Below are 271600 nucleotides of genomic sequence, written 5' to 3'. Positions count from 1 at the left end.
CTGCACATTGTGCTGCAGCGTGGCGGAGTTAGATGGGAAAATGGAGGAGAAGATAGCAAGGGAAGTTTTCCGTGGCCCACAAATAAATCTTTAGGATTTGTTCTGAATGTCTAAGAATCATGTGATGCTGCAGTCAGCAGAAATATCTTAAAGGACTTTGGGGAATACGAATTAAGCCAGCCAATTGCTGTGCTACCAACCTAAAACCCAAAATCTATAAGGTCTGGTGTGTCACGTCTGCAGCTGGTTATGTATTGCTTTAGCAGTGGGGAGAAGGTGAAGGGAATACATGCAGGCTGGGGCGGAGTGGGAGCAGAATTGGCTTTTGCTGGAACATGAGGGGGGTGTTTAAGCTGGGGGGGGTGATACGGTGGCAGCTTTAATATCAAGGTGGCTCTCGGAGGAACCAGCATGTAATGCTCCTGTTTGATCTGAGAAGCAAACGGATCAGATCAAGCAGCAGCGCTGCCCGTTGGGATCTGTAGTTGTCATAACCTGTGTTCTGAATGGCAGCTGAGGCTGCTGTGGGCTCTACCACCAAATTGCGTGCCTCTGTGGCAGGCTTTGCTGCCTGTAAACCGCTTTGTCTCTGTTCCTCTTCCCCTAGATGCAGCAGATGTATGACATGATCATGAAGCACAAGCAAGCCATGCAGGAAATGCAGATGATGTGGGAGAAGGCGATTCAGCAGCACCAGCACGGCTACGACAGCGACGAGGAGGTAGACAGCGAGCTGGGAACGTGGGAGCATCAGCTTCGACGCATGGAGATGGACAAGACACGAGGTGTGTGGGGAGCTGCCGGGCAAACACCTCGCTTGCTCTGCAGTTGTACAGAGGCCTCCAGGGGGAGATGTCTGAGATCATGTTGTTAGCCTGGGAGTTACAGGGGGCACTTTTCACTGCTCCATGCCGTGGCTTCCCTCCCTGTTGAGTGGAGATAATAACAGCCTGTTCCTGTGAGGCTTTCTGCTTCACAAACTCTCTGAAATTTCGAGTCAAAGAACGCCGCGTTACTGCTGTTTTCTCTTTGTTTCTCGGGCAGAGTGGGCTGAGCAGCTGACCCAGATGGGCAGAGGGAAGCATTTCATCGGGGACTTTCTTCCACCGGATGAGCTGGAGAAATTCATGGAGACGTTCAAGGCATTGAAGGTGAAATAGCAGAGATTTCACAGGGCAGTGCCGGTGCTTCCTATTTGCCCTGCAGCAGTGAGAGAAAGACCTCAAGCACGTTTAGCCCTTTGTCAGAGCAGTTAGCTGCCTTGCAGCTTTGAAATGCTTCACTGGGAGCCCTGGTACTTCTGTAGGAAACAAGGGGTTAGCTGTTTGCTCTTTGCAGAGAAACAGCTGTGGTAGAGAACAGACTATTGGGACAGCATTTGAGGGTTAGCTGAAATCAGAGACAAACCTCTCCGACTACCCCCCATTTCTCTGCCGTTCCTGTTTGAGATGAGTAGTGGCTGACACCAAGCAAGGAAAATTTTGAGTTTTTATCCGGCCAATTGTACTAAAGCAGAAGCATAAAGCACACAAAAAGCTTATGTAAAGTACTTCATACCTGCCAATTCTTCCTAAACTGTAGAACTTCCTGATGCTGGCATCCGTGATAAGGTTTTCTTGAAACCGGCATGGGTTCTGACGTTCCCTGGAGATCCTGGTTTTATATAAGAACTGTATCTGAAACTTGATCCAGTGAGCAACTTCAAATTCAAGGAGCTGAACGTGTCTCAGCTTAATCTCACAGTAGCATTCCCTGCTTCTTGCAGATTATGTTGTAGGGCATGCATGGCTGTGCAGTGCTTTATTATTTACCTGTTTTCTTCTCTGTGGTGGTACAGAAATGGAGTCCCAAGAAATCGTGCTAGTTATTAACTGTCAGAACCACCCTAGCATCCAGTAGCTGAAGCTGATTTTTCCCCTCTTTTGACCCACAAAGATAGGCATATACGTGCATATACAAAATAGCCAACTCTGCGTTTTGTCTCTCTGCAGGAAGGACGTGAACCAGATTATTCTGAATACAAAGAGTTCAAACTGACTGTGGAAAACATAGGTTATCAAATGCTAATGAAGATGGGCTGGAAGGAAGGCGAGGGACTTGGCTCAGATGGACAGGGGATTAAAAACCCAGTCAGCAAGTAAGAGTTCTTCTACTATTGATTTAGTCCTTTCCTCTTAGGCTGATAATTGATGCTCCTACCCTAGCCTACTGGAAGCAGCTGCAGTGAATGTGACTGCAATTCATCACTTGAACAGAATATGGAATCCTCACAGCAAAGGAGAAAAATTGTTTCTGATTTATTTGGGGTTCCCTCCCCACAAGGACTGGGTTTGTTACTGTGTCTCAGGCAGGAGGTCTGATCTGAGCCAGTGTTTTATTTCAAATCTCAATTTGCATAGTGTGTTTTTCTTAGTTGCCTTCTCTTCAGTTTCCCCATCTATAAAATGAAGATAACACCCGTCTGTACCTCACCTCTCAGAGGGCACGTCTTTAAAGTCAGAAATTTAAATATTAAAGAACGTGCCTTTTGCATCTGAGCACTCTTGATGCCTGCTAGCTAGTCCCTGGTGTACCCTGGGTGGAAGGCGTTTACCAATATATGCTGCGGGTAGACCTGCGTTTGAAAGCTGGCATAGTCCATAGCAGAGAGCTTTCTGTGTGATCATGCAGCTCTCTTGATGTCACTTCTTTGCACAGAAGTGTACTGATTTGATCACATTTTATATAAAAATCTTTGGGAGAGTTCCATCCAAAAATAGAATGTCTTTTTAGATGGATCGTCTGTTGGTAGCATGTGCTGAACTTCAAAACCAGCGTCAGGAAATTCTCTGAATTACTTTTTAGCATTAGATCCTTTTATAAATAACAGTTGTTTGTTTACTGCACAACATAAAGTAACTCTACAAAGTGATTCTGTTCTTCTTTTTGCAAGAAGATCTCTCTGGCAGCATGCTTGTTCGTTCAGAGAGGACCTGTGATAAAAGGTTGCTGTGATCAAAACAGCAAGGCTTTAAAACAACAGAAGGAGGGCAGCTCCTGCCCGTGGTTGAACAAGGGTGGTGATTTGCTTGGGCTCTACCATCTCTGATGTTCTCGGGACTGATAAGAAGGTTCGAAAGGAGATGGAAATGAGCTGTTTCCACTCTTGGACTGTTCTGGAGTGAAGAAATGGGAGGCAGGCACGTTATTTGACAGCTCTACCTCCAATCACTGAGGTACAAAAGCACTTTCGGTTGCCAAAGGTTAGGCTGCCAGTCAGAGCATCATTCTGTAGGGAGGCATCCAACGCGCAGACAGTATTTCTGTTCCAGCTCTCAAAGTTTAAGCAAATGCATGTTGACACTGCTACTTCCATCTAACACCAGCAAGCATCATTGATTTGGAAGGGCAACGCAGAAACGTGGCAAATACAATAATCTGCTCAGTATTACCTGTCGGTCTCGATGCGGTGCTCTGTGCGATGATGCCCAGTGCTCCCTGACGCTTGTTCTCAGCTCCAGGAGCAGGAGGAAGGCAGGAGTGGGATGTGATCACGTTTGCTTACCTCGGAAGCTTTCTTCCCTTTTTCCAAACAGGGGGACTACAGCTGTGGATGGAGCTGGTTTTGGCATCGATCGTCCTGCAGAGCTAACCAAGGAGGATGATGAGTACGAGGCATTCCGTAAACGGATGATGCTCGCCTACCGGTTCCGACCAAATCCGTTGGTAAGGTGTCCCACACCAGACAAAGTGACAAATCCATTAAAGATTTGGGCACATCTTACAAGGGTGGGAGTGTTTCTAGTGCTTAACCAAGCAAGCAAATGCTCTAAAAGTTTCTTTGATTCATTCTCATTCTGAATCAACTTGTCATTAGCAAAGCATACATGGATGCATAGTTTTCCTTACATTTTTTTTAATACAAAAGTTGCTGGTTTTAGTTTTCTCTGGTACTAAGTATAAATGCTGCACAAAAAGGAAGCAGATGGGTCGTCCACAAATCCGTGGCATATTTTGAATAATTGTTTTCCTGATTGCAGAAGGCTTTTAGGTTTGCATTTGCCTCTGTTACATTCAGCATGCCAGCACACCTAGAAAACTACGCTTGTAACTTTCGATGGAAAATCTGAGGTTTCACTGTCAGAAATGTCACGTTTCAGTGGCTTTTTCAGATAATTAAGCTCAAATGCTCATTGTTCTGTGAAGACAGCAATTTTGATTAATTTTCTCTCGTTATTCCCCACAGAACAATCCACGACGACCTTACTACTGAGAATGTTTTTGGGACAATGTATTTTCAAAACAATTGTAATTTTACTGTGAAATGTTATGAAACTACGTTATCATTCTCTTATTTGCTAATATTGTAAAACTTATTGAAGTCACAATACCATCTTTCACCCAGAAGAACGGCCTGCGAGCCCACTCACTGCGCACTCGAGTGTCATGACAACCGTGTTGTAACACGGCCTGGATGGGATTCAGGAAGGGTAAGGGAGCAGGTGAGAATGGAGATTTTTACACGGTGCCCTGCTGAGTGGAAGGGTAGCACCAAAGATACCAATAGGAATAGTTCAGGGACTCCATTTGTATATAGCTCGGTGCCATGTTACTTACAAGGAATGCATTTTTTTTTTTTTTTTTGCCTCATGGCAGGTCCTCTGTTGTTCTGATGTGCAGCCTGTGCTGCTCTTTTTTGTTGATTTTTCTTGTTTTTTATTGCAAATATGACAACCAACCCAACTCTTGGGGCTAATGCTCGGTCTTCATTCCCTGACAAACTGGGTTCTGATGGTGTCATGAAGCCTGAAGTACAGTCTGACCTCCAACTGACATTGCAAAACCAGTGCCTAGTTGTTTTACCTCTGTCCCATGGAAGAAGAGGCGTGGATCAGTGCTTGGAGCATTGGCTGCAAGGGTTGAGGAGTGCAGGGGGATGTTCATTCAACTTCAGAGGCGACAGCCTCTTGGTTTCTTGAACACTAAGTTCACCCACAGCTTCTTAGCAAAACGAGAGACTTGCTAACACTGTGTGTGGATGTGGGTGACGAAGAACCAAGCCTTCGAATGCAGCTTATCAAAGGTCGTTTGCATTTTGTTGTCCTATGAAACTCCTCTACAAGTACAAATTTTCTTCATTCAATCTGTAAATAAAATAAAACTCACTTGTTCCTTAGTTTTAATCACTGAATTACGGGAAAGAGCACTCTTGCCTTGAGTTTTCAGAGGCTCAGGGCCTATTCTAGATTTCTTTCCTTCCAGACATCCTAGAAAAAAATTAAATTTGGGGCTGGGGGGCATTTGTTTTCCCTCAGTCCAGCTACTTGGCATGTGATTCTCTCTTCGTTAACTTTTCTTAACATCATAGAGTCAAGGGCTTGGCTTTCAATAAAAACATTTGAAACCATGAATTCGGTAGGGGTTCATTCTGGGAAAAGGGAAGTTTGTGAGCACCTTGCAAACGCTTGGAGCTGGGTTGGCTGCTGGGAAGCGTGCCCCACGTGCTTTCACTACGGCTTGTGCACAGGGAGGTTGCACGTGGTATGGCTAATCAGCATAGGCACCAAGCATGGAAGATTGGGAAATAATGATAGGAAAGCTGGCAGCATTTTTAAATGGTTAAGGTCACTGTGACAGCTGTGCTTTCCTGCGAAGTTAGGAAAACAATCCCTCTGGGTCCTCCCTGGAGCGGTGCTGCTCAGCCCCTGGTTCCTGGCTCACCTTGCTGGGGTTTGGCTGGAGAGAGCTGGGGCTGCTGAGCTGATTTTCCTCGGTTTCCAGAGACTGGAGGACCACAGGGCAAATTTCTCACTCTGCTGGGTTTTCTGTACAGGTAGGGACATGCAGGGAGGCTGTTAGAGAGTGGAGACTCTCTGAATTTCTTTTTTATTCCAAGCACACGTAGCACGGCATCCTTTTAGTACCAACAATGACCTGGTCACAGCATGGTCTTAAAGGCAGGGTGAGCGCTCGTGGACGGGCTTTCTGCTGTTCCTGATTGAGTCTTTAGAGCTAATCTGATACTACAGAGATTGCTGTGTTCTTGCCTGGCGTCACGTTGGCAAAAATTGTTTTATTCTTTTTATTTCAACACAGCGGCCTTGGTTTTCCTGAGCCCCTTCTGTTTTGATAACGTGTGCAGACCGCGCTCATCAATACCTGCTTTTCTGTGCTCTGTTTTCCTTGTGTCATTGTAAATAATGCAATATTCCCCGTGCCCCTGGCAGCAGCAGGTAGGGGTCAATTCTGCAGAAACTCAGCAAGCCACTTAGCGCAGTTCTCCTCCTTGCCATCATTACCTACAAAGCAGGGATTTCATCTTCAGAAACCTAATCAAACACGCTTGTGGTGGCGTGCTCGGAAGGTCACCGAAGTTGGGCTCTTTTGGATCAAAGAACGAATTCCTGGTGCTCGTGGCCGAGCACGAGTGCCCGTGCTGACCATGTTTATGCGGCAGCACAGCACAGGAGACCCCGCTGCAATCGCCTGGCTGGGGAGAGGCAAAGGAGCTGGGGCTCGTTTGTCTTTGCAAGAGCAAGAAACCTGCTGGGACACTTCTGGAGCCTTCGGTGGCTTGGAAGATCTGAAGGTTATCACTCAGGCTGCCCCTCATTACCTGCTTTCACCCTTTTTATTATTTTACAGGCTGTCGTGCTGCTTTTTGGACGAGTCGGGCTGCTGGGTGGCTTCTCAGCCCCAAATCAAGCCTCATTACCGAGCCCCGGAGACCGACCCCTTGGTGTTAGGCTCGTGCCCTTCCTTCCCCGCGGGTCGTGCTGCTCCTCGTGGCCCTGCCTCGGCGCTGACGGGGCACGCGGGTGTGTTCGGAGTCCTCCGGCACCCGGCGGTGATGAGCAAGCCCAGGGCAAAGTGCAGGGCAGTTAATTCAGTCCCCGGACTCTGAAGCAAGAGGGCAAAAGAGTGACACAGTGGCACGGTGGTGGAGGCTTTGTGGGGAAGGTGAAAGGTTGAGCGGCCGCCTTCGGGGTCCGCTAAATGCCGTGGGATTTTGTAAACCCGTCTCTCCCCGGGCAGGTGCGGAGGTGAAGGTTTGTGCTGGAGGAGAGGTGGAGAGGAGGAGGTCAGGTTAATGCCGGGCTCCCAGCCGGACGCGGAGACCTCAAAGCTCCTGCTTTCTGCTCCGTTCAATTCCTTACTGAAGGCGTGGATGAAGTGCTGCCTTTCAAGCGCTTCTCTTTGCCTCTTACAGATCTCAAGAGGTGCGTCCTCTTGGCTCTTTTAAGTGCTTAAGGGTTCCGGAATGAATTGAAAAAGAAAAAAAGAAAAAAAAAAAAAAGAAAGAAAGAAAAAAAAAAGAAAAAAGCCCAATCCCCAAACATTCAAAGCCTCTTCTGGAGCGCATTTATTCATCCCCCACCGCCGGCCGTGCCGTGCCTCGAGGCAGCCCTCGAGTGCTGCAACCCTGTGGTCCTGCGGTGAGGCCGGGGGGCTCCTGGGACCCCCTCACCCTTTTTCAGACCCCCCCGGGGGTTTCACCTTCCTGCTGGGGGCGGCTCTGGCTCTTTAAGGGCGCTGCCTCTTTGCCCAGCCTTGGGGCCGAAGTCCGGGCTCCCAGCGGCGGTGGCGGTGGGGATGCAGCTCCCCGCCGTGCCGGGCGCGCTCGCCCCTTCCCTGCTCGCCTTCCCCTTGGCTTTTGGTGTCAGCAGCTTGGTGGCACTGGCGGAGTGAGTGTGGGTCTGGGACCGGCCTGGGATAAAGCTTTTGGGGCAGGGCGCTGGGTCTGGCCGGGTGCTGGTGGCAGCGATCCCAACTGGGGGGCAACTGGGGTGAGGTCCGGTCCTGAACTGGTGCGGGACGCTGGCTCCAGGCTGAGGGGTGTGAGGGGGGCTCGGGTTGTCCCAGGATAAGGCTGTGGGGTCAGGGAGCTGTCGGTGGGAGCAGACCCAGCTGGGACAGCCCCTTGGGTCCCATCCGGACCTGGAGAGGGGGGAGCAGTGTTTGGGGCATGGAGCTGGGGTCCTGCTGGAGCCCAAGGCACAGCACCGGGTCCGGGGTGCTCCTGCCCCAGCCGAACCCATAGAAAGGCCACTGCGGGCTGGGACTGTGCCGACGTGGTTCACGGCTGCGTTTATGACATAAATCCTGTTATCAGCGAGCAGACATACAGCCGGGCTGCTCAGCCTCATTGCACAACGCGCAGCGTGGCCGGGGTCGCCGCTTCCCAAACCCCCGGGGACTGGGAAACCCAACAGAGCCGTGTTCTGGCCGGTCAGCGCTCCCCCGGCTCTCCATCACCCTCTCCTTGGGCATTTTTAGCAGCCCTGGGGGGTTTTGGTACCGAGTGGCTGTGCCACCAGCTGCTGTCAGCTCTCTGCGTGGCTCCCCGGAGCCCTGCCACCACCCCCCTCGCTCGTTTTCTTTCCCTTTGTAAAGCCACCCCCGGCTGCTTGCTCCTCTCTTATTCCCAGTCCCACGCTCAGGAGCTCTGGGCTCTCCCCTTATCCTTTTTCTCAATTTTCTGTACTTTCCATCCTCCCCTTCCTACCAGGACCCCATCCTCCTCCTCTCCCCTTTTGTTACGCGTTTCTTTGCACAGCTGATTTCTCCTTCGGCTTTCCCGCTGAGCACCAAGGACTTTCAGCCAGACTTCTCCTTGCAGAACCGAGGATTTCCCAACCTAAAGCTTCACTTTAAAACCTCCCGATTTTCCTTTGCATTTTTTGGTCTTTCCCTTCCACCCCCTGGGCTCGGCTCATCCCTTGCACCCTCGCAGCACCGGGGCTCTGCAGCCCTGCCACTGGGGCACCCGGATCCGTCCCTCTGAGCCCCCCGAGCTCTCCTGCTTAATGTGACACCAGATGAAACCCATCAGTAACTGCTAGGAGCACCAGCACCTCCAGCGTGCTGCCCAAATTGGAGCCCGTAACAATATTATTCTCCTGCCCTCGCATTGTGTGGATGCGGCAGGGATATGACTCTATGTTTCTTGATCAGGCTGCGGTGCTGAGCGATGCTGTCCTCAAAGTGCCTCCCTCGCCCTTACAGGGGGACCTGGGCACCCCAAGCACAGCCCCCAAAATGCTGCGGGATGTGGGATGTGGCCCTGGTGTGCCCCAAAACCCATTGCACGCAGGGTGACATCTAACAGAGCCCTGTGCCGTGCTGCTCCACCACAGCGCGCGTTTGAATTTGGAATTAATCATTCCATGGGAGCAGTTATGGTGTAATTAATTATACGCTGGTAATAACGCACTTACGCGGAGACGGTTCAATTATTTGATGGAGTGTTTGTTTTTGTTGAGTGGCTGTTGGGTTTGGGCGCCCAGTGCGTGCAGGGGGGGTGAGGAGCAACCCAGCCCCACTCGGAGCTGCTTGTGATGCCCATCCCATCCCATCCCATCCCATCCCATCCCATCCCATCCCATCCCATCCCATCCCATCCCATCCCAACATCCCATCCCATCCCCTAGAAGAACATTTCTACCCCCAGAAGGTGAACACGAGCCTGGGATTGCTGGGGCTGGTAATTGGAGTTTCTCCAGGGCAAGCTGTTGACACCAGCGCCTGTGCAGACAGTTAGCCAGGGCTTTACATTTTCCTTCCCTTTGGTAACAGCATTAAGGGCTTGAGTGAAAAATGCCACGATGTTTTCAGCTTTATAGCATGAGAAGGCGAAGAATTGGCTGGACCAGACCTGTAGCTATTCCAGCTAATGCAATTGCTTCTTGGAAGAGAAGCAGCAAGCTCAGGACAGATTTCCCTACAACTTGTTTGCACTCTTAGGACAAATTTGCAGTATTTGTCTTCTCACTGCTGGTTTGCTTTATAATCGGTTTACACGGCCTCTTACAGCAGTCCATCAGCGAGCAGCCGCCTGTGTTCAAGTGGGCTGGCAGCTCTGCTCCTCAGAAGGGAGATGGAAATCTCAGTGATTCCAACTCAAAACGCATTTTGGGTGAAAACCCAGCTTGTGGCCACAACGGGGTGCATGTGTGTAGGGTTCCTGCCCATCCTGCCACGGCAGCCTCATCCAGGCAAACCCTTCCCATGGAACTGGACCTGAAATTCCCCTGGGTTTCACCTGCCCCAGTGTTATTTCAGGCCGTGGAGATCTGTCAGGACCAGGGGGTGCTAAGGGGGTTCACCGGGACCAGGAGAAATAGGGCACAGGCTTGTGCACGGGGTGCCACCCTCCTTGCGGGGTGCCTGAACCCCCCGACCTGTCCCACAGCAGCCCCCTGGTGCTGACGGTTGTGCTGGTGCTCGCCGGCCTGGTCTCCATCATCTACTTCCTCCGAGCAGGGAGCTACTTCCAGGACCCCCTGTTCTGTGGTGAGTCCCTCGGGTGGGTGGGTGCCCGGCACCCGTGGCCCAGGCGGTGGGGAGGGGGGGGCTGCGCGCTGAGCCGCCCCCCCGCCGCCCTCCCGCAGTGTTCGTGGCGTTCTCCTTCACCTCTGCCGTCGACCTGATCATCTCCCTGGAGGAGGATGGCTTCGTTTCTGGCTTCGCAGAGGTCTACGTGAGGGAGGTACCGCCTCGTCCTGCCTGGGGGGCTCGTGGCGAGCGGCTCCGTGCGCACGGGCGCAGCTCCTGCTCCCCAAATCCTTGGGGCTGGAGTGCGCCCAGAGCAGCCAGGTCCCCTGGGAAATGCGGGAAAAATGCGGGAAACCCCCAAAATCTTGTGATGTCTCTCCCCCCGGGCAGGGCGAGCCGTACCTGCGCACAGCGCACGGCATCATGATCTGTTACTGGGACGGCGTCGTCCACTACGGGCTCTACCTCGCCATGATCACGGCCATGAGCCAGCGGTGAGCGGGGAGCAGAGGGGGTCCCGCTGCCACGCGGCATCTTCCCGGGGCTCGGAGGGGCCGGAGGGGTGCCGAATTTTGGGGAAGGGCAGCTCTGAGCCTCGCAGAGGGGTCTGATCCCCGCTGTCTCCGCAGGAAGAGCTACAGGAGCCTGGGGCTCTTCTGGCTGGGCTCTCTGATGATGAGCATCGTGGTCTTCCTGCTCGGGAACCTGATAGGTACGGGGACACGGAGGGGGCCTGCTGCCAGCGCTCGGCTCTGCCAGCACCCCCAGCTCCTGGTGCAGTGGGTGCTGGCACGGGGCTGGGCGCCGTCGCCACCCCTTGCTCTCCTCCCCAGGCAAATACAGCTCCGACATCAGCCCTGCCTTCCTGCTCAACGTGCCCTACGTCCTCATCCCCATCTGGGCTGGGGTGAAGCTCTTCCAGCAGCCCCGGGCCCTGCCGTGTCTCACGGCGGAGCAGGTGAGCCAAAAAGGGGCAGGGAACGGGGGGCAGAGACTTCAGGGAGCGGAGCCCAACCCGTGGTGTTTTTTTACCCCCCCCCCAGGTTGCAGAGGAGCAGCGCAAGTGGCTCCACCAGCGGCCCCAGGACGTGCTGCTGGTCCTGCTCTTGGTCCTGGTGGCCGCCTTCACCTTCTTCAGGGGCATGGTGAGCGCTGGGCGCCTGCAGGGGGGGGGTCCCATGGGTGCCGTGGGGAGGACGGGGTGGGCGCATCCACCCGACGGTCCCCTGCATCCCCCCCCTTTGCCCCCGCAGGTGATTTTGGACTGTCCTGCTGATTCCTGCTTCGAGTACACCTACCAGCACGAGCCCTACCTGCGCGACCCCGTTGCCTACCCCAAAGTGCAGGTGAGGGTGGCCGGGGTGGGGTGGGGGGATAGGGGTGGATCCCGTGGGGACCCCCCCGTGCCATGGGGGGACTCGGTGACCCTCCGTGTCCCCGCTCCACCAGATGCTGCTCTACTTGTTCTACGTCCTCCCCTTCTTCTGCCTCTGCATCTACGGGCTGCTGCGGCCGGGCTGCTCCTGGATGCCCGACTGGAGCCTGGTGTTCGCCGGAGCCGTGGCACAGGTGGGGGGCTTCAGTCCCAGCCAGGAGGGAGCGAAAAGGGGAGGGGGCTGGGGCCGTACCCACATCTGGAGCAGCTCCCAGAGCCGCTGCCAGAGCCCGATAATTACTTTTTCCTCGGTGGATCTGAACGGAGTGGGTAATCTCGACAGAAATAGGCTGGAGCGAGCTGGCGGATGCAGAGATAGGGGGCACGGGGGGGGGGCAGCTTTGGGGCCGGGCACCCCGTGCTACCCCCTGCCTTGTGTCCCCAGGCTCAGTTCTCCCACCTGGGCTCCTCGCTGCACTCCCGCACGCCCTTCCCCTACCAGACCCCCGAAGACGTCTGGTGGAGCTTCCTCGTCACCAATGTCCTCTACGCCTTGGGGCCGCAGCTCCTGGCCCTCCGCTGCCTGCGCCGCCCCGCTTTCTTCCTGCCCAGCGCCCCCACCAGCATGGGCAAGAAGTACCAGTGAGGGGGGGGCTGCCCACCCCAAAAAAAAAACCACCTGCAGTGGGGCCGAGCTGGCAGAGGTATCCCCAGGGATGCTCTGGTCCCTGTCTCCCCGCACCCCAATGTCCCCGTGGGGTGCTGGCGGGGGGACCTGGTGCACCCTGCGGGGACGTGGGGGGGGCTGGGGGGTGTCGCGAGGCCCCCGGCCCACCCGGATGCTCCCAGGAAAGACGGGACCACGCCAGGGAAAAAAATGTTTACAAAATAAAGGAGTTTGGGTCCGGCTTTGTAACCCCGCTGCCTGCACCCTGTGCCCTCGGCTTTGTCCCCCCCCCCCCCGTGCGCCCCCTGTGCCGGCTGCAGGGGCTGGGGGCCAGGGGGGGGGCTCCCAATGCCTGCGCTGCCCTTGCCTGCCCTTGGTGCTCGGGATGGGGCCGGGGATGCTCGGTGCGTGTGCAAGGGATGCACGGGTGTGTGCAGAGCCGTGGGGGGGTCTGTGCACACTTATGGGGTTTTTGTGCTCACTTCTGGGGTTTTTGTGCTCACTTCTGGGGTTTTGTGCACACGTGGGGTCCGTGCACACGCGTGTGGGTTTGTGCACACACATGGGGTTTCGTGCATGCCAGGGGGGCCGTGCACACACAGAGGGGGGCTGTGCACACTTAGGGGGGTTTGTACAGACTTATGGGGTTTTGTACAGACTTATGGGGTTTTGTGCACACTTATGGGGTTTTGTACAGACTTATGGGGTTTTGTGCACACTTATGGGGTTTTGTGCACGGGTTGGGCTCCATACACACATGGGTGTCCATGCACCCGTGTGCAGGTGCTGGCGGTGTCTTGGAGGTGCCCCCTCACACCCTCGCCAAACCGAGGGTCCCCACCCGCGCCCCCCCATACCACCCCCGGGTGCTGCCCTTGTAGGGACCGGGGACAGAGCCGGGGTCACCCCACAAACCTCCCAGCGCCCCGGGAGCCGCCGTCCCGGGGTGCCGGTGCCGGTACCGGTGACCTTGGCGAGCCGGGCGCCCTGCGCAGCGCCGGGAGCCGGGGCAGGGCCGGGCCGGGCTCCCGGTGCCGCCCCCTGCGCGGAGCCGCACCGGCAGCACCGGCAGCACCGGAGCTCTCCCGGCCCCCCCCCGGCACCGGGCACCGGGCACGGGAGCCGCGGAGCCACGGTGAGTGCCGGAGAGGGAGGTGGGGGGGGGGGGGGGCCGGGACCACCCCCCTATCAAGCCCCTACCCCCGGTACCGGGACCCTTCTGCCGGTGGGAACCGAGATTTGGGGTGTAGGGGGGTGTAGGGGGGGGGGTCGGAGCGGTGTCCCCCCCCTCCCAGCACTGCGCTGCCCGCCCCCGGTTCCCGGTGTCCCGCAGCCCCGGCGCTGTCGCCGCAGTGCCCCGCACTGCAACACTGCACCGGGACCGCCGCCGGGGGGGGTGGCACAGGGGGGGGGACAGGGGATGCCCGACCCCTACCCGGCCCCGGGACCCTCTAGGGGGGGGCCGGGACACACGGCCCGGTGCCCCCGCCCCCCAGCCGCGCACCCTCCCCAGCCCCCTGCGCCCTGCGCGGGGGTCGCAGCCCCTCGGCGGGGCGGGTGGGGGGCAAATGTGGGGCACGGCGGGGAGCGGGGATCGCAGCCCCCCCCCGGGCACCCCATGGAGGGACAGAGTCCTCATTCCCCAAGCGGGATTTGGGGTTGTTCCCAAAAAAGGGGGGCTGCAGGGCTCGGTGGGCGGTGGGGAGGATGGGGGGGCTCGGGCGGCCGCTGCCCCCCTCCCGCGCCATCAGTTCAGTTTCCAGATGTGCCGGCGCTGCCATAAATAACTAAAGAGATCCAGCCCGCAGCGTGTGCCATGAAATATTCATCCCGGCTGTAACTGAGCGGGTGAAGCGGAGTTCAGCGCCGACGCAGCCCTTGGGGGGGGCCCCGCGGGGTGGGGGACGCTCGGCGGGGTGGGGGCGACGCAGGGTCTGGGCACTTGGGGTGGGTGGGGGTCCCTGGGGCTGTTTTATGCAGGGTGTGGGGTGGGGACCAGTTGGGGCTGGGGGCTCTGATCCGCTGCTCTCCCGGCCTCTCCCCCTAAGCTGGGGGTGCTGGGGGGTGCTGAGGGTTCTCCCCCCCCCCCCCCAGATGCGCCCTCGAGGGTCCTGGGCCGCTGGCCCGGCCGTGCTGCTGCTCCTGGTGGGCGTCCTCGCCTCCGACACGCCGCCCAGCCCCCGGGGACGGAAGAAGGTGGTCCACGTCATGGGTGAGTGGCCTCGTGGGGGGGTGCAGCAGGGTGCCAGGGTGCCCCCCCCCACTCCACGGGAGCCTGCAGCCTTCGGGGTGTTGGGTTTAGCGTTCATTAAAGCACAACGGAGCTGCCCACGTGGTCTGCAAAGCCCCGCAAAAGAGGGGAGTTCCACCCCAAAAAGGTGCTCCCCACATCTCCATGTGCCCCCTGACCCCGTTGTCCACCCCGTGGCTCCTTCCCACTGTGCAGGGCTAAACTCTGTGCCTCCGGGGCAGGTTTGGGGACGGGGATGGCGCTGAGCTCGGTGTCCCTTGCAGAGGGGGACAGCGGGGCCGTGGTGGTGCAGACGGCCCCGGGGAAGGTGGTGACGCACCGGGGCGGCACCATCATCCTGCCCTGCCGCTACCACTACGACGTCTCGGCCCACGACCCCGATGAGATCCGCCTCAAGTGGACCAAGGTGACGGAGCCGATGGCCTTCGTCGACGTCTTCGTGGCCCTGGGGAAGGCGCGGCGGGCGTTCGGCAGCTACCGCGGGCGCACGGCCCTACAGGAGGATGGCTTCGGGGACGCCTCGCTCATCATCCGCAACGTCACCCTGCAGGACTACGGCCGCTACGAGTGCGAGGTCACCAACGAGCTCGAGGACGACACCGGCATGGTCAAGCTGGACCTTGAAGGTAGTTGCACGGCACCGGCCCTTTTGGGGCATGACGACAAGGGGGGGACCCCAGGTGGCCCCATGGCATTCTCCGTGGGATGGCCAGGACACCGTTCCCAGTGCTGTCCCCGAGCTCAGCTTTACGGCCGCTTGTTTTTCCCAGCGTGTGCCGTGTTTTATTGCATCTGTTATTGGCTTTTATGGTTGCTCCAGGTTTACGCGCTGGCAGCTCGTAAATGGCAGAGACAGATAGCAGCACGGCCTCGTAAAGCACCGGGGGTCCGGGACGCGTGGCGGCGTCGGTGCCGCACGTGGCTCTGAGCTGAACGGTGGCCCCGCTGCCTGTCGGGATGGGCTGAGACATTCTGGGGGTGCTGAGAAAAGGATTAAAGCTTCTTTTAGGGGTTCGGGAGGCACGGCCACGCTGCTTGGGTTGGTGCGCACTCGCTGCGGGGACACCGGGGTTCGGTCCCATGCGGGCACCACCGTTGCCCCATGCCCCACAGCACCGGGCTGCTCCGTAACGCACCGCCCTGATGCAGCTGCCCCCTTGGTTGGGTGCAAGGGGGGGACCCCAGGGTGATTCCCACACGCCCCAACCCTGCTTGCTGCCCCCCCCCCAGGTGTGATCTTCCCCTACCACCCGCGCTTGGGCCGCTACACCCTGAACTTCCACGAGGCGCAGCAGGCGTGCCTGCAGCAGGACGGCATCCTGGCCTCGCACGACCAACTGCACCAGGCCTGGCTGGAGGGCATGGACTGGTGCAACGCGGGCTGGCTGGAGGACGGCTCCGTGCAGTACCCCATCTCCCGGCCGCGGGAGGAGTGCGGCCGCAAGGACACGCCGGTGGGGGTGCGCAATTACGGCTACCGGCACAAGGAGAGCGAGCACTACGACGCCTTCTGCTTCACCTCCAACCTCAACGGTAAAGGCAAGGGGGTGCAGGGGAAACCGAGGCACTTCTCCGCTTTTTAGCTGGACTGGGGGGTCTTTTCCCAGCACCGTGGTGGTGGTTCCCCATGGAGAGAAGGGGATGTCCCTCTCCCGTTCCCCCTCCACTCTGGTGCTGGGGTCTTGCCGGGTGCTGCCCAGCATCTCAGCCCCAAGTGAGAGCAGGAGTTGGCTGCACGTCCCTGCCCAGGGCTCCCCATCTCATCAAGAAGGTTTTAGTGCTGGGAACCCTCCTCAGGGATCAGGACACATCCACGTGCCCCTGTCACCGGCCAGGCTGGGGTACCCGGTCCCTGGCAGGCTCCTGTATTCCCCGGGCAGGAGCAGGGGACAGAGGTAATTGCAGCAGCAAATGGCCCGGGTGATGGATGAGGCCGGGGCCATGCAAGACAGATTGGAGCCAGGAGGGCTCTGGGGCTGTGTAAATTCCTCCCGGCTGGCAGGGCAGCACAGAGGGGGGGCTCTGCGGATGTTTATTTAATGGTGGCAGGCAGGATAAATAGCGGGCGTAATCGCCACCAGGAGCCAGCGCCGGCCGCCGCCACACAGCCCCCATAAATCTGCCCCCGCCAAGGTGCCGGCTGCTCTCCTCCTCCATCGCCTTCATCTGGGGGGGGGGGGTGAGGGCATAAAGGGGGTGTCCTGGCTCCCCATAAAGGTGGACGTGGGGCTGAGCGGCCCACCCTGAGCCTCCCTTCCCCGTCTCCCACCCATCGGGTACCAGACGCTGCGCCCCAGCCTGGTCCCCACCACGGACAAGCCCCTTTTTTATTCCGCCCCCCCCCCCCCCCTTGTAGGCAAAGTTTATTTCCTGAAGACGTACCGCAAGCTGAGCTACGCCGAGGCGGTGCAAGCCTGCAAGAACAACGGGGCGGCCGTGGCCAAGGTGGGGCAGCTCTATGCTGCCTGGAAGATCCAGCTGCTGGACCGCTGCGAGGCCGGCTGGCTGGAGGACGGCAGCATCCGCTACCCCATCGTCAACCCGAGGGCTCGCTGCGGTGGCCGGGAGCCCGGTGTGCGTAACCTGGGCTTCCCGGACAAAAAGTACAAGCTTTTCGGGGTGTACTGCTTCAAGAAGGCTGGAGAGGCTGCCCCCGAGAAGGAGCAGGGCGGGGGGCACCCCAACCGCGTGTGATGTGGCTCCCCAAACGGGGCACCCAGCCCCGTGTGGCTGCGGAGCATCCTCGGACTCTGCTGGGAGCCCTCCCCCCCTGGGGTTGTGGCTCTGCACATTGAACTGGAAGAGCCCGGGTGGTGGCAGCGCCTGCTCTGCTGTCACCAAAGCCCAGCGATGCTTGGGGGGAAAAAACTGAGGCACCGGGAGGGGAAAGCGCTGAGCCACCCGGGCAGGAGGCCCGCGCTCGGAGCCGGTGCCAGCTCCCCAGCCCACCTGCAGTTATCGCTTAGAAATCAGCGCATTGCATGTGCAAAAAGCCTGGCAGGAGCAAAGCAGGACCGGGTTCGCCAGCTCCGCGCTGCCGCCGGGGCTGCGCAGAGCCAAACCCAGCCTCGGGGACGCCACAGGTCATGTCCCCAAAATCGTGTCGCCGGTGCAGGCTGAGCCACGCACCCGCAGCGCCTGCTCGGGGCTGGGCGCTGCAGCCTCTCGCCTTCGCGCTTGGCTTAGAGCAGAAGCGGCCGTGGCCACCAGATGCCCGCAGGCACTGGCCCAGGCCCCGGACCCGGCCGGGCGCCGGCTCCAAGTTTCGTGCAGCCCCGGTGCTGCGAGCTGGACTTAGGTGAAATAAAAGCTTCGGCTGCTTTCGAGAGCTGAGCCAGGCTCCCGTGTGTCCTTCTGCTGGTGGCTGCCGGAGAGGGGCCTGGAGGGGCAGCGTGGGTGCAGGAGGAACCCCCGGGGTGCTCTGAGCCATGGGACTGCGCTCACCCCACGCTCCCACCTGCCTGCTCCTGATTTCTGTCCTTATTCAAAGCCCCGCTGACCCCGGCACCACCACTCCCCCCTCCCAGCTGGAGCTGAGCGCGCTTTGAGGCTTCCCCAGGAGCATCCCAGCTGTGGCAACCCTACAGATTTATTGGGACCGGCCCCAAAACTGCGAGCAGGGGGAGCAGTTTCAAGGCACCACGGTGCCGGCAGCAACCCGTGAGCCCCCACGGGGACAGCAGGGCACAAAGAGGGGACGGGGACCCCGCGGTCCCCCATGCCGGAGGGGGCTCAGCTGCCGCGTGGGGCTTCCCCTGTGCCAAGCCCAGCTGAGCACAGCCCATCCATCACCTTTACGGCCTCCCAGCACTGATGAAAATAAATTGCTGCTGGAAGGTGACACTCCTGGCCACCGGGACCCCCAGGAGGGGAGCACGGGGCAGGGGGGGCCACCGGTGCCCCAGGTGATGGCTGTCACCCGCTGACGGATGGCAGCCGGGGCGGTGGCACAGCCCCTGCACCCGTGGCTAACGCAGGCAGCGCCCCGATGAATTCATCAGGCTCACCGCCGGCGTGACTCATGAGCAGGGCTGGCGAAACGAGCCGGCGGAGAAGGAATGTGTCTGCTTCAAATTAATTTCAGGGTGGCAAAAGGAAGCAGATGGAGAGCGCCGTTACCGCGCGCCGGGTCCCGGCCAAGTCAAGCCACTTCGGAGGGACCGTCCCCGGGGTCCCCGCTCCTCCGGGAGCCCAGGAAAGAGCAGGGTGGGGGCCACTGAACTGTTAAAAAAATTTATTAAAATGTCCAGCAGTACAGAAACGCAGAGAGTCAGAAATGCCACGGAGGAGGAGAGGGGGGGGGGGGAGAAGGGGAACGGGACACGGCAGTCACGTCGCAAACAGCAGAGATCAGAAAGCGCCGTACACACACACACGCCAACTCCAACGGGGAACTGACAATGAACGGAAAAGGGAAAATCCAACCCCAAAACCAGCCGGGAGGGCCCTGGTGCGGGGTAGCCCCGCGAGCCGGGGCAGGAACAGGGACGGGGACCCCTTGCCAGGCGTGGGGACGCCCCGCGGGCAGGAAGACGGGGAGGCTGTTAAAAAACTGGAGCCATCCAAGGGGATGCGATGGCCAAGGGCAGTCGGGGTGATGGGTGGGGGGCTGCTGCATGACCCCCTCCCCCCAAAAAACCCGGTGGAGGGGACCAGACCCCAGCAGGGGCAATCAGCCAGCTGCAGAACAGCCCCCCCAGGGCTCCACGGGGATTTGGGGGTCCCCGTGCGGGGCTGGGGGCTCGACCTTGGGGGTGCGGGCACGGCCCCGCGGGGTCGAGGACTGAGCGTGGGGCATGCGGGGAGGGCTGGGGACGCACACGCTGCCGCCCCCGCCCGATCCTATTCCCTACGGGGCCGGGCATCCTAGGAGCTAAAGCAAATTGGGGGGGGGGGGGAGGTTATAAAAGAGGGAAGGGGGTCGGGTGGGAGGGAAGGGGGTCGGGAAACGTCACCACGTCCCATCCCAGAGACGGCTGGTCCCGGGGCGCCCGCGGGGGCCCTTGTGCTTGCTGCTCCCCCCCCCAACCCCCATCAACCCCGGCTCTAGAAGTAGTGGCCCTCCTCCATCCAGTCCAGCCGGAGGTGCTTGCGGTGTTTTCGCCGCTCCTTGCGGGGTTTGTGGTGGTGGTGCTGGTGGTGGGGGTGGCTGTGGCGGTGCCGGTGGTGCCGCCGCGCCCGGTGCGACCGCCTGGCTAACGGGGGGCAAAGAGCAAGGGGGCCGGGGAGGGGGGGGGTCAGGGAGCCCCCAAACCCACGCACCGTTCCCAAACCCCCCTCCCACCCCTCCCCAGGCCCCCACTAACGTTTTGTGCAGAGGATTTTGGGCCGGTCCCACTTGCCGTTGCTGTGGCACTTGATGGTGGGGATGTGGCGCTGGGTGAAGCCCTCCTCGCACTGGTAGCGCACGCTCGAGTGGATGCTGTACTTCTCCTTCTTCTTCCCCACGACGAAAGCGTTCTCCACCTCCGGCGGGGGCCCGCACAGCACTGGGGAGGGGGGGACACAAACCCCTCGTCAGCCACCACCCGGATCCCAGCCACCAGGAGGGGGACGTGGGGACACCCCCCACACGCCGCCGGTTCCGCGGGGCCGAGCGGCGGCGACGGCTTCGTGACAGAGCCCGTCCGTCGAGGAGGGGTTCCTCTGCCAGATTCGCAGCGAGGTGTTCCCGAGGATTTACATAGGTAATTAACGGCCTTATCGGGGCGAGCACATCGTTACGCGGGGCCGGCGGGAGAGGGAGGCGCGCTCCTCCGGCTCACAGCGAACAGCTGGAGGTTAATATAACTTTCAAGATAAGGAATGAGGACTTAATAGTTTTAACGGCGGCAAATTAAGCAAATTAAAGCGGAGAGGGAAGAATTAACCGTGGGGAAAAAAAAATATATATAATGGAGATTAAGGGGAGCTGCTCGAGTTTTCCTTGGGGAGGGGCTGGGAGAAAGTTTGCTGAGGATGAGGAGGTGCCTGGAGGCTGAAGGGTGGGGATGGGGATGGGGATGGTGGGGGCCACGGGATGGGGATGTGGGATGAGGATGAGGATAAAGGATGAGGATGGAGGATGGGGATGAAGGATGGGGATGATGGGGGCCATGGGATGGAGATGTGGGATGAGGATGAGGATAAAGGATGGGGATGAAGGATGGGGATGATGGGGGCCATGGGATGGAGATGCTGGGATGGGGATACTGGGAGCCATGGGATGAGGATGGAGGATGGGGATGCTGGGATGGGGCTGCAGGATGGGGACCCCGGGGCCACCCCCATGCCTCCTGTCTCGTACCCGTGCCTTTCTTGCAGATGTAGGGCAGGTTGTAGTTGCAGGGCACGTCGTTCCACTTGCCGATCTCGTGGGACACCAGCACCACGCAGTCCTCGCCGCCCGCGAAGAAATTGTCGGGTTGGTTCTCCCTCCAGTTCTCGTATTGCTGGTGGGAGACGAGGGGGGGTGATGAGAGCACCCACACCCCGCACCCCACACCCTGCGCCCCAGCAGGAGCCACCTCCATGGGTCTCACCAGGCCGGTGTTGTCCGTCCACTGGAAGTCCTGCTCCACGATCCTGTCATTGAGCCCGATCCAGGTGTTCTCGTGCCCAAAACCTGGTGAGAAAGGGGTGAGGGGGGGGTCCCCAGCCACCCACACCCACACCCATGGAGGTGAGGAGCACCCAGGGGTGCCGGTGCCTGGAAAGCTCCAGGAGCTCTCCAGGCTGCAGGGTCCGTGGCTGGAGAGTGATGGGATCCTCCTGCTAGGGCACGAGGGACATGGGGACCTGTGCCAGCACCCAGGGGACCCTCTCCTCACCCACTGCCCCCTCTAGACCTTGAACCCCAACAGCCTCAATGTAGCATGAAAATGACCCAAACTGGAAACACAGGGAGCAGCCCCAGCATCGCGGGGAGTGCTGAGCACTGGGATGGGGTCAGCCCCGTCCCTGGGGGGTCCCCCTGTCCCCCGCCCTCCCCCCAAAACCCCGTACTGTTGATGAAGCCGTGCTCCTCCTGCGAGTGGATGCTGGTGAGGTGCCCGGCGCGGCGGCGGCAGTCCCTCTCCGCGTCCTCCCAGGAGCGCCGGCGGGCGAAGTAGCGGTAGCAGTGGCCCTGGAACTTGTGCCAGTTGTGGTCGCAGCCCTCCGTGTCTGCGGGGACATGGGGACACCGGGGACTGCGGCCAGCCCCCAGCACCCCGGGGTGCACGGAGGCGCTCCCCACCGCAGGGGGAGAGGCTCCTGGGTCCCCATAGAGGCAGGGGCTGGATTTGGCCAGCGATGCTGCCCACGGGGGTGGGACGAGGGGGCTGCCCCGTGCCGCTCATTCCCCACCTTTCTCGCAGCGGCTGCCCCCGTAGCTGGGCAGGCAGAGGCAGACGAAGGAGTTGACCTCGTCGATGCAGGTGCCGCCGTTCTGGCAGGGGCTCGACAGGCAGTCGTCGATGTCTGATGGGACAGCGCGGGGCTTTGGGCACACCAAGACCCCCGGCAACCCCCCCTGCCCACGCCGACCCCTCCGGCAGCACGGGCACGGCACAGGGGGCACGGCATGCTCACCGATCTCGCAGTTCTCCCCGGTGAAGCCCTGGGCACAGCTGCAGCTGCAGACGGAGCCGTTGGCACGGCAGGTCCCACCGTGCAGGCACGGGTTGTTCTGGCACGGATCGGACGGAGCTGCGGGGTAGGAGCGGGTGCCGTCACGGGGGGCACCCCGGTGCTTCGCCCCCCTCCACCCCATTGCCCCCATGGTGCTGCATCGTGCACCGGGATGCCCACCCAGCCCCATCGCCAGCCCCAGCTCCTTGCTGGCAGCGTGGGGACGGCGCAAACCCACTCCTGGCCCTGCCCCAGAGCCTTGGCGCATGGACCACGGCGACTTTTCCACCTCTCAGTGGCTCTAAATCTCATGTATTTTTGTTCCATATATACATATTTTTTTCCCAGACACTACCAGGCTGTGTATGCTCACCAGGAGCTGCCTCGCTAGCGATTATTATTAGCGACTGCAAATATTAAATATTTAGGAGGACGCTTTCCTGGCTCGTGTTAAGAGCTCAGCGCGCTTTGAGAAACCCCGGCTACGCGCTGAACCTGTCACAGGCACAAAACGAGCACCGAAGTCTCCCGAGGAGCCCTCTGGCTTGGGTAAAACCTCTGCCTTCAACCTGACCCCATGGGACCGCACCGCACCGTGCCCAGCGTCCCCAGCACCCCGTGGCACCATGCTCACCGTGCCGGCTGGCGTTGCCGGTGCCCGTCCAAGCCAGCAGCTCCCTCTCCTCCAGCAAGGGCTCCTCGCCGCTCCCGCTGTCGGCATCCAGCAGCGGGGCCCCCCCGGGCCCCCCAGTTGTGGACGGCTCAAAGAGCGGCTCTGCGCTCGGGGACCCGGGCACCTCCGGCACCCATGGGTGGGGAGTGGGGGATGATGGCCAAGGGGTGTCGGTGGGAGCTGGTGGGTGGGTTTCCAGAGTGGGGGGGTCTTCCCTCTTTGCCTCCCCCGAGGTGTCCTCCTCGCTAGGGCTGGGGGGCTGCCGGGGGGCTGGGGGGTGCAGGAGATGCTCGGCTCCCTCCAGCTCTGGCGCCGTGGGGCTCAAGGGTCGTGGGGCACCCGTGGACCCGTCCTCTGCCTCCCCCGTGCCCTCCGCCGGCCACTCGGAGCCACCCCGCAGGGTCACCTCACTGGCTGTGGGTGAAGGCGAGGGGATGTCCCCTGCCACGGGGGTGACGGCTGCTTCGTCCCTCGGCTCAGCCGTCCCTGTCCCCGCATCCCCGTACCCGGCTGGGTGCTCGTGGCCAGGTTCACCCCCCATTTCGGGTGTCCCCTGGGGAGCTGTGGGGCTCAGCCCGCCCTGATGGGGATGGGAATGGGGAGAAGCCGCCACCGTGGTGCCCGGGAGCCCCATGGGCAGGTGGAGGAAGGTCACTGCCTTCCTCTGCCTCTCCAGTGAGCCGTCCCCCAGGGCCCCGCTGCCATCTCCGCCGGGCTGCGGGGACGTTTCGGGGAAATCGGCCACCAGCGGGGCTGGGGGCAGCGGGGGCCGTGGTGGGATGGGGTCACCGTCCTCCTTGGGAGGGGTGTCCCCGGAGAAGTCCTCGGCGGCATCCGCAGGCAGCCAGGGGGAGTCACCGCGGGCACTGGGGCCATGGGGCGGTGACCCCTCCGTGGTGACATCCTGGTGGTCGGAAGCACCGTGGGGAGCCACGGGGGTGGGTGGTGACGGTGGCAGGGACGTCCGTGCAGCCCCCCCGGGACCACGCGGGGCCGTGCGGGGGCTCCACTGCGGAGAATCCCTCGGTGACGGGGGCACCGGGGCAGTGGCCGGTGCCAGCAGCTCTGCAAGAGATGGCACAAGGTGGGGGTCCCCTGGGCTGGAGCACCCCAAGACCACTGCCACCACCCTCCCCCTGCACCCCCCCCCCACCAAGCATCACTTACTGTGGCCGATCTCATCCTCCACCTCGTTGGAGAGGGGGTAGGGACCCCCCCCAGGGGGGCTCTCGGCACCGGTGTGGGCGATGCTCCACGTCTCCACCGCGTTGGCTGCAGCCCCCTTCACCTCCAGGGCCGGGATGGGGGCGTGGGTGACTGTCCCCGCTGGGTCCCCGGCCCCCGTAGGGTCCCCAGCCACTGTGGGGTCCCCAGACACTGTGGGATCTCCAGACACCGGGGGGTCCTCGGTCACTGGGGGGTCCTCGGCCACCGGGGGGTCCCGGCTCTGCCGCTGCAGCTGGAAGTGGCGCCCGTTCAGCCCAGCGTAGCTGCTCCTTCTGGGGGCACGTGAGCTGCCCAGCGGGGTGCTGGGGGTCTCTGCTGCCGTGCCAGGGACTGTCCCCAAGCCAGGCGATGCCGTCGGTGAGCTGGTGACCTCCTGGGCTGGGCTTTGGGACCGTGGCAGCAGGGCAACTGGGGGCTCCTCGGGGTCGGGGGCTTCTTGCACTGGTGGTGGTGCTGGGCTGCTGCCGGCCGGATCCTGCCAGGTGCTCCCTGGCGCCTGGTCCACCACGTTGAGGGCTTCGTCCTCGTGGGGCCACGCTGGCGAGGAGGTGGTGGCCGGCGGCAGGGCCGTGCCGTTGGCCCCGGGGATGTCACCGCGCCACGTTGCCGCGCTGCCGCTCACCGCCCGCAGCTGCTCATCCTCATCCTCCCCCGGCCCCGCAGCCCCCGGTTGCGGCAGGAGGCCGACGCGTGGGGTGTCCCCAGAGGTGGCTGGGTCCTCGCGCTCCTCCGCGTGCTCCACCAGCACGTTGTCACTGCCCGGCGGGTCGGGAGTGGGCAGCTCCTGCTCCTTCTGCCCCGCGTGCGCTGCGGTGAAATCACCGGCATCCGGCGTGTCCGCTGTGGGGAAGAGGACCGGGGGTGGGCTGGGTGCCTGGGGACATGAGTGGGGACCCGGTGGTGGCACCACAGCCCGTCTCCGTTACCTTTGTAGCAGTAAGCATCGAATTTGGAGGCCGGCTGGGGGAAGCCGGTGCGGTTGGGGAACTGGTAGAGGGTCCTGACGCCCGAGGCCTCGCCGCCGCATTTCCTGCGTGGGACCCTGATGGGGTAGCGGACGCTGCCGTCCGCCAGCCAGCCGGGGTCGCACTGGTCCAGGCCATCACGCCAGGCCAGGTAGAGCTGCCCGGTGGTGGCCAACGAAGCCCCCCGGGCCTGGCAGTGCCTCCGGGCCCCCTGCAAGGTGAACCGCCCTGGCGCCGTGGCGTAAAACACCTTCCCTGCAAGAGAGTGGAGCTCGTCGGAAAGCCGTCACCATCCCCAAGGGTGGCACCGAGCGTGCCAAGCGAAGTCCCCCGGCGCGTGCCCGCCACCACGGCGCCGCTTGCCTTGCAGCTCCCGTGCGTAGCAGTAGACATCGTACACTTCCCCGGGCTCCCTCTGGCCGTAGCTGCGGACGCCGGGGAGGCTGTTGCGGTCCCCGTAGCAGCCGGGCCGGGACAGCGTGATGGGGTACCTGCGGGAGAGGGGCACAAAGGGGGGTGCTCAGCTCCGTGGGTGCCCACGGCAAGGGGTGCCGGCACCGTGCACTTACCGCACGCTCTGGTCAGCCAGCCAGCCCGCGTCGCAGTTGTCGTAGCCGTCCTCGAAGGCAGCCTGGAGGTGCTGGGGCGAGGCGATGACGGCCGAGTTGTCCAGGCAGGCACGCTGGGCGGCGGCGAAGGTCAGCGCGTAGCGCTCCCCCGCCGGGCGGTAGTGGAAGACGACGCCTGGAAGGAGAGCGGGTGGCACGGCTCGCACGGGGTGCGCTGTGCGCGTGGCGTGCACTGGGTGCGTGAGGTGCACTGCATGCAGAAGGGGTGCAGGGCACATGGGCTGCGTGGCTTGGATGGGATGCATGGCTTATAGAGGGTGCACGGCTTGTAGGGTGTGCACGGCTTGTGTAGGGCACATGGGGCGCACAGCTTGCATAGGGTGCATGGCACGCATGGCTCACACGAGGAGCACAGAGCGTACAGGGTACAACTGTGGGTTATGGGGCTTGTACGGGGCACAGAGCTTGCACAGTGTGCATGGCTCGCACAGGGGACGCAGGGTGCACGGCTCGCCCAGGGCGCACGGCGCGCATGGCTCGCGTGGCGTGCATGGCTCACAAAGTGTGCACGGCTCACACAAGCACCCCCCCCAAGCGCGCAGCGCGCTGCCCCGCGACTCACCCGTCACCTCGAGGGGCAGCAGGTCCTGCTCATCGTCGATGCCGGCCACCACCTCGCAGCGGTACAGCCCCGCGTCGCTGGCGCGGGCGGCGCGCAGCAGCAGCGTGGCGTTGTAGCGGTCGCGGGGGTAGCCGGGCAGCGACACCCGGCCCTCGTAGGCTTTCACCACCTTCACCGCGTTGTCCTTGGCCACCAGGATGGGGACGTCCTCCCTCTGGCCGGTGGCCGAGCGCACCTTGCTCCATTTGACGCGGGGAGGGTCGGGGGGCTCGTTGGGCCCCAGCGAGGCGGAGGGATGGAGCAGGAAGAGGCAGGGCAGGGCCACGGGCTCCCCCAGCCCCACGCGCACAGCCTGGTGCTGCACCCGGTTGATGTGGATCACCTTCCCATCGTCCTGGGAGCCTGCGGGGAGAGGGGCCCAGATACCACGGGGATGGGCTCTGGGGCTGCTGGAAGGGTTGTCCATAGCGTGGGGGGAGCTGGGGGGACGGGAGGGCACTGTAGGGTCTTGTCCCGTCCCTGCCCTGCAATTTGGTGGCACCTGACCCCGCTGGGGGAAAGCCACCCGCCCCCCAAGCTGGGATAAAGCATGGCAGAGATGAAGACCTCCTCCTCTTCCTCCTTTTCCTGCAGTAATCCTGCCCCCCCTGGGCACACTCCCACAAATCCCATAATTCTCAGAAAGCCCCAAGCGCTGCCTTCCCTGCCCTGTGGGGACGGTGGTGGATGCTCCCCGCAGAGCCAAGCTGGCTGGGGACTGCCCCTAATCCCAGTGAGGACCCCCCCGGGTGCCTTCCCCCACCCTATTCCCACCCCGTTGCAGCTACAAAGCTTCACCCCGAGCCTCTCACTCCTTCGGGATTCCAGAAGTCCCCAAATCCCCCAGGATCTGGACATCACCGTGCCCCTGCCATGTGGGATGAGGACACGGGGTGGGCAGAAAGGATCCGTGGGGGGCAGCTCGGTGGAGGGGGGTGCCGAGCCAGCAGGATTAAGGGTTTAAAGTCTCGCCCAGCACGAGGGGGGGATCACAGCCTACTGGGGGGGGGCTTTTCCCTTACTAATCCGGGGCATCGCGCGGGCACGCCGGAGCCTGCAGACCCAGCCCCCTCCTGGAGCCGGTTGTTCTTCGCCCTAACCATTCATTAGCGCTGGTGGTTCATTATTTGTGTCTGTTTCCTTTTATTGGCTAATTATCCCCAGCTACTTCGCGCCGCCGGCAGGCACCGGCTCCTTGCTCTTCGCCCACTGCCCCTGCTCACAGCTGGGGAGGGGGGAATGGGGGCAGGATCTGGCCCCTGGGGGCCACTTACCCAGCACGGCGATGGGGAGCAGGGAGAGCCCGAGCAGGATCCAGCAGCCGGCATCCCCCATCACCTGGACCATCCTTGACCTGCAACGAGAGCGGGGTCGGATTCTCACCTCTCCCCTTTTACCCAGCAGCTCGCCACTGCGCCCCAAACCGCTGCAGGGCCACGGTGACACCGACCCCCTGGGAGGAGCAGGAAAGCACAAACCCAGGGAAGAGTTTTTGGTTTCGCTGCCGGTGCCATCACGGTGCCATCCCTGCGCCTCCGCTACGGGGGCACGGGTAAGCCCCGGGGGTCCTGCGGGCTTCCCCCCCAGCCTGGCCGTGCAGGATGCGGCCCCATTAACATGCAGCGGATGCCTCCGGCTGCCGGAGCCGGTGTGGAGCATAAAACCGGCAACGCCGCTCGCCCAAAAAGCTCCCATCCGTCTGCTTCACTGCAGCACCGATCGGTGTTTTCTAAATCATTCGGTCCCCGGTCTGGGAGGGATGCTCAGCACCCCCCCCCCCGGGCTCTGACACTGATCGCTGGCCGGGATGGGGACTACCTGGTTTTGGGGACACGGCCCCTCGATCCCCTTGAGCTGTGGCTTTCGGCTCAGCCCGCGGCTTCCCCGCTCCCCGATGCTCCATTTTCCAGCCCTTGATTCCTCCCCCTGTCCCTTCTGCTTTTATGGGACAAAAATAGAAATCAAGAGCGAAACGGCAAGAAAAAAAAAAAGGAGACCCCCCGCGTTCGGCGCTGGAAAACGGCCTTTTGGGGGGGGCACAGAGCTGGGTTTTATTTCACCTGTTCTACAGAAGAAAGCATTTGCAGCCCCGGCAGCTGCCCCTTCCCTTCCAGGGGGGCTTTCTGCCTCCGAAACCTGCCTCTAATAAAAGCCGAGGGGGTCGCCTGGCCCCCAGCGTGGCTCCGCACCGTGCCTTAGCGTATCCGCAGGAGGGAAGGATGCGGCCGGGGACGGCCTCTGCAGCTCGCTGCAAAGCCGGGGACAGCTCTGGGATGCTCGGAGAGCAGCAGGACTTAAGGCCTGGGGGGGGGGTTCGCTCTCTGGGAAGGAAATCCCAGCGAAATCCCAGCCCCGCTGCCGCTTCCCCAGCCCCGCTGGAAACCAGCGCTCAACTTTTCCCTGATTTCCCACTACAGGAAAAAAAAAAAATAATACCTAAGTGACTTGGCATGCCCAGGCGCTGGGGTTTCCAGCTCCTCCCCATTGAAATGCAAATCCTGCCTTCCTCAGCTCTCCCAGCACAAACCCTCGGTGCCGGGTGCAGGACAGGGGGACCCTGGGGTGGGGATGGAGCGGTGGGTGCAGGATTTGGGTGCTGGCTGCAGGGTCGGGGTGCCCGGGAGATGCAGCCCTGGGGTAGAACTGCCAACCTGAGCACCTCACTCACACACATCCCTGGGCTTTGCATCACCCCACAGTCCATTTTTTTGGCCTTTTCACCCGTTTTCCCTTTTTTCTTCCCTCAACACTCATCCCTGCAACTTCCAGGCCACGTCGGGGTGGCCGCACGGATCCGGAGCCGAAGGGACCCGGCGGAGAGCCCGACGAGCGGCGTCCACGTGCCAGCGTATAAATACTCCACTAAGCTCTGCGCTGTTTACCCAGAGCCGCTGTGCTGGAGATGGGTCCTCGCTGAGCAAACGCGGCCCACGCCGCTGGGTAAACATTCAATATTTTATTTAAATGTTAAACATGGAAGTTGCTCTTTGGATGCGCAGCCGCCCGCCGGGCCTGGACGGGCGGCCGGGTGGCACCGCGGTCCCACGGCCGTCCCCAAGCTGGCAGCAACGGGTGCAGGACCCCGTGCACGCAGTGCTGAAGGGGCTGCCTGGCTGTCAGAGTCCCTGACATCAGCATTTCTGCAGGTTTTGCTTTCGCAGCAGTGGCGGCACGGTGCTGGGAGGGGACGGCAGCACCCGCTGCCTCCCTGGGGACCCCAGCCCGTGGCGAGGGCGCACGGCCCCAGCTGGCCGCTGCCACCCCGACCCTCTGAGAGCACGGGGACTGTGTCCCGCTGGCACTGTGACTCTGCTCCAAGCAGGAAGACAAAGGGAGGACCCCCCCGTGTCCCCAGGCCCTGTGTCTGACTGCTCTCAAGCCAGCATCAGCCCAAAAAGTTGATCCCAAGGTCAGGGGAAGCGGCAGCGCAGCCTCCAGCCCTGCCGGTGCCAGCTCCGTGCGCAGCCCCCACCACGCGCCCTGCGGGGACCCCCCAGGAGAGGGGACATCAGGGACAGCGGGGACAAAGCAGAGCCTGGGCACAGCCAACATTCCCCCTCCCCAAATTCATTTTCTCCCCCTTAGGATGTCCCCAGCTCGGGGACCGCATCCTCGGCGCCTCGTTAATTACGGGGCCGTCTCCCTGATCCCCTAACCCCCAGTCAGCTCCAGCACGGCCGCTGGGGGAGGATTTGGCACGGGGGCCGTGGGTTCAGCCGGGTGTCACCGCGCTGTCCTCGGCCACAGCTGGCGGTGACACCAAGGCACGGAGGGTGGCACGGAGAGGTGGCGGCGGCCGTGCCACCGCGTCCCCGCAGGCTGAGCAGTGCAGGCGCTGCGGGTGGCCGCAGTCGGGGCGATGCCACGGGCTCGTGGCACGGTGACAGCCGTGGTGCCACGTGGCTGGGCCCTCTCGGGGACAAGGGAAGTGTCCCCGTGCCCTACGCGGCCCGGCACCTGCCGCAAACCGGGCAAAAGCCAAAGGAACGGCAGATGAGAGAAATTTAAAATAACGCCGGTGCAAAGCCGCCCCCCCAAGCCGGGCGAACATTTTCACATCTGTCACTAGCTGTCACCACATGAATAATTCATCCGCCTCATGAATATGCAAAGCCGGGGCTGGTGATTAGCTTCAGCTGAAACCTAGCTTAATTCCTCCCAGGCCACCGGGTGCCGGGCTGACCCTGCCACTTTTTGGGGCATTTTCTCGTCCCGCCCCGAGCCGTGGGGCTGGGCAGGGGGCAGCCGGGGGGCTGCGGACCTCGGGGTCCCTGCGGAGCAGAGGGGACACTGAGGGGGACACGTGCTCAGGGGCTCTGCCACCCCCATGGGCTGCAGCAGGATGGGGGCGCCCCCAGCTTTGGGGACCCCCCAAGCTTTGGGGGTGCCCCCAGCCCCGCACCACCTGCAGCCGTGGTGCTGGCGCTGTGACCTCTGCTGTCCCCACGGGTGACCGTGGTCCCCAGCACCATCAGGGCACCGTGGAGCATTCGGCACCCAGCCACCCAGGCTGTCACCTCCCCGTGGGGCCGATCCTGCCCCCTTGCAACACCCCCCCCCCATGTCCCCACGTCCCTCCTGGCGGGGAAGGGGGCGAGCACCCAGGGCCCCCGCAGGGCTGCGCGGCCACGGCAGGAGCCCGGCAGCGGGGCTGGCTCCGCGTCCCCTCCTCTCTGCCCACAACAAAGGAATTCTGCAAAGCGCGCTGCCGTCACATCTCGCAGGCAACGTGATGCTCCCGCTCCCCCCCAAGCCTGCGAGAATAAATTAGCACCTCGGCAAACTGTGATCCTGGCCAATATGGGCCCTTTGCTGGGTGCGATTTTTATTAGGCAGACAGTCTGCAGCCTTTATTTTAGATTTCGCTCTTATTTTTATTATTATTTTTTTCCCACCCACCACCTTCCCCCCCCCACCCCCCCAAGCTTTTTGTCTCTCCCTGGGAGGCTGAGCGCCCGTCGCAGGAGCCCCAAAGCTCACTCAGAGTCACGGCAAACCCCAGCCCTATAGCGGGCTCGGCCACGCGCCAGCAAGCGGCCCCAAAAAGCAGCACCAGCACCAAAGCAAGAGCAGGGAGGCTGGAGGGTGCAGGATGCGGCCAGCGGGCCTGGCCCAGGGCTGGGCCTCCAGCACCTTCCTGCCCACGAAACACCGGGTGTGCCAGGGTCCTGGGGAGCCCCCGAGCACCCCAAAGCCCTCGCTGGTCCCCACACACGCATCCATCCTTCCTAGCATCCTGCCGGCCATCCCAGCCTCGCCGTGCAGCCGGGGGGATGCGGGCTGGGACTCATCCTGCCCACGGTGCCGAGCCCCCGCTGTGACACCAGCCCTGCCTGGTCCCCAGCAGCTGGGGGGGGACACTGGGGACACCGCGTCCGGAAACTTTCCAGCTCCCTCCCTGATGAGGAAACCCCGGTGGCACCAGCGGGGACCGGGCAGGGTGATGGGACCGCGGTGCCACCAGGTCCAGCACCACAGGGAGGGGACCCCCAGCACCTGCCACCCTCCCCGTTGTCCCTTGTCTCCTCTCCCTGCCACCACCTCGCTGTCAGCACGCTCCAGCCCTGCCTGTCCTACTGGCCTCAGCCCTGGTGTCCCCAAGCCCCTGTCAGCACCGGTGTCCCCAGCCTCAGAGCCCTGGTCTCCGTGTCCTGGTGTCCCCAGTGTCCCCCCCATGCTGGTGTCCCAGTGGTGTCCCCACAATCCCAGTGGTGCCAGCCCTATTGTCCCCCAACCACACTCCTGCTGCCCCCCCAGCCGGTGCCCCCCTCATCCCCAGTGTCCCCCCCATCCCCAGTGTCCCCCCCATCCCCAGTGTCCCCATCCCTCTGTCGCACCGCGCCCCCTCTCCAACCCCCCTCATCCCTTCCCACCCCGGTGTCCCCCGCCCCAAACCCGTTGTCCCCAACCCGGCGCCCGCACACCGGAGCCGTGACAGCCACCTTGTCCCCACCGTGTCCCCTGCTCGGATCCGTCCCCAAACGGTGCCCCCGTCCCCGTTCCCGTTCCCTTTCCCCGTTCCCATCCCGGTGCGCTCCCACCGCGCGGCACCGGGCACCGCAGCGGGGGCGCGGCGCGGGCGGTGCCGGTGCCGGTACCGGTAGGGATACCGATACCGATACCGATACCGATACCGATACCGATACCGATACCGATACCGATACCGCTGCCGGTACCGGTGCCGCACGTACCTGGGGGCCGTGCTCACGGAGCGCAGGGGCTCATCGCCGCCGGAGAAGCCTCGCACCGAGCTCCCCGCCGGCACCGGGAGCTTAAAAACGGGGAGCGGAGGGAGAAAGGGAGGGGGGCGCAGAGGGTCGGGGTCCCCCGGAGGGGGCCGAGCCGGGCCGGGCCGGGCCAATCGCGGCTGGCGGCAGGCGCGGCCCCCCCGCCGGTGCCGCCGGTGCCGCCCGCCCGCACCTGCCCGCAGCGGCGGCGAACCCCGCGCCCGCTCCGCGCCCCGCCGCGCTGCCGGGCGCAGGGCGAGGGGCGGCCGCGCATGCGTCTCCGCCTCCCCCCCCCACCCCCCCAATAAACCGGGGCCGTCCCCGTCCCCCCCCACCCCCCCGGAGGGGCCGCCCCCTCCCCCGAGAGCGGAGCCGCCCCCACGCCCCCCCGCCGCCGCGCCGCAGCCCCCCGGCAGCCGAGGATGGAGAGGGTTTTTTTTTTTTGGTGGGGGGGGGGTCCCGGTGGTGGGGAGCACCCCTAGACCTCTGCGCCCCCCCCCCCCCTCTTCTCCGGTTTTTCCCCCCGCTGGCACCGCACCCCCGGCATCCCTGCGCTGGCAGCCGGTGGGTTTTAGGGTGTTGGTAAAGTGGGGGGGGGGGCATCCTCCAGCCCCTCTGCACCCCAAAATCACTGCTCGGCCCTGAACCCCCCCTCCCATGTGCTGCGCACCCCGCCCCAGCCCTGCACGGGGACCCACTGTCTCTTGGGATTTTTTTTTGGGGGGGGTACAGTTGAAGGGCACTTTCCCTGCTCCCCCCTAAATCCCTGCCAAGCTGTGCGGGCTGCATCCAGCCCCCCCCCACACACACACACCCCTGTATGGCCCCGCGTCGGGTGGGAGATGCTGCGGATGCGGGAGGATGCTGAGGATGCAGGAAGGAAGGTGCTGAGGGCGGACAAAGCCTGGGAAAAACCCCCAATAAAGCGGGAAGGATGCTCGGAAGCTGCGATGCCAGAAGTCACCCCCAACATAGGGGAAAAACTGTCACCGAGCTGGATGGGGGGGGGGGGGGGCACCTTTTTTTTTCCATTTTTTTTCCCCCCCGAAACCTGCCGGCCTGAATGGAGAAAGCCGCCCTGTCTCCTGCCATTTGGCAGCGGCCGCGGAGATGGGCGCCCTTTCTCTTCCTCATCTATAGGATGGGCCCGCGGAAACCCGAGAGCAAAGTTCTCATTTCCGACTCCATTGTGCGGGACTTCGAGGCCCCGGGTGCCGCTTCCTGCCTTTTGTGAGCCCCTGCCACAGAGCCCTTCTGTTCCCCTCCTTTCTGCCTCTGCAGCTGGCGGCCCCCGGCCCCAAAAGGTGCCCGGGCGCAACGGGGGAAGGCGGCAGGGGTTAACGGCCCCGTGGTGTTTGCCAAATGGGACCGGGGAGAAGGACCCGGTGCTGTCACCGTGCTGTCCCCGCTTGCCAAGGTGTCGGGTGGTGCCACCCTGCAGGTCTCCAATTCATCGTCTTGGGGGAAATGGCACCCATGGGTGCAGCGTCTTGCTCCGTCTCCGTGTCCCCGGAGCGGCTGGCGGCACGCGGGGTGGCCCGGCATGGGGATGGGGGTGAGCACAGATGGTCAAGCTCAAGGCCACGCCGTTGGCAACGCTCAGCAGGACGAGGCCAGCTCCAAAATGCTCACCCAGCACCAGCTCAGCACCGTTCGGGGTGAGGATGCCCTCGGTCCCACACCCATGGCAAGCCCCACATCCCCCCTTCTACATTTCACAACCCACCCAGGCACAGCGCCGCTTCTTCCCCTCTCCCAGCTGGGAACTAACAGCAGCAGCACACCCCTGGGGGGGGGAGGATTTCTCCCCAAAACCCCCCCCTGCCCCACAGGATGGCTGTGCAGGAGCCCAGCGAGGACCGAGCCCCGTGGGCAGCCCCGGCCCCGTGGCCGAAACGCCGCCGGCCATTTGTCTTGCCGAGCGAAGGTGCCGGCAGTGAGTTATCGGAGCTCTCCTCTCGAGTGGAGATAAATGTCATAACAGACACCAGCCAGCGCGGCTTATGGATGAGGATTTAATAGACACCGCTCCCCCCGCGCTCCTCCCCGCGCTGGCAGCTGCTCCGTGCCCGGGGAGCGCAGCCCACGGCGGGACGGCATCGGGGACCGGCTGCTCCACCAGCTCGGGGCTGCTCCCTCCGGCCGGTCCCCAAGGGCAGGAGGTGAATTTGTGGGGTTCCCCTGGGCTGCGGCCAAGCCCCGATGTCGCTTTGTGCCCATCTCCTCCCATCCGGCCTGGAAGGATGGGTTTTGAGACGCAGCTCCACGTGGCACAGAGGGATGGCCCCGATTCCACCTTCGTTTTTGGGGAAAGGGATTTGGGGTCGGATTTGGGGTTCCCCAGCCGCAGCACCAGCTCATCCTCATCCTCTGCCCTGTCCCACACCACATGTCCTGCCTGGATGGGCACCGACAGCTCTGCCCCGAGCTGCTCCCAGCTGCCCAATGGGGTCCCCGCTGCGCCCCATGTCCCCAGCCACACCAGGAACAGGCTGGTTGCCCCCCGGCATGGTGGCACTTGGGTCCCTCTGCTCCTCGGTCCCGCTCTGCTTCGTCCCCAGCCCCGTCCGGTTTTGCACCGACGAAGAGAGCAGGGACCAGGAGCGCCTTTTTGAGCCGGAACGATGGGTTTCTGGCGAAATCCTGCAGCAGTGTTGCCGTGACGACCCTCCCGCAGTTTCCATCCAAAGATGTTTTCCTTTGTTGTGACAGGGATGCGGGGAGGGCGCCGGGGAGGTGGCCGTGGGCGTGCGGGTGCGCGACAGGGGCGAGGGGCTCCTGCCACCAAAGGCCAGGACCCGGAGTTGCCCCTGGGGACACCGGCACGGCACCGGCGTTGGGGCAAACCCATGGCAGAGCCCCCCGCTCAACTACAGCCCCGGAGGACAGCAAAGGGATCAGGAGCCACACACGGCATGAGTTTGGGAGGTCTCAGCCGGGTGTACGTCCTGCTGAGGACCACAAGAGAGGGGACGTGGCCAAGCCAGTGCACGGCCGTGTCCCTTGGGGTGCGCGTGGGGACCCCGTCCCGCGCCCCGGCGAGCCGCTTGTTATTCCGCTCAGGTCCGCCTCCGGCTAATGAAGCCCGTTCCAGGAGAGCTGCCACATTCACTGGGAGAATGGCTCCGTAATGAGGCCCCTGCCACCGCAGCTGGGGCCAGCGCTCGGGGCACTGGCACGGGGACAGGCAGCAGGACGGACGGACGGACGGACAGAAGGATGGACGGACGGCTCTGTGGGGCTGGGATGCCGGGAGAGCCACAGCCGGTGCCTGGCCATGGTGAAAATGCTGCTGTGATGTCGGTGCTGGGGCTGGAATAGGGCAGGACGCCCCAATCCAGGGGCTGATCCGGATGAGACCCAGTGCTGGTGCCACGGAGCCACCTCCATGCTGTCCCCAAACCCTGCGGCTCGCCCCAGTATCTCCCAGTAGCGTCCCCACTTTTGGGCCAAACTGCCCCGTGCCCTGACCTGGGCAGGGTGACAAGGGCACGGAGGGGACCGCGGGCTGGGGGCCACCGTGGGTGCCGTGCCCGGGGATGGGGGACCCTGCCCTGGCCAGGCACAACTTCGCTGCGAACCCACCGGCAGGATGAATTGATTTTATTTTCTGTTTCCATGGCAACTGCCTCTTTCCCTTCCCCCTTCGGCCTGCCGGCAGCCCAGACCCGCTCCTGCGCCTTCCCCGGCCGGCACCCGGCCCCCAAAGGACACTCGAGGGACATCGGGGCCGTGACCCAGCCTGGTCCCCTCCTCTGGGGACTCCCCGGGGTGGCAGCGCCACCAGCTCAGAATCCACAGAGGGGGCCAAATCCTGCACCTCTGCCCCGGCTGCAGCATGGGGGGGGGATTTGGGGGAGCAGACAGCAGGTCTGGGCACGTGTCCCCCCCCCAGGTCCAGGGGACATTCCCCCCTCTTCAGCCCCTTTCTGGCACCGGCAGCAACCAGCAGCAGGGCTGGACGCGGCGCTGCTTTATTAGCCCTGGTGGTAATTGCCCCCCCGGTCCTGCCCACGTGGCTACGCTGAGCAGCATGCCCATTAGCAGAGCCAGGCTCGTTAATGGCACCGGGCTCGTTAGTGGCACCTCGTCCCCGACACCTGCTCCCGGCTGATGTGTCACCTCTCGGGCAGCAGCCCCGTGGCGCTGAGGGCCCCCGTGGGCGCTCAGCACCCTTTGCTCCGGCCGGCAGGGTGCTCGCCGGGAGGTTCGTGGCTGGTTGTAACGAGATAACGCTAATTACATCCCTTCCTCTGCCTCCTCCCGGAGCAGTGCTCTCACCGCTGCCCTGCACGGCTCCTTCCCGGCGCGCAGATGCCACCTCAGCACCAATTACCGACCCCGCAGCCATGCGGTGGAAGTCAGAGGTGCCAAATCTTGCCCTTCCCAGCCCACTGGCCCCCAGCACCCCCCCCCCCGGCACGGTGGAGGGGATGAAGGCAGCGTCGCATCCCCCTTGGGGAGAACAGGCAGGGCCCTGTGGTGGGCAGGGTGGCGGCGGCGCTGAATAGCGCCTGTGCCGCATTCACCGGTAATCCCCGGCGTTTACACGGAAGTGGAAATCAATCGCCGCAAGTAATTAACTGCAAAGGGCACAAAACCAGCTTCTTCTTCTTCGGAAGCAGCTCCCCGCGCCAGCCGGGGTTGCTCAGCAAAAACTCGCACGCTGCCACCCCGCCGCACAAAAGGCGCCGGCACCCGCTTCCTGTGCCGGGCCAGCACCCTACGGGGCGGCACGGGGGGGGTAGGGGGTCTCGCCTGGTGGGAGCGGGGTCTTGGCTCCATGCCGGTGCCTGGTTTCTCATCTCAGCAGCTTTCTGTGAGCTTTTATAAAAGGCAAAGTCCCTCCTTGGGGTGAGCTGAGCTGCTCAGGGCTATGGCAAAATATCCGCGCTACCCGCCCGGGCCATTCCTCGAGAGCGAGGAGGGTGAAGAAGGATGGAGAACGCAGGGGACACGGGGTGCTGAGCAGGCAGAGATGGGGACAGGGGTGGTGGCAGTGGGGTAGTCACCATCCTGATGCCTCCAAGGACAAGGGGGCTGCGGCGAGGTGGGGAGCAGCTCGGTGCGCCCCGCTCGGAGCGGAGACGCTGCCGGGAAGATGCAGGTGGGAGGAGGCGTGGGCCGCGGTGGCAGAAATAGCAGACCTGTCCCCCACCGTGCGATTAGCCGAGTGACAATTAAGGCTCCCGTGTTCCTGACCCAATTTCTCAGGCAAAACTCGGGGAGGGAGGAGGAGGAAGGTGCAGCGTGCGTCACGCACGCACGCGTGTGCCTGCGCGCGCCGTCGTCGCATGCACGCCCGTGCAAGGGCACGCAGGTGTGCGTGTCCTCGGTGACACCCATGTGCACGTGCACACGTGTTCCAGCGTGCACACGCGTGTGCACGGCCCTCACGAGGGCCAAGCCAGGAGGACGAAGCCCCCCCCAGGCCCCGCGTGCCGGCGCAGAGCCGTGCTGCAGGGGGGAGGCGAAGGCTTTGCAGCACTCACCCTGTTTTATTTTTTGCTTTTGCCTGAGCTCAGAGGCAGCCTCAGCGCGGTCGCCGTGACTCATGCTGGCAGACAAACACCCGGGGAGGCTCGGGAGGGCTGCAGACCGCCGCTGTGCCGTTGGCTTTTTGTCACCTCCCCCAGTCAAGTGGCAGTGGGGGCTGGCAGGGGACGCGGGACACCGCGGGGCTGGGGCTGGCAGCCTCGCCGAGCACCCACAAAGAGCCGGGGCCGTGGGCAAGCGCAGCAGCACCATATGCTTGTGAAGGATCATTTTAAGCAGCTGGCGTGAGCGTGTGCGTGTGAGCGGGGCTGTTTCTCCCTGCACAGCTGCTGCAGGCTCCCCACTGCTCCCTCGGAGGCTCGGGGTGCGCAGCGCGACCCCGCACAGCGGCCAGGACCCCGCCAGCACAGCCGGGGGGCTGCAGGGGGGCTGGTTTGGGTGAGCAGGGGTGCTCCAATGTAGGGATGCACCTGGGCAGGTGTGATGGAGCATGGAGGGGTGCTGGAGAACACAGGGGGGCTGGAGAACAGAGGGGCTGGAACATTTGGGGACGCTGGAGCACGTGGGGATGCTGGAATATTTATGGATGCTGGGACATTTAGGGATTCAGGAACATTTAGGGATGCTGGGGCACATGGGGATGCTGGAGAACACAGGGGTGCTGGAACATTTATGGGTTCTGGAGCACGTGGGGATGCTGGAGAACACGGGTTCTGGAACATTGGGGGATGCTGGAACGTTTATGGGTGCTGGAACGTTTATGGGTGCTGGAACATTTGGGGATGCTGGGGCACATTGGGATGCCAGAGCACATGGGGATGCTGGAACCTTGATGGATGCTGGAGCACATAGGGATGCTGGAGAACACAGGGGGGCTGGAACTTCTGGGGATGCTGGAATATTTATGGATGCCGGAGCACGCAGGGATGCTCGATCACACGGGGATGCTGGAGAAAATAGGGGTGCTGGAACATTTCTGGGTACTGGAACATGTGGGGATGCCGGGACACATTGGGCTGCCGGAGCACACGGGGATGCTGGAACCTTGATGGATGCTGAACATTGAGGAATGCTGGAACATTTAAGGATGCTGGAGCACATGGGGATGTTGCAGCACGTGGGGATGCTGGAACATCGAGGGATGCTGGAACATTTAGGGATGCTGAACACTGAGGGATGCTGAACACTGAGGGATGCTGGCACATTTTGGGATGCTGGCACATTTTGGGATGCTGGCACACCCAGCCGGAGGCGTGAGGACCAGCTCCGCCGTGGGGCTGCTCCCGTGCGGCGATGCCGGGGCGCGCAGGGGTGCCCGTGGTGCCAAGGTTCCCGCACCCACGCGACACCCGGCTGTCCCCCCCCCAAAAAAAAAACCCCCGCAGCGCCTCCGGGGCGCTCCCCTCAGCCGCGCTCCGCCAGTGCCACCTACAGAGCTGGCCCAGGAGGGCACCCGGCCGGGGACACCCCCGGAGCCCACCCCCGGAGCCCAAACCCCGAGCAGGAGCCGGGGGGGTGATACTGGAGGTGGGGGGCACGAAGCCTTCGCAGGAGCAGCCCCTCGGGGGGTTCTTGGGGGGGGGGTGCACGCCCCCCCCACACACCCCGGGGTGCTCAATGCGCGGGGCTCCTGCCCATTTTGCGCACCCCCTGGGGGGGGGGGGGACACGGCGCAAAGCCCCCCCAAACCCTGAAGCGTGGGGTCCCCACCGAAGCCCTCAATGGGGGGGGCTTGACCCCCCCTTGGGGGTGCAGCGCCAGCCTCCGGGGTGCCGCTATGGGGCCCCCCCGGCGGTGCTGTAGGGTCCCCCCCGCTTCTCCCCTGTCCCCCCCCAGTGTCCCCCACCGGTGCATTGAGGGTGCCCCCCCCCCAAAAATGCCGCTCCCCGGTTGGCGAAGGGGGGGGGCGGAGCCCGGGGGGGGGCGGGGGGAGGCGGGTCCGGCCCCACGGAAGCGGCTGAGCCGTTTCCTGCACGGGGGGGGGCACGAGGTGAGTACGGGGCTGGGGGCGCAGGGGGGGGTGCATGGGGTAAATGTGGGGCTGGGGGGCACGGGGTGTGCGCAGGGATGGGCGCGGGGGGGGTACGGGGTGAGTGTGGGGCTGGGGGAGGCACGGGAGGGGGGCGCAGGGGGATGCTCGGGGGGGTCACCATTGCTACTGGGTGCCCCCGTGGCTGTCCGGGGGTCCCCAGTGTTGTCTGGGGGTCCCTAATGCTCTCTGGGGGTCCCCAGTACTGGCCAGGGGTCCCCAAAGGTGCCATAGGGTTGGTCCCCAATGCTGCTCGGGGTTCCCATTTCTACTGGGGGTCCCCCCTGCAGATCGGGGGTCCCCAATGCTGTCTGGGGGTCCCCAAAGGTGCCATAGGGTCCCCAATACTGCTCAGAGTTCCTATTTCTACTGGGGGTCCCCAATGGTGCCACTGACTCCCTAATGTGCTCGGGGTTCCCATTTCTCCTGGGGGTCCCCAGTGCTGCTCAGGGGTCCCAAGTGACACCAGGTTGCCCCCACTGCCACCCAGGTGCCCCCACTGCTGCTTGGGACATCCCATCGGGTGCCGCAGTCCTGCCCAGGTGCCCCCAATTTTCTCCAGGTGCCCCCTATACCCTGCAGCCGTTCCCGATCCCGTCTCCCCGCACGCAGCGATGCCCGCGGAGCCCCTGATCTGCGCCGACACGGCCACGAGGTGAGTCCCGGTCCCCAGGGGGGACGGGGTGGGGGACGGGGCCACGCTGTCCCCATCACATCCCCGGGATGGTGACACCCATCCCCGCAGGGTGAGCTCCGTGCTGAAGCGGGACGTGAAGCAGTTCGGGAAGAAGCACATGTTCGACGCCAACGAGGAGACGTGCTGGAACTCGGACCAGGTACTGGGGTGAGGGTGGGAGCCGCGTCCCCGTTTAAAAACCCCGTTGTCCCCACCCTGACGGAGCCCCGGTGTCGTTCCTGCCTCCAGGGCGCGCGCCAGTGGGTTGCCCTGGATTTCCCGCGCACCGTCAAGGTCTCGCAGCTCCACATCCAGTTCCAGGGGGGATTCTCCAGCCGGCTGTGCACGCTGGAAGGTGAGGAGCTGCTCCTGGGGCGCCTCTGGTTCCCTTTATCCACGCCTGGATCCCGCAGAGCTTTGTTATAGGGCCTAAAGCCATTTGTTAGCTGTTCCTAAAACTCCAGAGGGGCTTGGGGCCGTGGGTTGGAGCAGAATTGGGGTGCAGAGTGAGGACCCGGGGTTCTCCAGGACACTTTGGGAACCTCGCCCATCATTTGGCAAACCCGCTGCTCCCAGCCCCGCAGCAGAGCCGTGCAGGGAGGATTTTTGGGGCGATTGAGCCCACGGCAGTCGTTTAGGGCTCCCCCAGCACCTCCCCGCGGCTGCCTTCACCCTCACACCCCACAGGCTGCAGAACGGGCGAAGAACTGGTGAAAATATCCGAGCTGTACCCCGAGGACGTTAACGCCATGCAGATATCCTTTTTGCCACTCGAGGTCTTTAGGGTACGATCCTACAGGTGCCTGGTGGCGCTTTGCTGCTGCTAAAACAGGTTTACCCCCACGTGGGGGTGTCCCCCTGCCTGTTTTTTTTTTGTGTTTTTGTTTGTTTTTTTTTCCTTTACGGGCCTTGCACAGATTCGAGGTGGAGGAGACGGCTCTGGATAAGCTGAAGATCACCTTTGAGAACAGCACGGATTTCTTTGGGCGCATCGTGGTGTACCACCTCAGGGTGCTGGGGGAGAGGCTGTAGGGCAGCGGCGTTGGGGGGCTGCTCTCCCAGCACCCTCATTTCCCCCCCCCTGCCCTGGGGGCTCTGCTGCACCCCGAAGTGGAGAGGGGACCCTCAACCCCCCCCAGGATGGCCTTGCAGGAGGGATGTTTGTGCAGGGATCCACGGGCTGGACTTGCAAACCACCTTTGGTGCCTTTTTGGGGGGGGATGCAGCCCGTGCAGCCGGCTGAATAAACGGTGGTGGTGGCCCCCAGCTCCTTCCCGGCTGCTTTTTGGGTCAGAGACACCCCAGGACTGAGCCCTGTGGGGTTTGCCCTGCCCCAGCCCTGGTTTTGGTTCTGCTGTCGTGATCTTGGTGGCTGGTTTGGGCAGGGGGAGAGGAGGAGAAGCTGCTCCCTCCCCGTGCTGGGGGCTCTGGCTGTCTCCCCCCTTTGGTAACCACCCCTGAGCTGCTCGGAGCAGCAATTTGCAGGCTCACAGGGCGCAGGCTCAGCTGCTGGCGGGGCCGTGCTGTGCTCCTGGCTGGCAGGGTGAGATTTCCTGCAGGATTTTGCTCCTGCCCATGGGTATTTGCCTGGCTGTGTGCAGGAAGAGCTTGGCAAGTTTACAGGTGCAAGAGGGAGCCACGCTCGTCAATGAGGCAGCTCTGGAGAGGAATATGGGGGCGCCAGGAGGGTGCCAGCCTCGAAGAGCTTGGTTGGCCCAGTTCCCTATTAGCTGGTGCTGGGATGGGGGGCTGGCTGCCGTGACAGACCACGGGGATGCAATTGAGGTAAGAGACAGGGCTCCACACGGCTGCTTTTAGGGTTTACTTCCAAAAAAAATGCAATACTTGAATGCACGCACGAAGCAGCTGAGCCCAGAAGGAGCAGAAATGCAGCTGCCCTGAGGAGTGAAGTGTCCCTGGGTGCGAGGCACCGAGGCTGTGCCACCTTCCAGGAGTGGCCTAAATCCGCCGAGGCCAAGCGGTTGGTTCACAGCTTCCTCCACGTGCTCCTTGCTCGAAGCACTGTGCTGCTGCCCGTTTTGGGACCGCTGGGTCAGGCCACGTTGGTCCCAGAAGAGAGCCCTGCGTCGGCCAAGAGAAGCGCTGGTGCTGCAGCGGCGCAGCGTGAGCCACTGTCACTCCAACCCCTTGTTCTGGAATAGCTTGAGGATGTGATTTTCAATAACCTGTTGGACTAATGAGGGGAAGAGAAGGGAGAGAGGTAAAACCCAGGGAAGCCAAGCCCGTAAGAACCTGTTTCTGCTGTGGGTGGGACCTGGGCACTCTTTGGCTCCTGTTTTCCAAGGGGAAGCTGGAAAATCCCTTTCTCCAGGGGCCCATTTCTCCTGTCCCAGTCCCGCTGCCAGCACAGCTCTGGTTTGGAGGGGGAGCAAGGGGAACAGGACCTAATCTGACTTCTCTGGCTCGGTTTCTCTGCATGGCAGAGCAGGGAGCTGTGGTGGAAGGTCAAAGAAAGCCCTGAGCTGAGCTGGGAGCTGCCTGTAGGGTCGCTGCGGAGGGAAGTCAGGGCTCCCTGCCACGTGCGGAAGGGACACTTGCCTTTCTTGTGCCCCAGGGCCACGGCCAGATCCATCGGGGTGTAGCCAGAATCTGCTTCTGTCGTCAGGTCGGCACCACGAGCTGCAAGCAGGCAGTGGCAGTCAGGGCGCAGCGTGCCCCTGCTGACACGGCGTCCCCTCTGGGGCCGGTGCAGGGTGAGGAGACCCCCAAAAAGCGCCCCTCCTGGCTGGGCAGCGCCCCGTGACACCCCCAGGCTGCTCAGGCTTTCCCCCCAGGCACGTCAGGCTCCGTCCCCGAGGCTGTTACCAACAAGCCACAACTCGAGGCCGAGGATTAAGCGCGGATCTTCCCCGTTACCTAGTAGGGCCTCGACACACTTGACGTGATTGCCGCGCACGGCGTAGAGCAGAGGAGTGCCGCCGTTCTGCAGGGAAAGGGAAGGGGCTGTGTCATTGCTGGCCTCGCACGGGGCTGTGCTCACACAGCTCCTGCTCCTCCCAGAAAGGTCGATCCCTGACCCGCTGGGCTCCCCTTTCTACCCTCTCCCAGCTCCAGGCTGAGTGTTGTCTTGCAGAGCGGCTCTGCGCGGGTTTTATTCTCTGTATGCAATAAAATAACTGTAATCCGAAAGGCAACCTTAATTTCTGAGTGCAGTTTCCTTGTGGCTGGTAACATCACCACTGTGAGCAAGCGAGGAAACCATTTAAAATTATTATCTAGATTAATTTCTCGAAACAACTGCGTGAGCAAGTAAACGAGCGTCGCGAGCCTGGGAAGCAGCCGGGAGAAGCGCGCTGCTGCTGACTCGGCCCGGAACGAGGTGAACTCGCTGCTGCTTTTAAAAATGAGCTTTGCAGAGCCTCGTCTGGGGCCTGGTGTCGCTCTCAGCGCCGCGGCAGCACTCACCCAGTCGTAGATGTTGATGTCTGCGTTCCTCTCCAGCAGCATGATGACGATGTCGGTGTAGCCGCCCATGCTGGCCAGGGACAGGGCGCTCTCCCGCTCCTTCGCCAGCGCGTGGGGGTCAGCACCCTGGGGAGACAGCACAGACGTTAGCCCCGCTGGGTGAAGGAGCCCTGCTGAGAGGCAGGGAGCTTGGCACAGCCTTGCTGAACGCCCTGGGCTGGCTGATTGTGGAGCCAGGTCCTCAGCCTCGTGGGGAAGAGAGCGCTCCCCCAGTCCCCGTGACCTCTCCTTCCCAAGGTCCTTACCAGGCATGTTCTAATCAACAAAAGTCTCAGGTGAGGACTTAAAAGCCCTTCTCCAGTGTCAGTAAGTTAAGCCTCATGGCTTCTGTTACTCAGTTCTTTCCCCCATCACCAGTAACAGCATTACTGGCCCTGTCTAGAGGCGCCTGGACAGTATCTGTTCTCTCTTTTGTTAGTCCTCTACCTAAAAACCCACCCTGTCCTCTGAGCTCTGCGAGCCGTGGACCTCTCCTGGATTTCACTATCTCCTCTAGCGACGCATCCCCTCATTTATTTGGGGTTCTGTTTGTCTTTCTGGTAACAAACTGCAGCTAAAGGAGCCAGCATTGGGCTAGGGTTTGTGTAACACGAGGACAGAGCTTCGGGGAGCACACAAGGACCTGGTCCCTGCTCACCCCCACGCAGCCCCTGGCTGCAGGCCCAGCACTTGAGGATGATGCAGGGATGAGTTCATTAACTGCAATGATACCTCAGCGAGCGCATTTACGGGCAGATTACGGGGCCCAAGTGATAAGTCTGATCTCAAATTACCAATAAGCAGATATTTAATTACAAACAGTTATTGCTAGCTGTGAGATAAGGCTCTTCATGCTCCTGACTTAGCCCGCAGCCTGACGGGGAGCATCCAGCAGTGTCTGAGCCATTAGCTCTACAAATGTGGCCTGTTTGGGGCCGGGGGAAAGGCTGGCTGAGGCACCAGGACAGTTCTAGACATTTTGGCAGGCACTGGGGCTGGAGTTGGGAAGTCTCTTGTTAGCAAGGCACTGCACAAATGTGGCCTTACCCATTCCAGCAGGTGACGGACCGTTTCGATCTCTCCAAAGGCTGCAGCCCAGATCAGCGGCGTGAAACCTCTCTCGTCACGTTTATTTACCAAGTTCTCCCCTGCACAAAACCAGACATCTTAAATAGGAAGGTCAAAACCCCCCTCTGCTTCCCGTCACCCCCCTGTAAAGCCAGCAAAGGCTGTAAAACTAAGCCAAGGGTTTATCAAAGGGTGCTCTGTGAGCTGGCAGGACTCTGCATGAGCTGGGATGAGATCCCACAGACACGTACCTTTCCGAAGGTGCTCCTTCAGCTGGCTGAGCTCACCTTGGGCAGCTAGCTGGTGAATGGACAGCGCTAGGGGAGAGAGAATGCAACCATCAGGACAAAAATCAGCTCAGCGCCCATCATCTGCAAGGGGGAGCCCTGCAGGTGATACCCAGACAGCCCCAAGTGAACCCCCAAAAACCCCAGTGGGTAATTAACAGCTTTCTGCAGGCGCTGAGAACAAAGGGACAGCAGCAGATGGAGGGAGGCTCCAGTCCCACTGTCCTGCTGCTCCCTCTGCATCCCCACGTCTGCAGTGTGAGGTGCAGAGCACGATGTGCCCAGCTGTACTCACTGTCCAGCGTGGCTGGGAGGGCTGAGACCTCGTTGCCGCGCTGCCTGTTCGTCAGCGTGTTCGAGTGCTTCAGGGGGAAGCCTGTTCCAGAGAGAGGAGAGAGTTAGGGAACATTTCCTCCGTGTATAGGGAGGAACCAGGCTGACCAGAGGCCGAATGCCTCATGGAAACTCCTGTCAGCCTAACGCGACTTATCCGAAGCTGTTCCCTCCTGTCAAAACTGAGCTCTGCACAGAAGGAATTATCCCCTTGCAAGGGAAGAGCCTGGGGATCGAGGTTTGACCAGCGTGCGGGGACCAACAGCTGAGCAGGGAAGATAAAACAGCCCAAACAGCTGCCCAAGGAGGGGCACGGTCCATCTGGGCCACCACGGGAGACAGGGATCTTGCATTAATGGCATAATTGCACACGATATACTGCAGAGGACAGCCTGGGGATGCACTCAAGTTCATCCTCGTATTTCCTACGCGTGAAGAGCTCCACTTGGAAACCTGGGTGTATTTCCAACAAGCGACTGGTAGTTTAATTAGGAAAGTGCAGAGAAAGACTTTACAAACTCCAGTTCCTCTGCATGGAGCTGCAGCGACCTCTCACTGCCAACACAAGTCATCAGCAAGGCTTAGATCTGGACTTAGTCTTGCTGCATTTTGGAAGGGACCAAGAGTGGTAAAGGACTTTTTCCCAGCTGCATTTGTGGGATGAGAGATCCCTTTGCAGGCAGATGACCTCTCCCATTCCCGTTTCCCTCTGGGGCTGCACACCAGGATCTGTGAGCACCAGGCTCTGCAATACTCACTGTCAAGGGCTGAGAGCTCAGTGCTCCTCTGCCTGTCCATCGAGGCAGTTGAGGGCTTGAGAAGGGCGTCTGCTCCCCCTGCAGAACAAGGATAATTGTTGGGGACCTTGGTGTCACTTCCTGGGGAGCAGGCTGGGCTCTGCGTGGCACAGCGAGACCTGGCTGGCTCGACAAGCACCTCACAGCCACCCCTACTGCTGCAGGGGGGTGCAGGAAAGCTGCTTTCACCAGGCTCTTTCCCTGTCTGAATCCCCCTGGAGGGTTTGGTTCTGGGTATGCCCTGTCTCAGCTGTCACCCCCTTGCCACCCCCAGCACTCACCGTCCACAGAGCTGGAGCACAAAATGTCCCTCTCTGGCTGCAGGAGCCCCGTGGGGACACCTCCATCCTCTGTGTCCTCGGTCCCAGTCAGCTCCCCCATGGCTGCTGCTCCTTCAGCTCCATTCTCACCCTCTTCTGGCAGCTCCTGGGCGTCCTCGTCACTCAGGGGAGCCTCCATGAGACGGGCGGCTGCTTCTTCACCTTCCATGGGGGAACTGCGACACTAAAGCGTTAAAAAAAGGGAAAAGCTTCCTCAGGGGAACTGCCCCAGCACCGTGTTAAGGGGGATAAACCTTTTATGGGTGAACTGCCCCATAATTGTGTCAAAAAGGGGACAAAACCTTCCATGGGGGAACCACCCCAACACAATATCAAGGCGGGGGGAGCAGCAGGGAGGTCTCCCAGGACACAGAGGGCCGTTGTGGGGTGCAGGCCGCCCCATCCCCACACGCAGCCATCGCTCCCCTTAATTTCGGGCCCCTTTTTGCCCCCTCCACCCAGGGGCCACCCCCCTACCCCCTGCCACCCCCTGCCACCCCCACAGGCCTGGCCTCACCCCCAGCCCCCGGCCCCGCGAGGATCCCTTTCGGATCCCCCTTCCTCGAGCCCCGAGGGTCCCGGGGGGGGTCCCGGGGGGGGGTCCCGGTGCTGTCCCCACACGGTGACACCAGGAGAGGAGCGGTAGGGGGGGGGGGGGGGGCGAGCCCTGCGCCCACCCGAGCCCTCCAAGCCCTGAGGAGGAAGGCGGCGGTTACCTGCTGGGCGCCGCGCTCCGGGGCTCCGCCAACGGCTGCGAGTGGTCAAATTTTTTGGGGAAAGACCCCAAGTTTGTTTTCTTTTGAGGTGGACCCCTGATTTGAGGGGGGAACCCTATTTTTTGTTTTTTATTTTTTAGGGGGGAGCGAAGCGGAACGCTTGTGCCCGGGGGCTCGGTGCCCGGCCGGGGCGGGGAGCGGAGGCACCGGCGGAAGAGGAAGCGGCGGGGCCGGCATGGAGGAGCCCGAGATGCAGCTGAAGGTGAAGAAAGGTCGGAGCGGCCCCGGCAGCGCTGGTGGAGGGGGGGAGGTACCCGCTATCGCCCAGTCGCGACAGGCTGGCTTGCGATAGGGAGCCGCGGCGCCCGCGCGTGTCGCGATATGGCCCCGCAGCGGCCGCGCGCGTCGCGATAGGGCCCCGTAGCGACAGCATCTGTCGCGATAAGGCCCTGCGGGGCGGGAGAGAGGAGGGAGGAGCAGCCCGCGACCCGTTTCGCTGTTTTGTTGGTCGTCACGGGGTCGTGACGGGGCAGGGCGGGGCGTGTCACGGGAGGGTAGGGCGCGACATGTCGCGACAGGGCAGGGCGGGCAACGCAGGGGCTGGCGAGGGGTCGCGGTCGCCTTCAGAAGGCCGGCGGGGCCGCGTCTCGTACAGAAGAAAAGCCCTGAGCCGGGGGGGACGGGGCCGGTAAAACAGACAGCGGGGCAGAGGAGTCGGCATAAATAAAATTAAAATAAAATAAAATAAAATAAAATAAAATAAAATAAAATAAAATAAAATAAAATATTCAAAGTGAGGTAATGTCCCGTGAGGAGCGAGCTGTCAGCCTGTGGAAGTGGCACCCCAAAGGGGTTTCTACGTTAGCGCGGGTGGGATGGGGTCAGGGGAGGATTTGGGGGGCTGGGGGCAGCACCGGCCCTTCCCGAGCCCCCCCCAGCTTTTTTGGGGGAGCTTTTGGGGTGCTGGGTGGGTGTGTGGAGGGGGAAGGAGAAGGACCCCAAAGTGGAGGCGGCTGAGGTTCAGGAGAGCTCAAGGGTTGGGGCCAGGCTGAGACTCGGAGCCCCCAGCCCTCGAGGTGGCCAAGCCAGCAGCCCCCCGCTGCCCCCCGCTGCCTCGTGGCCACCTCAAATTGCTCAAAAACTGTGGCCCAGTCCTCAAAACCAGGACAAACCCCTGCTGGCACTGAGCTGCTGGGGCTGGCAGTGTCCCAGGGCGATCTGTGTCCACCCGGTGCTCCTTGCTGTGGATGCGAGCTGCCTGTCGTGGTGGTGTTGCCTTCGCACCCTTGTTGACAGGCTGGCGATCCGAAATATTTGGGTTTTTGCTCTGATCTCTTTTCCTTTCCCCTGGCATGGCATCACCTTGTCCCAGAGCAACCCCTGTAGGGCACTGAGCAGCTGGGGTGTGGGAGGGTGCAGCGGGTGCTCCCTGAGCCCCCCCAGTCCCCCCAAGGGAGCCCCTCGAACCCCACTTTCCTCCCCCCTGCTCCCTGCTTTCAGTAATTCTGCCGCTTCTCTCGTTGCAGTTACGGACAAGTTCACGGAGAGCATGTACGTCCTGGCCAACGAGCCCTCCGTGGCGCTCTACCGCCTCCAGGAGCACGTCAGGAGATCGCTTCCAGAGCTCGCTCAGCACAAGGTGAGTGGGGCTTCGTTTCGGCCTCCGGACCTGAGGCACAGCCAAACTCAGGCTCTTTTCCTGAGCTGGAACATCATCGCTATCTTGGGACGATGGGGAAGGAGGAAGGGAATCAGCCCTGGGGGCACAAGAATTGTCTGGGAAGGGTTGAGGTGCTGTGGGACCCCGCTCAGCCCGAACTGGAGGGGCTGAGGAGGATTTGCACGTTCATCTGCAGCCCCCAGGTGAAACTTTCCAGGCCAACCTCATCCCCCCAAGCTCCCAGCACCGGAGACAAAGTGCGGAGACAAAGAAAAATGAGCAGCCTGTCTTGTACGGGGAGGGGGGAGGAGGCAGACGTTAAATCTTATTACCCCTGGCTACACTGCAAGATTTTTATTTCCGACATAAAATAAGGAGGAGGGCAGGAGGAGGGAAGGGGGAGTGGGAAGAAACAAGTGCGAGGAGCCCACACGAGGCAAGGCAGGATAATGAATCGCATCTCACAGCTGTGTTCCTGCTTCCCTCCAGAGCACGGAGCAGAGACACTTTAATGCCAGCCTTGTTGTCCTTCTCCCTCTTCTGCCAGTCATGATTCATTAGGAGTGATGTCTCATGAATAGATTACTGCTTCATGTCTATGCTAATGCACTGTCAGGCCCCATTTTTCACCTTTGCTTTACAGCCCTAGTTTCCAAATTAACCTGGATTGTGACACTTTATTATTCAATTATTTATTAGCATTTTCTATACGTGCCTGCGTGCGGCCCTAGGTACGCAGAGATGTATGTGCACCTATAGCACACGCCGATGCGATTGCATCACGGGCTTCTAATATTATTCCTGCGCTGTCGCTTGCTCTCATTTAATCAAGTTTCGGGGAAGGTGGCCGGAACAAAAGGAAATTGAGCAAATTGTATGACGAGCCATGCAGAGGGAAGAGATCAGTTTCCATCACGGCACGGTTTGTCACGGGGATGGGGGCGAGGGGCCACGCAGCAGCACAAATGGAAGCGACAGCCGAGAGGCCGTGCCGGAGAAGAACTCAGAGAGTTCTTTTTAGCCCAAAGTGCTGCTGTTTTCCACCTTCTTCATGTGCCAGCAGCAAATAGCAGGACGCTGTGTGGCCCCGTGTGACTGTAGCCAGCACAACCACTCCTTTGGCCTTTGCTGCCTTCATTTTCAGCCTCCCAGCATCTCCTGCCCTGGGTGCTGGCTCCTGCAGTGACGGTGCAGGTCAGGGCAAAGCTGCTGAGCCCTTTTTTTGGCTCCTGCCTTTGTGTTTACTCGTGCATCCACGTGGCGAGGGCTGGAAGAAAATGCTAAGAAGGGTAAGGAGGTGATTTGGTCACCGGGATGCAGAGCTGCTGGTGGTGACACCTCCTCCAGCCTCACCTGCTCCCACATTCATTTTTCAAAGGCTGCAGCGTCGTGGTTGGGAGCTTGCTGTCCTCCCTGCTGGCAGCCAGCGCCCTGCCTGCGCTGCCAGGCTGCTGGTATGGACCTTGTGGTCAGATCCCCTCTTTTTTTTGATCCCTCTCTCATTTTATCCCAGTTCCAGGCGCTGCAGTTTGCAGCAAACAGGCTGTGCCTGCCAAACCCCTCAGCCCAGGCGGCCAAACACTTGCAGAGAGGGACATGCTCGGTGCCCTGACGGGCCCGTTGGCACAGAGGAGTGTTCAATTTGGTGGGGGGGAGGGATATTTTGGGGCCGTCGGCTCTGCAGCAAGGCACTGGAACAGGAGGGTGTCAGCGGGGCTGCGCGCCGTGAAGGCGCTGTCAGGTTTTATCTACCTCAGAGCAAAGGCATTAGAGCAGGGTGGTTTTCATTCCTCGGAACGGAAAAGGAGAAAGAGGAACGGTCTGCCCGGATCCGTTCTCGTGTAATTTATTCCCCAGGTGTAAGTAATGGATGGAGGGAGCGGGATTTATTGGTGCTTTCCAGCTCTCCTTCAGCCTTGTGGCAACTCCGTCGCCGGCTGGCAGAGTTCTCCTGAAACCCAGCCTTTATTTAAAACTCCCAGGGGATTAAACCTAGGAAAAACCGGGAGGGAGGGAGCTGGGAGAAAAAAAAAGTTTAGGCGAGGAGAAGGTCACCTCCACGCCTTTCCAACAAGCAACTTTCTTTGATTTGATTAGAAATAATCTTAATGCCTCCCTCACCATCTGAAAGTCTCCAGGCAGATTTAGCACCTCGCTGATAAGAGGGAGAGCGATGCGAGGCCCTCGCTGCCTCCACGTGCCGTGGCTGAGCTGCTAAGCCCTGCTCCACGCCAGGCAGCCTGTCTGGATTTCCCCTGGTCTTTGGAGAACGTAGATCTCCTCGTTAATTTGCTGCCAAGCAGCAGGGATCTGTCATTAAGTGCTGTTGTATGTTAAGAGCTGGCTTTAGCTCTTAAACTGCATCCGAGGGCACAGCCTGGGAATTTCAAGAAAGGGCATGAAGGAAAGATTAAGAAGCCGGGAGCTCGAGGGAGAGGCTTTTTGTTCCCAATTAAGGGCATCGCATTCCCGGGAAGTGGTGGGGATGCTGGGAATGGGCGTCAGTGGCTCTGGTACTGGGAAATGATTAAAATCTGCTGGTGCTCAGAAGTGGCAGGAGCACGGAAAAGCGGCTGTTGGAGCAGACTGCATCGTCCCCACTTGCTCATAGGAGCTCTGCAGCCGCCGTCTCTCCCTTTCCAGTGTTGCCCCTGTGCCCTCGCCCTGTGCTGGGCTTTGCAGGCTGAGGGTCAGCGCTTCAAATTGTCCAGAAAAGGTGGAAGAAATGGTGCTGGGGATTTGTTCCCTGGGGTCTCCTGCCCTTCGCGGGGCAGAGCCTTTCACGAGGGCAGCCAGAGCGCTGCTCTGCTGACACAAGCGGCTGAGCCAGCGGGATGTCAGGCTCTAAACGGTTGTTAAAGATCGTCTGGCACCTCTCGGAGTGAACAGGCTGAGGAGCTGCAGGAGATATCCGTGTCTTCTGCAGCTGCCTCTGCTCTCAAACCCTGCTCTCAGCCACAGATACGGTCGTGCAAAACGTGAGCGGACTGCGGAGCAAGCGCGGTCTCTGCAGGACGGCTTCTGGGGTTGTGAGTCCCGGGCTGACGTACCCTCTCCTGCGGAGAACTGCCTAGAGCACTGCATGTGGAGGCTTGTTTCTTTTGTGCTTTAGAGCTCTGTGGTCAAGTGTCCCGATGTAGGACAGGCTTTGAACAGCAGAAGTGATTTTGGACGCGCTCCAAGCTCCTACCCGACCTCCTTCAGTCACAAAAAGGGGCCCTTGGATTTCCTCTGCCTTGTAACTAGACCCAGCAGAATAGACTTGAGAATTAGCTCCCATGAGAACATATTTTCAAGAGTGCCCGAGCTACTTAAGGACTTTGGAAATAGTTATCTATTGAGCTACACCTCTGAATCGAGCTGCGCTTTCATTGTAATTTGTGTATTCGCTTGGTTTTCCCTTTCCTTGGAGCTCCAGCATGCAGTTACGTGCCACGCCAGAGCTGTGTGGAGTTCCTGGACTCGTGTGGAGTTCCCGGGGCTTCTTCCAAGCTCATAAAAAGAAGGGCACGGTGCTGAGTGCTGCTTGGGATCGGATAGCAGAGTTTCAGACAGCAGAACAGGGGGGCTTGTGGCTGTGAAAACGGTTCTGAGTCGCAGGTCTGATGAAAGGAGAGCTTTCGGTGCTGCAGAATAAACAATTTTATCTGGGTTTGCATGGGGGATTGGGGAGGGAGCTGGGTTAGCTCAGAGCCTGGACCAGGCCCACCGTGAGGTCTGATTTTGCTGGCACTTCCAGGCAGTCCTGTGCGCTCGGGCAGCTGCTGGCTGCTCGCAGCCTGCCTCACCGTGCCTCTTCGCTGCCTCGCGGGCACATCCGAAAACAAGGGGAATTTGGCCGGAGCATCTGAAAGGTTGGCCCGAACCAGTAGCCCTTCCAGAAATCCACACAATAAACGTCTCTTTTACATGCTGGGGCTCGGCACCCGGAGCCAGGCGTCGCAGGCTGTCGGGCAGGAGCTGGGATCCAAGCTCAGCTTCTGGTGAAAAGCAGCCAAAGCCCTCGGTAGGGCAGGGCTGGCAGAGCTCACCCCGTGCGTGCCCAACGCTGCCTGCTCTTTCTTCTCTTGCAGTCCGACATGCAGAGCTGGGAGGAGCAAAGCCAAGGAGCCATCTACACGGTGGAGTACGCCTGCAGGTAGGTGCAGACCTCTCCGAAAAAGAGGGGCTGGGCTCAGCAGCACGGCTTTGGGGCTGGAAACGAAGCAGCCTGCGCTTCACTGGCACCTTCCTGGTGTGAGCCGGGAAGGAGCGGTTGGGGTGGGAGGCTCAGGGTGCAGGCAGAGCTCTCCGAACCTCGGGGGCTTCGCTTTGATGAGGTGCCCGCTCGTCCCCACTCGTGTGTGCATCGCAGAGCTGCCAGATCTCCTGCAGGAGATCCACCCACAGCCGATTTAGTGGCTGCCTAAAGCTGAGGTTTCTTCCTCCCAGTCCTCTCTGCCAAAGCAGGGGGCTCTAAAACCACGCCACGGGGGGAAATATTAACCAGCCCTCCTCCCTCCACCCCCTCTCTGCTTGCAGTGCCATAAAGAACATGACGGACAGCAGCGTGTACTTCAAGAGCATCGACAGCCTGCTCAAGCACGCCATCGCCATGAAGGATCAGCTGAACGCTGCTCAGGGCCGCAGGTAGCGAGGGGCTTGGCACCGACCTGCCCGTGTATCTGGGCACCCGTTCTGGCTCCCAGAGGCTCTGGAGATGTAAAACAGCCCAGTACAAACACGCCAAGTGGTTATCTCAGTAATGTGATTCCAGGCTGTTATTTATAAGAGCGTGCTGCTTGCCTTCCAGTGATTTTTTTCTGGCTTTGTTTGCCATGGGAAGCAAATAATCTTGTTTACAAAAGGGTAACTGGAAAATAATTTATTTCCTTATTTAAAAAGGGATGTTTGGTTCCGTAATACATTAAATATTTGTTGTGTTAAAGGCATTTGGAGTGATGCTACTGAGATGGAGTAGGTGAGAGGCTGCCTTTGGTACCCTGTCATCCATGTGGCTTTTTCTGAGGAGAGTCCCTTAGAGATTAGTGGTGCTGACAGACGTGGCAGAAAGATTATGCATTTTTGTGTGCCTGCAGCTGAACTACAGCTACGAAAACATCTTCCAGCAGATTGTCTGAGCCCAGTGTATTTGTCTCTCCTGAGAACTGTGTTGGTGTTGGAGTCTGACTGCTTAGGAGTGAGAAGACTCCCAAATGCCCCTGCCCACCACGGACAGTTCTAAATGCCCGTCCCTGATAAAACCACCCCAGCAGACAAAGCACCTCTGTCTCTGCAAAACAACTCCACTTTAGACGTTTCTGGTACAGGGTCTGTGTTTTCCCCCGCGTGCAGCGGGGTCACACCGTGCAGCCCTAACAGAGCATTTTTAGACTTGTTTCTTGTTTGTTTGGTTTTGCGGTGGTGTGGCTGTGACGATTGCTGTCTTGGCACCCATGGGGGCTGCTGTGTGCTGCTCCGTAGCCTGCACAGCACACTGAAAGGTGTGCTTGTCTTAGCAGCTCTCCCTCTCCGAGCAGTGAGGCTTTATTTTAGGGCTTCCCTGGTTCTTCACATTCCCATGGCTGCTGACGTCCTGCCTGCCTGCTGGACATGACCGTCTCTTTCTTTTTACAGCACCGCTGGCCCACAAGCCAAGAATCCTCCAGCTAGTTCCTGATTTCGGACAAGACTGGCTGTCCTCTGCCTTCTTCTCCAGCCCAGCTCCGTGCTCACCGACCACGTGGAGGAATAAGAACCCTTCCGCTCAGTCTGTGAAGCTGCCCACAGGTCGGCCTGCCTCGCTGTTCCCAGTAACGAGGTGCTGCACCTGAGCAGGCAAAAAAACCTCCTGGGGTCAGGACTGCCTTTGTGGGGCAGCCTCTTTCCCCACTGTTCTGCAAAAAGGGAAACGGGGTGGTTCTGCATTTGTCCTTTCCAGTTCTTTCTGATGGCAGACTGCTACGAGGCGTTTTTCTCTCTACCTCTTGGCCACAGAAGTATCTCAGCAAAAACTAGGTCTTGCTTTCAGTATTTCGTAGGTGGCTGTGGAAAGACTTAATGTAGGCACACTTCAGCTTTGTTCGGGAGGCATTCTGCAGGGAGAGTTTCTCATGTGTGTGCCAGGAAGTGCTGAATTTGGTCTTAGTGAGAACAATAATAAAAAGGCAAAACAAATAAGTTCTGTCTCAAACCTTCCCCTCTTGCTCGCTCAGGCTGGGGGGTCTTGGAGCCTGCTGGCTCTGCTCGTTTCACAGGGCACGGAGCAAAACAAAGACACGCAGAGTTGGAGCCTTTCAAGTGAAAAAGAAACTGTCCTGCTCTTCAAACAAAATTGGACTTTCTTCATCCCTTGTCGAGCACTGTTAATCTCTCTTGGAGCCAGCAGTTGTGTTCTGCTGAAGAATTTCCCAGAGATGCGGGGATCAAAGCAGTGCCAGGCTCGGTTTCCAAAGAAATGCTCTGCGTGGTGCTCAGGGCGCCAGGTGTCTTTCAGGACAGTAACACGGAAGGTGAGAGGATCTGTTTGGATCAGTGGCTTCCTTTCGCTCCCTGAAATACTCTGCTGACTGCTGGCTGATGAAGATTTGGGGAAGAACCCAGCGTGCTGCTGCTCTGGGCCTGTGCAGGGCAGCGAGCTGTGTCGTGCTCAGAGGGTCGAGGTGCTGGTGCCCGAGCAGGAGGCCTCTCTGCCATCTCAAACCCTTTCTCTGCAACCTTCAGACTCCTCCAGTTCCATCTCACTTGTTGCTCCTCCATCGCCTCGCCTGGTTTCTTAAACCTGGCTGCAGGGAAGCCCTCGGGTTGGCGGCGTGAGCTCTTGGTGTAGTGCCGGCTCCTGGGGATAGAGGAGGGAGGAGGAAAATGGGAGGGGGAATGGAGAGAGGTAGAGGCAGCCAAAGAAAGCTGGGATCTGCTGCGGAAGGAGGGCAGGTCTGCTCGTGGACTAGCTCCTCTTGCTCCTCACGCGTCTTTGAGGGACTGGGAGCTGTCTTCTGGTGTCTGCAGGAGGGCAGAGGGTGGAAAATCAGCCACCCCCGGGTCTGAGGAGGCTCCTTGCCACAGGGGTCGAGACTGGACCTACGTTAAGCTCTAAACAGAGATGCAAACCCTGGCCCTGGCGCCTGCAGCCTCCGCGTGATGAGACAGGGCAAAGGAGCCCCTCTTCCACTCACACCAGCGTCGAGTCCTTGCCCGAGGCCCCAGGTTTGCGCGCCAGCACGTTCCTCATCTCGCGGGTGACGCCGTTCCAGGGCTTGCCCTGTGCCTGCAGCAGGGCCGACTCCGCCGACAGTGTCCTGTGCGTGCGGGGCAGGTTGTAGCTCTCCTGCTCGGAGCGAGCCCCGGGGCTGCCCGACGAGGTGAGGTTGCTGCTGCCCGGGGATCCCAGCTGGGATTTACGCTCCAGGAAAGGGGGGAAGGAAAACTCCCGGTGGATTTCGGGCCGGGGCCGGGACGCGGCCACGTTCTTGTTGTTGAGGTCGCCGGTGGGAGGGTCGCTGTGCTGGGCAGAGTCGTTCTCATACAGGGTGGGAGAGACCTCGGGGTGGCTGCGGCGGGAGAGCTGGGAAGCGCGCACCAGGGCGTGCGTCACCGTGACCAGCAGGACGATGATGCCGGAGGAGAGGATGCAGGCGCTGGCGATCCCGGCCTCGAGTTCGAAGAGCAGCAGCATGTAGATGGCAAGAGCTGGAAGGCAAAGCGTAACGAACCGTGAGGACTCGAGGGATGCATCTGAGCTGTGAAAGGTCAGGGCAGAAGCGCCCCGGGAGGGCTGGTCACTGGGAACAGAGAGATCTCACTACGGGAATGAGCTGGCCGTGACGTTTGCAAAGCAAACCCGATGCTGGAGTGGAAACTCAGCAGCTCACGAGCACTCAGCGACCGGCACTGAAGGCAGGGGCTGGGCTGAAGCTGCATGAGCCCTGCTGGGACAATTTTCCCCCACTCCGGGCTGTGCTGTGCTGGTGGGAAACGAGCACTTGCCTGTTAGGTAGACCGAGACCCCACAGCAGAACAAGCCGATGGCGGCGTGGCGAACTGTCCGGCTGTCCAGAAGGAACCAGTCTGCCCTGCAAAAACAGGAGAGAAAAACGCTTTGCTGGTCTCAGCACAGGGAAAAGCGCCGAGGCCGAGGCCCCTGCTGAGAAACTGAAATGCTGGTTTTGCATAGAGAAGAGGTTCAGGGGCAGGTCGTGAGCCCGAGGAACTCTGCGGAATTGGGGTTTCCCCCAGGCCGCCGGGCTGCGTCGTTCCCGCTCTGGAACAGAAGGTGGTGAGATGAGGTGAATTTTCAAACTTTCCCTGTCTGGTTCTAGCTGTGCTTCAGAAACCAGGTGGGACAGATTCAAATGGCTCAGGGCTTTTTGCAGGTGATTTGTCCTTGTTCAGCAAACCCCGAAGAGCAAGCAGGGAACAGAAGTGAGGCAGCGAGCCCGTTTCCCCCTGAAAGAAACGAGAGAAAAGCAAAGTGCCGCTGCATTGAATGAAGCAAGGCCAGGTTTCTCTCTTCAACCTTGGGATTGGCTTTCTTTGCTCAGCTCAGATTGCAAGCCTTTTGTCCGGAGGGGGCTCGGTATTTGAATTGTGCCTAAAACACATGAAAAGACCAGCTCCTTTCCAGCAGGGCCTTTGTTCCGCGCGCAGCACCGACCCCTGCGCCTGCTGCGCTGCGGCCGAGGCCACGCGCTCTCCGTGGGCACGGTCTCGGGGCCAGCCCCAGCCCACCAGCAGCTCGTCCTGCTGCTCGAGCATCTCCAGAGCCAGATGGCAGTGCCAAACCTCGGTCCTGCCTCGCTGGGCCCTGGAAGTCACCAGGGGGCTCCTCTGCCAGTGAGCAGGATGAGGGCACGGTGCAGCATGGCTAGGGCGCAGGCTGGAGGCGACGCGGAGCCTCATACCCCAAAATTGCTCCGAGAGATGTGGCAGGACCACGCTGCAGGACAGCCACAAAGAGCCCCCTGAACCATCTGGCTGTGCTGAGGGTGCACAGGGCACCGCTGCTCCTGCCAACACCTCCAAAACTCCCAGGAGCTGGTTGGAAACCCACCCTGGCGTGGAAGCACCGGCTCACTGGGCAGCAGCACGACGGTCCTGGCAAGCTCAGCCCTCGTGATGCTCCTCCACTGCCCCGTGGGATGAACAAAGCAGCCAAGGGACACCGTGCCCTGTCCCCATCTCCCCCCCAGGAGTGTCCCAACCCTGTCCCCTCCTCCCGGCCTTGCTGTCCCCACCGAGCGTTGCCCCTCGCAGCCAGGAGCCGTTAATAGAGCCTGGACCCGCTCCTCGCTGCCCGGCGGGGAAGAGCAGACGCTTTGTTTTATTAATTACCTGAGTCGGGGGGGGGAGGGTTGGATTAGCGGGGAGGAGAAGGACTTTGTTTGGAGCTGGCTCGGGCCATTGAGCGCGGCGCTGAGAAGCGGAGCGGTAATTCAGTGTGACAGCCCCAACGTGGGAAAGGGCCCCGGGACGTGAGCGGGTCCCCTAATGAAACCGGCGTCCAGAGGGGCCGGGGCAGCTCGGCCACGAGGGGATGGCACCAAACGGCGTCCAGCATCGTGGGGGAGAGGGGCTGCGTCCCTCCACTGCCTCCTGCCCCAGGCTGCGGGCACAGCTTGCAAACAACCACCCCAACGTCCCAAGAACCGTCCCTTTTCTTCCCAAACTTGAGCACAACCCTCGGCTCGCAGCTGGGGAAACTGAGGCGCGGCCAGCCCAAGCCATCTGCTCGATGCCAGGCAGGGGGGTGCAGATCCAAGGCTCCTGCCCTGCCCTTTGCAGGCTCCAACCTGCCCGAGCCTCGCACGGCCAGCAGCAGAGCCAAAAGCAGCCCTTATTTTGCAGGGAGGAGAGCACAGAAGCATCATTTAAAGCCAAATTGTTTGGGGACAGCTCTCCTGCTCGGGGAGACGCATCAGCAGGCTCCACGGCCGTGTGTGAGGGTTGCTCTGACCTGAAGCCCTTGACCAAGCCGCTGCCCCCTGAGGTGCGGGCTGTCCCGCGGCCGGCACGCTCCCTCCCTGTGCTGTGAGCTGGCATTTGGCTGCCTGATTAGTGCCTGTCCTGCCTCGTGCTCAGGGCTCCCCAAAAAAAAGAACGGCGCCGCTTCCACAAAGAGCATTTTCCAGCCCAAAATCCACGCCGAACCTCGGACAAATTCACAGCGCATGGGGAATTTTCTGCTCGGAGTTTTCCAGCAGGAGCTGAGCTCCCACGGAGAGCGAGGTTTTCTCCAGGAGCTCTGTTTTGCAGAAATATTTTGCTCTCCCTCGCTAATGAGGACACGTCAGCGTCGCTTGCAAGGCGCCGAGCGGAGACGTTGCTCACTTGCTGGGGCCGTCGTGCGCAGCGTTAGGCTCACAAGTTGTGTCTGATCAGGGGCAGAGCCTTTTTCCTGTCCTCTAGCAGAATTTTGGTTTGCCCAAGCCAGAGCAGTCCCAAAATGATCCTGCAGAGACCATCGCATGAGGGACCCCCACACACAGACCAGTTTCCACCCAGACACATTTAACTGCTGTCATTTGTGAGCTGATTTCTTCTCTGCACCCAGAGCAGAGCTGGTGCCAGGCTGGACCCTTTGGGGGCCACCACCAAAACCCAGCTCGTGCCCGAGGAAGGAGGAATTGCTTTGGAGAGAGTTTTATGAGTGTAAACCTGCTGGTAATGATTAAGTCAACACGTGTCTTCTGGTTAATGAACCTGGGCCTACGGTCGTTTGGGTGCTGTGCCAGCAGTGCCCCAAAGAGCCCGGCTCTGCCCCTGCACAGGCACAAATTTTGGGTGGCTGCTGGGCACCCCCTGCGCTCCCCCGAGTACAGACCCCAGCACGAGGGCTGGGCTCACACCAGGGAAAATAAATCAGGTGCCCCAGCGCAGCCAGGTGGATGGGTGGCTGCAAACTTGCCCCTTGACAATAATACAGGCACTCAGCACAGCTCCATGCTGAATTTGAGGGTCGTATTTCCATCCCCCGGGGCTTATCAGCCAGAGACAACCCCACTTCCCGGGCTGGCACGGCATCGATGGAAGAACTTTGTGATGTTGAAGTGCTCAGCGTGTGCCAGCAGTGCCGACCGCTCCCCAAAACCACCTCGCTCAAAGTCCCCTCAGCCACTGCCCACCCCCCAGGGACATTCAATAATGGGGGATCCAAAACCCCTCCGAGCCTCCCCAGCACCCCCAGGACTCCAGACCACCCGGCTGCCCCCCAAAATCCCCCCGACGCCCAAATCCCCGGCTCCCATCCCCAATCCCTGGTGCCCGTCCCCAGTCCCCGGTGCCCCTCCCCAACCCCGGTACCCCCCCCTGCTCTCACCGCTCGGTCCCGGACTGCCCCCGGCACAGCTCGGTGCTGAAGTAGCCGTGGAGGAGGCAGAGCAGGAGGCAGCTCACGTTGAGCACCAGGCAGAGCGCGGCCAGCACGGCCGACACCGGCAGCAGCGCGGCGGCCGCCGCCTCCGGTAGCGCCCCTCGACCGGGACCGGGACCGGGACCGGGACCAGGACCGGGACCGGGTCCCGTCCTCCCCGCCGGCAGCTGGAAGATGAGGCTGGAAGCCAGCAGGGCCATGGCAGCGGACAGCGTGCCGAAGAGCAGGAGAACCGTCAGGGCACGCTGCGGGTAGGAGGAGGGCATGGTGGCACCGGCACCGGGAACCGGGGCGCACCGGGAGCGCACCGAGAACCGGGAGACACCCGGAACCGGAGGGCTCCGGGACGGCAGAGCCGCTCCGTGCCCGGGGGAGCTCCGTGCACCCCCGGTACTCCCGCAGCCACACCGGCACCGAGCCCCGGGACAGAGCTGCGGCCCCTCCAGGCGTGCGCCCTCCCTCCGTGCGCCGCTGCCCGGCCGGGGCGGGTCGGGGCGGGCCGGTCCTGCCCCCCCAAGGCCGGCCCCTCGCCAAGGGGGGTGCACAGCCGGGCCGCCCCCCATCGGCCGGGACCCCCGGCTCCGCCCGCATCCACCCCCGGAGCTCTCCAAGGGGGCAGGAAAAGGGAGGGGGCTCTGGGGATAGATGGACGGGAGGGTGCTGGGGGGCGGACCCCACCGGCACCCCTCTGCTCCCCCCCGCAGCCCCCTCGCTTCTCCCATTCCCACACCCCTGGGAAAATCCTGGGGGGAAGGGGATGCTGCCAGGGCCTGATCCTGCCCCCCCCAAGAGGTGCTTCGGGCCTCCACCTGCAGGGGAGGCCTCCTCGCCAGGGAGGGGGCACCCCAAATACATTCCTGCGAGGCTGAGAAAGGGCCGGCGAAGCGCTGCCCTGCCGTCAGCACAAGTTTCCCGTGCCTTATAAATATCCTGGGAAGCAGAAGCACATCGTCCCCTGGGAACGGCTGGGAATTGCCCTCTGCTGTGCTCTCCCTCGGGGGGGCTCGTGCTGAGCGCCCCCACAGCCCCGTTTTGCGTGCCCCCTGCCAGGAAGGTTACCCGTTATTTTGGGAAAATTCACTCTGCGGGTCCCTCCTTATCCTGGGAAGACGCTGTGCTTCGGGAAGCCCTGCCTCAGTTTCCCCACTCGAGCCCTCAGCCCTCCAAGCACCGATTTCCCGCACGTATGGGACAAGGGGGACATCGGGGTCGTGCCTTTCCGTGAATGTCCCAGGCACCCTGCCAGGGCCAGGCGGATGGGGACAGGGACCAGGTATGACCCAGGCTCATCCAGCCTGGTGGCCTGGCTGTGGGATCTGGGCAGGCGACCTTTCCGTCACGGCTGCTCGTCTCGCGTGGGTGGTTCCCGCTGGCACCCTCTGCTCCAGCCAGAGCCGCACGGGACACGGGGCTATTTTGGACGCGGGTGTTGTTGGCCTTGGCAGGCAGCACGGCTTTGGCTCCCTGCTCATTTCCAGCCCCGCTCACATTTTTGGCTGTGCAGGATGTTGGTCCCCAGCCCCGTGTCACTGGCGCTCGGCCCAGGGTCCCCAAACCAGTGCCTGGTGCCGGTGCCTCCGTCCCCACGCAGTGGCCGGGAGAGCAACGGGGCTCAGCTGCACCCCATGGGCTGCTCGGTTTGGGGTTCAGCCTGGGGCAACCATCAGCTCAGGCTCCCCAAAACCCCAAGACTTTGGGGCAGGAAGGGCCTCAAGAGGGAGCTCAAAGCTTTCGAACCTCCAGCCTGGAGCCTGCAGGGAGCAGCCAGGCAGAGCCTGGGCCCCCCCTGATCTGGGGAGGGCTCTGGGCAGCTCCGCACCCAAAAAGGGGGGCTGGCTGCTGCGGATGGAAGCACTCTGGGCCAAGCTGAACCCCAAGGAACCCCAAAACAAGGGCAATGGACAGGGAGGTCCCATGGTCTGGGTGGACATGGGTGTCCCCTGTGTGTCCCCAAAACCCCCCCAAGGCAGGAGGGGACACCTGGACACGTGGCGGGCAGAATGCCACTCTGCCGATTCCCTCGTACTTCTGCTCCCCCTCCCTCCTCCTCCTCTTCAGGATCAATTAAGATTATGAGCAGGGCTAATTAACAGTCTGCTAATTGCACTCTGAAGCCCTCTGTAAATCATGAGCTTTAAAAGCAGCTCTGAGCAAGATGTCACGTCCCTTTCTGCCTGCAAAAACCGCGCAGGAACCCGGATCCAGCCAGCCCCCAGCCCCTCTGCCCAGGGATGGGGACCAGACCCCTGGTGTGAATGGGGCGTAACGACACGCGTGTGCATCCCAGGGCTGTCCTGGGAGCAGATTTTCAGTCAACCCTTGCAAACCCCTTCCCACTGCTTCCCTGGAAGCTCCGCTCACGTGGCGAGAGCTGGGGAGTTGCATCAGTTCCCCCTCGCTGCTGTAAACACTCCCCGTGGGATGAGCAGCTCCCGGGCAGCCCTTGGCGTCTCCACCCCGGTGGCAGGCGGTGACCTCTCCGGAGCTCATCTGGGGGCCTGGACACAGAGCCAGGATCCATCGGTGTCCCCCCAAGCCCAAGCTGGCCGCGGGTTTGTCACCAGGCAGCGGAGCAGCAGCTCGTTTTGCTCTGCAGAGTGCACGCCGGGTCGCTCTGCACCGGTTTCGAGCTGCAGGATCCACCAACACGTGCATCCTCCTCACCCTGCTTGAGGTAGCCGGGCGCTCAGCGGGTTTCTGCCGCGTGCCCCTGCTGGGGACGGTGCCAGGAAATCACAGCTGGTTTGTCCCAGGTGTCACCGGGTCCTGCCCCTGCCCGGCGTGCGGGATTTGCAGCGCTTGCACCTTGCAGGCGCTGGGTTGCTTTTTATTTATTTTTTTATTATTTTTTTAATTTTTTTTTTCAAAGCAGGTCCCCGGCAGCTTGTGGGGTGCGTGTTGAGGTTTCGCTCAGCGTCCCCGGCACTTCCTCGCAGCCTCCCTCGTGTTATGTCACTGCGGTTCACCGGCCCCCGCTTTGGTTTCCAGGACCACTCGCTGCAGGGTGGGGATGGCCGAGCTGAGCAAATGCAGCAGCGGCCACGGCTGGCGTCTGTCCCGGCTGGTGTCTGTCTGTCCCAACCGGTGTCTGTCCCGCCTCTCCAGGGGGCCAGGGACAAGCCCCTTGCAGGGCAAAACATTTCATTTATAAACATAAAAGATAAAAAAGGGAGCGAGTGCGTTAACTGTTTCGTTTCTGAGCAGGTGAGGTTTTTTTCTCCGTGGTTTTGCTGAGCCCCCTGCGACCCTGGGGAACGGGGTTTGGGCACCCCCAGCCCCACAGCGGATGGATGTGTGGGGAGCTGGTGATGCTGGGGGGTCCTGGGGATCTGGTGTGGGCCAAACCCAGAGCCTGGCCCTAAACCCATCCCCAGGAAGCCTCCGCTCAGCCCAAACCTGTTCCCCTGCAGCGAGGGCACAGCCACCCCCTAAATCTCATGCCAGTCCCAAATCCCCACCAGCCCCACATCTCCCCACATCCCCAAATCCCTACCAGCCCCACATCCTCCCCCATAACACCCCCATAACACCCCCATAACACCCTCCAAACCTCCCCCAAATCTCCCCCAGACCCCAAATCCCCCCATCCCCTCCCCAACACCCCCTTTATGCCACCCCCCCAGGACCCCAAACCCACCCGCTGCCTGCCCGCAGCCCCCCAAACCCCAACCCTTAGCGCGCGTCCCTGTCCCTTTCCTATTCGGGGAGGGCGGGCTTATGCAAATCACCGCCCCATATCCTCCAATGGGAAGGGAGCCCGGCTGCTCTATGCAAATTTTTCTCGCGGAGAGGGCGGGGTTATGCAAATGCAGCGGCGCGGCTGGGGCAAGCGGCGGGCAGCGCGCGGCTCCCGGGACTCGCACCGGCACCGGACCGGCACCGGCACCGGCACCGGACGGCGGCGGCGGGGCCGCACCGGGGCCGGGCCGGCTCCGTTGCAGCGCCGGGCCCCCGCGGCCGTGCCGGTGGGGACTTACCGAGGAGAAGCAGCCGGTGGCCAGGTGCGTGGCCCGGGCGGGGAGGGGGGGTCCCGTGCGTCCCGGGACGCGGACAGCCCCCGACCCCCGCTGGGGAAGCCGGTACCGGGCGGCACCGGGGCAGAGGGCACCGTTGGGGTGCCGGGCTGGGTGTGTGGGGGGGGTGCCAACCGCGTGCCCCCAGCCCCGTGCCCGTTCTCCACCCTCGGGTGGTGGCAGCCCCGCGGTGGGAGCCCCGTCGGGGCGCACGGGTTGGGGGAGCGGGGTCGGTCCCGGCTGGCCGGGGGGTGCCGGTGCGGCCGGGCCGGCGCCCTGCGGGCTGCCCTGGGCACGGCGGAGCCCTGGCCCCCGCCCCACCGTCTAGGGATGGAGCGCTATAAAAAGCCTGCGGTTTGCGCTGCGCTCGGGGCGGTTATTTTTACTCGTGTCTGTGCAGAGAGGAACGCCTGGGTTTAACCCAAAAGTGCAGCCTGGAGGGCAGCCGCCCTGCCCTGCCACTGCCAGCCTCATAAACCTGGTCCCCAGCGCCCCTCTGCTGGGCTTTGGGTGGTGGGAGCGAGCCCACGGTGCAGAGGGGAAACTGAGGCACGGCACGGCCAGGCTGTCTGGGGGCGCAGGCACAGCACCGGGACACCCCAGCCACGCTGCAGGACCAGGGCCTGATCTCCCCGTAGCTTTGCTGGGATGTTGCACGGCTCTAACAGGCTTGGAGCTCGGTTTCCTCGCTGCTCCAGAGCTGGGATGCCACCCGTGCATGGCTCTTTCTCGCCAGCGCGTGGCATTTCCAGCGTGTCCCAGAGCGTGTGAGCCTCGCTCCATCGCACGTCCCCGTGGGGCGAGTGAGGTGGATCCTCTGCCGGGTCCTCCTGCCCGCTGCCAGCAAGTCCCCGTCCCCGGGGCTTTATTCTTTTAATGAGAGAAAGTTTCCCAGAGCTGCTGGCTGTGGAGACGGGTAATGAATTAACTCAGCTGCTGGCAGGTGAGCCGGAGGGCAGGGACCTGCCTCGATCAGAAGGTGCCCCAGGGAAGGCGATGGGCTGCGTCCCCTTGGCCCACGAGCATCCCTTGGGACATTGGGTACCGGTCTTGTTGGGAAGGGAGCCAGATCCTGTCCCTTTGCCATGTTCCCAACAGGTCGAGGGGAGGCCTTTGCAGCTCAGGGTGCGGGGTTCGGGGCACAGATGCAGGCCCTAGGTTTGATTTAGGACTTCAAAATGCTCCTGCTCGCCTCCAGGTCTTGGGCACTGACGACACCTTGGTGCCAAGAGCAGCAGTGTGGGTGAAAAGCAGGGTTAGAAAACTTTGCACAGGGCAAAGGAGAGGGATTGCTGCTTACCCCCAGTGGGACTCATCCCCGCAGGGGCAGAGCTGGAGAATCAGATGTGCTGAACCACGACGGGGGTCATTTAAACCCAGAAGCAGGGGGAGGATTAATCTATTTTGGGACCCTTGGCTTTCCCTCTTCTTCGCAGCAGGACAGTCAGGAGCAAAACAGATTTGTAACCCCACAGCCCTAAGGCCACGAGGATGGGCTCAGGCAAGCTGGCAGCACCTTGTGGCTGCCCCAGCGAACCCCCCCAACAGCAAACGAGTATCATTTCCCTTATTAATGCCCAGCTGCAGCGAGGGGCAGCCCAGCCCTGCAGGAACAGCGTTTCCACCCGGGGCTGCCGCTGGCAGCATTGCCAACGCCGAGCCAAAAAGGTGGCCCCAGCCCCAGCGAGGCTTGGTGTGTCCATCTGTCTTTCCAAGGAAAAGAGCCGCCTCGTTTTTTTGGGGGCCATTGCAATCCTTCCTCCTTCCACACAGTCATTTTGGAACCGAAAAGCCTCCGCCCATCGCTGCGCTTCGCCCAAGGGGCCGGGCGCTGGTGGGACTTTCGCTCTGTGTCACCCCCAGCAGGGTCGGAGCCAGCATTGGACTGGGGCTGGATGGTGCCCAGGTCCCCCCAGGTCCAGCCCCATCCCGGATTTGGCTCAGAGGGATGCAGGGCAATGCCATTGATCGAGCCCCGTGCTGCAGAAGCGGGCAGAAAGATGAATTTTAATTGTCCCCGGGGATTTTGCATGGTGCTGGGGTGGTGCTTGGCGTGTCTGTTTCGGGGCTCAGTTGACTGTGTGTGTATGAGGTGGGGGGGAGGGTGTTCAGTGCGAGCAACCCCCCCTGTCCCCAGCTCCCCGATGGCCCCAGGGGGTCCCCAAGCCCCTCATCCCCCTGGGTTCTCCTTTCCCCTGCTTCCCAGCCGGCTCCTCCTGCTTCCCCGCTCCCGTCCCGCACCACTGGCCTGCTCTGGTTTATACTGGTTGGTTGGTTAAACAACCCATAAAAAGCAGAAGGGCCTGCCACCCCCCTGCAGAAACGCTGCTAAACTTTGACTTTTCCCTGCACCAGCCTCGGGATGCAGTTTGCACAACGAGGTCCCAGCACCACCAGTCCCCAAGGACCTTCCCAGGGACCAGGGTCACATCCCCAGGGCCAGAGTCACATCCCCAGGACCAGGGTCAGGTCCCCAGCATGGGGCAGGGAAGCTCCAGCTGGCGATGGATGCAGCAGGGGTGGTCCCTGAGCCATGTGCCTGGCTGTGACCAGGGGTCTGCACAGCCCCGCTTCGAGCCCACTGCCCTCCCGGCCCCTGCGAGGCAGTGTCTGGCCTGTCCCCCCCAGGATTTTGTGGCTCCTGGCCAAGCTCACGTCTTATCCCAGCGAAGGATGCGATGGAAACTCTCTAGCCCTCTTTAATCGATGTTTTCCTCCATCAAAACGCTGTTCAGAAGCCACCAAATGCAGGCAGGGGGGATTTTCTGGCTGCTTTCCTCCCCCTTTTCTACCTGCAGACCCCCAGCATTTCCAGATTTGCAACAAAATCCCCGTTATTTGGTGAAAATGACCTCGTTTGCCCAGTTTCTACGCCGATGCTTCAGTGTCCCGTTGGAGAGGGAGAGCGGGAGGTGGGACGATGAAGCACAGGGGAGCTCAGAGAGGCCCTGGCAAGAGGTGTCCGCTCCTTGCCCCTTCCTCGTGCCTGGCACTTTGAGGCTCTGGACCCAGGGGTCAAGGCCACGTCCCCTCGGGTCAGCAGTGACCGTCCCTTCCCTGTCCCTTCCCCCTTGTCCTAGCTCCAGGCACAGGACGTGGCTGCGCAGCCGCCCACCCTAAAAACCGCCCCATCATCTGTCCCCGGGCTGAATTTGGGGAGAACTTTCTGCGTTTAGCATTTCAGGGGGCGCTCAGAGATGGAGAAAGATGCAAAAGCCCCGCACAGAGCCCGGCACAATGCACCTGCTGCCCGGTACCGTGCCCGGTGCCGAAGCGCACCGATCCTCGCAGCGGCACAGCCGAGCCCCGCGGCTGCCCTGGGGCTGTGCTGCAGCTCATGGAAAAACACGCTGCTCCCAGGGGGCCGATCCGGCTCAGCGCGCTAATTAGGAGAGCGGATAGGAAGTTTACACACTCCGCCGTGATGCAAATGCAGTGTCCCGTTGGAGAGGGAGAGCGGGAGGTGGGACGATGAAGCACAGGGGAGCTCAGAGAGGCCCTGGCAAGAGGGGCACTAAAGATGCACAGGAGCCGGGGAGTTAATTATAACCCTGGCTGCAGCCGGAGGGCTGGGGCGACACCTCGCTGCGCCTCCCCGGCTGGCCGAGGGACGGATCCTGGCCAGGGGACAGCTCGCAGGAGCTGGGTGGACGCGAGCCGGGTGCGTGCGAGGGAGCAGAGAACCGGGGCTAAAGATACGCAGGCGTGGGAGGGAGCAGGGGCCGGCGGGACGCCAGGCAGTGCGGGGAGCTTCTGGCCGGCGCAAAGCATCTCCTCTCCTCAACCGTAGGTGGGGCAAGGCAAGCGGGCTCTCCTCCTGGCCTGGTGTGGGCTAGAAGCTGTCGAGGCTGGGTTTGAGGGCTGCAGAGCTCTGCTTGTGTCGGCGTGGGGGGTTTGCTGGGCCCCCCAGAGCCCGGTGTGAGCGCAGGGAGCTCCTTTCCTAGGTCCCCGTTGCGCTCTCCAAGTCTGAGGGCCGCAGCCGGGAGCCCGTTGTGGGTGCTGGGTGCTGCTCCTGCGGCACCGGGGCGCTCCCTTGGTGCTGTCCCCGGCTGTGGGGACAAGACTGGAGGGATGGAGGTGACACCGCGCCACTCGGTGCCATCCCCTCGTGCCCGTCACGGCGCAGCTGCGATAATCGCCTGCAGCACTAATGCCGCTTATCGCCTTATCGCCTGGGCGCAGCAATTAAAACCCGGACCGAGAATCCTCCCCCCCCCCTTTCCCAGCCCTTAATACCTGCCAGGGGGGGGCACGGAGGAACCGAGGCGCCGGTGCCGTGCCGCACTGCGGTGTCCGAGCCCTTGGGGCAGCCCCTTTGGAGGCACGAAACCAAAATGCCAGCACCACCGGTCACGGGAGCATCCCTCCCCGGTGCCCGGTGGTGCTGGGGCTGCGCGAGTCCCCCCACGGGTCCCTCGTGGCCGCGGTGGCCTCGTGGCCTGGGCGATGCCCCAGGAGGACCCAACGGGGCCGAGCGCTGGCTGCCGAAATAATGAGCTGCTCGGGGAGGCGGCTGATGAAACCGCCCCGCGTGTTGCACGAGGCCTCGCTGCGCCCTCAGCCCCGGTGCAAGGGACCAGGGAAAAGGGGGGGAACCTGGGGGGGGGTCTGCACGCGAGTCCGGCCCCGGCACGACCCCGTTTCCCCTGCCGCAGCCCATCCCGACGGCGCTGTGGCTGCCGCTTCCTTCTCGCCTCTCGCGCCTCGCCTCCCCCCCTCCGCCTGCTATTTTGGGATGGGGCCTCCGCAGCACCGTCCTGGGGGTGCCGGTGCCCCCCGAGGGGCTCTGCAGCATCAGCGTGAGGGTGCTGGGGGGTCCCGACGCACCCTGCTTGGGTGCAGGGGGGGGACGTGGCAGTCCCAGGGGCACTCCCGTCCCCTGCCGTGGCTCAGCACGGGCAGGGGGGACACGGAGAGGTTGGGGGGGCCCTTGCAGGATCAGTCCCAGCGGTGTCAGATGAGCTTCCCAAATGTGAGCACAGCTGGAAAGCGGGGTGCCGGAGCAGGGTTTTGGGGTGCCGCAGCACCTGAGGGGTGGCGGTGCCGGCCGGGGGGGGCCCTCGCCAGCATTTTGTGGCCCCCGCTGCAGGACGGGCTTGGCCTCCCCAGCACCTCTGAGCGCGTACGGCACGGCCTCTCCTCCGTGCTGAGGTTTGTGAGCCTTTAAAAAGAAACCCTCGGGGCGCAGCTGCGCTGCGCTAGCAGGGGCGTGGGGGGCTTGGGGCCGGCCTTGGGGCCGTGCAGCTTCTTCTGGCCAAAAAGGGTCAAAGCAGGCTGTGAGCACGGCCCCCAGGGGAGCAGCTCGCGTTGCTGCACCTTCGACGGAAGATCATGGGGTTGGGGCGGGCAGGTGGGAGCCGAGCTGCCCCCGCAAATGCACCTGGGGATGCCCCGTGCCGTGCCGCAGGTGTCCGCACCAGGAGGGCAGGATCGGTCCCGGTTTTGGGAAAACCTCCGCGCTTTCACCAGGGAACTGGTGGCTGCTTTTCCCGGCAGGGCCGTTCCCCGCGGGGCTGGGGATGGTCTCGTCACCCCCCCTCTGTACCTTCGCGCCGTGCGTGGGCCCGGGGACGCAGGGTGGCAGCGGGGCCGTGGGAACGGCAGCACAATTTCCTTCCATAAATTAAAATTAGTTTTGATCAGCTAAATATAGCAGCTGAGCAAGATGGTAAATGGCAACGTGCTTGAGAGAAGGAAGCGGGACGGGCTGGGGCACTGGGGGAGCGAAAGGCTGGCGGTTCCCCAACCTGCACCGGGGCCGATCCCTGCCACGGGGGCTCGAGGGGCTCGCTTGGGGATGCCCGGAGACATTTGGGGAGCATCGTCCCCTGGAGGGCTGATGCTGCAGCAGTGTCCTTGGTTCCCAGGCCAGCTCTTGCCCCGTGGCCATGGTTTGGGGTCAGCGGGGAAGGAGCTGGCCCAGGGCTGCACCCAATTTGGGGCGGATGCGAGGGTCCCTCTGGGAGCACGGTGATGCCAACCATGGCTCCGTACCAGGTTTCCATGGAACCAAGCCCCCCGGCATCATCCCAGAGGGATTTTGGGGTGACCAGTGCTGGGGGGACAGCAAGAGGAGCCCCGGCTGCGTCCCCACGGTGTCAGCAGGGTGCAACAGGGACCGGTGCCCGGTGCTGGGCTGCAGCCAGGGCTGGCACCTTGCAGCGGGGTTGGGATCCGGGGTCCCTTGGCCCCTCGCTCTTCCCATCACCGCCTCACGTGGCACCAGGAGGTGGGTGGTTTCGCTTTGCTGTCTCCTCGTACAGCCACTTCCTGACCTGCGAACGGCTGAGGTCAAATTTAGTCTGTTCGCATTCAAAAAAAAAAGAAAAAAAAAAGCAAAAAAAAAAAACAACACACACACACACAAAACATTGAACCTAAAAACAGCCCCTTTGTCTTACCGAGGACCCTCCCCGCGGCCAGCCCAGCCTCTTTTGTAACCCCCCTCCCCATCAGCCCCATCCGCCCCGGTAAAAACCCTGGCGAGGGCGAGCGCGGGGCAGCAGCGGCGCAGCTTTGGGATGCCAAGGCTGAGCCCACGCTCCCGGAGAGGGATTTGGGATCGTGGCACTGGCGCTCTGCAGCCAGCACACCCAGGTGCCGGGGGGCTGCCGGGGGGCTGCCGGGGAGCAGGGGTGTCGGAGATGGGGCTGTGGGGCCGGCTGAGCAGAGCAAAGGGGAATTTTCCCGCCTGCCCCAAAGAATTTCCCATTTTTTTTGGTATTTTGAGGGCTTTGACGCTCTTTGCGGAAAAGCTGGGAAATGCCGCCAGGACCAAAACTTCCTCTGAAAAAGTTATTATTAATTTATTTTTTTTTTTCAGCAAAGCTTATTTTGGCTGGCGGAGGGGCGAGGAGGCACCCAGGAGGTGCTCACGGGGTTTCTCTCTCTCTCTCTCTCTCTCTTCCAGTCTCCCTCCGAGTCTAGGAGTCGAAAATGGGCCGGAAAAAAATACAGATCAGCCGAATTCTGGACCAGCGGAACCGGCAGGTAGGAGGAGAGGGGACGAAAAGGGACGAGGAGCCGCGAGGCTGGGGAGGGACGAAGGGAGGCGAAGCCACTCGACCCCCAGGGGCGTCGGATCCTCCAGAGGCTGGAGATTTTGGGTGCTGGAGGGGAAAGGAGAGGGCGGCGGGGCCGTGGCGGTGGCACCAGGGCAGCGCCGCGTCCCCTTCCCCGCAGGTGACCTTCACCAAGCGTAAATTCGGGCTGATGAAGAAGGCGTACGAGCTGAGCGTGCTGTGCGACTGCGAGATCGCCCTCATCATCTTCAACAGCACCAACCGCCTCTTCCAGTACGCCAGCACCGACATGGACAAGGTGCTGCTCAAGTACACGGAGTACAGCGAGCCCCACGAGAGCCGCACCAACTCCGACATCCTCGAGGTAGCGCCGGGGGGCAGAAAATTGTGGGGTGGGGGGGCTCGGGTAAAGGGCAGGGGACCCCGCTCACCGCCCCGCTCTCCGCAGACGCTGAAGCGCAAGGGGCTGGGGCTGGACAGCCACGAGCTGGAGCTGGACGAGGGGCTGGACGGCGGCGAGAAGATGCGGAAGCTGAACGAGGGCATGGACCTGACGGTGGCACGGCCCCGGTTTTACGTGAGTGGCCGCCACAGCGTGATGCTGGGGGACAGGAGCCGTGTCCCCAACCCTAGCCCTGACCCCAGCTCTCTGTTTCACCCCGCAGAGCCCGGTGCCGCTGCCCGAGGCCTCCTACAGCAGCTCCCCACCAGCTGGCGGTGACGGAGCCCTGGGCGGCACCAGCAGCTCCCCGCAGCACCAGGGCCGCCCGCCCGCCTTCAAACCATCAGCACCGAAGCTCTCGGGGCGCTCTCCAGGACCGATGCCCCCAGGTAGGCTCAGATATCGCTCGGCTGCGTGTGGGTGGCATCGCAGCGGGAACAAGGTTCCCCCCGGCGGCCACCTCGCTGGCCCCGGAGGGATTTTCCAGGCCGGACGCCGCATGCAAAGCTCCCCTCGCAGCATCTCCCGGGGATTTACCGGGAGCGGGGCAGGGGCGGGCGCGTGGGCAGGTAGCGCTGCCGCAGCTGCGGAAACGCCACCGGCTTCTGGCCTCCCTCCAGCTGCTTCCTGCGCGCTGCTGAGTCACGGCCGCCGCGCACCCAGGTGGCCCCGGGCACCCTGCACCCATGCCTCGTGTTCCCTCCTGTGCAGCAGAGCTGGAGCCGGGTGCCCGGTGGGGCTGGTGCGGGACTGGGTGCTGCTGGGTGCCCCCCAGGCTTCTGCCACCCTGGGGACGGGCAGCAAAAACGGGGCTGGAAAAATTGATGCCGCGACTTGATCGGCGGAAAGCCCCCCCGGGTGGGTAGGAGGTGGCACGGGGGTGGCCGGCCCATGGGTGGCTTTGCCACAACCGGGATGGGCTGAGCCTCCACGGCTCCGCACTGCTCCTGGGGCAGGATGTGGGCACGCCGCGTGCCCACCTCGGACGGCAACGACCTGGCCGGGGAGGTGGAGGTGCCACAGGATGTCCCCCCGCTGCTCCGCGGGGAGCTGAGCCGCGAGGGCTGCCCGCAGCGGGGTCCGGACGGGGAGCTTTGCACCCTGCTGGCTCCCGGGGCCAGATCCGGCCGTCGCCTTCATTTCCGCTCGCAGCACACGGCCGTGGCCGCAGCGGGCCGGGGGTGGCCACCGCAGCCCAGGTGCGCTCAGGATGTGGCTTTGCCGGAGCGCGGCACCGTGCACGCACGCACGGGCACCCACGGAGGACGAGGGCACCGAGGCCACTTTCTGCATCCCCCGGGGACCCCCTGAAAACAGGAGCCCGATGGTTCCACGTCCTTCGGTGCCACCCGCGCGTCCTCCTGTCCCTCTGTCCGTCCAGGTATCGGCTACCCCCTGTTCCCCCCCGGCAGCCTGAACCGAGCCCTGGCCACCAAGACGCCGCCGCCGCTGTACCTGGGAGCCGACGGCCGGCGCGGCGAAGCCCACGGCAGCTTGGCCAGCGGCAGGAGCGGTGGCAGCACGGCGGTGAGTGACACCAAGGGACTCTGCAGCACCCGGGGACATCGCCCCATAGATATAGCCCCATAGATTCAAAACCCCAAATGTGCAGCCCCCAGCTTCTGGGTCTCCGGGGTGCTCCTGGTGGCCGGGGGACAGTGCCAGGAGGATGCTCGGTGGCCTTGTCCCCCCTGTGTCCCCTCCCCAGCTGTGGCACCATGGGAGGGGGGCAGGGAGGGGTCCCCTGTTCCCAGCCAGCCCCTGTCTCATTGCAGCCAGGGGGCCACTGAGGTTCCTCCCCCCCAAATTCAGCAAGGAGCTGCTCTGATCCGCTCCCATCTCCTCTTCCTCCTCCAACACCGGCTCTTTTCTGCGGGGCTGGGGAGGGAAAGGGAGCACCACAGCCCCCCCTGGGGGTCTCAGCAGCACAAAGCCTGACCTGGGGGGGCACTTTCGCATCCCACAGAGGCCTCTGTACCCCGGTCTGCAGACCCTGAGCCCCGTGCTTCCACCGGGCAGCGCCGGCATCCCCAACCACAGCCTCTCCGGCTTCCCCTTCCTCGCCCCGGCACAAGCGGGTAAGTCCTGGCCCCGTGCCCCAGGAGGGTCAAAGACCCCCAGCCATGCCCCCCTGCTCACTTTTCATCCCCTGCTCAGCAGAGTACGGGGCTGGCGAGGCCCCACCGCCCCCCGGCTTCCTTCAGCCCGGCCCCCCGGCTTCGTGGCAGCCCCCGCGGGACATGGCAGCGCTGGGGTAAGGAGCGGGTTGGGGACACGGGACAGCAGGGGACAGGGTCTGGCAACGGGGTGGGGTGAGGGAAGGGGGAATTTCGGGTTAACCCTTCTTTTTGGGTACCCAAAGCACAGCCCCACACCGTCCGGTTTCACCCCAAAACTGGGGCGCACGGGGACAGGCTGGGAACCCGCCCACCCACCCAGTCCCAGCCCGTCCCGCTGGCAGCAGAGCCTATTTAAAGCCGAATTTGGCCCCCGGGGACTTGGCCCCCGTGTCCCCCCCATCACACACCAGGCTCCCAGCAGCCGTGCCAGCGTGTGGGTGGGTGGCAGCCTGGGAAGCGGGTGCTGCAGCCCCCCCAGCGTTGCTCGGGGGCGAGAAATTGGACGGAGCCAGTGCGGGAGATGAGTTGGGAGGCTCTCAGCCCTGCTTGGGGGGGGGGGGGGGGGACACCCTTCCCACCCCCTGTGTGTCAGCCAGGGATGCTGCATGGGGACACCCGGCCTCACCCTCCCTTCTCACCCCAGGACCAGCACCAGGATCGTCCCCGCCGAGGACGCGGCCCCCGGCAGCTCCCCGCAGCCCCACGCCATCAGCATCAAGTCGGAGAGGGTCTCGCCGGGGCTCGGCTGCCCCTCGGGCACCCCGCAGCCCCCCCCGGGTGGTTTGACCTCCCTGAACGAAGCCTCCCGAAGCTCTGGAGACCTCCAACCACGGGACGACTACGCCAAGGGTTATCCCTACCCCCTGGGCCCCCCCCGGCCGCTGGCGGAGGAGCAGAGGGCCACCGTCCCCGTCCCCCCGCGGCGGGCACAGGCTGTGGACGGGTGGCAGAGATAGCGAGGCTGACGGGGTGCAGGGGGGAGCCGCCCCCCGCTTCCACCCCATCCCCGGACCCCCAAGGAGCCCCCCCCCCAACTCCCTGGGGGCTTCCCAAGGGGTCCTGACCCCAACTCCGGGGCTGCAGCTCCCAGACCTCTCCCTCCCCACCCCAGCGCTCCCCATCCCTGACACTGCCGTCCCCCCCTTTTTCTCAGCTCTGCCCCCCAGCCCCATGCTCCTGCTGGGCACGGCGAGGTTGGGACCCCCCCGGCGTGGCACGGTGTCCGGTGCCAGACGCTGTCTGTCCCCGTCCGTCCGTCTGTCCCCGCGTGTCCCCACCGAGCAGGAGTGCCTGGGAAGTGCCACGGGGTGGCAGCAGGACTGAGAGCAGCAGCCGATGGCAGCGGGGGGGGGGGCCCCAAACCCTGCACCCAAAGGGCCAAATCCTGCCCCACCCCGGCTGGGGCGAGGAAGGGGGGGGGGGGGGAGAAGAGTGGGGGGCAGAGGGCGCTGCTCTGCCAGCCCAGGGACTTTTTTTTTTTCTATTTATTACGTTCTCACCAATAAAGAGCTGGGGGTGTCGGGGTGCCTGGCGTCAGCTCCTTGGGGTGGGGATGCGCAGCTCGGTGTGGGGTGGCAAGTCATCAATGGCCCCGAGGGGAAAACTGGGCTGTGCCCCGTTAATTTTGGCTCGGCGCTGCTGTCCCCGAAGTCCCCCCTGACTCCAAGCCACCTCCCTGGGGTCACCGACCCCCCAGCGCCGATGGCAGCAGGGTCACCCCGGCCCTCACCCTATCCCTGTGTCCCCATGGCTGAGCCGTGTGCTCCAGGAGACCCCAAAAAGATGCTTGGAGGATCTGATGCTGCAGGGTCAGTGCGGGTGGATGGTGTTCCCACTGACGGGGAGGCGGAAAACGCCCTCTTGTGCCCCAAATATCAGCATTAATGGGGACACATATGGGGTGAAGGAGGGTTGCTGGCACCTGCCCCATGCAGGGCTGGGCTTTTTGCAGCTCCCTGGGTTGTGGAAACCCTTCATGGGCCCTGCGACGCGTTGGGGATGGGAAGGAGGGTTTGGGGAGATGGCACTGCCCACCACGTGTGGGTTTTTGGGGGCCCAGCAGCTCTGCAGCATCACGGGGGACGTGGCATGGGGACGGGGCCCCTCCGCTCGCCGGCGCTGAACTCGGCTCCCGGGGAGATTACTGGGAGCCGAGCCCCGGGATTAAACCACGGCACGGAGATTAATTCCGGGGAGAGTTTTTTCCCGTTTTAATAGAGCCCAGCGAGCGGTGTAAATACCAGCCCGGATTAGGGGCTGCTGCCTCGGGACGCGGCTCCGCCAGCCCCGGCACGGATCCGGCCCCTGGTGATGCTCGGCCACGGGGTCTGGGAGCGGAGCAGCGGCCACCCCAAATCTGGGGGACAGCGGGGTGACGGCGGAGGTGACTGCGGCCCAGGTGCCCCCCAGGTGGTGGGGACGGTCCCCTCCCGACCCGCTCCGGGTCCCCAGGCTGGGAAGGGGCTGGTGAATGCGGCGAGGAGCCGAGACACCCGGGGAAAGTGTTGGGGGCTGGGGTAAGAGACACTGATTGAATAGCAATGACTGCATGATTTATGGTTTGCATTATTGCATGGCTCATTTGAATATATGCTAATAAGGCTTTTCTCCTCGTTTTGTTTGTAAGATTTAGATTTGCTATGGCAACCCGCTGGCATGGAAGGAGCGCCAGGAAATGTCAGGGCGAGGTGAGCCCCGGGGAGGGGCTGGGGCTGTTGGGGGGCCACATCCCACCGTGGGGACACGGCAGAGGCCGGCGGGACCGAGGGCAGCGGTGGGAGACCCAGGAGCCGACCGGAGCCGCGCTTCCCCCCCCCGGCTGCCCGCAGGTCCAGTACCGCCCCATTGCGACAGGTCCTAAACTGGGGTGGGGGGTGCCCCGGGGTGCCCCCAGCCCCACTTTGGGCTTGCAGTGAGGCCCCTCTCGTCCTCCGGCCCCGTGTCCCTGCCCACCTCACATCACGGTGTGATGTGCAGTTGCGCAGGACCCAAAGGTTGTAGCAAGGCCCCCCCAGCTTTTTTTAGGGGTGACGGTGCTCAGGGTGGTGCTGGGAAGAGACACAGCATCTGGCTTCGCTCTGTGTCCACCCCTCATCCGTCCTGCAGGGCCCTCATCCATTGCAGAAGGGTCTGGGCCACCTTTACGTGCCCCTTCCCAGCAAATGGGGGAACCACCCCGAAAAAAACCCCGTTACCTGCAGGCCTGGCGTGGCTGGGGGCTGCGCTGCTCCGCGAGGGTGCTGGGCTCCAACGCTGGGGGCTGCAGGGCTTGGGGGGGCTTTTTTCCCCACCCCACACTGCCACCTCTCTGCCAGGCAGCATCTGAGGAGAGGCTGCTCCATCAGGGCTCTGTGCACCCCATTTATTTTTTTTTTTGGGGGGGGGACGCAGGCCTTGCAGCTGGGGAAGAGGCGCACTGGCTGCTTTTGGGGTCTCCCCCCCCCACATGCGTACGGGGCTGGATCCCAGCCCAGCGGGGTGGAGGCTGCTTCTCCGTGTCCTTTGGGGTCGTGGTGATATAGGGGGGAGACGGGACACGACAGGAACAGAGCAGAGGATGTGCGCCCCCCCCTCTCCACGGCACCGGGACTGGGCACCGCGCGTCCCCGCGGCCACCCGACGGGATGGGCCGGGGCCGGGCTCCTCTCCCGGGGCTTCCCGTGGTCGTTTCACGCCTTACACCGGGGAGGGAACGAGCCCCGGGCTCCCTCCGGACACCCTCCTCTCCCCCCGGTCCCCCCCCCCCGGCCGGTGCATCCTCCCCTAAGCCCCCACCCGGTTGTTTTGCCAAAGCCCTGAAATATTCATGGCGCTGCGCACAGCGCCTCGTAATGAATTTTTGATCAAAACCTTATCAGGGAGCCAAAATACGCCTCCCACCCCCCAAAAAAAAAAAACTCCCCCCCCCCCAATAAAAAAACAGCAGAAGGAGGGGGACCGGGCCCGGCGGTACCGCGGGGCTGCAGGAGCCGAGCCCGGAGGAATTTACCGGGGAAGGCCCCGGTGGCAGGGTCGGGATTGGGGGGGGGGGAGCAGCCACCGGCCGGACCCCCCCGTCGGGGATGGGGCAGGACCGGCTTTGGGGTCTGAACCCGGGCCCGGTTCCTGCTGCCCCCCCCACCGGGACGGGCCCCGAACGGCCCCGGTTGGACGGGGGGGGCGGTGGGGAACCGGGACAGCCCCCCCCGGCAGCCCCCAGCCCCGCGGGGAGAAATATTCGTTGAGGGGGAAATTGAGAAGCGGAGCTCACCGGGGCCAAAGCCGGCAGCGCTGGGAAAGGATGGCGGGGGGGGGGGGGGCACGGAACGGGCCCGGGCCGAATTCGGAGCGACTCCCGATTGCCGGCACCGATTTTTAACACGCGTTACGAAAATCCCGGTGCGCCGGGACGGGGTGACCCCCCCCCCCCCCTCCCCCGTGCTCTCGGCTACTTCGGAGCGTGGGGGTGTTAACAGCCAGGGCGGGGCGTTCTTTAATTATATTTATTTATTTTTCATTAAAGATGAGCCGATTTCGGCTGCGTTTCCACGGATAAATCCCGCACCGGGCTGCGAGCACACCCGGGGCACGGGGGTGACCCCAACCGCCCCCTCCCTCCTGCCGCAGCGTCTGCACCAGCCCTGGGGGGGGGGGGCAAAGGCAGGAGGACCCCCCCATGCCCCTCATCCTTCCCCTCGCTCCGGATCCCCTCGCTCCGGATCGGGCTCTCCCCGATCCCCTCTCGGTCCCACGGGGCGTGGGGGCCGGGAGGAGGCACGGGGCGGGGGGGGGGAGGAATCCGGCCCCCACCCGGCCCGGCCTCCCGCTGCCCTTGTGGGGCTGCACCGGCGGGGTGACCCGGAATATTTTTTTATTATTATTATTATTATTATTCTTTTCCCTACAATCCCCGTTATTTTTAGGTTCTGCTCCCGGAGCCGCCCCCGCTCTCCCCCCACCCACCGTGGCCCCCCCCCCCCCACACACTCCTTCCCAACCCGTGCATTCCCCCCCCCCCCCCAGCGCAGGGCTAACCTATCCCGCTCCCGACGTGAGGACGTCATGCCTTACGTAGTAAAATATGGAGAAAGCGGAAAAAAAAAAAAAAAAAAAAAAAAAGCGCATTTTCCCTCCTCTCTCCTTCTCTCCATTTCCAAAAGGGACAAAATGGATGTTTGGGCGGAATCCGCCCCCCCCGGGCCCGGCGGTCTCTAGGGGGGGGGGGGAAAGGGGGGGGTTACCGGGGTTCAGGCCCGTTAAAGCCCCCCGGGCAGACGTTTCTGTTTAACCCCACGTAACGGCAACGTGATCGGGGGGGGCTCCGCTTCTCCCAGCCCTGCTCCTGGCACTCCTCGCCGGGAGCCGCAGCCCGGCTCAGCCGCTCCGCATCGGCTCCAGCCTCGGGGGGGGGGCTCTCAGCATCCTGCCCCCCTCCCGGATGCTGCCGCTGTCCCGGCGGCTCTCGGCTCCCGCTGCCGCTTAAGTCCTAAAGGATGCAGAGGTGCGGAGGGAGGTAAATAACGCCCCCCCCCGGCTCCCCTCTCTCCCTGCCCCGCACAGAACTCCCCGGGCCGGGGCAGCCCCCGAGGTGGGGGGGTCGCATGGGCAGGGCGGTGCGGACCCCCGCAGCATCCCGCCCCCCCCCTCCGCTTCTCCCAACTTGGAGGAAGTCTGCCGGGGGGACCCCACGCTCCCCTCTTTCCCCCCCCCCCCAACCCGGGCCTTTTTTTTTTTTTTTTTTTTCCCCTTTATTTATTTTTTTCCTGCGGGTTGCGATATTTTTTTTTCTGCTTTTTTTTTTTTTTTTTTCCTTCCCCCCGGATTAGAGGGTCCCGCCAGCCCGGTGCGAGTATCGGGGTGGGGGCGAAGGAGGGGTGTGTGTGTGTGTGTAAGGGGGGGGGGGGGGGGGGTCGAGGCGTGGAAAGCTGCCCTCCCTCCGGCTCCCGCAGCGCCGGGAACAATGGCCACGGGCTCCGTGGGGACAATGCCCGGCGGAGCCGAGCTGCTTGGGTTGCAGGACACGTCCACCACCGCCTCGGCCCCCCCCGGGCCCCGGCCCCCGCTCCCCCGGGGCAGGCTCCCCCGCTCCCCCGGGGCTGTGGGAAAACGCGTGGCTGAGGTCTGGGGTGGGGGGGGGGGGGGAAGGATTTGCAGCAAACTTGGGGAAAGTTCCCCCCCGACGGAGCCGGCTCCGTCCCCTTCCCGGCTTTTGGGGCCGAGCCGTCCCTTTTGGCCGTTTTTTTTTTCTTTTTTTTTTTTTTTTGCAGCAAAACTCCGAGGGCACCGTCGGGGCTCAACAGGTCGGCAGCGGGCAGCCCGGTGTGCGCGGCTCCTCCGCTTTCCATTTTCCCTTTTTCTCCACCCCTCTCCCCCCACCCTAGCGCACCCCCCCCACACACACACCCCCCACACCCCCCCCCCTCGCCTTCCCCGAGCCCCCTTCATTATTTCTGTTATCACAAGGCAGCCTCCGTGCCCAAACGCCGGCATGTGCGAGGCAAACAGAGCGCGATTGTTCCGAGCCTGGGAACGCGCGGAGGGGGCGCGGAGGGGGCGCGGGGGCCGCCGCCCGCCGCCCCCCGCCCGGGCCCGCTCAGACGCGATTGTGATGGAAATCGCCTTCCCGCATGCTGTTGAACTTGATGTTGACTCCTTTTCTTTGGGGCTCCACGTCTCCCCGGCCACTTGTTTGTGGGAAAATTTTCTGCCGGGCTCCAGTGTGAAATTAATTAATCAGGGCCTCGAGATGGCAATGGGACACAAAAGGGGACAGCCGGGGGAAACTCCGGCAAACTCACAAAAGCCACCCGGGGTTTATAGCCCCCGGGGCTGCCCGGACCGACTGCCCTGCCCTGCCCGCTGCCCGAGGTAAGGGGCTGCCGGAGCGAAGTTTCGGTGTGTGCAGCTATTTCGGGGGGTTCGGGGAAGGGATTTGGGGGCCGGGAAGGGGTGTTTGGAGAGGATCCTGGCGGTGGTTGGTGTGGGCATCCTTCCCCCGTCCCCTCCGAGCCGTGCCATCCGCGCTGCTGGAAAAGCCACGGAGAAATTCCCCAACCCAAAGGGCCGGGGCTGAATTGGTTTTGGAGAAAGAGGGGGGGAAAAAAAAATCTCTTTTTTTTTTTTTTTTTTTTTATTTTTTTTTCCTAAAAAAGTAACTCGGGTGGTGGTGGTGCTGAAGCTCCTGGCTCTGCCCGAGCGAGCACGGCGGGGATTTCCTCGCCGTTGTTTTCCCGAGCGGGGAAATCTCCGCCGGGCTAGGGGAAAGCGTTCGGCCCCGGTGTGCTTCGGGGGGGGGGGCTCCGCTCTTATTTCCAGTCTCCCCCCCCCTCGGTATTAGTTTCTGCGAGTGCTGTGCGTGCCCTCCGACGGGCTTAGGAGCGGCGTGCGGATAAATATAAAATCAGATTGTCTTTTTTTAAGCACTTCCCAGGGCAGGCTATTATTGCTTTTAGAGAGATCAATCTTTGCAAAGCGTTCGGGGCTTAGGGGGAATATTTCTGCACGGGAGCAGGCCAAAAATACGAGCGTCAAACACCCTCCCTGTCTTTGTTGCCACCACATCTTTGGGTGACAGCGACAGCAGAAATAAAACAATTCCGAGCGCCGGCTAAATCTTTAGTTTCGGCACACATCGAGATCTCCGGGAAGGCAGCGATTGGGGAGGGTCTGGCCGGGGGTTTGGGCCCCTTTTTGCTGGGGGTCGCCTCCCCCTCTCTCCGGCGCTCTCTCGATGCTCCGGTGCTGGTTGAATTGATGTGCGAAGCGATGTGCAGGGAACGAGTCGTTGCGTTTTAAATGCAAATAATTCCAAGCGACAGCACCGGAATCAAAACGCTAAAAAAAAAAAAAATTAAAAAAAAAAAAAAACGGGGCGGGAAAAAAAGAAGAAGGAAAAAAAAATATCTATATTTCTGGGAGGGGGGAAAAAAATACACAAACCAACAACAAACAGCTGAAAATCCGCTTCCGAGGGGCGCGGGCCGGGCTCCGTTCACCGGGGAGCGGCGGCTGCTGCCCGCTTCTGCGGGCCCGCGGCCGGGGATGCTCCGGTGCCCGCGGCACGGGGGGGTCGGGGGCAGCTCATTGCCCCCCAGCCCCGGGGGCTGCAGGCCCGGCGCTGCCGTTTCTCGCCCCCCGGTGCCCGTTGCAGCCAGCCGGGAGGGCAGACGTGGGGCTTCGCTGCTGCAGCTCCAGAGGCCGGGGCCCGGCTTTGCCCCCTGGGTAGGACCGGGGCTCCCCTCGGGACCCCCCCCGAGCTGCTGGGGGCCGGGAAGGGCTGGGTGCTGGGGGGGGGGGGCTCCAGCACCGCCCCCGCTGCCAGCCTCCCGGCAAAGTTGCTCCAAGTTGGAGCCGTCGCGCTCGCTGCTTCGCCTCTCGGATAGAAATAAATACGTAAATCTCGATAGATAATTTATTTTTTTTCCTTTTTTTTTTTTTTTTTTCTTTCTCTCCCCAGGTGAGCTCGGCCCAGAGGCTGCGCCGGGGGACTCTGCCCGCCCGCCGAGGAGGTAATTGCGGTTTTCCGTGCCTCTCGCCGGGCGTTAGCCCCGGGGCTGATGCTCGCCCGTTCCAACCGTGGGCAGCGGCGGGGCCGGGACGGGGCGGGCAGCGAGACCCTCCCGCGACCCCCGGGCCTGGCGCTGCCGGTAACGGCGACAAGTTGCCGTGCTGGAGGGGGTACGGCTGCGAAGCGGGGCTTCGGGAGAAGCCGGCCCGGGTCCGCCGGTTCCTCCGGTGGGAGCACGGCGCCGAGCCGAGCCGAGCCGCGCTGCCTCCCGCCGAGGCGCCCGGCGGCTCCTGCGGCGAGCGCCGTGCTCGCACCGGAGCCCAACATGGCTGCTGCAGTGAAGGTATTTGATGCACACGGGGGTGGCGGCGAGGGGAGGACGGGGGACGAGAGGCACCGGGCTCCGAGCCGGTGCCCGCAGCCGCCGGCCGAGGGCTAGAGGCGGCCGAGCGCTCGGTAAGTGCCGGGAAGGAGCGGGGCCGAGCGAGCCCCGGGCCCCCCTTGCCATCCTCCCGCCGCCGCGAACACGCGTGGGGCAGCCGTCCCTTCGCTGCCGGCCCTGCCGAGCCTCCCCCGCCGCTTTCCCGGGCCCTCCCGGGGGCGCGGAGCCGAAGGGAGAGGCACCGGGAGACCGGCGGGGCCGAACCGGGCCGCTGCGGCTCGCCCGCTGCCTGCGCGGCGGCTTCCCGGGCCCGGGGGGAGGCGAAGGAACGGGACCGGTGAGGATGCTGAGCACCGGCCCCACCGGTGCCCGGAGCTGCCCCTTCCCGAGGATGCTCCCGGGGCCGCTCCGTGGCTCCCGTTCGTTCCCCCGGCGGAGCTTTAGGGCTGCGGCCATTGCGGGGGGTTTGCCCCCTCGGGAGGCACCGTTTCACCGGGGAAAACCGCCGGGGTTAGGGAGAGGACCGGGAGGCGGCGGGACCCCCGGAGGTGTGGACGGCAGCGGGGCCGAGCCCGCCGGAGCCCTCGCCGCCGCCCGGTGCCGGGCCCCGCGCCTCCATCCCCGGTGGCGGCGGCGTTTCGGAGCCCGGTGGCGGAGGTAACGGCACCGGCTCGGTGTGCCCGTGCCCACCAAGCCGTGGGGGGACAGCGGGCGGCAGCTAGCGGGGCCGTACGGGGCGACGATCCGTTAATTCGGCAACCGGCTGCCTCGGTGGCACCGTCTCCCACTCGGAACGGTTCGCCGTGCCGCCGCGCACCCGAGCGACGGGAACGGCGGCGACGCTCACGACAATAATTAATGATAATTAGAACAATAATCACGAAGTGGTGGCGGCTTGGAAAGAGAAGGGCCGAGGAAGCACAACCGCGCACGGCTCCGGGGCCTCCCGCCGCGGCGGCGGCCGCCGTTCAGCACCACGGAGAGCGGCGGGGCCGGTGCCCGGTGCCCGGTACCCGGTGTCCGGTACCCAGTGTCCGGTACCCGGTGCCCGGTACCCGGTGCCCGGTGCCGGCGGGAGCATCCTCAGCCCCCGCCCCACCGTGCTGGGGCCCCCGCCCCACCGTGCTGGGGCCGCCGCCCGTGGTCCGGGCTCCTTCCGAGGGTTCCCTTTTGCCGGGAGGCCCCGGTGCGGGGCACAAAGCCCCAGTGCCCCCGGTGAGCCCCCGGTGAGCCCCCGGTGCCTGCGGGGTGGCACCTCCAAAGCCACCGCCGTGCCCGGCTCCCAGCTCCTTCGGGCGCAGATATTTCTATAGGGATCCAACATACCCATATAGATATTTTTCTATAGGTATATCTAACAGGGTGGGTGCGGGCAGAGGGGTCGGGACGGTTCCGTGCGCCCTTGGTTCTCCCTTCCCAAAACACGGGGCGCTGGGAGCGGGGCCCGGGCCCGGCCGGGGGGTGCCCGCATCCAGCATCCCGGTGGGGTCGGGGCCGTGCCCGGCGGCTGGCGATGCCGGTGCTGAGCCCTGGCCGTGGGTTGGTTTCGTTTTCCGCCCTTTTTTTGCGGAGCCAGGTGCGGTGCAGAGGCTCCGAGAGGGCTGCGGACCCCCCCCGGGGCCGGGACAAAGCCGGGGGGCCGGGGGTGCGGAGCAGGGGTGCGCGTGCACAGCTGTGCGGGCACCCCAGGGGCGTGCACGGCGGTGCGTGTGCACCAGTGCGTGTGCACCGGTGAGTGTGCAAGGGGGGGGAGTGCTCCCCGGTGGGCACCAGGGTGGGGCCGGGGGGGCGCGCATCGGTGCCCGGGCACCCCGCGGTGCGCGCACGGGGGGCGCGCCTGTGCCCGCCGTTGCGCTGCCCGTGCAAAGAGGCTGGGGGGGCCGAAAAAGGGTCTATCCCTCCCCCCGGCCCGGCTTCAGGGGCTGCCCCCCCGTGCCCGGAGAGCCGAGCGGGTCCCCTGCACCGGGCAGGGCCGGCCCCGGGCGGCCGCACGGGGGGGACGTGGAGCCGGAGCTCGGCGCCGCGCCCCGGGCTCTGCCCCGGCACCCCTCGGAGCCGCGGGCCGGCTTTGTCCCGGGCTCCAGACGTGCCCCCCACCCCCGTCCCCCTCCAGGCTAGGGGACAAAGCCGAGCCCGGGCCCGTCGGGGCCCTGTTCCTGCCGGGGGGCGGGGGTCGTGCCCGTTTTTAGTCCGGAGCTGCCGCAAAATTTGCCTCTTTGCAAGCGGAGCGCAGCCCCGACGGGAGGGTCCGGCTGCCCCCGCCTCCCTTTCTCCCCCCCCCCCCTCCCGACTCGCTCAGGACCGGCCTTTTCCCCGCCCCAGCCCTTCCCCGTCGGGTTTAACGCCCGTCTGGGGGGGGGGTGGCGTAAAGAGGGTCGGGGGGCGGGGGGCGGCCCCGCCACAGCCCGGCCCGAGCGGGGTTAGCCTCGGGGCACCGCCGCCTCCCCCGACGGGGCGGGCCGGCTGCGGCCGGGCTGGGGGGGCGGCGAGCCGGGAGGCTCCGTGGTGTTGGGTAAAGGAGGGGGGGGCGAGCAGACGGGGCGGCCCCCTGGGGGGGGGGGGAAAGCGGCGGCCGTGGCGAATGGCTCTGCCCCCGGGGGGGTGACCCCTGCCCCGGCCCCACCGCCCGGGCTTTGTCCCCGCCGGCCGCCCCGTCCCTCCTCCCGCCCTTCCCCGCCCTCCGCCGGCTCTGCCTCAACTTTAGAGGCAGGTCCCGGAGGCTCCGGGAGCGGGACCGGCACCGGGCGGGGGCTGGAAGCCTCCTCCCCACCCCGGCAGCACGGAAAGGACGCGGACACCCGGAGCCGACGGCGACAGGTACCCCCGCCCCGGTTCTCCGCCCCGGTTCCCCGCCCCGGTTCCCTCCCCGGTTCCCAGTCCCGGTTCCCTCCCCGGTTCCCAGTCCCGGTTCCCCTCCCCGGTTCCTCTTTTTTTGGGGGGGTTCCCCCTTCCTTTCCCCGCTCCTCTCCCTGCCCGGAGGAGCTTTGCCTCGCTGCGGTGCCGCCGCGGTTCCCCCGCCCGGCCGGAGCCCCCCGGTTGGGGCAACACCGGACCCCGGAGCGAACCCCCCCGCGGCCCGGCTGGTGCCCGGGGCCGGCCCCGAGCCTCCCGGTACGGGGATCCTTCGGGTCCCGCTGCGGGCGAGGCTACGCTGCGAGCACGGGACCCCCCCGGCAGCTCCGGGGTAGCCCCTTCGGGGCATCAACCGGTCCCGTCCCCCCCCCCCCCCCAGATATGAGAGGTCCCTTCCAAATATTCGGGGTCCCCCCAGCTCTGAAGGGTCCCCCTCGAAGATGCGGGGTCCGCATCTTCCCCCCTGGGCACGGGGACCCCCCGGCGGTGAAGGCTCCGGTCCCGCCCCCGGGGTCGTGAGCGGGGCCCGGCTGCAGAGAGCGGCTGCGGGAGGAAGGGGAGGAAGAGGAGGGCAGAGCGGAGATGCGGTGGAAACCCCGCGGGGCCCTTTCCGCTGGGTCCGTCCCTTCAACCAGCGACTCTCATGACTCAGCAGTTCCCCGCCAGTAATTTACAGTAATTACAAAGTGGGAGCGGGCTCCGGGCTGGGGCTGGGGGCGAATTTGGGGTTGGGGAGGACGCAGGTCCCTGGGGTGCTGGCAGAGGCTGCGGGGACGGCGCCCAGCGAGCACCGTGCCCTGCACGGCCCCCAGGCTGGGGGGGGGCTGAGCGGGGCTGAGCACGCTTCGGGGTGCGCGCGCGTCCCTTTGGGGTGCAGGTGTTGGGTTGGAGCTCTGGGGTGGGCAGCGCCGCTCGTCGCATCGCGCTCTCCCACCGAAACCGTTGGGGTCCCTTCGTTATTCGCGGTGAGGTGACGGGGCCGGCGGCCACCCCGGGGGGCTCCAACGGGCCGTGGTGGCTCGCTGGTGCCGGAGCGAAACCTCCCCGGGGTTGCGCGGCACGGCCGAGGCCCGATTTTAAAAGACCTGGGTTGGTTTTTCTCTTTGGTTATCTAGCTGTATGAGTGTATGTGATATCATAAAGCTAGAGAACCGAATGTAAAAACCCGCTCGCTATTCTCCGGGAGAAATCCCTGCCCTCCCGGCAGGAGAGGGGCCCCGCGGCCGCCGGCCTCCCCAAGGCACCGGCCACGGCGCCTTCGCCAGGGGAGAGCGGCTGGAAGCCAAACGCGCCTCGTCTGTGGAGTGGAAATTTCAGTGGGGTTTTGTCTTTAATCATTTTTATTGAGGCCCAGAGCTAGCGTCTGTGCCTAGGTGATTATTTCTATTCAAACCCAGGGTTCCTCAGGCTAGCTACGAACCAAGAACCTTTTATTTTATTATTTTTTTTATTTTATTTTTTTCTGCAGTGGTTTTAATTTCCACGCCGACAATTAAGCTCGGTTGCACCGGGTGTGCTGGAGACAAATGAAACGGGGCCAGCTCAGAAATAACCCCCAGAGAAGCCCTGTTTATAACGAAGTAGGAGGAAAGTTGCTTAAATAAATTACCGCATGCAAATTGTAATTTAGCGCAAACCCGTTTCCGAGGCCGGTTTATCTACTGGGGAAGAGAAATAAATCATCGCCGCTCGTCGCTTATTCTGCATCTGCAGAGATAGTGCAGCTTTGTTCCTCGGAGAGGTGGATTTGGGAGCCTTGCTCCCACCGTGCCGGTGCTGCCGCGGTCGCAGCCTCCCCTCCGCGTGCCTCCCGGGCTCCGGCTTTGCTCCTTGCCGTGCCGCGGGTTGGGGTGCCCCGTGCCCGCGTGCGCCGAGCTCCTTCCCTCCTGCTTCCTCGGGCAGAAAGCTCTGCAGATGGACCCAGCCAGCGATGTTGTGCCGGGTCGGGCATGTGTTAAGCCCTCGCAGGATCAGGCCCGCGGGAGGTGGACACGGCGCGAGGGGCTCCGCAGCCCGTGTAGGGCGGTGGCGTTGGGGACATTTCCGCACCCCGGCTCGCTGTTCTGTTTGGTGCATCTCTTCCCTGGCTTGAGAAAAGCAACGAGGAAGAGCAGCGGCTCCAAATAGGAAAATGCCAACCCCGCCACCCCTCGCGCCGTGAGCCTCTCCCTGCCCCGTCTCTCCTGGCCGGAGTTTCGCTTCTGCGTGCAGTCGCACCTCCTCTTCCAACTGACGTTGCCGGAGTCTGCAGGGAGAGGGGAGCGAGGAGGATTTTGGGGGGCGAGAGGAAGGGGGTGCCCCTTTCTCTCCCTCGATAGCTCTTGCTTTGTTCCACCAGCGAGAGGGGCAGATTGCGTGTGCCGCGATGCCGGGCGCTGATCCTTTCCCCCAACCTGCAGGGATGCCCTGGGCTGGCCCGGTTAGGGCCGTGCTGTGGGCAGGGAGCAAAAGGGCCTGAAATGAGGTGTGGGAGAAAGCAGAGCAGATTGGCAGTGGGATTTCACCTTCTTGTTCCTAACCTGTAATGGTGCTGGTGGCATTTGACAACCTTTATGGCTGCTGCGGCTCTGCCCACGGCTCGGGGACGGGAACGCGCTTGCTTTAGCAGCAGCGATGCTGAGGCTGGGTGAAAGCATCCACCACGGTGTAATGCGGGGACGCGGGGCTGTTCCTGAATCCAGAGGTCCCCGTGCAGTGGGAAACATGGTGGGAACACCAGGTTGTGTCCTTCACACCGGTCCCAGGAGGGGGAACGCACCCCATCCGCCGCCTGATGCCACCCCGCGCTCTGCTCGCACGGCTGGAGGAAAACCTTCCCCAGCTCCTCGGTGCTGAGCCCAGAGCTCCTCCAGAGACCCCTGAGCTCTGCAGGAACATGATTTCCCATGGTCTGTCCCCAAATCCTACAGCTTCACGTGCCGGGGCTGCCGGCAGGGCCCTGCCTGCGGCTCTGTAGCACCAGCGGAGGGAGATGCTCGATCGTGGCAGCAGCGAGGCCGCGTGGGGACAGCCGGCAGGAAGCGGCCGCAGCAGCAGGAGGGATGCTCAGGGCAGGTGCAGGGAGCTGACACCTCCCGCCTCATCCCACCCTCTGCATTTGGGGTCCCAACCTGAAGGGTGTCCCGAAACACAACGCCCCGGACCCCAAATCCCAACAGGGAGCAGAGGTGGGGAGAGCACGGGCTCTGCCGCCCTCGGGAAGCTTTCTCTTCCCTCCTGACTACTTGTAAACCATTCAGAAAGAATTTCTTAAAATAGGTTCCACTTTAAGGACTTATCTGCTGAATGCCATTAATTTTCTGGGGTTCGTTAAAAGCAAACTTGGTATCATAGCAACTGAATCTATTCCAGGAAAGCAGCCAATTGCAAAGCACGGTGTGTGCAACCGAAGGCGAGAGAAAGGAGCCTTTCAGGTTTATTCTCGGGCTTGTGCCTCGGCAAGTGAAGTTTTAATTTTCGGTGTTTTATTCCTTGCAGAATATTTTATATATATATTTTTTTTCCCAACGAATCTGCAGGGAGAGGAAAATGACGGTGGGGGCAAATATTTGCAAAATCGCCTTCGTTTCGGGCAGGGGCTGTTGCAGGGGGCGGTGGCAGGCGCTCGGGTGGGCACGAGGCAGGTCCCTGCGGGTGTCAGTGCCACCAACCCCGGTGTCACCCTCGGGAACGGGTCCCTGGGTGTGATGCTGAGCGTGGGCATCTCCGGCAGCTCCGGATATCCGTGGGTCCGGGACCGCCTGGCGGGATTGGGGTCTGCTGGTAAAGAGGTCGTTAATCCCCTTCTCATTTCCATGGCCTCGCTAAGGAAATAGTCATTATTTTCCTTTTAATCCCATCTCTCTCCTCTTTTCCATTAGGCCCTAAGCTGCAATCTTATTTCTGGGGGATGTTACGCTGTGGATAATCCCAGGCCCCCCGGCCCGGATGGTTTGGGGCAGGGGCTGCTGCCTGCATGTCGGGGCTGAGCCCGGCCGCCCTGTGGTCCCCAGGTCCCCGGCACGATGCTGAGCATCCCGGCACAGCAGAGCAAAGGTGGAGCCCTAAAAATCTCCCCACCGATGCAATAATCAGGCAGAGCAGATTTAATTGGGGACGGGAGGTGGGAGCTGTGTTTGCAGCCATCCCGGCTGCCGGTGTCTCAGGCAGGTGCCCAAAGGTGTGCGTGTCCCTGGCCACAAAACCCCAATTGCCCGTCCCGTGGCAGCGCCTGCCTCTCCTCTCCCTGGTGGAGGGATGGTTTTCCAGCTCTGCTTTGTGCTCGATAGCAGGGAGGGGAAAGAAAAAAAAAAAAAAGTCATTTATGATAAAAAGTATCACTTAAATAGATAGAAAGGGTAAAAGCCCCGGACAAAAACATATCCCTGAGCAGGAGAAAATGAAAAACACTGATGTGTTTAACTTTAGGCCATTTAAAAATAACCATTGAACAGGCAACAGTAAATAACAATTCCTTCCAATCAGGTATGTGTCATTGCAGCAGAAAAGCTCCCGTTTATTTACCCAAAGCTGGCAGAGGATGGCCCGGCCAGCTCTTTATCTGCTAATTTTTATAGATGTCAGGCTGGAGTCTCCAACCCGGATAAATCAGCAGTCGGAGGTGGATGGAGCGGCGCAGCATCCCTCAGCCGCCCTCCGGCACCAAAGGGAGCGCGGTCAGTGGGCACATGGGACCCCCACCCGTGATACCTGGCACGGGGGGTGACACCAGACCCCGTGTGGGACATTGGGGTACTTGGGGACCCCAGCCAAAGCATCGCCCTCACTGCTGATACCACGTCCTGCATGGGGAAGCGGCCCCGATGCCGCACGGCATTGGATCCGCGGCTTGCAAGCCTGCCCGCCTCTCCTTTCTCTTCCCCCCCCCCACTCCATTTTTTTTTTTTTTATGGAGAAATTATTATTTACAGTTTAATATCTTCATGTTTCTATGGAAACTCCATGGCTGCGCTGGGTGGAGGAGTCAAAACCAGCCGGGGAAATGGCAATATTTGCGAGGGAGCGGAGCGGGTGGGCGCTCGCCTGCGCCGGGTGGCACGGGGGAAAGTGCCCCAGCCCCGAATGTAGGTCACGCACATGTGTGCATAATCACATACATATGTTGACTTCAAAGAGCTCGGGCTCATCCTCGGAGATAACAAACGCGCGTGTGGCTGTTAAACAGATTTGCATTTATAAACCACCAAGGCGGGCACGTGCGCTCCGTACCGGGGGGCCGGGGACACCCCCCCAGCCTGGCACTCATGCGGAAAGAGCGCGGCGCTGGCGGAGACCTTCTCCCCCTAATAGCCGGTGACAGGGACTCGCTCGTGGCCATGTCCCCGCGCTAGGCACGGAGCAAGGACGGAAGGTGTGCGGCATCCCCGCTTTTGTCAGAAAGTATCTATCAGAGCAGCGGGGAAAGGTCAGCGGGAAACGCAGGCGGCCCTGAGGATGCTGTCCCCGTGCCCGTCCGTCACGCTGCTAACACCAGCCAGCCCCAGCCTCTCTCTCTCTTTCTCTCTCTCTCCCCCGCCCTCAGGACAGCTGCAGATTAGCTTAAAAAAATCACAGCCGCTTCAAAAAATAATAACTGTGGCTCGCGCTGCATTTGCCTTCTGGTTTTTCAGCCTTTGGGGATGGCGTTTTCATGCCTTGCTCGGCAGCCACCAGGAATGTATTTATTTATTTTTAATGAAAAGCACGATCCTGGTGCTTTGCTGGGGCTGGGCCTTGGTGAACAAGGAGCTGCCGCGCGGCCGGGCTCAGGCTGGCAGGTGGAGGCTGCACGGGTGTGCTGGGAGCTCCGGGGATGAGGATGAAGATTAGGATGAGGATGAGGATGAGGACGAGCCCCATATCTCTGCGGTCACCGTAGCTCTGGTCAGAGCCTGAGCCCCGACTTCCCTTGTCCTAATTCCCCGGGAAGCCAGGCGAGAACCGCTCCCGTTTATTGTTTTCTATAAATCTCGGATTTCCACCGAGTTTGGAGACAATTTCCTAGCTCGATGTAAAGGAAAATTAATACGTGACACCCCCCCTGTCCAAACTACCCCCTTCCCAGGAAGCCCCAGCCCTGGGGCTCCCATCGCTTGGTGCATCAGGTGGAGACGGGGACGGTGCACAGGGTGTTTGCTCCTGGAGCATCGGAGGCTGGCTGCGAAAGCTGGGCACGGGGCTGGGGTCCCCATGGCTGGGTCACAGCCCCCAGCAGCCCCCCCCTTGTTTTTAGGGCCAGGGAATGGGACAGAGGACACGGCCACGGCCATATGTCTGCCTGCTCTTGTGGAGCCTTCAGTTTTGGGAGGAAAAGGAAGGTATTTGTGCATCAGGGAAAGGCACTGGCAGCTTTTGCTCATTTCTTATGACAAAATAGAAGCATTCAAATGAAAGGGAAAAAAAGGGGGGGGCTCCACGGTGGGGGTATCGACACCAGCTCCGCTCCCCGGGATGGGAAAAAACCCCTTCGGCCGCTGCGAATTTCTCACCTCCCCACCGGCCGCCGCTTTGGGGAAAAAAAATTCTTCTTTGGGGAAGAAATCGGGCATCAGCCGCAATGCATAACCATGTGCCTGGCACACCCGGGTGTGCACACGCACGCACACGGCTTGCACACGCGTGTGCACGCACACGGGCTGCCCCGCGGCGGGGCTCGCCGGCCGGGGCCGCTGCTCCGGGAGACGGGGCGCGAGTGGCATTTCAATGCAAACCAGGCAGGAACAATGAGGTGTGTTTTTAAGGGACTGTGAAAGGGGGGTTTTGCTGAATAACTGAAAAGGCGGAGGGGGGAGGAGGGAGCCGGCAGCCCCTCCATTAGCTCAGTGCAGCAGCGAGAACAGCTGTGAAAAGAGCCCAGGCCTTTTTCCCACGCCCAGAGGAGCGGAGCGAGGGAAGGAGCCCTCCCAGCGAGGTCAGATCCCATCACTAATATATACACAGGCTGTGCCCTCATTCACGTCACCCCGGCGCAGGTTTGTTTAAGGCGCGCACACTGACACTAATTTCTCCTCCCGCTCGCTCCCCCAGCCGGCCCCATTATGGTCCCCGCTGCATTAAACCCTCCCCGCGGCCCCGCGACGGCTGGCGGCACCGTGGTGTCCCCCCCCCTCCCCAATCCCTCTCCAACCCCTGCCCAGCACCTGACCGGCAAGGTCAAGAGGAGCCCGCGCCGCCGTCGCCGCCGGGATCTGGCCGGCAGCTGCTGCGCGGCCGCGCCGGGGCTGCCTCGCAGGAATGCGTCCCGCAGATGGGACCTGGCTGGGCACGTGCAACGTCCCCGTGCTGGCCAGATTCTCTCCTTGTCCCCGTTTTCATTCCTTGCACCCATCCCTGGGTGCTGGATGAGTGCGTCCCGGGGTTCTCCGCGCGTGCCGGGGGAGAAGGGGATGCTCCCGCCTGGCTTTCCCTGCCCTTGTCCTCCCTCACCCCGCTGTGCCCGGTATCCTCCGAGAGACGGGCATCAAATAAATCAGGCCTTGTTTATTCTCGTGCTCGGGCTTGGTGTGTGAGTTCATTTGAAAACGTTCTGCCTTAAATTACAGCCTAATAAATCAATAGCCACTTAGCGATGCAAGCGAGTGGGAGCGGTTTGCGCAAAGAATTAAAGTTGGCTCCGCGGCTCTCGAGCTTTGTGACGGGCGAGGGAACCGGGTGCTGGCCGGGCAGCTCGTGCCTGGCCCCGTCCCCTGCCTTGGGACACGTGTGTGCATGGCTGGGACACGTGTGTGCATGGCAGGGACATGTGTGTGCGTGGCTGGGCATGGCCAAGCCATGGATATGCATGGCCGTGTGTGGCAGGGACACTATTTAGGGCAGGTGCGTGCCACCAGCTGCCCCGTGCAGGGGCTTGGTGCAGCCTCAGAGCTATCCCAGCTCCTCTCTGACATGAATTTCCCCCCAGCACAGGACGATGCGGATCCCCCATCCCGCTCCCACCCTCCTCTGCCTCGCCACCCTCTCCTCGTTTGGGGAGCTGGGTGATGCCCTGCACTTGGCCAGTGGCTTTCCCCGTGCGTCCTCCTCCCCTTCTCCCCTCCACTCACACCTTGTGCTTGTCTAATCCCCTTGTATTTGCCTGGGCCTCCTTCCAGGGCCACCCACCTCTTTATAGGGCCACTGCTAAGTAAACGCTGCCTTTGCTCTGCTAAACGGGGACTCCTCCTTCACGCAGCTGGGGTTTGCGGGACCAGCCCTGCCCCTCTTGTGTTCCTCTCGCCTTTCTGGGGGCTGCTCTGCCTCCTGGCACTCTCCATCCTCCTCCTCCTCCTTCCTGATGCCCTCAGATGGATGGGAAGGGATGTGTGGCTCTCACAGCAGCCGTCGTGCCCGCTCCCACCAAAGCTGCCTCTGGCGATGCCCAAGGACCCCGTCCCCGTCCCTGTCCCCCCCCACCACCCTTTTGCATCCGAGCCAGTTTCGTCCCTCCCCCCTCGTCTCCCTTGCCAAGCCCTGACACTTGATGGCAGCCCCATTCAAAATGCATGGGCTCCCCTTTCCAAGCGCCCCGGTCCTTTTGAACTAAAAGGATTTTCTCAGAGGCTAAGTTCAAATGTATGGCCGTTATTTATTTATCACCCCGCTATGTATTATTCATTTATTTAAAAATGTATGGCAGCTGGGAGCCCCGTGTTTAATCACCCTGTGGATGGTGAGGGCCAGGTGGAGACGGCCCCTTGCTCCGCCGGTAACCTGGCGCGGTCGCTGCCGCCGGGACTCTGGCCTCACGCCTGATTTAGCATCAACACGGCCAAAAATAAACCCGGCCCCCTCGGCAGAGAGAGGACAGCAGCCTCACGGGGTGGGCACGGAGCTGGGGACGGTGTTTTGGGGGGCTGGGGGGATGCCAAGGACGTGGGGCTGCGTGTAGGGGTGTGGGGATGTTGTAGGATCCCCACTCCAGCACTGCTGGTTGGGGTTGGGGACGTGCCCTGCTCGTTGTCTGTCCCCCCCCCCGGTGGTCCCAGCTGGCAGATTGCTGCCCGCCGTACGAGCACGCAGTCGCCAGCACGGTGCTGATGTGCGTGGAGGCCGGGAGGGCATGGCGTTGGGCTGCCAGTGTGGAAAAAAGAAAAAAAAAAAAAGGGAAAAATAGGAAAAAAAAAATAATTAAAAAAAAAAATGACCAGCTTCCAACTCACCGCTTTGCTTTCCCTGGCATCGCAGGGACGTGGGCCGCATCCAGCCCCCCCGCAGGGCTGAAGGGCCGAGCCCCCTCGGAAGGAGCACAAAGGGTTAAGGATGCTCTCGCTCCCCCTCCCCAAACTCCCCATGTCCCCCCCCCCCATGCGCTCCCACCACCCTCTTCCTCGCCGGCCACTCGCTAATTGAGACAGCTTCAGCCCCTGCCTCCCTCCTCTCCCCCTGGGGCTGAGCTGCCTCTTCCCAGGGGGAGCACATTGTCTGCTCCAGCCGGGTTGATGTAATCCCTAAGCCCGAACAATACTTCCCCACCCCGCTCCCGCTGAAAGGGTATTAGTTGCCCAATGAGATAATTACTCCCCAGGCCACCCTAATCACCGTGCCCGGCCGGCCGCTTTCCCCTTTTCTATCCCGCAGTGCCCGGGCTGAGTTTTTGGGGTGCCCAGTGGTGGTGCCATAAAGATGCAGGGACCCCAAATCCCCAAATCCCCGCAGAGTAAAATAGAGCAGGGAAGAGGGACCTGCTGCCTCCAGTGCATCGGTTGCAGCCCCAAATTGCTGCTGTCACCCCAAATTGTCACCCGTGGGTGCTGTTCGGGGTGCTGGTGGGCACGGGATGGGGGCAGCCCCGGTGCTGTCTCCACGCTCACCACCCTGCAGAAAGTTGCTGATGGAGCACGGCTGGGGTGACCCATGGTGAGGTGGGATTTGGGATTTCCTGATGTCCCCGTCTCGGTCCCCTCTTTTAAATTTCGAGGCTAAAATTTGGGGGGAACAAAATTCCACCTCTTCGCCAAATATCGGTGTTTGTGCAGGCGCGCTTTTGAAAATCAGGATTTCAGCAATTAAAGGAACTACCCCAGCCCATGGGATAAACGAGAGCAGTTTTCCTGAATTGGTTTAGCAGGAAATAATCCAGGTTTGCAGCTCCCACGTGGCAGCGCCGCGTGAATCGCAGCCCATGGGACGGTGCCAGGGCTGCCTCTCCCCTCCCGAGGTGCTGCAGTCGGAGATGTCTGCAAAAAAAAAAAAACAACCCCAAAATGGACCCGTTTTGGGATGCCCAAATTCCAGCCTTATTAATCCTCCTCTTTGCGGCTCCTGGCGCTGATGAAGCCGGGGATTATCACATCTGCCTTCCTGCACGCCGGAACGAGGCAGGGGGAGAAATAATCTCCGAAAGGTTTTGCTGAGCCCATCCCGAGGAACGGTGTCTGGGGATGCCCGGGAGGGGGGGATGCGGACCCTCCGTCGTGGCTCTGTTTTTATGGCTGCTGGTTTGGCACGGGGTTCAGAGGATGCTCACCGGGGCACGGGGTTTACGTGATGGGACCGGTGCGTGCACCGAGCAAACTTCCCAACGAGGACTTTTTTCCCCCAAACCCATTGGGATTACGGATGCCGGAGCGGGGGCCGCGCAAGGCCAATGCTGCGGGGAGCGGCGAGGGACGCTGCCCCGCTGCAGCCACCGCTCCTCCCCGTCCCTTTCTTGGCCGATCTCTTCTGACAGACAAACACAGTTTCTTTCTCCGAAACAAAGTCCTTGTCCAGCCAAGCACACAAAGCGGATCCATTATCCGATGGGGGACAGAAAGGAGGGGCGGGGGGGGGGGGGGTGCTGCCGGGCGCACAATGCACACAAGTGGCGCGCGGGGCCGCCCCTATTGTGTCTGGGCAGGAAGGGCCGGGACCCACGGCGCGGCCCCGTGAATGGCAGCATTGTGTCTGAGCCCTCCGTCGCCTTGGGCGTCCCTGGCCCCCCCGGTCCCCCCCCTTTCCAGCTCCTGCCGCCCGTCTGGGGCAGCAGAGCCAACCTGTTCCCTTGGGTGGGGAAAGCCGATGTTCTGTGTTTTTGGGGTTGGAGCGTCCCACCGGACATCGTAGGGGCTGTAGGAAAAGGGGTAGTGGCCAAGGGGTGCTGGAGGGGTTGAGTTTTGGGGTGTGGAGCAAGTGGTCCCAAAGGTGTCGCCCATGGGCAGGGTGGAAATGGGTGCTGGGGACTGAGGGGTGAAGTCCTCGCCTCCAAACCCAACCTGGAGAGGGGATTTGGGGGGTATTAAAAGGCTGATTTGGGGCAGAACGAGGCATCCCGTCACTGGCAGCGGGTGCTGGGGGTGGGATAGACAACCAAGGGCAGGTCTGTAGGGGATTTGTCCCCATCACCCAATGCAGAGCCTGGAGGACCCCAACAGCTTCATAATCCCTCGGAGAAGCTGCTCGGACCCTCAGCCTCTCCAGCACCCTTCAGGAACAAGCTCCTGCAGCTGGTTGTGTGTCGTGCAAGGGAGGAAATCCTCCTGTCTGGGCATAAAACTCCCTGCCTGGGCATCACCCGGTGCTTCCACGCGTTCCTGTTCCCCTCCTCACTCGGCTCCTGCCCTGCCGAGGTCCCGTATCCGCACAGTGGGATGTGGGACTCGCTCTGGGTGCAATCTGTGGGGTGATGGAGCCAACCAAACCTCCCCTTAAACCCCAGCGAAGAGGCCAAAGGAACATTTTGATGGGCAACACGAGGCAGATCCTGCTCACGGTGCTGTGTGCGGGGAGCAGCTCAGGGCTGGTGGAGGCAGGGTCGGGTACGGGGACCCCCCAGCAGCACATGGGCTCAGGAACCTTCACCATTTCCCTAAATCATCATCTTAGCCACGTGGGCTTGCCCTGCGTGTTGGCTGGGCTGTTTTGGAGGGCTCTGTGCTGAGCAGTGTGAGAGGGATGTGCTGGAGGTGGCCGTGGTGTGTCCATGCCCCCAGCTGCAGTCACCAGTTCGGGTCAGCGGGGTCCCACAGACCCCGGGACCACCACTTATAGGGTTGGCTGTGACGTGTCCCCTCTGTCCATCCTCACCGTTCCTTTCCTTGTGCAGTAACTAGAAGGAAAACCGAGCTTCCAGCTCCTACGGTAACCATCCTCGCAGCACCTCATGCATTGCTCCTTTTATTATTTTTTTTTTCAGAGGAAAAATCCCGGCATCGCCTCGATCAGCGTGGTTTTGGCAGCACCCACCAAAGGGGATGGGGACAGGGACAAGGAGAAGCCGTGCCAGCGCAGGGCAGTGGGGAGACGACCACCTCGCAGCACCCTCGCCCTGGAAATCAAAGGAAAGAGGAGCTCCACCAGGACCTGGGGTTAGGACTGAGCTTTCCAGCCCGGAGGAGGCTGCTCCTGCCGTGGGTTTGCAGCGGTAAAGTTGTCCCTGGCTTTTGGGGCCGGGCTGGCGTGGTGGCATCCCTCCTCCACAAGCACGACACGCGTGGAGCTGAGCATGGGAAGTTACCTGCGCTCCCCCAAGGATCCTCAAGACCCCATCGCCCCTTGTGGATTCGGTAAGTTTCAGATTTTCCTTCTTTCCTCTCCCCCATCCAGCCGGCACGGGGTTTTCTGCTGTATCCAAAAACCCCAAAGCCAGCTCTGATGGGTAAAACCTTCCCCTGGCTCTCTGCAGCCGGGGATCTGGGGGGAGCAGGGGAGCGTGGTGGGGGCTGCTCCTCACGGTCAGGTCGGGGCAGGGGGCTGCGATGGCCGGGACGCAAGGTGCTGGGCTCGTGGTCCCTTTTTCTCCATGCTTTAGGGGGGGAAGGAAAAAAAAGCTTGCATCCTCCTTATTTAAATACCCTTTTGAAAATATTCAGCTTTGCACTGAAAGCTGGCGGAAGACTGGTTAATGTTTTTCCCCTCTTTCCCTTTTTAATGCACATCTTAAATCTTTCCTATATGACTCAAAACGTCATTTTCTGTGGGCAAACAGCAGAACGGGGACTCTTCCCTCCACCACCTCGTGCTTTTCCCCTGCTGGGGTTTCATCTTTCCCCCTGAAACCCGCAGTTCTTCCTGCTCTGCCCCATCCGACCTTCCCTGCACATGCTTTTCCTGCTGGCAGACATCGGGTTTAGCCACGCGAGCTCCTTCCAGCTCCTCCAGGTCTCCCATTTTTTTGGGTAACCTTCGCATCCCAGCCTGCGAGCGCGCAGGGGAAGGGGGCGGGGAGGAGCGCAGCCGTTCGGCAGCAGGGCTGAACGCAGCCTTGGGGGTTAGTCAAGGGAAAAACCCGCAGCCCCCGCGGCTCGGGGTTTCGCACGTGACAGCAGAGCTGTCCGAGGCATCAGAGAAATAAACTCGCACCTTTCCCAGAGCGAGCCCCCATGCGCCCGGCACCGTGCCCGGCACGGGTGCTGCTGGCTCACCCGTGCTCCCAGAGGGATTTTTCCCCTCCCTGGTCTCGGCTGCTGGGATTTGGGAGCTCCTGACATGGCCTCGTGCTTCGGCTGTCCCCCATCTGCACGGCGGGGAGATGAGGAGTGTTTTCCCTCATTTCCTCCCAAGACAACTGGTTGTGGGAGGTTTTTGCAGCGGTCCCAGGGAGATGCGCACGAGCAAATCCCCCCAGTAAACCCCGCATTTGTGGGCAATCTCCAGCCAGCACCATCCCATCTGGACCCCGGGATGCGGGGCTGGAGGGGGGAGCCCCACGCAGGGCGAGGAGCAGGGCACCAGGCACGCCACCCCACCAAACGACCCCACCCATGGCTCTGAACCCCCTCCCCATCCCTTTTTCCTCCATCCCTTTATTTAAACACCCCCTTCTCCCCCAACCCAGCGTGAAGGATGGAGAGGGGGGCTGCTCGGGGGCCCCTTTGGCGCCGGCACCCGCGGCGGCCCCGTGCCCGGCGGGTGCCCCCGGCAGATGCTCGGCGCCGCGGGCGAAGCCGTCCTCCGCCTCGCTCTAAGATGGCCGGCGGCCCCAAAATGGTGCTGAGCATGAGACGCCATCTGCAAGGCTGGTCCCACGCCCGCCGTGGCCTTTTTATGCAAAGGGGAATTAATTAGATTTGAATATGGTAATTAAGCCATCAAGCCCCGCCGGTGCGACGAGGTCCCTTCTTTTCTTCGGGCTTTCTTCTCGCCCCTCTCTCCCGCCGCCCCTTAACCCTTCCCCCTCCGCTTTTGCACCCACGGCACCGCTCCTGCATCTTAATGAAACGCCGCGTCTAGGACGTGCCCTCGCCCCCCGTTTCCCGCGCCCGTGCCGAGTTCTGTCTGTCCTCGGCACGCCGGCCGCCTGTCCCGGTTGTGCCCCGCGGGTTGAGCGCGATACCCGCGTGTTTCACCCCAAAAAAAGCCATGAGGTCGTGGAGGGATGCGGGCGATGTCGCCGCTATGGCCAGTGGGTTTTTGGCAGGTGGAGTGGCTGCAGTGGGGAATCAAGACGAAATCCATGCCCCCCAGTGCCGGGTTGTTTCCTCTCGGATCCGTTCGTTGCTCTTAGCGGGTTTTCTTCGTGCCGCCTAAGTCATGGGCTGTAGGGTCGTGGGGTGCTGCTGGTACCCGCCTGCTGCCCCCACTGATGTGTCGGGATTTCTGCTAGGGTATTTTGTGCTTAGAAGGAAAATAAACAAAAACTGAATGCGTTTTCAGCATCTATGTCCAGAAAATGATATATATTTTTTTTCCCACTAGCAATTAAAGGTTTTATCATTCCCATATTTCTAATTTCCTTCCAGTCCAGCCACCCTGACCCACAGCTGCTGGGTCCTCGTTCACACAACTAGGGCGAGGTGCAGAGGCTGGAAAACTCTTGCAAGCGGGGATCTGAGCAGAGAAAAAAAAAAATCCCTGGAATATTTTTATGCATATATTTATCTATATAAGGAAAATGTTCCTTTTTTTTTTTTTTTTTTTTTTCTTTCACTTACCTCATAAAGCGAAAGAAAGAAATCGGGGAAAAACCTGTGGGAGCTTGTCAGAAAAGCCTGCGGGCGCTTTCCGAACAAGTTGCTGAAAACTTGGGTGGACGTCTTCTAAAATCGGAGTATTTGCGCCGGGGTCATTTTCGGCCAAACTTTTAATCGTGGTGGCGAGCAGCTTCCCACCAAAACCAAGACAACGACCGAGGTTACACACCCAGAAATATATGATATGTGTACGTGCAGGGTGTCACCCCAGATAGATGCGTTATGTGCGTGTATCCAGGTAGCACAGGTGTAGGTGTCCATGAGCACCATGCCCGGGCTGCTCGGAGTGGTGCTGGATGGTGCTGAGCTCTGGGAGCAGCGAGCAGAGCACGCCGGATCGTTGCCCATCACTGCTGCTCGTTAGGGCTCCTTCGTTTACGCACCAGCAGCTCGCCACCAGCGGCGAGGGCCAGGATGCACGGCTGGGGCAAAACTTGGCGATTTCAGGCGCCGCTGAGAATTTTTCAGCTCTTCGCCCCCGGGAGCAGCAGCTCTGCAAAGCCAGGACCTGCGCCGTCCTCCCTGCTCCCCCGGCGTCGGTGGGAGGCATCCAGGGGTTTAATCCAAGCTGGCACCGCTGCCCGCGGGAGGGGCGGCCCCGGGCTGGAGCCCCCGCGCCCCCCCAGCCCTGACCTACATAGCGGGCGCAGGATGCGGCCACCTGAGCGGCTGCGGCTGCCACCAGCACCGGCTGCTGCACAGAGGGGCCCTTCCCCAGCCTCAATCCCACCCCCCTCCAGCACTCATTCTGGGTGAAATAAGGGAGAAATTGGGTTTTCTGCTCGCCGCTGGCTCCTGCTTGCTGTGGGTGCCTCTGGGTGCCAGGCCCTGCGCTCTGCCTCGTCCCAGCCCTCTCGTGCTGGCTCTTGCCTGAGGTGCAGGGGACACCGGTGGCATCTCCCTGGCTGCATTTTGCATCCTTCAGGATGGGACCGTGGGAGCCCTGGGGTGTTTGTCCCCGCTGCCACCCTCCTGCAGACCCCTTCTGGGAGGGCAGAGGGGAGGAAAGAAAATGGAGAGGGGGGGAAAAGAAGCCGGGAAAGGGAGAGGGGGAGAGAGGAGGGAAATCTTCAGAGCAGCGAGGGAAGAAGGTGGTGATGGAGCTAACTACAGGAATGACAATGCCAAACAATGAGGGGAAAGAGGCAGACTGGCAGAAGGAGCAGAGAATGGAGGGGCTGGTGGCTGGCAGACAAATTTGGGGGAGAGGTAGGAAAAAGAAGGAGCTGGGCAGCTCGGAGATAGAGGAGGAGGGCGGCGTTGGGTGCTGGGTGACCACGGAGTTGGGACATAGGGGTGGCAACGGTGGCTGCGAGGTCCCTGCCACGCTGGGAAGACCCAAAGTTGATGAGCATCCCCATATCCCCGCCGCCAAACCCATTAGCTCGTTAGCTGGGGCTGTGGCTAACGAGCCCGGTGCGACGGGGCAGCCCAGGAGCACCCATAGGCGGCCGGCTGCGAGCTGCAGGGCCATAAATCTCGCGCGCGCGGCGCGGGTGCCACCGAAAGCCTTCCAGCAGGATTTATCTCCCCATCCCGCTCTCCCCGCCTTCCCGCAAATGCCACGTGGATTCCCCGCGGCAAGGGAAAACAAGCGAAGATGCTTTCTTTTGTCTCCGCCGCCTGCTTGGCCGCGTCTCTCCGGCTCTAATCCACCTTGGCCTCCTCCCCTCCATTCACAATTTTCTTCCCAACCCCATGGTGGAAGAAAAGGGACAAACCTCTTCTTTCTAATTTTTTTTTTTTTTTTTTTTTAATCGGAAGCGATGGCAACTTACATAAAATCAGCGTTTGGGAGGTGGGAAGAGAGGGAAGGAGGCACAGAGGTGCCTGGAGCTTGGCTCTGGCCAGTCCCGCGGCACGGCTGGGTCTCCGTGGGTCTGCCCATGGTTGCACCTCCCCAAGCCCCCGCTCATCACCCACCTCGCCTCACTATTCCTCATTATCCCTCAGAGCTCCTACGAACCATTTGTGCTATTCTGTGGAAAAAAAAAAAAAAGAAAGAAAGAAAGAAAAAAAAAAAAGAAGTGATGGATGCGCGCGGAAGGGCTCAGCACCAGAGGGAGAGAGGGGAAAAAAGGGGGGAGGTTGGAGAGAGCTTAAAAATTACAGTGGGAATTAGCAGGAGTCTAAGCTGTTGTTTGCAGTGCCCATTAGCATCTGCCTATTTATCTGTCACCAGATCCTCGTGGCATCCATCCATCCATCTGGGTCCTTGTCACTCTGTCTGCCTACCTAATTATCCATTAGCATGGCAAAGCCCCCATGACAGCGGTCTCGGCGAGCCAGACACGAGACCACCTCATCTGCCCCTCGCCATCGCCCCGACACTTTTAGAAGCATCGGGCTGACAAAATTGGGCTGGAACCACCGCCGACCACGCTGCTCGGAGAGGGAGAGGCAGCGCAGGCGTTGCCCGCGGGGCGTTCATTGCGCACGGGCGTGCGCTTGCACACCAACGGGCTGCACGTGCACGACTCGCCACCTCATTTTGCTGCTCGTGGGTGCTCCACCTGGCTCGTACGAGACAAAATCAGGGCTGCCACGCCGGCGTGATGGGCGCTGAGCTGCTGCGATGGCACCAGCAGCGGCACGCCACGCCGCGGGCAGCCCTGGTGCCGGCGGCTCTTTGTGCCCGTGCCGCCGCGTGGGGTTTCTTTGTTCGCGGCAGCAGCGGTGGGCAGGTTCCCCCTCCCCGCCTGCCCACGGGCCCCGCTCAGCCCGAGGAGCAAATCAGCGGCGTTTGCATATTCAGAGCAGGTGGGGGCCCATATGCCTAAGATGCACCAGACAAAATTAGCCACCATAATCATAATCAACTGTGCCGTTGTGCTGGGGGAAGGGAGAGGCTGGCAGACAAGCCTGATAATTATGAAGCTCAGCATGTGCGCAGCGGTTTTGCAACAATTATGCCTAGCTCAGCAAGCCGGCAATGATGCTTGTTACAACAACCCTCAATCTCCAGCCCGCCCTCCGGTTGTGCGCTCCCGGGAGGGCTGTGCCGCGCCGGAGGTGCCGTCCCGCTCCTTCCCGTGCTGCTCTTGGGAAGGGGACACGAGGACGGTGTGGGGTGGTGGCCAGACCTTGTTCTGCTGCCCCTTCCCAGTGCCATGTGTGCGTCCAGCTCTTGGCAAGCTGCTTTGCGGCTTGGTGGTGTCCTCCAGAAAGCTGCCCCTCGCTCTCCGTGTGCCCCGTCCGTCTTGGTGCGCCCAGCTGCACCCCGATTTCCACCTGGAAAAACCCACAGTGTAAGAGGCAGCTCAAGAAATCGCCCTCCCCAGCTGCTCCCTGCCCGCAGAGCACTGTGAGCCCCTCGCTTAACGGAGCTCTGGACCTCCAGCAGGTTTCTCTTTGCCTCCCCGGACCTTCCCTTTCCACCCTTCTCTGCTCGCCCTTCTCTTTGTGGCTGCGCTGCTCTGCGATGGGAGATGCTGGCGGGAGGTGACACTCCCGATCCATCGCCAGCCCTGGCGCTCGTGGGCTGGTGTCACGCAGCATTTTCCTGAAGGAGCCCTGGGGAAGGGGAACGGCACGAGGCCGCCACGCGCGGTGCTCTCAGATGGGAAATGTTGTGCGGCGCAGCGAGGAGCAGCCCCTGTGCCGTGTCCTTGGGAGGCGGCGGTTCCCAGCTCAGCAGCGAGCAGCAGTGGTGGCAGGATGCTCCACGACCCCTTCCAACCCGTGGCCAAGAGATGAGGAGGAAAATAAAACGCTTTCTTCTTTTAAATAGGCTGGGAACTGCAGCTCAGTGTGGCCGGGTTTGGGGGTGATGCTGGGGATGCATCCTGCTCACGCTTCCCTGGGTGCTGTGGGTTCCCTGATGGGTGAGGCTGGCTTCCTCGCTTAGGGCTCAGTGGTCTCCTGAAATCATATCGAAGTCAGCCACAATTTGGGTTTTGCAACCTAAATTTGGGGTTTATGACCCAGTTTGGGTTTTGCAATTGTTCTGCCAGAGGTGGGAACGGCTTTGGAGCCCCACAGCTGCTGCTCGGGTTGCGGCGCGTCCTTCCCAGTTGCTCAGGGCATGGATCCCATCACCTTGCTCGGGTACAACAAAGCCAAATCGGCTCAAAAGGAGCTCAGCATGCACGGGAATCACGGCCGAGCTTTCCTCAGCGTCCCTCCTCCTCCTCTCATTTCTGCACGGGAGGGCCAGCCCTGCCCGAAGCGCAGCGGTACCGCAGCTCCGGGGTGAGGCAGCCCAAAAGGAGGGGTTTATCCCTGCTGAGAGGCTCCTGGGCATCCCAGGCACCTTTCTGCCCGTTAATTCTGGGGTGGATTAAGAGAAGGATGTGCCAAAGCAGCACAGCAATGCCCATCAGAACTGGAAGCTTTGCACCAGGGATTGGATTTGGGGCTGGTTTGCTCCAAACTAGCGGGTTTATCGGAAGATGAGGGTGAAGCTGCCAAAGGACCGGGTTGGTTCATTGAACCCATGGCTGGCACAGAATTTATCCCAGGGCATTTCCCAAAATCCAGCAAAACACGTCCACAGCGTAATTATTTCAGGGGTGCTGCATCCTCTCTGGGCTGTTTTTTGTCTCAGGGAGGGGGGAAGGACGAGAGCCTCAGTGCTCCCCCCCCACGCAGCCTCTGCTCCCCGCCGTGCTCCCGCTCCTGTCCGCAGGGGAATAGCAGCAGCAGCATCCCACGGCATTGCCCGGTTTATTTGTCATCCAACCCACTTGTAAAAGGGAATAAATGCAAAGCGGGAGGTTGGAATTAAAGTGGGAAATAGCCCAAACTGCTAAATATATTTTTTCCTCTTAATTTGTGTGGCGACAAGGATCCAAGTTCAGCACCCCAAAATGCTGCTGGATGAGCGGGCTCCAAAGCAGCTGCTCCATCCTTATGGCTCTGCACATTTATTTGTGAAGGGCACAAATAAATCCACAAAGAATAGGAAATACCCAACAAGAATAAATTTTCTCAATGTCCTGCGTTGCTCCACGAGGCTCTTCCAGACTTTCCTGAAGCCTCAGGAGCGTGCAGGGGTTTGTCATGAAAACACAAAAGGTGTGGGTGCCTCCTCCTCGGCCTTTGGGACAAAGGGAACTTTGCTGATGTAAAGCGAGTTAAAGGCAGCGGCTGGGGGTTCCCGATGCCTGCTGCTGTCAGGGCACTGGGGGCACAGGATTTGGGGTTCCAGTGGAACAATTCAAATTCAGGTACACGTGGGTGTGTTTCAGGCACAGGCTCGCTGGTGTATTTTATCAAGGGTGGAGGATTTAGGGCACCGGGCTGCTTTTACATGTTAAAAACATTTCATACAGAACCCGTTTTTTTGCCTTTTTTTTTTTTCCTTCATCATTAGTTAAAAAAAAAAAAGAAACAAAAAACAGCAAATTTTGTAGCACTGGGGACATGGCCCCGTTTCACACCCATGCCCTGCATCAGCCCAGTTTTCAGTAGAGTCTGAAATTTTGAAATCACTTTGCAGGAACTTGGGTTCGCACCCGATCCATTCTTACCCCCGGTCACACGCTGACATCATTTACCTTTTTTTTTTCCCCAAATCCCAGCAAATTGAGGTCATGCCCTGCATCTTTACAGATCCTCTGTCTTTTGCCCCAAATGTGAAGTTTCCCCAGTCTGTGCCTTCCTGAGCAAGCAGCTTTCCATAAATCGCCTGCTTTGGAGCCGGGAGCTGAGCGAGGCTTTGTGGGGACTCGGGTGGGCTGGGGGCAGCCCCAAACCCCCACCCAGGGCTGCAGGTACGAGATGTGATGGGAGACGGGGCACTCTGCCCCTTTGCTTTTATTTTAATTAGTGTAGGAATTAGGCAGTGAACAGAAATGCAGGAAAACAAATCAGCAACGTATTTTCCCCACCTTTCCCACCTCCCAGAGCTGGTTCAGGAGCAGAGCGGTTTTGCAAGATTTAGGAAAAGCAAGAAAAAAAAAAAAACTACACCTGTTTGCTTTTCAACTTTTTATGTTTAATTTATTTATTTTTTAAGAAAGGAAACTTGGCACGAAATCAAGCTGGCTGCATTCCTCGCACCCATCAGCGGTCCCAGGGGCGCAGGGCAGGCTCCGCACCTCCGCACCCCACGGGGCAACCAGCCAAAGAGCAGCAACTCGCTGGCCTATAAACTCCCAAATAATTTCCTCGATCCTGTGCCCGGCTTTTTTTTCTTTTTTTTTTTTTTTTTTGGATGCAAGCAGCGGAGTGGGGGAGAATGTGACCGCCAGCTCCATAAATATTATATGGGGCGACAGCGCTGCGCGGGGCCGGTGGGCGCAGACAAAGCGTGCATTGAGCCGCCGGCCCAGCTGCTGCGGGCAGTGAGGATGGGGGTCAAGGTCAGAGGTGGCCCCCGCGTGTATTATTCCCCCCCCCCCAGCCCGTTTTCTCGTGTCCATAAAATAAAGTTAAGAGGGTGTCGCCGGCCGGAGGATGCCGGCTGTCCCGGTGGCAGCGCGGTGCAAAGCCCACGGGGTGGCCGTGCCTGGATGCATCGTGCAGGAGGGGAAACTGAGGCACCGTGCCAGAGCCCAGCCTTGCCCCACCACCAGGAGGGGCTGGGGACTCTATTTTTGAGTTTGTCTAAGTGCAATAATTGATGTGCTTGCTTTAAAGGGTGCCCACAGCTCTGTGCCAGAGCAGGATCTGCTCCGGGGTCATGCTGGAGCTGCTGGGGTGCCCGTGGTCCCCCAGAATCACCCAGCACCCCTGCCCCATGCTCAGCCCACCCCATGCTGGGGGTTTCTCCAATCTAGGGGGGGGTACCAGGGCTTTTGGCTGCTCTGGGGCTGCTCCAAGGGTGGCCGAAACCAAGCCGGGGAGTTGAATCCCGCTGCCGCGCAAACTTGGATTTTAGAATATTTTGCTCCCTCTTAGGCAATCCCTTAGCAACGCCTGTTTCCATGGCAAAGAGCGGAGAACCTCTGCACTGATGCTGAGCTCTGCCTTACGCTCTCATTCTGCTCGTCTTGCTCGGGCACTGCCCCACGGTCCGGGTCCCCAGCACGGGGATGGAGCCGGGACCGACCGCGGTGCCAGTCCCGTGCCAGGGACGCGAGGCCCCGGGGAACAGGAGGTGAAGGTGCACAGAGCCTCCTCCTGCAAACAGGGGGCTGTGCACCTCTCCCTGCCAGCCCGGCACTGGGGAAGGGTCCTGGGGCATCTCCTTAACGAATGAAAGCAAACGAGGCCAGTAAGCAGCTGGACTAGATGATCTCTGAAGGTCCCTTCCAACCGAACTGTTCTCTAATTCGTGTAACTCTAAGAAATGCACCCGGGGCAGCGAAGGCAGGCAGGGCACAGCGCTCGCCAGGACGATGCTGTGAGCTCCCTCCTTCCCCAGGAAGGTCCTGGGATTAAACCAAGCCCAGTGGGTAAGGGGACAGGGTTAGACCAAGGTGTGGAGGCACCTTGGTGCTCGCATCTTGGAAATCCAAGTGAGTGCCTGCACCGGAGGCAAGGGGACTTTTCCTGAGTGTAAACCCAGCAAGGGTCGGGATTTGGTCAAGGTTTCGATTTAAATTGTGCCTAAAAGCTGGTGGCAGCTCGGTGGTGGTGGTGCTGTGAGGTCAAACTGCAGCAGGGCGAGGGATTCAGGGTGGTGGACGCTGTGCTGGGAAAGCTGCCCGACCCGCACAGCCACGGGGTGACGTCTCGTGCCCATTCTCAAAGGTGACGACGCACTCCAAAATTGGGATTCCCACAGAAAACCCAGGAGCAAAGGTTATTTTTTAGGTTTAAAAAGGTTATTTTTTAATTTTCAAAAATCCCAGCGACATTCTGCACTACTCTCGGCATTTTGCAGGAACAGGTTCAATTCCAAAATACCGATCCTTGATGGGAAAAAAAAAAAAAAACAACAACACTTGGGAGCAGTGGCAAGCTCCCAGGGCAGGACCCTGCAGGGGGATTTCTCAGCTCCAAGCACCAGGAATTATTCAGGGCCCCCGTTTCCCACCCCAGAGCCCACCATCAGCATTTCCACGGGCAGAAGCCCCCTGGCAGCTCTAACACGGGGGTTTTGCTAATATTCAAGGCCGTTTTGAGCTCCCCTGAAGTTCTCCATCTGCCAATGACTAACTAACCCCGGGTCACCCGTGCCGATGCCGGGAGGTGCTTTTATGCCTGGGTGCGAGTGCTCGGTGCCAGCGCGCCCCATTCACTACCACATAAACACCTTTATTCTCCACCACGGCTTCACTGTGAATAAATTGTGCTTAAAAAGAAGCAGGAAGAGAAAGCAGCCGCCGTCTCCTTCTCTCTGCTCAAGGACAGGCAGAATTCAATGCGATGCTGGATGGCTGCGTGCGCTCCCGCTCTCCCTCTTCCAATTCATAATCAAAAATCTTCGCCGTCCTGCGAAATTTCCCTTTGCATCTCGTAGCAAAAGAGCCTCGGGCGGCTCAAAAGCAGCCTCGTCCTTCACGCGGGTGTTTGGTGGGCACCTCCGGTCGTGTGTTTCCTAATTCAGTGCCGGCAGCATTGAACCGGGGGCCGTTCCTGAACCCTTTTGCCTTTCTTCTGCCAAAAGCCACCGTGCAAAATGCGTCCCCCTGCCCGTCCCCAGCGAAGGGAAGCCCTCCTCTTGGAGCAGGGATCGTGCTCCAGTGCAGGAGCTGGCCTGCACCGTGGCCCTGTCACCATCTCTCCGGGAGGAGGATGAAAAATCTTCCTCCTGGGCTTTTATTTTGCTGCAATGGTAACTAATTCTTGCAGTAGTTCATGCCCTGAAGGAGTCTTAAAAACTCCCAAATCTGACAGCTAAAAATAGCTGCTGCTCTGCTCGTTTCCAAGCGTTCTGCAGCCCTGATTTATTTACACCAGTTGTTTGAACCCCTCGCACGCTTTGAATCCCAAATCCTTCGGCTTTCCTTTGGCAGCTCTCATACCCATTTGGCCGGGGTGGATTTTTGGTTCCCCCCCAAAAAAGCCCCCACCGGGCGGCCGTCCCCTGTACCAGGAGGGTTTTGGAGCTGCCAGGGACAGGCTGTGTCACCCAGAGAGAGGGGTCCCAGCACCCTTGGGTGCAGAGCTGGAGGGCAATAAGGGTGGCTGGGGTTGCAGGGAGCAGGTTTTGCCCCCCGGACCCCCACCCCTGCAGCTCCCCCAAAGCAGCCCCAGCTTTTCTCATGCACGCACGCAGCAACGGGCTCCGCTTGCCTCCGCCGCGCTGCTGGGAAGGAGCAAAATTAATCCCTATGGAAATTTATTTAAATGAATTCCCCGCTCGGACACTCAAGCTGTTCCCAGCCCGGCTTTTCCCAGGGCAGAGCAGCCGGGGAGGAGGGACCAGGACGGGATCCCCAGCCCCCCGAGCACCCCAGTTCCCACATTGCAGCCACCTTCCCCCAAGGCCACCGCAGCTACATCTCATGGGGTTGTTGTCCCCGCAGCGTTGAGCCTGGTTTGGGACAGCAAATCGCCCACTCGTGTCTTATCTCTGGGTGGGATCCAGCAGCTCTCCGCGAGGTCCCCCCTTGAGCAGCTGGGACGATCACAGCAGGTTGCGTTTTCATCCCATCAGGGAGCAGAGAGGCCCCAAAGTTCCCCAAAATCTTTGTTAGGGAGAAGAGAAATGAGCTGAGCGCTTCAATAAATAAATAGTGGTTTTCCTGCCCAAACCACACCTGAGTTTACCAAATAATTCACGCTGCGCAGGGCAGTGGGATCGAGTCCCTCTGGTTTCCAGTGCCTTTAGGATCTGCTGAGAGCCCCATCCCAGCCCCCTTTTCCTGCACAAAAGCTCAGCCGGAGCAGTCTCGTACGATAAAGGGCTCTCGGATAATACAAGTGAGCAGAGGGGGGAGGCACACGGGGACCCCCTTGGTGACACGAAGGCAGAGCAAGCTCCGCTTCGAACCCCAAGCTCCCAAACGGCCCCGATCCCATAAGGGAGAAGGAGCAACGGGGCCGCCCCCGGTCCAGGGGATCCGCGGCATCTGCAGCCCCCGGACAAGGCTCCTTTGAGATCGGGCACAGACGTGGCATTGTCAGCCAAGAGAGCCGGAAAAAAAGGGCTGGAGGTGGGATCGTGGTGGGAAGCGATGGGTTTGCAGAACGCCTGGGTTTGCAGGGGCTCCTCCGGCACCAAGCAGCCTCCCTGCACCCCGGCGGCTTCGCTGCGTCCCCGAGGGAGACCCCAGCAGGGATTTGGCAAAACCCAAGTGTAAAAGCACCGAGGAGGAGCTTTCCCCCCGTGCAATGTTCCTGCTGGAGCAGGGGGCGAGCTGAGCAATGCGCACACCCACGTGCACCCATGTGCACCACGAAGGGCACCGGTGTGCGCGGTGCCGAGGGGAACGGGGAACGGAGCACCAAGTCCCCACCCCATGCAGGCTCTGGAGGTTTGGAAGGGAATGAGATGGACCCCAACCCCAAAATCTTGTTGGAGGTAGGGATCAGGGCTGGGTGAGGCAGCGGGAGCAGGCACTTTGTGGGGATTTATGCCATGCAGCACTTGTCAGCGCAGGTTTAGCACCCCATAAAGCAACGCCGACGGCTGAACGTGAAGGGAGAACACAAAGATGCCTCGGCCGGGCAATTAACGAGCGAATTTGGGCTCAGGTCCTACAAAGGGGAAGGCTTCATGAGGGAAACGGGGTGGGGAAGGAATGGGGGATGAACTGGGATGCTAACGCTCTGCATGTCCACCCGCAGGAAGGGGGCTCTGCCAGCTGCACCCCATGGGCAGGGCGCCGGGACCCCCACCGGTGACTCGTGGGGATGAGGACACGGGTGACGAGGTGCCACCGCGCTCCCCGGGGACAACGTGAGGGTCAGGACCTCTCTGCCATCAACCTGTCGTGAAGCACAGCTCTCGGTGAGGAATTTTGGGGCAGGGACCCAGCTTTCTGCAAAGCTCTCAGCTTAAAATTTGCCAAAAAAAAAAAAAAAAAAAAAAAAAAAAGCCAGGAATGGTTCAGGCAGCGAGTCAGCGGGGTGGTGGCACGGTCACCTCCTGGCCACCCCTTGTCCTTGCTGTGGTGGGAGCTTGGCAGTGCCCATCCCGGGCTCACACCAGTTTCTCCCATTAACAGGTGACATGAGTGGACACCGTGCGATGCGGATGGCCGAGAAAGGTTGGAGAAGAGCCGAGGTTTGGTCTGCAAAATGGTCAGGGGCCGTGCAGACGCCCTTCCCGTCCCGTCCCCAGGGTAAGGGTTTGCTCTGTCCCCGTGGCTGGAGCCAGGCGTGCCCAGGAGGGTCCCAGGCCATGGAGCCACTGAGTCCGAGGCATCGGGGGATGAGGTCTGCAACTCAACGAGGTGAAAAGGACAAAAAACAAAACCCCAAACCCAAGCGTATTAAAGGTGTTCCAAACCTACAGCAGTGTCACAACCTGGTCTCCCTCACGTTGCTTATGTCTGAGCAGAGTTTTTCTCGCAGAACATCCCAAATCCCACTCCTGGGGGGGTCCTGGTGCTGAAGGGGGGGTGTCCCAGCCTTGTGGGGCTGGCAGGAGGCAGGAGCAGCCCCGATGTCCCTGCAAGAGCCCCGCTTTGTGCCCAGCCACCCCCGATGGGAGCGGCCACCGCGCTGCAGGGCACGGCACGGCGCCGGGCATAGCGGGGACCAGCACCTCTCACCTCTCCTGTGCTCGCTCCTCTTCTCCTATTCCACAACCCAAATCTGGGAACGGGTTCTGGCTCCCATTCACCAAAGCCCGGCCACAACAAATTTGGCACCATCGGGGTCCTTTGGGGAGGGGCAGCTCATGCAAACGGGGAGCACCAAGCGCTCAGACCGCCAGCACCCACTGCACTAACTGGTGGGAACAGCCCCAGCTCGTGCCAAGGGTCCCAAAACCCTCTCCATCTCCACAGCTCCCTTTTGCCCGTCTCTAAATCCCATTTCAAGCTCCTGCCTTAACCCCAGAGCCTGCAAACCCAACCCCTGCAGCTCCAGAACCAGCAGCACACGCTCAGCTCAGGTTCGTGTCTCCGGTTCCTCGCTCGGTGTTGGGACGCCCAAACTCCAGACCCACTCCTGGGTCCACCGGGGACCGTGGGGTCTCCGTGCCCCCCAGGGGATCCCCTGACACCCTTTAAACTTTCTGTCAACCACTGAAATTCAGCACGGGTCCAGGAGGACGCAGTGGAAGGACGCCCTCGCCGAAATGCTGCCCGCCTCCGCAGCCCCAGCACGCGCTCGCGCGCCGCCGCCAGCGTCCCAGACGCCCAAATATTGAGCTCGACGTGAAATTACCCCGGGAGGGGCCGGGGTTGGAGATGGGGGGGGAGAGAGAGCCGGAGCACGTCCGAGGGAGCGTGGCAGTTTGTTATGCTAACCGAGGGGGGCTCCGCTCGGGGGGACGTGTCGGAGAGGTCTGAAGAGCAAGGAGTTCACAGGCCCTCTCCCTTTGTCATGCTAAAAGTGCAACACAGAAAATATATACAGGCAGCTGCTCAATGGAGCGTGAAATACAAGTGATTTCTCCGGGAGCCCTGGGTAATGCAATGCAGCCCGGACAATGCCCGCCGCAGCCCCGCCGCCTTTGTGCGAAATGGAAAAACTTCGGCAGGGGGAACGGGACGGCCGCCGGCGGCCCCTCCAGCTGCCCCGGCGTGGAAAGTCCCCAAGAGGGTCCCCAGCACCCACGGGGTCCCCAGAACCCGTGGGGGTCTCCAGCATCCATGGGGTCCCCCTTGGCCATGGGACACAGGGGAAGGTGGATGCCCCAATGCCATCGGGGTGGGCGCAGCGGCCGCCGAGCCCCATCCCTTCCTGCAAGGAATCGTCCCCCCAGGACCCACGGGGACATTGCTGGGCCTGGCACCCCCTTCACTGCGCACGGGGCTGGGGACACCGAAAATTTGGTGGCTGCCCAGCGGCACCGAGCACCGCCCGTCGAGGCAGCTCCTATTGCTGATGCTAATTCGGGCATCCCGGCAGGAGGAGGGAGCGGTGTAAAATCAGTCCTCAAAGGGGCTTTTGTGTCCCGGAGCAGGGCGGCGGGGCTGGGGTGCTCCGAGCATCCATCTTTTGCCTTTCCCTCTTTTTTTTTGTGTCTGCCTGGAGCTGAAAGGCGACGCTGTGGGGGCTGCCAGGCTCTCGGGGCCCCCGCATTCGTTCCAGGGAGGTGCTGACACCGGGGTTTGTGCAGCCCCTATGGCCACTACGAGGGTTTGGGGACCTTGGAGGGGTCGGGACCCCAATGGTGCCCAGCCAGGGAAGGTGCTGAGGGGCTCTGCTCAGGGCTGGGGGCACCCAGCAGCCGGGATGGGGGTGCTGGGGGCTTTTTGGCACCGTAGCCCACGAGTTCTGCCCGTCGGTGGAAGGGATGCTCGGCTCCAGGCGAGGGGACGCAATGGGGGCTGAGTGCTCAGGATGTCCTGGGGGGGGTTTTGGGGGGGATGCCGCTGTCCCCTCCCCGGTACCCCAACCCACGAGGGATGCTCGGGGCACGGGCGGAGGCGACATCTAGCGGGAAGCGCATCCCAAGCCCCGGGAGCTCCAATATCCATGGCAACCCCTCAGGGCCCTCAGCACCCTGCCAGGACCAGGGGGCACCCACCAGCACCCCGGGACCCCCCCCCAAATAATGGGGGCGAGCGGGTGCTGCTGGCAAGGCAGGGCTTGAAACGCTCCCCAGGGCGGATGAAACACACGCGGACCCCGCTGTGACACGGGTGCTGGAAGGATTTGGGGTCCCAAATCTTTCCTGTGGTCCCAGGAGCTCTGCACGGGGCAGTTCGCAGTGCAGAGACCCCTTTTCTGGACGGGGTGCCCCCACCCCAAGGTGCCACTGCCCACCTCCGTCCCCCCCCTGTGCCCACCTCTGTCATTTATGGGACATAAATGAGCTCAAAGCACTGATTTATCTCGCGAGGAAGATTTGGGCAGGATGCAGGGGAGATGCTCACGGTGCGAGGGCGAGGTCCCAACCCCAGGGTCCGAGGGGGGGCACGGGGCTGGAGCTTCCCCTCCCCCAAAAAACCTGCGCACCCAAATCTCAGCACCCAGGGGCCAAGTGCTGGGACGGGCACCGCACAGCCCCGGGTGCAAACACGCAGCGCTGCGGATGTCGAGGTGTGCAGGGGAGCGCGGATACCCCCGGGAACCCCCCCAAATGCTGCCCCCAGCCCCCGTCCCACACACGGGGCTGGGGGCCCCGCACGGCGGCGGCGGCGGCTCCGGGATTCGAACCGGCGGCCCCGCGGCTCCCAGGAGGCAGCGCCCGCGGAACCGGGCGCCGCCGCAAGCGCCCGCCCCCTCCCGGTTCTGCTTTCTCATTGGATAACGAGCTGTCGATCACGAGCAGCGCGGCAGCGGATTGGTCAGCGGGGAGAGGCGGCGGGGGAGGGGGGGGGGCTTCCTGCGGCCGCCTTTGCGCTGACCCCGGCATGGTGAGAGCGGGCGGGGGGCGGCGGGGGGGGGACGGGGGTGTCCCGGGGGTGCACGGCCGGGGGTGGGGGGGCACCCCTGGGCTGTTCTGGGGGGTGCATGCTCGGGGGGTGCATGCACGGGGGGGGCACCCCTGGGGTGTCCCGGGGGGGGTGCATGCACGGGGGGGGCATGGCAGTGCTATACCGGGGGGGTGCATGCTCGGGGGGGGCACCCCTGGGGTGTCCCGGGGGGGTGCATGCACGGGGGGGGCTTATATGGGGTGTTCCTGGGGGGTCAGTGCTTGGGGAGGGCACCCCTAGGCTGTCCCGGGGGGGTGCATGCACGGGGGGGTGCATGACAGTGCTATCCCGGGGGGGTCGGTGCTCAGGGGTGCATGCACAGAGGGGCATCATTGGGGTGTCCCGGGGGGGTACAGACCCGGGGCTGTCATGGGGGGGGTTAATGTCCCGGGGGGGTTAAAGCCCAGGCTGTCCCGGTGGGGTTAAAATTCAAGGGTGCATCCCCAGGCTGTCCCTGGGGGGGGGGGGCGATTAATGCCCAGGGGTGCATGTCCCAAGGCAGGGAGCTGGAGGGGGGGCTCCCCCAGCCCAGGGATGCTCCTTGGGGGGGGAGGAGGTGATGGGGGTGTCAGGGTCAGCCCCTAATCGCCCCCCCGGCGCAGGCGGTGATGGGGGTGCAGGTGGTGGTGAGCCTGCTGGCAGCCAGCGTCATGCAGAAGCTGGCCCCGCACTGCTCCTTCGCCCGCTGGCTGCTCTGCAACGGCAGGTATGGCCCCCGACACCCCCCCACCCCGACACCCCCAGCCCTGTGGGTTATTTCGGGGACACCCGGCCCTCCCCGGGCCCTCAGGTTTTGGGGACACCCAGCTTATGCCTGCGTTTTCTCCAGCCTGCACCGCTACAAGCACCCGTCGGAAGAGGAGCTCCGCGCCCTGGCGGGCAAGCAGCGCCCCAAAGCCAAGCGGGACAGGTGGGGGGGCACTTCCCAGGATCAATATTTTGGGTTGGTGCTAAGGGAAGCGATCCCGGACCTGGTGGGAGCTGCAAAAGTGACGGCAGCCTCGGGCGCAGGCGGGCTGGGGGCTGTCCGTGATGATGATGATGATGATGATGATGATGATGATGATGATGATGATGATGATGATGATGATGATGAGCCCCCAGCTGGGGACGTGCAGCCCCACGAGGGTCTTCGGGCACCGTGGGACCCAAGGGATGAGCCAGCTCTTTGCCCGCCTGCCCTAAGCCCACGTTTCCCCTACAGGAGGGTGAACGGTGTGCTGGACGACAAGCCCCTCTCCGTGCCCCGTGACATCGACCTCCGCCTGGACACCAGCCCCATCACGGCCGTGGATGCTCTCGGTAACCCCCCCCTGGGGGTGGCAGCTCCAGGAGCACCCACAGAGCCCCCATCCCGTGCACCCACCCCACTGCCCTCCATCCAGGACCCCTGGCCATGCCTGGGTGCCCATGGGACCCCCGCGGCGCGGTGACGTGTCCCCCTGTCGTCCCCCCCCCCCCAGTGCTGCGCTATTTCCTGGAGTACCAATGGTTCGTGGACTTCGCCGTCTACTCCACCGCCGTGTACGTCTTCACCGAGGGCTACTTCTGCCTGGCGGACCCCCAGAAGGAGACCAACATCGGGGTGCTGTGGTGCCTGCTGACGGTCGTCTTCTCCGTGTATCCTTCTGCCGGGGCTGCCCAGCGCTGGGGCGAGACCCCCGCCATCCCCCCGGGTCCGTGCTGCCGCTGGAGCGGGGGGAGAAGACCCCAAGCTCCTCGGTCTTGTTCTCATTTTCAAGCTGGTTGAAGCAGAAGGATTTTGGGGCTTGGAAATTTAGGTCCAAATTCGTGGACTTGGAAACCACCGGCTGTGCCCAAGAGCGTTCTGGGCCGAGGTGGTGGCGGCCTAATGGTGTAGATGCTAATGAGCAGGGGCTGATTATGATTATTAGGGGCTCCACCGGCTCTGGAGAGGGTCCCGCTGGCTCTGGGGGGGGTCCCATAGCCCCTGCTTTCCTTGACGACCCCCCCACGCCCGCAGTAAGGTTTTCTTCATGGTGATGCGCCATTATTTCCGCTCGGAGGAGGGGGGCGAGCGCTCCGTCTGCCTCACCTTCGCCTTCTTCTTCCTCCTCCTCGCCATGGTGGCCCTGGTGATCCGCGAGGACTACCTGGAGTTCGGCCTCGAGCCGGGTGGGTACGAGGGGACGGGAGGGGACGGGGCGATGTGGGTAGGTGGCCCCGAGCACCCCACTCACGGCCGCTCGCTCCCCGCAGGGCTGGCCGGCGTCAGCAGCAACCTGGAGAGCGTCCTGAAGCAGCGGGGCTGGGAGTGGACGTGAGTTGGCATCAGGGTGGGAAACGGGGTTTGGGAAACAGGGTTTGGGAAATGGGGCTTCCCCTCTCTGTGACCCACAGGAGAGAAAGAACCAGAGGGTCCCCTGGGGCTCCGTGGGGATGGGGCCAACCTCTGTCCCCCTCCTGTCCCCTTGTTCTTTGCGCAGGGTGCCCCTCGCCAAGCTGGCCTTCAAGCTGGGGCTGGTGGCCCTGTGCTCCTTCCTGGGTGCCTGCCTGACCTTCCCGGGGCTGCGCCTGGCCCAGACCCACCTCGACGCTCTGCGGATGGCGGCCGACAAGCCCCTGACCCAGTTGGGTGAAACCTGGGGCCGGGAGGGGACAGGGTGGCGGCCCGGACCCCCTGGCTCTGTGGTGAGGGGTCGGGTAAGGACGTCTCTGATGGGGTCTCTGCTGGTTCTGCCGCAGGGTCCTGCTCCACACGAGTTTCCTGGCGCCCGTCATCGTGGTGGTGATGTGGATCAAGCCCATCTCCAGGGATTTCCTGCTCCACGCGCCCATGGGCAAGCAGACGGTGCAGCTGTAAGCGGGACGCGGCGTCACCCCGTGCCCCAGGGACCTCCCTCTGAGGGGAAACTGAGGCACGGGGCGCTCCAGCTCCCCTCCTCCTTGGCGTGTGTGTGCGTGGGTGGGGGGGCTTCTGGACTGCAGGAGCCTTTTCCTGCAGCCCCCTCCTCTCGTTGCAGCATGTCGGACTCTGCCTACAACACCGCGCGCCTCTGGACCATCGTCGGCCTCTGCCTGCTGCGCCTGGCCGTCACCCGCCACCACCTCCAGGCCTACCTGGGCCTGGCCGAGCGCTGGGTGGAGCAGATGAGGAGGGAAGCGGGGCGCATCGCCGCCGTGGAGATCCAGCGCAAGGTCCAGGCACCTTGGGGGGAGCCCAGGGGTTGGGGGGCATGGCTGGGAGCCCCCCCACTGATCCCCGCTGCCCCTTTGCGTACAGATCACGCGGATTTACTGCTACGTCTCGGTGGTCAGCCTGCAGTACCTGGGGCCCGTCATCCTCACCCTGCACTGCGCCCTGCTCCTCAAAACGCTGGGTACGGAGCCGCCGGCACCCGAGGCAGCCCCCCCCTGAGGTGCTAGAGGTTGGCTTCAGGTAGGGCCGACGATCCTCAGGCTCCTTGTCCCCTCTGTCACACAGGGCACCACTCGTGGGGGCTGTACCCGGAGCCCTCTCCCGTCCCTCCGGCAGTGAGCGCAGCGCCGCCGCGTCCCGGCAGCGAGGATGGGGAGGACGTGCGTGCCGCGGTGGAGCAGATCACGGGCATCTTGGGCGGCATCTTCACCCCTCTCTTCTTCCGCGGACTCCTCGCCTTCGTCACCTGGTGGGTGGCCGTCTGCCAGGTCGTCACCAGCCTCTTCGGCCTCTACTTCCACCAGTACCTGGCAGCGTCCTGACTGGGGGAGCTGGGACCTGCCTGGGGGCACAGTCAGTGCCCGGCTGCTGGCCCCGCACGCGTCCCGTGCCCGCGGGGCGTTTGCCTTTTGCCACCTTGCTGCTGCCTCGGCTGGTTTCCCTGCTTACACGTGCCCACGAGGACGTGCACCTGGGACACTTCTGCAGCCAGCTCTTGGCATGAGGGGTTTTGTGCAGCGGTGCCAGCGTGGGCATCGCCTTCTCCCCTTCCTGCTGCCCTTCACCACCGTGCCTGTCTCTGTCCCCGTGTGGGATGCTGCCTGCACGGGGAGGGAGGTCCCCCCCAGCGGGGTTTGCTGCTGCCAGCTCCGAGCCATCGCTGCTGGGAAGAGGCTCAGCTGCTAGCAGGATCAGCCTTGCATGGCAGAGACCTTGGGGCAACGTCCTCCCTTCCCAGCGCAGACTTTGGGGTTTTGCTCTGCGTAGTTTGCCTCTCCTGGCTGAGGGCGAGTGTATTTTTGTAGGGTCTCTGCTCTGGCCAGCCACGTCAGAGCTGTCGGGCTCATCCCTCTGCTTTGTGTGAAATCCGCAGACCCGGCAGCCTCAGCTGGGGGCTGCTGTAGAAATAAATAAGTAACCCAGAGGCTAGTTGGTACTCCGAAAGCTGCTTTGCTTGCACTTTGCTGCCCCGAAGCCCCTCCTGGGGGTGTTTTCGCAGCGGGAGGACGAGGCCGAACACTTGAACAAACACTCGAGACCTTGTGTTCACCCCATGGCAGCCGGACTCTGTTCCCAGCCACTCCTCTCCATCTGCATTGGGATCAAAACCAGGCTAATAACGCGCCGGTCCCAGCAGCATTTGAGGGGACGCAGCCCCTCGTGCAGCTCCTGGAGGCTCCCGGGGCAGGGAGGCAGCCCAGCTCTTCCCCACCGCACGGTGGGTGCTGGTCCAGCTGCATGAAAAAGGATTAGCAGGTCTGGGCTGCTCAGAGAAAAGGAAAGGGGCTCTGATCCTATTTGATAGCCTTGTAATGGTCTTAATTCCCTCTTGCTAAGGGCCAAGATGAGAAGGCCGCCCTTTGCCCGGTGTTAACAGGGCTAATCCAGACAGCCCTCCTCCAGCTGCTTCCCCCCGACCCAAAGTGCAGCCAGCCCTTCTGCAAAAAAAAGGGGGAAAACCTCCCCTTTTGCAAAAATCTGGGGAAACTAGCCCAGAGCAGCACCCTTGACAAGCCACAAGGCGAGGAGAAATTCTGCCCCAGCAGCGTTGTCACCAAGAAATGGGTGGAAAGGTGCAAGGACGGAGATTTCCCCCAGGGCCAGGAGGCAAAGAGACTTGTTCCAGCCTGCACTGTCCCATTAAAGGCCAGTCCGACTGCCTTGATGGCTCATTTATCTAATTTTCCCTAAGCATGTGCAGGAAGCAGCCGGGGGCTGAGCTGGGGGAAGCGGTGGCAGCAGGAGGAGGGTTGCTAGGGCCTGGGGTTGTGCTGCAGTCAGACATGCAGACAGTTCCTCCCCAGAGATCTGCCCAGACGTGACCCTCTCAGGCGGGGACAATGACTGATAGACTAGCCAAGAGCAGGAGACAGATCCACAGGCACTGAAATTGGGCCACATCAAATAAAATGAAGGAGCCCCCCGTCTTTCTCTCCCCGGCATGATTTTACTCGTTGCATCTCCGCTTTATTTAACGTTTTGTGGTGCTCCCCAAAGGGCTCTCAGCAGAGCAGGGGGCAGCTGGGACCAAGAGGTTTCGTGCTGCCAGGGCTCTGCTGCCACCAGGATTCAGGCTGGCACCCACATTTGGCCTCGTATCGCCCCCTCTCCCATGTGTTCACACCTACCTCCAGCTGCCACCGAGCAGCACTCGGCCAGAAAACCCAAGGCTTGGGGAGAAGGCTTCGATGGCAGTCGTTCCTGGAGGTTTTCCTTCATGCCTCAGAGCAGGGAGGAAAGAAAGCAGCGATCCCTGCCTTCCCACCCTGCTTCCATGCAAAGCGGGATCCCCTCGTTACTGCCTGCATCCTGCAGAGCTGCTCCTGCTTGGGGCAGCAGGAAAAATTGCGAGCACAGCTCGCTGCAGAGCCCAAACCAACCTGGTGGAGATGCTAACCTCGGGCAGCAGGAGCGAGGAGCAGCTGGGCCAGGTGGATGGGGACAACGCAGCATGCGAGGGCTCTTCTCCAGCTCTCACAGGCTCCCTGCAAGGTTTGGTGCAAATCTCACAGCCTCCAGGTCTCTGCTTCCCCAGGGATGCAGGCAGGACATCAGCTCGGCCCTGCCTCGCAGGGAGGGCAGGATCTGTCCCCGCTGTGGGATCTTTTCCTCACAATGAGAGCACGCCAGACCTGAAATGCAGCTGAAAGCCCTGAAAACCCCAAGATCCGAGCAGGGCTGAGCAGCAGCCAGGGGACCCCAACTTCAGGGCAGCCGCTGGGCCATGCCTAAGCCGACAGTGCCACCTGCTGCCACTGCACACCCGTCCCCGTCCCACACCGCGGCGCTGGGGACAGGGACAGCAAAGGCTTGAAAACAGCCCCAGAGCTGCTCGCCCCCCTGCTTCCACACGAAGCCACATGTGTGTGACCCCAAACACCAAAGCGTGCACTTCCAAAGGAGCCAGACGCACAGGAGGCCAGGCAAATGGTCGGTCCCACAAGAAGAACCCCCAGCCCCGACACCCCCGTGGTTAATCCCTCGATAACCCACCCGTGTGTGCCGGGCCCCCTCTCTCTGACGAGCAAAGTCCAACAGGAGACACCCTGAAAAAGAGCCTGCAAAGTCAATTAGATTTTTTATTAAATATACATCCTCTCTTGGCACAAATCTTAAAATATATAAACATTATATAACAAAGTGTCTTCACTGCAATAAAATAGAACTCCAGATCCAAGAAAAGCAGTCCAAATTGACGCGCGCACACGCACACACACACACCGACGGGGAGGACACGTCCCGACAAAAGGCATTTAACAGTGTTTGTGCTAATATATGCATAGACCACACAGGCAGTGAGCAGTGCTGGGAAACCCTGCGTCACACGGCGTGTAAGGGGGAGGCAGAGGGAGCAGGAGGAAGCGGCCCCTACAATAAAAAGGCTGTTTTGTAGGATGGCCACCTCCTTTTCTCTGGCCCAGTCCGGTCAGGGAGGGTCTGTGACGTGCCCTGGCTCTCCGCAGAGCCCGAGGACGTGGTCAGACACTGCATAAATGGCACGGGAAGGATTGCACGGCGTTGCCTCCCCTCCTGCCCGCCTGGAACTGGCACCAGACACGCTCAGGGTCGCCACAGTGCTTCTGCCCAAAGTTTCCTTTCGTGCCTCACCTGCTTTCGTGTTCGTGCCACCACAGAGTGAAGATGACAGTGCTCAAGTCCTTCTCGGTGGAAGGCTACAAAAACAGAAGTACCACTACTCTTCCAGAGAAGGCAGGGAGCTGCTCTGGAAGAGCTCTCATCGAGTACCAGTGCTACACCACGCCACCCATCTCAGGGCTGGCCGTGACTTCGTGCCTCACGAGGCCGGGATTCCCCTTCCAGTGCTTCCACCACGGTCCCACCAGCTCCCAGCCTGTCCTGCCGGGGAACTGGTGGGACACGCAGGGCAAAGGGATCTGCAAGAAGACAGCTCGGGTCCCACCTCTGGCATACAAACCTCCCTCACCCGACCCTCTAAGCCTCCAGAAGTACAAGCTCTCCCCGAGCTGCCGACCCAGCAAGCAGCCACCGTCACAGAGCACAGTGAGCATCGTGTGGAGGTACCGACAGAGGACATGACAAGCAGCATTTCAAGCATGTGCAGAAGGAAAGGCGCTAGACCGGGCAATTAATTCAAGAACCTTTCAAGAAAACCTCCTGCCCCATTCCCTAGTGCCTTTAACTTCTTGCCCCCAAACACAGGCATCCTTGCCGGTGAGCAGGAAGCCTCGTTGGGCTGTTTCAGGGATCGCTGTCAAAACTGCAGTTTTGTCATTTTGGATGCATTTCATTGGACCTGATTTTCTCGAAGTGCTAGTGCAGGACTAAAGGTGCAGAATCAGGAAGAAAGGGAGAACGGACGAGAAGAAACAAGCACGAATGAATGTTTGGCAGTAATGCATTAGAGAACATTAAGATACGTGAGTTGAAAATAAAAAGCAAGGAATCTGAGAAGAGCAAAAGGAAAAAAAAATAAATCAGAATTTGTGGTAGTAAAGTAGTCCTAAAGAAAAGAAGGACTAGAGGATATTCCTGCTAGACTTGTCTTCTTTCTCAGACCTAAAGGCAACAGACCTTCCTTGCCAGCACACCACAGGCACCTTCCCATTCCAAATCACCATGCCCGAAACTCCTCAGGCACTCATTCCAGGCAGCACAGAGATCTGGAACACGTCACAATTCATGCAAGGATTAAGAGACAGGAAGAGAACGCTCCATTTCTCCTCTTCTACATTCAAATCAGATTTAAAAAAAAAAAAGAAAAAAAAAAAGAAAAGCTATTTAAAACAGCCCAAAGCAGTAACACAGTTACTCTTTTGCCCAAGAAACAAAAGCACCAAAACCATTACAGACTGAATTCAGATCTGCCTCTGAATGAGCACTCAGCCTGTAAAACTTGGAAAACCACGTTTGGCTAAAAGTTCGTTGAATTAAAAGCAGGTGCAGCTGCTAATTAAAGAACAGCTTCTCTCAGCTCAGTACTTCCAAGCCTGGCTGTACTTCAGGTCTCCATTCTCAGCTCGGGGTCCTGAGGCCCTAAACGAGCTGCTCGCACCGCTCTCATGGTGCAAGGGGGAGCAATGCAAGGGCCGCCCAGCCAGGAGCTGTCTCCTCCACAGTTTTCCTGTTCATTTAACACATCAGCTGCACTCCTGATGTGGCAGAAGGTACCCCGTGCAAATCCATCCTCCTGTTCGGTCCCAAACAAGAGGCTAGTCATCCAGTGTAAATCCTTTCTTAGGAGCCAGGAGGAATTAAGCCACCTCTGTTGCCACAGAGGTTCAGCGATGCTCAACACCTCCTAAGACAAGGTCTGCTGCGCTCGCCTCAGACTGGGAGCCGTACTGGGAGCAAAGCAGCCTGCTCAAGCTTGGACACCACAATTCTGCTCCCTTTCCTGTTCATACAGTGGCCACCAGCTGTGCAGAAAGGGCCGTGCCTTGAACCAGCAGCCTCCAAGCTGAGAGAGAACTTGGCATGGATTGTACTCACAGTCAGACACCCATACACACGTACACACAGTCAACCACCAAACTCTCCTCGGTCTGTACCTCACTTTTGTGGTAGGATGCAACTGCCTTAGTGTTTCCTCCCTGGGCCAAACAAGAGAAAGACAAGAGCAGAAGTAATTGGCTTCTCCATTGGAGAAAAGAAATCAGAGCTCTTGCAAAGGACTAAACCTTTCACCCAAACGAAGAGGACAGCTGGTAATCTTCCACTGACAACGGGGGCAAAAAAATACACACATTTCATGGCTACCATCTCTGAAGCCTCTTAGGACAACACCTAACATTAATTACAAGATAAATCAGTGACTGCAGTCAAGTTCCACAAGGGAAATCATCATTATCTGTGGGCTTAGAGGCAGAAGTTACTGAGGTTAATACCTCGCCCATCCACAACCATTAAAGTACGATTGACCCCGTGTTTTGGGATCAACACGCGTGCTAATACTTCAGAATGCTGACTCTCCACCGTGACCACAAAATGGAAGCACAGGTGCTCGATTCCTAGGGAAATATTTGGCATTAGAAGCAAGTTATGCTCCAAAGAACAAGTGCAAAGACAAAAGAAAGGCGAAAGCTATTTCTACCAATTGTGCAATTACCTCCATTCCCATTAATAAAGCCGTGACACAAGGCTCGAACTACAATGGCTAAAATATATACACCAGAAAAGAACAGCTTTTAAATTATGCCTTATTTTTCTTTTGTATGTTATCTCCCCTCTACATGAACTATATCAGCTGGAAAGGGATTTTTAATCTTGGCTCGTGGAATCGGATTCGCAGAGAAGTCTAAAGCTCGTTGTGACCTCTCTTGCACTCCAAATTTAATACAGGAACGGAACATAAAACAAAACCACCCTCAAATCTCCGTTTCTCTGAAGCCTGACTTGAAATAGAAACAATGAAAGGTACTTTACCATTCATTTTCCGATTGCAACTGGAAACGATTGGCACTCTATTTCATTTTTGAGGGGTCAATACTGATTGGGGAGCCCATTCTCCTGAGGACACAGTTAGTCCAGAATTCCAGGAACGAAACCAAGTGGGCTCAGGTATGGACTAACGAACAGAGGTGATGCAACCTACACAGCAGGCAAATGACAAGAATGTTGTTCGGAAGCAGGGCCAGCAGCATGAGGTGACTACTAGGCTGCCTTCACCAGACACAAACAGCTTGTCAGGGTAGCTAAACCTGCATCACACGTGCATCTTTGAGATGTTTGTTCTTGCAAAACGCATAAAGCAGCGACAATAATACTGAAAGATATAACTGCTTGGAATTTAAGAATGTAACAGTTCTTTTTCTCGTCTAGGGCACAGCCTGCCAAATCCCTCAGAAAATGCTGCCTTTAAGACCACGACAACAATGGAAGGGTTCAGATGGCCCAAAAGCACTACTGCAGTTTGCTTCAATCCAGTTTGTGAATCCAGGCACAGCCCCTAGTCAACGACACTGACAACAAACATAAGAATTTGATTTACAAAACTGCTCAGAGCTTTCCTCCCCTGCTGTCTACAGTCTTTGGTAATCTCAGAGGGACACTGCAAGCAAGGGATATTTTATGCAACTCAACCCAGAAATGAAAAGAACATTAGAAAAAGGGCAGCATTTCCAGCCACAGCTCACATTCAACTTCCAGAACAAAAGAAGTGACCCGGACCTGTTAAATCCTGCTGCGTCCTGTTTTACAGAGACCAGTGCTTATAGGTCAGAGGAATCTGGAATTCCCTACAGATTAACTGGAATATTGCACTTGGCAGACTGCCTCCAGCTCAGACATGTGCAGTAAGAGCTGCCTACCAGGAGTAGCAGTCACTTCCCAAATCCAAGAGTTCACTCTAACAGCACCGAGTCCTTTCTTTCATCATCCACCACTTCACCTGCCCACAGAGACCAGGTGAGGAGCCAGCAGCAGCACATGTTTGTTTGAGAGGCTCCACTCCTGGTACCAAAGAGTAAGACATAAAGGGTGAGGCAGCTACTCTAGAGGACACAGGTCCGCAGAACAGTAAGAAGAATTTCTTTTAGGAAAGGGTTAGTTTCAGGTTGAGGTTTCCAAACACAGAGGCTCGTTAAACAGAAAAAAAAAAAAGGGGAAAAAAAAAGCCCATCACCACCACAAAGTGAACAAACAAACAAGAAAGATAAAGTTCTCAGCTGCAGGAGAGCACGTACAAAGTGAGGGAACACTAGCATTGCTCTTTCTACACGTGTTGTACTTTTCTCCAGCCAGGGCTGTGGGGATTAAGCTACTACCTTTCAACATTAGTGCTGTGCTGTAATTTACGGAGAAGGATCTGCGTCAGGTCAAAGGTCGTGAAGCTTATTCCCACTGCAATTGGACCTTTGACCCAATTCATGCTGAGTCCTTTGTACAAGCCCCGGATTAGTCCCTCTTCTCGTATAATCTCCTGCATGGTGAGAAGGATGGAACTGTACGTGTGTCCCATAACCCCCGCCGTCTGCATCCGTCGGCGAACCACATCCAGGGGGTAGGAAGCCGACTGGCCGATCAAGCCTGCACAGGCACCAAACAGAAGGCGCTCCGGAGGGGATGGCTGCGATTTCCCGCTGTGATCTGGGAAAGAGAAAGTAGCAGAGGGTGGAAAGCTGCTCGTAATAAGCACGTGACTAAGGTCGAGTGGGCCGGGAGCCAGAGGGAGGACTGAGCACCAGAGCTCCTGAGAGTTCATTCCCAGTTTGGGGGTTAGCTGATTTGGGATGTAACCAAATCCGTTCTGCAGTCAGGACTTGCAGAGGAACAAGGAGGTGTGAGACGGAAATACTACTTTTCTTGCAGTTTGCTTTCTTCAAAAGTCTGGAATTGGCATGAGGGAGGCACAAGGCATCCTCCGCAAGCACAGAATTTAGCAATTGGCTTCAAGGCCAGGAAAACGACTTACACCACTGAATTCAAACACCTCAAATTGGCCAAAAGCCTACGGCATTTCATCTGAAAGCAAAGAAAAAGTTGCTTTTACCTGCATGTAGTTTCTTCAGCGTCTCATAGGTGAAGAAGCTAAGCCCGGCATATGGAATCACTCCAAGGATGGTTGGTGTAAATCCTCTATACAATGTCTTCAATCCTTCCTCTCGGGATATTCGGATGAAGACATGAACAATATTGCTGTACCTAGCACGTGGACACAGGAAAACCAAATCTGCGCTAGTTAGTGCCTGCACATAAGGGTCGTATTTCCAACAGGACTTTCTGAAGGATCAACAATTAATTAATTCAGCTCTGAGCTCATCAGACAGCTCAGAAAGGATTTTAGAAGCCTGTCTGCAAATGGAGAAGCCCAGTCACAAGCTCTCCTGTAGCCCTATCACAACGTGCTATCCTGTCTATTAGAACTCTTCCAGAGGCATTGTGCCAGCTGGCCTCCTAGCAGGCCAACAAATCAGTTTTTCTAGTGAGGTTTTTGAGTCTCCATCTCCTTCCAGTCCCAGAACTAAGCAGGGCTGTGGTCATTTCATCAGTGCTCAGACCCACACGGTAACAGGTTTCTTACAGCAAAGGCTCCGAGCAAGAAGTGACCCAGAAAATGGGGGGAAAAAAAGTCATCTGACCTTAAAAGAAAGTTCTGCGTTTGTTCATGGTGCTAATAATTGCTTTCATTAGGCACTTACATCTCCTTCGGCGTGACAGCCATTCGAGCACGGACCATATCCAAGGGGTAGGTTAACATGGCAGCCGTTGTGCCTGCCAGAGAGCCAGCAATGAATCGAGGAAAGGGTGTCAGCGCTCTAAAGTAAGGTGAGAGAAGAGACCAAAGAGATCACCTGGAGCTGGTAACGCTACGTGGCTTTTCAGCACGGCTCTACTCTGTCAGCTACTGAATCCCTTCCCTGCCTGTGGACTGGAGAGAGCTGGGGTGGGATGGGGTGAAGCTGCTGTGGTTTGCCACAGCTGTTCAAGACTGAGGCCTTAGAGGACAGAAAGCCTGACTTGGGGGTGTCTCAGACACTACATGCCCAAGAGCAAGAGGCTCAGGCCACATGCACATAGAAAAAGGGCTCAGGTAACAGCACGAGGCTGGATCTCGTTGCTTCTCCTGCAAAGAAAAGCTCTTTGTTTTGCCTGCCCACTCACAGCACAGGGAAGCGCTAACTTTACGTCTAGGCCACTTCTTGCTCATGCCTCTAGAAAACAGGGTCTTCTCACCAGTGTTTTCCCTGTGCAAGACTAGAAGCCTTTTGCTCAGCCCCCTCACAGGTCCTGTTTTGCAAACCTATCACGAAAGAAGCTGGCACAACTCTGTACCAACAGCTTTCAACTCAGCAAGCCTGCAAACAGCAGAGAAACGTGCTCCCTCCCTACAACCTACGGTCCCACAAACTGCTCCATCTTCCTCTGCAAGGATCAAAGCCGTGCTGCGTCTTACTTTCCCTGGAAGCCGTAGTAACTCCCCAGGAGCTGCTTGTACTCTTCGTGCGCGCAGAACTGAATGGCAGCATAAGGGATCACACGGACCATGGTGGCTGAGTTCCCCCGCCAGAGACTCCAGAAGCCTTCGTTGAGGTAGGTGCGATAAATCAGCCTGTAGGCTTCCTGCAGGCAACGGATCAAAGGTCAGAGCAGGAGATCATGATAAGAGGAATCCAAACAATAGAAGGGGGGAAAAGGTGACCCTATAGCTTAACCTTTCCAAATCCTCCTTCCCCCCATAACCTCAGTAAGCTAGTATCAGCTGTTTACACTCACAACCCCGACTCCAGAAAGAGACAGCTAAAACCTCTGCTCTAGGGAGACGGATCAGCTACATTAGAGAAAAAAAAAAAAAAAAGTGGAGCTAGGAAGACAGTTTTACATTCACAACATCTTCATTTTCTCTCTGAGGGCAAGGCAAAGAGCTGGACTGATGATGCACAAACCACTTTTCCACCCAAATTAATCCTCTTAGCGTAAGGCAGAAACATTTGGATTACACATATTAGCACAGCACACGTGGAACATCTGCAACGCACATGCAACAAAACATCCAGCAAGCCACGACTGCAATCAGCTCCCAGGTTCAAGTTTCCTATGTATTCTGAAACAATTCCAGTGATGGCTGAGAGGGAAAAAGCAATCACTAGAGGAGAATTCCTAGCAGAATACAGCTTGGAGGGAAGCCACATTTACTGTCAAAGGTAGAACCTGGAGCATGAGCGAAGACTGAGGCCCCTCAGTGCTTGGCACTGGGCAAAAACATTAACAAGGAAGAGTGCTGTCCTAACAGTATTATAATTAAGTATTATATACTGTTTCCAGCCCTCTGTGCTCTTTCACTATGAGTGCTGCTAATAAAACTCAAACAAGGATGTTATATACAAACAAAAGGTGCTTTTAGGTCTATTACTACCATTAATCAAACACTTCAGGACAACAGGAGACAGACATCACCTCACCTTGGCAGAAAATCTTTTTGAAGACACTAAAAAGAAAAAGCGAGTATTAGGTCTTGCAATACGTTTAGATTGATTAAAAGAAACCATACAGATATTTAAGGAATAAAAATAAAAGCAAAAGAATGAATGCAAGGAAAAAAAAAAAAAAGATTCTTTAAAACAAAGAAAAGATTTCCCAAACACACTTCAGCAGATGAGTTCATTTTCCCACCTACTTTTATGAAAATGCTCAGTTTGTCACTTCTTAAAGCATTAAAATTAGTGAATAACAATTGCAATAAAAAAGGAACACCCACAACTGATTTCAGTAGAGCATTTCCACGCTCAGGTTCCAGACTAATGCCAGAATCCAGCAAAGAGCGGGTCTGTTTAGCGAGGCTCCACGCAACAATGGTTTCATCCTAACAGAACTCAGATGAATGCTCAGCTTCTTTTCTTGCATCCATTCAAATTGACAGCATCTCTTTAACTATGTAATACACAAGGCATTTGGAAGCAAGATTTGTTTGGCATACGGCAGCTCTGTTTTGTAACATTCCTACTGCAGGAAGAAAACCCAGGCTAAAACCCGAACAGCAACGCTAATGAAACGTGGTTCCAATTAAGTGTCTATTGCAGTTTCTTTCAAACTCCTTTGAGACTTGTAACCTCTCAAGTGTATCAAACAATCACATGCAAATACATTTTCACCACACTGCTCCTTTATGCAATTCAAACTTTTTTTTTTTTTTTATAGAACTAAAAACACCTCAATGACCACTTGCAGCTGACTCTGCAATGGAAAAGAATCTTTTCCCCAGCTTCCACAGGAAAACTCCTCAGTCTCTCAACCAAGGACCTTCCTAGCTCACACAACCCGAAGATGCTTTCCCTTTTCCCTTTCTGTGAAGAGGGCCTGTAACAAAACCCTTCAGAACAGTGAGAGTAGAAAATCCATTAGATAACAAGAGGATGGTCAAAACAGGCAATTTTTAGTCATATCCTTTGCAGTAAGCTAAATGGGCCAAACCAAACAGGTCCTTTTATAACACTCAGGCCTGTGCATGTTAATGGTGATTTGCACGGACAGCTGTTGACTCACCCCAGTTCTGCAGTTTCCATCTCACCTCTGATCCTGACATTTCCAACCTTAGATGAACTACAGAACCTGCTCTGGTGAGAAAGCACAGCACGTCCTCACTGCTGCACAAGCAGCTGGTTGCAGACGCAATCCCAGCCTGCGCCCACCCAAGGCTTTAGCTCCCCACAGCTGTAACGCCCTGATCTATATCCCTTCCATTCCAGACCTCGGCCCCTGCTATGCCAAGAACGAAAATCATGTCAAATGAAAGTCAATTTCAAATTAAATCTCATCCAGGGATTAGAGTAAACCTACCCAATTCGTTTAATCTGGGATGGCAACCAGATTTAAAATTGTTGGCCTCGTAAAATGTCTGCTGCATCAATCAATTGCACCTCTCCTGTTGGGACAATCAACATCGCTGATGGCTCCTGCACTGAACCAGGGGAACAGGAAAGAACCCATCAAGGGGTTGAACCCCAAACCCCACTAAATGCACGAGAATTTCCTATTCCCATTAGCTGAACATCATTTTCAGTTCCACACTCAGTTTATGGGCTCCAAAAAGCATTTTGTAACACAAAGCTAGGTACGCCAGCTTCATTGTCTCTCACAGCACTTTTCATAATTAACCTCAACTCTAACCAAACCAATTGAGCTGGAATACAACACAACTCTTACTAGGGAAGACTGCACACATTTGAGCAGGCACAGCCTGGCATCCAGCCTGAAGGAACTCAAACAGCTCAATTGCATCCTTCCAGTCTCACCACATCCCCTTACACTGCTTCTTTTCCCTCCTGAAATTATTTCTCCAAATTGAACAAGCACAGAAATGTGAAATGATACCAATAATCCCCTCAAACGCAGCCTTTCCAGTGTCTGTTTATTCTGCACTCCAAAGCTCTGCCTTATGTCACAGAGCACACACAGCCACCCAACGCTCACAAGCCACAGTCATCTGCCTCCAGCCAGCAGTACGTGCACCCGCATTACACCAAAATAGCAAAACTCCTGCTGACTGCCACAAGACTTGGATCCAGGAGCACGGTCCAGATGAACAGCTGATTAACATCTGCAATAATCCTACCAGAACTCAAACAATGGGTTTCCAGACTCGATTCACTGTGGTAATGTCACTACTCTGCCTGCATCCTGCCAGGTCTCTGCAGGTCGAAGCACTGCAAGACAGGCTGGCCGGACAGGTTTGGTGCTGGTTTGGATTCTGCTAACAATAAAGTAAGAGTATTTTGCAAAAGCCAGCAGGACTTACCTTGAAACATGATTTTTGTCCTATCCAGTGGAGCTACTGCAGTTTTAGCAACAGCACCAGCCAATGCACCAGACATCAGGGAGTTGAGAACCTTCTTTTGCTCCTGGACGCCCTGCAACAAAACATTGTTCAGTGTGACACAGCTGATCCTAAACAGAAGTTGTAATATTTACCTCCACCTAAGGACATGGATGAGCCAAACTCAGGTGTGCGCACTCACATTATCCTGCAATCTCACTCCTATGAGCAAACAAACTCTGGTACAGCAATGCCAGACACTCAGTGCACTGTGCCCCCAGAAACGCATCTCATTGCTGCATTGCCCTGAATTGGTTTGTCACGTTGTTTGAAAGAACTTCCCCGTCCCTTTCAGCCCTGTATGAGAAGCTTCTCATTTTTATTCCTACCTGCCAACGGAGGTAGGAATGCTTTTCAAAAAAGCAAAAAAAAAAAAAAAAAAAAAATCTTCTCAACACTCAACTAAAGAGTTCTCTTTCCTCTGCAAAGGTGCCAAGGATCAAGAACATTCTTTAGGACTTTTGTTTTAGTTTCCCTTCAACAGACAAGGACCACCAGCTGGCCATTTTCAGCTACTCTACTTCTCAGACAAAATCTCTTAGTGAAAGACTTGAGACAGCTAAAAATCAATGCCAGGATTTTGGAAAGGTCAACATTCCCTTCAAAATGGCAAATTCCAAGCACAATAAATTCCTGGTCAGTTCGTTAAGAACCACGCTCAGACTTGCCTGCCAAAATGGCAAGTTCCTAGGTCTGCCACCTCTCACAAGCACTGTTTTCTCCTGATTTCTAAAAGCTAAGTCACTAGCTGCTCATGTGCTCATGATTTGGCCATGTAGAGAAGTTAAATTTCTCTCTTGCCCTTCTAGTAACACACAAGCCTTATTTCTACATTGTCCCCTAGATCCCAGGAATAAAACAAGACAGGCTTCCTACTATGATAAATGGAATGGAAGCGTTTCTGTTATTGACATTCCTGCCACAGCTCATATTTATAAAGCAGCTATCTTCTCGTAACACATGGGCAGAAAGCAAGTAAATGACTTGAAATCTAACACCGTGAAGGTTACGGACTGAAAGACAAGTCAAGCCCGGGCTTAAGAATGTTAACTTTTGATGTGCTTTGTGTCTTCATAGAGGAGTTAACTTTTTTTTTTTTTTTTACCCCCTCAGAATGCTTCCCAGCTAAAAAAGTTAATTTTTATTACAGAAATACATGGTTCAGTTCAATTTTCCTGTCCAGTCTCTGCCTGTTGGGTGCCAAATGCAAGGTTAGCCACGCACAGGCAGCGCTGTGTGAACTTCAGCCTAAGTTCTGGCCTCACACCTCTAGCGAGGCAATTCCACACGAGCAGAAACCCTGATCTAAACCAGAGCAAGGTTCACTGCAACTTTCTCTCCCAGTGTTTCTAACAGGAGCCTATTACCAACAGCATGAGCAGGGAAGCAATGCTTATGGCTCTCTTCCCAGCTCTGCCACTGAAGACATAACAAGACGTAACCTTGAGCAAGGAACACAGCCCTGCCTGCCTGTCAGCTCCCAGCCTCTTCCCAGAGGGCTGGAGCTCCTTGGCTGTCCTGGGAAAGCCCAAGTTGCACAGCTTGTGCGTACACTGCAGCTCTTTCAGGACTCCCCAGCTCAAATCTCACTGAGATGCTTCCTTTAGAGCAGCCACCCTTCTCTCAGCCCTACTGCAGGCATCCCCAAAGCCCCTGCTCTTACCTCTGAAGGAAGATGAGTTGATGTAGCTGGCTCCACATCCTGCCGTTTGAAATCCACTTGACCTTCTCTCACACCATTACCCATACCAGTTGCACTTACAAGCGGGCAGAAGACCTACGGCTCCTACGTTGAAAACAAGAACAAAGCAAGCGTTAGTGTCACAAGCAGTGAATACCCCGGTAATAAAAAAAACAAAAAACAAACAGGGCAGGAAGGAAGGGGGACTGACTCACAGGGCCATTTTCAGCAGGAAAACCCCAGTCCCAGGCTCCCAGAAGAGCCTTCCTTAGAGGTGCAAGGACATGTGTGAGAGGGACAGGGGGAGGAAGGTGTTTTGGTGCTATCTTAGAACCGTGCCATTGACCACATTCACTCATCTCACTCCCTAAAGAACTCAGGTGCAAGTTTCAAAATCAAATGCACAGTTTCTAGGAGCTAAGAAACAGATCCTGTTCCGCCCTCTTCCACTGCTTACAGGGAGGATTTTGGTCTCTGCCCGTTCTGACTGCTCTAGATCATTCAGATATTGGAGAAGACACGCTGAAATTTAAAACCCGGGCCTGGAAAATGGAAAAAGTAGTCACAGCAGTCCATCCAGAGAGCCTGCCACAAGCAATTGGAGGTTATTTTAAGGAACAGATAGCTCCAATGCCTCACACGTGCCACAAGGGCTATTTTGATGACAGTGGTGATCTGGCTGAAAGCAGCGCGGCGGTGACTTCAGAACTCCTTTTCTTCCCAGCTGCAGTGCACGTGTGCTCGTGGCCAGTGAGACAGCAGGCTTTGCACAGATGTTTCTCGCTGCGAAACAAGCTCTCGTTTGTCTGGTGAAAGGAAAGGTCAGCCTAACCTGGGCTGCAGAGCTTACATGCAGAGATAGCTTCGATTTAAAGCATTAGCACTTCGGCATCTGGCTCTCTAGTATTTCTGCTTTTTTTGATGCAAGTTTTCATCCTGAGTTATGCAGAAAGGAAAGGGCTAAAGCCTGAAAAACTTGAGCTTGCACAAAGCCAGTCTCCCCGTTTTGAATCTATGCACAAACGGGGCGTAACAACAAAGATCAGTTTTCTAAGTGACAAGACCGCTCCAACAGCCACTCTGCCCCATCTACAGCTTCCTTTCAAGGAATGCAATATTAGGAAATCTCAATTCCCCAACTGCTCCCCGGTTCTAGCACAGCTTTCCTCGCGTGTCCTCCAGCAAGTTGCTTCATCTCTGCCCCGTCTGATGCCTAGGAAACCCGCGGCACAACAGCTTGCTTACTTGGAAAGGCTGCCTCAAGATCTTTTTTTTTTTTTTTTTTCCTTTTTAACAATCTCGAGACGTTATATGCTTGTCAGCACCTTTCATACTTGCTGACCTATTTTTTTCCCCCCACATCGCTCTCATAAATTAGTGCCAGACTTCACTTCCAAACCCCCTTGGTTGCAGCGGAGATATTAACGGAAAGCCAGCGCCAGATCAGCTCCGTCTGTACTCGTGCATGACCAATTTGTGATGATGAAGCTAGGCATGACCCACGCGCTCACTCCAAGGGAGGACAAACACGCCTGGGTGTCTTTAATAGCAGACATCACTTGCTAGAGCTCCGGGAAGACACTTATCAACGTGTTTACAACTCCTGAGGGTGTTTTCAAAAAGAGGAGCTCTCAGGATGCTGCTCGGAGAGTAATAACTCAAGGTTTTAATGAAAGATAACATCTGATAGTCGGAAGCACGACCTAAACGGCATCACCATTTGCACCTGACGAGTTCTATCGTGGACACTCGGTCACATCAGACTGTGAACCAAAATTCCTGTAAGGCTCAGGACTGAGGATGATTCGTAGCACTGCAGAGAAAAGCACTTCATTAAATTATTTTGAAGAACACAGTCTGTTGATTATTCCTAATTACTGTCTCTGCTTATTTCCTTTCCTTCTCATCTCTTGTACCCGGGAAATTTATTGTAAAGTGGTATCTTTCAGCGAAAGCCTGAGAGAAATCACAGGCAGAGATATTATCCCCAGCTATTTCAAAAAAAGCAATGTAGGTCACAATATCAGATTTATCTCTACCAAAAATAAACCCACCAAAATAGAACTCACGCTAAAGAGCTTAGGAATGCAATCTACAACTTTGTTTTAAAATGTGATTTTGAAAGATGATTGAGAAAGATGACTAAAAGGAAATCTCAAATACTAAGCTGCTATTATGAGGCCTGGACCTATTTTAGAACATGCACGTCCGTGAAGATGATCTCCATTTACTCGACAATATTCTCTTTGATACTCTTCAGAGCTGCTCTGTTCTTTATTTTTAGTGCCTGATGCCCTGATTTACCAACACCTGTCTATATGCTCAGCTTTACACATTAAAACTGCCCACATGCTCTACAGGAATATAAGCCCTAAACTTGCAGAGCCTGAAATGCAAAAGCAGTATTTATTAGTTGTATTCCCATTTGCCTGCTGCAAAGCAACACAAGATTTTATTTTGGACTTGGGCTGGATTCTGACTTTGTTATTAACCAAATCCTGGCTGTTATGACTAATGATGCACACCAGAGACAGAGAATAAAGCCTTGCTTTTAAGTTTCACTGTGAATCTGAAGGGCCCAGCCATCAGAAACCAGACATTATCTTGCATATATATATACACACACACACACACACACACATATATATCAGGTTCCTTCATTAAATAATTCACAGAAACCCAATCCGGAGCAGCTGGACAGTTTTAAAATCTCAGTATTTTGTATAGACGCAGCCATTCCTTACACTTCCAAAGCCAAGGGAAACAAGAAAAAATAGCTGCAGATCAGACTGGCTTTTTATACCACGCTTCTGTGTTATTTATATTGTAGTTACATGAGTCTGTGTCACATATCTGTAGCCAGACTCCTCGAACAAGCTGTAGAGCAAAGCATTCCCCTAAAGAATGCATAATCAGAAAGGAAAACTGCTGGTGAATGCAGGTTCAAGAGTTAAAGGGGCTTCATGAGTAACATCCACCGTGTTTTTACAACAAAGCTCACGAGAGTTTATTGAAAGCACAAAGCACTTCCTCTGGCATCCAGTTTCAACTCCACCAGAAAACAAGAAAACGTTGCCTGTAACTCAGCCATGCTAATTTGCAAGGCAGAGATTAAAGCTCATTTGCCAAGTTGCAAAAGAGGGAAGCTCAAGCCCTCCCTTCTTGCAGCGGCACCTTCACAAGCTGAGGAACTTCGCTGCCATGGTCTCTTTCCCGATCGTCCTTTGAGCCCGGGACTCTTTCTAGAGACGCTGCCCGGACCCTGGCAATTGCAGGAGCAGCTGTGTGCTAAAGCAAGTTCCATTCTCTGCATACCACGAGACGCACAGAATATGCTCCGCACATTAAAAACCGGAGCATTGTTAGCCTTCCCTTCCCATTCTCCCAGCTCTCTCTAGCGGCACTTAATGAATACCTGAACAAGTTCAATCAAGCTGTCAAATTGACTCGCTGACAAGTTAGACATTCTTCTTTTCTTGGTGGTGATTTTGATTAAAAGGACAGGCGAGACAGAATCAAGTTATTCAGATGATAAAAGCAACCTACTAGGAAGAATGTCTTACAGGCAGGTGCCAGTTCATTGCCCAGAGCAGGGGGGGATTCAGAGAAAAACAGCTCCAGCTCTCCAAGCCACTTGTGAATCCAATCATGTTCGAATGAAATAGCTACAACAGCATCATATTTGAAATTACACAGCCTTAAGATAATTAGTTTCTCATCAGAAGAACCAACGCACTTCGGAGACCAGCATCACAACAGAGGATTGAGCCCAAGTTCTCCAGTTGGGGCGTTCAAAATTAAAATCACATTGCTAAAGAGAAGGCTCGCAGCTCGTCGTGCCTTTGCCTATTTCACAATTAAAGCTTATTTAGAAATTGGACTTCAGGTCACTACGACATGACCAGCCCCAAATCCCTCCTTTATGTATTTGGCCAGGTAGATACACACGTTCCTGTAGCAGCCCAGCCCCAAAAACCTGCAGGAAGAGCAGGCAGAGGAGGGTGCAGGGCTGAGCTTTGCACCAAACTCACAGCTGGCCGAGGGGACGCCGCGCTCCTCATCCTCTCCACGGTGCTCCCGTTCTGCCAGCACCTTTGGCAGACCTGCAACTACCTGTTTATAGCAAAATGCCTTAACCGCGAGAGCAGCCCCAGTCATTACGGTTTTCACAGTAGTACGCGGGCAGAAAACAGCAGAAGTCTGGGCACCCAGCCCAGAGGCTGGCTGGCAACGTGTCATTACCAAAAAAACATGTTTGTCTGCTACTCCCCGGTGGAATTTAGACCTGTCACAAAGCACTAAGATTTCCGAAAGAATGTCATCTATCCAGCAAGAACAGCAGATAGATTGCAAAGCAAACAGTCATCACCAGCAGCTATCTGAATGCTAACGGCTGCTATTTTCTGTGAAATGTTTGCTTTTTGCTCAGAGGACCCCAGCAGCAATTACAGGAGGAGTTTAAAGCACTGGACATGGGAGTGCCCGGACAGACAGGTAAAGGTAAAACCACACCACTTCAGCATCCACGAGATGCTGTAGCTCTGTGCCACACGAAATGCACTCCATTCATGAGACGGGCAGAAGAACTTCAGCCCTGCTACCCACTTCTCTCTCATCACCACCAAAAACGCAGATTGTTATCTGCTCCTGAGGACAGAAAGCAGGCAGCACCCAGGAGCTCGCAGCATTTTTTATTCACTGCCTGGGAGTTGTGAGCAGCTTGCGATGCGGGAGGATTACGGTAGCCCTGGCAGCACGTTCCTGCCATTAAAATGTGAAGAGTAAAAAGGGATCTCTGCAACCATCACATCCACGTGGCTTCCAGCCCAGAGCTCTTCAGAGTTTACCAGCACAGAGACGGGCCCATGAAACACGTGGACTTAGAATGACACAAAAACAAGAGACAAATGCTGTTTTAAACCAAATAAATTCAACCCAGATAAATTCAAATTGAAGGACTTCATTGCCTATAGCATAATGAAGACAGTTCCTTTAGGTTTTCACTTGCTTATGCTTTCTAAAGACCTCGTAATAACAGCAGGATTTCTGCTTAGCCTCTGATACACAAACATTTAAACCTCTCTTCCACGTGGTTCCCCAGACGATGCCCTCGAGAAGGAATACACGGACTGCTGTGAACTGCACAAACCCGATTCCACAGCTGAATCACCGAGTTGTAGGGCTTGGAAGGGACCTCAAGAGACCACCGGGTCCAAGCCCCCTGCCAAAGCTCACCTCTGGGGCCACGCACTGATCGACTCCACGCAGGTAAAGTCGCTGGGATGACTCCGCTCAGACACACCAGCTTCTCACGTTACTCCAGAGCTATCCAGTTCCTTAGTTTTCCTCTTTTATTGCGTTGTTAACACCACTTGATAAAAGCATATAATTAAATCGGGGGAAAAAAAAGAAAACCGAGAGAGTTCCCGCAGAAATCTTCACACGTTTTTCCCAGGCAGGCTGAAGTTAAACAGTACCCAGGGAAGTCACTCAATTAGGTTGCCTTCAATTGTTAAACTGAGCAATTGAGCCTGACAGAGAAAGAGACGTGGTAAGAGCGGAGATTACTGCAGCCTTAAATTCACCCTTGGAGCAAAAGCATCTCAGAAAATCACAGAAAAAAGGGCTGAAACACTCAGAAGAGGGGGATCAACTATAACTAGACGGCCCCCTGAGGTCCATCTTTGCCTTCCAGTTTGATTAAGCCATTAAAAATCAAAACCAGATATGCCCTGCAGACTCAGCTCTCTTCAGTCACATTCATCTTGCAGTTGCATATAAATCTGATCCCAAAACATTAGCTCTGAGTAGTGCGTTGCGTTTTTCCTTTAAAGGCCTGTACAGAAACTGTCAGCATGACTTTAAAGAATCATTGACAATCTAATTAAAAGACTCACCAAAGGATAGTATCTGGAAGTGTTTAATTTTTCACATGCTTCCTCAGCTCCAAAGTACAAAACGAACGCTCCTCCTCCCTCCCTCAGCCAGGGAGGACTCAAAGCTGCCAGTAAATCAGGATGAAGATACAAATTCTTTGCATGGTTTTAGATTACCTGACTTCAGGCAGTTGCTGAGCACTGAGAAGCAATCTCTAAACCTCTGCTAGCGAGGACAGCTCGGCTATTCACAGGAGTCTGGGAGATTCACGTCTTGAACTAAGCTTGGAACGAACGCATGAGCCACAAACAGAGGAAATCTTGGCAAGATAAAACAGTCTTCGGTTTGAGAGAGACAACTGTTGCTGGGAACACCTCGACAATGCTTTCCACAGCCAAAAAAACGAAGCCCAGCTCTTATCTGCAAGGCAGACAACTGCTTTGTCTGCAGGGGACTGAATGGCTGAGGCCTTCTGCTGAATCCACTCCTTTTGTCAGGCAGGGATCGCCTCCCTTTAGAAACAGAAGGCAGCGAACAAACAAATAAAACAGGCACACCAGGTCCTGAAGTGCCAGATCCCAGCAGAGTCGATATTTCTGACCTCAAACTGAGATTATCTGAAACACAAGCAATAACACAAGCAATCTTCGCCAGGAGCCATTTCAAAACAGTAACTGGTAATTACAGTCTCAGCTCTAAAATCATCACAGTTTACAACGCACGTGGAAAACAGAACGAGCCAACACCTCCCATCATTAAGAAGAAGCCACAGGTGTCCCAAGCAGGTGACATTTGCCAACCTCAACGCTTTCCACATCGACTGTTGGATTCAGGCCAGGCCACGAGTCCCACCCCGCTGTTGCAGTCACCTCTTGCACACAAGCAGTTGGGGCAGAGCTCAGCATCCCTCTGCGTCGATCGAGGTTGTTAGCCCAGCGGCACTAACCCTCCCACGACACGGACACACCATCATTAACTGCTCAACAGCAAGGAGGAGCAGATTTAAAGCGTAACTGGAGAGCAGAGCAGTCCTCCAGCATTCGTTTTTTCTCATGACCTGGAGTAAGTTGTTGGCATTTCAGTTTGCCTTTCTGTAACAAGTGATCTCCCCTCATAAGAGGGTCACCAGGAAGATTTATACAGCATTTGGAAAATGGGAAACACCACAGTGGGAAGTATTGGCATCAGTTTCATGTAAAGAAGGTGTAAACCTAAATGCATCTTCATCCAACGAACAGCAAAGTCACTCAAAAAAGTCCTTTCGGGTTCCTGAGCTTTTTTTTTCTGACAGCAAACCTGCCTGACCTGTACCAAGCCCATCTGCTTCATCAGGTAACCACGCACCCAAGGCCACAGCGGTGCCCGCCTTGCATTTTCGGTGACCTCTCCAAACAAAGCTTCGTTTGGGTAAACATACCCAAAACCGCGCGTTCTCGGTTGGGCCTGCCTGAGCCAACGCACGAGCTACAGCTGCAGGTCAAGCAAAAAGAGATTACTGCAGCTCCTGACTCATCCCACGGCGCTATCGGGAGCTGAAATCCTCCTGCCTGAAGCAATCACCGGGGCCAGAGAGTTCCTGCTGAAATCCAACACCAAGGACAGTCCCGTCCCGTCCCCCTCCACGGCAGCTCCCTTCCAGCCCAGCCTTCAGAGCTCCTAAATGATGATTTTAATTCGTGTTCAACATTCACAGCCCTGGTGGGATGGAGGTGAAGATGCTCAGAGTCAGCCAGGACCCAGCCCTGGCGTTCTGGATGCCCAGCCCTAGGATTATTTTTAAGCAGGCTCCCCCACAGGTTGTTGGTGTGGCTCCACCGACCCACTGGTACCCTTCTTACCTGCTCTCCCTTTCCGCAGCTGTTTTCTAACACCCACAGGCGCCTCTCCTGTTCCTTAACACACGCCCTCCTCCCAAACCAGAGGCACTTAAAAACCAGCGTGTTTTCCAACACTCCAAATCCACCAAACCACACAGGAAAACACGTCGCAAAAAGCACACAGCATCCAGAAAAAAACCCTGCAGTTAGCGTGCGTGAAGTGTAAGAATCCAACCAAAAAGAGCCAAGCGGTGGCAGGCTCCAAACCCTCTCTAAATTCACAGCCAGCGGGAAGGGGACGGCCAGGCAAACCCAAACAAAGCTTCACCTCCTCCAACCTTCACGTTAACGCAGGTTTTAGGTCAATAAAGGGACTGGGGAAGCAGGTGCCAGGCTGGTGGGGCAGCAGGTTACGCTGCAACGCTGCCACAACTCCCATCCCGAAATATGAAGGAAAACCCCGCCTGATAGGGAAAAATGACCCCGCTCTGCAACTTGTGGCTTAATATGGGGTTAGATAAAAGCCAGAAGGCACCGAGGCCCGCATTTATCACCCTCTGCGCCCCCTGACACCCACCCCACAGCACAAACACCTGGCGCTGTGGGCTCCAGAGGTGCAAAAAAGCCCCAAACTGCTCATTTTTGAACATCCAAGGGCGCAGGCGGAGGCGTGAGGGTGCCCTCCTGAGCCCGGCGTCCACCCAAGGGCTTCGAAGGAGAAGCGGAGCCCGTCAGGAGCTCGCCTCAGGCACCGGGGGGGGCAACGAAGGGCAACGGGGGGGGATAACGGGGCTGCGGGGGGGGAAATGGGGCAAGGAGAAACGGGGTGAAGGGGTAACAGGGCCGGGAAATGAGGGGGTAGCAAGTTAAAGGGGTAACGGGTCCGCCCCCGCAACCCCCCACATCCCCTCAGCCACCCCCGGGCCCCCTCAGCCGCCCCCCGGGGTCCCCCTCACGCCACAGGACGGCCGCAACCCCCCCCCCCCTCCATTCCCTGTGAGGCGGAGAAGCGGCGCAACCCAACCGACGTCCCCCCGGCCCTGCCCGGGCTTCGAGGCCGCGGAACCGGGCGGATAAAGCCCGACCGAGGGCAGGTAGCGGAGGTTTGGGGGGGGGGGGGGGGCCCCGGTCCCGGCCCGCACTCACCGGGGCTCGGCTCCGCTCCGCGCTCGGCTCCCGGCCGCCAGGCCTCCTCCCCCCGCCCACCCCCGGCAGGGCTTGGGAGGAGGCGGGGCCTCGCCGGGCCCTGCAGCCAATCAGCGCCGAGGGGTTGAGGCTTCGCGCGCGCCGAGTGGCCGAGAGGCGGTTGACGGGCGCGGCGGGAGGCCAATAGGAGGCCGGGCTGCCTCAGGGTGCGGGCGGAGGGGCGGGGAGCGAAAGGCGCGCAGGTGGCGGCGCAGGGAGCGCGCAGGGAGCGCGCAAAAAGCGCGCAGGGCGCTGCGCGGCCTTTGGAGGGCTCCGGGAGCGGTTTGAGGGGTCAGGGGTGTGCAGGATGGTCCCCAGCTGCCCCCTGTGCTGCTTGGGAGGGTGTTCTGCCCAGCTCCTGGTCCTGCAGGGCAGTGCAGAGCCTCTGCTCTGTGTCCCCGGGGGCTGCGCCGCTTCTCTGCCCTCCCAAAGTCAAAAAGAGCGGGGTTGTTTCAGGCTCCCTCCCCAAAATAAGCGGTTTTGCCCTCCTGCACAAGGCTCCCACGGCACCCAGGGGATCTTCATCAGCTCTTCTTGCAGCTCTGGGGTATCTTCACCGGGGCATCTCGGCTACGAGGGCAGAGAGGGGCACCAACACGGCGAGGTTTTTGCACAGCAGGAGCAGAGGAGGCCCCACCAAGGCATTTTCTGCCACTCTTCTTTTCCTTTCCCAAAAAGGCTCTGCAAAGAGCCAGCCACCCTCCAACCATCCTTTTTTTTTTTTTTTTTTTGGAATGTTTTATAGGATCACCCTTCCCACAGAAAATAGCACGTTAAAAAACATCCGTTCAAGTACAACAGCAGCAGCGGAGCAGGAGGAAGGTTTTATCAGCACCCCGAGCAGAGCTGGTAACGCAGCACAGCAGCAGGAACCACTTGGCTGGCGGTACACAGAAGCTTTTAGCTGTGGCTTCAGAAGCTTTCTGGATGTTTCAGCTCTGTCTCGCCTCCAAGTCCGCAGCTGCTTTCAGACCACGAGGCACACGGCCTCTTCATTATCCTAACAGCCCTCTTGGATTCAGGGAAATGCTGCTCTGCTAAGAGGTAACCAAAGCCTGGGCTCCCCAGCACTAGCTTCTGGCCAGTTCGTCCCGTCTTTGGTATCACCATCCCCGCTACCAGCCCCCAATTTGCCCATCTCACTGGAGCAGAATACGACCTCTCCTCCTGGAAGCAAATGGCAACATGACGAGGCACGTTGATTTTGGCCATACCACTAGAAATCCTTACGTGCTTGCGTTTAAAATGTCACGTTGGCTGAAAATCCCAAACAAAGAAGCAACACAGAATATGGTCAGCAGTAAAATAAGTTAGAACAGCACAACAGGACAGAACACATTCACAAATGATGGGATCCCTCCTCAGCCCTCCCATCACCAGATCAGGCTGCTGGCCTCCATCGGCAGAGAGCAGAGGAGCAAACCAGCACCAGCTGCCATGGTACGCACCAGGCTCCTGTCAGGAGAGATCCACCTTTGCTCTTATTGTATAGAACAAAGCACACGGAACAGCCCTGTCTCGTACACAAGTAACATACAGAACAACAGGGGGGAGCAGATCATCTTCAGGCATTAGATGATTCAAGGAATGATTACTACAGAGCTGGTTTGCAGCCTTGGAATGCACAAAGCCATTTCAGCTGTAGCTCCCAATAAAAAGTTCACCGCAGCCTCACAAGCTAGGCATTTGCATCAGGTATTCCAGGTCAGTTTAACTGCAAGTTAATCCATGCTGCTTCGTTCCCCCCCTTAGACTTCATGTACACAGGTGCTCTGAAGCTCCGTTGCTCAGTGGGCTGACGATTCACTGAGCGAGACTTCCCTTCTGACCTGTCCACAGCTCCCTGAGCTCCACTTTGCAGCCAAGGTCTCGCAGGGCAGCTTTGGCCACATCGTCACAGTCCCTGTGCGTTGCACGAGCTTCTGTTATTAGGTTCTCAGCTCCCATCTCTAAGATGGGCTGAGAAAAGTCCCGGCTCCGGGAGACCAGGTTGCGGATCAGCATGCAAGCCTGTTTCTGAGGAGAGAGGAAAACAAGAGGGATTAGCATCTCACACAGGAAAATACCAAGTGGGATGCTGGCACACACAAAGCAGATCTGGCTCCAGCTAAGGAACCTTTTCTGGGCAACCAAATGTGAGATGCTATTTTCTGGGAGAATAAAATCCATAGACAAAAGCATGGCTGCTATTTTACACTGCTGTTTATGCAACAAAGCCTCCTGCTTCCATCTGAGAGTTACTGATGTTCCAACAGCACCCAGGCAATACCAAGTACTTCTTTAAATAATACTAAGATTTTTTTATTTTATTATTTATTTATTTATTTTTACAGCAGAGCCACCTTTCCACACCCATGTATGCTCTTCCATGTACCTTTCCTGTCACTTTGCTGCAGTAGCTTATGCTGCTCTTTCAAAAATATTTCCTAGGGTATTTTAATATTCCCAGAGAGCACAAAAAGAGAAATCAGAACCTAACTCCTTGCCATGGAGTTTAGTCAACTCTGGAGAAAACATGGCAATGTCTCCTCTCTGACGCATCACAGTAGCACAAGATGGCTCTGAAAGAGTCTGTCCTCACTCTGCTCTTTTGAAGAGAAGTAATGCCTTCAAGAGAAGCACTCCACAGTCACTTGAACCTGAAAGCAGGTGGGTTTGAAACCCAAGCTGAATTTTGTTTTGACTACATCAGGATGACAGACACAGGGTGCCCTGCATTTAGATGCTGTAACAATCTTCCCAACATGCTCAACTTGTCAGTGTTCATCAAGTGAAGGACAAACGAAGCAGTGAACACAACCAACACCAACCCTGAATGAATAATCAAGAGCTCTAAGGCAGGTACCTGGACAGCCACTTCTCGAGGGTGTGCTTTCATGGCCTGAAGAGCTGCCAATGCCCCTCCGCCTTCCATGATGACATTACAGTTCTCAGGTTTGCGCAAAGCCAACATGCACAGCGCTGCACAACCTTGCTCACAGATCTACAAGGCAAAGAGGAACTCAATTGCTGAAGATGTTGCTTTAAGAAAACTAAATCATTCAAATTCTGCTTTCCTGTTTGGAGGATTTTTTTAATAAATAATAATTTTTAGTTTCCTCCACTAAAACATCTTGCTTCTCCTGCATGTAAACTAAGTTTCATATGGTCACTTAAAACAGATTTTAAATAATTTCAATAGTGACTGAAATCTGATCTGTAGTCCCAAAACATAAAACATTTTATCCACTATTCCCTTATTCAAGGACAAGGAAAAAAAGTGATGTAGTAAGGTGGGCATACCTTTACATTTACAAAAGTATTTGCCAAAGCATGCACTTAACCACTCTCCATCAAGTGGATGTCAAGGGTTTAGCACATTGTTCACGTTCTGAAAACAATTTTGTTAAATGCAATCGTTTAACAAACGTACTTAGAATATATCTGCTCTCAGCACAAGCTGTTTATCAGGAATAAGAGCACAGCTGCGGGCCGTTCCCCCTATACAATGTGAGATAAGGCTGCTACATTATGCAGCCCAAAGCCCTCCCTTCCCACCCACTGGGGGACGTCATCGTCAGCCCAGCAGCTGCATACCTGAGGGTTGGCAAGGTGATGGCTTATAGCGAGCACGATGAGGTCGGTCCCACCAGCGCTCACTATGGCATCTTTCACGTCATCGTTACCTGCAACCGCTCGGATGGCGCTCAGCACCTGCTTCACCACATCCTGCGTTCAGCAAGAAAAAAAAAAAGAAAAAAAAGCTTAGAAAGCAGAATTAAAAAGTTTCACAGGCTTTTGAAAGCCACTCAGAACATCCCGCAGCAACTCCACTCGAACAGCTGTAATTGCCAGCAATGTTATTCTCATGTTCTCATGTGTCAGGTACACCTTCTTGTTAGACAGAATAATAAGGAACTTGTTGGTTGGCAGAGGTTTTCAAAGTTTAAAGAATAAAACATCAACCCTCTTGAACCTCTTCTAGCTAGAATGGTGGAAACCCAGCAGAGCTCAGCTTTTCTGGGAGGAAGCAGAGCTCTGCTTGTGCACCAGGGAGGACAGAGGAAATGGCCATGAGTATGGGGCACAACCACTCCATTCTTATCTGACCGAGCAGATGTAATCTAGTTCTGCATATAAGGCTTCTAATAGGGAGGTAAGTGGGATCAATGGCTGGATTTCAATACTAAGTGCACCTAAAATAATGCATTAATTCTAAGGTTTATTCACAGCCAGGATTTAAAAAAAAATAAAAAATAAAAATCACAACCTGCTGCATTACGCCCTCTCCCCCAAGTACACATTATTTCACTTACTGGATGGTCAATGCTGTCAGCCAGGAGAGACACCATGAAATTTAAGCCCCCAAGGTCCACAATTTCTTGACAGAATTCATTCCTGACAGAGAGGCGAGAAAGGGTGGCACACAGCTCACTGAGAACACCAGAGTTATCTGTGAATGCTGTGGAGGAGAGATGATGAATGGAGGTAAGTATGAGCAAGCAGAGCTGCTAGCAGAATCAAGGTGGTTTAGTTTGCTTCATTAAAAAATTAAAAGCCACACTACCCCAGGAAACAGTGACTTCCCCTTTATAATTAAAACAGATCATCGCAGATGACATTCTGTTCACTCTGTAGCTAGACTGATAGAATACCTTTCCCTGGCAGAAATGCAGCACCTCAGCAGGGATAATGTGTCTGTAAACCTGCACTGGGCTGTAAAATCCTTCCTAAAGAGACTGACAGATAGCTCTGATAACTGTCACCTTAGTGCTGCTGATAGCTCTGGAGCAGTCATTGTATTTCTCTCTTGGGGCACACTTCATCAAAGGAATTAAATCACGTTAGTAGCGAATTTCCAAACCACCTCTGGGGAACTTCAAGTTACGGCAAAGCACGGGTTTGAGATAAAAAAGCACAGACGATTCCAAATTAACATCAACAGCCAGGGGGTTAATTGTACCTTTCGCGGCCTCAATGAGCACCCTTAATCCGTCGTTCTCCAACACGATCATTTTGGCATGATCGTGAGCATGACCAAAGGGCACACGGATGTCGTCGTCGAACGTCATGATCCTGAGCGCCGAGGAGGCCGTTCGGACGACATCAGCGCTGTCTCCGTGCTGCACGATGGCTCCGGTCAGGAGCGGCAGCACCCCACCTTTCACAAAGTCCTGGCGGTTCTGCTCGTGCTTCAGACAGGCGTGCCGAATGCATCGGATCCCAGCCAGAGTCATGTCAGCATCCTCTCGATATTCTTTCAGAGTTTGTAGCAGTAGATCCTGACCAGCAGCGTCAAGCAGGTCTGGCTGCCCATCCAAGATGGCAGACAGAGTACAGAAGGCTTTCAGCATTAAATTTCTGTCTCCCGAAGCCAACTGGCAGGCAGAGAATACCACAGAGTAGGCACCGTTCTGCCCAGCCAGGTAGCGGAAAGCCAGCTGCTCTTTGCACTGGTCAGTGAAGACCACTAGCTGCTCGGCCATCTCATTGAGATCAGAGTCAGCAACACATCTCGCAAGGGAATCTAAAGTCTAAAAGACAAAAGAAAAGAAAAAAAGAGAGAGAACAAGAGTTACTTTTCAATCTGAACTGTGAAGGAATGAGAACAGCTCTTTAGAGTTGGCTATATTTGTTTATTTATAACAATGTCCTGCTTTTAAACCTCAAATGAATTTGAAATAGCTAAAAAACAGCTGTTTCTTAGAGCAACATTTTGTCTTCAACGCTTTGTCTTCATGCATCAGTGTCGCAACATCCCTCAATGTCAGTCTGACCAGCACCAAAGGAACTGGGTCCCACTAGCACATTTCACAGGGGCCAAGGGCACGCAAAAGTACTTTAAATTCTGGCTGGTGCGTGACTGTATTCAATCCTTGGAAGAGCTAGCTGATAGCTCCCACTTATGTTACTCATATTTCCTTCATTAAAGTTCTTCTGTGCTTTGACCACACCTGACAAAAGCAGAATCTGCTTCTAAGTTGTGAAAGAAATTCTGCGTTTCCTAGCCAAGAAATGTTGGTATTTTGCGCTTACGTAGATAATGCTACTGAAAAGTACAGGCCAGCTCTTTGACGCTAGCTCTGAGATCACGTGGGATTAACCACTCGTTTAAGAGCTCACAAAGAAATGGGGCAGAGGCAGTAGAATATGTGTCTCATGATTCTTAGTCTAATACTCAGATTCTTCATTAACTCTGACCTTTAGGAGACAACACAAACGTATAGTCCTACCAGCAAAATTTCATGCTTTTGCTTTTGACCATTTTCAGAGGCAGGCTGCCGCACAGCTTTCACAATATTGCTTAGATCAACACCTAAAAGGAAAAAAACAAAAACGAGATTCATATTAGCTACAAGAGCTTAATTAAAATTTAAGTTAACTACAGCTAACAAGGACAGGCTTGTTATAAAGCATGGATCAATGCATAAAGATTCTGAAAGGCTGCCAAAGTTCTGGTTAACTCTGATTGTCAGGTACATCCTGGAACAGAGAACTAATTCTGACTAAATCACAGCTGGGAAAAAAAAATTCAATTTCATTCACAAAACCACATCTTGCACTTTCACTTAAAGCAGTTTCTCAATCATAATTACTCCGTTAAACTAGGTTAGCGTTAATAATATCTACATTCCGCTTTACATAGACTTCATTTCAATACTGAATGATCAATCTTTGCACATAGGTTCTCCGAAATTTTGAGAAACCTCAATCTGTAATAACTTAATTGCAACAGTGGAATTAATCTGCAATACCTTGGGACTCAAACTGCTGCACAGCCTCTCTCACCGCCTCCTCCGGATCCATTTCAAATTCCGTGATGTTTTCCTGCACGGCATCATCAAACGTTTCCTGGGCAATCTGCTTGGATCCCATTTTGCTGGAACGGAGTAAACTCCAAACTGCTCCTTTGTCCTGTCAGGAGGAAAGCCCACAGTCAGCTTTGCTGCGAGACCTTGTGAGGTTAAGACAAGACACAGCCAGCGAGCGACCTGCTCAAAGCACAGAGCTCAAAACCGAAAAAAATACTACAAAAGGGTGATTTTTTTAACGTGTAATAAGAGGATAAAAGAATTCGGGGAGGCCTGCAGAGGCCCAGGATTGGGGCAGTGGGGTCGCTGCAGCTGGGATGCGGATGGGAGCGGGACCGGGGCCCGATTCAGCCCTGTCAGCCGGCCCTGCACCCCCGGGGGCTACCAACACCCGCTCCTGGGCTACCACAACCCACCCTTGGGCTACCACAGCCCTCCCCCGGACTACCCAAGCCCGCCCAGGCCCCGCGCCTCCCTCAGCGGGCCCGGCCGGCCCGGAGGGCCCAGCACTGACCCCGGAGAGGGCCCAAGACCCGTACCCAGACGCTGGGGGAGGCCGAGAGCGCTCAGCAGAGCCCGGTTCGAGCCCGGTTGCCCCCCGGTTTCCCCCGCCGCCCACCTCCGCCTGACAAAGAGCAGCGCGCTGAGGCGCCTGACCCGCCCCGGCCACCGTCCTCCCTGGCTCGGCCCTCTCAGTGCGCATGCGCCGAAAGGGGGAGGGAGGGGGACGAAAAAAGTCCCGCCCACCTCCCCCCGCCAGAAGCGGCGCGGAGCGAAAAAGAGCACGGAGGCTCCTACCGCGCATGCGCGCCGCGCGGACTCCTCCCCCCCGCTTTCGGTCGGGCGCGTTTTGCGCAGGCGCAGTGTGCGGGAGCCGCCACAGGCATAGGGGAGGGTGCGGGGGGGGGAGGGGGGAGGAGCGCGGGGGCTGCTGGGAGGCTCCCGGGAGAGGGGGGGGGGGGTGCGGGGCCGGGCGGGGGGCGCCGCCGCCTCGGTGAGGGCAGGGCCGGGGCCCGGCGGGGCGGGTCCGCGGGGCGGGGCGGGGCCTCCCCTCCTCACGGGGCCTCCGAGAGGGGCGGCGGGCTGCCAGGGCCCGGGGGGGGCCCGCTGAGGGGTGAGGAGGGCGGGAGGTGGTGGTGGTGGTTGCGGGTGTTGCCCCCCTCACGCCGGGCTTCGCCTCAGGTTGGGCGCGGGGGGGATGGGAGGGGGCTGAGGGGAGATGGGGGGGGCTGAGAAAGGGCTGAGGGGGCTGAGAAGGGGCTGAGGGGGCTGAGAAAGGGCTGAGGGGATGATGAGGGGGCTGGGGGGAAGGTGAGGGAGCTGAAGAGGGGCTGAGGGGGAAGATGAAGGGGAGATGAGAGGAAGATGAAGGGGCTGAGGGGGAAGGTGGGGGGTGTTAAGGGAGAAGATGGGGGGCTGAGGGGGAAGATGAGGGGGCTGAAGAGGGGCTGAGGGGGAAGATAAGGGGGCTGAGAAGGGGAGATGTGAGGAAGATGAAGGGGCTGAGGGGGAAGATGAGGGGTTTTAGGGGAACATGGGGGGCTGAGAAGGGGTTGACGGGAAGATGAGGGGGCTGATGAGGAAGATGAGGGAGCTAAAGAGGGGCTGAGGGGGAAGATGAAGGGGCTGAAGAGGGGTTGAGAAGGGAGCTGAGGGGGCTGAGGGGAAGATGAGGGAGCTAAAGAGGGGCTGAGGGGGAAGATAAGGGACTGAGGGGGAAGATGGGGGGCTGAGAGGGAACGTGAGGGGCTGAGAAAGGGTTGACGGGAAGATGAGGGGGCTGAGGAGGAAGATGAGGGGGCTGAGGAGGAAGATGAGGGGGCTGAGGAGGAAGATGAGGGGACTGAGGAGGAAGATGAAGGGGCTGAGGGGAAGATGAGGCAGCTGAAGACAGGCTGAGGAGGAAGATAAGGGGGCTGAGAAAGGGTGCTGAGGAGGGGGCTGAGGGGAAGATGAGGGGGCTGAGGGGAGCTAAGAGGGATGAGGGGGAGCTGAGGGATGGGGGGGCGTGAGGGGAAGCAGAGGAGGCTGAGGGGGAGCTAATAGGGCTGAGGGGAGAGCTGAGAGGGTTGAGGGGGGGACTGAGGGAGGAGCTGCCACCACCAGGCACTCTCGGGAATCCGCCTTGGCTGAACCCAGTGGGCGCCCGGAATGTGCCGGCAGCGGGAGGATCTCTCCGGCGGCCGTGCCCCGGTCAGGGACCGCATTGTGCTGTTTTGCTACAGGGGGAAAAATGGCCTCTCGGCGGATCACACGGGAGACGTTTGATGCTGTGGTGCAGGACAAAGTTAAGAGGTATCGCATGGAGCGGACTGACGCTATAGACGACACAATCCATCATTTTAAAGGTAAAGGAACCCAGGCATGACGTGCCGTGGATTACAGCGGCTGCCGTGGCGATAGCTCTCTTCGATTTCTTGGCTGCTGCTTAGGCGTATTTGCCTGAAACGTGGACTCGTGCTGGTGTTTTTCCACATCCATTTTCGTTTTAGAGGCTAATGGCTTGGTATGGCTAACGCTATTTTAATGTGGAGTGCAAATTCCAGGCAAAACCCGAATTTTAAACAAAGGAATTCTGTTTGGGCTGCATCTGAGAGTGGGTCCAATTTCAGGGCGGTCTCCAGAGACATCACTGCAGGGTGGAATTCTGTTGATGTCTGATAAGTTAAATAAATGTAAGAGTGCATTTGAGGCTTTTGAATCTTTGTATTTTGTGTTATTTTTAGAGAAAAAAAAAAAAACTAAAAGTGGGATTTTAATTTAGGGAATGCATACAAAACATCTGCAAGTTCTTTTGTCTCCCAAATTTCATATTTAAAATGTCTAGATAAATAACATGGATTACATTCATACAAAGCTGGGTGTTTTAAAACGAGATCTGTTTTCTTTAAGTTGTCTTAGCTTCAAAGGAATTACTTCTTTTAAATACTTAATCTTTTGCCTTCTGAATTTAAGTTCCAGATTTGGGATTCCTGGATACCGTACAGGAAATTCTAGTATTTCTGACTGCAGTGTTATCTCAGATGATTGCATATGAATTTGTAGAAAATATCTTCTGTTCAGCTGCGGAATCCTGGCATTCGGAGTGAGAACAGAGCTTCTGATTTTTTTACACTAGAGAGGTCTCAGTAGAAGCATTATTCACACAATATTGGAATCTTCCTAGACTGAGAAAGTTGTGATCGAGTAGAAAAGAGGCTTTCTAGCAGAACTTCTATTTCAGCTTTAACAAGAGCAGAAGAGGATTTAATAAATTGTTTTGCAATGTACACATAGGCATTTTGGGTCATTTGTTGCTTTTTACATATTATGAGATGTTCAATGGATATAGAAAAGCAAACAGGGCTATCCTAAAGTTTGGGATGCACACTGTTCTTCAAAAGTTTTGGTACATTGACTCTGCAAGCGTCTAAATGTGCCTATTATATTTTTTTTTTCCTAAGACTACTTCAGTGCATCAGCGTATTTATGTTTTTATCATTGCAGCTCATTCAAGGCCTGTCCCAAGACCAAGATACGAAGACAATTTCCACGATGATGGACGATACGACAATGCCCAGCACCATCCCCACGATGAATGGAGTGAAGACCCTAGAGATGACTTCCCAGGACCATCTTACAGAGCTGCGAGCCCTCTCATTAGGAAAGAGAACTATTACCACGAACAGTACGGCCGCCCGGTGACTCGTGACCGGGAGTTTGGCCACCCAGCATCTCGAGAACGGGAATTTGGCCGCCCAGCAGCTCGTGACCGAGAGTACGGGCGCCCGGCTACGCATGACCGGGAGTATGGGCGCCCAGCATCTCACGACCGGGAGTACGGGCACCCAGCCTCTCACGATCAGGAGTACGGGCACCCCGCAGCTCACGACAGGGAGTTTGGGAACCTGGCTTCTCACGACCAGGACTACGGGCATCCCGACGCTTGGGAATCCACTGGAGCGCATGAAGCTGACTTTAGTTCTGCGGATATTTTAGGTGATTTTAGATCGCCGGGACTCATGGAAGAGGAGTATGGCAACATGGAAAGCCAGGAGTACGAGGTGGAGTTTGGGATTCAGTCTGACAGCGAGTTCCGACCCCCGGTGCGGAGGGGCAACATTGGCAGGGGCAGAGTTCTGCGAGGAAAACGTATTGCGAGGGGCGCTGCTAAAACAAAAATATTCAAAGGAGATATCAAAGCTCCCCTAAAGAAGTGGAACACGAAAAAACTGCAGTCAGGCCCTGAGCAGAAGCCAGCTGTGCAACCTGATCAACTGCCAGAAATTGCTGAACGCCCTAACCTGAGGCCGGTGCCTCTCCAGCGCCCTATTCAAAGGCCAGCCCTAACAGCCCAGAGACCTATTCTCAGGCTTCCGAAGCCTGCACACGTTTTTAGAAATCTCAATTTTGATCTTGTGGACAAGTCTGACATTTTCTCAACATTTGGAATACAAATCATAAAGTGGGCTGGATTTCACGCCATAAAAAACGATGCGGAATTTTCCCGGCTCTTCGGAGCTCTCTTTGAGCTGGAGACAGAAACCTGTGCGAAAATGCTTGCTTCGTTCAAATGCTCCCTCAAGCCAGAACACAGAGATTACTGTTTCTACACTATCAAGAGTTTACAACATGCTGCTTTGAAAACTCCCAAGGTGGACAATGAATTTTTAAATATGCTGTTGGACAAGGGTGCTGTGAAAACAAAGAACTGCTTCTTTGAAATAATAAAACCTTTTGATAAATATATAATGAGGCTACAAGACCGCCTGCTAAAAGGTGTTACACCTCTGCTCATGGCCTGCAATGCTTACGAGTTAAGCATTAAGACCAGTGGTTTTGGTAACCCCAGAGTAATGGCAAGTGCTTTTGAGACCACTGTTTCTCTTTGTCGTAAGTCTTTAGCACTTCTGGGTCAGACCTTCGCGTTAGCATCTGTTTTCAGGCAAGAGAAAATACTTGAAGCTGTAGGGCTCCAGGAAATGGCTCCAGCACCGACGCTATTCCCCAATTTCGATGATTCCACGTTGTTTGGAAGAGAGTACATTGAAAACTTGAAGGCTTGGTTAGAGAAAAGTGGATATCCAATTCAGATGAAAAAAGCTGAAGCAGAGTCCACAGTACAGCTTCAAAAACCCCCTCCTGACACTCAAGTTACAAGTGAGTGAACGGCTGTAGAATGCCTTGCAGTACATAATTGCTTTATTTGTCACTACTGCTTCATCTCGTATCTTTTATGGCTTTACTAGGTCAGGAATTCCAAATTCTGGGAACTCCATGTAAATCCCTAGCAGTGCTGAGGCAGGTAATTTTGTCTGCTGTAGCTATCACTTCCAGTTCTGTGCCAGGCTGTACAGATGAAAGTACATCCCCTTCCTGCCCTCTCCCATGTGTGTGAATGTTTCAGCTCAAGGATTTTCACCTCGTGCATTATTGCACAACATGGAATTTGAGGAAGGAAGGTGAGGAGAGCAACCTAGGGACACAGACTGTGCTTTCAGCTGGCACAATTTGCCTGCCTCAGCTGCCCTATCCTCTTAACATCACATCTTCCAGATAGGCCATGACCACACCTGCAGCTGGCTATGTTACAGAATAAATATTGGCATATAAGCAGAGTCCGAGACGTTACCATTACCAGTTTTATCAGATGCAGGCCCATATTTTTAAGTTGTTTACATAAAATCTATAGGAATGCCATTTTCCCTGCTGTCTTAGGCCAGTTCATCCTGTCTAAAGCATTCCTAGCCATGACTGTACTCATCTGCTCTTCCCTAATTGAACTTAGGATACTTTTGCAGCAAGGTCTTGCAACACAGACACCAAGTGACTAATAATTTGCAACTTACCCCTTTCAGAGTAGTGCTCGAATGGACTTATTTTGTTAATTCTCCTTAATTTCCTTCAGTACCAAGAGAGGGCATTTTTTGTGCCAATACATTGAAAAATCGCAAACGTCAATATGCCAAAGAATAACAAAGGTGATGTATTCATACCCTGACGATGAAAATAACTCAATGGCTGCATTTTATTTCTTCCTACAGTCCCCCAGCGAGCTGATCGGAAAATTGTAGAGACAATTGAACAGCTAGTGAACAGCATTGTTTCGGGAACCTTGTCTGCCAAAGAGAGAAATGCTCAAAAGAACAGTCCTGAATACTGGTAGGTGTGTTTGAACAGTATGCCCTGCTACTGCTTTGCTCTCCTGAAGGTATTTGGATTATATTTCATTAAATTCACTATTTTATTCAACGGGTGTAAGATCAAAGCCTGTTGTATATTTAACTAGATTATTTGAAAATCCGTGTGCTTCCTAATGTCCCTGGAAATTGTCCTCTTGTTCCTGTTTTGTGTAGTAGACCTCATTCCTTTTGATCTGTCAAGAATGACTGTATGTCAATCCAAGTTCAAGATACTCAAAATGATTTACATTTACAAGGTGAAAATATTAAACGAATGCGGTTAAAATAAATATATAGTAACGTTTCAGACTTCCTAGCGTTCTACAAGTAATGTTGGAAAATGAAAGCTGAGATGCTTCCAAGTGTAATAATCTTTTAATATGACAGTATCGCTCCATGTGTGAATTGCAGCATAGCTGATTAATTACAAGCCAACAGATTTATGTCAAAACCTTCCATCATTTATTTGCTTGGCATACGTTATATTTACTTGTTGCTTTCAGAATGAAGTTGCCTCTTAGGCTTTCAGGTTTAGGCTTTGTTTTATGTGTATAATTTTCTTTTTATTTAGGTTCTTGTCTGATGAAGATAGTCTAGAATACAAGTACTACAGGCTGAAGTTATCAGAGGTGCAGAGACGGACATCATTGGGAAAAGAGGCAGGTGGTGAGGGTAGAACACTAGAAGAAGCTGCAACAGAATCAGTCAGAGCTATGTTGTATGCCAGGAAAGTTGCAAGTATTAAGAGAAGGCTATTTAAAAGGAAAAGGCTGGGAATTATAGCACAACATGGAATTCGAGGAAGGAAGGTGAGGAGAGCAACCATAGGAACACAGACTGTGCTTTCAGCTGGCACAATGCTGAAACATCAGGACAAGCATCTTCAGAGTTCAGTCGAATCAAAGCCTTCTATGTCAGAAGCCAACACATCTGAGAAGAATTCTTCTCTTGACGCAACCTCATCTTTGCAATGTGCCACCAGTTCAGAGGCCCCTCTGCCAGCAGAAGAAAAGGCGGATTCTGAGGATTTATTGGCACCATCTGAACTTTTCCTACCATTGCCCTCTCAGTTTCCTGATGGTAAGTGACAGTTCAGCATTAGATTTTAAACTGCAAATTAAACTGGAAATTCTAATCATCATTTGTTTTGTGAAAGTAGATAGTTCTAAACTGTGCTGACCTTCCAGCGATGTAGGTTTTGTATGGCTCTGTAGATAAGGAGTGTTCTGTTTTCTGCAGTGGATGCTAAAACGATGGAAACTGCTGAGAAGCTTGCCAAGTTTGTTGCTCAGGTAGGACCAGAAATTGAGCAGTTCAGCATAGACAACAGTGCAGATAACCCAGATCTGTGGTGAGTAACCTACACGTTTATCTGTCTGACCAGTAAGAAAAATCAAAATCTAGCTAAACGATTTTTAAAGTGAGATTTCCTTTTATTATTTTTTTGACACGCATGCTTTTATTTGATATGTTTAGGGATGGAGGATTTTGAGCAATACTTCCTCTTGTCCTGTTCAGCACCTCTATTAATGGTAAATGTCCAAAATAACTAAGAAAGAAAATCATTTCTCCAAAATGCACGTATACTAAAATATTTATTCTTTTTCTTTTGTATCCTAAGTAGTCAGCTTGCATCTTGAAATAAGTGTTCTGCCAAAAGTGTTTTCAATCTTTTTTATTTTTTCTTTTAAATGAGGCTTTGATTACAATGGCCTATGTGCCCCAGCATAAATTAGCACAGATCTTTCACTTCTAGTTGTACTGTGCCAACAAAATTGGAGCCCTGTTGTTTTTTCTGTCTCCCTCAGAATCAATAAATCTATTTCTACATACACCACATAACTGAAATTTGGAAGGCCTGAATTCTCTTCTGGGGTCTGCTGTTTGCCTTCTGGGTGATCTAGAGCTAGCTTTTTGTCTTAGTTTGTCCATCTGCATAATGAAGATAATTGTACTAAATTCTTCACAATGCAATTTGGGAACCACACCTCTTAAGAGCTAAGGAGAATGACTGCTGTACTTAGCACATGTTGTAGGGGAATCCTACAGTTCTTCAAAAACATCTTGAATGACTATTCAAAAAGCTAATAAGAGATTTATTTGTAGTATATTGCTTGTAGATAAGAAAATCTTACTGATATTAGTTTTCACTCTAATTTTTGTTCAGGTTTCTACAGGATCGAAGCAGTTCTGCTTTCAAGTTTTACCGCATGAAGGTCTATGAGTTATGTCCATCTATCAACTTCAGTGCTGTGCCAGAAGCAACCGATGCTGGGGAAAATGCTAAACCTGAAGAGAGAAACTTGGATATTTCAGAAGAGGAGGAGGAGGAAGATGAAGAAGAAGAGGAGGAAGACAATGAGGAGGAAGCTGAGTTTGAGGAGGATATTTCTCGACCTTTGGAAGAAATGGAGCAAGCAGAGGAGGGAGAAGAGGATGATATCTCAGCAGGTAGAAGTGCGGAAAACCTTGCTGAAGAGTTGATTTCCAAGACAGGAGAGGAAATTTCAACAGGTGAAAAGCAGCTAGCTACATCATCTGATGGTGCTATACCAAATCTGTCAACACAGGCATCAACTCCTGCTCCTGGTACCCTATTTCCCCGTAAACGAATCAGCAGCAAGTCTCTGAAAGTCGGTATGATTCCTGCCTCTAAAAGGATATGCCTCATAGAAGAACCAAAAGGTGAGTGCTTCAAGTAAGTTTTGTGCATATCAGTACAGAATTTGTGTGTTTTATGTACTTTGTTACCAATTGTTATTGGCTGAAAGATTAACAAAAATTAATGCAATGTTCACTTGAGATGGAAAAGGAAGTTCTGAATAAATGGCGTGACTTTTTTTTTGTATTGTGGCATAATAGCAAACTTGGTTATTTGAGATTAGCTGCATAAAAGATCATTCCTCACCTCTAATGTATGTGAATTTTACCTTTTTTCTGGGGCTTAAAAAACCCACAGTAGTAATTTTTGCAGGTTTCAGTTCATCAGTGTATGACAGGTTTAACAGGCCTAAGTATAGCACTGAACACATTTTGAGTATCTGACAACTCTATAAATATATTTAGACTTTGGATTGGCCTGCTAAATTTTGTCAATACAGCCACAGCAGAGAGGTGGGTCATGATATCATGAAAGTTGAGAGATAAGTAGCTTAAAGCTGATCATATATGCTCTGCAGTTGCTTTAACAAATGTGTTTTCTCTGTGTAATGATATTTATTGGTGAAGGCTGTCATTTGTGATATGAAAATGATATACAATAACCCCATATAGGTCCAGTCTGAATTTTCTGTCAGAGTATTACAGAAGCTCATGGAAAAGGAAGGCCTAAAGTCCTTATCATCCATCAGTGTATTGCTGGCAAGATATATCCCAAACTCTATGCATGAATGCACTTGATTCTCCTTTTTTTTTTTTATGTAGTTTGGGGGGCAGAGGGGAGTTGTCTGACTCTTTGTTGTTGTTGTTGGGTGGTGTTTTTTTTTTCATTCTGATCTTTCTTGATGATTCTGGCCTTAGGCCAAGGCATTGAGTTAGAGTTCCACTTGAGCATGTACTTTTTGAATTCTGTATTAAAATTGGTTTTCTTTACAGCTGATTCTTGTCTTTGATTTGACTTGCAGTGCACGAACCTGTCAGAATAGCTTATGATAGGCCTCGTGGTTGCCCAGTTACAAAGAAGAAGAAGGTAAAGAACTCTTCTGGTTTGCCATTGCATTCTGAGAATCAACTGTCTTTATAAGAAATAGCCTCTGAAACTGTGTTATTGTCAAAAATTCAAATTAAAATCGTAAAAGCCTGGTTCTCAAAAAGACTAAATCTGAAGAGAGCCATGACTCCTGTTATCTTGTAACTACCTCTGTCAAAATTAAATATTCTATGATTAAAGCACTATTGAATAGCTGTGTGTTAACCTTTTTTTTTTCTTAAAAGACAGAAAGAAGTGCATTGCTGTCTGGAAAATGTAATTTTTTTAGAACATTTAGTGAAATACCATTTGCCTGCTGCTGTATTTGTAGTATGGATTCAGTCATTAGATCATTTAGTGGTTGTTAATAAAAAAAAAAAAACAAAAAACAAAAAACATAACTACCATTTAAAATATGAAAGTGTACTCTATTTTAATAATGTAATTAAACAGATTCTGAACCCAAAATATATATAAATATATATATATATTTTTTGGTAAACTAGCAATACAGATGTTTATTATCATACTTTTTTTGTGTGGCTACAGGAAGTGCTGCTTAAAACATAATTTTGCATTTCCAGAATCTTAAAGACAATTAGTTTATACGCTTTTTTGGGGGATTAATTTTTAATATATTATCTTCTTCTATACAAACAACAAAATCTTTTTAAAATTTTTTTCCTCCCCACAGAAACCAAAAGATTTAGAATTCTCACACAAGAAACTGACAAACAGGAATGTAGGTTTCCAGATGCTTCAGAAGATGGGCTGGCAAGAAGGACATGGCCTGGGTACACGAGGAAAAGGAATCAGAGAGCCTGTAAAAGTGTATGTAATGGGAACAAAATGCAGAAATCTGACAGCTGTGGAAAAGGCTGGGATTCTGGTAGCAACTATTTTAATCTAACCCACCTTGATGTGGCCAGTTCCGTGTTTTGTTTCCTTCTTGATGTTGCCTCTGGCCTCAGCAAAGTTGAGCGTGGAGACTCCACGCGTTTTTCTGGCCAGGCTGGGCAAAGTGTGGTCTGGAAGGTGGCTGTTCCTTGCTGTGCAATTTGACATCACTGAAGGCTGCAGTGTGAATGCTGCAGGGTGTGGACACTTCTAAAGATCCCTGGGTGCCTCTGTTATTCAGGAGGTGTTTTGTTTGGTGTATTTATCTATTTTTTTTACACCTAGTATTATCTTGGGAATCTCCTTGCTGCCATGCTAGGTACATACATAACACATAAATAGATTTTAGGAATATTATAAACAGTACTCCCTAGATGTAGGCAACAAAAATATTTTCACTGTAAATACGTAATGCATTCCACTGCATGCTGAAAGAGGTAAGTGCATCTGCAAGGTAAGTGTGTTTTTTCCTTTTAAGCGTAGTTTTGTTTTTGAATCTTCGTTTTGTCTTTTAAAGTTGCTGTATCCAGTGTCCACTGCTGCCAGCACAGAGAACGGATAATATCTCCTTCAACTCCCTGACTGAATAAGGAGGCAGAATCAATTTATTTCTATCTAAGCCCATCTGCTAAGCTTTCAAGTCCATGCATATAGTTTGTGCATTAACATTCTGGGTTCTGCAGGGATTTCTATTTTCTTTTCATGCTTTTCACAGTATTGGTCATTTTAATTGGTGGCATACTTCCAGTTGTTTGTTTTCCTTTCTTCTTAACGGCTCCCTGTGGTCTCGTGGCCATTACTTTATTTTCCATTGATCTTTTATCTGCAGCAAATGGACAATGACAGAGCAGTGCACCTCTCCTATGGCTGTCTGGTGATCACAAATGTTAGAACCTCGGGTTCTTAACTTCAGAACTTGTTGGGAGCAAAGATAATAGTAATTTTATTTAATTTCTAAAGCACAAGTCTTGCTGCACAGTTAATCGTAGGCTAATTGTAGCTCATCTGACAGTTAGTCCCTCACATTCTAAAAGTTTCTGGCTGTGTTTAAGAACTGCATTTTTAGTATGTGAAAATACTGTTTTTCCAAAGTAGTGAAGGTCTGCTTTCTGTACCCCTTACAAAAACTTGGTTACTTTTTCTGTAACAAAGAGGTAAGTCCATATCTGACTGTTTTCACGGTGTCTACCTCTCTTTACTTTCCAGCCAAAGTCATTCTGTGGACAATACAACAATCTCAGTGAGAATGAAACCAGTGCAAGTTAACATTTTGCATTCCCTTGTTTGTTGCTTTGATACAGTGCTGTTTTGTTTGTTTTTTTCACCTAGCAACCTGTAGCCTCTACACTTTCCTCCCCATTTCTCCTCCTAGCTCTTCTACTGATGACTTGTTTAAAAGTCCATGTGCTGTCTTATCTCCTCTGAGCAAAACGGGAAGGATTAATAATCATAGCCACTCCAATCCCAGCATAGAGTTTATCTTGATCATTATATAATGCTGGTATCTAAAATTGATACATGGAAGCACATCAGTTGTTAGTGGAACCTGAGGCTAGTTTTTATTGGAAAAATTATGGTTTGCCTTTGAAAGGTTGCAAGAGCAACTAGTATTTTAATTTGTTATTGTAAAAGATTTACAAATTGGGTGGTGACTCCTCAAGGAAATGATGACTCTGAACATTTTAAAGGGACTTTGATGTTAGCCTTGTGTTGCTCTTCCCTGTCTTGAGAATTTTAATTGTCACAGCTAGGGGTCTGGCCAATTCTATAGTTCAAGAGGCATCCTAAAACCAAAACAAACAAAAAAACCAAAACACACCCACTTAAAGGCAGAACACTGTTGTGGAATAGACATTACAGTGAGTAATTATCTTATGTCTTTGATTAGTCTCTTTATTCTGAAAGTAGCCTAGAAGAGGAACTATAGTGTAACCATCAGCAAAAAAAAAAGTGTTCTTTCTAATTGGAAGTATGAAGCAGCCATTATGTAATGGAAGCAGCAAATGAGGTGTCTGCTTCAAAGAATTCATGCTCTTAAAAAAAAAAGTTCAAATAAGTGTTTTAAGAGTGTGTATATGTAAGGTATTTAGTATTCTGTAAGCTGTCAAATTCTTTTTGGGAAGGCCTTAAATGCAGGGAGCATATAACTCCATGTGGGAACAATAGGCCTTCATTAGATCAAGAAATCAAGAGGATCTTTTAGGTGCTTTACTTCTAAATGTAATTTAAAATGTGACTTTACTTGTTCATACAGCTGCAATGTCAGACTCAAGTACCATTCAGAAATAAAAAGAGCATCCAGGATTTCTGCTGTGGACTGTAAAGTTGAATTTCCTTCTCAGAGCCTTTGAATGTTCTTTTAGACTTGCACAACAACCTACTTGGCTTAAGTGGACCTGTTATTACAGAACTTAGATAAGAACCATTTTTCTCTAAGATCCTCAGATTAATTTCAGTACATGGGGCAATCTGAGAAGTTTTTCCTACTTCATGTAATGAAATCTCTAATAGGTAACACTTACGTAACTGACCTGGAGGATAAAGCTGGCACAGGGTTCCATTCCTGTGGCAGAGTTTTCATTAATCTTAGCTTGGTAATGGGTATGGCCTATGCGAATAGCCTGGAGAAAGAGATGTTTTTGTTAATTATTTGTGTCTCTGCATTCTTGTGGGTCATCCTCTCCCATCTGCTTCCAGGGTAAAAAGCTGTTTTGATATAGTTGAGGCCCGTCTGCTTCTGTTGGCAAGTTTGGATGAAGAGAGATGAGTTAATGACTTTTTTTTCTTGAAAGGGCAGGACCTCCAGGTTTTGTCTATGGTGTCTGTTGTGCAAGACTTTAGCTTGCTTGGGGTACTAGAAATCTCAGGCAAGCAGCATTATGTTCCCTTGGTAAAAATTTCATCTTTCTTGCAGAGTTAGTGGTGTTTCCTACTTACTCCTCAATGTCTCTGACTTCTGCAGTTTTTGAATTGTAAGAAACGAGGCAATTTTCACCATCTTTTCAACAAAGAATCCTATCTGCCATGAATAAAGTGGTTAATACAAAAATTCATGTAAGAATTTGATCTGTTAGATGATTCTATCTATGCTGTTCCCTTAATATGGTAGGAACATTTTCTTCTAGTGGGTGTTTGCATGTGTAACGGGAGGTGGGAATAATTTTCTAGATGATCTGGTATGTCAGGTACCAAGCCTTTGCTCTCCTCCTCCCCCCAAGTGAAGCAGAGGTACTTTCCACTCGAATTGTGTCTATTGGAAGGTATTGTTAAGATCTCTTCTGCACATTGTCAAATGTAACGGAAACAGTGTGTTCTAACTATTCATTTTACTCCCTAGGGGTGCTACCTCTGCAGGGGAGGGCTTGGGTGTTGCAGGGGAAGAAAATAAAGAAGATGCATTTGATGTTTTCCGTCAAAGAATGATACAAATGTACAGGCAGAAAAGAGCAAGTAAATAGGTATGTGCAATGGGCAAGTCTGGTTTGTGAATTCCTGCAAACATTAAAATACCATTATTTTTTTTTTAGTCTTCCCTTACCAAGAAAATATGGTTGTTTCCATGGGTTTATCTGGCTCCTTAACATTTCAAGAAAATCCAGCCCTACCTTGAACTGCTGAATTACCCCAAATCTTACTTTCTAGGTATGACATAAAGAAACTCGCTCACTAGAAAGTGCATGGATATGCAAAGGCTGCTGTGTGAAAGATCTTCAGCAGAGTATGCCAGTATGAAGAACAATTTGTTCTGTAGTAGTGGACTTGAACGCTAATGTATTAAAACATTTTCCAAGGTTAAAGTTAGTCTTGTATTTAATTGTGCAAGCTAACAACTTGGATGTCATCTTCTGAGGAAGAAACAACTGATTTTGTTCTCGGAAGTGCCTGTTTACCTCTCTCTTTGGCCAAGTTTGCCTGTTTTGTGATGAGATGGCTTACTACAAAGCAACATGACTAGCCTGCTTCAGCTCTGTTCCTTTCTGAAGCCAAGAACCTTCTCAGAAATTCAGATCTTAATGCAAGGCAGTCCAGTTTATATTTTACTACATTTTGTTGATGGGCTAATCTTCTGATTCACTTCTGGAGTCTGCATAAAGCAGTTTCTTTTCCTCTACACACCAATTTCAAGAAGAATCTCTACCTGTGTACTTATTTTATATAGGATTCTATATTATAAGTGTAGGATGAATAACTCAGTTCATCTGAGTCTGAGAACGCTAAACTCTTCCTTGAAAACTTTGGCTGCTAAGGTTTTCCATTGTAGCAAGCAATCAGTACATATGTTATGTGTAATTTTTGATTTACACAAATTTGCAGCTCTTGTCCAGCAAATTCTTGAGTAATCTCTTTCCTTCTCAAAGAAGTTTTAAGTCATGACCAGGTGCAATCCATTTGTCTGCAGAAAATGCTGAAGGAAGATACTTGGAAGTCAGATAATCAGAAGCGGAGCATCAGTTTTTTAAGACCATCAGTTCAGAGAGTTATTTCTGTTTCTATTAAACATTTGTTTTGCAGAAGTTCTTGATTGGAAAAAATCCCAGGAAATAAGACAAAAAGCTTGACGTTCTGAGGGACTATTCCAGAACATACTGAAAGAGAAGACTGGATTAATCTACTCTGCTTCAACAAAAAGCAATTCCTAACTTCTTGGTGAAGCAGCTCTGAAGACATGAAAGTTTTAGCAGTGTTACCACAAGGTCCAATCATTCATCTTTTTCAGGCTAGCACATCAATAAGAGAGAGATCTGTGACTGGATTACTGAAAGTGACAGAATGTAATATCACACTTTTTAGCATACTCCTTTCTCAAACAAGTCAAAAGTCTTCACTTGAATGTTACAGTACCGAAACCTACTTCACTGACATTCTCTTTAAAGAGTTTATCTTGAGCTGACGCATGTTCTGCTTACTAGGATTGAGTGCTGATGTTTTCATCCTGCATCATGCTTCTTGCAGAGCAAAGAGCTTGTGGTACACCACTAATAGCACCCCACAGTAACGTGGCAGCATCTCAAGTTTCTAACTGACAAATACGCAAGAAAATGTGCTCTTCAGTTATCAACTTGCCTGTACCTGCTGTTTAAAGAACAAAATTATACTCTCTCTATTAAAAAGCCTGCTGGTTGAAAGGGAGTGTCTTCGTTTTCATTCTGTAGCAACAAACTTTTCTTGCCTGTAACAACCAGTTCTAGTTACAAATGCAAGCTTGTTTTTTTTCTTTACAGTATGAGTCTGTGAAACCAAAAGAAACAATATCATGTCATGGTGTAATTTTCCGATCACTCAGTTTTAGTTGCTTTGAAGCACATGATCAGTAAATAAAACCATAATGGCAGGTATAGAAAAATATCATGCTGGTAGTTGTTTTTCCATGAGCATCACGTGTCTTCACCTTTCCATTGCAAGAAGCTGAAGCCTGAAGGCCAGAAATACAAATGAGTTTATCTGGTTATTAAACTTGATTAAAGGATAGGTTAGGGGGTTCTCATAGGCTTTACTTGGAAGTACTTAAAATCCATGAATATTTTGGACCACAGGCTACTTTAAAGTTCATCAGTTACCATATTTGGCAGTGTACACTTATCTGTTAAGTTCCCGTTTGGGTTTGTTCTTCACTGCCTCTCTTTCTTTCCTGTGCCTGTTTAGCAGTTATGCAATGTAAAACTCGAGCCTTTCGAAAAGGAGATCTATCAGTCACAGCCTGTTTTAGAATGACAATCTGGAACCAATATTGTTGGCTTCTGAGCTATTTCTCAGATCCACTCAGAAGCTGTTCTTTTAGTTTCATTGATGAAGCTGCCAGTATTTCTGTTCATGATTTGTATTTCCTTGCAAACTTCCAGTTCACCTCTTCTTTGACGTTCACATTTTGGAAGCAGTCTTGATTATATGTTACACTCCTTGCAAAAAGGCACAAGGCAAAGTGCAGTTTCACTTTGGATTGAAATCCACTCTCTCGCCCAGATCAGCATTCTGTGATATTCTGATTTAACCTGAGTTTGTTGGGCACGGTACCATTTGGGGTGCGTTTGCTAAACACCTACTTACCCAATCTGGGAAAACTGTTGGTGTCCAGATTGGAAAATGGTACTTTCCTTTCTGATTGCAATTCAGAGTGTAATGCTGTCTTGAAAATAAAGGTGAACATTGGGAAAATCTTAATCTGCTACCCTGGATGACTGTAGTGTGGTCTATCTTTCTTGTGCCAAACTTTAATTTTGGACGAGATATCAGCAGAGCAGTATTGGTGCTGAGATTCCAGTGTTGCTCTCAAAGTGGGTTGCCGTTTGCCACTTTTATCTTGTGTTACCAAGAGATGACCCTACGCTCCTTTTCCAAAAGGAATTTCCTTATATTTTGTCCTGCTTTTGCAGGCAGCTCTGATATGAAAATTTAAATACGTGTACATGTGAAACGTTTGTTATGCAGATACATTGCCTTGTTTAAAGTTTACTAGCTTCTTTTCTGTTATTTTAGTTCCAGGCTCTCTTCCATGAAGACTGCAAGCTTCAGTGAACATTTTAACTAACTTCAGTGGTGTGTCTACTGTCTTTTGGTTGTTTTTTTTTTTTTTTTTTTCCATTAATCTTGTAGAGCAATTTGCTAGTTTCTGTTCCGTGCAAATTGGCAGTAGTGCTTAGCTAGTAACATTAGCTGCTTATGTTATTGGATAACTGACATTTCTTTTTAGTGTAAGTAAACATGTTAGCATTGTTAATCTTTTAATATCTGCAATAAATGTAGAACTAAACAATTTCTGGTTTAAATGTTTTGCTTGTGAATTTGGCCATCTGTAAGAGATATGCATCATTTTTGGCACTAACAAGTGGAATTGAGATTATGCAGTGTTACATTAGTGTAAAGCAGGATTTTATAGTATATGAGGGAAGGAAGGTCCCAAGGTTTCTGTGCTGCTAAGTGTTTCTGTTGAGAATACCCACTAAATCATTTCTTAGTCACTGTTTCATGTGGCTTCCAGTGCTTTAAACCCATACACAGCAGTGTTACTCCACAGGAATGCCAAAACCAAGGTGCCCCAGTCAGAATGCAAGAGTTTTACCTTTTATTCCCATATCCCAGGAATTAGTTGTCTCTCTGATTTTCTTTACGTACTGACTTAAAGAGAGCAAAGCTTTCTCTTTACGTATGTGTGTGTGGTTTACTGTTGCCTTTAAATTCAAATTCCTTTATAAGACAGGATATGAGGGGGAAAATTGCAACAAAATGAAATTTAACAATTGTGCAGCCACCTTCTATTTAGAGGTGAAGTGAGAGTGTTTATTTTGCTAAAGATACTGGCTAGGTGTCCTGTCCCTTGCTTTTATACTGACAGCTGTGGCATGCTTTACTAGACAAGCTGAAGTCCTGGCTATGCCTTTTTCTTCCTTTTCCTCCTTTGCCTTCAACAATTTATTATATTTAAGGACCTGGTTCTAGAAGAAGGGATGCTTGCTCTCGTTGGAGAGAAATAAGGAGATCCCCATTTTGGGGGAGGTGCTCTAACAGAGTAAAAGAACTATAGTTAATAAATAATACACTGTTTGGAGTAATTGTGTTGGAGTAATATGGATTTTTTTTGCCTTCAAGGCTTTTCTTTGGTGTAATATCAGTGATATTTTTCCTATTTATTGGTTTTTGTTTGTTTATTTTAGACAACACTACAGCATCCTTAGTATGAACACTTAATCTGTGCTGAGATGTTACTTCTCAAAATCAATGTACAGTATTTTTTTTCTATTGATATTCCGTTCTGCTTTAAAGTTAATCCTGATGTATGGTGCCCAAAGAAAGTCTGGACTCAGAAATTCAAATACTGTTATTTTGGATTGTTTTCTATCCTACAAGCAGGTATATTTTCTAATTGAAAATGAACTCCTGGAAGTGCTGTACCATCTGTCATTCTGCATATCTCATGACTGAGTGGCCAATCACAACCAGACTGTAGATTTGAGCAATAATAAACACCTGAAATGAGAATATGCTCAAAGAACACTAGGGTACTTCGGAAATAACTAGTTTTTGTGAACCTTGTTAAGTAGGTAACTTGCTGGATTGCAGCAAGTGTGGAAAATGTTTGCATTATCTGTGGGCAATAAAGTTACTGCTGTTTAAGAAAGTGCTAGCACACAGTGTGTTCTCTTCAGTCTTTGGTGCCTAATTCATGTCATTAGAAAGTTGTGCTAATTTCCTTGAAAATCACTTCCTAGCCAAGACTTTGCTCTGAGAGGGAAGTCATATCTCGTTATCCTGCCCCTAGGTAATGAAGCAATGGAAAAGCGGCAAATACAAAGGAAGAAAATCCTATTTTTAAACAACTTCCTCTTTGGCAGTTGTCTGTTACAGACTATTTCATTCATGGGATTAACAAAAGTTCCTATCTTTCAACAGTTTACAAGACCTGTTTCAGAAACTGGAACTGTTGTTGGATAGGAAATCAGAACTTTGAAAAACAATCTAAAATGAGAGAAAATTGACAAGTCCCAATCCATAAATTCTGGCTTTATTTGCCTCAGCAGTTACTGTGGGCTATTTTCCATTGTTAGTGGGAGGAAGGGTGGTAAAGGCAGTTTGGTGCAGTTCTGATTTATCGTGTACACCACATACAGAAAACTCCAGTGAAATAACTGTTCCTGTTCAGTGCTGGCAGTGACACGTAAGTCGTTCCGAGGATGTGGATCCCTTCTCAGATGTGTACGTATGTGATGTGTATGCACCTCCCAAACTCACCATTTAATCCTGTGTGTAACCACTATATGATACTATATAATAAATACTAAATACTACTACTACTAATAATAAAGAAGACATATTGTTCTGGGTGTAATTTGGCACGGAGAGAAGAGAAATAAAAAGCAACTGTCCCTGCCACCTGCCACCAGTCACTTCCACACCTTGGCCCCACCGTGGTGCTGGAGAAGCATGCGCTAGGAAAGCCAGAGGGAACGAGGGGCTTCATTAGGCACCGGGGAGTGGGATTTTCCTTCTATTCCCTCTGAAGTCCCCTCACGGCGCCTGGTGTGGGGACCCCAAGCGGCCTCGGTCACAGCATGCGGGGTTGTGATGGGAGCGCCGCTCCCTGAGGCGCTGCGGCCATCTTAGGGGGGTGGGAGCGGGGTCCGTGCCCAGCCCTGGGGGTCGCGGTGTGGGGTGCTGGGTTTGGGGTTATCCCCTGAGGGGCGATGGTTGTGGTGTGGCTGGGTGGCCCTGCTCCTGTCCTTCAGGTTTGGGCCACCTCTGCTCCACTGCGCCACAGGTGCTGCCCAGCAATGCCCCTCAGGGAAGGGGTTGGAGCAACGTGCTATGGGAATCCGGGCTGGGAATTAAGTTTTTTTCCACAGAAAGAACAATGGGATGGGATGGTCACAAGCGCCTGGTGTCGTTTACTGCCAGGACTAGATGTCCCAGGTGCTGTGAGCAAAGCTGGGCACGGGAAAGTCTGAAGTGTGTGGAAAACGTCTGTTCCCAAATAGCACGGTCATATCGAAGGAGGCCTCTGCTGGTGGCCAAGAAAACATTTTGGCACTTACAGGCATGGGCAATACCTGTGCAGAATCACACGCTGGATTACAGTACAGGGTCAAACACAAGTTATTTAATAGTATTTTGAAGTTTCCAACCTGATTTATTAATTTAAAACTATTTTAACACAATATTTGACTTGGCTTATGCTAATGTGAACAGTTTCCTCAGCTGTTGGCGTTGCCACCAGATGAAAGTGCAAACAGAACAGAGATTCCCTTCATGAAAGCAGATGTGGAATCTGACTTCGTGGTTTCTGTAATTGCAGATGACACTACCTAGCTTTAATTTTGCTTTGAGTTGGCTGGGGGGCATATTCTTTTAGGTGTGCTGCCAAAATTTCAGGCGCAAGAGTATCTGATTGAAACTAGTTTAATACAATATAAATTCTTTTTTCATAGCATGGTTGATTTGTATACATATATTACTTTATAATACATATAGAAACTGGTGAATTATTGTAGAGAAGAAAGCAGTCGTAGCGATGATTTTTCTTAGACCCTTAAAGTAGCTGACTGCTGCAAAATGCTCCCACTAGTTCTTACTCTTTGTAAAATCATACTTAGATACCCTGCTGAAAATCCAAAACATTTCAGCTTGCAAATGAGAATCACAAACTCAGTGCAAAGCTAATAAATAAATGCATTGTTTGCTGGTAATAACTTGGACTTGCCATCAGAGTAGGATATAGTTCTGATTAGTATCAATATAAGTAATAGCTATAAAATCTTATAAAAGGGGCACAGTTGACCATGTCTTACAAAAATGAAGGTAACCAATGTTATGTTAACTTATGCTTTCACATTCTATTATAGGCAATTTCTTAGAAAAGCTACCTTACAGTTATGCTCTGCAAGAAATGTGGGGTTATTAACTAGTTTGTAGACTGTGAGGAAAATAATGATTTTTGTCTTTCAAAGTTTAGTTGAAATAACTAAACATCTCGAAGGAAATTCAGCATTTTTATAAACCTTTCTGAAATGTAACAGTAATTGTAATCATGTTTGTTATTTTTTATTTCTAGTGCATTGATAATTTTGCCCGGAGTATTGGATATAATACTTCTTCTGACTTGCCTGACAAAGTCTTGCAGTTTGTTAGAGATCACCCTCTAATGGATAATTCTGTAAATCCATTCGGTAATAGGCTTGTGCACTGAAGAGAAATTCAAATTACACCATGATTGTAGTAGACAGAGTCACTGGCCTAGATAAACAAACATATGATGTTATGTTTCTAGGAACAGGTAAGTGTTTTTATTTTAGCAAATGATACTTTTCATTTTTATGTATTTTGTAGCAGAATTTTTATGGAGACTTCAAAAAAGTAGAAGTATTCATTAGCTGTGTTTGAAGTTTTGCATTCAGATGCTGTCTTGCTAGTTTAATATTTTCATACCAGTTAGATTAAATGTTTTTGGCTTGTTGGACATTAAAAGGCTCTCTTTAGAAATTTTCCATATCAAAGGAGGCTTCACATAATGATATTTGCAAATTCAGGGATTGTTTGAGGTCTTTTTTCCTGGAGAAAAAAAAAAAAAAAAAGTCATTGCTTCTCCCTTACTGAAATAAAAAATAAACAGTGCTTTGAAGAATTTCAGAAATTCCTTATGCCTAGGAATGTCTTCTAAATCTCCATCTAATTTCATCATGAAATATCAGGCTGCGACGTTATGCAATGTTAAAACAAGTTTATCTTTAAAAATACATTTCTTTTTATGTAGATGACGGATATTTACATAAAGCTTTCACTTGTGATGGATAAATGTTCATTGTGGAAGAGCTACAGCTGTTTCTGTCACCTGAGACTGTGCAATTTCTCCAGCTGTCTTGTAAAAAGGTAGAACTTCTGTCCCTGCATATGGAAAGTGACTGCTGTAATAGCTTGCCTCAGGCCTTGCTCTTCTGCGTTGTTCTGACTTTTAAATAGTCTGTAAATGCTTCCTAATTCTACTTCTATCACATACTCATTAATATCAGAAGCACAGTACATCTTCTTATCTGTAGAATTTTGTGTGTGTCAAAAAATAACTGAAACAAGCCTTTATGATCATTAAAAAAATAAGGAAGGAGCTCTGACATTTTACATGCTGTTTACAAAGCTGTTTTTTTCTAATTTGTATTGCCATTTATTCTTATAAGCTTTTTAGTTAATGATTTTTTTAATAAATACTAAAAATATTATAATTCATGCTAGAAAATAGGAGCTTAAGATCTCACTGACATCGTAAAACAAGAACTCCCTCCTGTGTTTCTAGGGAATGCTCTATGTAGGATCCCTATCTCAAGTAGTCCAGCTGCCAGCTCCTGTATGCCACCGATACAAGCACTGCTTGGATTGCATCTTGGCAAGAGATCCTTACTGTGCATGGTCTGAGTCTCCTAATGAAGGTGTTCTACTGGCAAATCAAACTGGTGATACAAAATAAAGTGCTGTTGTTTCACCTGCACACCTGATGTCAGATTGCTTTATAAGTGCACTCTTGCTGTCTGCAACACAAAATCAGGATGATTCCTAGAAATAGCATCACACAAGCTGAAACACTTCTTTTCTTTTATTATTATTATTATTATTATTATTATTATTATTATTATTATTATTATTATTATTATTATTGTTTGTGTGTGTGTGTGTGTCTGTTTGGTTTTTATTTTTGTGTTCCCCCAGGAATTTAATTCAAAGTGTGAAATATGGGGATGCTTCCAGCTGCCTTAACGTAGGTATGTGAGCATTTGTTGAAAGAAAGAATATTTTAACATTATGCAATCAAAATATCAAAACATTTTCAGTGTGTGGTCACTGGAATTCTTACGTTATTGAAAACCACAGAATTAAAATCATGCTGTTTATTACTTTTGAACTAAGAAAGATGAGAAAAACACACTGGACTCGTACCACCTAATGCTCTCAAACCCCCACAAAGTCAGAATACTTTACTTCAGGCTGCAACTCTTAAGGGAAGCACAAATGTAACCCATTTGGAGCTACTGGTTTCCCTGTTAGTAAAGGGATTTCGTTGTCTTTACTCCTAAAAAAATCATTACCTGTTTTTAGACTGGTGGGTTCAATTTGATATTTATTTAAATATGTATCTGGCTTTGTAAGTTCAACTAAATTTTCAGTGTTCTTACTTAAAAACATTATCTTCATCATTTCAGAATATAATGTGAGAAAATTGGTCTTTCCCCCTGAGAACAATGTTCATCTTAAATGTGTTCCTCTGTCGAATCTGGCAAGAGTAGTGTGGAAGTTTAATGGGAGCAGACTTCAGGAGAAGGACTCTGAACACCTCCTCTGTGATGGAGGAATACCAAAATTTAATGTGATAATGGATGAGGCTGGATTCTCTGGTTGTCTCTCAGTAGAGAAATCCAAAGGGAAGGAATTCCTTATCACTGGGGCCTGCTGTGCCCTTTATGTCCATCAAAATACAGAGAAGGCAAATATTAATGCCACAACAAACAAGTACAATGAAGCAGGAGCTGAGGGTTTTAAGTCTTCAGTACCAGCTTCTTTACTGAAAGAGGCAACAAAACAGAAAGCTGTGGACAGCCGAAAAGAGAAGGTTGTTTTAAAAGTCCTGGGGGCTGGTTTTGCACTTCTTTTCTTATTTGTTTGGAATTTCTACAAGGGTCATTTATCTCTGCCTTGGAAGACGAGAGAAACCAGTTCAAAAACCACCAGTGCAGATTGTTTGGGAAGTCCAGCATTGGCTACAGAGGGATCAGGCAGCAAAAAGGAGAGTTCAGCCACACAAATGGACATGTCTTTTGTTAACGAATAAACGCTTGTGAGCTTTTCTTAAGGAGTGCAGCCCCAATGCACGGCACAGTGCAGGTTTTACGGAGAGCTTGCAGCTCACAGAGATGTTTGGTTAAGATGATGTTTCCTGTTAAGGACTGTGGAATGTAAATTTGGGTAGGAGTCAGAAGCTCGGAGTTGGAGATGACAAGCTGCATTGTGTATTACACAGATGCGTTACCACGTAGTGCTTAAAAACAAAATTCCTTCTTTGGGTACCTTTTTGACACCTTAAAACCACAAGAATAAATTTCTTTCAAAAATTGACGCTGATCTACTTTTTTGTAATGTTGGAGTTGCCCAATTACATAAATTAATACTTCAGAAGCTAATAATACTTAGTATTTAGTGCTTTTCACCTTCAGACTTTGTGTTTAATCTACGAATAGCAACTAATTAAGTCTCCCAATGCCCCAAGAGGTTGCTACTACCCTCATTTTTCATGAGGTTAAATTACTTGTCACTGACCATAGTATTCATGTCAGATCTAATGCTTTGTTAGAAGTTCCTGAGTCATCTTTCTGTATTTTTTCTTTCTCTATTTTCCTCTCTTTTCCCTTTATTTAACCTTTCAAAAGGCTTTCCATACATTTATTTTTCTAATGTGTTTTAAGTGACCTTTGTGATGCATCTTTCCCTGTCCGAAAATGCCATGAGCTGACTTATGTACTGCATCATTGTTCCGGATTTATTTCTGAGCTTTGGTCAAAACTCAGACACTGTAGCTCCTTTTATTAAAGGCCATTGAAAGTTGAGCATTTTTTCTGAGACACTTTTTTTTTTTTTTTACATTTTCTAATAAATGTTCTCTTATGTTTTGTGGTTAGAAAAATAACACGGGTTCTCTATTACTGAAGTCCCTGAACAAAGGCTATGCTGCCTCACTCTGTCTCATGCCAGACATGCATAAAGTACAAGGCTGATTCTCTTCTAGACTTACCTCATTTTTTCCAGTTCTGACATAGCTATGGAAGAAGTCTGCTTGGAAACGGATTCCTCTTGTGGAAGTCTGCACCAAACACATAGCAAGACACCTGCTTTCAGGCTCTTTTTTTTTTTCTTTTCTTTTTTTTTTTTTTTTTCTGGAGGCCTTTGTTCTCCCTGAATGCTTTATAACAACAGGTTCTTGTGTATTATTATGTGCAAATACCATAGAGCCAAGGTGAGGCGAGCTGTTGAATGTTGAATTTGCAAGGAGCAGATTCACAGATTCCTTCATCTGTCTTTTCTGCCGGTACTTGCCAACATGCCGATGTTTGCACTTTCTACGGACAGATGTCAAGGTGCAAAGTGTGTCAGCCTTTGTAGCAAGGTGAAGCCTTGGGCACAAAGTGTGGACAAGAGGACTGCATGAAATGGACATACGAAAATTAGAAGACTGGATCTCTGCTGGCAAACTGTTATTCCACAAACAGTCAGGCTGCGTTTCAGTGCAATGCCGAAACCAGATCTGAAGTGCACATCTTGTCTCGTAGTTTGAAAGTGAGTCTACATCTTTACAGGGTTCCTTTACCTCTATTCCTAATCCCTCTGTGCAAAGGGCTATATGGAGCTTAATGATGCAGACTGGGTGGTGATATGTAATAATCTAGGAAGTGATCAAAATTTCCATTCTTATCTTTGGGGACACTTAACTCGCTTCCCTCAGTGGAAGGAAGTGCAGATGGAATACAAAACCCTATTTCAGAAAATCCTCACAAGGCTACCAGCATTTGGTTTTAGTTCAATTCCTGCTGATCTAATTACCCTAATTTAAATGTGTAAAATAATTAGCTTCGAAGAGTTGCAGATAAGTTTCTGTTAACAGGTCGATATGAAAGATACTGTGCCCTACTTTCGGTAGTGTCTTCGGTGCAGTTTTAGTTCTTTTGTCATTGGTTCCCATGTTGCACGTAGGAAGGACAGAGAATATGGGGCAAGAGGATTGCTGGCGCTCAGCGGTGCGACAGAGCCAAGGTAGTCCTGGAGCTGTTGGTGCAGTTGCCAGCTCAGAACAACCATCCGCAGCTGCTCCAACCTGCATCCTGCAACGACTTCTGAGTCTACACTGTGAAAACAAATACCTCCCCTACAGCTCCTGACACCAGGTCAGCTTTCTTGGTTCCAAAAATCCCTTGTGCTGGTAGCTGCTGCCATCATTTCAAGCAGAGAATTACCTTGGTGTTCTCGGAATATGCCTGTCTGATGTTACACTTAAAATCATGGGCAGCGAACAAACCACAGCCTCAAACATGGGCAGTAGTGCGGACGCTGGAGGTGAGGAATTCCAACTCTCATTAAAACTCCCTTTTAAATGCCTTACAGAAAAGGATGGAGGTGAAAAGCTGAAAGCAGAGTATGAGGTGGCGGTGGTATCACTAGTGATTATCCTGTTGGTGTTGGACTCTGGTATTAATATTGCTGAATTCTGAATGCTACTCCTACCTTTTATTGTAAAATTACCAGTACAGAGCTTACTTTTTTGGTGCAAATTCTGAAGTTATTAATGCACAGAGAAATTAATGTGCAGATCTGCCTGGGATTAACAAAATCTCTCTTGGGAAGACTTCCCATTAAAGTGTCCTGATAAGTAAAGAGGATGGGGACCATTCAGCAGCACCATAACTCAGCAGCACCGAGTCTGCTTATGGGAGGCTTCATTAGAGTAGTGCAAAGTATTTTAAAGCAAAGCAAACATTTTTGGGAAATGAACAAGGAGTTTTGGTGTTCCATCAGGATTTGGGTGTACTGGTGGAGGTGTCTGGGAGGAAATGCCAAAGCCACACTTCGGGTTCATTACTCGACGTGTCTCTATGAGAAGCTTGCACAGTGACACCTGCTCTAAAAGCCTGTAGAACTGCCTGTACGCTCACACACTCGTGCACAGCTCCTGAGCTAATGACATAACGTGCTTAAAGCTCGGGATAACTGCAGGCAGTGGAATTGGTTCACGCTGCCCAGTCCAGTTGATAGCACTCAGTCTTGATTTTTGTCACAACAAAGTGACAAAATACCTGGTGCTCACAACCAGGCCCCCGTCGTGCCCTTCTCATGTGTGGTGACACCAGGGTGGGTGTGCTTCGGGCTTTGCCCACGAACACAACGTGGGCAGTGGGCAGAGCAGCTGCTGCGTGCCAAATCTCTGTTGTTGGATTTACGGCTGAAAAGGAGCAGACAGGAGAAAAATCCATTCCTGGGCTGGCCTTCTGTCACCTTCGGGAGGCCAGGTCGCTGGTGCACCTCTACGCTGGTGATGAAAAAGATATCTCTTCCCCAGACTGACCTGTTCAGCTTCTGCTGCCAGCCCTACAGCTCGTTATACCTGCACCAGCTCAACTGAAAAGTGCTCTTGTATAAATTTTCTTTCTACCAGGAAGTTTTTTATGGCTGTGATAAAGTCACCCCATATCCTTTTCTTTGATGAACAGATGAAGTGCTTTTATCCCTTCAAGACAGAGCATGCTTTGTTCTTTCCCAGGGCTCTGCTGGGAGCCCCCTTTGGCCCGGTGCAGCATCCCAGGACCCGGAGGGAGCAGGGGAACCTCTCTGCTGCTGCTCAGCACCAGGGTCCCATCACATTTAAGGTCAGCATTGGCTCCTCGGACCTCAGCAGCACGCTAGGAGCGGCTGGGTGCTAATTACCCACTGCCTCCCTTCTCCCCAAGGCATTTTGCTATGTTATAAAAAACACATTCACACCTTACGTTAATTTACCATTTATACAAACGCCTTCACAAGAGACGGAACAACAAAGAGCGGCCTGTTTGTGATAGAATACGATTAGCCAAAGATAAAAGAAGACTTTTTTTTTTTTTTTTTTTAAATATTATTATTTTATTTTAAAATCTCAGCGCAGGGCTGGAGCCCCGCACGCTGGAGCAGGGCTGCCTGTAGCCGGCAGGTGGTGCCGCCGAGCCGGCCCCGGGAATAAAGTCTGGAGAGAAGGGAGCGGAGAAATGTGACCGAGATGGGGCAGTTGGCACGGGGAGGAAGCGGATAGGAGAGAAAAAAAAAAAAAAAAAAAAGAGAGAGAGAGAGAGAGAACAAAGAAATCGCGCTGCAGGAGGACGGGCGGCAGAGCTGGCTGGACTCTTGGGGGGAGAACTTGCAGGGCTGCGGGAGCAGAGGCGAGCAGACGGCTTTGTCTGAAAAGGGCTTGCAAAGGCACCACCTAATCCTGCCGCTCCCCTCCCATGCTGAAGGGAAGGAGGGCTCCTGGGAGGCAGAAAGAAGGGGAAAGCGTTGGGGGCTGCGGCATCGCGGCGGCCGGGGGAGAGCCCGAGACCCCCCTGCTGCTGGAAGGGGTCGGGGGGGTGCGAGCAGCCCCTGCCCTCGCTGCCCCGCACGGTCGGGGATCGCCGGGGGGTTGGAGCCGAGAGCAAAACTAGCAGCTTGCAAAGTGAGATTCCGGAGGAAATTTAAAGAGCATCCGGATCCGGAGAAAGACAGAGAAAGAAAGAGGAAGGGAGAAATAAATCAGAACGCGGAGAGAACCCGAGGCAGCTGAAGAAAGGACGGGCGAGAAAGAAGCTGACACCCAGGCGGAGATGGGGTGAGCCTGGCAGTTTATTATTCTTGTATCGCTTTATTACTGATGGCAGCCGAGCTATTTTTAAGGTAACTGCAAAAGAAATCAAGGCTTTAAATTGCATTCTTTATTTTTCTTTTTTCTCTTTCCATATTGCAAGCTTTAAAGTTTAGACTCGCCTTTGATTTTAGGGGTCAGAAAGTAGGAAATTGCAAGTCTGCAACTTCTTAAATCAACTCGTGTGTAAGGGAAGCCTCTCGTGATACATACGTTGTGTGAAGCCCAAACTGGGAGGCTTGCTGGGAGGACTGGAGCTGGGCTGTGTTCCCAAACTTTTCCAGAAGTTGGAAGTTGGAGGTTTTGTTTGGCTGTTGTGACTTTGGCACTCAGTAAAATGGATTCTGTTTGCATTTCTAAATGAATAAATGGCTGGTTGAAATTCCCTGCTGCTTTAGTTTATGATCCTCCTCAGATTTTCCAAGAATGAAATAATGCGGTGTGGATGTGGCAGTGAATTCTGGCATGGAAATAGGGGCTTAGCCTGGTATTTAATTTATGCCCTATTTATAAGTCTCAATCATGTAAGTTTAAGGACCTGACATGTTGTTGTGAGTTTCTTGTGCAATAACTCCTTGTGGCTGGGGATCTGTAGGAAACCTGTCTGATCAACCCCCTCCAAATGTGTGGGTTTGACATTACAAGACAAATAAATAAAATTCTTTGAGGCTTGTTTTCCTCTTGCTGACTTTCCTCTCGGACTGTCTAGATAAATGATTGAGCATTCAAACACACGTTCAAGAGGCAGGAAAGGCAGAGACAAAGAATCAAAAGTGACAGCAGTGTGAATGTGGCACAGATCCTTTGAAGTTGGCAGAGTTTGTGCTGATCCAGGGTAAAGCAGCAAGCGTCCCTGTTTTCCTGTAACTTTTCCAGTGATCCACAAAGTCGCTGTAAAACTTCTAAAGCTGCCAGGAAGGGTGTAGCAAGCAGAGTTTGGGACTAGCTGGTTTATTTCCCGGGGCTGTGGGATGAATCCTTCTTGGATCAACCACAGCTAACACCCAGCAGTTACGTGATTTTTTTAGAGGGCCACCAGCTCCTGTGGAAGAAACATTTGGACACTGTCATCATCTCAGCCTGCTTGGATTTCACTCTGTAATTGTAGCGGTGTAGTAGCAAAACTATTGTTAAGCCAGAGATGACGTTTCTACCCAAAATTCCTTACTTCCACTTAACTCCTGAGTTAAAGTGTCTTCTTGCTCACACGTTGATCACATGGGGTTATTAAGTAGCTTTCAGCAGCATTTAGATTCCTCTTCATACAAAAGAGATTAAAAGCACACCACCTTTACGTGATGTTCTGGCAGTAGATCTTAGTTATTCCTGAAGCAGGGATTCTGGTCTTTGTTCCTCCAGATTAGATTTATTTTATTTTATTTTGTAACGTCGTGTTCTGCTTGTCATGGACAGGCTGTCCCTGGTCTCTTCTGTACTCACTGCCCTGTAGATATTAATGTTTAGCATTTCCTCTCTGAAGAGGATTGTTGTCAATAACACTTGATCCTGAGGGAAGTGAGCGTAGGTCCTAGCTGAGCCTTCAGTGGACACTTTATTTCTCTGACTCTGCTAGGCGCACTGTCAAATAGAAGCACAAGCAGATGCAACTTCTAAGTTGATCAGGATAGAGTTTACCCACTTGTCACGTTTATCAACCAAAGAATTCAGCCGCTCTTGTCCGTACAGCCATCCCACTGACCTCTGCTGAGCAGGCAATTCGCATGGGCCTCGTCGAAGGGGCTGCTGCTGCTCCTGGAGCTCTGGCAAGGACAGGTCGAAAATAGCAGCAGACCTCAGTGAGTTCTACGAGCGAAGGCAGGCGTATGTGCCTAGAAGTGTGACGGGTCCTGTAGCTCGTAATGAAGATGCAGAAGCAGAATTTGTGTCGCAGGCAAGGGGCATTTTGAATTGCATACGTATCTCCACGTCTCTGGTTCTAATTATTACCAGACATGTTTTTTTCTCAGGAACGTATAAAGAATTATCTAGCTGCACTCCAGCTCTGCTATTTTCTAACTGTAATTATTGTACAGACTTCCAGCAACGCTGTGAGTGCGTCAAAAGAAAGAGCTGTTGAGCTCAGCAGCAGAAGTAACAGTTGTCCTGGGAGGGTGAGTGTGCAGATTGTGCTGGAGACACCCAGCAGCAGGGTACTCAGCAGCCGAGGTGCTCTGTAGATAGAGACTGGTTTCCAAAAGGGGTGGAAAAAGACTTTTGTTCTCAAAACAAAATGAAAAGGAAAGGGAAAAAACAACAAGTTATGTCTTTAAATGCCCTTGATCCCCTTTCTCTGTGCCTGACCTTGTGTGCTTGCCGCTATTCCCCACGCTGATCCCGACAGGAGCGTATTCAGCTGGGATTCCTTTGCTGCCCTTTATCTGCAGGCAGGCCAGGAGGCAGCTGCTTTTCATTCCTGTGCTAAACCCTGCCGGGTAATCTCTTGGGAGTGGGGGGAGGCCGAGGGGAAAGCAGCCCACAGCCAGCTCCTGCTGCTGGAGCTGCGCTGCTGAACCTTCCCCGTGAAGTCTGGCCTCTCCCACCTGGGCGCTCGCAGCGTTGTGCCCAAGGTGACGTGATGCAGCACAGATTGAGAGCAAAGCTGCAGCTGAGGGGGCTTGAAAACCTCCCTGGCTGTTAGAACAAAGGGCTGCGAGCCAGCCTTCCCAAACTTTGGTCCTAAAGCAGTGGGGTTTTGCAGTTTGGTGTCTAACACCCAGTGTCCCTTTGTAGGGAGCTGTGGTTGCCACCGGCTCTGGAGGGAGCTGCACCCAGTGGAGGGGAAGGGTTGGACTTGCAGAAGAAATGCAATGGGAAAGAGAAGGGGGTTGATTTTGCAGCCCCATTAACCCCCACTTCTTCCCCAGACAGTGTTGACACACAGTCAGCAGCTCTTCAGGCTGCTGAGGGAAGATAAAAGGAAACAAAGGCAGCAGCTGAGGAGGAGGAGGAGGAGACCGCTTCTCCTGTCCCCTCTGCGTTCCAGTTCTGCCTTTTGAAATATTGGGCTCAGAAACGCGTTTTCCCTCAACCCACCCCAGGCAACCCCCTCCCTGGAATTATCCAGGGCCGTGCCGTGCTGTAGGGTTTCTCTCTCACGAGCTGGTGATCCGACAGAAGGAAGAGCCCCGGCCCTGACGCAGCCAGCGCGGCCTCCCAGCTGACTCAGCGTGGCGGCGGGCTGAGCGCCAGCGCTGAGCCACATTTCTCTCATGCTCGCCTGCTCACGTACCCCTCTCGGCTCTGCCCTGCGGACACCCATCCAGGAAACCAGCCCTTGCAGAGGGAAAGGGTTTTGGGAAAGACGGCAGCGAGAATTGGAGGGTTCCCACCACGGCAGCTGGGAAATTCTTATCTGCTGCTGTGGCTGGCAGAGGGCCTTTATCACAAAACCACCTCTGTTTTGGGGTCTTTGAGCCCAGCCACAGGGCGCAGTGTGAAAATACATTCCTTGGTCTCTGTGCTCTTGAAGGTATCGTGCTCCTGGCAGCAGGAGTAGCACACCCCAAAGCCCTTCCCTACCCTTGTGGCTGAGCGTTGTTGTGCCCAGGGGTCACAGAAACAAATGATTCTGCTGATCTGGTCCTTTGAGATTTCTCAGCTGGTGTTTTTGATTATTTTTTTTTAGATGAAGGGGGACAACAGACTGCCTAGGTGTACAGTGAGGTGTTTAAAATGATTCCCCTGCCTGCATCTGAATGCCAAGAGGCTCCTTTCTCTGACAGGTAAATGAGTGTCCCTGCAATGAGAAGCTGCAGTGAGAGAGGAGTCACACGTGAACTTCTAGAGGTGCCCTTGACCAAACCCCATCCAGGAACACCAAGGCAAATGCAGTTTGTGAGCATGGAGCTCAGCACATTCCAGCTGCTGCCTCAAGTGCCTAAATTGCTTATTCCTAAACCTTGGAAGTTTGCAATATTTGTGTCTCTGGAGTGCTTCGAACTTGGACTTGCCCTCCAAATCTCTCTTAAAGATCTATAGGTGACATTTGTGTCTAGGATTCAATCCTGCCCCCTTGTCACATGCCTTTCGAATTGAAAACAGGATGGAAACAGGATCCGTTTGGGGAACGGTGATCCTAAAAGCTTCCCCCTCCCAAGCACACACAACAAGGTTTCTTTCTGGTCATGCAGCAATGGGGCAAGTGAGCAGGAGGTAATAAGTAATTCAGCTAACCAAATGGGCATGTTTCAGGTGGGTAGACAGGATTGTGAGGCTACAATTACTGAGGACAAGAAATAAAAGGTTCTCAGTAGGAAAAATCCTCCAGATTGCACAGAAAAAAGAAAAACAAGGACAAAGCATGAGCCAAATGCAGTGGTGCAGTCAGAGAGAAACCCCTCCCCACACCCTGCGTCGAAGCTACTGAGCAAAGACATTGCTGGATGCCATAAAAGATCTAAACCAAACAGTGTTTAAAGAAAAAAATAAATGAAAAGGAAAAAAGATTTCTTCCTCTTGCCCTTTTCCTTTCAAAGAGGTCTGGCAGGAGGGCTGCAGTTAGCAGCTACCCTCAGGTTTAGGAACCTGCTGATGAGAGCGAGCCTGTAACTGTCAAATAGGATTTTCCTGAAGAGGTGGTGTTTGCCTTGGAAATACCCCAAGAAAGTCAAAGCAACAAAACATTGCTTCTCCGAGAAGGCTGCGCTGTGTGAGGAGCCCACCAGGCAGCTGAAGTCGGGGGTGTGGTGAAGAGAAGGGAACACGCGGAGCTGCCACGGCGCTATTGAAATTCAGGCATGGAGATAAATGTTTGGCTGAGCAGCTCTTTCAGAGGCTGGCCGTCCCCTCTTCTAACCTGGGCTATTCCTTAAAGCGGGAGATGTTTCCTCGTGGGATTTTACACCTTTATCTCGGGGCTGGAGGCTGCAGTGGGGAACGTGCCCGGTTTCCAGCCCGGTCTGTGTCTCCTGTGGCTTAAGCACAAAATCTCTTCACCTTTTTGCTTCTTTTGTGCTGCTAGATTCACCTGCTGGCTTGAGAGGATGTCTCTGGTGAGGATTAGAGAAAGATCTCTGTGAAATCCTGTTGTTCAAAACATCCCTAGCAGAGGGACTCACGGTGGGCTGAACCCCGTGTGGAATTCAGGCTGTGAGGCAGGGCTGGCCCTGCTGCAGCTCAGACATCGTCATATTGCGGCGTGGTGGGTCTGGAAAGCATGGTGCCTGTGGATATCCTGATCCACGTGGCCCCACACACTGCAGGTGCTTTAGGGGATGGTGCTGGTTCCAGTCCCTGGTGCTCCCATCCCCTTTGGAGAGGCCTCTCCTGGCGGTGCTCTGTCTCCCATTCTGTTGCAAGGGAGATTCTCCAGCGTGCTCCATCTGCAGGAGCCCTGGATTATTCCAGAAGCTCCTATTTAGGATCAGCCTCACAGGCCTGCGAAGAGCCTGCATCCAGGCAGGACATTCAAGGACAGCCCATAAATCTGGTGACATATGTGTTCAGATTACGCTGAATCGGAGAGGCAGCTCTGCTTTTAATCTCCTCCAGTCTTTGGCACCTCTTTGCCCGCTGTTCCCCCACCAGGTAAGACAAGGCACGAGTGCAAGGGAGTGAACTGATGCCACCTGTACCTCCTTGGCATCAGGCAGTGCTTGCAGGGTGTTCTCCCCCAGGCTCTTGGCAGCACCTTGTTGTGTCCCAACCTGGCAAGTTCCCTCGCTCGGAGGCAGTGAACTCAGTCCCTCTGGCCCACTCAGTCCTCACCACCCCGCTGACCCCATAAATTAAGAGGACAAATAATGATTTGCTCTCGTAGCAATGGTGAAATGAGCAGCTATTCATTAAGAAATCAATTTGGATACCGTAGTGATGAGGATAATATAAGAATCGAGGTAGCAATGAGACCAGTGAGCAGTTGTGCATGTCAGCTTAATGACCACTGAGTCAGATTCCAGCCAGTGAGCAGATCAGCAACGATTGATCCAAACCCTCTCTTTGTGCATCCTTCCCAAACACCCAGCGACTTCCTTCCAGCATCTCTCCTGAAGGAGAATCAGCAAGAGGAGGCAGCATCCCAGAGCCAGGTGCTTTGCTGTTGTAAGGAACACGTAAGGAATAGATGGATTCATTAAATTATGTCTCCATTTTTGGGTTTAGCTGTTTGGTTTAGCCTGGTGGCTGGGAGCCTGCTGCTGGAGTGTTGGGGGACCTTTCACTTGGGGGAAATTTACTTCTAAGCTATCTGTGGGGTGTGGGACTCTTAGATTTTACCCTTTCCCCAGGGCTGGGTACAAATGCTGGCAGAGTGGAGACCTGGATCCTTTCCAGTTGCCATCAGACACTTGCTGATTGTGTGTGCATCTCCGCCAGATCTTTGTCTTATCACTCATTTGATTCGCTTTTTCTTAATTATCTATGAAGGACAGCCCTGGGGGATGTAAGTGGGTTTATTTACACGTGCCCTTTCCACTGGTATGTCCACGTTGTTACGGGGACTCCTGGCTGGGAGCAGGAAAAGAAGAGTCAGCAGTTGAGGATGCGTGGCGTATGCAGCATACACCCTTAAAACACAGGGGAAAGAGGGCTGTGGAGGGAGAGAGAACATGACAGTTTGAATCCTGTGCACTTTCAAGACTATTTTTAAATGCTTTGTAGTGTTTTTGGAAACAGGAGGTCAGCAGCTTGGCCAGAAGCAAGCTGAAACAGGCGGGTGCTCCTCACACATTACTCTGCTGTGCATCTCAGATGTCTTTCAGCACCGGCTCTTTCCCTGCTCTGAACTTCCTCCAGCACCTATTCCAGTGCCACTTGGTCTTGCCTGCGTCCCCTCCTTGCTAATCCACTCAGCTGTGCTGAGCTGTGTCTGATCCTGCCGTGGTTCTGCTGCTGAGGAACATAGAAAGGGTGAGGCAGAGCCTTTTTCGTTTGTACCCTGTTAGAGACGTGCCCTGAGATTTGCAAACGTCACAGGCTCTGTCATCAGGACCTCCCCAGAGCTCACATCCCATATTCTCACATCAGTGGAGTCTCAATTCCTTGGTTTTCTTCCCTCTTGGCTTGCACTGCTGCCTACTCACTGTCTGTTTTTCTTGTGTTCCACCGCTTAGACCCTGGGAGAGCTTTTGTTGTGTAGTGTTTGCTCTAACCTTGTCAGACAAGTATGTGAGCAGCGAAAGGAAGGCTAACGTGCTAGCCAGCATCCTCTGCAATAGATTCATGTACTAGCTAGATACATTTTGTGTCATTTTACTGGATTAAAAAATAAAAATAAAAAAATACCACACCTTTCTAAGGCAGCTGGGAGAAGGCAATGATGGGCTGCCCTCATGGAGCAATCTTCAGCCCCCGTTATCAGGGGTGTGCAAGGTGGCAGCGACTATTCCCATTTGCAGTGAGGAAAGGGGAGACATCGCAGAATCTTCTGAAATTCTTCTTGTTTTGCTTCCCTCAGAGGCAGACAGGTGCAGGAGTTCCTGCCCTGGCACCAAGCAGGCAGGTGAGGCTGCAGACATGCCCTGCTGCTGTTGCTGCCAGTTTGCGTTCTGCTGGAAGCGAAGCACATCTGGTGTGGCTGGCAGCCAGCCTGCTCGTGGAGTCTGGGAGACTTTCGCATTTCTAACTGGAAGGGAAAGACCTCTCGGAGACAGCGTGAAGCTTTGTTGCTCCAGGGAAGACCACAAGGCATGAACAAGCATACGAGGAGCATCGAAGACAGCAGCGATTATGTAAGGACATGAAAAGTGGAGCGCCCTTCCCCACTGACACCAGCAACAGTGCATATTTCAACGTACCTGGCACATCTCTTGGTGTACCTGAGACCAGGGGAAAAGACCTCATGCCCAAGGGCTGTGAGCTACATGAGCAGGCAGCCAAGAGCCAAGCCAGCCTCATGCAAGTAGAAAAAACATAAGCAAAACCCTGTGAAGACGAGCTGCTCTGTCTGATAGACCTTCCAGAACTATTTGTTTTCTATTCCTGGTGCTCAGAAGGAAGGCAATGCTGGCTTTTGTGGTTACACTGATTATGAGACAGCAGGCAGCAGGGTGCCCCCTGTCCTGGACTGACCAGGAGGAAGGCAGAGGGATTTCCATGTATCGAAAGGCTCAGAGGTAGGCCAAGCAGAGAGGGTAAGGGATCTGGCAGCCTTCGGGTTGCAAATTCATCTTCTTACCCCTCTGCTTCCTTTCTCTTTTTGAGACCTGTGGTCCCGATGGTAGAGGCAGAGCAGAGCAGGGTGGGGACCCCTCACTGCAGAGACTACTTTACAAAGCAAATGAGCAGGCAGCTGCCTGCGTCTTGCTGGGGGACAGCACAGGGCAGCCGCAGGGGTTCCTCAGGTTGTGCCTGGCTCTGTGCTGCATGCACTGGGTGAATTCCCAGGTCCTGCTGCAGCACCAAGACTGCAGGCAGAGAAGGTTATCCCTGGAGATCTGTCAGGGCGTGTAGCAGGGGCTGTCCCATGCACCACACGGTCCCAAACCTGCTGCAGTCAGCAGGAGACTTTCCACTGACGCTGGGCATGGAGCTCACCACTGAGGAGCGAGCACAGGAATAACTGCTGTGCGTGCGAGGGGTGATGTGAGGAGGGTTTTCCGTCACGGTGTCACTGCAGCCAGCATCACGTGCGTGTGACTGGAAACGTTAGAGCCTTCCAGGCTCCTCCGTGGCCCTCTCCCAACAGCCGGCTCCTGCTGCCAAAGGGATTTGCTCCAGTTACACGGCTCACCCAATTATCTGCCATGACAGGGAAAGAAAACTTATTTAGTGATGAGAGATCGTTACGAATTACAAGCTCTGCAAGCTTGGGACAAACGAACCCCTTAAGTGCTGCCTGGTTGAACGCTCTGTCTGTGCTCTGCGTGATAAATAACAGCTGAATTTCTCCTTCGCTAGGAAATGAATCACTCTGGAGGCAAAACCAAAAAGGAGCCTCAATCCAGCTAGGAGACCTGAAAAGGAGGCTGCTGGAGGAGAGACGTGCACTAACCCCCTTGGCCTGTAGTCTGTCTTACGCTTACTAACAAATGTCAACAACTAAGTAATGTCCCTCCTTTTTCTTTCTGACACTAGACCAGGACTTGGGGGTCAAGATGCAGGGACATTAATTTTCCCTAACTCTGTGTCTTGTGTCTTGAAGGATAAGTCATGATCAATGTAAAACACGGTTTCTGTTAGTGGAGCCCAGAGAATTTGAGTCTCATTTGAAAATCAGACTGTGGCTGAATAAAACCAGCCAGCGAGGATGCCCAGGAGGGGCTGGTTTAGACCTTTACGCAGTCTGCTCCTGAGCAAGCGATCTGAGTCAGGACTGCAGCCTGGGGACAAGGCTGGAAGCTGGGAGGGAGAAGGGAATATTTCATTTTTTTTCCTAAGTTTTGGTGATGCCTACAGAAAACACCGGGTACTGGCATCTTCGTTCTGCTCACTGCAGCTGTGAGGACTTGAAAGGGGCTGGAAATAGAAATTTGTGGATTTCAGGGGCTCACATGTCGCACGATTGTGACTGTGCTTTGTTTGCAGCTGTTGAGCCCAGGGAGGGGGTTATGGGATGTATCCAATCCCATCAGGCTTCGTTGGCTGTAAATAGAGTGTGGAAATGACCAGTGCCTTGGGTTTTAACCAAAGGCAAATGGAGACCCCATAGGCTGGTGCACCTGGGCTGTTGTGTCACGGAAACATTCCTTCCTGCCTCTTGAAATGCTCAAGTTACATCCTGGTGCCTGGGATTCGACTCCTTAGTTCGGCTTAGACACCACTGGTTACAAAATGCAGGCAGTGCTTGGTTCGGTGCTTTCACACAGCAGCTGCACATTGTGTGGTGAAGTGTTTCCTCTAATTCATTCTTAAGTGACTCGCTTTTAATCCTGCAGCGTGACCTCTTGCTGCAGGATGCGCTTCCCAAGCGTGAGTCAAGGGAGGAAGAGCTGTGCTGAGGGGAAGGCACTTCTTGTGCTCACACCCCGAACCCACAAACCCATCCTCCATCCATCCACCCATCCACTTACAGGAGTGATGGGGAGCTTTGGTCATGACTCCCCTGATAAGGAGGGACACTAGAAGATATCAGCACAAGGCTGTTTGAGAGATCTGGGTCTGTGGGAGCTGCAGTGCTCAGCACCTATGTCACGGATCCCTGGAGTGGAAGCAAACAGCAGAAGTGTCCCTGGCATCGCATAATGCAATGCGGGTGCTAGAATTTCAATCCACCTCTCCCATTGCTCAGCTTTCCCTCTGCCCTCACGGCTCCGTTCATCTCTCTTGCAGGGAGCAGCCAATCTTCAGCACCAGGGCCCATGTTTTCCAGATCGATCCCGCCACCAAACGGAACTGGATCCCCGCCAGCAAGCACGCTTTGACCGTCTCCTATTTCTACGATGCCACACGCAACGTGTACCGGATCATCAGCGTGGGGGGCACCAAGGTAGGGAGTGTCTGCTGAGAGCAGCACACAGTTTGAAAACAAGTTTGTCTCTAGCCAAAATCTGTTCTGCAATTGATGTTTACTGTGTCAAGCTGGCCAGTTCTCAGCATGGGGCACATGCTAGCATTCCCACTGCAAGGAATGGAAGATAAAGCACTGTTTCCATGCTCAAGCGTATTTAGTGTTGGAGAGTTGACTCTGTGCTGATGGAAAGTGTGCCATAGGGTCTGATGTCCTCCTCCTCCACTCCTCTCTCCCTGCCCTCCCTATCTCTGAGCATGCAAAACATGAGATTTTTCTAAGAGTCTTGACCCTTTGTTAAATCTGACCCTGTAGACAGAATGGACAAAGGCTGAGGGACTCTCAGAGGCAGTTTGTTCTGTCACCACCCCAAGACAAGCTTAACTCTCCCTAAATTTTTCTTGACAGACATTTTTCTGACTTGCTCCTGAAGGCAGATATTCAGCAATCTTCCTAGGCAGTTTATTTTGTTGCTACGCTAACCAAGAGTCTTTCGTAATAGCTAGTCCTAAGTGCAGTTTAAGCCTTTTCCTTTTTTTTCCCTTACTTGCTATGAAAATGGAGAACATCAGAAAGTTTTTCAGTCCCCAGAGACACTCTGTCTCGTCTCTTCTCTTCTAGCAATGAAGGCCCAATGAAGCTTGTGATACTTAAGCTTTTTTCTTTTTTTTTCTTTTTTTTTTTTTTTCCATTTTCCTTCAGTAGACAAGAAGATTTATATTTGCTCATGTCACAAAGCTAGGCTAGAAAGACTTCTGGTCACCAGAACCCTGAATTGCTGTTTTATACAGTAAAAGCAGGGCTTCTACCCCCAGTCCCTACAGTGCATAGTCACTATGGTGGTCAATCCCACACCATCATTCTGAGGCAGCAGCGTGGAGATTTCTCTGACTCACTTTTGCCTCTCTCCACAGGCAATCATCAACAGCACTATCACCCCCAACATGACCTTCACGAAGACGTCTCAGAAATTTGGGCAATGGGCAGACAGCCGAGCTAACACGGTCTATGGACTGGGCTTTGCTTCGGAGCAGCACCTCTCCCAGGTAACGTGGCAGGTGCTGCCAGAGCCCTGATCCCAGCAGGGTGAATGTCCCTGAAACCCATGAGGAGAAAAGATTTTAGGGTCTTTAGATGTAGTGCTGTTCCCACTGTGCTAAAGTCCGATGCACGATGCCAGGAAATGCTTTAAAGGAATATTTGCAGTGTCCTGGATGTCACAACATGAATTTGGATTTAGGGCTCAATTTTTGTCATCTCTACTTAGCTAATCCCACAGTTTTCAGTGCTGTGGGTAGTGGCAGGCGGGGGCTATTCCCTCAATTTTATTATTAATTGAAGAGAAAGTAGAAAGCACGTTGAGTGAAGTAGCAAAGGGAGGAGGAGTGACCCAAACATCGATTCTAGTTTGTTCCGCATTTCAGTTCAGCAGCAGAGTGACTTTTCCGCTCCCCTCTAGTTTGCAGAGAAGTTCCAGGAAGTGAAAGAAGCAGCCCGCTTGGCAAGGGAGAAGTCCCAGGACAAAACAGAGCTGACCAATCCTGCCCTGAACATCACATCTCACCAGGTAATGCTCAGAACCAGGCATGGGCAAAGCTCACTGCTAGGGAAAATGGTCCCTGCGCTGATCTCTGGTAACTTGTGTATGCTTCTATCCTTCATCCTTTTCTGCCTGAGGGCGTTCTCGACAGACACTGAGGTTGGAGATTCACATTTCGATGACATCTGTGGCCCTGAGGTCACTCTACTGAAGCACATGAAGTGGATTAAATAGTGCTTAAGTGGAGCTCCTGGGAGGGTTTACAGTCCTCCCTCTTTGACAGTTAAACTATCGTAATCATTTGATGTCTGGTAAAGCCGTGCTGGAAGAGGTTTGGGGTATTTTGCTGGTGGTGGGTTTTGATTTTGTTTTCTTTAGAATGGCTCTCCCAGGGCTCAGCGTGACAATAACAAGCAAGCAGCATGCAGGGGCGTGTGTTTGTTGCCTGGCTGAAGATTGTAGGAAGGAAGATGCAAGGCATTTCCAGCATTTTTTTGTTTATTTTTGGGGGTTGCTGCAGAGGGGTTCTTCTCCCAGCCGTTTCTGGATGGTGGTGATGTTGTCCATGGGGGTCTGTGGAGATACAGAGACTTCTTAGCACTGCTGACTGAGAAGTCCTTGCTAGACTATTTCCATTTCTGTCCTGTTCCCACTGTGGAAGAGAAGGAGCTGTGCTGTGAGAGCAGAACTCACTCTCCCCTACCTCAGGAACTCTCCACGAAGGTAGAGCTGCAGGCGTGACAGCCAGTCATTCAATTTTCTTTTCCCCAGGAGACCAAGCCAGAAAGCTTAAGCCCATCACATATCATTCTCACACGTGTCACGCTTGCAATTTTTACCCGTCTCCCTGGATAACTAAATCAACTCCAGCAGCAGTAGGGTGGAGAGGAGGGGATAAGTGGTGGAGAAGCCTTCCCGTCTTTTTCTCCTGGTGCAGCTTTTCAGCGTTGAGGGTGAAGTTGCCCTCCCAAATAGTGTGCTCCAGAGGTTTGCTGTGTGTTTCCCCGAGCTCCTGGCAGTAGGAGAGGAGCTGTAGGATGGAGGACTCTGCGTTCTCTGGGTTGAGTACAGATGGAATGGCAGCAGAGGAGGAGGAGGGAGTGCGAACAGTACCTTGGCCTGCAGTGAAGAGAGGGAGGTGGAGGCGGTGGCTCTGCGGAGACTGGAAATGTTGCCTGGGGTGGAAAAATGGGGAAAATCTGCCTTGCTGATGGCTCCCACTAACTCGACCCCATCCTAATGGGTGGCAAATGAAGAAGGGAGTAGGACAAAGCAGTCACAGCACAACCAAACTTTTAGGTAAAGCACTCCCTGGTCAGTAATAACTGCCCAAGACAGATTCACAGCCAGCTGCAGCCTGGAGAGCTCTCCTGGCTGGGAGACGGGCTGGGAGTGGAGAAACTCCTTCTTGTCCTGTTTGTACCAGGCAGAACACATCAGGTGTCCCAACAGACACGTCCAGCACCTCTGGCAGCTTGCAACAGAAGGGATGAGGTGGTCAGAAAGTGTTAAACACTGCTCTGGTAGATGGGCTAAGGCTCAATTTGTCCTTTGTACTTGACTCAGCAGTGCTAAAACTGCCACAACCGAGCCCATGATCGCTCTTCCCTTCCTACCCCTTCTCTCCACACGAGAGCTCACACACAAGGATGCAAAACCCCTGCCTGCAGCCATCTGGCAGCCAGGATGCCGACACGGTGACACACACAGTGTCCCCTGCCTTGTGGGCACGTGGACCTTGTCCTGCCTCTCCCAGCCCGTACACATCAGCCCAGCAGCCCTTCTGCTGCCGTCCCGCTGCTGATTTTCAGTCTCTGCATTAATAGAGCTTCAAACAGGAGCTTCACCCTTGAATAATTGATTGTGTTTCTGTTTGCGAGTGAGCACAGAGCGGATCTGTCTGCTGAAATTAAATCAGAGCTCTCTGATTTTCTGCATCTGCGCTAGTTTATTTAGGCTTCAGACTTCCAGAGCTGTGGAAATCCCAGGCCAGCAGCTCTCTGTTATCCTCTAGCACCTAGCAAGGTGAGGCAGGGTTTTGCAGGTCTCGCTTCTTGATCGCTCTCTGGAAGGTTTCTTGAAGCTGGTGTTCAATACATCTCGTGGCCCCGTCTGGCTCTATTTATAGATGTCAGATGACTCCAAAGGCAGGTGGCTGTCCTTACCCCAGGCGTGTAAGGGCTACCTATCAGCTCCAGCAGGCTCACCAGCCACCTGGTCTCACAGCCCTCAACTTAGGATCCCAGAGGCTCATTGCTCAGGGAGTCTTTTTATAGCTCAGTTTGCCCTGTTTGTGCCAAGTTTCTTCCCTGCTGTGAGAGGAGGCCGTGAAGGAAGGGTATTCTGGAGGGACCTGTGGATATAAAGTTTGCTTTGGTTTCTGTGTATTCATCTCTGCTCTGCTCTGAGTTCCTTCCAGCCTGGGAGGGTGAATTGTCTCTGCTAGCCCTGATGTACGCAGGAATACAGAGCTGTATCTTAAATCAAGGTATAGAAGCTGGAGTTGCAAGTGAACCCAGGTGGCAAAGCAGGTCTGTCTTTAGAGTTTAAGTCTTTCCACTGCTCTGAGAAACTGCAAGAAAATCCCCTTAGGAATTCAGCAAAACCCTGCAAGAGCCGACTTGAGCAGCTTGGTGTGTCGGGCACAGCCGTGGGACTTGCGTTACAGGCTGCAACGTCTCTGACATTTGTCAGGGGGAAGCTCGGGGCCAGAGAATTCAGTACCTCAAGTTGGGAAGGAAAAATAGCTGGTGTGTGCAAGCTGTGAGCCCACCTGCTCAGGGTGTCTGTGCACTGGGATCGCTGCCCCAGCATGGCATGGAGACAGGGAAAGGGAGGACGTAGCAGCAGAACAGGGCAGCTGCTGGAGAAGAGCTGAGCAGGACAGACACTGGCTTACCTATCCAAGAGAAAGCCCTGTGTCCACACAGCTTCTGAAGTTATAATTATACCACGACTGGTGCTGCTGAGCCATACGTGAGGGTCTTTGCCACACCTTGTCATGTAGATGTTGAGCACACCTCCTCCTAGGAGCTAGGATTGAAAGCCAAGGTCTCTCACAAGTGTTATAAGAACTAGATCTGTGAACCCAGGCCATGAATGAGTTTACAGGGACCTTGTGGCCACATGGCTCGTCTTCACTGCCGTAAGATAACCTCCTCTTCCTCACCCCTCAGGTACTTCCCAGCCCCATCATCAGCTCCAATGGACCAGGAGAAGACAAACTATTCCGCAGCCAAAGTGCCGACGTTGAGATAAGCACAGAAAAGGAGCGGCTGAAGAAGATGCTTTCAGAAGGGTGAGGCTGTCAAGAATGCTCTCTGCTCCTAACACCTAAACTCTCTGTTTTGGCAGGATTTGGGGCGTGTCCCTGTCATCCCAGTGCTCATAGTAGCCTCAGACCAAATGTTGTTAATCCAATACTCCTTGCTGAGTTAGCCAAATAATGCCCCAAGTCTGCCCAAACCCTTCACTCTACCAGTTTCCTTTCTTCCCTGGGAGAAAGTTCTCTCATTTCAAAGGTGAAATTTGCTGTTGCTGCAGCATGGGAAGGAGAATGCTTTGTGCCTGCAGCAGGGATGAGTTGTTGCCAGTTATCTGCAGATCAGTAGTCTGTGATACCAGAAGATGTTCACACTTTTCCAGCTGGCCTAGGGCTGCATTTGTGTTAATTCCCCTGATGATTCCAGCAACATCCCTGCTGCTTCCTGTCTTTGTCTGTTCAAAAGACTCAGGGCTAGATTCTGCCCTGTGGCTCCTGCTGAGCTGGGAGCTGAACACTTAGAATATTTTTAAGTTAAAAGCAAGAGTCCTGCGCTACCTTCTGAGTCTAGGGTGGTAGGGTTGCGTTCAAAGCAAACTTGGATCCAACAAGGGTTTAAAAATGGATTCACAATCCTATGTGGCAGAACCCTTTTCTAGTAGCTGTATCTCCCCTCCTGCCCCATTAATCTCACAGTGTGGTTTCTGCAGTTTCAGGAAAGCACGTGTTGCCTCGAAAGTGAATATTATGTGGGGATAAAGGAAAGAGAAGTAGATTCAAGGGCTGGAGGAAGCATTTAAATTTGGGAATCAAGACGAAAGTCAAATAGAAAGCTGTGCAGGAAGAGGGAGCACCTCCAGGAGCATGGTTTCAGTGCATGTTTGCACTGCGGGGAGGGAGGAGAGGGAACAAAACCTTTACACTGAGACCCTCACACTGTCCTGCGCACCCCCCTGTTCGCTTACACAGCTCGGTGAGTGAGGTCCAGTGGGAGGCTGAATTCTTCAGTCTCCAGGACAACAACAACAAACTCGTGGCTGCTCTCCATGAAGCCAACGCCAACGTGGACCAGTGGAAGAAGCAGCTGGCTGCCTATCAGGAGGAGACGGAAACACTGCGGCAACGGGTGAGCGCTGCAGGGCCCTTGCAGAGCAGATCCGAGGAAACCCTGTCCCAGAGCCAGATGGTGCCCTTGACCCTGTTCTCCCCTGAGGTTCCCTGAGTGTCAGCAGGAGACAGGATTCAGATCCAGGATGCTGCATGCGCCTGGCAGGGAAACATGCCAAAAAATAAGGCCGCATAACAAGGGACCTCTCCGAAGAGCTCCCGTTTTCTGCAGAGCAAGCTGGGGCTGTGCGGAGTCCCTGCAGATAAAGGGAAGAAACCAGACCCCAGAGTCAAATTGCCAGCTTCCCTTCAGATTTTCTGGGGGTAGTTCCTAGGTGCCAGCACTACTGGGTGAGGACCATGCTTCCCTAGAGCTGGACACCAGGGCAGTCTTTTGGCTGCTGGCAGGAAGGATGGACATTGCTCTATCTGCTATAATTAGCTGGAATCCAAGCTGCAACATCACAAAACCCGTGTGGCACAGTACAAACGAGCCCTTGTTCGGTTGGAATAATGGGATCATTTGACCCACGTAATGTCAGAGAGGTCACAGATCAACTGAGGAGCCCTGTGTGTATCTGGACAGAGCACTGACAGTCACACAGCTGGATTTTATTTAGGGGGAGGGCAGCAGTGTATCTGGGAGAGGGTGTTAGGACAGTTGGAGTTCAGCTGCGAAAGGACTCCAGAGCCCTGGAAAAAGAAGCATAAAACCATTTGACTTCTAGATTGCACATTATAAAGACAGCAGGGATTAGAGCAATTAACAGCTGTTTCCACTTGATGGCTGTTGTGTGGCCAGTCTGTGCAGCAAACAACTGTCCCCCAGGATTCACTGTGCCCGTTGCTAATTCTCAGAGCTGGAGTCAGGCAGTAAAAGTTGAGCAGAACATTTTTTTTCTCCTCTGCAGCAGAAGCCTGCCCTAGGCATGGCATAGGTCTTGGCTGTGCGTACGTAAGTGTGCATTTTGGGGGCTGGCTGAGACAAGCTTCCAGTTCCCTGCCGTTGCTTCACACATTCTCAATTGTTTGGTGGCTGTTCTCACAGCCAGGGGTTAGGAGTGAGGCTTTCTTGGGGCTTGGGCAAGGGGCAGCCACTGTGAACTTTATAGAATCACAGAATAAACCGGAGCTCAGTGAAACATCTAGATTTTTGTCTCTAAACCAGGGCATTTGGGGACCAGAGCTGGTTGATTCTGGCCATGGCCACGTGAGCTTCACATCTTGTAGTCACAGTTACAGGAATCCTAGTGCGGGATTCGTGTCACACCAGGGGTTCAGGGTCTGTCTGTGTGAAAACACCCAGCACTGGAGCTCTGCTTGGAGAGCTCACTGCAAGCCTTGTGAGAGCTTGGGCCTCATCAACAGCTGCTCCAGACCTTCTGACGAGCCTTTAAAAATGAATCCTTGTCATGAATAATGTAAGCCACTGGGCTGAATTTTTCAGGAACGGGGAGCACTCTTGGGCAAACCCTTCCTGCCAGCTCTGCTCTGGTTGAACTGCAGTAACTCCCTTGCCTTCAGCAATATCCGCCTGGGGATGTAAATGGTGCTGGACCTGGCCATAGCTGTGGGTTGTAGGCTCATGTGCTTGAGCTGAAGCCAGTCAGGACTTGCTGGAAGTGCAAAACTGCAGAAGGAAACAGAGACAGAGTCTCTAGGCAGAGTTTTGCTGCAGTGCGTTTCTGTGCACGGTCTATGCAGAGCAGGAGGAGGGAAATTTTTTCCTAACAACCACAGGAGGGAAGCTGCTACCCTGTTGTGAAAGCCCAGTTGGATTTGCAAGAAAGCCAAAATGTGAGAGAGAATGACTGTTGGTGATAAGACATTGGGACACTTCTGTATCTCTGAGCCTTCCTTGCTTCTGTGCAGGTAGCAGAACTGGAGTCGCAGGGGGCTCATGATTCCTCCAGCGAGAACAACAAGGAAGAGCTGAGCCAAACCCTGGAGGAGCTGGAACTACTGATCAAGGCTAAAGACGAGGTAATACTCCCTCAAAGCGGAGGAAAACCTGAATCTGGGTGGGCTGTCAGTCACCAACACCCTGTCTTTTATAGCTTGTCTGAGATCTGAGGGCACCTCATGCTCCTGCACAAGATGTCCATGCAAGCCAGGAGCTTCCATAAGCCAGCACAGCCCCCTCAGTGATTTCTTCTCCCCAGAGAGACAAATCTGAGTGTGAGTGAAGTGCTGGGAGTTTCCCGTGCAAAGGGTCTTGAGCACAGAGTCTCAGCCAGTGCACAAACGACAGGGCTGTCTTATCCCTTCCCCTCTCAACCATCTTCAACTGTAGTTAGCTTCTAGTGGAGTAATTGCTTCTTGCTTTCAGTGCATTTAAATTAATGATTTAACGCTGAGTTTTAATTACAGAGGCTGTGAAGGAAGGGAGATGTGTAGAGAATCTCCCTGCTTTGCACAGCTGTTGACTCTCTGGTAGCTGTGCTTCAGTAGGATGTGTGACCAGAGCCTTAGGCTTGGAGCCACGCAGCAGAGATTGGGGCAGGCAGGTGCTTTGGGGTTGGCACGTGTTTTGGGGTTCTTCTTCTTTGAAGAGATCTCTTGCCCCACCCCAGATCTACTTGGGGTAGAGGTAAAACCCTCGGACAAAATGGTGCAGAGTGTTGACCCAGCAGATGAGCAGAACCCCCATGAGCCTGGGATGGGATATTGAGGTCATAAAGGGAGGTATAAGGAAGTCAAAATTTGGAGCTGAGTGTGATTAGGTGATCCATGGAGCAAAAGAAGGGGCTTTTTCTGGGGTCTGCGGTGGGAGGTGGCCCTGCTGGGACAGGGGTGGATCTGGTGTGATGCTTTTCCTCTCTGTGTTTTAGGAGATTCAGATGCTAAAAAGCCAGAAGTGTGGTCGATGGGAAGCAGAGGGTGAGCGTGAGGAGACCCTGCAGAAGCTTCAGGTAAGGATGGCAGATCTGGGGACACCTCTGCACCCGGATTAGAGGGACCTGTCCCCATTTCTCCTTTGAGCCAAAGACTGAATGCTGCAGAGCTGCCATGCCTCTCTTGCTTCAGGATGATGAGGACTGGTCCTTGCCCATGTCTCTGCCTTCCTCCACCCAAACTGTGTCCTTCAGAGATACAACGTGGGGCACCAGAAGCAGGCAGTAGCAAATCCAGCCTGCACGTACTCTCCTCTGGCACTTGCAGTAGCCCCTGACATGGGACTGGGAGGGATGGTGGTGTCCTGTAACCCTCTACCTCTCTCAAGTCCTGCTCAGCTTGCTGGATGGCCAGGGATGGCTAGGGAAGAAGAGCTGTGGCTCGATCTGGCAGGCAGGAGGGATGCAAGCTGCTCTGCACCTCAGGGCAAGGGCACAGATGGAAGCACGATCTGTTGTGCCGTCTCTGGGGGCAGTGCCTGTGCGTGCTTATCTCCGAGCTACTGAGCGAGGGGATCTGCTATGGGGCTCAGCCCCATACCGAGGCACTGGTTTTCATGGAAGGATAATATCCACAAACATCAAATGCCATCAGACCTGGAGATGATAGGTGTCTGGGGAGGACCTCTTCAAACCACAGATATATAGATGCCTGGGTTTGAGGGACACACGCTCACATGCACGTGTTTACTGGGGTGCTGTGGCTGAGGATAGGGAGGACCCCCTGTGAGAGAGCTGCTGCAGTCCTGGGGTGGCTGGGTGTGGGCAGCCTTGTGCTGGGGTGCTGGTGGAGCTGTTCGGTGGAGATAAGCGTGCTGGTCCGTGAGCAGCAGGTATTGGTGCTGGGGCAGCCCCCTCACTGCACTCGTGTCCTTTGGCAGGAGTTGGAGGCTCGCAATGCAGAGCTGGAGCGGCGCCTTCACCTGGCCGAGCAGACGCTGGCGGAGACCCTGGCGGAGAGGGAGAAGGTGCAGAATGAAGTCACCAAGGTGGCGGAGATAATGGATGTGAAGATATTTGAGCTCAGTGAGATCCGTCAGGGACTAGCCAAGCTGCTGGAGAGCAACTGAGCAGCAGCATGCTCGGAGGAGACGCCTCCGGAGGAGGGGAGCCTGAGCTGGGACTGGTCGCTGACAGCAATTACGGTCACAGAACAGCCTCGAGGCCTGTTCAGGCAGGATATGCCACCATACCAGCAGCTGCCTGGACAGCGTGGAGACCAGCCGCAGCCACTTCACTGCCCCTTGAACACCCAGATGGAGGGCAGAGAGGATCCGAGCTCCTGAATCCTCCGCAGGGAGGATCTACAAGCCACAGCCAGGCCTCTCTGGACCCTGCCATGGCTGTGGCGTGGTCCAGAGACTGCAGCTGTCCCTGTGCTGCCTTCCCAGCCTCCCTGCTGCCACACCGTCTCCAACATTTTTACCGTTTTCTAGGGGAAGGGACTAAGCAGCCTTTGCATTTTTTTTCAGTAGTTTTTTAGGGAACCACTTGCCTTTTGCGGAATAAGCTGCCTGTTTCCCCACCTAGAGAGGGAGGAGAGGTTCCAGCACGCTGAGGACATCAGTCGCTCCTCATCCTCTCTCCCAGCCCTAACAATTTTGTGTCTTTCTAACAGGAGCCAGTAACACTGGTCACTGTCAGGAGCTTCCAGAGGTAGCAGCCGCCCCACTGCAGAGAAGGGTGCTTCCCTGACCGCGTGCCCTTTCCACTGTTCAGTCACATCCTCCAGAGGAAAAAAAGAACTGCAGGTTTCAAAGTTCTTATTAGTTTAACGCAGTGGGATTTAATGACTTGTTAAAACTTCTTCAAGCTGAGAGCAAAGGCCTGGTTGGGAAGGGGGCATTTGAGAAATGAGTCGTCCCCGTGGGGATGGCCAACTGACTGCTAGATTGGCATCTCTCCCAGCCTCTAAGGGCTGCAGTTAATTGAAATTAAATGGAGCAAATCGCAGTTGCTCTTGGGTGTTTTTTTCTTTTTTTTTTTTTTCCCCTTCTCTCTTTTATTGGGAAACAGTCCCCAGAGATGTCCTGCTCTGTGTCAGATGAGCCATGTTCTTTTTGAAGGGTACAGGTCCCAGCTTGCCATCCTTGGGCAGATTAAAGAACATTTGGAGCATGCTGGGACCAGTGCCCTCTGGGGCCTGTGGGAAGTCCGTGGGTTATTGTAGATGTTGTCTAGTCATAGGAATCGAGGGAGGCACCACAGAAACCTGGAAGGTTTTGTCTCCCCCGCGGTGCCCTTTGAGTCTCCCATAGTTAGCCAGGAGCACGCTTAGCCCTGTGCCGGATGACGGAGCAGTGTCTGTGTAGTAGTTAGTCAGTAACCTCACAGGAGTGTTGGATTTCGATTCTGTGGTCGTTTTTTGCCCTCTTTGCTGCTGTAGGTCAGGCAAAGACAGCAGAAATCCTGGGAATGTTTCACAGATCTGCAGAAACTTTAGTTACGTGGCGAGCGCTGGCTGCCACGCACTGCCTTCTCCGCACCCAGGCAATCCTGGGCAGCTCCTCAGGGCCTGCCTCTTCTTTCGCTCACCTGGTGACCAAGAGAGGAACCCACAGCTTCCACGCACCGCCTGCAAGTTGGGGCAGGATTAGGTCTGGCACCTCGGGAATCTGCTGGAGCCGAGAACTGCTGGTGACTGTGTGCTGGATTGTGTCTAGGCAAAGCCCTTCCCTCTCCCAGGGGTGATGAAGAAACAGCGAAATTGCCAGACCTGTGTAGCCAGGGAGGGGCTTTTGTGTTTGGGTGTTTGGTTGTTTTGGTTTTGGGTTGATTTTCTTTTTTTTCTTCCTTTTTTTTTTTTTTTTTTTTTGCGTGTGTGTGATTGTTTTTAGTGTTCTGCTTTTTATTTTTGTTATTGATTTTTATCTTATTTTGCATGAAGTGTTCTCAACTGTATGGGACTGGAGCTACTGTAGTAATACTTGTTTCAGGGTATTTAAGGAGGGAAGGAAGGAAGCTGGGTGGCAAAGATTTCTAGGGCCTTGTTTACCACCCCACGCCAGTGTTGATGTTTTATTCCTACAGGAGCAGCCTTCTTTGAAATAGAGATCAGCTCCACGAAAGGTGTGTTTGATTTGTATCTCTGTCAGTGGAATACGGGAGGATGGAGGTGGGACCTGGGTTTATGGGAGAAGAAAAAGCTTCTTATGTTCTCTTTACCACTGCTCTCTCACACTTCTCTTCTGTGGCTGTGCCCCACACAGAGGAGCTGGGTGAAAATCCTTACATTTGGGTAGTTACCATTTCATAGCTCTGCTTGTGCTCAGGTCCTTGCCTATGTTATGCTGCTCATTGATCGGGGCTGACCAGGCCAGCGGGTGCCGTGCCTGGCTGAGGCAGCTCTCTGAGGGAGGCTACGCTCGAGCTGTTCCCAAAAAGCTAGGGGAAGGCTCAGAGTCAACACACTGACAACCTAAGCTGAGTGCAAGAAGGTCTAAAAGTCACACGACAAGTCACAAACGTAAGGAATCAGAGTTAATCTTCCACTGCCTTCATGCAGGAAGCTCTCCTTGTTCCACAGTGTTCAGTGTCTTCTTGTCAGGCTGTCAGCCAGGAGCTAGACTGTTTGAAAATGCCATGGAAAAGACACAATGCTGTGAAAAAGCCCAAGTTCCAGGCTGCTGCATATCCCTGTGTCCTGTATGAGACACAGGGTGCCTGTGGAAGCAGCCCCCAGCTCTTTCCTCTTGTCATTAATACTGTGTGAAATCAGCATTGAGAGTGCTGCTGAGCCCAAATTATGGATGGGACATATACGTACTACTAAGAACAGGGTTTTATGCGCTGATCATACAGGCATCCTAAACAGTGCCTCCCTTTAAGACTCAGCAGCCTAATATTTGGTGTCCTGAGGAGGTACAACAAACACCCTGAAAGTATTCTTTGTGTGTAGTGGAGGAAGCATTGCCCTCGGTCATTCTAAGTGCAAATTCAGCCACCGTCCTCTTGTGAAATCAGCACTCCTGCAGCAGGAACAAACGCACCCTTTTCACTAAACTTTCTGGGCAGCCTGTTCGCTGTGAACAAAGTGCCTCTGGAAACTTTGCCCTGGGACCTGCCCTGCTGCCCTCAGCTCGGCAGGATGCTGGACATGGTTTCCTTGCACACAGCACACCTCGAGGCCAGCGGCACTTTGCATGCATTCGCTGCACCTTGCTCTCATCTAGGCACAGCCCATACTGTGCTCCCTTGCTCTTCCATTGTCAGGAGCCAGGAGCAGAGGCCGTTTTCCTTTACATTCTCCCCCACGGGTACTAGCTGCAATTCTCCTCTTCGCCAGAACAATCTGAATAGTGGCTGTTTGATGAGATCCGTCCTGTGCTCAGCATTTGTTAAAAGTCTTCTATCGAGGCATTGCAGAGCAGCGTGATGGATGGCTCTGCGAGGCACTTTCCTTTGCAGCCTTCCCTCTTCTAAACTAATGAAAACCCATTCATCACCAGCTATTTCCACGAATGCCCTAAATCCGTGGTTAGCAAAGAGACAACCCTACTGTCGATGATACAGCCGAAAAGCACTAATTCCACCTGTCCCCTTCTAGTGACCATTTAAAAAGGTCTCAATTTGTGTTTCAGAGCAGCATCACCCTTAACACACCCCCACCATGCCCTTCCCACCTCTCACCCCTTCCCTGTTTCTGCTTCTCCTGTTTCAACAGAAGAAAATACCACAGTACAAAAGCCAGCGTTGAGTGTTGAAGGGCAAGGCTGCAGTTTTATGTTTGCTTCTGCCTCACAATAACAATTACTGTCAGCAGCTAAATAGCAGCGGCTTCCTTGCTGGAGGAAAAAATCTACTGATTGCAGGTACCTTGAGAGACCTAATTCTTTTGGCAAATGAGGTTCTTAATTATTTATAGAAAACCTAGACAGAACATTAATAAAGAGAACAGAGGGGAAATGGTTCACGTGTAAGATGAGGATGAACAAACAAGAAATCTTGCAACCTTTCCCTGCTGGCACAAGGCTCAGAGGAGCAGCGACGAGGGCTGAGCTCTGAATCTGGACTTGAGGCGAGCCCCTTCTGACCAGCTCAGCAAGAGGAAATGAAGCTTTGCTATTACAGGACATGCCAATAATAGAGCCTCAGAAAAAGGATGTGTCTAATGCAAACTCCATCTGACAGATGCCAATACAAGCCTCCCGGGCTGAACAGGAATGCAAATCCAGTCCAGATCTACAACAGGCCTGGCAGTCAGGGTGCCAGCCACCACCAGCTCTGCCACTGGCTCATCCTGCAAACTCCCTCGGCTCTCTAGGCTTTGATTCCTCCTCCTAAGTCAATAATCACCCTCCCTGCAGGGCTGTTAGACCCCAATTACTAGCATCTACATAGCCTGGAGAGCCAAGAGCGGAAAAGGCTAGCACAGACGGGACTGGTAATACCCTGTCTGAGGGATTTTAAACCAGAGGTAAAATATTTTTTCCTCCCAGACTGCCACTGTAGAGCTCCCCTAGCAATGTGTGTTGTGTTGTTAGGCGGCCTTGCAGCAAAGCTACTGAGCAGATTGACTTTGATGTCCACATGTTTGTAAGAACACACCAAAGCAAGCTCCTGATGAAGGGAAAGCAGCTAGGCACTTTATCTGAAACTGCCAGAGGATCAAACTCAGGGGAATTGGTAATTAAATAGCACCAATAATGAAGAATAGGTGGCCTAACCGTTTTGGGCTCCCTGCATCTGGGCTGCAGAGATCATCTGGTCTGTTACTCAGAGGATGGGTTATTTTTAGTTCAGAAATGGTCTGTTTACACTTGACAGCACAGGCAAGTGAACTCTGTAAGTGTAACCCCCCCCCCCCCCCCCCCTCCACACACACACACGCACACGCTGGAAGATAATTTCCGCGTGCACCAGAGAAGGCAATTAAATGTGAGTTTTGGAAAATGGCCATGAACACGTAATAAAGCCCCGAACACCAGTGAGGTTCACAGCCCCCTTTCCCAGAGTAATTTATAATTATTATTGTTATTAGATTGTGGTGTGTAAAAGCAGTTTCTGCTCCAAGGGAAAAGAACATGAGCTACAGCACTAATCATCTCTGCACAAGGTCCTACCTCCTCCGTGAGCTTCCCTCCACCCTACCAAAAAAAAAAAAAAAGCAGCAGCTGGAATAATGCTGGAAAGGAGACACTTGAGATAAGAGTAATACTCCAGACGTGAGATGTGGTAGCTCCAGCACCAGGTAACCTAAAGGAGTAATGTTCATGCTCCAGCCAGCTCGCAGCCAAAGCGCCGCTGTCGGTCACTGAGCTCCAGGGCACTGCTGAGCACAGCCCTGGGAAGCGAGAATCAAAGGGACCAAATTCAAGTTCTTCAGATGCTGCTGTCCAACTGTGCCAGGGGTTGTCTCCACTGTAGGTCTCTGGGATTTGCAGACACTGCCACAAATGTGAATTATCACCCCTTAAGCACCCCGTCCTGTGCATCACTTGCCTGTGACGCACTAGGAGAACAGGGCAGCCTCTCTGCCTCAGCACTAGCTCCTCACCCCGTTGCTAGCTTATTTTTCCCACAGGCTGGTAGAACAGTGAGAGAGGATGTTGTATCCAGGCTCTGCCTTCTGTTTCCACCAATGCTGGGCTAACGGGGTTTCAAATCCCGGCAGGCGACAGACAGCAAAAGGCGTGTGGGAGAAAAATCATTTCACTCAAGCCTTACTGGTTGGTGATATTAAAGTCCTGACCTTGTTATGGGCAGATGAAAACAGTGTCTGAGCCTACAGTTTGGTGTCATCGATGCCACCTTTCCTGTGGTCTCAGAACGGGAGCAGCACAGCTTATGATGTTTGGGTTTGGGAATGCAGGAATGACATGGGGACGTTCCATATGCTGTAACAGGAGTGTAATTACGCTCAGGCCTCGGTATGTAGAAAGGGAAGGATCGCAAGGCTGACCTATGGTTTGCTTTGCAAGCGTACGGCAGTATTAGCTCTCATCTCTACCCATGCGGTGCTCGCACACATCACTTGAGGCAGTGAGCAGAGCTGAAGGGGTGGGAATGAGCACTCCAGCAGGCTAGTGCTGTGCTCGCAGCTTCTCTTCAAAGCCGGAGCAGGGGCTCCTGCTCCTTGACGACTGCTATCCCTTCCCAGAGGTGACAGGAATCCAAAGCAAGTCACGCAGGTATGCGCTCCCAGGAGACAGCTGCTGCAGGGAGCAAGAGGCAAGTATGAATTAAACAGAGCCAGCAGGGAGGTTTTCACAGCACAGAAGGAAAAAATAATAATAATAATAAAATAAAACCCTGGTATTCCCTCCCTCCATCCCATTTTTGGAGTCCCGATGCCGGCAGAGAGGAAATGGGGGAGCTGTGACAGTGTCAGGCAGGTCATACCCGTACTTCACCCAGTGAAGACACGTGTCCAGGCAGCTGCAGTCAAGCCCTGGATGAGGGTGTGCCACGCACGAGGAGTTTGTTTAATCAGCAGGAGCTAGCAGGGAAGAGGCAAGAGGTGCAGCAAGGAAGGTGGGAGTTCAACAAAGCGACTGCAAGGAGCTCGGAGGAGAGCCCTGGAACGGAGAAGAAGCCAAAGCTCCAACAGAGCATTGCAGGCACACCGGATCAGTCCTGCTCTGCTCTCTGTAAAGGGAAACCACCGCAGCTTGGTGGTCACAGCATCAGGCCTGCATGCCATAAGGGCAGGGCTCAGCCACAGGGCAGTCCTGTCCCCACACTTTGCATCCCTCTTTTCTCAAGCTAAATCTTTAGGATCCCCAGCCAAGAGGCCTTGTGCTGTGTTTCCCTCTGAACAAGGACCAAAGCCAGCAGCGAGTGCGTCCAGAGCACAGCAGCTGCCATCTACTGGCTGACCCGGCAGCAGGGCCACCCCAGGGCTCCTCACAAACCACCCCAGGTTAAGGGCTTGGGTGAAAAAAAGGTTGGTCCTGGTAGGAAAGCATGTTAAGCAGCTTTTTAAGGCTTTCAAAACAACCGAGCTTGAGTTCACAAAGCGCGTCCAGAGGTAAAGCAGCGGCTGACACAGCGCAGGTTGAAGCGGTGAGATGTCAGGACAGCTCAGAGAACCAGGAGCGCCCGAGCTGAGCCTTGCAGCACCAGGACAACGCCACCCCTGGGTAGCAGACAGGACAAAGCTGACATCAGGAAGCTGGCAGGTCTCTGGCCAGAGAGGAGTTTTGCTGGGTGGGGAGTTGGAAACGGCTGCACCTGCAGCCAGCAGCAGCAGAGCTGGAACACAAGCTCCAATGCAGCTCTGCTGTCTCAGCAGAGATAAATCAAGAGCCTGGACCAAAGACTCTCTCATTGCAGCTGCTTTTTCTTTACCACAGAAATCCAGAGCTTTCCTGCCTCATTCAGTATCTATTTATATGTGAGGGGAGTGCCAGCTCCTGAAGGTGACCACCACGTCCCTGAAGCTGTCCCCACTTCCACTTTTCCCCGTTGGACAGAACTGCCAGCACGGAGGATTTACCAAATAATCTGTATCTCACCTAGGGGTCTCCTAGCTTTGCTCTTTAGAGGTGACAGCATCGCCCTTCTCCCTGCAAAACTTCTGGGAAGTGCTCCTCAGCCCTGTCCTCCCCCAGAGGGACAGAGGTGAGAGAAATGCTCCAGGAACAGGCAGACACTTCCTAAAGCACACGTGCAACAGCCTTGAGGTGTGCCTACAGCATAAGGGCCGGACAGAATTGCCCCCCAAGGTGGGAGCTGGAGGTGCAAGCTCTTGCTGAGCAGAGTAAGGAGGTGTTTTCACACCTGGCCAGGCCAGGAGGATGAGGAGGGCTGGCAGAGGTACAGGACCGACCTTCACACGCACACCGACACGGCCTCCGCCCCAGCACCGCGTTCAGCACCCGTAAGTAGTCCGGGTGAGGGAGAAGGCAGCTCCGAGATGCTGAATTGAGGAGTTTCCATAGCAACCCAGCCAGGGAAACCCTCCCTGAGCTGGGGAGCTCGGTCTGAAGGAGGGGAGGGAGCAGAATGTGCAGAGCATGTGGAAGGCACGCGGCGAGTAGGCTGCAGCTGTGCTCAGACAGCAGGGCACAGAAAGGCAGCCATGCTCGGGCTGGTTCCTGCACAGCACCTACAGGGATGTGTGTGAGTGCCTGCTCGGGGTCTGGCCCGTGGATCTGCTCACAAAGGAGGGCAGCAATTCAAGACACGATCCAGTGTGTGATGAGGAGCAAGTTCTTGTATTCCCGGGGGATTCCAAAGGCTTGTGGCAGTGCTTAGAAATCCCACAATGGAATATCCTACGTGGAGGGCAGCAGGTACAGAAGTGTCCCCCAATATCCTGGGCTCTGGGCAAGATGCAAATTCCTGATCTGGGGAGTTTAAGGCATCTTCTTACATCCCAACCAACACAGCAGCCTTTTTCTGTTCAGCCACTCCCAGCACTATGTGGAACAAGCACATCCAGGCAGCACTACACAGCTCCTCTTGCCAGCACGTGCCCTACCTTCAGAGAGGCTGCTCAAGGAAGACACGGGACGTATTAAAAGGAATTTTGAATAAAGCTTTAAGACAAGAGCCTTGATCAAACCCCACGCGTCACATTGTGCTGGAAGGAGACGAACAGAGAAACCCCCACCAGGCTGAAGCAAAGAGACTTCAGACAGCAGGTTAAGAAGTGTCTGTGAGAGAAGGGGGGAAACATCTGACACTCCAAGGCGGTATCAGCACCTTCCCCGGGAAGGCGAGAGCAGCCTGTCCCAGAGAGGATGTCTCTTTAATCAGCAGCTCACAGGCTTGCTCCACAAATTAGCATGCAAGGGGCTGTAGAAGCATTTAGTATTCAGAAAGCATTGGTCTGGTACAAACTTATTTGCTGCTGCTGCAGCAGCTGCCAGCGGTGACAGCGAGCTGTGCTACCAGGCAGGCTCTGAGTCCTTTTTCCTTCCTGGAGGGCACCCAAGGGGACAAAGCGAGGAATACGGATCTGGCATCTCCTAAACCCCAGCGTACCGCACCCCTCTCATCCCACAGCTGCCACCAGGCAGCCAGAGGGACGTGCACCTCCCCAGCCCTTCAGTGCTGCGTTCCTGCGTGGCCTAAATGCACCCTGAGGCCGTGCTGTGCGTGGCTGCAGGGGTTTTCCTAAGGAAAACATAATTTTTTTGTGCATAGACCACACCTGAGTCAGGCAAAGGCACCCTAGGGACCGCACACTCCCAGGAAAGGAGCTGGGCTCAGGTTGCAAGAAAGGGCTGAGGACTGTAACACCCACAAGAAACTCAGTCCTGCTCTATTTCTTGATATAAAACTGATTTTTATCTCCCAGCTGTTTACCCACAGAAGGTGCTGTTCCCCCACAACACCCCCACACCTTGGAGAAGGTCAAACATCCAGGCACTTGTTGCAAAAATATTTATTTGGGTGCTGACCATAGGAACTATTTTTGTAAGCCAGAGGACAGAAATAACAGTTCTGCAGTCCCGAGGCAGAGGAAGCTCTGAATAATAAAGAAGGCACAGACGATGAAACCCAAACAGAGCTTTTAACTGATCGTCTGCAAAAACAGAAGCCCCCAGCAGGCCAGGTCACTGAGAGAACCCCAGGACTTTGCTGTCCCCATGGTTGAGCTGGGCTGTAGTTTGAGCTGAGGCAGAAAATCAGAGGCAAGAGTGCCACTAAACCAACAAAGCAGAATTATCACAAGGCAGTCCCAGGACCGCAGTACAACCTCCCCATGTGTTCCAGGAATTTTCCTCTCGGAAAACCCTGGACTATGGCACAGGCAGGGGCTGAAGTCATCTCGTCACATTATTTTTAGACCCTGGCTCAGGGGAGAATCTGTTGATATAAACAAGTGTGAGTGGCAAGCACCAGCCCTTGAAAGGGAAAGAGCAACGACTGAATGAAGGGGAGAGAGGGAGGATTTTTATTTCCCTTCACGTCACCAAGAATTCAGGCCTGGCCTCTCCTTTGCAGGAGGAAGGAAACATGCTCTTGAAAGACATTCTTCAGGAGACAGATCCAGCCTGTCAGGAAAGGTCCTGGTAACAGGGATGGTTTATCAAAGCGTCCCTTCTCCCCCCCACCCCCCTTTCCCATACTCTCCAACACTGATTTTGGGTCAGAATTGTCCATATTAAATACCCTTAGATCCCAGTATTCTGAAAGGAGCAGCAACGTTAGGGCAGTCTGAGCCAGCCAGCCTGGCTCCCGTGCTCCCCATGAACGGGAACGTGTCAGTCCAAAGGATGTTATTTCTCCTCCTTAGCTTGCAGTCTGTTCTTCCGCTCCATTCTCTTCTGCAGTTTCCTCTTCATCTGCAGCTGCTTTTGCTCCTGCAGTGTCTGCTGGACCTTGTCACGGAATTTCTTGTTTTTCTTCTTGATCTTGTCCAGCTCCGCTTTCCTTTTTGCCTCCAGATCTGGATCCTGCAACAGCAAATACGAGCACACTAACGATGTGCTGAGGGACAGCGCCAGCCCCTTGCCTTTCCCAGATGCCCACTCTGCTTTCTAACCCCTGACAGAGCGGGCTGCAGGAATCAGACACCACCCCAGAGCACTTTTTTAAGAGCACCCTTTAAGATAAACTCCACTCTGAGGCAGGGGCGAGGCTGACACAGCACAGCAGCGCGGGAGGAACTGTCATTTCTCTTCCACGTCAGTGGCATTATACCAGCTGCTGATTAAAGTAGTTCGTACAGCAGCAACTCTCACCTTCCCTTCAAGGATCATTTGTTTCCGCTTATTTATTTCTTTCTTCTCATCAAAATCCATGCACTCCAGTTCCTGTCAAAGCAGAAATACAGCAGGGCAATCAGTCACTGAGCACCAAGTCTGACACAGAGGAAAGCAGCCCTGCTCCAAAAAAATCAGCAGAGCCTCAGCATTCACACGTTTGGCAGCTCGCAGCCTTTCTTCCACACAGTGCCAGTCTCCAGCCCCAACGCTCAGCAGCACAAAAATGCTGCAGAAATGTGCAATAACAGAGCAAACTTGGGGAAAATATCTAAAACCAGCCCTCCACCACCATGACATGTATTGAAGTGCTTCCACTAGGAACAAGGAACAGAAATTCTTAATTATGCGCTCAAGAGAAAAGCTGCATATCCAGAGGCTAACGTTAGAGCACAACAAATCTGGCTATGCCCCAGATTTTCTGTCCTCTGAACAAAGGGTGTCACATTTGCACACTCACTATTTCACACTCCCTCCTGGTGACGTTCACGTGGGTGAGGATGTCGAGCACAAACCGCTCCTCCACAGAGAACTCCTGCAGCTTCATTTCTAAAGCAGGGCAAGATGTTTACATATCGTGGTTGGTTACAAAATCCAGAGGCAGATTCTCAACATGTTAAAAAAGTAAAACAAAAAAAAAAAACACAAAACAAAGAAACACAAACACACAAAACCACAATTACAGAGTTCCACTGACCAAGAGTGGAATTGTTGTCATGTGTTATCAACACTCTCACTTCTGCAGGCCTACAACAACAGATTGCACCCTCCCCTCTGCCTGGAATTCCCCACAGTAGATGTTGCATTTATTGGGTCTGTTTCCTACAAAAAGATGAAGTCTGAACCTACGCAAAGCAACTTACTCTTTTCACCCCGCTCAGCATACACAGTAGTGGGGATGTAAGGAAGAAGCTGGCTGCTTTAACAAAAAGGCTAGAGAGTAAATTTCCACCTTTTCTACTCCACTAGAAATAACAGGAAGACAAACTTGTCCAGGCCTGGACAAGCATGCTCGTGCCTGGCAGCTCAACAGCAGAATCAAAGCTGATGGAGGTTCAAGTGCTCCAACTCTTTTCCAAGCCATGGCCACAGGAAAGGGAAACCATTTTTATACTGCTGTTCTGAACCATGCCTGATAAAATCAGGGCTGCAAGTACCACAGGCACGAAAGACCATATATAACCCTAAATTATAGCAGCATTCATGCTCCCCACTTACTGATTTCCTCCTCGATAGCGTGTACGAGATGGATGTCATACTGTGTCACCATTGTAATGGCCATTCCGTTCCGACCTGCACAATAAAAGCAGTGATATATGAGGCCTGACAAGCAGAGGGAAGGGAAGCCTAACCCGTGCCAAATTCCATCCATCCACAAGCCAACCCAGCACATTATGGTGACAGGATGCTCAGAGAGTCCTTGTTTGCTCTGAGAAAGCAGTCAGGTATTGGTGCAGAGCAGACACAAGTCAAGGGGAGCCATCCTTGCAATCTGAAGGCAGGATGCTGAGCCAGAGATCTGAATAAATCTGGCACTGGCTGAAAAGATCGCACTGCAGCAGTTCTGAAGGCTCCTGAGCACTGGGATCCCAGATTTAGCCACCTGCAGCACCGCCCTGCTGCGAGCAGCACACGGTTTTCCCCGCTCACCTGCACGAGCTGTCCGGCCGACACGGTGAATGTAGATTTTGGGCAGGCCTGGAGTGTTGTGGTTAATGACAACTTGCACTGTGGGAATGTCCAAGCCTCTAGAACACAGGGAGACAGAACAGAAGTTGAGAAACACCCCGTTAACATATATAAAAATACATCATTCTCATGCTTAGAGAGCAAAGTCAAGGCCTTTGGCACCACGGACTGCAGTTTTCTCTTACCTGGCAGCAAGATCTGTAGCGATAAGAATCTTAAAGATGCTGGACTTGAACTTTGCTAAAGCTGCAAACCGCTGCCGCTGTAAAGGGAGAAGTCTGGGTTAGGGAGGCTGCAATCCACGGGAGCTGACCTGGACAGGCGTTTGGCTCGGGGACGCTCCTAGAAGCATCCTCCCCCCAGCTCTGTCCAGTCACCCACCTGTTTCATCATGGAATGCAGAGCTACGGAAGGAAACTTGAACTTCCTAAGCATCATGTTCAAGATTTGGCATTCCCTTGAGAGAAAAAAATAAATCAGAATATATCGGGCAAACACAAAGCTGTCAGATGAGGACAAAACCAGGGATCCTCTAGAAACCCTTGCAGCACAATTACCACGATGCAGTCAGTTACTGAAGCACCCTGACAGAGGAGGGGCACAAGACACCCATTCCAAACCAGCTCACCCCCAGAGGACGCCTGGATTCCCATTTGTACTCAGGGAACGCCACCAGCAGTGCACCTCAAGCCCCCGCAGCCTGAGCCACCTGGAGGTGGCAGGAGGACTGGCAGCGCGACCTTCCCCACCCCTTTTCCAGTACCATCAGCAAGAGGAAAAGCAGATGCAGGGCAGGGGAGCAGCTCAACCCTCTAAAGTGCTGCATTTCTGGGCGGCCCTTCAGCCCAGGCTGCTCAAAAGAAAGTTCTACCAAATTTCTGTACAAGCCAAGGAAGCAAAAACCACCGTAGGCTGACAGCAACGCAGCGGGAATTTGGGATCTGAACTAAAACCAGGAAAATGTGTCTTGTTTGTAAAAGGAAGCGCTAGGAAAAGACTCCACTCACTTGCAGGTTTTGGTGAAGATGATAACAGACCAGTCCTCGTGCTCGTCCTGGAAGGTCTGGATTAAATGGACGAGGTAGGCGTCCTTGACTGCTTCGGGTACGAGCAGGTAACGCTGGTCCAGCTCCTCCACCGTCCGCACCCTGTTGGGAGGGCAAAGCACCAAAAAAGATAGATTGGACAAGAGAAAAGGGAACAGGAGGGACAAAAGAGACAGCAAGGAGACGAAACAACAGAAAATAAACAGGATTTGGTGTCAAATGCTCAGCAGAACAGGTGTAGACGTACTCAGACTCAGCCTCCCAGAAGAAGGGTTTGTTCATGGCCAGGCTCTTCAGCTCGGACAGCGTGGCGGTCAGCGTGGCGCTGAACAGCAGCGTCTGCCTGCGTGCTGGAACAGCCTCCAGGATCACCTCCAGGTCGGCTGTGAAGTCAGCGCAGCCCTGCTCGAACAACCGGTCGGCTTCATCCAGAACCTAGGCTCGGCCGAAAACAAACGAGGTCACCCCTGCACTCATCCCTACGCAGCCAGAAGGTTTTAAAAGAGGAGAAAAGAGGCGAGCAAAGGGGCCCTACCAAGAACTTCAGTTTTTTCAGGCTGAACGTGTTGGAGCTGCGGAGGTGATCGGCCAGCCTGCCGGGCGTGGCGATGACCACGTGGGGTTTGCGGGAGAGCTCCAGGGCCTGGGCCACCATGTCTGCAGCAAGAAGCACACGGTCACAATGCGTTAACCGAGCACTGACCCTAAAAATTTTTGGTTTACAAGCCTAGAAAACATCTCTCTCACTTCCACCCCCTCAGGTGCTGCTAACGCCACCCCAGCGGGAAGGAACCACGACGGATGTTTGGCTCTTTCCCTCCCCAACCCCATCGGGGCCGGAGGGCAGAGGAGGGTCACTCACCGAGGCCGCCCACCACCACGCAGTCCTTGAGGCCGAGCGGCTTCCCCAGCACGCGGAATTGCTCGGCGATCTGGTACGCCAGCTCCCTGCGGGGGAGGAGAGAGCTGAGGAGGGAGACACGGGGACACCGGGGCCAGGCGGGGGCCTCCCGGGGTCCCTCCGTACCTGGTGGGTGTCAGCACGAGGCAGAAGATGCCGTAGGGGTCCTCGGAGAGCTGCTGCAGCACGGGCAGCACGAAGGCTGCAGTCTTGCCACTGCCCGTCTTGGCGCAGCCCAGGCAGTCGCGGCCTGGGGGAGAGAGACAGAGAAAAGTGAGGAGGGGAACGGGAGGGGGGGGCTGGGGGAAGATGACTGGGGGAAATTGAGGGGACTGAGGGGGATTAAGGTGACCAAGAGGAATTGGAAGGGATTGAGGGGACTGGGGAGGACTGGGGGAGACTGAGGGGACCTGGGGGGGATTGTGAGAGATAAGGGTGGACTGGGAGGTATTGGGGTGGATTGAGGGAAGATTGGGGGAAATTGAGGGGAATTGGGGTAGATTAAGGGAAATCAGGGTAACCACTGGGGATCATGAGGGACTAAGGGAGCTTGAGGGGACCAGGGGAGTCTGGGGGAGATTGAGGGAGACAGAGGAAGATTAGTGAAGATTGGGGTGACCGAGGGGGATTAGGAGGGATTGAGGGGACTGGAGAGGACTGGGGGAGATTGAGGGGACCTGAGGGGATTGCAGGAAATAGAGGTGGACTGAGAGGTTCTGGGCGGGATTGAGGGAAGATTTGGGGAACACTGGGGGGGGGGCGGGATTAGGGGAGATTAAGGGAAGACTGGAGGGACTGGGGAAGGTTAGGGGAGCCTGGGGGGACCGAGGAGGGCTTAGAGGGGATGGGGAAGGCTGGGGGGGGGCGGGAAGAACTGTGGGGAGGGGTTGGAAGGCCCGGGGAGGATTAGAGGAGGACTATGGGGGGATTGGGAGAGATTATGGAGGATTATGGGGAGGGATCGGGGGGTCCCGGCGCGGCCCCGCGCTCACCCTGCAGCACGGGCGGGATGCAGGCCGCCTGCACGGCCGTGGGCCGGCTCAGCCCCACCTGCCGGGCCTGCTCCGCCAGCCACGGCGCCAGCCCCAGCTCCCGGAACGTCGCCATGGCGCTGCCCTGAGCCCGCTTCCGCCTTCCTACACCCGCTTCCGGTTTCCCGCGCCCGCTTCCGGTCCCCTCCGCACTCTCATTGGCCGCCTCCACCCTCAGCTTCCGGCTACTCCATGACGTCACCTCTCCTCGCGCGCCTATTGGCTGGGATGCTCTGTCTCTATGGAAACGGCGGCTTCCGGCAGCTTTCGGGCCGCTTCCGGGGTAGGGACGTGGCTGAGGGAGGCGAGATGGCGGCGGGGCCGGGCCCCGGCGGGCAGGGCGGGGAGGTGGACGAGCTGTTCGACGTCAGGAACAGCTTCTACATCGGCGCCTACCAGGCCGCCATCAACGAGGCGCAGCGCGTCAAGGTTGGGGGTGGGCACCGGGGGGCTTCGGGGGGCACCGGGAGGGGTTGGGGGGGGGCCTCGGGGGCCTCAGGCAGGGCCTGGTTTTCACCCAGCGCCCTCTGGGGGCTCGCCTGGGGCTGGGCTGTGGTTGTGGGGGTCCCCGGGACTCTGAGGGCCCTGTTTTGGGGGTCCCCGGGGTGCTGAGGGCCCGGTCCTGGTGTCCTTGGGGTGCTGAGGGCCCCGTTTTGGGGGTCCCCAGGGTGCTAAGGGTGTTTTTCTGTTGTCTTTTCAGCCTTCCAACCCCGAGAAGGAGGTGGAGAGGGACGTGTTCCTCTTCCGAGCCTACATCGCCCAGGTGAGCCTCCTGCTCTGTGGTGGCGGCAGCGGGATCTGACCGGAGGTGGGGGTGGTTGTGAACCCTGTGAGCTCGGCCTCACGCACCTTGTGAGTCCTTCTGCGCTGAAATGTTGTGTCTTTTCCAGTAGGAACACAATTACAGCTACAACAGGTTGTATGTAGGGTCTTGGTGACTAAATGAGACTTTTAAAAGAGGTAGTTTATTTTAAAATGGTGTGGGGAAACACTCCTCGGTGTGGTTATGGAATTTGGTGGTGTTTGTGGACTACAATGGGAGATGTAAAGTAGAAATTTGCTGTGCTTTTGTTTTATTTCTTGCTATGATTCTAACAAAGGTTTTAGGAAATGAACGGCTACTTTCTGTGTTCTTAAAAATGAAGATATTCTTGGTTCTTGTTTTTTCTCTCTAATAGAGAAAATACGGCGTTGTTCTGGATGAAATTAAAGCCAATGCCAGTCCCGAGCTCCAAGCAGTGCGCATGTTTGCAGAATATCTCTCGAATGAGAGTCAAAGGTAAGTCTGATAACAAGTCGGAAGTGAAACCTTGTCTGGCATAAAATATGTTTGTATGTGGAAAGCTTCATGTAGCCTGATCTTTATTTGGGGCAGGTTTGTCTAGTTTTGCAGTGAATCTCAGAAAGGCAGAATTCTGGAGGACTAGGATCTTTTAAAGAAATATTTCTATGTTTTTGTCTGTGCTCCTGCAGGGATGCAATTGTTGCTGATTTGGACAAGAAAATGGCAAAAAGCGTTGATGTAGCGAACACGACTTTCTTGCTGATGGCTGCTTCCATCTATTTCCACGACAAAAACCCTGATGCAGCTCTGCGTACCCTCCATCAAGGGGAAAGCTTGGAATGGTGAGTGTAACTCCATCCCTCATCACTGAGGCGTGTGCTAGCAAAGCTCTCCTTTCTAGGGAGAGTTGTAATAGAAGTCTCTATCTAGAAGGGCTGGCTTGTCTCTAAAAAGCTTTGAAGCCATTGAGAAACCGATGGGAGCTTTGCTTTCCAAGTAGTAAGTGATTTGGTGCACGATATGAAGTCTTATTGCTCCCTTGTGGAACTTAAGAATCTGGTTTATCGATTTGTGAGCATTCGGAACTGCTGAAGCGAGTCCCGTGGCACGGGCAGCGTGTTTCTGAGAGGCAAAAAGGTTCCTGCACAAAGAGCAGGGAGGGGTGAAGCATGCCACTGAGACAAGCACTTTGCTCTTCTTGGTTGCAGCATGGCGATGATGATCCAAATTCTTCTGAAGCTCGACAGGCTCGACCTGGCTCGGTGAGTTTGTGTTCTTTTTGTTTCTGAATTGTCTTCTTGCAGGGCGGGCTTTGATAAGAGAATGTGCTTCTCCCAACCTCCGCCACGGTGCAGCAGAACACCTGCAATGGACAGTAAAACTTGTGTGTAGGTGTGCTGCAGATGGTTCTTGTTCTTTAAGGTGCAACAGCTTTGGAGATAACGTAGCTGGGTACAGTTAAAGAGGCGAAACTCGGGGTTTAACCTCACCTACAGCAGAACGTGGTTTGAATCTCTAGGCCTGGGTTTGTCCTTTCATTAAGGAAATAAAAGAGGCCTTTCACAGATTGCTTCAGTGAAATGTTTGTGCCTCAGTACCAACTTACTGTGGCTGTTGTGCCATTGGGGTGGAAGACCTAAAGAGAGGAGCCTACAGCCTTTTGTTTGAATCTTAAAGAACCACGGAAGATGCCTCGTCTTTCTGTTATGACACTCCTAGTTTTGTATCTGCAGCAAGGAACTGAAGAAGATGCAGGAGCAAGATGAGGACGCGACCCTTACTCAGCTGGCTACTGCCTGGGTGAACCTGGCTATCGTGAGTATCTTCCACGAGGATCCGTAGCCTCCAGTATATGAGAAACAGCACTGGCACAAGACTCCCTGCTTTGTTCCCGATTCCTGCTTTCTTATGCCATCAGAAAAACGTTCAGTTTGATTTTTTTTTTTTTTCCTTCCTTCAAGTAGCTATTTTGATGGGTTTTTCATCTGTGCTGCTTGGCTTTCAGCGCACACAGGAAAGAGCTAAACCATGCTCGGATAACTCAGAAAGCATCCCATTATAAAATGGAATACTGCAGCGTGACTTGCATCCAGACCTTACAAACAGGCAGAGAATTACCTTTTTCCCCCTATAACTGTCTTTAAGCATGTCTGTGGTCCCACAAATAACAGGACAGTACAAGCTGAACTCGATTCCAGTGCAGTGAGCGTGGTGGAACGAGCTGCCGTAGCTCCCCGTTTGTCTTCAGTTGTGGTTTCATTTTCTGAGCACAGATGTTTGGCACTTCCCACCCGTAGTTCTTCATCTGCCCTCCCATGTAAGGAAACCTGTCTCTGCAGAGACAGAAACTGGCCTTTCACCTTGTTATCGTTCCACATTAAATCTTATGGTGCCTGCCCCAGCTGGCAAGAAATTTTATTATTATGAAATATTTCAAGTAATCAGCCAAAAATGTGTATTCTCTGGCAGTCCAGATGTCAGGTGCCTGAAACTAAGCAGTCTCCTAAAATTCAGTAAAGCCCCAGGGTGTTTAATAATACTGGTAAGACTTTTTTATTGTTCACTTAGTCTTGTTATGAAATCTTTTGCACATAGCTGTTGCCTTTACACCTTGTGTGTGGCTAAATTATCCCTAAGATCTTATTTTCCTCTAGGGAAACTCTTACCTCTAATCAATGGAAGCTGCTGCATCTATATAGAACCCTTCTGAAGCTGGAAGTTTTTGAAAAGCCAGGTGTCTGTACCTGGGTTTAATTATAAAATCTCATTTCATAATCCTTTATTACATCAGGCATCTGAAGTGGTTCTTCAGAAGTGTTATTTCTTTTTCTTTGAATGGAAACCTGGATCGTTTGATCATTTAAGTGGTTCTTAACATTTAATATTTTTGCATTTCTTTCATCTGCACTCTTACAGTGATCTGTTGTGTTAGAGGAGATGATGGGAATGCCAACAGCTGTTGGCATTGGTTCTTAAGCATTTAATTTTATAACCCTTCAAACTTTGTGGCCTTCAACCACAGCAAGTTCACGCAGCCTTTTTAGCAATACGTCGTAAAACTGTGCTTGTTTGTCTCCTCCCTCTGCAGGGCGGTGAGAAGTTACAAGATGCCTACTACATCTTCCAAGAGATGGCAGATAAATGCTCCCCAACCCTTCTCCTGCTTAACGGACAGGCAGCCTGCTACATGGCTCAGGGCAAGTGGGATGATGCAGAGGGAGTGCTTCAGGAGGCCTTGGACAAGGTACAGCATGCTTTGGCCAGGCAGAGCAGCTTTAATCCAAATACCTCTCGCTCACACGGAGTAAAAAAGCAAGGAACATTGCCATTATGCTTCATGAAAATGCCACTAAGTGGCTGCTGTTAATACCTACCTTTCTTTCTACTTTACCTCTTCCAATAAAGTTAGCTACGGGTTTGGCAGAATTTGTTCTTGCAGAGCTGTGCTGGTTGTTATAGTCTCTCACGGTAGAGGTAAGTCACGAAGATCAGGTGATTGTTTTTATTTTCAGGACAGCAGCCATCCTGAAACCTTGATCAACTTCGTTGTCCTGTCACAGCACTTGGGCAAACCACCCGAGGTGAGGCTGATTTTTTTGTACTTGGCGAGCAAATCCGCCTGTGCTGCTGGGGTGGGTTTTATGTTCCTGGTGTGTGTGGTAACTTTTGGGTTCTGCAATTTTGTGTGTTCTCACTTTCATCAGGTCACAAACCGCTACTTGTCACAGCTGAAAGATGCACATAAAAACCATCCCTTCATAAAGGAATATCAAGCAAAGGTACTGATAACTTCCTAATACAAAACAGGATTTATGATGACTCGTAGTAGCGTTTTATGGGCTGAGTTGGTTGTTTACTGGTTAACATGACCACCATTCTGGGGGGGCAGGTCCATATTATTCCTGGGCTGTCACATCACTTGCCAGCCCTAGTGAGAGGTGTTGGGAAACAGCCAAGTGCTAAACAAAGGGACGTACCTGAAACTTGGGAAGATCAACTTTGAGGTACAGGTTCTTAATCTGGGTTAGAAGTTTGTTACTATCAGACATTATACAGAGGAACAAGCCTTCTGGAAGAGAGGGAATTATGGGGGTGAGGCAAGAAGGATAATCGGGAAGGGAAAATGAAATAAACTGGAAAAAATTGATACCTCTAGTCTAGGTGACCTGCTTTTTAAAATTCTTTTTGCCTTAGTAAACTGCTATCGTAGTGTTTTCTTCAGCTCAGAGGCAACACAACTGATATTAAATTTTCAGCAAAGTTCAAGCAGTGTTCATTTTATTCTGCTTCTGTTTTGAAGGAGAACGACTTTGACCGACTAGCCATGCAGTATGCACCCAGTGCATGAGGAGAGGGGAAGGAGCCTGCGAACCTGCTCTGTGGTACCTGGGAAGTGGGGTTGATACACAAAGCCTTTCTGGTAACATGGAAAAATGCCCTCTGCATCTTGGTCTGGCTTAACTCAGCGTGGCAGGGTCTTGCAACACAGCAAGCTGTTGCTGAAGTTGTATATAACACGTAGCTGCTCAAATTTGGTAGCTGAGAAGCCCATGTTCTGGCTTACTCGGTTCCTGAGCTGTTTAAAATACAGTGCAAATCCAGAGTTGCAACACTGTACCTTAAACATTCCTAATAAAGCCTTTTCTGGATCTGTGCACCCCCTACTTCACATTCTGGAATCCAAGTAATTCCAGGAACTGAGCCCTGTTGTAGGTACTGAGGATTTACTTACGGGAAGACTGTCAAGGTTTGTTTTAAGCATCCACCTTCAGCACATGGGCAAACCCCGAGTTACGGCTGTTCATCCACTCTGACTGATGATTCCTCCATTTAGGTCAGCATCCTCCGGAAGAAGGACGCCCAGCTGTAGGGTTTACTGCTGGTGAGAGGGAAAGCTACCCCAAAATAGAAATAATCCAATTGTAATAAGCTCAGCCCTGACCTTAAGTTGGTAAAATGCAGTAGCTCGTGTCCTGGAGCCAGGAAAGCGTTAGATCTTCCTTTAACATAGCACATCCTGCAGTACATGTGAAAGTGTCCCCAGTCATTCTTAAAAATGTGATGGCTGCTCCACCTGACGTGTCATGGAACATTCCAGATTCAACACCATGCGATTGTGCTTCTGTAGCCTTGGACTCCTGCGTAGCCTTTCAGCGCCCTGCGTGCCGACTGATTGTGTTCTGTCGGATGTGAAGAGCAGATGTCCAAGTGGAACCCTCAGCTGGGACCTCATGAGCTCTAATATTTGAATTATCTTTTGGAAAGTGCTTGGGGAGGGGGAGAAGAGGTTTATACTACACTGTAAATGTGTCTAACTGGCGTTTCCTTTGTGCCCACCTCGGCCTTGGTTGCTCTGAAAGGGCTCATTGTCTCTTCCCTTGGCTTGTTTAGCGAGCAGCTCTTTTCAGTGAGGGGTTATTCATGGTCCAGTCTTGAATGAATGTTTCCTTTGTGGAGCTGTCTGAGGGAGATGTGAAAGGGGCTTGTGTGCTCAGGGCAGCCATTACCCACTTGATGGGCCATGATAAATTGACTTAAAAATGTAAACAATAAAAGCAAGTGGCATAGTAGGAGCCAGCGCTGTCAGTGTGAGAATAGGGGAACATGTTGTTCAGCCTTCTGAGAGGGATGAATTTGTGTTTTCTCATAGCTGTCCCAGACCAATTAGAGAAGTTCAAGAAAGCTTGAAAGCGAAATGACTCTCCCAGAATGGCTGTGGGCAGAGCAATGACTTCAAATGGCATAAAGCTCATATTTTTCTTCAAGTTAGAATTCCTCAGCTGAGTTTTCTATTTATAAGTGATTATTTTTTCCTCTCTCTAGTAGCAAGGATCCCCCATCTGCAGTCTAGCTGGTTGTTTAGGTGCATTAGGGCACCAGTTACCCTTCCTGGCTCACAATGAACATGGCTGTGCTGCCCTAGTGCCTTTGCTCTGCAGTTCCTGTGGTGCCTCAGCAGGAGAGAACATAGGTATCAGCATTTCAGGAGGATTTTCACCTTAAACTTGCATTTCTGAGCAATCCAAAGGGTTGACTGTCCGTAACTGTCACTGCACTGCTTTTAAACATACTGATAAGGAAACTCCTCTTCTGTGAACCAGCAACTTGTATGTGCAAGCTGCCTGCCCTTTGGGGGAGGTGTTCAAGAAGGTCTGTCATAGGGGGTGACCTTTTTTGGAGGAGTTTGCATTTCTTCAGGTGCATCTTGTTATCCCAGAGCCTTCTCTCTCTTAACTACAGCAGGTGCAAAAGTTTAATGGTGGTATGGTGGAAACACCTGCTGGCTTTGCACTGCAGTACTTTGTTGACCTCTGTAAGGAAAGGATAAGTCTTCCTGCTGGTTTTGGGGAGACCTATAGAAAAGAGAGAGGGCTGGAGAAGTGGGAAAAAAGCCCTTAAGGAGCAAACACTCAGGATTTTGAACATGGAGGACTGCACAAGCCTGTTGCTGGACATTTCTGAGGCACTGTGGGTAACTTCCAGCTCCCCCAGCGGGTGTACCATGGCGCACACAGCTGTTTTCCACTGTCATGTCATTAATTGTCATCTTCGGACACTGAAATACCACCATTTGTCCCCAGATCTCACAATTGGAGTGACTCCAGCCCATTGTCACGGCTCATCCTTCAAGCGTCTTGCTTTTTTTGTGCAAGAAATTCCCCCATCACCTCCTTCAGCACGTCTCGGGGCTGCTTCCCAGGCCCTTAATGAACCAGAGCTCCTCTCCTCCATGCTAATTACCACCGCCCCCAACTCCTGGGGCTCCTCTCCGTGCTAATTACCACCCCCACTAATAACCCAGGGCTCCTCTCCGGCCCCACCAGCGGCTCCTCCCGCAGCAGCCGGGCACCGCACACCCCCCCCCGGGGGGCTGGAAGAAACGAGCGGATCCCGGAGGAGGGGGCCGAGCCTTGCATTGGGGGCGGCTCCTACAGCCCGGTACCGGCGGTGGCGGACAGGGGGGGGCCGTCCCCGACAAACCGGAGCTTGCGCGGTGCCTCTGGGCACCGCTGGGCACGGCGGGGCCATGGGCAAGCAGCGTTGAGCGCCATGCAGCAAACGGAGCCGGTGGCCGAGCCGGTGGCCGAGCCTATGCCCGGGTACGGGCAGCTGCTACGGCTCGGTTATGGCAGCCTGGCCGCAGCCGTGAGGAGCTGCAACGATTGCGGCTGGGAGCTGGCGAGGACGACGTGGGCCGAGAACGCGCACCTGGGTTGGGGCGAGGTGCTGCTCTGCGGGCTCGCTGCCCTCGGCTGGACCGCGCTGCGCCGCGCTGCCGCCCGCCGCCTCTTTCGGGTCGGTCCCCGGAGCGAGGGGTTTGGGGTGGGGGGGCCACCGGGGAAAAAGGGAGGAGGAGGAGGAGAGGGGATGGGGAGGGCACTGGGTAGAGCTGGGGGGATGAAGGAGGGTGGTGGGGGGATCGGTTGGCTTCATTTGGGGTTGCATCCTTGGGGGGGGGGGTGTTTAGGGAGCTCCCAGCCTGGGTTAAATGCTGGGGGTCTGTTGCATGGGGAGTTGATTCTCAGCCTGGGGTTCAATCCTGGGTTCTCTCGCTTGGGGAGCTTGTCCTCCCACCCTAGGGTTAAATCTTAGGGGTCCATTGCATGGGGTGCTTGTCCTCCCAGCCCGGGTTAAATTCTGGGGCCCCCTTGCATATAGATCTCATCTCACCCTGGGGTTAAATCTTGGGTGTCTTGTTGCGTGGGGATTTCATACTCCCACCCTAGGGTTAAATCCCAGGGGTTCATTGCATGGGGAGCTCGTCCTCACACCCTGTGGTTAAAACAGGGGGGGGTCCATTGCATGGGAAGGTTGTCCTCCTGCCCCAGGATGAAATTCTGGGGGTCCATTGCATGGGGAGTTTATTCTCCCACCCTGGGATTAAATCCCGGGTCCCCTTGCTCGGGGAGTTTGTCCTTCCACCCTAGGGTTAAATCCTGGGGATCTATTGCATGGGGAGCTCATCCTCCCACCCTGGGGTTAAATCCTAGGGGACCCTTTGCACAGGGAGCTCGACCCCCTTCATTTAGGGCTGCCTCCCGGGAGGCTCTCTGTATGGGAAACCTCATCCTCTGTCCCCTGGGGCTGTATGCTGTATGGGGGCTGATTCACGAGAGGTCTCATCCCCGTTTTCCCCTATGCTCTGGACCAAGCGCCCTTTGCATGGGAGAGCTCTCCCCGTTCCCCAAATAGCGGGGTTGGGGAGGATTTGGGGGTTATTTCTCGCACGCAGCCAGGCCGCACCAGCTGTGCAAGGGGGAAAGGAGGGGGCCACGTTCCTGCATGTCATCTGCGGTTTGCATGAAAAATGTCCTTCCCCGCTTTCCCTCCTGGCGCGACGGCGGCGAGGATGGCGTGGGGATGGCTGTGCTGCAGTGCCGGGCTGACCTTCAAGCGTGGGGGATGCAGGGATGCCTGCAGCCAACCCTCGCAGCCTCCAAACGGGGTCTGCTGGCTGTTGTCCCCCCTGTTAATATAGCACTGCGTAAGGGACGGAGCGAGCAGGACGTCCCCGAGGGCGAGGAGTAGCCCTCTGTAATTTTTTGCTGTGAAAAGCATCCGTAATGAACCGAGACCTCCCCTTTCCCTCCGATGGCTCGGTCCCAGCAGAGGCGATTTCTAATCCACGCTGCCTTCTGAGAGATGTGCTGTGCATGCTGCTGGCCATTCCTCTGGCCTGGGGAGGAATTAAAAGCCAAAGTAATGCAGGTGCCATGCTCTGCAGCTCGTTACTGCGAGGTGACGGAACACAGGCTGCCCAGAGGGGTTGTGGAGTCTCCTTCGCTGGAGAGCTTCAAACCTGCACGTATAAAATCCTGTACAATGTGCTCTGGGTGACCCTGCTTCACCAGATGATGTCTGGAGGTCCCTTCCAACATCATCCATTCTGTGATTTGGGGATTTTGGTGCAAGTCCCCAGCCCTGAAGAGACACAGCCCCAACCGTCCCCTCACTGCCCCATGAGCATGGTGGCACGTGGCCCTGAGGGAGCTGCTCAGGCATGCATCTTTGTGTCTACATGGGTCGGGCCTGGTTCCCTGGGGAAATCCCTTCCTTCAGAGGCCGTTTCACAGATGACAGGGTGTGAGGTGGCTTTCTTCGATTAGAATATCAAGAGTTAGAGCTTTCCTCTCTGCCCTGTGTGCCGCTGAGGCCTGCTGCTGAGGCCTGCCTCTCAAGCAGCTCTGCCTCCACCACTCTGAGTTGCCTTTGCTTGCCGGTGACATGAGGTGAAGTTTCACCTCCTGCAAAGCTCCAGTCCCAGTCCAGAGCCGTTTGAAGCTGTTGAAGTGGTTTGTAGGCGAGGTGTGAGGTAAAACGTGCTGGCCTTTGACGTGGGGCTGTTTCACCTCGTTGCCTGCACCCCTGTCTGCCTGGGGCTGCTGCTGGGCTGCGCGCCGCGCCTGGGACCGCTGGGGTGAAGGAGGCTGGAGGTACCCCTGGGTCTGTCCTAATAAACTTGGAGGCATTTCCTTCGTGCTCCAGTCCCTCCTTGTGTCAGGCTCACCTTTACAGAGCGAGAAGTAAGCTGAGTGTGAAAAAACCCCTCAGGAGCCCGCTCGGTGCCCTTGGCGGACACTTGGCAGCAGGCGCCATGCTGAGGTGTCGTCCCTCGGAGAAATGGGTCACGGCTGTAATTGCAGAAGGGCCAGCAGGGCTGAGCAGAGCTGGTTCTTGTGGCTACACCTGCGTGCTGCAGGGATGAGATGCTGAGTGAGCGTGCGATACCATCAGTTTCCTCCCAGCAGCCTAGGTGGAGGGGCAGCGGCAGGGAGAGACGGCTCTGCGTGTGTATGTATTTAGTTATTGACTTGCAGCTTTTCTCAGTTTATTCGGCTGGATTTGCTATGGGAAAAGCTGGAGGTTGTTGTGGCTTTTCTCTTAAAACCTCTGGCAGTTTTTAAGGAATTGGTTTGTATTGCGTGGCCCCTGTACGGGCAGCAGTGTGGTGGGTCATTTGGCAGCAGAGCAAACGGCTTCATCTCTGAGGGAAGGGAAAAGCTGGGAAGAGAAAGTAAAACCTTCTTGTTCAGGTTCCCTGGGAGGGAACTTTTATGATCAGGGCCCTTTGCTTCTCGATGGAGGCTCAACGAGCATCCTTTCTCCTTTTGAGTCTCCTCACGTTCCCTGCAAGAACTGAAGCACGGTTATAAAACCGAGCCCGCTCAGCGTCCGGAGAACGCAGCCTTCCTGCGCGTTATTTATAAAGGACAGATCTCGCTGCTTGGATCGTGATTCTCGGCCTCCGAAGAGGAAGTGACTCTCACCACAAGACCTTGAAGCGTAAAGTGCACCGTGCTCAGCTCTGGCTGCGAGCACTCCTCTGCGCAACGCGTGCCTTGGAGCCCTGTACCTCTTCCTGTGCTGTCTGCCCTATTTTATTTTTATTGGTGGGAGCGAAAGGACAGCGGCTGGGCTCCTCGCTCTCATATCGGACCGCAGCTCCGTTTAACCTCCGCCACAAAATCGCATCACCGTTGGGTTGAAGGAGTGGTAGAGGTTGTTCGTGTCACTGGGGGCGTTGGTTAGGATTTGAGAGTGTGTCCTTTTCACCTAAAAAAAAAAAAACTGCTCGGTCTGTGTCTTGCCTTAGACGTGGTTTTCCCGTCATCCTTTGGGCAAAGACAGTTTTTGGCCTGTTGCCTCTTTTTCACAGAATCTTCGCTGGCTACAAATATGGAAAGGAGTTGTTCTGGTGTAGGAAAGATCCTAAGGAGCTGAGCAAATGCGAATCACCAGATAGGGAGGGGCCCTGCAATCAGTTGTGATGGGGGCACGGGCATCCCCACAAAGGGCTGAGAGACATTTCCTTCCCCTCTGAGCTCTGCCCTGGGAGTCCCGTGGGCTTCTGAGAGCACAAACCTGGATAATACTCAGAGCACATCTGGTTGCACCAGCTTATTCTGGAGCTGCTGATCACTTCCAGGTATGAAGACCAAGCCAGGCCCAAGTAGATGTTCCCTCCTCCTGAAGCTTCCTCGGTTTGTGCCTTGTCCTGCCGTGGTTGGTGGCTCAGCTCCATCGGTCGCTGAAAGCTGCTGTCCTTGGCGTGTTCCCTGCGCAGAGTGGCTGCAGCCAGACCTGAGGAGTTGGGTTAAAAGACACAACCCGAGCATCTCTGCGTCCCCTCCTGCAGGGCAGCTGAGCCGAGCAGTGCTCCCTGCTGCTGGGATTTGAAGCCCCCGCGAGCAAAATCTGTTCTGAATCAGTTCCCATTCTCTGAATCTGGTGACTGCCACATAGCCCCTCTGTCCCCAACGGCTGCCTGCCTTTTTTCTGCAGTGGGTGAATATTTTCCATTTTTGGCCCAGATGCCAGCCAGCTTGCTGGCTTAGCGGTGGTGAAATTTGGAGGACGTTGCGGCGTCCTCTGCAAGGAAAAGCGTTGTGTGAATTGGAGAATGGCCCTGGGAAAGGGGGTTTCTAGGTAAGTGATACAGCCTAGTCCCGGGAAGGATGCGACAGCTGAAAAGCAGCGCTCTGTTATCCCGCCCAGTGATTTATGTAACTTTTCTCTATCCTATGCTATTGTCAACTCTTTTTTCCAAACCCCAGAAGTGGGCACGTGAGTAGAGGAGAATTCTCCCCCCCCCAAAACCCACCACCCACAGCAAGCTCTGCTGCGAGCAGAGGACACCTCCTGCGCCCCCGGGGAAGGGCAGCCTGCCCGACAGCTCCCCGGCTCGCCCTGCTGCGCTCTGCCCGGCGTTTGAAGCACGAGCCCTGCAAGCTCAAGGGGAGGAAGCCACAACAATGGCTCTTTTCTTCGCCCAGGGACTGAAGCCGCGCTGCTGCGGCGTCTCGGAGCGGGGGCTGCTTCCCCCGTGCTGCTGTGTCAGCGTGCAGCCATGGGGAGGTTTGTCAGCCCCCGCAGCACCCTCTTGGCAGCTGTGGCAGGTCTCGCCGAGCTCTGCTGTTGCTTTGCTCTCCGAGGGGTGAATTTTACTGCTTGCAGAGGAACCGAGGGAGAAGTGCTGTCCATTGGCTTGTTGCAGTTCTCCTGGTGCATTTTATTACATGTTTATCTGGGAGGCGTTGTCCCGAGGGTGGAGAAACTGAGGCACTGAGAGCTTCAGTGCCCGGTGTAACGGAGCAACAAGAGCCGGGGGGTGACAGCCCTTGGGCCCACAGCCTTCAAGAGGTTCATTTCTTTAGATCTAGCGAGTGGTGATGTTTTCCTGGGCCTTCTTCGGGCTCCGTGCCCCATCCCCAGTGTGGCTGGGGGTGGCAGCAGGTCTGGGAGCAGCAACCAGGTTGGTACGGAGGGGATACGATCCTTAGGGTCCACCACAGCTCTGAGAACCACGAGTGGGGCTGCTGCCACCACGGAAGGGGCCGTAGCTGGTGGCCGTGGGCAGGTTTTGAATCCGAGCTCTGCTCGCTCGTCATTATCATCTGCATTGAGGAGAGGCTGATGTAGAGCTGCCAGCTCCCTGGGCTGAGGATGCTGCGTGCCAGCCGTTCCTTTGTGTCCCCCTGGGAAACTGGCAGTGCCCAGAAAGCAGACGCAGCGCGGCTGGGATCTGGCCAGGTCCTCGTCTCGAGGCTGGGGAGGGGGCAGAGGCGATGGGAGCAGCCTGGGGATCCGATCCCTCCGCAACAAGCTTCGATTCATAGCCCATCGCTGCGAGCCTGCCAGCTTGCTGGCAGGGCTCCTGCCCCGCTGCAAGAGCTGCTCGTGGATTTAGGGGATGCTCAGCTTTTCCCTAGCGCCTCGGGTTGCGAAAAGGAAGCCAGCACGTGTTTGCTTTTTGCAGGATTTATTTTTTTTTTTTATTTGACACTTCAGCAGTGCTGCAGGCAGCGCCGGTTTCGATTCGGTTTCTCTTTCCAGCTCCCGCAGGTGGTGAGAGGTGGTGCAGAGGGGGCGGCCACGGCCCCCAACCCTGCTCCCAGTTCACCTGCAGGTGAATCACAAGCTGCTGGTGGAGGTTTGCGTGGGGGTCAGGGTGAGGAGGGGAGAAGGAGAGCTTTTCCGTGAAGCCCCATCACTTGCCAAGAGCTCCGGGCTCTTCCAGCTCTGCTCTTCCCACCACAGCGCCGTCACCCGTGGCAACAAGCATCCCTCCCTGCAGCATTGCCATGGGAACGGCAGCCGGAGGCATCTCCCACCCCAGGGACGGGGCTTTTTTTTTTTTTCCCCAGGTTTTGGTGGCACCTCCCCGCGGGCAGCCCCTTGTCCCCCTGCTGCAGGTCTGGGGGATGTTTCTCTCCGATTTTCCCCAGGGTGGGGAGCTCCACAGAGCCAGCTCCGGGTTTGCTGCACTGCTGCGATCTCTGCCAACAGCCCCAGCATCCATAAAATGCAGCTTGGCTTGGTGGTGTGTGCCAGCCCCACAGGTGACAGTCCTTTTCTAAGCTCTCCCCACCTTGGGGTAGAAATGCAGTGTCCTTCCCTCTTGGCGGGGGGGAACTGAGATGCAGAGAAGCAGCTGAGTGACTTGGCTCTGGTTTTGAGGCTGGGACTTAGTTTGATGCATCCTAAACCGAGCCCAGCATCCTAAATCCAGCCCCAGCTGAAGAGGCCAGGAGGGGCAGGGGGCTCCCCAGCTCGCTGCCGTCGCAGCGCCTTGAGCTGTCCCCACAGCCGAGCCGCTTCCGTGCTCCACTTTATGGAGACACAAATAATTCATGCTTTCAGGGCTCGGGACTTTCTGTCTCTGCATTATTCATTCACCCTTCGAGCTTCCTTCTCTTTTTCCTGCCGTGGCTCCTGGTGGAAGAAGCCCTGGCAGCGGCGCGCTCCCGGTCTCACCGTGAGAGCCGTGCTCTGCGTGCCAGCTGCCAGGGGGAGGCCGGAGCTGCCCCTCTGTAGCTGGAGGGGATGTGGGCAGCTTGGCAGAGCGCTGCGGGGCCGGAGCTTCCAGGTCTGAATTTCCCAGCGCTGGTCAGAGCCTAGAACAAAGCCCTTTTGGGCTGGGAGCTGGGAGCTTTGAAAAACCTGACACAGAGAGGGGCTAAAAGCCAGGCCGGCCTCTGCCTGGGGACAGCTGGAGCCTTAATATAGCCTTTGAGCATCGAGGAGCCGAGCACTGGCTGCAGAAAGTGCTGACCTGGGGCAGGCTATGGTTACTTTGCAAGCAGTTTGTTTTCAGCTCCAACTTATCTGGTCCCTCCCGCTGGAGCTCTCTCACCCCGGGGGCCTTGGGGTGTTATCAGCAGCGGCGATCCCCGCGGGACCTTGAGCGAGGCTCCCCGCTGCTGGCCGCTCTGCCGGGGCTGACAGGGCTCTGTCAGTCCGGTGACAAGAAGCAGAAACTGTGCCTGGTGTTGCTCACTTGCCACGGAGAGGGGACGTCAGTCCCTGGAGCTGGGGCTGAGCTTGGGGTGCGCTCGGCGGGCGGCATCGCTCGTGCCTCCTGCAGCAGGCACCCCGTCCGGGATGCAGGGCAGCGTTTGCTGCTCCCTTTAGCTCCGAGAGAGCTGATGCTGTGGTGATGCAAAACACGCTGGGGTTTTGCTTTTGCTGTCGCTGACCTCGTGGCCCAGCTCTCGCTGTTGCAGGGAGCCGCGTGGTGCTCGTGGTCGGAGCGAGAAAGTTTCATTCTTAATCGCGCCAGCAGGCTGCTCGTCCTCCCGTTTGTCTCTTTGGCCATATTTGGGGAGGCTTCGCCTCCTCTTCCTGAGCCCTGGCCGGTAGGAGGGGTGCTGCAAACCCCGGGGAGAAAAAAAACAGCAGGTTTGCAGTGCTGGTCAGCCAGAAGAGCTGCCAGGGATGAGTGTGGGGAGGTGTGAGCAAGCAAGAGGTGCCCCAACCCTCACTGCCTTTAAAATCGGCCTCCTCTGGTGCTGATTGCCCATGGAGAGGGGTCCTGTGCCGTGCTGGGAAGCAGCAGCAGGAGCCGTGCGTTTGGTTCTCTGCAAGGAGAGCTCACCCAAAGTGCTTCCTCGCTTGAAAGCTTCTTTTCTGGGAGTTGGTGGTGCCATAAAGTTGGTGCGCACGGGGCGGCATCGTTACGGCCTCCTCCTCTGGGCTTCCTGATGCAGATGGGGCTTGGCCTGATTGAATTTGGTATTGACTCGGTTCTCCAAAAGCCAGCTGTGCTCAAGCCTGCTCCTGGAGCGACGGTGGTGGAGTGGTGCCCAGGCTGGGATGCGTGCTGTGGGCTTCCTCCTCCTCCAGGCTCTGCTTTCGCAGCTTCCCCGCGCAGCCAAGGCTGAGCGAGCGGCTCTCTGGCCTTGCCATTCTCCCTGTGATAGACTTTTTCTAGAGCCTCTTCACCCTCCTGACTCACGCTGCAAAAAAAAAAAGCCAGAAAAAACGGGGCTCGTGTCCCTGGTTTTGCCCTGCCTGGTGGTGGAGCCTTGGGGGTTCCCTGAGTTCTGCCTTGGGCTCGCTGGGGTCCCTCTGCCCTGCATGACGACACTTCTCCCCTCTCCTTGCAGCCCTTCGGTGAGTGGTGCAACTTGCAGCCCAAAGATGCTGCCAAGATGCCCGAGAGTGCCTGGAAGCTGCTTTTCTACACGTTATCCTGGTCGTATGGCACCTACCTGCTCTTCTTCACTGACTACCCCTTCTTCTATGACCCTCCGTCTGTCTTTTATGGTACAGTAAGAAGCAGGGAGAAGCGGGTTTGGATGAGGATGTCCAGGCTGTAGGATAGCTGAGCTGAGTGAGGGAATTGGGATTGGTGGGAGCAAAATTCTCCGACTGAACCCCCCCAGATGGCCTTTTCCATGATGCTGCGAGTGCAGAAAGGGCACAAGAGGCTGCCTCCGTTCGTTACAGAGAGAGTGTCACCTAGTGGCTACTGCAGACAGCAGGGACTGGGATGCCTTCGGCTACGGAGGGGAAAGGATTTGAGCAGTTAAATTAAGAGAGAAGTAAATCAAGGCTTCTGCCCTCAGTCTCGGAGGGGAGCGGGTCATCCTGGCACCAGGATACCCGGGTCCTCCTCCAGCCTTTGCCCCTTTTCCACCAGGGAGGTCCCGAATGGGAGCTGAGGCCACCTGGGGCAGCTCTGGCTGCTGCTTGCTTTTTTGCTCTCTGCTCTCCTGTCTCTCTGTGGCTGACGAAGGCTCCGTGCTCGCGGCTCTGGGCTCACCCGGCCGTCTTTGTCCCTCTTCAGGCTGGAAGAAGGGCATGGACGTGCCCACGGACATCGCCATCGCCTACCTGTTGCAGTGCAGCTTCTACGGGCACTCCATCTACGCCACCGTCTACATGGACACGTGGCGCAAGGACTCGGTGGTCATGCTCCTCCACCACGTCGTCACGCTGACCCTCATCGCCTTCTCCTACGCCTTCAGGTGAGGGATGTGGCTGTGCCATGCAGCCAAGGCCTTGTTTTTTCCGTGTGTCTCGTGGCTATGTCCCAGGAGGACTCTTTCTGGGTCAGGAAGGATTTTTCCCTCCTTACTGCTATCCCTGGCTCCGTGCTCCTCCTCGTGAGCCACCGCACGGTGCCATAGAATTCAGCCTGGGTTATTCTGGTGCGAGGGGTGGTGTGCGGTGGGTGCCCACACCGACTCACTGCCCCCACATCTCCCTCCCTGCCCCGCTCTCCCGCAGGTACCACAACGTGGGCATCCTGGTGCTCTTCCTGCACGACGTCAATGACGTCCAGCTGGAGTTCACCAAGCTCAACGTCTACTTCAAGCACCGGGGGGGTGTCTACCATCGCCTCAACGATGTCATCTCCAACGTCGGCTGCCTCACCTTCAGCGTCAGCTGGTGAGTTTGCCTGCCTGCCCAGCCCCGATCCCGCTTCCAGCCGTGTCCCCACCAGCTTTTGCAGCCCCCCTGGTGCCGCAGGGCACAGCCCTGCTGGGTGTGAGTGCCTGGAAACCAGCCGATCCTATAAACTGTTTGGGAAGAGGTTCCCGCAGAGCCTGACCCCATGCTGGGCTTGGAATCCTTCTGTAGTCACTTTGCCGTCTGTCACCACCCAAGTGCCTGTGAAATCTCGCTTGCAGCATGACAAATGACCCCAGGGGAGGAGGAGCTGTTTCCATTTTCCCACTCCTTTGGTTTTAGCAGCAAGGAGCAAATGTCCCAGATTCCAGGCTCGCTGCTCCTCCTGGGGAAAAGCAGGAGAGGAGGATGAAGAACGGGGATGAGTAAGGCAGGTTGTCACTGCTGATGTGTCCCTTTGTCTCCCTCCTCCTCCCCGCAGCTGCTCGGGAAAGCAGGGGCGGCAGCAGGAGCTGTGGATGTGAGGGGGAGGAGAGCGAGGAAGATTTTAGTGATAAGGCCGGGATGCACGGGTCTAAGAAATCCTTCCAGTGTTATTCCCCTCCTGTCCCCCATCCAGCTGAGAAAATCTGCCTCTACCCTGAGAGGCAGATCTCCTCTGGTGCCCAGCCTTTTCTGCCCGTGGTAACAGTGCTCTCCCTTCTGTACCTGCCTTTTTGGGGGCCCGTGTGAATTCCTGTCCAGAACCAGGCCTTTAAACCCCAATCAGATCCAGATGGAAGGGAGGCTGTGGCTGGAAGAAGCTGCCTGGGGTCCCCGTGGGCCATTAACCCCCCCCTCTGCTGCTCCCTCTGCCCCACCAGGTTCTGGTTCCGCCTCTACTGGTTCCCCCTCAAGGTCCTCTACGCCACTTGCCACTCCAGCCTCCAGACGGTGCCCAACATTCCCTTCTACTTCTTCTTCAACGCTCTGCTCCTTGTGCTCACCCTGATGAACATCTACTGGTTCCTGGTGAGTCGGGGGAGCTCAGCGACCCTCCGCTGGCTTCTCCCACCTCAGCTGCGGCTGCGTAACGCCGGCCCGGGGTATTTGGGGGGCTGCAGGGGTGGGGAAGCACAGGGATTTGGTGGGGAGGAGAGGAGGGAGGCTTGTGTCAGTGCCCTGTGTGCTAGAATTCAGATCTGAATCAGATCTCGCACCCTGTGGATCGAAGGGAAGGAGCAGGGACAGCAGTCGGGACTGCCATAGCCCAGGGGGCTCCTTGGCACTGCAGCAGGCTGGAGCTTGATGCAGGTGTGAATCCCACAGCGTCTCCTGAGGGGTGAAGAGCGTGGGCTTGGAGGGCTCACAGCAACAAGCTCAACCCTGGGCAGGGATGCCTGAAATCTGGTAACGGTACCTGCAGGAGCACTGCCTCCCACTCCAGGGTTTTGGCCCCTTTTTGGGGCTGAGGACAGCAGAGAAACGCCCAGTTAGTGAGGGCTTCGGTGGGACGGCTGCACCCCGCGTGTCCTGGCTGATGGTGTCTCTCCCTCCACAGTACATCGTCCTCTTCGTGGCCAAGGTGCTGATGGGGCAGATGCAGGAGGTGAACGACGTGCGCGAGTACGACGTGGAGGACAGCAAGAAAACTGCCGTGGCTAAGAAGAAGGAGGGTGGGCTCCAGCTGCCCAGTGCTCTGAAAGAAGGGTGCGTGGGCAGGGGGAGATGCAAACAGCACCCGTGGGTGGAGGGGAAGTTGCCCTGGGGTGTCTTTCAGAGCGTGCTGGAAAACAACAGGGTGCCGTGATGCAGAGTTTAAAAATAGGTGCGGGGAGTAGGAGGAACTTTGTCTCCCTGTGACATTGAGGTGTGTCAGTCCAGTTTTGTCCCGTGAGTCCTCACCAGACAGGGCTGGCTCTTCACTGAGCAGCATCTGCACCTCGTGCGGTGAGGACGAAGTCTGGCGGGATGCTGGAGCCTGCAGAGCAGGTCTGGCTGACTGGGAACCAGGCCGAAATTGTCTTCGTGAGCCTGTTAAGGCAGGTCTGAGCTCGGCAGCGATTCGTGAAGGTGAGGGAGGGAGAGTGGGTGCCGAGGCTGATTGTCTGCTCTGCTCTCTTTCGCAGGATGCACCTGAAGAACGGACTTGTAAAAGACAAGCGGTTGTAAGAGAAGCGTGGCTGCTGCAGCCTGGGCAGCCTGGCAGGATCTGGGGACTGAGCCAGGGCCCGACACTCAAACCCAGCAAATGAAAGGCACAAGAAGAACTTCATCCCCGATACCCCTGCGTCCCCTGCCTGGAGCTGGGGAAGAGATGCCACTGATGGGAACAGGGCTTGACCCGATGCTGATGTGCTTTCTGTAGCCAGTACGTGCTGGTTCAGTTGAGATGCTGTGGCTTTGCTGGTCCAGGTAGGATTTGGAGCTGGCTTTAGGTCCCCTGGTGTTTCTTCTGTCGCTCCATCCCCCAGCTATTCTCAGCCCCGTTGTGATTTCCCATCTTTATTTTTGGTCCCTTCCAACGACCCTGCCTCAGCAGCACTGCAGGGGCTTTGGACCTAGCATCAAACTGGAGAGGGAAACATCCTCTGCTCACTGCCACCACTGTCCCTGGCCAGGGGAGCCCAAAGCCAGCTCTGCTCCAGCTGCCAGCAGGCACTAAGGAAGGGTTTGCAGGGCACCTCTGAGCCTCGCTGACCAGGAGGGGTCCCTAACACGGAGCTGTCCCTGTGCACCTCGAGGCTGTAGCACGCAGCAGTTCCCACGTGCAGGTCTGCCTGGAAACCCAGCCCTAGAGCGTTATTCCAGCCTCCTGCCCTCTAGGATGAGGACCAGGACATCTAAATTGCTCAAAACGCCCCTGTAACTCTTACAGTTCCTTAAAAAGCCAGCCCTGAGCACAGCTCGTGCAGGGTCCCCAATCTCCAGACTCTGGCCCAGTGACGTCTGCCTGCTCGAGTGCAGAACAAAAATTCTCAGCTCCCTGTGGTGGTTTTCCAGGCAGCACCAGCCCCGAGCCTTGCAGGATCCCCGAGGCCAGGCTGTGCCACGTGCCTCTTTGCTGGGAAGCTGTCAGGATTTTACTGCCCTCGGTCTGAGCTCATCCCACTGCTCCCCTCTCACAGGACCCGTCCCCGCAGCGCCCTGGGAAGCAGAGCTCCCCCCAGCCGGGGACAATAGGCAGGGAAGGGGGATTCAGGGCATCGATTCCAGGGTGGCTAATTGTTGTTTTATTTGTATTTTTTGTTTGTTTTTTTCTATTTGGTCTCGCAATGATGATTCAACTCCAGGCCCATTGTGTGCGCCTCAGGGAAAGTTCCTCAGTAAACAGAAAGCAAAATGTGACTTTGGCTGGATGGAAACTGTGCCAGGCAGGATCCATCACCTCGCTTGTAATTACCCAGCAGCGTTTCGGAGGGCTGCGTCTCGGTGCTCTGTTTCTGTGGCTGGTTGGCAGGAAGGAGAGAATGAAGGAAATCGAATTTCTTAGCGTCGGCTTGCCCAGGCTTCAGGGTTTAATTGGGTAACTCATCGGGCAGCGTTTTGTGTGTGAGTTTGGTCCGGAGGGTCCCCTGCGTGGGGAGCGGGTGCTGAGCGCTGTGTTCTCGTGGGCGTGTAGGTGTGTGAGGCAGGAGGGGAGAGCTTGAAGACGTGGGGTGCTGGAAGTTGTCAGGCTTTAGAGGGAAGCGTCAGACGCTGCGATTGAAACGCTGATTTGGAGGAGGCAGTGAGAGGAGACCCCGTGTCTCCCCCTGGACCTGTGTCTCCCCCTGGACCCGGGTGGGTTGGCCACCAGTTCTGCCCTTCTCCAGGGCCCTGGAGCGGTGCTCGACGTGCTGGCAGCTTTGTGGAGCCCTTTCCCATCACCAGGGGCTTTGTCGTTGGGCCTCGGCGGTGGGGAGACGTGGAAGGGGCTGGGAGCAGAGGGAGGAGGGCAGCCGCCCTCCCACCCCGCAGCCTCAAAGGGTTAACAGGCCCCGGGGAGCCTGGAGGACTCGCTCCCACCCTCTGCCCAATCCTGGGAATCCCTCTGTGCTAATTGAGCACTAACGAGATCAAAGGCTCCAATCAGGCAATCAACACCCCCCCTGGCCCCTGCCTTCAGTGCCCTGCGAGCGGGTCCCCAGCACAGCTCTTTGTCTGCGGGAGGAGAACCGTGATGGGGCCTCTCCCCTCGCCTGCCAGCTTCAGAGCTGGCCTGGCCTGGGCTCTCCTTAGCATCAGCCTGGGGATGGATTTCAGTTTGCAGGAAAGCTTGCTGTTAAAATCCTTGGGTCTGAGCACCAAGCCCAGCCCCAAAATCCCCGTTCCTGTGCCGTCTGTGCTCTGGCGGATCTTCCAGAAGAGAAAGATGCCTCCTGCAAACACAGAGCTGGCGGATGGCTGTAGGGTGGAGGAATTTAATGTCCCGGGGAACATCATCCGTGTCCTCGCTGACCAAGGTACAGAACTGCTCTTGTTTGGGACCTGCCTTTTGGAAACCTCTCTGTGCTCTGGGCTGGGAACGGCTGGGGGAGGACGGGCAGTGGGTTTCCCTGAGGGAAATCCCTGCTGTGGGAGCTCTGGTCCCTGAGGATGATGTAGGTAACTGGTTATAGTCTGGAACTGAGGGGGTGAGGCTGTGTAAGGTTCTGTCCTGCGAGTCACCCAACGCAGTTTTGGGCGTGGGTTTGATCCTAGGTGGTTGGCTTGGCCCGTGGTGGGGCTCTGGGTGCAGCGATGAGAACTGGGGTCACACCTGCACCCCGGTTGGAGGCGGGATGGACGCTCAACCATTTGGCTGTGTCCTGTCCCCCCTTCTCCTCCTTGTCCTCATGCCTCCGGCTGCCCATGCGGCACGTCTGGCCACTTCAGCCCGTGGCTTCTCTGAGCCATTCCCAGTTACATGGGAAGCGATCGGGGTCCTCCAGGCCTCAAGACGCCACCGAGCTCTTGCGAGTCCAGGTTTCCAGTAGAGATCTAGGGCTGGCTGCAGCAGGCAGCTTTCCCACTCCCATCGCTTTGCTGCTATCTGCCCTCCTTCCCCCTGCATCCCAAACACCCAGCACCCACAAGAACCTCCCTGTCATGGGGGCGAGATATGTAGAGCTGAGGAAAAATGATGCCCCGAGGTGTCAAGTAGCTTCTAGAGGAGTGTTGGTGCCCTGCCTGCGAGGGTGTGGAGGCAGCAGGGAGGGACAGAGCCGTGCTGGTGTGGCTGTACCACCTTGGTGCTGTAGGCTCAGGGCCAGGCTGTGCTGTGGGGCCGAGAGCCCCCAGTGCTGCAGTTCTGCCATCCTGGTCCAGCAGCTGCGGGCGTTTGGCTGCCTGCCTCTGCTCAGACCCATCTTCCTCCTGCCGTGCCGCCAGGAGCTGAGATCGGAGCTGCGGGAGGCTGATCCTGCCCAGCGTAACGGAGCTCAGCCACCGCCACCTCTTATTTCTCCTTCTTTGTCAGGCCACTTCATTCACAGCGGGCAGCCCCAGCCGTTGCTGTGCCTGCAGAAGCGTCTGTACTTTAATCTCTCCGTGCTGGAGGAGGGCGAGCGCTTGACAATGGCTCAGCTGGAGATCAAATTCAGCCACAACTCCTACCACGCGTCCAGCCAGGGGCAGGTTTTTGAGCTGAGGCTCTACCAAGCCCCCCGGCTGCCTCTGCGGGGGACGCCGTCCCCCGAGCCCGGCCGCACGCTGCTGGTGGAGCAGTCCTTCGCCCGGCTGCACAAGTCTCTGCTCTTCAACCTGAGCGGGGTGGCGAGGGACTGGAGAACTCACAGCAGGAATCTGGGCCTGATCCTGGAGATCTCGGCGAGCGGCGGAGGCGGGGAAGCAGCCGGGGCGAGCGGGGGGCCGCAGAGCCTCTGCGCCAGCATCGACTCCTTCCTGGACACCTCCCTCCTGGTGGTGAGCCTCAGCCAGCAGCAGTGCCGGGCCTCCAGGAGGAGGAGAAGCGCTTACAACATCCCCGTCACGCCGAGCAACCTCTGCAAGCCCAGGCGGCTTTACATCAGCTTCAGCGACGTCGGCTGGGAGAACTGGATCATCGCCCCGCAGGGCTACATGGCCAACTACTGCCTGGGTGAGTGCCCCTTCCCCCTGACGGCCGAGCTCAACAGCACCAACCACGCCATCCTGCAGACCATGGTGCACTCTCTGGACCCCGAGGGGACTCCCCAGCCCTGCTGCGTCCCCGTCAGGCTGTCCCCGATCTCCATCCTCTATTACGACAACGACGACAACGTGGTGCTGAGGCACTACGAGGACATGGTGGTGGATGAGTGCGGCTGCCGGTAGCGGGAGCGGCTGCGTGGGTGCGCGCCGTGGGTGGGGGTCCCGGGTGAAACGTTGAATGGTTGATGGAATAAACCCACGTGCGCTAAATCCCCGCTGTGCTGGTGTTTAGGGAGTTTCCCTTGGGACGGGGAGTGTCAGAGCTCCCTCCCCTCTGCCCTGCCTCCAGGTGCAGCCAGGGGGGGAGGTTGGGCACAGAGGGATCGTTTTGGGGTTGTGCTTTAGTGACAGCTTGTGCTTGGCCCTGCACGCCACGCAGCCAGAGCCAGCAGATGGTTATGGGATGATGACCAAGGCCCTGGGTGTCCGGTTGTCCATTCTTTGCGGGCGATGGTGGCACCAGGTTGTGAATCCCGGCCCCCTCTTGTGCCTGGCAGAGCAGCCAGGGAGGCACCCGCATGGCTCAGCAGCAGCCAGGCTTGTGCTTTTTCAGCTTTTGGGCTAAATGCTGCAGCTTTTTGCGGTGTAAAATAGAAATGACCTAGTTGATGACGTGATGCTGGCGCGTCCCTGCTGCCCCGCAGCTGGGTTAGGCTGCAGGATTGTCAGGTTTGGGAGTGAGGGGGGCAGTGGTGCTGAGCGCCTGCAGGGTGCTGTGACGTGTTTTGGCTGAGGGCTGTGTGAAGCAGGGGCAGCCGCACTGCAAGGCGAAGGGGAGCAGGGGGAGGCAGTGGCATCCCGGTCCCTTGCAGGGTGTCTCAGCGGTTCCTTCAGCTCCTGGGCAAGGCGCTGAGAGCAGGATCCCTGCTGGTGGCTGCAGAAAAGCAGCCAGAGCCTGGTGGCACCCGGCAGCAGCAGCAGCTTTGCACACCGCAGCAGTGTTACAGCCCTCATAATTCAGGCACCACGTTGATGTGCTTATGCAGTTTTGGGGTTCCTTTTGTTTAGTTTTTATTTTGGTGATTCTTTTGTTTGGCTTTTTAAGGACGTCAGGCCCAGCCTGCAGCTGCTGGCTGTGGTCCCCAGTCCGTTGCAGTAGCGTGGGTGTGCTCCTGAGGCTGTGTAACGCCGTTAACAAAGCCAGCAGCCCCATATCGGGTGAGACCCAGCTTTGCACCGTCCCCTCTGAGCAACGGTGACCACTGAGGAGTTGCTGCTTTGCTTCCCCCTTTCCCTACGTGGGCTGTAAAGTCAGAGCAGCTGCATTGTAACGCCCGGGGCAGAGCTTTGGGGCTGTGCCCTGTGGCATTACACAGGCAGCGTGTGCTGAGGCAGCACCAACGCTTCCCCAGGGGCTTGCCTGGCACACCTGCAGCTTTGCTTTGCATTTTATTTTATTTTTTGGGGGGGTGGAGTGGGGACACACAAGGAATCTGAGTTAGACTTGAAGTTTTTTTTTTATTTTATTTTTTTTAATATGAGCCTGACGGTGTAGCATGGATTTATTTTTTTTTTTACTTATTCTTTTTGGTACCTCCGTTGTATTGTCTTCAAGGTCCGATGAAGTATTACCAGGCTAAGCTGGGCCTTCTCCCTCCTGGGAAGCACTGAAGGTTTAACCACTGTTTCGTTAGCAGAGGAAACATCCTCCCACCCTGTGACAGTGTTTTTAAACACACCTGAAACACGTAGCCGAAGACCAAGACTGGAGTAGGTTGATATATTAGTACTGTAGCATGCTAACACTTTCTTGTCCAAGCACATTTCTCAACTTCCCCACAGCTGAGCAGCAAGCACCAGGATCAGCCCAGCCCCTGAACCAGAGCTTCACGGATGGCAGGGTCAGGCACTTAAATGTTTTAAGGGGTTAAAGTGGGACTTCACTTGCTCTACTAAAGCAAGCAGGAACCATTTCTTCCCACTGTGAGATGGGCAGGATTCACGAAAAACTAAGTTTTTTGTATTTGTGCTAAGGAACAGAAGAGCTCAGCAGCCAGAGCCAGGCTGAGCATTGATGTAAGTCACTTGTAAGTGCCATGAGAAGGGGAAGCACAAGGTAGGAGACTTTCAGGCTGGACTTGTCACCTCCTGAACCAGCGCTTTGTCACTGCTGCAGTTCCCCTCCTGTACAGGGTTGTAATGTTTGCATTTGAGCCAGAGGAGGGAAGGGAGGTAGGAAACTTAGAGTTGTCATTTCTGGCTTACCCATGTACGCTGTGCCCACACCCCACTTTTGTACTAGTCTGTGTTTAAAAAAAAGTAATAAACTTGAAGTTTATACAATCAGACTAAGTTTTAATGAGTGTTGCATGGTTTCATCATTGAAAGTTAGGGGCCACCTTGAATGCAAGAGCTGTTTATTAATATTTTATTGATGACAAACAGGTTTAAAACAAACTGAGACAAAATCAAAAAAGAGTAACACCGTGCTAGCACTGATGTCTGGATTTATAAAACTCAGAATAACTGCTACAAAGGAAAAAAACAGCACAAAGCAGAGGCAGGCATTCTCATCAGTGAAATAAATGGGGTGAGGGGAGAGGAGGGGGTTACATTACTCAATGGATTGCATTGCACAGAGGGTTACAGCTTAAACCTATCTGAAAAGTCTATGCAACTACGCAGCCTACAGAAGGAAAAAAAATTAAAAAGCCCTTCGGCAATGTTAATAAATAAAACAGTCCATCTTACAAGGAAGGAAGGTGGCCTGTGTCTCCATTCTTTCACATTTTAGAAGTCTAAACGCTGGAGGCTTTTTATGAGAAAAGAATGGTTTTCGTTTCTGGAAAGTTTAGTTTATTTTGCAGTTCCCGAACTACGTTCGCTGCAGGACCGAACAAAAATTTTGAACACCTGTTCCATTTTATGTGCACACTACTCACGGTTTGTGGGTATGCTACACCAGGTCTGTACTGGGGGAGAGACACTCTTGAAAAACTACAGCAAATACAGGTTATGAAAGCGGGTCAACACTCTACAGAAAGGACAGTAATGAAAGGGCTTTCCCCCCCAGTTACAAAAAGTGGGTTTTACATCATTTAAGTACATTCATATGAGAGGTATTTTGAGTTCCCCCAAAAAAAGACTAGAAACACTTGGAGCCCTTTGAGTATAAAGCTAACTTAATTCAAACTTTAAAAACATCTAGGTTAGTGAATCACACTCTACTGATCTTTGCCAATTAGGAGGTAGAGGTTAGTCTAATTTAGGGATCCAATAAAAATGGGTCTGTAGGAATTTCAATTCTCTGCGCTGTTTCTAAAAAGGTTTAGACACAAATAAAATGCTCCCAGTGTTCCCATATGACTTATTTAAGACATGGGTACAACTTAGAAATTGGATGGCTTCTCTTATGTGCTGTTTTCAGTTTTGACTTCCAGCTATTTCTCAAGCCAGCACTGATGGCACAGCCGCGTGCGCTACCTGAAAAATAGGCTCCGGGTTTGTTTTTCAACACCTGAATCTTTCAGCTATATCTGCATTAATCACCGAAGAAGCCACACAAAAGCCTAACCCATTATCTCTAATTATACCCATCCATCAGAGGCCACCTTCCAACAACTGCCTGCTTTGTCCATTTTTCCAACCTGCTTCGGTAACTTTGTAGTCTTTACTTCAGAACCAATATAATCCCCAGTTTCCACTACTTCTTCCCCACATCTGAGGGAGCGAGTAAAGCAGGCCTGTTAGCATCTTTTCCTCCAGGGCCGAAGGGCACAGGAACCCATCCCCTTTCAAGCGCAAAGTTCATCTTACAGAAAGGCTTGTTTTTCACAGAGTAGAGTCCAGACAGTAGCCAATTAAAGCATACAGAAAACACTTTGAAACCCTCCTCCTGCTCGAGCGCGCAGGCTCCTTCCACTCTAACTGCTATCCAATGTAGGAAGAAGAGGCTGATTGCTGCAACTTTAAATCACACTGAAAGTTCTCAAGGTTGGTGCTCTAATTTAGTTTTAAACTTTTTGTAAGCTTCTCAGAACAAGGATCTCCCAGGTCCACCACTAAGATATTCAGAGACAAACTTCTAAAAATTCAGTGCTCCTTTGAAAGCATCTCTTTAAAACCACCTTGTCACGAAAGACCCGTTCAGAATGTGGGCGACACGATGACACTAGGATTTCAGAGCCAGTGTTGGACAACAAAACCTCCATCTCAGAGTTGAGCATCAGCTATGTTCCGCTGGATTTCTGCTTGGCTTGCTGTCACTTAGTCAGGAACTCTCTCAGATACTCTGCTTCTAAAATGTAAACAGTTACTGCTAAAATATAGTACCCCTTTAAAATGAGAACAACTCTGAGATGAGGGTTTTCCTCTCCCCGTCTGCTCTGAAAAGTAATGCCCTGCTCGCAAAGAGAAGTATGGAATGAAGTGAAACCTGCTTAAGGCCCTTCTCTCGAGCTTGGTTGACTGGGGGAGCAGGGACTCAGCTGACCACTCATTTCAGGGTGAGTTGCCTTCCCAGTGAGGCGCCAGCCAGTCCTTCGGTGCTCTCTCTCCTCTCCGGTCAGTCTCCTTGTCTCAGTGAGCTAGCAGTGGGCTCTCTCGCGCGCGCTCCTTTCTCTCTCTCTCCTCTCCGTTGGTTGGTTTCTTTCTCCTGTTGCTCTCACACAGTGGTGCTTCAGTTTTAGCAGTGGAAAACAGGTATCCATTTTATTTTATTTTTTTTATTACCCAGAATAAAATGCTGATGAACTAAGCTCCACACAAGCTTAGCTCTTCTTCCTCAACCTGAAAGCAAGAAAGCAAAACGACAGTTGCATGACAGATGCCGCAAGACAAACACTGCTTTCATCAGCATAAATCAGGGAGTAAGAAGCAGAGGAGTGAACCTCGAGTGCCTTACACTCTAATACTGTGACAGTCCCGTCACTCCGCCATGTTGATATGCGCGTTCACCCTGGTAAGTAGAGTCCTGTGACAGCGCCACGTCAATCTGAGATTTAAACTCATCACCAAGGTAACTGTCCTGAAAATGAGAGTGTTTGTTAAGCCTCTAACTCATCATCAAGCTCAAGTGCTCCCTTACACAGCAGGATATCTGGCAGCCAACATTAAAGGAAGTCTGAGATTTTTGGTGTTCGGTTTGCTTTTAAAGTTGACCCCATTTTGCTGCAGAATTACTACAAAGAGCTTTGCAGTAGCAAGCTGTTGAACAAGCTAGCAGTTCAAAGTTAAGGCTCAAGCTGAAGTTGATACATGCAGCACTTCATTCCTCTGCCCAAATGTATTTAGGAAGTCCACCGAGTGGAGGGGTATGAAATGGTTTCAATGACTGACTCACTGAAAATGTTTTAGCTCCCACTTACCTCAATTCTAGGAAACAAGGACATACGCACACACCACTGACATAAAACCCAGGAGAAAGGGCAGACTGTGCATCAAATTCTGCTTACCTGTGATAATTCTGGTTGGGAGAGCCCAGGCTGACTCATCTGTGATGGCTGACTCATGGAGATATACCCCTGAGTCAGTGGACCCTGGGAGAAAGGCTGGGACACCACATCTTGGCTCGCTTGACTATTTGGAAGGTTTGACTGACTAGTTCCAGGAATCCCAAAACGATTTTTCTGGCGCCCACCACGACCAGTCTTTCCTTTTGGCGCCCCACGTCCTGGAAAAGCATTTATTCCAACCAAGAGTGAGAAGTTTCACAGACACAAGTGTGTGAGAATTAACTGTTCTATAAAGTCTTGATGACTCACAAGAGGCAACACTTCATACGTACTCAATGTAGCAAGTGAGAAGAAATCAATACAACTGAGATTTAGTAATAAATCACATCACCTACTCTCACAGGAGAGACAGAAAACATTCTCCCACTTCACACCTAAAACGTGGCTTCTGCACCATGTCATCCTTGCCCCCCATACCTGCAGCTGGTCCGTTAGCCTGGCCAAAGTATCCCGGTGGTGGCATTGGTGGCATCACGAGGTTGAAAGGGATAGGAATGTTCATAGCAGTGACGTGGCTGGGGCCGGCACTAATCATCCCGATCTGGTCGTGGGTTTGGAAGTACATGTTGGATGGGCGCCCTGGGGAGGGGAGGAAAAGCCACAATGATATCAAACATCCTGAATGGGTTGGTAGTGGCTCTTCCAACACTTCCACGTTTGAAGTAAGGTATCTTACATCAAGAACTAATTTATAAAGTCTGCAAGGGTGTTAATTTTGACAGCTTCTTTACCTTGACTGCTTCGGTCATAGACAGATCCTGGAATAATAGCTTCACGTGCATCATACATGGCAGTAGTCATGAAACGGGCACCCTGAAAGCATGACAGCAGTTAGACAAAGCTTTTGCACAGACAACTTCGCGCTGCAACTTGTGCAAGCTATTTCAAGTAAGAATTCAGTAGAAACTCCACAGTGTTTATCGAGTATATGTTATCTGAGGAAAGCTATTTCTAATACATGGAAAACATCCAACTTTTATTTCAACCACATGGTGACAACTAGAAAAAAATGACTTTACAGACAGCCTATTTAAAACTGAAATATTCAATGAATTTTCAAGTCTATTTTGAGGTTCTGATAAAAGTTTTCCCTTGATCTATTTCTACCACTGTCTTTGTGATGGCTGACAAGCTTCTTTTCCCCCTTCCCCAAAACAACTGCTTATCTTATATTAAATAACTAAGATAATTCTCAGCTTCGCAGCACTGTACCTAAAAACTTTCAAGAACGCCTGCCTGATGAGCTTGCTATTACTAAACACAAGGCTTATTTGATGTTTCATGCACCTAAGAAGTTACCCCTACATGAAATTTTGCAGAGAATAAAGACAAAAACACCAAAAAGGCCTTTTCTACAACTGTTCAACTTCAACTGCACCTTACTTGGCCACAGTCCACTAACAACAAAAATGGAAAGATTTGGGTGTGTGAGGGTATGCAGGTGACTGTTCATTCCATCCAAAATTCATCAATCAATCCCCAATTGCTTCATGCTGCAGGTATCTGAGGGACAGGAGAGGTAAACTTACTGGGTTGATAGTATTGACGAGTTTTCGGGGCTTGCTGAACTGCATAAGGCTTTCCCGGAGGTTATTCAGTGGTCCCTCCACTAGAACTTTCTGCTCCTTGTAATAATTCAGCAGGTGATTCCAAAGTGGTTGTTTGGAGAGCGCTTTCGGGTTCCCAACAATAATTACTCCATATCTACAGAACAGCAGACAAGCACAGAAACTAAGATTAGCCATAACCTAAGATTAGCCATGCCATAACCATGTTAGAACAGCAGTAAATCAAGGCACCTTATAGAAGCCCATGATGGTAGCGTAGGAGACCCTGATGTAACCATTTTGTTTACAGCAGAAGACTTCTGTAGTATGACAAAACACTTGAAAGGAGATTGCTGCAGCCAGTTTCTCAATAATCACAGGCTTCCTTTTGCAGGCCTGCCAAACATGTCAAAGTGCTCAACCAACCACGTAACACTGCTCTGGAACTCTGCAGACACCAAGGAAGCCAACCAAGGCAGCATTGACTTTACCCAAACTATTCTCAGCACTCAAATTCATTTTAAGTAAAGCAAAATAGTAAAAGTGGTTGCTGAGAAGGATAAAGAAGTAGTTGAAGGGAAGACTTCTGTCCTGCAGACAAAGGGGAAGAACATGCTCGTTTCTACAGACTACCAATACCAAATGGGAACCTGTTAAATTGAGAGTGCTCTAAAAGAATGGGAGAATCATCCACAGCTTCCTTAAAGCAGTTGGGGTGGGGAACGGGCCTGCCACCCACAAAACTCAGATCTTTTGTTAGCCTGTCTGGACCAATTTTGCATATTTTATAATGTTACTTTACCTTGCTCTTGTTAGAGCCACATTAAGACGCCTGGGGTCATTCAGAAATCCTATTCCTTGGTGTTCGTTGGCCCTCACACAAGAAAGGATAATAAAGTCCTTCTCTCTTCCTTGGAAGGCATCCACACTCGCAATTTCTACTTCCTGAAACAGAGGAAAACACGTAAATCAGAGAAGCACAGTGCCTAACAGTTGTACTACCAACAGGTATTACAAAATGTGTTGGCCGCACACTAACAGTTCCCATCGTTTGGGGAAAAATGCTATTTTCCTCATGCTGATGATTTGGTAATTCCACTGGTCACTAAATAGTTTCCCTAAAAGAGAACAGACAGTCTTAAGTTTAGGGCAAATTACTTTTTATGTTTGTATGTTTTATAGGTTTACAGTTCTCATATTTCCCCCCAGCTGGCATTTGCACTACAGAAAGCATCCCTTTTCTAGGTATGTTGCCAGAATCTGCCTGTTCCAAAACCTCGTAGTAATACAGCTCCAGATTAGCACTGCTGCTCCCAGCTATTAAGAAACCTGAATAAGAGGGACAGATCATTCCTGGCAGGAACAGAAGTATTTCCACCGAGTTTTCCTTCAGTGAAAACACTGCCCAAATTCTCAATATTGCAAAACAGACTATATTAAACATACAACTGTCTTGTTTGTAGCAACAAGTTTTAGTGTTTGGTAGATGAGGCGCACTGATGGGAGGACATATTCCTAAGCAAATAAATAGTATGACCACCAGAATTTATGGAGCTTGGTTTCCTGCATGTCTCTTGGTTTGAGATGCTTTTATCTAAGACACAAATTGACTAAAGCTTTTCCACAGCTCAAGCAGCAATGACCTTTCCCTTCTGTGCCTCAACGAGTCCTCAAGGGATGGACTCGTTGAAGCTTTCCTTTCAACAGAACTTAACAGGGCTTCCTCCTTTATCTGGCAAACTGCTCCTCTGATACTTACCAGCATTTGCTGCCTGCTAAACTACTTTCCCTTAGTCTAATTTAACTAAGATCAACTAAAATGCTCAGAAATTACTAAAGAATAGATTGATGCCTAAGAAATCAGGCTAAAAATGAGGATTTCATAATATCTGACTTTTCTGCATCCAAAGGTTCCCTTGTTTGTGTAACGACTCCATACCTGGTAGAGTTTTGTGTGCAAGGAACCACTGAACTGCATGTACTGCACCAGATAGGATCGTTGACCTTCATAAGGAGTAATAATTCCAATCTGATCTGGTTTGGCACCAGCTTTCAATAGCTTTGTAGTTATCTTCTCTACATTGGCAGCTTCAGTCCTACAAAAAAAAAGGATGAATTTATCTAAGGAAAATTAAGGCACTAGGTCTAACTACTTTTAATTAATGGGTTTAGAAATCTTGAACATGTATGCTATGCTAGCCTTTTGTTAGAAAGGCTACTTATATCTCAGAACTACACAACTAGGCTTCCTAGAACAGCACAACTCAGGTAGGCTACCACTCTAAAACATAATTTTTCAGCAGAGTTAAATGTACATGTGTACTTTGAGATCATTAAAATGTTCCAGCCTGCCGTACAAACAGATCCTTCGGTTCCTTTATCTTAAAGTTTTAAATATAGAATGTTTTTAATGCCAATGTCCCTGTCAGCCAACTATTGTGCCATTTGTTTGTGCACAATCTGGCTTGCTGCGTTCAGTAGTCTTGCACATGCTGTTCGTGAAACTGACTGAGATTAAAAATATCACAGCAGATATTTTTTGCAAGTTGGTCTGGTTTTCCTTCCAGGCGCACGAACAAATGCATATAACCCAAAGAAACAAAGTGTTTTAAACTCACTGTTTGAAAATAGTTGGAACATACAGAAAAAAGGTTAAAAAAATTAAATTCCCATCTCTCCAACCTTCTCTCATGCTACCTTATTCCCTTCCAAAATCTACAAGTTAGGCATCAGCTTCTGGAGTTACTGGAATTCAGGCACTGAAAGGGGACTGGACCAACATTTTCTGTTGCAAATGCAGTCAGTTTACTTCCTGGCCAAAATTCATCCTGCTTGCATTAGGCATCAATTGCCCCATGCTCCTTGTACTATCAGTGAGGGAAAACATATACCTCTGGAGAACAATCCAAACCCACTTAAGATCTGAACTGCTCCCACTGGAGCCGCCTTTCTCTATTCATTTACTATAAAGGGAGCCTAGGGCAAATCAACTCTAAAAGGCAGGCTACTCAGCCAACCTGCACTATCTTTGTTGACAGCAGTTATTAAAAAACACACAAGCAATTTTAATCATAACTGTTAACAGGAAGCAGCATTTTATTAATTTAGGAGGAAGAGTGCAGAATACAACAATCAATAGCACTGGAGTACTGTATTGTGTGCCGGGATATGTTTGAGATCTATGGGCTGGCTAGTTTAAAATACAGGTGCCACTTCCATGGAAACAAGTAAATTCACCTAAAACATAAGCCTTTATTCAGGTGTTTTGCCTTTATTTATGTGGCAAGGTACCGAAAGTTCTGGTTAACTTAAAATATTACAAAGTCTCTGCCAAAAAGTCCATAAGATAGAGAAATGCTTATATATTTGGTTTGGAACTGTATATTCTACTTCCCTTTGACTTCTTTAATTGTAACTCATTTACAATCTCCCTTACATTTGACATACTCCAGGACAAAGTATTTTTAAGTAAGTCGGTGTTGACTTTTACCTGTTTAAGTAAGAGGTGCCCGAGCTGGCAATTTCTTCCTGTCCTTGCGTAACATAGAAAAACATCGGCTTATCTGGCTGCGGCCACTGGAAATCAAATCCTTTTTTCACACGGTCAGCTGAAAAGTACCAAAGAAGTAAAAAGTTAGCACTATTGTACTAGAAAAAACACTCTTACACCAAAGCATCTTAAAGAATCAAAAATTTAAGTGCAGTGGCAATTCCCTTTTTAAGGGAATGCGTTTAAAAACTCATCTAGATGAAAGAATCTTTCCTTTGATCCTTAATGACTTGAAGGGAAAACAATCTCTGCAGAAGTGCCACTCTCACTCACCTGCAGTAACACCATTCTGGAGTGAACCCTCGTAGAAGATATTGGATGGAAAAGCACTAAGTGCAGGATGCATGCGGTACTGCACTTGCAGGCGAATCGGGCGAATCCCCAGCACCACGAGCCTCTCAAAGAGAGACTGAGACAGGCCAGCCTTCGCAGCTTTTTTACACATCACAACAGGACCAAGCTGGCAGTGGTCACCTACAAGGATAAGCTGTGGAAAAGAAAAGTGTCATCAGTGGCAAAAACGTAGATATCTAAGTTCATATTCTCTGAAACCTGCCCAATAGCTAGAAGTGACAGAAACAGCCGTCTCTAAAATATATTTGGAATTAATCAGTTTGACTTGTAATAAAATTTGTATTTAATTTAAGGCTTATAAACCTTTAGTGTCAGCTAGCTATTCAGCCATACTACTAATCATTTTAGAATAAGATCTTGTTCAGTCTCCAGATTGTTTCAACAAGACCAATATGTTCTAGACAAAGATTTTGCCACAGAAATAGATGTAACTAATATAACTAGCACAATATAAAGTCACTTGCAGACAACAGTATTCAAGAGTCTTCCATGAGAGGAAGGGATTTCGTAAGCCTACACGCCTAAACTGTAAGTGTAGTCTTCACTTATTTATAAAACCAATTTTCTTTAATGAAATCCAGGGGCTCCTACCTGTTTCGCTCCCAGGACAACTGGCACCATGCACTCTGGCTCAGTAGCCTGGGTGCTTTCATCAATCAGAATGGAGCGGAACTGCATCTTTGCAAGCCTTGGATCACCAGCTCCCACACACGTGCAACAGATCACATCTGCATTCTGAGACAAAAACACAACTTAAATTAATCAAGTAGGATATCAACAGATAATACTTCCCCATGGAATAGTACTTAACAGGAATCTCCCAAGTTACATTGTACTCTAGTCTTCACCAATAAATTGCAGCTAAAATTGCAGTGGGAAAAGGCAGAAGTATGAACTACTAGATCTGATGGAACTTTACCATAAGTAATTCACGTTCTGCTGTTCGTTTTAGTGCACGGTAGCGCTTCTCATCAGCAGATGACAGTTCTCCAGTTTCATCTTTAAGCTGCTGCAGTTTCTGAAGCTCTGGCATGCTGCAAAAACAGGAATTTTGCTTTACGGGCTAATTAAAAACAACTTAGGATTACAGTGCAACATTTTAGATTTTGACGTACCACTTGCAGTACTACAACAGCTCACAATGAAGTCCTTTATATATTGCCACAGAAACCAAACAATTATTTTCAAATTAAAAAATGACACATGTACAGAACCAAAGGTTATCACATCAGAAAAGCACAGTCACTGTTACAGTTAAACAACTGTGTCCCTCACAACACTTAAACTTGTGATTTTTTTTTGTTTGTTTGTTTTTGTTTTTGCCTTTTTTTGTGTTTCTTCTCCTCTATCCCCAACAATTCCTTACCTATCCATGTTTCTGATCTGGTTATGCAATGCCAAGAAGGACACAGGAGAGTCAATTGCCTCACGACTTTTAGCACACAGACGAACCACTTTCAGTCCAGTTTGATGAATCTTCTCAGTCAACTGATCTACAGCTATATTACTCGGAGCACAGACTAACACAGGCCTTGAAAAAATAAGCAAAAAAAAAAAGTTTGTGAGCTATAAACTTTTGCCTGGTAGACCTGCAACGCAAATCAGAACTGTTACCATACATGTCCCCTAAAAATAAGCTACTGAAGAATTACCTTCTGAAATAAGCAATAGAACAATTGTTCTATTGTAGAACAATACCGTTCTACAAAATCATTTCAGTTCAGTGATCTTAAAATGATCTTAATGTTTAAATGCAATCTGATTCTTCAGACCATTAAAGATGTAACCTCATACATAAAGATTTAGAGAGAAGTTCTTACCCATTGCCCTGTCTAGCCAGATGATAGACGATTGTAGCTGATGTCACTGTTTTTCCGGTACCAGGGGGACCCTGAATAAGGCTCAGAGGACGCTGCAGGACAGTCTTCACAGCATAAACCTACAGAATTTTAAGACTATTTAGCATTCCACGCACAGGAAGCTATAAAATCATTCAACCTTTATTCATAAATCCTTTGTCATATTCTTTGCATGTAGTAAAAAATGGAAATGATGTTACCTGAGAATGGTTGAGATCAGGAAGTCCTTGTGCTGTAAAGCGCTTTGGCAACTGACATTTAATAATTACATCTTCTACCTCATGGCCTAACAGTTTGTGATAGATGTACCCTGACACTGAAGTCTCATCCACAGCAAATGTTTTCAAAGCACTCTGCATTCTGAAATGAGGGAAGGACAGAAAAAAAGTCAGTATGACCTCATACGTAACGATCTACAAGTGTCCAACACAAAGGTTAATCTGCCATCAGGCTGAAATTAAAATACACACCCTGGAAAAAGAAGACAATGCAAAGAATTTACTAACAGAATTAAGAGGCAAAAATTAGATTCCAAGAACACAGATTTTTTTTTTCTCCTAACATGTGTAGTACAAAATATAACCAGAAAGATCTGCAGGGAAACCAGCCTTTGACAGAGTTTGCAGCAGAGATCTTCGGTGCAAAATCTGAAGAGAAGATGTACTTAGTACATCTCTTTCAGGAAAATAAACTCCTATCTTATAAAATGCAGTACAGACATGTCTCAAGTCTCCTGATGCCACAGCTGATTCAATTGCCTTGAGATTTCAGCTACTTAAAATGATTCAAAGTTTAGGAGAGCAATTAAAACAGAGAGCACTTCACGACAGTGTTTAACAAGCTGAACTGCAAAACAGTTTTTCTTCTTAAATTCCAAATGTTACTAAATGTGAGGATAATTCTTCCCACTTAGTTTGAAAGTTTTCTTGATGTATTTGCAACAAACCTTACGTTCAAAATGAGAAACACTGACAATATACACCTACTGTTTCCATTATCTGCCAAGTTTAAGTGCTTTCTCAATACCTGTCAAATGAAGTAGACTTCCATACAAAATCCACTTGGAAGTTATGAGTAACTTCCACAGGGGCTCCAACGCTGCTCCTCAGCTCAATGGCTATCTCATCACCATAATCTGTAGAACCTCGTTAAGTAGTAATCTATAGCAAAAATTTGAACTTTATTTTTCCCGATTTTGATTTATTTATTTATTTTTTTAATCAGATGCCCACTACCGAAATTGCAATAGTTTCAAAATTACTTTACGTAATTTAGCGGTTTCTTGGAGAGACTTGAGCCTTCCATTAAGCCTCCCTAAAGGCACGTTAAGTAAAGGATACTATCAGGAACTTTGATAACATGACCAATTCCTTTCCACAAAGGGGCCAGGTCTCCTTTATACCTCAAGCAGATCTCATCTCCCTGCATTAGACGCATATCTACAAAGGAAGGAAAAAAAAACGTTCTCAGAATATTCACCAACGAACAACCACCTCCAACACAGAAACCCTACAGGAGTATCTTAAATGCCAGGCCACATATCACAGCTCTTTAAACACTGATGTTATTTACCCAGCATAAAAACACGCAAAACACACAGTCAAGATGTCATTACCTGAATCAGTCTTTGGCAAAGTGAAATAAGCAATTCTTTTCTTGTTCAAGCCCAGGTCCCATCTGACTGTGATGTTATCTTGGGTCTAACAGTAAAGAAAAGGCGAGTTATTATGTTTTACAGAGTTGTTCACCAGCTACTGCAATCCTCACTGTCCCAATACTTAAAAATAATAGAGAAATACAAAACGTGATGTTCTAATGTCACAGAACCAAGTATACATATTTATTCTTACAGACTCAGACAACACCTTCTGGAGAAGTTAATTGTTTGATAAAAGACTTATGTAGTTAATAGTAAGTCAATCACCACTTGTGTTACTCTTTTTAAAACAAAAGCCCCTCATGAAATGCTTACATGTCCCCAGTATAAAACAAGTTTGACTGGAAACTGACTGACAGAAAGGTAACTGCATGTTATGATAACGTAACAGAAGGTGCCAAGTATCAGTTCTAAGATAGAAAAATATGATTCTGCAGAAGACAAACTTTGAATGCAGAAGAGATGAAGTTTAAGTGTTTCAAACATCTTTAAAACCTCTGAGTTTTCTCCTTTCCCTTCCCTGACAAAGGCACTTATTTCACTCAAGTCTTTTTTCTATTAATAGTGACTAGGTATTTGATACCAGAGATCTAGTCAGAATTTGCCCTCAAACAGGTGTATTTCAAGCACATTACCTGCGACTCTTTGAGCTTCTTGTCATAGTCAGCCTCAAGCTTGACTAGAGGACCAAATATATTCTGGTATTGATAAGCATCTTCATATCTGAGTAGGACATGCTGTGGCTCTTCATCAACACCAGGCTTTTCTAAGTCCTCAAGAGTTGCAGATGGATTTTCCTAGAATTGAACATACAAATGTTTGTGCTTAAAACTTTGAAACAAATCTCACTCACAAAGTAAGAGCTATAGTCCTGCATTTAACTGCTACAGAAAGTTATAAAAGCATAACAACCTGTTAAAACTACCAAGACATTATGCCATGCTCACCTGCATCCAGTCAAGTTTGATCTGCATTAACAGATGTATAGAAAAAGCTTTGGAAAAAAAAAAACAGTAACTGTCTACCAGTTGTCAACTAACTAGTCTTAGCTAGTCATTAAAGCTGAAACAAGTGAAAGACTTGATACGGTGAAATGAAAGTCGCTTTTCCACGTTGCCTGACAGTTGAACTTGACATAACAAGAGAACCTTGGGATGAAACTTTCCTCCTTTAATCTCCTAAATCCTCTGATCAATTTCCAGTTGTGCTGCTTGTGAAAACTGAAAGGTTTGAACCTTGTGTACATTCCCTGCCTCACACAGTTGCTGGAACAGTCTTATCCCTACTTTGTAAGGCACAAAACTAGGACTTGGTGAAACAAAATTGGTATTTGAAAAACAGCACGTACCTTCCAAAGTTCTTCCAGTTTGTTAATCTGCTGAGCTGTAATCTGACGTGCTCTCAACTGTTCCTGCTCAGATGGAATCTTCACCAGCCATGAAAGGAAACAGCGATCTTGGATAAGAGGCTGCCACTGTGAACTGTCCCAATTAATATCCTTTAAACTGCTCTGACTCGCACATGGCTGCCTGCACAACCAAAACATTGAAAAAAATTATTAAGTTAGACAAGTGTAAGAAAATCTACCACATGAAGGATAAGAACATGTTTGTCTTGTTCCTACAGCAACTCTGGTGTCTCAGTTACGAGAAAACCAACATTAGCCTGCTGATCTATTTCATTAGTTCCTGTATTTGCTATTTCAACATTAGGGACACAAGGTAACGTAAGTAGAATTTATTATGCATTTCTAGAACTGAAAATTTCAGCATCTAAAATAATGGACTTTCCAAATGTGTCATATTAATTAATATTATGCACATACTTATCAGAAAACACCTGGGATTACTTCCATCTGTTATTTAAACAAATGGGAGAACCTGTAAGAATTCACCTCCTACTGTCAAATGCATGGCAAGTGACAGCATTTAATAGAAATCCATACAGAGAAGACCATGCTTTCTGATATGTCCTGTCAAAGAACAGCTTCCAATCTTCAAATTATTCTATGAACTGACAGAAAAATTTGTTCTGCAATTCCATCATTACTCCACTAGGGCTCCAGAGTCATTTCCTGATCTGTTACTTCTCCAGAGCTGAAAACAGCAACTTAACACAGGGGAAAAACACCTGAATTCTTGCAAGTGAGACAGCCCATAACGGAAGAACTTTTCTATAGAATGAATATATTTGCCCAGCACAAAAAAAAAAAAGAAGTTTCTTTAGATGAGTGTCTAGAATTAATGAAATGTATACAAATAAATAATGCAGTAGTAAAGAAAAAGTGGTGGCAAAATAGAGTATAAAACATATTTAGGTAGAAAGTGAAAGGCAAACACTGCCATTTAGAAATAACATTATGCAATAGACTTGATGTAAACACGCCAATAAAGGCATTCTCTCACCTGCACAGCAAAACAACCACAGAATCTGCCTTAGCTGGAATAAAGCCAAGGAGAAACACATTACGACATCCGCAGTTATAACATTCCAAGACAGTCTCTCCTAGAGGTCCGTCTTTATGGAGAGTCACCTCTTTGCACTTCGCTCTCACAAGATGATTAACAATGTGGCTGCAACCAGAGAAGACATACATTTATATGCAGTTAATAGGAAAGCCAGATTTAGCCCTAACTCTACGTAACGTAGCACCTCCATCATTATTAAAAGATAAACAAAATCTATTCATGTTTTGGCATACATTAGTAAGACCTTGCTCTTTTGATCCTGGCAAAGATGAACATTAACAACTTCACTGGTTTCTCAATGCATGAATACTTTAAAGTGAACGTGAAAGAATAGATAATGTGTAAAGTTTTGTTTTTTTTTTTTTTAATGTTATTAATGATTGGAAGCAGCTTCCTGAAGCTCCACAGGTCAAAAACATCAATTATACTGCTTTGCAAGAACACAGGATGGGGGGGAAGAAGCAACAAGCTCATGCCACAGCAGTAATTCAAGTTTTGCTGAGATCTAGCTGTATGCTCAGAAGAAAAGCTAGAGGAGGTTGGAGATTCACATTCAAGTCACAGACTTCAATTATCACGAAAACAAAAGTCACACCCATTATGCCACTTCAAAACAAACACTTTAAAGCAAGATTGTCAATATCACTTCCATCATTCAGTCACTTACCTGCCAGATGTATTTCCACGCCCATTGCAGAACCACTTCTTGCTGGTGTTGCAGTAAACCACACAGGCAGGGTCATGGATACCACAGTAACTGGAATTAAAACGAGGAGAGGAAGTGATTGGGAAATTGCTTATAAGAAAATACAAGATTTAATCTATCTAGTAGCATGCAAAGTAAGGAGAAATGAAAGTCAGGAAACACAAGAGTTGGTATAAGTACCAAACATGAGTTAAATTTCTGTTCTGAGCTACAAGTATTTTAACTCTTCCCATCATTATCATTCCTAGACTGCTTTGCTTTGTATTCCCTGAGAGAGGTCAAAGACCTACTGGAAGTGGCAGCTGTCAGAGTACACGAGCTCACCAGAGGGCACTATTTTCCTACCAGTACCTATCTGTCTCCAAGGGAATTGCTCTCAAAGTCCCCAAATCCTCTAAGCACACACCTTTCACTCCACATGCTCCTGCCCTCTGGAAATAATAAGTCTGGGGCAAAGATCAGCTCTTACCTGCAAGCATGCACAGGAAGATCCTTTGTGTAATAGGTATCTTCTTCATCTTCTTCAAAGTTCAGCTCTGCCAGAAGCTGGCTGGTTTTAGCTACGTTATCATCTACTGCTCCATTCTGCAGAATGCCATCGGGTCCATTAACCTGAAAGACAAGGTCAGTGTTTAAGTTACATAATCAAAACATACTCCAGAACAAAGCCAAGAATGGCAATTCCTACTCCTCTAAGAAAAGACTTGTTTCTAATTTAGGAGAAATTCCGGAGGAAAGAAAAAAGCTAGTACGAGCTAGAAATACATACGACTTTATATAATCAATACTTCCTTCGTTAGCTCCTACTTTACAGGTTTATTTAAATGACAACTGATGAGTAGGAAAAGTTAGTAATTCAAGGAAAGAGTTTTTCTTCAGATTACATTTTTCCTACAGTCCTACACAATGCAGAATTTCATACATTACATAAAGAATCAAACACACCTGCATAACAGCACATCAGGTATGAAAATCACTATTGTATTACTTGGAACTTATTTCAGCCACCAAAAAGCGTCCTTTAAAAAATGTCTCTCTACATAAGTTAACCAAGAAACCCACAAAATTCCATTAAAACTATGAACACGGCCCAAGTTTTCCTAAAACCACACTTGAGAGATCATGTGCTAATACAGCACACCAGAACAGGTGTGCTCTTTCCACTGCTGATGGACTAACTGCCAGAACCACCAAGTTCTGCAGCATTTGGTGCTGTGTCAGCACATTTTACACACCACGTTAAATATAACTCCTTTCTGGCAATACCGAGTACAGTGCTGTTACCACCAGGAAGGAGCAATCAAAAAGTGTGAACGTCACAAAACAGATTTTAGCATGACTAAAGCAGCCGTGGCCCCTTGGGACTTGCAGGTGTTCTCATTTAATTCCTCTGCTGTCTCAGCAGACCAACAGCCACAGGGAACTTAACATGCTGCTGTCAGGAACCCCCAAGATGGCCAAAACCCTCACCCCCCAAAGCTCTGTTGACTCAGTCACTTGATTCTTGACTTGTAGAGCAAGATCTCATTAAAACCTGAGAAGAGATGAGCACACCTTTTAATCCATGTAAACTTTGAGTGAAAAAAAAAAAAAAAAAGATGGAAAAATGACCCCAGCAACTACAACAATCAGCACAATATTAACTAAACATTTTGAATGAATGCTGAGGGAGTTTCCCCACCAGACCAAAACTGTCGGATACATAAAAATCCAGCTGTTTCTGACAAACACTTAAATACTTATTTTGTATAGTGTCAACTGGTGTCACTCATGGCACTTCTTTATCAATACAGTATTTTAGTAAATCTTTAGCACTTCGACTTCGGGTGCAAGTTGTCAGAGCACTGTTATGAATATCTGATAGGAGATAAGAAAGCTGTCCAAATGAGAAGCGCTCTAATCTTTATTAAAATATTTTTAAGTAGTTGCCTTAGCATTTAAGCTAGCAAGCCAGAACAAGCCTGCTTCGCTGGAAGTCTCATCCAGGTTCCACACAAACTAGTTTCAGTACTCTGAATTAAAATTTAACAAACAATTGCTAGAGTTAATTTTAAAATTAAGTGTGCAGTGCTTCACATTCACCCTCAGCAGTAAGGGACTGGACTCAGCACCACAATCTTTATGTTGTTATCATAAAAAGAAGCAAGGTGTGTTTACGCTGCCTAAACAGTACAATGTTTTATTGATATTACCTCCAAGAATTGGCTTGGGGAAATCTAACGAATCAGCCAGGATGTACACTCAGTAGCACGTGCAAAAGAAGCAGGGGGAGTAAGGAATAAAAAAACTGCAGTAGCATACAACAGCTCATTAGTATGATGAGCCTGAACACCTTCACAGCTGTTTCAAGATAAATATCCAGTTTAAATTGTGTCACTATACAAAATATGACCATAGCTTATTAACTGGTCAAGGCACAGGTGGAAATCCAAAGCCACAAGTTCACGTGAATTATTTGGAAGCACAAACACCAGGCACTCCCAGGTGCACCTTCTGCCAGTCTCTTAAGAGCCCTAACACAGTGTTACACACATTAGTTGACAAACAATCAGTTTTTCAGAAGCTCTTTTAAAACTTGGATCACTGAGCAGACAACATAATTGTACAGCTTTCTTTCCAAAGGCAGAAACACGAGCAACTACAGCACCTACATGCCACCTGTCCTTCCACACAGGTGACTGCTCGTACCCTCTGGAGCATCCAGCAGCCCAGGATGAGGCCTTGGCAGGCACACGACAAGGAAGTGACTCAACTATTGTTCTAAAACCCGCTGCCACGTTAGCCTATGTGCATATTATTAAAAATCTGGCACCGTCGGCTGTTGTATAAGGGCGGGGGGGGCTTCTCTATTTTAAACGCGTTGACTGAAACTTCTGGCACAGCACGTTTAACAGCTACATCCAGCGAGCTGCAAACTTCAGCGCTCTCAAACGACCGCCAAGTTGCTCGGCCCTCCTTGGCTCCCTTTCAGCCTCTGAAAGGCTCCTTTTGGCCTCTAACACACCGGTCAGGAGGCAACAGTGAAGGTCCAGGGAACCGAGCTGCAGAACAGGAACTCGGGTGGCACAATTTATGCAGCAATTTCTACTGCCCACGTCCCTGAGCCCCCGGAGCGGTGGCAGCAGCGTTTCAGGAGCATCGCTGCTGCTCCTCGCGGTGCCTGTGGCTACCATACAGCAGCCCAGGGCCAACAGGTGAACACAGCTGGAGCCACGCAGCACAACCCTACTTTAAAGCAGGGTAAGTCAGGCTGTAGCGAGAACAATGAGAGTTATGCAGGCGTTCTGGACTCCTGTTACAAGAGCCCAATCGGTCGTGACAACGCACTCCAGCGCTGCGCAGTAACCGCAGGACACCCAGGCACGCTGTCCCAGTTCAAGGCAGTTTTTATTCTTCCTTAAAAAAAAAAAAAACACACTTTGGGATTTGCATAGATAGCCAACTGGTGGTTGTTTGTAGCTACATTAAAGCTAGAGAATATTTACTGCGCCTTATTACCACCTATTATACTTATTTGATCTCTTTCAAAATAAGGAAGTGAGCATTACTGACACCATTCACCCTCGGGATGGCGAAGGATACGCTGCGTGTCCTGGTGGGGACCCGAGCAACAAGGAGGAAGTTGTTCCACGGAGATAAAAAGGCTTTGGTGGAACTGACAACTAAATCCTGCCCCCGCCTCCGTCAGCCACTGGCTCAGCTCCGCACACATGAACACCAGGTGCTGCGCCCATCAACAACGCGTGAGCACGTGGCAGCTTCCTAGCACCTTACCTGAGTCCTTGCTGGGAGAGCAAAGAAATAAGGCAGAAATCAGAATTTATCTTGAAATAGGTGGACAAGGCAGCGTGTGGTTTGTTTTAATTATTCGTTAAAAAGGGAAGTTTAGTTTTCTGAGGAGAAAACAACAGTCACTGTGCTAACCTCTCACTGCCTGCAGTAACATCCTCTAAAACTACCAAATGGACACTGGGATAGAAAGCTCCTGTAGCACGGCTAAATCAACCACATTTTCTGAAGTTCTGTGCTTTGTCTTGCCCAACTGATCTTTCTAAGTATGAGGACACTAAAAAGGTGCCAAAGTGAAAGAGTAAAATGTTACACCTCTAGTGTTTATCAACATGAGATAAAAATATTTATACAAGATTTTTTTTTTTGTGATCACAGTGACAAATTTAAACGAAGCAACAATGCATGCTTAGTTTAAGTTTTGGGGCCTTAGAAGTAACGTATTTTGTAGGTGCCCTGCCAAAAAAACATCATAAGCTCACATTATTGTTCAAGGCAGCAAAGCCAGCCCCCCCCAGATCTTTAAACATGCTCCGTTTCTGATCTTATCACTGGTGAGACCATTGAAAGGCACAAGTCTGAACAGAGCAAGGGAGCTGGGGTTTGCTGAACTTTGGTGCGGGAGCACACCACGCTCAGCACGCTTCCGAGGGGTCTGCTGAAACAGGCGTCCCCCCAGGTGTCCAGAGGGGAAAAGGACCAACAAGACAACCCCAAGAGTTCACACAGAAACCTAAAAGCACAAAAAAAAAAAAAAAAAAAAAAAACTTTCTTCCTGCCTGCAAGGACAGACAGTTACAGACATACTAGCACCTGAATGTGCTCTCCAGATTTTTTTTTCTTCTTTTACTTCAAAGGCTTTTCAAACATGTTTAGACAAAAAAAGACAAATTAATCCACTGGTCTAGTCTTTTAGCTTGCAAAGCTTATTTTGGAGTAGTTTTTCTTCCTCTTCTGGCCAGATATACTCTACTGAGAGTTCTGGAATGATCACAGCCATTAAGGCTTTAAAAACACAAAGATTTATTTAAGCTATATTTTTTAATCAATTAACCGTACACAAACACTGACTACACACAAACACATTCTCCTATTTAATAATTTTGATATTTCAACGCTCAAAAGGGGGGAAAAAGGCTTGCTCTGCTAAACCCAGATTCTAGTACTAGAAGTAAACACAAAATAAAACAGACAGCCCCCGGGGTCTCATCTCTAACTCCACTTTATAAACACTAACCTGGAGCAGCTCACACCACCGTAGCTGCGTCCAGGCTGAACGCTGAGCATTTGCAAGTGTTAACAAAGTCATTCAGCATGTCCTGGGATAAGGCTAGGCAAGGATAATTCCACCTTCAGCCTTGCCCTGCACACCTGTAGGTTTTCACTGCCTGGGCACGCTGACCTGCTTCACGTTTGCTCATTTCCGCATCATTTACAGACCCCAGTACATCAGTTTTTGCAAGGAAAAGGGAAAAAAAAAATCCACTCTGAGTATTTTTGGTTCAGTATTAACAACTTTTACCTACAGCACTTCAACTCTTCTAAACTCACGCCCTGGAACATGGATAATTTACAAACATTTTATTGTTAATACCAGGACTATATTTAGATAGGTGTATGATGTAAACTTAACAATGTATTCTATAATCTTTAAAGGCAGATCAGTTTGACTTTATTTTTGAACACTTTTTCTTCGTAGAGTCAAGTTGTAGGACAGCAAGGAGCAGTATTTTTATTTACAACACTTCTTGGCTTGTGCGTGTATGGCCCTAGCTGCCTTTTTTCTTTCGTTTCTAAATTGTTAAACCATAAACACAGCCACCATCAGACTACGTGAAAAAAAAACACTTTTAAGCGACGAGGAACCGGACCTCTGAGCACGAGTGCGAGGCTGTATCAGCTGTCACTCCCATACAAACCCAAAACAAACCAGCCTAGCAACTATACCGCAGCAAAGGTGGCAACGTAGGGAGGAAAAAAAAATAAATAAATAATTAATTAATTAATTAAAAGCGCACGGTGGCTGGAGTCGAGAAGAAAGGCGATTTTTAAACGGAGCAGCGCTGAGTCCTCGCAGCATCCAACTTCCCGCAACAGAACGCTGGCTCGGATGGGATTTTAAAGAGGAAAAGAAACCGAAATCGCCAACCTCCCCCCCCCCCCCACCCCAACCAGGAGCCTTCGGCACCGCACCGGCGGGCGCCGCCCGGCTGTCAGGAGGCCCGGAGCTCCCTCCTCCGCCCCGGAGAGCGGCGCTCGGTGCCAGGCCCGGCCTCCAGGGGCCGCTTCCCCTTCTTCTTCCCCGGCCGGGGGCCGAGCTCCGAGCCCCGGGGGCCGCCCAGGGCTTCCCCTCGGCGGCCCCGCCCGCCCCTTCCGGACACCCCCCCCCCCAAACCATCTCCTCCCCGGTACCGGAGCCGCCCCCCCCCCCCCCCCGTTGTGTGTCCCCCCCCCTCGGTACTCACCTGCGCCTCGATGGGGCCTGGCGGGCCTTGGGCCGCTCCGGGGGGGCCTTGGCCTTGTCCCGGCCCTGCCTGACCGGGCCCTGGCGGTGTCTGGGTCTGACTGGGGAGGGTGAAGTCGGTAAACTCGAACTCGGAGCCTTGCGTGTCGGCGCCGAGCAGCTCGGCCTCCTCGGTGTCCAGAAAGGTGAGGGTCTGCGAGCTGGGGCCGTACGCCTCCACGCTCATGGCGGCGGCGGCGAGGAGGAAGAGGAGGAAGAGGAGAAGCGGCGCTTCTTCCCCCTTCCCCCCCTTCTCCCTCCTCTCTCACCTCACCTCAGCCCGGCCTCACCTCACCTCACGCAGCCCCGGGCCCCGGCGCTACGCCAGCGGCGGGCTCCGCCGCGCGCACCAGGCCGCGCTCGCTCCCGCCGCCCAACGGAAGGCCCGGGGGCGAACCGAACCCGACGAGGGGACGGAGACGGAGAAGGGGGAACCCTGAGGGGAGCCCTGAGGCGGGGGGGACGCGGGGAGGAGCCGAGCGGGAGCCCAAAACGGAGCCGAGCGGCCGCTGCCGCCGCCGCCGCGCGCCAAGGCCTGGCCCTGAAGCGGTGACGCGCAGCGCGCGGCCCCGACGCCAGCACGCCCCGCCCCGCCCCTTGGGGGGGGGGGGGGGGCAACGGGGACGCGGAGCGCGCGCACCCGGGGAGGGAGGGAGGGAGGGGGGCGGGGCTGCAGCCTGAGGGGGCGCGCGGCGCCTGGAGGGAGGGGGGGGAGTGGGGGGGAAGGGGGGGGGGAAAGGGAGGTTGGCGCCAAAGGGAATGGGGGAGGTGAGGGGGGGGGGAAGGGGGTGGGGATTGGGTGGTGATTGATGGAGGTGGCGGCCAATGGGCCCTCGAGTGGAGTGGGTGGGCGGGGTGAAGGGGGCGGGGTGGGGTGTGTGGGGGGGAGAACGCTGAGGGGGGGGGAGAAGTCGTGAGGGAGAGGGGAGGGCGCCCTGAGGGGTTGGGTGGTATGAAGGGGTGGATCGATTGTCCTGAGGGAGCTGATCTCCCTGAGGGAGCAGATCACCCTGAAGGAGCTGATCTCCCTGAAGGGGCGGATCGATCGCTCTGAGGGAGCTGATCTCCCTGAGGGAGTGGATCGATTACCCTGAGGGAGCAGATCTGTCACCCTGAGGGAGCAGATCAATCGCCCTGAGGGAGCAGGTCACCCCGAGGGAGTGGATCGATCGCCCTGAGGGAGCAGATTGCCCTGAGGTGGCAGATCAATCACCCCGAGGGAGTGGATCACCTTGAGGTGGCGGCAGATCTCCCTGAGGGAGTGCATCACCCTGAGGGAGTGGATCGATTGTCCTGAGGTAGCAGATCGCCCTGAGGGAGTGGATCAATCACCCTGAGGTAGCTGATCACCCTGAGGTGGCCCTGGATCACCCTGAAGGAGCAGAACACTCTGAGGTGGTGGATGGATCACCCAGAGGTGGCAGATCACCCTGAGGGAGCAGATCAATCACCCTGAGGTGGCAGATTGCCCTGAGGTGTCAACGTATCACCCTGAGGGAGCGGATCACCCTGAGGTGGCAAATTAGTTTCCCTGAGGTGGTTGGCATCTTCTCCACAAAGGGCCCCGGGACGGTTGCAGGGAGGAGAAGAAGGGCTGTGCTGGCTGCCAGCCCTGGCAGAGGCAGCAGCTGCAGGGTGTGAAGCCAGGTAGTGCCCCCACGGTGCCACCAGGTTAATGTGAGGGGCCTGGGGTAGGTGTGGGGACAGCTTGGGGCCTTCATCCCCTCCATACTGCTTGAAACTGCTGCTGCAGCCTGCCTCATGTCCCTGTTTGAAGGGGTGTGTGGTGTCTGCTACCGGAGGCACGGTCTGGGCAAGGCTGCTCTGCAGGGGTGTTAAGAGTTTTGAGACAGACGTGCTGATTAAGAAGGATTTGGTATTATGGTAATGCCTGCTCCAGCTGTAATACCTATTATGCCTGTGATACCTAATATAACTGTGTGATAGTCTGAAGGCTGAATTGGTACGAGATGAATGCAGTGGGGTGGGCCATGGATGCTCTCTGGAAGATGAAGGACTGGGCTGCGCGGAGATGAGTAGTAGTACATGCTTCAGTCCATAAATAAACAGCAAGTTTGGGATTTGGGTGCCCTCATTTCAACATTATTAGCACAAACCAAAGCTCTTCTAAGGTATCTCCTGGGTGTTGTGAAAAGCATTGATTTGAAAGGTTAAGATACTCAGCCCCTTTTCCCTAATAAAGCCTTCCCCGCTAAGATGCAAATATATATCAGTATACAAGTATATAAGTAACTTCAATTTTGTTCTTGCTTTTGGTGTAGGGTAAAGCCTGGAACGGAAGCAACGTACCAGATTTGCAGCTGTGAAGCTGAAAAGATCTAGATGAAGATTGAAAAGGATCTTTGTCCTAGGAAAATAGTGCACCAAGTAGAGGAGGGGAAAAGAAACAAGTAGAGAGAATACAGGAGTCATCACTTCTACATACAGTTTGTTTGAATTCATCTTAAGCTTTAAGCTTCTGTGAAGGAATATACTCTACCAACATCTTATCATAAAGGTATCTTAATTCGGAATTCAGATTAAAAGAGGCTAATCAAACATACGACTAAAATCAAAAGATAGAATGGAAAATTGATTGTGGACTTATGACTGTCATGTCAGCTCTAATTTAATATGGTGACATCAAGATAAGTCAGCGTGTACTCACATGTAATTCCATCAGTGTTAAAAGACAGTACAAATGTTGAGACTCTTGATTGCTGAAGTCGAAAAGCAATTAAATTAGAACCCACATATAATCTGCTTGGAAAGCATCCATAGATAAACTGAATCAGTGCTCTCTTACAACAAACCAGAAACTAACTGTTAGATAATATAAAATCTGACTTGAAAATGAGATCTAATCTGAAGAAGAAATTTGTAAAATTGGGTAGGTTGTTTGGTATGAACTCCTATTTACGAATAAACAGAATACACTTGCAATATCTGGCCAGTTTACAAGAATCCTCGGAAGTTTTGGAAACTGATCAAAGTTTTGATGTGCTGCTGGATTTTTTTCCCTGTCCCCTACATAATACAGAAAATGAGAATGCTTTTAAAGAGAAGTTCTTTGGAGAAGTCACTGAAAATTGTAGATCCTGTACTGACTGTGCCATCGGAAGGTAAATTCAGCTTCTGATGGGGAAGCACCAGTGCCCATTGGCTGTGTTCGTGGACGGGATCGTGCTGCTGTCTGAGGTGCTGAAGCCAGAGGGCTGTGAGGAGGTTCTGTAGATCCCCCACCCCACGGTATGTCCAGTTCCCCTGCTACACAAGTCAAAAGTAAAACCACAGTGCATCAGGTGTGAGAAGACTGCAGTTCACGTTGATATGTTTTGACAAGGGATCAAACTGGCAATTAGTTGTGGCCATTGGGTTCCTGCTTACTGTGTTTAAAAAAGGAAGACTGTAATTAGTCTTTACAGCAACACAGAGGAATGGCCTGGGGAAAGGATGCATTTGAATTTCATGACATTATTACTTAATCGTAGATCACTGCATGCTGGAAACTCTTTGTATTACTTTGGTATGCTTAACGATAAGTATGTATGCAGTCTATACTACAGTGCTTCCTTTATTATTTTTGTGTGTGTGTGTGTAAGCTATGCTTTATGAAAATTTTATCTTTTAAATCTGGGCTAATGCAGAGAGGTGGCACTCTGACTGTAAAACTTCATTTAAAATATGAAATTTTAAAAGGTACCACTTCACAAAACCAGAACACATTATCTGAGAACGATGGCACTTCACCATTTGTGCGCATGGTTAGGAGCTAGAATTGACAGGACGTACTTAGCCATAAGAAGCTGTCCAAGAGAATAGAATTCAGTTTTGAAAAGGATGTTTTCTGCTTGCTTGCATGAGCTAGAAAGTTTAAGGTGATTATCTTGAAGAGCTGATAATAAAGGTTCCTGATGATTATAAGTGTAAAAGGGATGTGTACAGCAGTTTAGCTGTTGCTAGAAATAATGCATTCCTGACTCAAAATAATTGGCTGTGCCAGAGAATTTTCCTTTAAACTCATTTCCATTCCAAGACACACTGTCACTGGGATTCGATAACATCCTCCAGTCAGGAGTGCACAAGAGAAGACTGAAATCAAGCTGCTATGAAAAGGAGTGAACTGATTGGTCTCTGCAAACTCCAAGCCATGGAGATAGTGTTAGAAAGTGTCATGATGACGTGAAGGGCTCAGAGCCAATCAAATGGAGGGTGAGGAATCTGCAAAACTGCTATTTCAAATGCCAGAGTCAGCTAAAAAAAAAAAAAAAAAAAAAAAAAAAAAAAAAAACACAAATATTTTTATCCTGGGATAAAACAATTCAGGTTAGGGGAAAATAAACAGGAAGTGGAGATCAGGTGTTCTAGACAAAGAATGCTTAAGGAATGCTTGCACATTACTCATCTGATAGTGATGTCTGTCTAATAAGTACCACGGTTGTGCAGTATGTCAACATATTTTAGGATGAGAAATACAATCAGTTAATTTATTATGCAAATTTTATCACTTTCTGCTCTGCCACTTCTGCACATATACACTTGAACATCTCCACCATTTTTGTTTAATGTTAAGGTAACTCATGTCATTTTAAAAGTCCTTCATTTTATCTATTTTTTTTTTTTTTTGCCTCTTTTCTAAACAAATCTTTAAATGAAAATCCCGTGCAGTTTTACCTAGATTATCTAGATTGAATAATAGGAAATGGAAAAGCAAAGAGTACCTGTAGGTTGTTTTTTGTGTTGTTTTGTTTTAAATAAAACTGTTCCCCTGTCAACATACACTGAGAAAATTACAGTATCAAAGAATCTTGAAAGAGAAAATCTTAATTTAAAAAATGCACAAAAAATGCAGCAACAAAGCATAAATGTTTGAAGGCTACAAATTAGCTATTCCATTGCAGATGTTACAGTTCTGCCTAGTTACCACAAGAGGGACATAGAGGAAAGCTAACATAGCACAGGAAAAAAAATAAATCACAAGAGCTTCATGCAGGTTCATAGCAGCATACGTTTTGCCTTTGTTTAGAAGGATCTTCTGGGATCATAACATTTCTATAGCTTCCTTCATCCCAAATAATCTTTAAAAAGCTTTATAGACCTTAGAAAATGTGATAATGAGCATTAATAGCTAAAATGGATCTTTTCCCAGAACTTCATAATCTTTCCTCAGCTTTTTCCTATTGGAATGTCTGTAGCAGTGTTGGGACAGGGAGTGGTTGGGCTGGCTGTGTTTTTGTTCCATCTCTAGTTATTGGACCAACAAATATTGCAGCATTTAGTAGGCATGTGGGCAAGAAGGCTGTGGAGCCATTTTTGTTTATTTCTATTTAATTTTCACAAATTAATGGGTGATGATGCAAATGTTGTAAGATCAGAGCTCGTATAAATGCCTTCATGAAACAAAAGGACCATAAAAACCCTTTAAGTAAATATTGAAGGATTTATTGGACTATTGTGGAATGAAAAGGCACAGTCCTAATACGCACTAGATTGAAAGTAATGGAGCATGTGTATTTAAGGATCTGCAGTCTATTAATCCCTAATGTCAGTAAAGCTTTACTTCCAGCCGTAGTGAGACAGAGGCATCACTAGCTGGGCAGGCTGCTTTATCTGAACAATAATACTAGAAGAAAGGGCTGCTCTGAGTAAGAGGGAAATAAAGACTTTTTTATTATTATAACTTTATGGACTTTAGTCCTTAATGCTTAAATTTGTATAACAAGTATTTTAACATCACATTACAAGATCTCTGTCAAGTGGCATTAAACCGAAGTCATTTCTAAAAAGCCCTTTAATGCACAGAATGTTTTCAGGAGCTAAAAGGACATCAGAGAAGTATTAGTGTGTAAATGAAAGAATTTCTCTAAGGTGCCAGAAATCTAAGCACATCAGTAGATGCAGCTCAGCTTTGATTTCAGGAGTACATGTAATGTAGCATAGAAAACTTATGGAAAAGTGTTATCATTCATTATCAGTGGAATATGAACATTGTTATCCTTCAGCAAATTGTGTAATATTTCTGTTTCGACTGATTTACTGCAGGTTCAATTGCCCTCTGGCTATAAAAATATTCCTGAAGCACGTCATGGATCAGTAGTTTAAAACAATGAAGGAAAAGGAGGAGAAGATTTTGATATTTCTTCTGTGATCATGAATGGAAAAGGTACTTGGATATTAAGGTGACAAGTGACCTAAAAAGATAACAGCAGCATATGAAAGCCAGTAAATGAAACCAGCTATAAACTCTGTACTACAAACCAGTTTTCTTTCACTAAGCTAAGTGAATACTAAAAAGCTAATAAACTATGAAAAAGTAACTTGATATTAAAGTACTAGTTGAAAATACTTCAGTATAAAATATATAATGCCTCCCTCCAAAATGTATTACAGTCCTTTGTACCTTCCACTCCTTGAAGACAGCTGAAGTTTATGGTTTATCCTAAACAATGCCACGTTAACACAGAATCTGAATGCAATGAAATTATATACAGGAAAAATCTTCTCAAGAACAGAGCTTCTCACTTTTTGCAGTTTTTGTCTGCAAAAGTGCTAGGTGAAGTGAGGTACTTCTCTTTAAATGACCACGGAAGTCAGATTGTTAGCAAAAAGGCATGGCTTTCAAAGTCCAAGGAAAAATTGCTGGAATTGATAGATATATTCAAGAAGACATCTGAGAGTATCTGTTGCTTATTAAGTCTGCCTTTTGTAGGAGTTATGGAAGAAACAGACTTGTTAAAAATATTCTGTTTCTAAAGGGGCATCACCATTTCTTTAAATGGGATTTCTTCAAAACAGATGTTGTTGTATCTCAGCTTAAAAACAAATTTTGAAGCTCTTGATTAACTACAAAGAGTGTGCATGTTTCTTTGTTTTAATTTCTGGCAGTTATCCTAGGCAGATGGAGAAGCAGTGAGGTTATTTCGGTATAATGTAAAATCCAGTGCTTCACAAAGGGTTTTGATGTGTGTTTGACTCTTGTGGACCTGTGCGTCTCCCTCAGTTTTAGTGGAGAAAATAGAAGAGTGGTGAATTTTCAGGTTATCCCTGGTGTCTCATTTAAGTTTATAGATACTTTGAGATTTAGCAACAAGACTTCTGATGTGGTAACAGCTTGCTTTCTTCTCAAAGCATTACTGCTTTACACACATGTTTTTAACTTTTAGGGAAGGTAACTTGCTCAAGGTTAAATGTGAGGTTGTTTTTTGTAAAGAGCATATTCAGAGAACAAATTATTTGAAAAATGTTATGTTTTTTTTTAAGTCCCAGCCTGTCTTTTTCTTTGTTAATTGTTTAAGTGAATAACATACTTGTATTCTCTACATATAAAGTAAATCCTTCCAAGTTAAACCTTCCTGCTGTGGGAGAAGTCTGTTAATTTGGCACTTGTCTTAAAAATGAAATAATCTAAGCAATCCAATAACTAGGTGTGTTGCCCTTTGGGTTTTGTTGTGGGAGGGTGTCTAAAGCTTTCTGAAGGTTATACATGTAAGAACTTGTGTTTAGTCATATAATGTGGCTACATGGCTTACGTGAGAGGTTCACATTCCCATTGGCCTAAACACCTGAATTCAAAATGGTTCTTGTCCCGAAATACCAACCATTTCGTTTTCTGCTCTCCAGCTCCCCAGGATTATCACCTTTTTCTTTTTTTAACCTCAGTTTCTTTTGATGCGAAATGCAGACTTTGCCAACCAGGCCTTATCTTTCCACTGCAAATATTAAAGGTTTAGAAAATGACGAGTAGAAAACTTTCATACTGCATTAGCAGCTATAGGTAGGATAAGTAATATTAACAACTGCTTTTCCTTTATTTCTTACCTGAAAAAAAAAAAAATAAAACAGATGTAGAATTGAGGGAGACCAGATATATTAGGTGTTACAGTAGTTTTCTCATGATGGAAGCCCTTCCACTAGGAACCTTGTCTTTCTGATGTTTTGGGGTGAGTGCAGGGCAAGAAGAGGTTGGGTGTTGAACCAGACTGGTTTCAGGATGGAGAAGCTTACTTGAAGTGGAAAGAATGTTTTCCTTGCAGAATCTTGTGGATTTGAGGAGGAACCAAGCCAGTACTGAGCACAGGTCATGAATGGTTACAGTGTAGCTGTGTAATGCCTTCCCAGAACTCATGAGTTCCTTGGAAATGTACCCAGGCCGCTGGTAGAATTTCATCAAACAGTATATGAAAAGATCAAGAGGACAGTGGGCTCCCAGATTTAGCAGTACTCCTGAGAGAGCGAACATTTCAGCTTATTTTACTATCTGCTTCCTAAAACCAATGGGCTTGAGGTAGCAGATTTGCCCCTGCTTGCTTGAAACAAACTTTCCGAGTGTCCATGGATGATAAGGAGTGTTTCCTAGAGCTCCTTTGCCTGCAGTAACTGTTTTTGTCTTTACCTTGGGAGCAGCAGCACCCTGTTGGCAACACCCTGAGACCTTCTGTGGCCCCAATCCAATCTGCCCTCTACTAGGCTTTCAGCAGCACTTCCAAATTGAATGGAAAGATGCTGGAAAGGTTATCCAAAGAGAGAAGGAGAAAGAGGCCTTCCACCCTGTTCCCTCCAGTATCTTGCAGGCCAGCAATTATCAAGTGGTGCCATCTGAGATCACGCTGAAGAGGCTGCAACGTGCTCTAACGCAAGTGGAGCTTGAATTCCTGGACCCTGAGCAAGGCCCATGGCAACTCTATGAACCCATTGTGGAGTCTGGAAACTGTGATCTGGGGCTGTTTTTAATAAAGAATGAATTACGAGGCTTAATTTGTGATCAAACAGAAGTTTTCAAACCGTTTCTCAGTTCTGGTCCAGAAATCCATGAGCCTTACGTCATGTGGAAGAAACCCAGGGCACAGAAACGTTTTATGCAGTTGATAACAAATGTTATTAAGAAAACAAAATGTTGTTGAACTAGATCCTATGGTCTTTATTTAAGTTATAGTATGAAGACAGAGCAAAGGTGCTATGGGAAGCTTTCTGGCAAGTCAGTGGCATTCCAATCTCAGACAAGATACTAACATATTAGGCCACCTTCTTGGCAACAGGTTAGTATATGACTCTGCTGGAATAGATGATTGCAAACAGGATCTGAAGAAGGTCTGCAGAGCAATAATTCTAAATAGCACTTTGGTAATGATGTCATTTAAACAAAAAAGCAATATTAAACATTGGGCAATGAATTCCTTTGGATCAAGAGCAACGCGGGGCCACTGGCCAAGATGCAGAAGAATTTCTACAGCAGGAGAAGTTGCACAGTGTAATAAACAGCCTGTGGGAAGTCCAAAGCATGCAAGGTCAAGGATGGAAAAGCCGTATTAGAATGACTGAGGAGCAGCAGGATAAATGACCCAATATTTTCTATGAGCATGAACGCTTACAAGGAGACAGAGGGAAGGAAGGAATTATAATTCTAGGCAAATAGTGTATTCATTTATGATCAGTCTGTGTGTCTTGAAGTGAGAAGCCAGATCTTGGGCTAGCTGGAGCACTAGAACAATGTGAATGATTGCTGTGATCTCAAAGTGATCTTGAACTATTTGTTCTTCTTGGAGCACAAAGAGAATCCAGTTCTAGCCTGCGTCCACTTCCTCTCTACTGAGGAAGCAGAAAGGTTGAAATGAAATGAGGCACACTATTCTTGTGGACCTAACAAATTGATGAACATCAGGAAACGTCAGAAAGAAGAAAAGCTGTGTTATTATTTTTTTTTTAATTTTTTTTTCTTTATAGGATGACCCATTATGGCTCTACACGTGGCTCTGATTTGAAGGATCAGGCTAGGATATGGAGATTAACTCTTTACTAACACGTTTATATAGTTTTAAACAAATTCCAGCTCGGTTCAGCTATGAATAGCTGAAGGCCTGGTCAGCTTCTGAAGAGGTTCCACAAGCCTCACTCCTTTTTTCCACATTATATCATTCGTTCCATGTTCCGCTAGAGGCCACCACAAACCTCATCTGAAAAAAAGAAAGGGAGGGGGCACCTGCAGTACTAAATGGCAAAAGCTCCTGTTTTATAAGAAGCTTTAGAAGTGGAACTTGGATCTCCCTAGAACAACTCTTCCCGCTGTGTTAGGAGTAACTCCCAGATGCGACTTGAGGCCAGCAAATGATCTCAGGCTGTGAGATCAGATTTTGCTGAGTATACAGGGTTAGACATGTTCATTACTCTTTCCAAATCATCTCCTATCCAAACCATGATATTTGATTTCCTTGGGAAATATTGGCCTTCACAGTAGCCTTTACTGCGTTTGTGTATAGAGACTCACAGTTCCAACATTGTCTCCTGCCTCGCCAGTAGAAAGTTGCTTTTGTGATTGCTATTTATTCACCTGAGGCGTGGGGTTCCTGGAATTGTGTGCGCTTTCCTGGAAGAAGTGTCGAAGGGTGTAATGGCTTGTGCAGAAAGCATTCAAAGACTGAAACGATGTCAAGGAGAGACAAGGCAGCTGGAGTTTAGGAAGAGCTCTCAGATTCCACTCTCATGACAGGTATTTCTGTGGCCGTCATTGTCTCAGGAACTCAATGTCGCTTACACCCAAAGTGTTTTGGCTTGAATAAAGGTTAATGGAAGAAACTGACTGCTGTGCTAGCCAAAAGCAATTGGCCTTTATTGAAGGGAGCATTGCAAAAATACAGAGGATCGAACTTCTAGTTTCCACGTGGAATTAAAATTAGAGAACTTCTGTGACCATTACAATTGGATGAAATATGTGTCCTTGCAATCTTTGGATGGGGAAAGCTATTTAAATGAAGCAAGGACTTATTCTGAATCTTTACCCAGACCCTGATACTGAAAAATATTGTGAAAAATGTTAGTTTTG

At 54.0% G+C, this 271600-nt stretch overlaps 20 protein-coding genes across 36 annotated transcripts in view; 13 read left to right on the top strand and 7 right to left on the bottom strand.

The window, feature by feature from the left end:
- SUGP1 (SURP and G-patch domain containing 1) overlaps nt 1-5378 on the top strand; it is an 18729-nt gene extending 13351 nt beyond the window's left edge. Inside the window, exons 10-14 of the mRNA XM_082780217.1 lie at nt 608-785; nt 1045-1151; nt 1992-2137; nt 3576-3705; nt 4226-5378. Of these exons, the coding sequence (XP_082636343.1) occupies nt 608-785; nt 1045-1151; nt 1992-2137; nt 3576-3705; nt 4226-4252 (588 nt within the window). The 3' untranslated portion in view covers nt 4253-5378. The remainder of the gene's footprint in view (nt 1-607; nt 786-1044; nt 1152-1991; nt 2138-3575; nt 3706-4225) is intronic.
- Nucleotides 5379-7551: 2173 nt separating this feature from the next.
- Nucleotides 7552-12397, top strand: TM6SF2 (transmembrane 6 superfamily member 2). 2 transcript variants are annotated; one of them, XM_082779812.1, is made up of 10 exons: nt 7552-7664; nt 10172-10272; nt 10371-10468; nt 10645-10748; nt 10884-10966; nt 11088-11212; nt 11298-11399; nt 11508-11600; nt 11704-11823; nt 12075-12397. In XM_082779812.1, exons 1-10 carry the CDS (start codon nt 7573-7575, stop codon nt 12273-12275), a joined length of 1119 nt encoding a protein of 372 aa, XP_082635938.1. In that variant the 5' UTR covers nt 7552-7572; the 3' UTR covers nt 12276-12397. The 2 variants fall into 2 exon arrangements, with proteins under 2 accessions (XP_082635938.1, XP_082635939.1); XM_082779813.1 differs by having other exon boundaries at nt 7568-7664; nt 10175-10272.
- A 1993-nt stretch (nt 12398-14390) lies between these two features.
- On the top strand, nt 14391-17241 carry HAPLN4 (hyaluronan and proteoglycan link protein 4; the record flags this gene model as incomplete). The annotated part of the gene is made up of 4 exons (XM_082779797.1): nt 14391-14508; nt 14811-15173; nt 15778-16080; nt 16904-17241. 4 exons carry the CDS (start codon nt 14391-14393, stop codon nt 17239-17241), a joined length of 1122 nt encoding a protein of 373 aa, XP_082635923.1.
- Nucleotides 17242-19593: 2352 nt separating this feature from the next.
- NCAN (neurocan) lies at nt 19594-27579 on the bottom strand (the record flags this gene model as incomplete). Its single annotated transcript, XM_082779916.1, is given in 14 exon segments — nt 19594-19737; nt 19852-20036; nt 20834-20978; nt 21069-21151; nt 21532-21690; nt 21874-21987; nt 22099-22215; nt 22772-23875; nt 23978-24877; nt 24964-25257; nt 25354-25493; nt 25572-25746; nt 26194-26595; nt 27507-27579. Coding segments are annotated over 14 exon segments (4035 nt in total).
- A 12390-nt stretch (nt 27580-39969) lies between these two features.
- NR2C2AP (nuclear receptor 2C2 associated protein) lies at nt 39970-42333 on the top strand. Its single transcript, XM_082780046.1, has 6 exons — nt 39970-39984; nt 40547-40639; nt 40730-40820; nt 40910-41015; nt 41348-41416; nt 41577-42333. The coding sequence occupies exons 1-6, from the start codon at nt 39980-39982 to the stop codon at nt 41690-41692; spliced, it is 480 nt and encodes a 159-aa protein (XP_082636172.1). The 5' UTR covers nt 39970-39979; the 3' UTR covers nt 41693-42333.
- Nucleotides 42334-42467: 134 nt separating this feature from the next.
- Nucleotides 42468-47780, bottom strand: RFXANK (regulatory factor X associated ankyrin containing protein). 2 transcript variants are annotated; one of them, XM_082780044.1, is made up of 10 exons: nt 47647-47780; nt 46892-47114; nt 46572-46649; nt 45776-45856; nt 45445-45510; nt 45173-45273; nt 44087-44212; nt 43487-43604; nt 43220-43300; nt 42468-42854 (listed from the first exon to the last, which is right to left on the bottom strand). In XM_082780044.1, the coding sequence occupies exons 2-10, from the start codon at nt 47097-47099 to the stop codon at nt 42796-42798; spliced, it is 918 nt and encodes a 305-aa protein (XP_082636170.1). In that variant the 5' UTR covers nt 47100-47114; nt 47647-47780; the 3' UTR covers nt 42468-42795. The 2 variants fall into 2 exon arrangements, with proteins under 2 accessions (XP_082636170.1, XP_082636171.1); XM_082780045.1 differs by having other exon boundaries at nt 43538-43604.
- Nucleotides 47737-55450, top strand: BORCS8 (BLOC-1 related complex subunit 8). Its single transcript, XM_082780047.1, has 5 exons — nt 47737-47918; nt 49173-49285; nt 53380-53444; nt 53828-53935; nt 54923-55450. The coding sequence occupies exons 1-5, from the start codon at nt 47882-47884 to the stop codon at nt 54963-54965; spliced, it is 366 nt and encodes a 121-aa protein (XP_082636173.1). The 5' UTR covers nt 47737-47881; the 3' UTR covers nt 54966-55450.
- Nucleotides 55451-55653: 203 nt separating this feature from the next.
- On the bottom strand, nt 55654-61091 carry LOC309887945 (transmembrane protein 221-like). Its single transcript, XM_082780043.1, has 3 exons — nt 60600-61091; nt 57272-57357; nt 55654-56974 (listed from the first exon to the last, which is right to left on the bottom strand). The coding sequence occupies exons 1-3, from the start codon at nt 60917-60919 to the stop codon at nt 56457-56459; spliced, it is 924 nt and encodes a 307-aa protein (XP_082636169.1). The 5' UTR covers nt 60920-61091; the 3' UTR covers nt 55654-56456.
- Nucleotides 61092-64501: 3410 nt separating this feature from the next.
- On the top strand, nt 64502-75642 carry MEF2B (myocyte enhancer factor 2B). 5 transcript variants are annotated; one of them, XM_082780246.1, is made up of 9 exons: nt 64502-64654; nt 71577-71656; nt 71849-72052; nt 72137-72265; nt 72354-72519; nt 73512-73657; nt 74097-74208; nt 74291-74384; nt 74894-75642. In XM_082780246.1, exons 2-9 carry the CDS (start codon nt 71603-71605, stop codon nt 75204-75206), a joined length of 1218 nt encoding a protein of 405 aa, XP_082636372.1. In that variant the 5' UTR covers nt 64502-64654; nt 71577-71602; the 3' UTR covers nt 75207-75642. The 5 variants fall into 5 exon arrangements, with proteins under 5 accessions (XP_082636372.1, XP_082636369.1, XP_082636373.1 ...); XM_082780243.1 differs by having other exon boundaries at nt 74288-74384; XM_082780245.1 differs by lacking the exon at nt 64502-64654 and adding an exon at nt 68187-68327 and having other exon boundaries at nt 74288-74384.
- A 39466-nt stretch (nt 75643-115108) lies between these two features.
- TMEM161A (transmembrane protein 161A) lies at nt 115109-119613 on the top strand. The gene is made up of 12 exons (XM_082780283.1): nt 115109-115128; nt 115791-115894; nt 116018-116098; nt 116393-116490; nt 116652-116808; nt 117173-117324; nt 117409-117469; nt 117636-117779; nt 117895-118008; nt 118173-118347; nt 118433-118529; nt 118634-119613. The coding sequence occupies exons 1-12, from the start codon at nt 115126-115128 to the stop codon at nt 118888-118890; spliced, it is 1443 nt and encodes a 480-aa protein (XP_082636409.1). The 5' UTR covers nt 115109-115125; the 3' UTR covers nt 118891-119613.
- A 2019-nt stretch (nt 119614-121632) lies between these two features.
- On the bottom strand, nt 121633-142405 carry SLC25A42 (solute carrier family 25 member 42). Of its 2 annotated transcripts, none has more exons than XM_082780175.1 (8): nt 142380-142405; nt 133522-133644; nt 131781-131892; nt 129448-129473; nt 128442-128608; nt 127687-127803; nt 127038-127189; nt 121633-126634 (listed from the first exon to the last, which is right to left on the bottom strand). In XM_082780175.1, the coding sequence occupies exons 2-8, from the start codon at nt 133603-133605 to the stop codon at nt 126309-126311; spliced, it is 984 nt and encodes a 327-aa protein (XP_082636301.1). In that variant the 5' UTR covers nt 133606-133644; nt 142380-142405; the 3' UTR covers nt 121633-126308. The 2 variants fall into 2 exon arrangements, with proteins under 2 accessions (XP_082636301.1, XP_082636302.1); XM_082780176.1 differs by lacking the exon at nt 142380-142405 and adding an exon at nt 133755-133877.
- A 1573-nt stretch (nt 142406-143978) lies between these two features.
- Nucleotides 143979-149878, bottom strand: ARMC6 (armadillo repeat containing 6). Of its 2 annotated transcripts, none has more exons than XM_082780276.1 (8): nt 149829-149878; nt 149153-149312; nt 148631-148713; nt 147361-147931; nt 146714-146859; nt 145995-146126; nt 145264-145401; nt 143979-144434 (listed from the first exon to the last, which is right to left on the bottom strand). In XM_082780276.1, exons 2-8 carry the CDS (start codon nt 149271-149273, stop codon nt 144222-144224), a joined length of 1404 nt encoding a protein of 467 aa, XP_082636402.1. In that variant the 5' UTR covers nt 149274-149312; nt 149829-149878; the 3' UTR covers nt 143979-144221. The 2 variants fall into 2 exon arrangements, with proteins under 2 accessions (XP_082636402.1, XP_082636401.1); XM_082780275.1 differs by having other exon boundaries at nt 149749-149855.
- A 413-nt stretch (nt 149879-150291) lies between these two features.
- On the top strand, nt 150292-168586 carry SUGP2 (SURP and G-patch domain containing 2). 8 transcript variants are annotated; one of them, XM_082780322.1, is made up of 11 exons: nt 150292-150323; nt 151435-151557; nt 152696-154348; nt 155233-155350; nt 155942-156450; nt 156610-156721; nt 157538-158055; nt 158994-159058; nt 159753-159889; nt 163293-163413; nt 163598-168227. In XM_082780322.1, the coding sequence occupies exons 2-10, from the start codon at nt 151443-151445 to the stop codon at nt 163411-163413; spliced, it is 3348 nt and encodes a 1115-aa protein (XP_082636448.1). In that variant the 5' UTR covers nt 150292-150323; nt 151435-151442; the 3' UTR covers nt 163598-168227. The 8 variants fall into 8 exon arrangements, 7 of the variants coding, with proteins under 7 accessions (XP_082636448.1, XP_082636450.1, XP_082636449.1 ...); XM_082780324.1 differs by lacking the exon at nt 150292-150323 and having other exon boundaries at nt 151320-151557; nt 166430-168227; XM_082780323.1 differs by lacking the exon at nt 150292-150323 and having other exon boundaries at nt 151320-151557; nt 164468-168227.
- A 1650-nt stretch (nt 168587-170236) lies between these two features.
- LOC309887886 (semaphorin-4D-like) lies at nt 170237-175683 on the top strand (the record flags this gene model as incomplete). Its single annotated transcript, XM_082779915.1, is given in 8 exon segments — nt 170237-170242; nt 170496-170622; nt 170625-170717; nt 171195-171232; nt 171236-171310; nt 171729-171895; nt 172139-172191; nt 175577-175683. Coding segments are annotated over 8 exon segments (666 nt in total).
- A 1536-nt stretch (nt 175684-177219) lies between these two features.
- On the top strand, nt 177220-200063 carry HOMER3 (homer scaffold protein 3). Its single transcript, XM_082779843.1, has 9 exons — nt 177220-177803; nt 188043-188199; nt 189135-189266; nt 189680-189787; nt 192937-193058; nt 193992-194148; nt 196002-196112; nt 196961-197041; nt 197905-200063. The coding sequence occupies exons 1-9, from the start codon at nt 177799-177801 to the stop codon at nt 198091-198093; spliced, it is 1062 nt and encodes a 353-aa protein (XP_082635969.1). The 5' UTR covers nt 177220-177798; the 3' UTR covers nt 198094-200063.
- A 6923-nt stretch (nt 200064-206986) lies between these two features.
- On the bottom strand, nt 206987-213447 carry DDX49 (DEAD-box helicase 49). The gene is made up of 13 exons (XM_082780338.1): nt 213309-213447; nt 212443-212566; nt 212278-212363; nt 211951-212072; nt 211663-211850; nt 211377-211517; nt 210751-210826; nt 210555-210631; nt 210331-210428; nt 209899-209973; nt 209141-209229; nt 208660-208731; nt 206987-208371 (listed from the first exon to the last, which is right to left on the bottom strand). The coding sequence occupies exons 1-13, from the start codon at nt 213421-213423 to the stop codon at nt 208195-208197; spliced, it is 1440 nt and encodes a 479-aa protein (XP_082636464.1). The 5' UTR covers nt 213424-213447; the 3' UTR covers nt 206987-208194.
- A 183-nt stretch (nt 213448-213630) lies between these two features.
- Nucleotides 213631-218778, top strand: COPE (COPI coat complex subunit epsilon). Its single transcript, XM_082780242.1, has 10 exons — nt 213631-213776; nt 214048-214110; nt 214526-214626; nt 214821-214973; nt 215340-215393; nt 215865-215946; nt 217220-217375; nt 217644-217712; nt 217836-217910; nt 218432-218778. The coding sequence occupies exons 1-10, from the start codon at nt 213657-213659 to the stop codon at nt 218477-218479; spliced, it is 921 nt and encodes a 306-aa protein (XP_082636368.1). The 5' UTR covers nt 213631-213656; the 3' UTR covers nt 218480-218778.
- A 2145-nt stretch (nt 218779-220923) lies between these two features.
- Nucleotides 220924-233664, top strand: CERS1 (ceramide synthase 1). Its single transcript, XM_082780216.1, has 7 exons — nt 220924-221427; nt 229518-229677; nt 230201-230381; nt 230644-230805; nt 231630-231777; nt 232307-232455; nt 232875-233664. Exons 1-7 carry the CDS (start codon nt 221182-221184, stop codon nt 232915-232917), a joined length of 1089 nt encoding a protein of 362 aa, XP_082636342.1. The 5' UTR covers nt 220924-221181; the 3' UTR covers nt 232918-233664.
- A 10-nt stretch (nt 233665-233674) lies between these two features.
- Nucleotides 233675-239112, top strand: GDF1 (growth differentiation factor 1). The gene is made up of 2 exons (XM_082780215.1): nt 233675-235190; nt 236186-239112. Exons 1-2 carry the CDS (start codon nt 234908-234910, stop codon nt 237019-237021), a joined length of 1119 nt encoding a protein of 372 aa, XP_082636341.1. The 5' UTR covers nt 233675-234907; the 3' UTR covers nt 237022-239112.
- Nucleotides 239113-239240: 128 nt separating this feature from the next.
- On the bottom strand, nt 239241-261372 carry UPF1 (UPF1 RNA helicase and ATPase). Of its 2 annotated transcripts, none has more exons than XM_082779954.1 (24): nt 260747-261372; nt 254962-255104; nt 254454-254543; nt 253724-253891; nt 252667-252847; nt 251954-252115; nt 251277-251361; nt 251002-251100; nt 250688-250805; nt 249862-250021; nt 249623-249741; nt 249169-249333; nt 248722-248836; nt 248394-248537; nt 247722-247935; nt 247389-247506; nt 245838-245994; nt 244701-244843; nt 243881-244055; nt 243083-243164; nt 242769-242930; nt 242292-242509; nt 241742-241864; nt 239241-241626 (listed from the first exon to the last, which is right to left on the bottom strand). In XM_082779954.1, the coding sequence occupies exons 1-23, from the start codon at nt 260969-260971 to the stop codon at nt 241745-241747; spliced, it is 3363 nt and encodes a 1120-aa protein (XP_082636080.1). In that variant the 5' UTR covers nt 260972-261372; the 3' UTR covers nt 239241-241626; nt 241742-241744. The 2 variants fall into 2 exon arrangements, with proteins under 2 accessions (XP_082636080.1, XP_082636081.1); XM_082779955.1 differs by having other exon boundaries at nt 250688-250796; nt 260747-261371.
- Nucleotides 261373-271600: the final 10228 nt, after the last annotated feature.

Source organism: Aythya marila (genome assembly GCF_965140915.1).
Source record: "Aythya marila genome assembly, chromosome: 27".
NCBI classification, from domain to species: domain Eukaryota; kingdom Metazoa; phylum Chordata; class Aves; order Anseriformes; family Anatidae; genus Aythya; species Aythya marila.
This window is presented reverse-complemented; position numbering and strand designations above follow the sequence as displayed.

Coding starts and splice junctions, on each gene's coding strand:
- CERS1 (XM_082780216.1), top strand. CDS start 221,182: ATGCAGCAAACGGAGCCGGTGGCCGAGCCGGTGGCCGAGCCTATGCCC. Junction 221,428..229,517: donor CCGCCCGCCGCCTCTTTCGG/GTCGGTCCCCGG, acceptor CTCTCCTTGCAG/CCCTTCGGTGAGTGGTGCAA. Junction 230,382..230,643: donor GCCTTCTCCTACGCCTTCAG/GTGAGGGATGTG, acceptor GCTCTCCCGCAG/GTACCACAACGTGGGCATCC.
- NR2C2AP (XM_082780046.1), top strand. Junction 40,640..40,729: donor TGCGCCGACACGGCCACGAG/GTGAGTCCCGGT, acceptor CCATCCCCGCAG/GGTGAGCTCCGTGCTGAAGC. Junction 40,821..40,909: donor CGTGCTGGAACTCGGACCAG/GTACTGGGGTGA, acceptor TCCTGCCTCCAG/GGCGCGCGCCAGTGGGTTGC.
- UPF1 (XM_082779954.1), bottom strand. CDS start 260,971: ATGAGCGTGGAGGCGTACGGCCCCAGCTCGCAGACCCTCACCTTTCTG. Junction 250,022..250,687: donor AAGTCTACTTCATTTGACAG/GTATTGAGAAAG, acceptor CCCTCATTTCAG/AATGCAGAGTGCTTTGAAAA. Junction 242,510..242,768: donor GGCTAACGGACCAGCTGCAG/GTATGGGGGGCA, acceptor ATGCTTTTCCAG/GACGTGGGGCGCCAAAAGGA.
- COPE (XM_082780242.1), top strand. CDS start 213,657: ATGGCGGCGGGGCCGGGCCCCGGCGGGCAGGGCGGGGAGGTGGACGAG. Junction 214,974..215,339: donor CAAGGGGAAAGCTTGGAATG/GTGAGTGTAACT, acceptor TCTTGGTTGCAG/CATGGCGATGATGATCCAAA. Junction 217,376..217,643: donor TTCAGGAGGCCTTGGACAAG/GTACAGCATGCT, acceptor TTTTATTTTCAG/GACAGCAGCCATCCTGAAAC.
- HOMER3 (XM_082779843.1), top strand. Junction 189,267..189,679: donor CGGAGCAGCACCTCTCCCAG/GTAACGTGGCAG, acceptor GCTCCCCTCTAG/TTTGCAGAGAAGTTCCAGGA. Junction 193,059..193,991: donor AAGAAGATGCTTTCAGAAGG/GTGAGGCTGTCA, acceptor TCGCTTACACAG/CTCGGTGAGTGAGGTCCAGT.
- SLC25A42 (XM_082780175.1), bottom strand. CDS start 133,605: ATGGGTAATGGTGTGAGAGAAGGTCAAGTGGATTTCAAACGGCAGGAT. Junction 127,804..128,441: donor TACTACGGCTTCCAGGGAAA/GTAAGACGCAGC, acceptor ACCTTACTTTAG/AGCGCTGACACCCTTTCCTC. Junction 126,635..127,037: donor GCTGAAGAAACTACATGCAG/GTAAAAGCAACT, acceptor TCTCTTTCCCAG/ATCACAGCGGGAAATCGCAG.
- DDX49 (XM_082780338.1), bottom strand. CDS start 213,423: ATGGCGACGTTCCGGGAGCTGGGGCTGGCGCCGTGGCTGGCGGAGCAG. Junction 212,364..212,442: donor CTCGTGCTGACACCCACCAG/GTACGGAGGGAC, acceptor CCTCCCCCGCAG/GGAGCTGGCGTACCAGATCG. Junction 210,429..210,554: donor GCTACAGATCTTGCTGCCAG/GTAAGAGAAAAC, acceptor CCTGTGTTCTAG/AGGCTTGGACATTCCCACAG.
- ARMC6 (XM_082780276.1), bottom strand. CDS start 149,273: ATGGGATCCAAGCAGATTGCCCAGGAAACGTTTGATGATGCCGTGCAG. Junction 147,932..148,630: donor AAAAGCATGAAATTTTGCTG/GTAGGACTATAC, acceptor TTTGTCTTTTAG/ACTTTAGATTCCCTTGCGAG. Junction 144,435..145,263: donor CTCGAGAAGTGGCTGTCCAG/GTACCTGCCTTA, acceptor CTCTCTCCTCAG/AAACAGGCTTGCATGCTGAT.
- BORCS8 (XM_082780047.1), top strand. CDS start 47,882: ATGGAGGAGCCCGAGATGCAGCTGAAGGTGAAGAAAG. Junction 47,919..49,172: donor GCAGCTGAAGGTGAAGAAAG/GTCGGAGCGGCC, acceptor CTCTCGTTGCAG/TTACGGACAAGTTCACGGAG. Junction 53,445..53,827: donor ACGGTGGAGTACGCCTGCAG/GTAGGTGCAGAC, acceptor CTCTGCTTGCAG/TGCCATAAAGAACATGACGG.
- LOC309887945 (XM_082780043.1), bottom strand. CDS start 60,919: ATGCCCTCCTCCTACCCGCAGCGTGCCCTGACGGTTCTCCTGCTCTTC. Junction 57,358..60,599: donor GGGCAGTCCGGGACCGAGCG/GTGAGAGCAGGG, acceptor CTGTTTTTGCAG/GGCAGACTGGTTCCTTCTGG. Junction 56,975..57,271: donor GGTCTCGGTCTACCTAACAG/GCAAGTGCTCGT, acceptor TTTGCCTTCCAG/CTCTTGCCATCTACATGCTG.
- TMEM161A (XM_082780283.1), top strand. Junction 116,491..116,651: donor CACGGCCGTGGATGCTCTCG/GTAACCCCCCCC, acceptor CCCCCCCCCCAG/TGCTGCGCTATTTCCTGGAG. Junction 117,325..117,408: donor GGAGTTCGGCCTCGAGCCGG/GTGGGTACGAGG, acceptor CGCTCCCCGCAG/GGCTGGCCGGCGTCAGCAGC.
- TM6SF2 (XM_082779812.1), top strand. CDS start 7,573: ATGCAGCTCCCCGCCGTGCCGGGCGCGCTCGCCCCTTCCCTGCTCGCC. Junction 10,967..11,087: donor CCTGCTCGGGAACCTGATAG/GTACGGGGACAC, acceptor TCTCCTCCCCAG/GCAAATACAGCTCCGACATC. Junction 11,213..11,297: donor CGTGTCTCACGGCGGAGCAG/GTGAGCCAAAAA, acceptor CCCCCCCCCCAG/GTTGCAGAGGAGCAGCGCAA.
- RFXANK (XM_082780044.1), bottom strand. CDS start 47,099: ATGGAAGGTGAAGAAGCAGCCGCCCGTCTCATGGAGGCTCCCCTGAGT. Junction 45,857..46,571: donor TGAGCTCTCAGCCCTTGACA/GTGAGTATTGCA, acceptor TCTCTGGAACAG/GCTTCCCCCTGAAGCACTCG. Junction 43,301..43,486: donor CCTCGAGTTGTGGCTTGTTG/GTAACAGCCTCG, acceptor GCCTGCTTGCAG/CTCGTGGTGCCGACCTGACG.
- SUGP2 (XM_082780322.1), top strand. CDS start 151,443: ATGGCCTCTCGGCGGATCACACGGGAGACGTTTGATGCTGTGGTGCAG. Junction 151,558..152,695: donor CACAATCCATCATTTTAAAG/GTAAAGGAACCC, acceptor TTATCATTGCAG/CTCATTCAAGGCCTGTCCCA. Junction 156,722..157,537: donor GCAGATAACCCAGATCTGTG/GTGAGTAACCTA, acceptor ATTTTTGTTCAG/GTTTCTACAGGATCGAAGCA.
- GDF1 (XM_082780215.1), top strand. CDS start 234,908: ATGGGGCCTCTCCCCTCGCCTGCCAGCTTCAGAGCTGGCCTGGCCTGG. Junction 235,191..236,185: donor CCGTGTCCTCGCTGACCAAG/GTACAGAACTGC, acceptor CTTCTTTGTCAG/GCCACTTCATTCACAGCGGG.
- MEF2B (XM_082780243.1), top strand. CDS start 71,603: ATGGGCCGGAAAAAAATACAGATCAGCCGAATTCTGGACCAGCGGAAC. Junction 73,658..74,096: donor GGAGCGGTGGCAGCACGGCG/GTGAGTGACACC, acceptor CGCATCCCACAG/AGGCCTCTGTACCCCGGTCT. Junction 74,209..74,287: donor CCTCGCCCCGGCACAAGCGG/GTAAGTCCTGGC, acceptor TCCCCTGCTCAG/CAGAGTACGGGGCTGGCGAG.